The 288,358-nt window shown below is 40.2% G+C and overlaps 3 protein-coding genes and 1 long non-coding RNA gene across 14 annotated transcripts; 2 read left to right on the top strand and 2 right to left on the bottom strand.

Annotated features, from left to right (window-relative positions):
* Window positions 1–17,869: 17,869 nt before the first annotated feature.
* ALG14 (ALG14 UDP-N-acetylglucosaminyltransferase subunit) lies at window positions 17,870–129,667 on the bottom strand. 4 transcript variants are annotated; one of them, XM_067726971.1, is made up of 5 exons: window positions 129,400–129,665; window positions 125,558–125,709; window positions 87,369–87,500; window positions 25,861–26,007; window positions 25,236–25,668 (listed from the first exon to the last, which is right to left on the bottom strand). In XM_067726971.1, the coding sequence occupies exons 1-5, from the start codon at window positions 129,533–129,535 to the stop codon at window positions 25,438–25,440; spliced, it is 798 nt and encodes a 265-aa protein (XP_067583072.1). In that variant the 5' UTR covers window positions 129,536–129,665; the 3' UTR covers window positions 25,236–25,437. The 4 variants fall into 4 exon arrangements, with proteins under 4 accessions (XP_067583076.1, XP_067583072.1, XP_067583073.1 ...); XM_067726975.1 differs by lacking the exons at window positions 25,236–25,668; window positions 25,861–26,007 and adding an exon at window positions 17,870–18,732 and having other exon boundaries at window positions 129,400–129,666; XM_067726972.1 differs by lacking the exon at window positions 25,861–26,007 and having other exon boundaries at window positions 129,400–129,660.
* Window positions 129,608–234,511, top strand: TLCD4 (TLC domain containing 4). Of its 4 annotated transcripts, XM_067726976.1 has the most exons (8): window positions 129,608–129,812; window positions 169,433–169,510; window positions 191,502–191,667; window positions 195,659–195,748; window positions 197,495–197,553; window positions 199,734–199,828; window positions 214,633–214,706; window positions 229,276–234,511. In XM_067726976.1, the coding sequence occupies exons 3-8, from the start codon at window positions 191,513–191,515 to the stop codon at window positions 229,592–229,594; spliced, it is 792 nt and encodes a 263-aa protein (XP_067583077.1). In that variant the 5' UTR covers window positions 129,608–129,812; window positions 169,433–169,510; window positions 191,502–191,512; the 3' UTR covers window positions 229,595–234,511. The 4 variants fall into 4 exon arrangements, with proteins under 4 accessions (XP_067583077.1, XP_067583079.1, XP_067583078.1 ...); XM_067726978.1 differs by lacking the exon at window positions 169,433–169,510; XM_067726977.1 differs by lacking the exons at window positions 129,608–129,812; window positions 169,433–169,510 and adding an exon at window positions 170,670–170,931.
* On the bottom strand, window positions 208,416–235,753 carry LOC137219013 (uncharacterized). 2 transcript variants are annotated; one of them, XR_010940953.1, is made up of 4 exons: window positions 235,682–235,753; window positions 230,961–231,114; window positions 211,155–211,289; window positions 208,416–209,483 (listed from the first exon to the last, which is right to left on the bottom strand). It is a non-coding gene; the product is annotated as an uncharacterized lncRNA (long non-coding RNA). The 2 variants fall into 2 exon arrangements; XR_010940952.1 differs by lacking the exon at window positions 235,682–235,753 and adding an exon at window positions 231,485–231,623.
* Window positions 235,754–271,970: 36,217 nt separating this feature from the next.
* On the top strand, window positions 271,971–283,155 carry RWDD3 (RWD domain containing 3). 4 transcript variants are annotated; one of them, XM_067726980.1, is made up of 4 exons: window positions 271,971–272,098; window positions 279,834–280,321; window positions 282,448–282,563; window positions 282,662–283,155. In XM_067726980.1, exons 1-4 carry the CDS (start codon window positions 272,014–272,016, stop codon window positions 282,774–282,776), a joined length of 804 nt encoding a protein of 267 aa, XP_067583081.1. In that variant the 5' UTR covers window positions 271,971–272,013; the 3' UTR covers window positions 282,777–283,155. The 4 variants fall into 4 exon arrangements, with proteins under 4 accessions (XP_067583081.1, XP_067583085.1, XP_067583083.1 ...); XM_067726984.1 differs by having other exon boundaries at window positions 279,834–280,274; XM_067726982.1 differs by having other exon boundaries at window positions 271,981–272,098; window positions 279,840–280,321.
* The last annotated feature ends 5,203 nt before the right edge of the window (window positions 283,156–288,358 follow it).

A 288,358-nucleotide genomic window follows, 5' to 3' on the forward strand; every position in this document is an offset into this window, starting at 1 on the left:
CAAGTGCACATCTTCCATAAACGCTCTCTCTGAACATAACAGCCCAAGAGTCTTTCCTTCCTCTGAACACCCACTGTATTTACCTTCCATCCTGCTCATTGCACATGTAATATGTTCTGCTTTCTGTTGTTATTTAACCTTGCTTTCCTTGTGAGATTTTAAATCTGTGAAAAGTCTAATGATGTGAGGTCAATCACTCAGGAAACTGACACAAGAGGCTCTGTGTCATCTCAGAAGGAAACAAATTCACCAAAGAAAACACAAAAGGAATTAGAGTTGAGGTGTAGTAAATCTTCTTAAAAATACGTGTAAGAAGATGAGTGTTCACGAAGACGACTGTGGTAGCTACCAAATTCTTGCTTCCTTTTCTATAGTAGAGAGTTGTTGTCAGGAAGCAGCTTCCTGGTCAAGGACCACATTTCTCAACCCCATCATCCTTCTTGATGGAGTCATGTGACTAATATCCAGCAGTGGAAAATGAGTGGAAATGATATATGTCTCATCTGGCCAAGGTGGTTAAAAGATGTGCCTTCTCTACTCTCACTTTCCTTTCTGCTGGCTGTACGTAGAGGACTCAAGCCTGGAGGAAAGTGGATCATAGGATGAAAGAAGCCTGGGTCTCTGAATCACCACATAGTGGAAAACTGGCCCCTGACAAGGAGCCCTGGTATTGGGAAGCTCCCTGAGCAAGACATCAATTCTACTGTGTGCAGCCACTGAAATGTGCAGGATTGTTTGTTATAGCACTGTATTCATCAGGGTTCTCCAGAAAAACAGAATCAGTAGGATGTGTGTATCTATTTACAGAGAGATTTATTTTAAGGAGCTGGCTCATGTGATTGTGGTAGATGGCAAGTTCAAAATCTACTGGGTGGGCCAGCAGGCTGAGACCTAGGAAGAGCCAATGCTGCATTTCAAGTCCAAAGACCATCTGCTCAGGGCTTCACTCTTGCTTGGGGAAGGTCAGATCTTTGTTCTAGTCAGGGCTTCAACGGATTAGATGAGGCTCGTCCATATCACAGAGGGCAATCTGCTATACACGGAAGCAACCGATTTAAATGTTAATCTCATCCAAAAATGCCCTCGCAGAAACACCCAGAATATTTGACTCGATATCTGGACACCATGGCCCAGCGAAGTTGACACACAGAATTAACCATCACAAGCAGCCAGTATAGCCTGAATTTACACCAAGATGTGCTGAGAATAGGGAGCTACCCATGCAGAAATGGCATATTTCTCATGCCCCTGCCTTCACTCAGAGGCTGTTCCTGCTCTGGTAGAGGAAGACGTGTTATTTTCAAAATATGCTGAAAACATCAAACTTTCTACAAAGGCATAATAAATTATTTGCCAAAGCACTGGAGAATACACTATAATCATTACACCGTAATCCATCATGTCTGCATCAGAAAAGATACAGTCACCTGAGTTTTAATAAACAATGTGTCTCTCTTCCTAGAATCAGGCACAGTGAAGATGATCACCAAGGAGCCTGCCCTACGTGTCCATCTTCAACAGAACTAAGTGATGTGTTATTCTTGTGATGCATGGTCTTTCAAGTGAGATCACCCGACCCCCGTTGTTCACCACTGCGGATTTCATGACATGGTTCTTATTACGAAGCTTGTAAGCAGAGGAGAAAAACAGGACTGAAAAGAGGACTGCTGTACATCCGTATCTCAGGAAATAACTTCCTTGCCTTCAACAGCAAAAAAAGCTCACTCAGAAGCTAAGTGTCTCACTGACCCCATATATCTTATAAGAAAGAGCTGGAAGGGAATTGGTATTGCTTCTCAATGTTTACACAACACTACAGGTTGTGTAGCTCTGACAATAACATTGAAAAGTTTACTATACCCAACATTCTGGTCAATGCCGCATAATGATCTTCTCCCTGAAACCCACCCTAATCAACCCAGAGCTCCTTATTTAAACAGGCATGCATTCATTTATTTAACAAATATTGATTGAGCATCTACTATGGCTATAGCACTGTATCAGGAATTATAAAGGATTCAAAGAAGTACAAGTTGTAGTCTCACACATCTCAGTAAACTCTTACTATATAATCTCCATGTACGGTAACTTTGTGTCTGTGTGTATACATGTAAAGGATAAGGCTATTCTATTTTAACCATGTGTTCTGGAAAAAGGGGCCTGTTTTCTGGGTCTCCTCCCTTGAAGGCCATTCTATCTCTCTGATCTTTGAACTGTAATGAAATTACACACTCACGACATGGACAAGAGGGGACATGGAGACCCATTCTTTTGTGGGGTCGGGGTGGGAGTGCCCAGCAGCCCATGGCCCCTTATCCACTTCCCAGTGGCCCCTCCTCGATTCTAGAAGGACATCATGGCAGGTGTGGCATGAGGAGAAAGTCTGTTCGCTTGCTGACTTGCAAAGGGTGTTAGCAAAACTAGAGCTACTGCACTCCCAGACAACAGGCAAGGCCACCCCACAGGCTCAGCTTGGTTGGTGCCTGTACAACCTGACTGCTGGAGACCAGATGCTGGAGCAAGAAGCCACCCGTCCGTTGCCTCCCTCCCCTCCTCTTCCTTTTATTTTCCTGTCATTACTTCTTGAAGCTCAGGGGGTCTTGGAACCATGAACCTGGAGCAGATCCTCCTTGTTTGGCACCGTGGCAGGGATACCCAGGCCTTCAGTGTGCAGGCCTGTCAGCCCGTCCGGTGTCTTTCATGCCTCAGAGAGGAGGGGGCCATTGGGAGGAGACTTCCTACCTCCCCATATGGTGCAGCTCTTGGTTTATTTATCAGACTGAAGGTTTATATTGAAGTTTAGGTATTTTTGTTGAATTGAACCTTTAATAATTCCCCTGGCTAGGCTGCAATTCCAACATCTCAGCTTACCAGTCCTTGCTCCCGAATTTACGTGCTGCCCCCCTGCCCAGCCCCGCCCTCACCCCTGCTGAGCCTCAAAAGGGCAGGGCAGCCGGGAGGGCCTGGAGGAGGGTGGGATTCCCGCCCCCCCCCCCACATAAACAAGGAAGTGAAGGAAGCTTCTGTACTCTTACAACGCCAAGCGTGAAATGCTGTGAGTCTGAGCATTTATATTACTCACCTGGGATTAAGCATGAAAGGCTTTACTTTTTCAAATCAGTTAAGCATGAGCCTCCACGATCTGTTTCAGGACTCCTGGTTATCCCTGTAATTATACTTCAATGCACGCACTGGATGTTCTGAAAAGCTTTAATAAAACAACAACAATAATAGCAGCTACCGTTTATAACTATGCTCCTGGCAGGGCACCAGCTGCTTTAACGGGTACCTTTAACATCTCCAAGCATTCTCATTTGTACGGAAGAGATAACTGAGGCACGGAGAGGTAAGGTCAACAAACAAAAACTTGCCCAAGACATACAATAGGTCAGAGGTAGAAGCAGGATTCAAATGTCAGGGCTTCCGTTTTACCAAAGTTCTTTTCATCTACTCCGCTATCTCATAGGAAAAATGAAGTAAATCAAATTACACTTTAAACCTACTGAGATTTGCTCTCTATAGGACCTGGGGAATCCTTTCATCAAGTAAACAACTGTCTGTGTGTAAATCCAGACTTCATATACGTACGTGTATAATACATAATTTTGGGCATGTTTAAGGTGAGCTACAATGTTTGGTCATCCTATTTGGGAAAGTAAAGATGTTTCAAGGTACACTAAAGAGGCCTTTGTTATTCCTTTGCAGATATTTATCGAGTGTTGCTCTGTGGGAATACAAAGGTGGGAACAGCAGAGGGTCCCTGTCCCCACAGAGTATATAGCTTTTGGCTTCCTGGAGTGCACCGTACTGGGTTGCTTAGAAAGAGAACGTCCATTTTATTTGTGGCAACAAGTCAATAGTTTAAAAAACTTTCTTTTCTACTTATCACAGTGATACATCTCACTGTAAAAGGGAAAAAAGCAAACATTACAAGAATATGAAATATACAAAGTTAGTTTCCAGTATTGCCAGACCCAAAGAAACAATCAGAATTACAGATGAAAACCTTTCATATTTAAGTCTCTTCCTCCAAAGGGGAAACAAGAGGATACAGGCTGGTACCTCGTCCTCTGGCACAAGCGGCCCTGCAGGCTTTGTGGAGACTTTGTTTCTAGACAGCTCCTAAGCTTGGGGCAAGCAAAAACCCAGCTGAAAGTAAATACAAAACAAAACTCTGGCCAGTGGATCCGACAAAGGCTTTTTCCCCCCTGCCTTGTTAATTTATTTCCATGAAAAGACGCCAAAGACATCTAAAATTGGGATTGTTCTAGAAAATCCAAGGGTGGATGGCCACCAGATGTATATGGGGAATCAGGGCACACCACAGTAAGCGCTCAACAGATGTCTGCTGAATGAAAGGAGCGAAAACTCTGTCCTGATATTTAGAAAATTAAACCAAAACAACCTTGAAATACAACATGGAAGACTTTACAGGTTTTATAGGTTTTCCGCTTAACTCCCCCGCCCCGCTTTTTAAAAAATACACAGCAAAGGGAAAAACAGCCAACCGTTTCCTGGCTGAATTTTAAAATTTTGCTTTCGGTTTCTGCCATTTCAGTTCCGGTATCATGCTCCAAGGTGCACTGAGGTGCAGCAAACCCCGGGGGTACCCAAGGCCGTTTGAAAAACTTTGACTGCACCCCAGGCAGCAGGAGATACTAATAATGGGATGTCAACACCGTCCACACTCAGGAACCTCCGGGAGAAGAACCCAGAGATAACCCTGGGTCTGCGGTACAGGGCACTTTGTGAAAATGCCTGACTGCAAAAGGGTAGCACGGGTTTTACAAGGGCCATGAAGAAATGAATTTGAGTTAGTAAAACTTTTCATTGAGTGTTTATTGTGCTGCAATGTGCTTTACATCTATTACCTCACTTCATCTTCAAAACAACCCTCTAAAGAAATCACAACTATAACCCCCACCTTACAAATGAAACAAATGAGGCACAGAGAAGCTCTGTAACTTGCCCAGGGTGAGGGGAAAAGGCAGAGACACGAGGTAAATGCAGGCAGCCTGGCCCCAGACCTCAGCATTAAACCTCTCTGCTACAGGGAACTAGATTCAATATCTTGTAATAACCTAGAATGGAAAGGAACCTGAAAAAGAATATATACACATATATACGCATGTATGTATAACTGAATCGCTTTGCTGTACACGTGAAACTAACACAACATTGTAAATCAACTATACTTCAATTAAAAAAAAACCCATCAAGCCAAAAATTAATTAATTGATTGACTGATTGATTAGCGGGACCAAAGGGGGAAAAAAAAGCCAACCCCACTCTGCTAGAGGGCCTGTCAGATGACAAAGAAACTTGATCGATTACTGCGTTGCTAACTTTTAGGTGGTTTTTACCCCCCAAAACGTGAACAAAACATAACTGAAATGTAGACAATAACATTTTTAAAAGTTCTTATGCTTAAATCTATCATTTGTTCATTCTTTTCGGGTTTTTTTGGCTACACCACGCATCTTGTGGGATCTTATTTCCCCGACCAGGGATCAAACCCGTGCCCCCTGCAATAGAAGCGTGGAGTCCTAACCACTGGACCACCAGAGTATTCCCTGTTCATTCTTTTTGACAGCATTTATCAAGCCCCTACTATCTGTCGAGCAATGTGCTAGCACCTGTCGGGAAAACAAAGGTGAATAAAGTGTAATCCCACCCAAGAGTGTTTCGAGTGAGTTTTGGAATCACACCTATGTAGGTTTGAATCTCAGTTCTGCTGCCTATGAGCTGTGGGACTTTAGGCAAGTTTCCCAACCTCTTTGAGTTCAATTTCCTCGCATAGAAAAGAGGGATAGTAGCAGCTCTCTTACGAGGTTGCTCCGAAGAGTAAATGCGCTGAGGTGTGCGGGGTGCCAGCCGAGTGCCTGATACATCGTGCACGCAGCAACCGCTAGCCAGGCTCTGGCTCAGACCCTTACACCCTGTGAGGGAGGTGAGACTCACTAGACAAAACGAATGATGCCTTGCCTCTGGGATATCCCAGTGTGAGCTGTAGAAGACCACTGGGAAGCAAAACCTCAGGGTAGAGAATTCTTTTTTCTTTTTTTTCCTTTTTGGTACTTAAATTATGCAAGTAACATATAATTACCTGATCAGGGAGAAAATTCAAATACACAGAAATCTATACTCTAAAAAGTGACTGTCCTTCACTTCCCTAATTTTATCTCCTCCACAGTATAACTTTAAATGAAGAAACTGATTTTAATGAAGTCAGTTTTAGAAATTGGTTTCTGGCCTGAGAACCAGAATGACAAAGTTCACGCTTAGCCCTTTGTTGTGTTCTTGTTATCAGTTATTCAGTGATAGGCAGGAGTGTCTTTTTAGGTTTCACTACCAGAGTTCCTATCTGAGCTCCAGATATGTAATTGTGTTTTTACTGCATATTCTTTAATGGCATTGTATGCTAAGTCAAGTCAATTGTGCTCACTTTAGTTCTTTGGATGAGATGCTGTGGAAAGTAGGCCTAGGAGTTAGGACACAGGACTAACTTTGTGACTGGCTGGCTCTGTGTTTTGGAGTGTCTTTGGTCCTATGTCCTCACCTGTTTAAAAAAAAAGAAAAGTGAAGGTGTCCACTTATAAACCTTCCATCTCTAAATTCCATGTTTCCACATCTGAGCTATTAACTTCTCTGTATGGTACTCACAGAAGACAAATAAAATATCCAATGGAAATAAGTTTTCTTTTGCTGACTGCAAGCAGAATTAGCATATTTGTGCTTTGGCAAACTGTTACTCCTATGGTCTTTTGTTTTGACCCCAAAATGGTTTATTTTATATCTCAAACTTATATTCAAATGATTATATCTGATTTATTTTGCATGTCGGCCTAACCACTAAGCATATGTCATCACATCACTTAATTTATAACAGAACATAAATTTGCTGTGTCGGCTCCTTTAGCTAAAATAGAATCTAGTAATTTACAGTCATCCACAAAAGAATTCACAGTGACTACTAAATAACGATAACAATAGCCAAAAGACTCTGGAGAGAAATTTAAAAACTCAAGGCAGATTTCTGGAAAAAAATTATTTTCTTTAAAAAAATTTCCATTACTCTTCTTTTTTTCTGTCTTCTTTCTTGCATCCTGCTGCCTTCAGAGAAGGCTTTACACACACACACACCCCCCATTCATTTTCAGAGGAGTGGGATGATTGAATAGGCACAGAGGGAAAGGAGATAGGTTGGTTGTTTTTTCAAGCCTCAAATTGAAGAAAAGATTTTAAAATAAATAAATAAGTCCTTTAAAAGCCTCAAAATCTTAAGTATAAGTTTTGTTGCCTTTTTTGGGGGTGGGTAGGAGAAGCGTTACAGAAAATCTAAAGAAAGCTATGGCCTCTCTTTCCAGAGAATGCATAAATCTCAAAATTTGCAAACATTTCCATGGACCCCAGTTTAAAGATCCCTGGCTTAGTCATTGAAGAAAAAATTATTGAAAAATATTGGATGTATGGGACTTCCCTGGTGGCACAGTGGTTAGTACTCCATGTTGCCAATGCAAGGGTCTCAGGTTTGATCCCTGGTCAGGAAACTAGATCCCACAAGCATGCCGCAACTAAGAGTTCGCATACCACAACTAAGGAGCCCACCTGCCGCAATTAAGACCTGGCGCAACCTAATAAATAAATAAAATGAATAAAATAAATATTAAAAAATATTGGATGTATGATTATCAGATATATTACATAGGTAATAGTGGTAAGCTAAATCCTTAGTTTTCCAAAATATTTAGTGCATAATTTGTGTATGGTGTAGATCAATTCCCATTTATTATCCAGTAAACTTATGAAAAAAATAATGTTTACAGGTTTGGTTAGACAAATATGGGTTATAGACCATTATACCCCCTCTCTGGAACAGTAGAGGGAAAAGTAAGGAAATTCTTCCATTGTACTAACTTGTTTCTTTCTCAAAACCTGAATACACCTTTTAACACATGTTGCCTTAAATCTACACATTCAGTATCTGTAAGCCAGGACTCACGTGGTGACACTTTGATACTTTGTGTGGACATTCACCTCTAAACTATCGTTAGACAATAGAAGCAGCAACAAATCCATAAAATCCCTGACACTGAATGGGAATTGTCTTGATTAACATCAAGTTAGAATCTCCACAAAAATCCCTGATGCTTGTAAGAATTCAGTGACTTCTGTTGCTCAAACCAGATCACTCTAGTCTATGTTGATAAGAAGTATGTGTTGGCAGCCCACCAAAGACGAGTTGCCACTTACCCCATTGTTTTTAGGACAGAAATAAAAACCTATCTTGGTTCTTTATGAATTCCTCCAGGGGTTCTTATTGATCTCCAGAGAGGCAGTCTTCTAAGAAGACTGCGTTCAAAAAAAAATGGTAACATATGGGAAGTTGTAGTAATAATTTGAAACATGGGTACATAAAGAGGAAACCAAAGAGAAAGACAAAAGAGACTCCATATAGGGGCCTGGCGTAGCTTTATTAAAGCCCATGACTTGGAAGCACGTTGAGAAGCAGACAAATTACTTCCATAACCAGTATCCTGAATAACCTTTTTCCATCCAAAAAAGGCCTTTGAGAGGTGAGTAGGTCATGAGGCTGGAGCCCTGTGAATGGGATGAGTGCCCTAATAAAAGAGACCCAGAGAGCTCTCTTGTCCCTTCCACTACGTGAGGTTATATCCAGAACACGGATGCCTATGAACCAGGAAATAGCTCACACCAGACACCAAATCTTCAGGCACCTTGATTCTGGACTTCCCAGCCTCCTGGAATGTGAGAAACAAGTGTATGCTGTTTATAAGCCACCCAGTCTATGATAGTTTTTCATAGCCGCTCGAATGGACTAGGACAGAAAACATGGCAAAAATGGAACAGGCATATAGATTCTAATGCCCATCAATATTCTCAACGATGCCACACTTTGGGTAAGAGAAGATGAGGAGGGGCGAGATGGTGCAGTAAGCACAGAGGCTAAAAGTACAGCATCTCAAGTCAGGCACATCTGGGTCTGAATCCTCAAGCTGCTGCCCATTGACTTCAGGTAAGTCAACAAATGTCCCTCAGTTTCTTCATCAAGGAAAGGGGAATTATAATAGTACCTATTGCTCATGGTTGTGAGGGTTCAATGTAAGTGCTAAGTGTTAGGGGCACCGTGAGTACCTAAAACATGCTTGTTAAAATTATCAGACACTATTAGGAATTTAATTTCATTGAATCACAGAATTCTTTTAAATAAAAACTGAGCTTGGAGTCCTTTGAGAGCAAGTGCTTACTTCTCATTTTATATGTTAACTTTAAAATAAATTATTAGTAATTAAATATTCCCTAGTCCCCCACCAGCTGCCTTTGGCTGGATGCAAATTTAAGAAGCTGAGACCAGGTTAGATTACTCCATCTACTAAAGGGACAGAATGTATCAATGAAGTCTGCTGCCGCACCCTCCAGCACCAAGAATAGCCCTGGCAAGTCGCAGGCACTTGGAATAGGGAGAAATCTTGAAGAGGATGGCTCGAGAAAGAAAGGGGCAAAAAGGTGTGTGTGTGTGTGCGCGCGTGTGTGTGTGCGTGCGTGTGTGTGCGTGCGTGTGTGTGTGTGCGTGCGCGTGTGTGTGTGTTTTAAAGGGAAAAGGAAACAGAAAAAGAGGCTGGTAGAGGAAGAGGGAATTTGGCAGAGAAAAGAAGTATTTAAAGGAAACAGTAAGGATGTTTTGCTGGTGATGTGTGATGCAACCCTCCTCCCCCTTCATCTTCAGCAGAAATCAACATTGTCATTCAAAGCCTTTGGAATCATACTTAGGGTATTTTGGCAGGTGACAAGGCAGTCACTGACCTCCAAGACAGTCCCTGGGCCCAGGAAGTTCTATTACATTTGTGTTGTATCTAGATCAGGGGTCCCCAACCCCTGGGCTACGGACCACTACTGGAGGAAGAATGGGCACGCGAGGGATCTAGGTTGCGCGCTCCCTATGAGGATCTAATGCCTGAGGATCTGAGGGGGAGCTGAGGCGGTGATGCTAGCGCTGAGGAGTGGCTGCAAATACAGATTATCATTAGCAGAGAGGATTGACTGCACAGAGACCATAATAAATCAATTGCTTGCAGACTCATATCAAAACCCTATCAGTGAGTGGCAAGTGACAATTAAGTGCATCTGGTGGCCGACTTTATAGTGGCAAGTGAGTTGTACAGCTGCATCTGGTGGCAGGCTTTAAGTCAGAATCCGACACTTATTTTAGTCCACACATGGCCCGCCCATTGTTTTATTTACCACTTCCGTCTGCGCCTCTTTCCTGCACTGTGCACTTGTCTCAGTCACAGTTTTGGTAAGACAACAGGCTAACCCTAGCCAAAATGAGTAAAAAACAAATGTTGCTGGAGAGCTTCTTTGAAAAGGGGGAAAGACCCAATGATGAGAGCAGAAGACTCTAAGACTGCCAACAGAAAGAAAGTTGCATTTAAAAGAAAAAAACAAGAGTCCTACTTAAATTACGGGTTCATTGCAACAGGTGATTCACATTCTCCAAGCCCGCTTTGTATAATATGTGATGATTGGCTATCCAACGAAGCCATGAAACCTTCAAAACTGCTTTGCCACATTGAGACCAAGCACCCTGCATTAAAAGACAAGCCTTTGGAGTTTTTCAAAAGAAAAAAAAGTGAACACGAAGAAGATAAGCAATTATTGAAGGCCACCACTTCATCAAACGTGTCTGCACGGAGAGCATCATTCTTAGTGGCTAACCGCGTTGCTAAAGCTAAGAAGCCCTTTACTATTGAAGAGTGGATCCTGCCTGCTGCTAAGGACATTTGTCGTGAACTTTCAGGAGAGGCTGCAGTTCAAAAGATGGAATGTGTTCCTCTTTCAGCTAGCACCATAATTAGATGAACTGATGAAATGGCACAGGATACTGAGGCACAACTGTTAGAGAGGAAGTCTACTGATGCTGACAACAGGCAACAATGTTTGTTTTTGTTCGATATATTTTTCAGGAAGATGCTCATGAGGATATGTTATGTGCATTTTTGTTGCCAACCAACACCACAGCTGCAGAACTATTCAAGTCTTTGAATGATTACATATCAGGAAAACTGAACTGGTCATTTTGTGTCGGTATATGCAGGGACAGAGCAGCTGCCACGACTGGACGGCTTTCTGGTTTCACTACTCGGGTCGAAGAGGTTGCTTCTGAATGTGAGTCTACGCACTGTGTCATCCATGGGGAAATGCTGGCTAGCCGAAAAATGTCACCTGAACTTAACAACGTTTTACAGGATCTGATTAAAATTATCAACCACATTAAAGCACATGCCCTTAATTCATGTCTGTTCATGCAGCTCTGTGAGGAGATGGACGCAGAGCACACACATCTTCTCTTATACACAGAAGTGAGATGGCTTTCTAAATGTAGATCACTGGCCAGAGTTTTTGAGTTGAGAGCCGCTCCAGAGATTTCTTTTAGAAAAAGTCACCACTGGCAGCACATTTCAGTGACACACAATGGGTCACAAAATTGCTTGCTTGTGTGACATATTCAGCCTGCTCAACGAACTCAATCTGTCACTTCAAAGGAGAACGACAACTGTGTTCAAGTCGGGGGATAAAGTGGCTGCATTCAAAGCCAAACTGGAATTATGGGGGCGATGAGTGAACACTGGGATTTTTGACATGTTTCAAACATTAGCAGAGATTTTGAAAGAAACTGAGCCAGGGCCTTCTTTCTCCCAGCTGGGGCATGATCACCTATCTCAGCTTTCAAAAGACTTTGAGCATTACTTCCCAACCACAAAAGAACCCCAAATGGGAAGGAATGGACCTGCAATCCATCTGTGAATAAGCCAGGTGAATCGACTTTGTCCGTGCTAGAAGAGGATCCACTGCTTGAGATCGCAAATGACGGTGCCCTTAAAAGTATGTTTGAGACAACTTCAAATCTCCATATGTTCAAGGCGGGATATCCTGAGATCGCCACAAAAACACTGAAAAGCCTGCTTGCATTTCCAACATCCCATCTTTGTGAAGCAGAGTTTTCTGCAGTGACAGCAACCAAAACAAGATTACAGAGTAATCTTACAGAAGCAACACACTTCGGGTGTCACTGTCTCCCATCACCCCCACATGGGACCATCTAGTTGCAGGAAAACAAGCTCAGGGCTCCCACTCTGCATTATGGTAAGCTGTATAATTATTTCATTATATACTACAATGTAATAATAATAGAAATAAAGTGCACATTAAATGTAATGTGCTTGAATCATCCCCAAACCATCCCCACCCACCCACCCTGGTCCGTGGAAAAATTATTTTCCAGGAAACCGGTCCCTGGTGCCTAAAAGGTTGGGGACCGCTGATCTAGATGAATAGGGGTCCAGAGAGGTCAAAGGATTTGCCCACAGACCTAATCAATGGCAAGATCAGAACTTAGATCTCCCGATTCCTACCTCATGGGCCTTCCCATGAACTGGTGTGAGGCTCTCTTCATCTGCTGCCATACTTATTCAACCTCACTGTGAAGAAGTTAGAACATGGTCAGTACAACCTATTTCTGGCTCTGCCCACAAACCGGGCCTCTGTTCACAGACGCTGCACTGTGACTGAGTGTCCAAAGATTTCAGACCTGGCTTGATCATGTACCATCTGTGGAGCCTTGGAAAAGTCATAACCTCTCTGAGCTTCATTTTCATCATTTGAAAAATGGAAGCCAAGACTACTTTCCTCTCAGTGTCTTTGCAGGGATCAAGTGAGATGCTGTGAAAGCTGCATGTAAGACGGTATTAGACACATGTTTACTGTGGTTTTTTTTCTGGGTGGGGAGGGCCGAGCTGCAAGTCTTGTGTGACCTTAGCTCCCCTAACAGGGACTGGAACCGGGCCCTTGGCAGTGAAAGTGCAGAGTCCTAACCACTGGACCACTAGGGAATTCCCTAGACACATGTTTATTAAGTAGTTATTTCTATTATTATTTGTTATACTGCTGTATAATATTTCTTAGAAGACATTATGTTTCCTTTTTTTCTACTCCCTAAACTAATGGTTCACAGGAATTGTCATTTTTTAAAATCTTATTTTCTTTCATTATGTAATACATAATCAATATAGATTTTTAAAAATTATAGAACAAACTTCATACATAAGTTCTTAACTCAGAGAGAGCCATTTTAAACCTTTTATATGTTTTTAGCCCTTTTTAAACTTTGCATATATTTACGTAGATTTTCAAACTGTGCTCGCAATATACACTTATTTGCATCATTTTAAAAAATTTACTTAATATAGCATTTTAAGCATTTTTTACACCATTAAATATTCTTCAAGAATATGACTTTTTTTTTTTTTTTTTTGGCGGTACGCGGGCCTCTCACTGTTGTGGCCTCTCCCATTGCGGAGCACAGGCTCTGGACGCGCAGGCTCAGCGGCCATGGCTCACGGGCCCAGCCGCTCCACGGCATGTGGGATCTTCCCGGACCGGGGCACGAACCCGTGTTCCCTGCATCGGCAGGCAGACTCTCAACCACTGCACCACCAGGGAAGCCCAAGAATATGATTTTTAATGACTGCACAAATAGTCCATTATCTGGACATATCACAATTTTTTTTAATTTATTTTTTTAACAAAGTATAGCTGATTTACAATGCTGTGCCAATCTCTGCTGCACAGCAAAATGACTCAGTTATACACATGTATACTTTCTTTTTAAATATTCTTTTCCATTATGGTTTATCACAGCATATTCAATATAGTTCCCTGTGCTATACAGTAGGACCTTATTGTTTATCCATTCTAAAGGTAATAGTTTGCATCTACCAACCTCAAACTCCCAGTCCAAAATACCGTATGCTAACACATATATATGGAATTTAAGAAAAAAAAATGTCATGAAGAACCTAGGGGTAAGACAGGAATAAAGACACAGACCTACTAGAGAACGGACTTGAGGATATGGGGAGGGGGAAGGGTGAGCTGTGACAGGGCGAGAGAGAGGCATGGACATATATACATTAACAAACGTAAGGTAGATAGCTAGTGGGAAGCAGCCGCATGGCATAGGGATATCGGCTCGGTGCTTTGTGACCGCCTGGAGGGGTGGGATAGGGAGGGTGGGAGGGAGGGAGACACAAGAGGGAAGAGATATGGGAACATATGTATATATATAACTGATTCACTTTGTTATAAAGCAGAAACGAACACACCACTGTAAAGCAATTATACCCCAATAAAGATGTTAAAAAAAACCCCAAAAAAACCTCCCAGTCCATCCTTCTCTCTCCCCCCGTCCCCTTGGCAACCACAAGTCTGTTCACTATGGACATATCATAATTTACTAAATGTTTTCCAATTTAGATTGTTTCCAATTTTATTCTATTATAAATACTACTTTGATAAACCCCTTTGTGTATAATCTCGGTTCTAAGCTTACCATTCTTTCTGTATCTCGGTTTACTCATCTGTGAAGAACTAATAATATTAACTACTACATGTGGCTGTGTGAGGATCGAGTGAGTGAATTCATGCAAAAGATGAAGGATTGTGCCTGGCACATAACAAGCACTCAATACCGTTAGTTACTATTATTAACACTAACTTTAGATATTTGTGCTTAATATCTAACACATAGCTAAATTGAGTACTTGGTACTAAATACATCAAATTATGCCTTCTAAAAATACTGCAAGAATATTTTTAGAGCTTTGTTCAGAAATTTGCTTTTTCAAATTACCTATAATTGGCTGGATGTTTCATGATGAATAGTCATTGAAAGCATGTTTAGTTGGATTTTATTTCTGTGCCTCAGGATGTCCTTGGAGGGAAGGTGGGGGTCTTAACATATTAGAAGTCATTTCCTGGTTTTAGAGTTTAAAGGAAATCAACAAAGGCCTACTTATTTGATTGGCCAAACACTTGTTTAACAGGGTTAAAATCTAGTTAAGGTACCTTCCTGATATTCCGTGGTTGGTCTAGCAGCTGTGGGTCAGAAGTTCAGAACAAAAAGTGAAATCCTAGGATTAACTGTCATACTCTTACATCAAATATTTTTCTGTTGAATCAACCTCCCATGGTAATTTTTTCTGGATGAGGCTTGGCCACCACTACTGTCTGCCACATTCTCAGTTGGCACCAATAACGTAGTTGGAGGAAGAAAAGCAGCTTAACTGGTGGAAGATAGCTTTTCAGGACCTTCCCTGCATCTCATGAGGCCCTCGGGGATCTGCGGGGTCTGCAGATTTCGCTGGGTGGCAGCATGAAAGGCAAGAGAGCCTGGAATCACAAGGACAACACTCTGAGCCCTGGCTCCACCACTAACCAGCTGTGCGACCTCAGGCAATCACTCAAGCTTTTTGCGTCTCAGTTTCATCCTCTGTAAAAATCGATGGTAATAATAATACTAATCTCATTATTCCCACCCCTAACATTTATAGGACCCCAGCCAAGAGCTTAAATAACTCCCCCCCTCATTGTCCTTCTCTTTCTACCTCGTTCCACCGAGGAGTTTTGTGCCTTGTATCCTGCCCCCAGCCTGCAGGGCCTAAAAGCCTTCCTTACTCTTCCCCACCGTAAACCAACCTGGGAGGGCACACCTGAGGAAGAGGACCCTGCAAGTCCTAGAAGCAGGCCTGGGCCACTGAGGCAGGGGATTCTGGGGTCCTTGGCAGCCAGAGCTTGGACCAGAAAGGGAGTGTGGGCTCGGGTGGTCGCACCCTTCTGGCCCCATGAGGAAGGAGTGGCAAGTGGAAGGGTCTCTATAAAGTGTGGGAACTCCATTGCCTGGATCTGAGGATTAAATAAGTCACTGCACGCACTGTGCTTAGTGCAGTACCTGGCATTGTTGCTAGCATGTGATAAATCATGCAAGCTACTGTTACTATTGCTGTGGTGGCAGTGCTGTTGGAAGGGATCTCAAAGATGATCACGTCCAAATCCTTCATGTTACGTACGTGGTGAGGAAACACAGATATATTACAATTAACTGTGATTAAACACATGCATAGGGCTTCCCTGGTGGCTCAGTGGTTGAGAGTCTGCCTGCTAATGCAGGGGACACGGGTTCGAGCCCTGGTTTCGGAGGATCCCACATGCCGCGGAGCAACTAGGCCCGTGAGCCACAACTACTGAGCCTGCACGTCTGGAGCCTGTGCTCCGCAATAAGAGAGGCCGCGATAGTGAGAGGCCTGCGCACCGCGATGAAGAGTGGCCCCCGCTCGCCACAACTAGAGAGAGCCCTCGCACAGAAACGAAGACGCAACACAGCAAAAATAAATTAATTAATTAAGAGTTAGGACTTCAACATATTCATTTTAAATAAATAAATAAATAAATAAAAATAAACACATGCATAGTGGCAAAGCCACAACCTGACCCAGGGCTCTTACCATGCAGCTGCCTTTCCTCTGCTCCATAATGCAGTCTCCTCAGCAGCACGACGAGTTTAGGGTCAGCACCAACTTTAATATTCCCAGTCCACAGAGGTGACTTGTGCTCTTGCCGTCTTCTGGATAGGAGCAAGGAGTGTGTCCTTGGAGAAAGGGGACACCTTCAGTGGGAGTCAGTGCCGGGAACCTCCTGTGAAGGTCTCATCAAGTTGAGGTGGGAACACCTCAAATATTTACTGAACGATGAGAAGCACAGCCCTTACATGGATAAAGAAGAAGGTGACGTTCTGTACTCGAGAGCAGCGTAGTGAAAGCTCCAGGACTGAATATTCTAAGTCAGAAAAACGTATTCTGGTTCAGAAATCAGATTTGCAGACTGACTGAATTTCTTCTCATGAGTTAAATATGAACAAAAGTAATTTGTAAATTTCCTTCCTTGTTCTCATTTTAAAACCTAGTTTGTTTCATTTTACCTGTAATCAATACATTCTTTGACTTTTTAGCAGTTGAAGATTGCTAACATGATTTATATTTTTGAAACTTTTAATTATGGAAACGCTCAAATACATACAAAAGTAAAGGGAATAATATAATACGATGAAGTTTGGGTATAATGATGCCCAGTGTACCCACTGTCTCCCCCGCCCCAATTCCAGGGAGATCACCTATGGCTAATCCTGTTTCATCTGTAAACCTGCCTTCCTTCCCCACCCTGGCAATGAAGTTTGACTCAAATCTCAGGCCTTTTATCATTTCATCCATAAACACTTTGTTTTCTATAAGATTTTGATGAATTTTAAGCTCTTTCTCCATCTGGCTGCTTTAGACTTTAGTTTGTTCAGCTGGGGAATCAACGGACCAAAGCTTAGGCCCTTCTAGAGGCCTTGCATGGTCATAGGTCCAGAAAGTTCAGAGCAAATCAGCTTGAAAATGGAGCCTCTATCATTTGGCTGTCAGGCTGGAACTGAACAAGGCAACATTTTGGATACTTTTTATTCCTAGCTGAATTTCTGCCAACTCTGTATATGGTATTTCCATAAAAGTCTTGTTTTCTTTCTCTTTTCTTTGAAGAATGAAACTTCTTTCCCCTTTTTTCAAAAGAGGAGAAGACTGTCATTCCAGATTCCATCCCTCCTGCTGCTGTCGCCTTTTCTTCTGTTTGATTTCTGCACTAGTCTCAGTTTGCAAATTCTGGGGTTTGGCAGTTCACAGGAGGACCCAGGGATGGGGAGGGTGGCCCTACTCGATGTCATTGAAAGATTACTGTACTTCAATCACTGGAACTCAACTGAAAACTTTGAAAAGTTCTCTTTATAATCATTGAATTTTAAATAATTTTCCTAAAAAGACTGAGGGAAGAAAAAGGATGCCAAGTTCATATTTCCCTGCCAGAAACACTGTTCTTATTTTCAGTTGAATGGCTTGGCTATTAATTAAGGCTTCGTGCTCTGCAGCTATCTCTTTTTCTACATTCTTGCCGCTAATCATCATACATGTGACACATGACTTCTGTTTAAATGCTAAAGTTTATTAGAGTGGAAAAAAAATCAGTTATACAGGGAAGGAAAAGAGATTAGGAATCAAGTCCAAGCATTTGCTTATTCATCTGCATATGGTTAAAAGATTTAAAAGAATCCATTGGTTTCTATTTCACTGCTACATGCAGGCCAAGGAGGAAGGAGAAAAAAAAAAAAAAAAAAAAGCCTTTTCCTATCCATGGTGTAGAAATACATTTTCTTCCTTTTGCCTTGGAGGGAGAAATCGTCTCCTCTCCTAATATTAAGCCAAAGTAACCAAACTTTAGAGGGACTGGCTCCTTCTGAAAGGTTATTGTTCTAATTACCTATTGCTTTGAAATGAACTCCCGGAAAACTCAGTGGCAGAAAACAGCAACCATTTGATTCTGCTCATGGACGCCGCGGGTCAGAAATTCACTGGGCACAGAAGGGAGGGCTTTTCTCTGCTCCATGGTGTTTGAGCCTCAGCTGGGAGGACTAGAAAGGCTGGGAGTGACTCAAATGGCGGGGCTGGAATCATCTGGAGGCTTCTCCCCTCACACGTCTAGCACCTGGATTGAGATGACTCAAAGCCTGTGCTTAGCTGTGACCATGACCCTGAACACCTACACCTGGCCCCTCCATGGGGCTTGCGCTTCTCACAGCCTGGTGGCTGCCTTCTGTGACGGCATCCCCCGGGGGAATGTCTGAGTTAGAATGTCACTTCCCACTCTCGCTGCAGTCTGGTGGCCGGTTTAAATTCCAAGGGAGAGCAACCAAACTCCTGGCTGAGGAAGCAGCCAGGTCATACTGCAGAGCATGTGGCTGGCCAACTTTGGAAAATACAATTCACCTCCGTGGTCTGGGTTGAGGCCCTTTAGGCAGGAGGTGGGAGAGGGAGTTACTGCGTGCCAAGGCCATCGTCTCCCTCCAGGCCCCCCACTGGCTCTTTTCACCCAGTTCTTACTCAGCTCTTCCCCAGTGGCCACGCTTTGTCCCCAGACCTTCTCTCTTTGTTCAGTCTCTGGTCATGGGCAGAGATGGAATCACAATAAACAAAAACACTGCCTGTAGCAGCTTCCTGGCTGCTGTGCTTAGTTTTTGGTTTGTCTTTCTTCATCTGTATACACAGCCACAAATATCTAAGGACAGATTCCCTGACTACTGATGATAGTTTTTTTCATTGAGAAACAATTCACATGCCATACGGTACACATTTTTATAGTGTACAACTCAGTGGGTTTTAGTATATTCATAGTTGTACAACCATTATCGAATTCTAGAACATCTCACTTAAAAGAAAACCCCACATCCATTTAAAGTCACCCTCATTGCCCTTTCCCGCAGCACCTGGCAACAATGAATCTACTTTCTCGCAATGGATTTGCCTATGCTGGACAGTTTATGTAAATGGAATCATACAATATGTGGGGTTTTATGATTGGCTTATTTCCCTGAGCATGTTTTCAAGGTTCATTCATCTATGCTGTAGCATGTCATGAATTAGTCACATCCTTTTTGTGACTGAATAATATTTCATCGTACAGATATATCACTTTTGTTAATCCATCCATTAGTTTGGTGGACATCTAGGTTGTTCCCACCTTTTGACTATTATGAATAATGCTGGAATGAATGTTTGGGTACAGGATATATGTGAACATGTTTTCAGTTCTCTGGGGTATACACCTAGGAGTGGAATTGCCGGGTCACATGGTAACTTTAATTCTTTGAGGAACTGCCGAACTGTTTTCCACAGCTGCTGAACCATTCTACATTCCCACCAGCAACCTATAAGGGTTTCAATTTCTCCACATTCTTGGCAACATATGTTATTTTCTGCTTTGTTTGATAAAGGCCATCCTAGAGGGTGGGAGTGGTTGCTGGGCTTCGTCTAAGGAGAGCCTTCCTTTAGGCCACTACATACCAAGGAAGCCACCTTGGTTGCCTGGAGACATAAGGTAACCGAGGGCTTACTATGTGTTAGGCTCTGTGCTAAAGGCAGTACGCGTATCATCTAGTTTGGTGTTCACAACTCTAGAACTAGGTACCATTATTATGCCTATTTGACAAGCAAACAAAGTGAGGCACAGAATAACTTGCTAGAAAAGGGACGAGGTTTGGAAGACATGAATTTCCCGTACTAAAAATAAGTTAGAGAACTTGGATACTAATGAAGGAGTCTGGTGGTCTAAGTAAAAGTTAAAAAAAATTTTCTTTTTCAAAACAAAACAAAAAACGCCAGGCACATTGTACCTGGCCAAATTCGAAGCTGGCCTCCAGTATTCTAACCATGATGCCCACACCCCGTATGATCCCCTATCCTGAAGTAGAAATGGGACCTATGAATATCATGGGCTATTGCTCTCCTGAATATGTTATATTAATATGGCAAAAGGAATTTTGAGGATGTTATTATGGTTCCTAGTCAGTTGACACCGATTTAATTAAAAGGGAGAGAGATTACCGTAGGTGTGCCTGATCCCAGTTACGTGAGTCCTTAAAAGCGACAAGCTGCAGTAGAGACTCTCCTGCTGGCCATTAAGAAACAGGTCACCATGAGCCCTACAACTGCAAGGAACTGAATTCAGCCAACAACACCCTGAACAAGTCTGGAAGATCTAGAGTTCCAGATCAGAACTCAGTCCTGGCTGTCACCTTGATTACAGCCTGTGAGACCCTGAGTAGAGAACTAGTTAAGCCCTGAATGAGTTTCTAACCTACGGAGCTGTGAGATAATCACTGTTACTTTAAGTCACTAAGTTTGCCGCACTTTGTTACACAGCAATAGAAAACTAGTACACAGAGCACAGACCGACTAAAGGCTGCTAGAGGAGATGAACTCATTGGTGTGTCATACATAAAGAACAGCACTTCTCAAAATGTGGCCCAGGGACCCCTGGGGGGCCTCAAGGTCTTTTCAGGGCTCCATGAGGTCAAAACTATTGTCATGTGATTAAGGCATACTGAGGTATTATCTGTCTTTTTCCTTCTCATTATTTTATAGTTTTCTAGATGCTACAGGATGTGTGATGATGTCATTGCTCTGATGGTTAATAGAATGTGTCCCCATCTATTCCTATGTTTAAAAAATTTCTGGTTTAATTTCTAATGTGGTAAATATTGACAAATATAGCCCCCATAAACAAAAGTTCATTGGGGTCTTTCAATAATTTTTAATGAGGTCTTGAGACCAAAATGCTTGAGAACCACTGGTCCAGATGAAATGGAACTAAGTAGGCCTAGACAAAGTCTGAAAGTATAAGAATTTAGATACTTAATGGCTACATTCTGTCCTGAGCTGTGGTAGGTGTGACCAAGAGTGGAGCAAGGGCACAAAAGTTGCATGAGGTACAGTCCCTGAAGTAAGGCAAACATAAAGAATTAATTAGCAAAAGCATCCGTGTCTTCCCTTCACAGGTGTTTATGTAAGTACAAGGTACTGCAATATGATGGTACCTGATCTGTGCTAACCTTAGGTGTGGGCAGCTAGGACACAGTGTGTAGAGAAGAAGTTGCTGAAACCAGGCTATGGGGGAACAGTGATATTTTACTGGAGAGGTGAGACGTAAGTTGGGAGGGGAAGTGGGAAGAGGACAAATATTTCAGGCACCCTGCCTCAAATCTCAGCTGAAATGTCTCTTTCTTAGAGAGGCCTTTCCTGATATCCCTCTCTAGAGCAGTCAGCACTGTATTCCCTTCACAGCACCCTGCTGATTTCCTTTCTAGCACTTTTAAAATTTTAAACCTAACATAGCTGTTCAAATAAGTCTGGCTGGAGCTACAGTACCTTGGTTCAAATGCCAGCTCTGCTACTTTCTAGTTGTAAAATCTTAGATAAGTTACTTAATCTCTTTATGCCTCAGTTCCTCAAAAAATGTGCTAACAAAGCAAGGAATTTATGTTAAAGCGTTAGCTTAGTTGTGACCATGGGACTAAAAAGGAAGGCTGGATATGAACTAGTTCAAACGCAGAATCAACGGGTGAAATCAGATGACAAGGAGAGAAGAGGGATGAAAAGATAAGGGAAAATTCTGGGGATATTAAAAAAAAAAAAGGCAACCAATTATATGTGGATTAAAGAAAGAGTAAAAAAACAAAAATTATTCCAAAGTTTGTTGTTTGAGCGAGATGGCAGAGCCTGGCATCAGGTGACTACTTTGAAGGGAAAAGGAGGAGGCATGTCAAATCCACGTTTAAAGTGAGTGGGAACCAGAACACTTGATTTGAGAGTCCTGGGGTGCTGGGGCTTACAGAAGCAAGCTCATGGCAGATGACGAAATCTGGATGTCTGCTCATCGTCTGCCAAAGCTGAAATCATGGGGAAGAAACTACACAAGGTCCCCAACACCGAGCTGTATGGAGGACGACCTTCTTTAATATTCACGATGGCATTACCGTGGATAAAAGAAGCTTCATACATTGCTATCAAACTCTTTTTGGTGAGATGGGGCTTTTTAGGAGATATGAAGCACAGACTCAATTCAGGGAGCTGCACAGTAAGAGGTGGTACATTTCCCAACGTTAACCTATCTTGGTAAAGACAATTAAACAATGTGTTTCCAGATGCTTTTATACGGCGAAGTCTGGGTCATCTCTCTTCTAGCAAGCACCTCTTGCTATTCAGTTTAAAAGTGTAGGGCTTCCCTGGTGGCGCAGTGGTTGAGAGTCCGCCTGCCGATGCAGGGGACACGAGTTCGTGCCCCGGTCTGGGAAGATCCCACATGCCGCGGAGCGGCTGGGCCCGTGAGCCATGGCCGCTGAGCCTGCGCGTCCGGAGCCTGTGCTCCGCAACGGGAGAGGCCACGGCAGTGAGAGGCCTGCGTACCGCAAAAAAGAAAAAAAAAAAAAGTGTACAACATTCCTCTTGTTGACATGGTTTCATAGCACTCTTCGTTCCAGGCGAAAGCTTCCTGTGATGACTTTTGGATGTCCCTTCTGAAACATTTAGGCTTTGACCTGGCAAGCTGCTGAGACCCATTAGGACAGCTGAACTGTAGATAAAATCTTCCAGGGAAGTAGGTGTGGGCAGGATGTGTGGTTTCCCTGCCTCTCATTTAAAGACTGATGCAACAAATTTTTCATGAATAGTCTCTTCCAGTAAGAGTTGCATTCCAGAGTGCCTCAAGAGAAATTGGAAAGGACAAGTTAGCTACTGATTTCTTCAGTTTCAGTTGAGACTAGAGCACTAGCTTTCTTCATGCCGCAGAAATGCACAGCAGGGATACAGCCCCTACTGCAATCTCAAAACCAGCTCCCTTTGCTAGTGTGACCCTGAGGACTTGAATTAGCCATAACAATAAGACACAGGAATAGGCACTTGTTTACCAAATAATCTGCAACTGAGAAAGAAGGCATGATCACATGTGCCTCAGCTGGGCTCTGAAACGTGTGCATAGCAGCCCGAACCCAGGAAGATATTTCTGAACTTTTAGTGATATAACACACACAGATTCTTTCTCTGACATTCCAGGCTAACCACTGTCTAAGTTAAGGCTCTGCAAAGCATCTGGGACATAGGTTTCTGGAAAAAATCATGGCTTCTTTTCTACAATTCTCCATGGCCTAAGCATTGTAAGCTCTGGCCCGACAGGAGCCAATGCAGCAGGCTTAGTTGCGGGGGGCCCTGGGACAGCTGCCCTGGAGCACAGACAGGCATTAACTGCACTGAATACAGTCCACTCATCCACTATTCACCTAGTGCCACTCAGGAACAGTGACAGAGAAAAACTTTTCAAAGATGCATAAAATGTACATGCTGCTGTCTCAAAAAAAAAAAAAAAAAATCACTTTCTCCCTAAAAAAGTCGAGGCTTACTTCATCTCCGCTCCTGCTGGAACCACACAAATATGGTACCTGATATTTCAGACCTTTATGTCAGGTGACACAGACCCAGTGCCTGAGATCTGAGATTTAAAGTCAAAGCACAGTGAACTAGCGCTTGGCTGCCCCACTGGCCACCGGCAAAGCGCTTTCACTATTCTGAGAGTCTTCTGCCATGCGTTTCCCCAGCCAAAAACCTGGGAAAATGTCCTGACAGATGAGCCTACTTTACTTTATTCAGAGAAAGAGAATTTCTAAAAGAACAAGAAAGGCTAGGGTAGCCTCAGCATTTTAATTTTATGTCATCTTAGGTGATCAAGCCCCTTTTCACCAAAAGTCAATTTCTTTGTTAATTTCTTACCATTTCTTTATTAGATTTATATCATACTTATAAGACAGATTTAAGAGGAAAAAAAAAACAAACAACTTAAACATCACAAGAGGTCTTCTCATTGTTTGTTGCCTTGTTAAAATAGCAGGGAGGGGAATGGAATTCCTGTTTCTTGCAGAGCTGCTGGGCCAGGCCCTGCGTTAGGTGTTGTACTTCTGTTGTAGTTGACACGGCTCTTGAGGAGCACAGATTCTCAAGCGGGGCCAGCTAAATAATCGGCAAGGTCCAGTGCAAAATACAGTGTGAGCCTCTTGTTCAAAACATGCTAAGAAATTCAAGAGAGAGACAGCAGAGTACTAAACCAAGTGTCGGGCCCTCCTAACTGTGGGTCCCTATGTGGCCGCAGAGGCCCCATGTCCATGATCCTGGCTCTGCTCTTAAGCTTGGGCTCGAATTCTCGATTTGGCACTTACTAGTCCTATGAGCTTGGAAAGTCATCTGTAAAATGGGGGAAATTACAGTCCCTACCTCATTGAGTTGTTATTAGAGTTAAATGAGTTAATATTTGAAAAGTGCTTAGAAGAACACCTGGCATACAACAAGCACTTAAGTAAATGTTAAGTAAATATATACTCTCCTGAGCCTACACATCTTAAAATGCCAGAGATAGCTATAGCCACAAAATCGTGAATTTACCATAACATTAAAAAAAATGTTTTGAGAGTTCGGCCCTGATAAACAGAACCATGTTTTTACTCGTATGACAGTAGTCACCTTTTCATTTATTTTAACAAACAAAAGATTTTAAAAGATATCCTGGAGTAAGGCCAGCTACTCACAAAGCAAAACCAAAGAATAAAAACAGATACTGGTTTATGCGCTCAGTTCTGGAAGCCTGTGGAGTGCAAATTGTCATGAAGCCAATTTAATATAACTGCTTCCTTTATGCTGAAAGGATTCACTAGGGACCTCTCTGTTTCCATACAGGAAATAAAGCCTGTTGTGTCTGAACAAAAACTAAGAAATATTTTTCTTTTTCTTTCTATAATGCAGAATACTGTAAAACAAAAAAAAAGCTGTAGAACAGGAAATGTGGCTAATCATACAAATTCTATATTTAGTTCTAGAAAATATTAGTAAAGTATCAGTAAAACAAGTCAGAAGATAACTTGCAGGTAGTGGTAAACATCTTTATATAGAACAGAAATTTGGAGCATGGAGGCATAAACACTTAATGGTTTATTAATGTTTGTTTTATAAAAGCAACCTCAGTTTCCTCACTGGGTTACTTATACATTTCTCTACTCTTGACCACCAATAATTCTCAGGATTCTCAAAGGCTTTTACATAAACATGTAGTTTTCTGTTCCCCATTTATAGTAAATATTGTTGACTGCAAAATTCTAAAGAAGTAAGTTGTCATTCATCAAACAATTCGCCCGAGGTAGACAGATTTGGGATATTTCTCCTTAAGAGTCGGCCACTGAACAATGAAGTAATCGGAGAGGTGAAACAGAATCTTTCCGGACAGGGATAAATGTTCCACTCGGCAGATGCTTTCAACGTAGACAATGATCACTTTCTTTATTCCTAGTATCCCAAGGAGAAGGGCAGATATACAGATAGGAACACATGTTCCTGGTCCGTTACATAACACCTTGAAAAAAAAAAAGTTGAAGGTCAAATAAAAACAGAGTACTGCTCTAATTTTAAATGAAAAACAGTCCAATATTAGGGAGGATTTTTTTATTATGCTAAGTCTTGAGCGATTCCTTGTTAAGATCTGGCCTGTAGCAAACTCGTGCAGTTAGAAGCCAGGTGGGGCTGTGTTGTCGGCTCTCCTGCTTACCAACTGTGTGAGTTGGGACAAATCAGTCCACTTCTCTGCACCTGGGTGGCCTGCCCTGCACCACAGGACGTGTGCGCACAGTGCCTGGTGCTCAGCCAGCACCCACGGGATGGGTGCGTGTTGCTCTTCTCCGACTGCTTTGTGGATCTTGAATGTCACACAAACATATGGAAAACAGATAAAATGAGTTGTGATTCACTGTTTTCTCATATATTGACTTGTTCGTGTTGATTTTTTAAAGTAATCTAATTCATAGTTGGAGGACTGACATGTTAAGATATAGGAGAAAATGTCTTTAAATGACTAATTATGTAGAATATTTTGTTGGAGGTAGAATCACTGTAGGAGTTCAATCCAACACATGGGATATTCGAGAGAAGGTTACTAAAGGAATGAGATTTTCCCTCAAGAGAATTTAATCCACATTTGTGGTCCTGAGAGTTTTAATGCTTTTGACTTCTGCTAATTTTTATAGAAAGCCACTGATTAAAAACAATTTAGTTGGTGAACCTAATGAGAGAAATAAAAATTTAACTCATAGAGTAACTGCAAAGAATTTTTATAAGTTTTTTAAGAAAATGAGGGGAAAGCTATTACACAGAATTGTTGGTAAGATAATTTACTATTATTTTCAGAGGAGAAAAAGCATTTTGCACAACATCTCAATCATATGCTCGTGCTGACTGAATTAGTACAATCTAATAAAGCATTTTTTACTCCACAAGTCATAAAACAGGAGATCCGTGGTTGTCTACACACGCCTACTGGGTATTACCTACAATGTCACATGATCGCTCCAGCACAAGGCCCACAAAACTTATCAGACATCAGAGAATCTTAGAGATGAAAGGGTCCCCAGAAATATTGTCTAACCATCCCAGCATTGCAGGGACCTTCCCCAACAGATGTCTGTTGGGGCTGTGAGACAAGGTGAGGGATATAACGGTTTGGTAAAGGTCATGTGAACTAAGCCCCGCCCTTCCTGGAGGCAGGACCACCTGGAACACCATTCACAGAGCTTTGGAATCAGAGACAGTAGCCTGTTTCAGGTAGGAACCAATCCTTTTTAGTCTCCCTTAGCTCCCACCTACGAGTTAAATCCCCTGCCTGTCTTTTATGAAGAACTTTTGTTCAGACTTTCTCCTGAAGTACCAGCTACTAAGCTGCTCTCCAGGCCAGTGCTCTTTAATCCCCACTGAGTTGCCCCTATAACCTTTCTTCATAGACCCTCAATGGAGCATAACAAAATGGGACAGGGAGTCTGGGGTTAAACAAGCTGTGTACTAGCTCTGTGACCTTGGACGACGGTAATCGTAACTACCACCTCAGCTCTCACTACCACTATTTATCAACAACACATCGTGGTCAGGTACTGTACTGAACATTTGACATGTATTCTTTTAGTTAATCTTCACAGCAATCATTTGAGGCAAGCTTTCATATCCCTTTTTGCAGAATAGGAATCTGAGGCACAGAGAGACTGGGCCAGCTGACTGATCACACACCTAGTCCAGACTAGATGACCTTTCCTGTTAGCTCCAGGATTTGATCATTCTTTGAGTCTCATTTGTTTCTAGTTTTGTCTGAAGCCTAAGTTACAAGATTGTTCTGAATCCTTTCAGGATTTAGAATTCTAAAAATCCTATTAATGCAAGGTTTCTCTAATAACGGCACTATTGACATTTTGGACCGGATTATTTTTCCTTGTGGGGCCAGTCCTGTGCATCGTAGAATGTTTAGCAGTATCCCTGGCCTCTACCCACAATACTCCAGTAGCCAAGAAGATGAAGAATGTCTCCAGGCGTTGCCAACTCTCCAGGAGAGAACCACTGTGTTCATGTATTCCCTAATCCTTGGATTATCTGTGTTGCTTTTCTCAATTTTTTTTCCCATAGTACAGAACAAAATAAAACCTACAGCTAAAAGATAATATAAAGGTTGCATGTTGGATCTTGAATGTCACAAAAATATTTTCATGTTTGTTGCCTTTAAAAAAAAAATACATATCCACATGTGTTCCCTTCAGTGTCTGATCGGCCTGCTATACACAAGCTGTGAATACATTAATAGAGATGTCTGGATACAAGAGGGGAAGCGACTGGGCACTGGTGGGAGATGCTTTAATAACCTGCCATAGATCAGAGGCAAAAGGTAAAAGTGGAAATTAAAGGTATTTTGTTTATCTCTGTTGTATCTCTATTTTGAGGTACCTTACTACAAAAGTCCCAGAAACAATAAAATCACAAAACCCTAAACCAAGTATATAAAAAAAAAATCTTAAGGAAAACTTAGGCAAAGGAAAGCTTCTTTTAATTAACCACAGGTTTTTAACTCTGAGTTTTACAGTAGCCTGGGCAAAAATTTAAAAATTGGGGATTATGGAGTTTCTATTATTTCATGGAGCATACCAAAGAGACTTATTCCAAGCACTAAACAAACTAGAATTTACTGAGATAGCCTGGGTAAAGACTTTAAACAATATAATGGTTGAAGGTGTCTTTTTAATTTTATAAAAAACACAGAAATACTCTTCATATTTCTATTTCTTACAACATAAGTTCTCAGTAAACGTGGGTGCACTGCTCTTACTAACTCTCTACCTCACTACTTTGTAAGCTCCTTATAAGCAGGGTCAATTTCTAGGACAATCTATGTTTTGAACCTGGAACAAAATAGGCACTCACTAATTCTGCTGAAAGGAAGGAAGGAAAAGCATTGAAGGATAAGGGAGGAGGGAATCCTTTGCCTACCATGTATGAAGTCAAACGTTCGCTCTGTCAGACTTGACCCTGTTTGTAGCTGTATCATACACATTTATCATGAACATAATGGCTGTGACTGACAACTTAAAACTTTTTTTACTATCTCAGATCCATCGCCTTTTCCTCAGGGGAACCACTGTATCCCTTGCTCTCAACTTAAATGTTTCAATAGAGTTGACTCCACGCTCAACTATAAGGAGAGGACATATGACTCCAGTCTGACCAGCTAGATCATCGAATTGCCCTGGGCAAGGTCATCCGTTCAGGGAAGAGCATATAACCCAGTGAGAAACCGCAAGACATAGTGGGACATTTGTTGGGGCTACTGAGAGAGCAGTATCTTTTCTGTTGTACTGGCACCTAGAAGAATGTGGACCTGGCAATGGTAACATCTATCTTGCCACCATGTGGAGGGCTTGAGAATGAAGCCATCACAAAGCAGAAGAGAGCAGAGCTGAGAGATGAAGACAAGCCAGGTCCCAAAGATAGCATTTAAGATCCATGAATCCAGCTGTGCCTGAAGGAAACCAGATCTACCCCTAGACTTGCCAGGTATGTGAGGGAATATATTCCATTTTTGCTTAAGCCAGTTTGAATCAGGACTTCTGTCATTAGCAATAAAAAGCATCCTGACACAGCCCTTTATTTTGTCTAACTCCCTGACTAAGCCCCGACTGTCTGCAGTGCCAACCGGTAGGTGTTCATACGTGCCTGTTGGATGAATTAGCAAATCAATAAACTTCTCTGAGAGCAGGAAATCTAAGAGATGTACTAAAGATAATATAAATTATGGGTCTAGAAAACTGCAAGAGGTCAGGGCTAAAATAAACATGAAGTCATGAGGCTAGATGAGCCCGATCGAGGATCAAGAAGAGTTACAAGAGGACTGTTGTTCTGTAGATTTGGGTCACCACAGGTCAAGTCCTGTTGGCTGAGACACGACATCGGCATGCACGAAAAGACAAATTTAACTAGGGTAGTCTGAACTTAATTCGTAGCCTAGTAGGAACCCCATACACAGAATACGGGCCAAGACCTTTGGGGTCCTGGGTTGGTTTGAAAGTCAGAGACCATAAAGTTGAGGGTGATCCAAGCATATGAAGGTGAGATTGAAAGCCAGATGCAGAGTCCAACTAGTCTGTAATCTAAAGAGACTGGACAGAAAAGCGGAGCCCAACTCTGAGACACTGGCCTGAAAACCAGACTTTTGGACACCAGCCTCTGGCTGGTGGAGGAGGAGGCTGGAGAGAGCTAACAAACTGAGGAACCCAGCTGCAGGCAAGGTTTTACTGAGCTTCCAGGGCCATGCAAGAAGCTGGAGAACTAGAGCCCACTGTCAAAGCTGAGCTGGCTTGGGAAGACAGTCTCTATGGAGGTCACAGGTTCTGTCAAAACCAACACTTCCATATATAGGATATTGGTTCCATTATGTAGACAGGTAAAAGTGGAGATGAGGAAGGCAGTAACCACTGAGATGTAGAACTACTCAGGAGTCACAGCAAGAGCCTTACAGGGGCTTCCCTGGTGGCGCAGTGGTTGAGAGTCCGCCTGCCGATGCAGGGGACATGGGTTCGTGTCCTGGTCTGGGAAGATTCCACATGCCGCGGAGCGGCTGGGCCCGTGAGCCATGGCCGCTGAGCCTGCGCATCTAGAGCCTGTGCTCTGCAACGGGAGAGGTCGCGACAGTGAGAGGCCCGCATACCACAAAAATAAATAAATAAATAAAAATAAAGAAGCCTTATAGGTAAGTTGCTTAACAATGCATCCTTTTTTTTTTCTTTGTTTGTATTTTATTGAAACCCTTTATTTATTAATTTATTTTTTAACATCTTTATTGGAGTGCAATTGCTTTACAACGTTGTTTTAGTTTCTATTGTATAATAAAGTGAAACAGCTATACGTATACATATATCCCCATATCCCATCCCTTTTGCATCTCCCTCCCACCCTCCCTATCCCACCCCTCTAGGTGGTTACAAAGCACCGAGCTGAACTCCCTGTGCTCTGTAGCTGCTTCCCACTAGCTATCTACCTTACATTTGATAGTGTATATATGTCAATGCTACTCGCTCACTTCGTCCCAGCTTACCCTTCCCCCATACCGTGTCCTCAAGTCCATTCTCTACGTCTGCATCTTTATTCCTGTCCTGCCCCTAGGTTCATCAGAACCTTTTTTTTTTTTTTTTTAAGATTCCATACATGTGTTAGCATACGGTATTAGTTGTTCTCTTTATGACTTCACTCTGTATGACAGACTCTAGGTCCATCCACCTCACTACAAATAACTCAATTTCCTTTCCCTTTATGGCTGAGTAATATTCCATTGTATATATGTGCCACATCTTCTTTATCCATTCATCTGTCGATGGACACCTAGGTAGCTTCCATGTCCTGGCTATTGTAAATAGTGCTGCAATGAACATTGTGGTACATGACTCTTTTTGAATTATGCTTTTTTCAGAGTATATGCCCAGTAGTAGGATTGCTGGGTCATATGGTAGTTCTATTTTTAGTTTTTTAAGGAACCTCCATACTGTTCTCCATAGTGGCTGTACCAATTCACATTCCCACAAGCAGTGCAAGAGGCTTCCCTTTTCTGCACACCCTCTCCAGCATTTATTGCTTGTAGATTTTTTGATGATGGCCATTCTGACCAGTGTGAGGTGATACCTCATTGCAGTTTTGATTTTTTTTTTTAACATCTTTATTGGGGTATAATTGCTTTACAATGGTGTGTTAGTTTCTGCTTTACAACACAGTGAATCAGCCATACATATACACATGTTCCCATATCTCCTCCCTCTTGCATCTCCCTCCCTCTCACCCTCCCCATCCCACCCCTCCAGGCGGTCACAAAGCACTGAGCTGATATCCCTGTGCTATGCAGCCGCTTCCCACTAGCTATCTACCTTACGTTTGGTAGTGTATATATGTACATGCCTCTCTCTCGCTCTGTCACAGCTCACCCTTCCCCCTCTCCATATCCTCAAGTCCATTCTCTAGTAGGTCTGTGTCTTTACTCCTGTCTTACCCCTAGGTCCTTCATGACATTTTTTTCTTAAATTCCATATATATGTGTTAGCATATGGTATTTGTCTCTCTTTCTGACTTACTTCACTCTGTATGACAGACTCTAGGTCTATCCACCTCATTACAAATAGCTCAATTTCGTTTCTTTTTATGGCTGAGTAATATTCCATTGTATATATGTGCCATATCTTCTTTATCCATTCATCCGATGATGGGCACTTAGGTTGTTTCCATCTCTGGGCTATTGTAAATAAAGCTACAATGAACATTTTGGTACATGACTCTTTTTGAATTTTGGTTTTCTCAGGGTATATGCCCAGTAGTGGGATTGCTGGGTCATATGGTAGTTCTATTTGTAGTTTTTTAAGGAACCTCCATACTGTTCTCCATAGTGGCTGCACCAATTCACATTCTCACCAGCAGTGCAAGAGTGTTCCCTTTTCTCCACATCCTCTCCAGCATTTATTGTTTCTAGATTTTTTGATGATGGCCATTCTGACTGGTATGAGGTGATATCTCATTGTAGTTTTGATTTTCATTTCTCTAATGATTAGTGATGTTGAGCATCCTTTCATGTGTTTGTTGGCAATCTGTATATCTGCTTTGAAAAAATGTCTATTTACATCTTCTGCCCATTTTTGGATTGGGTTGTTTGTTTTTTTGATATTGCGCTGCATGAGCTGCTTGTATATTTTGGAGATTAATCCTTTGTCAGTTGCTTTGTTTGCAAATATTTTCCCCCATTCTGAGGGTTGTCTTTTTGTCTTGTTTATGTTTTCTTTTGCTGTGCAAAAGCTTTTAAGTTTCATTAGGTCCTATTTGTTTATTTTTGTTTTTATTTCCATTTCTCTATGAGATGAGTCAAAAAGGATCTTGCTGTGATTTATGACAAAGAGTGTTCTTCCTATGTTTTCCTCTAAGAGTTTTATACTGTCTAGCCTTACATTTAGGTCTTTAATCCATTTTGACTTTATTTTTGTGTATTGTGTTAGGGAGTGTTCTAATTTCATTCTTTTACATGTAGCTGTCCAGTTTTCCCAGCACCACTTATTGAAGAGGCTGTCTTGTCTCCAGTGTATATTCTTGCCTCCTTTATCAAAAATAAGGTGACCATATGTGCGTGCGTTTACCTCTGGGCTTTCTATCCTGTTCCATTAATCTATATTTCTGTTTTTGTACCAGTACCATACTGTCTTGATTACTGTAGTACAACCTGAAGTCAGGAAGCCTGATTCCTCCAGCCCCATTTTTCTTTCTCAAGATTGCTTTGGCTATTTGAGGTCTCTTGTGTTTCCATACAAATTGTGAAATTTTTTGTTCTAGTTCTGTGAAAAATGCCAGTGGTAGTTTGATAGGGATTGCATTGAATCTGTAGATTACTTTGGGTAGTGTAGTCATTTTCACAATGTTAATTCTTCCAATCCAAGAACATGGTATATCTCTCCATCTGTTTGTATCATCTTTAATATCTTTCATCAGTGTCTTATAATTTTCTGCATACAGGTCTTTTGTCTCCTTAGGTAGGTTTATTCCTAGGTATGTTATTCTTTTTGTTGCAATGGTAAATGAGAGTGTTTCCTTAATTTCTCTTTCAGATTCTTCATCAATAGTGTATAGGAATGCGAGAGATTTCTGTGCATTAATTTTGTATCCTGGTACTTTACCAAATTCATTGATTAGCTCTAGTAGTTTTCTGGTAGCATCTTTAGGGTTCTCTATGTATAGTATCATGTCATCTGTAAACAGTGACAGTTTTACTTCTTCTTTTCCAATTTGGATTCCTTTTATTTCTTTTACTTCTCTGACTGCTGTGGCTAAAACTTCCAAAACTATGTTGGATAACAGCTGTGAGAGTGGGCAACCGTGTCTTTTTCCTGATCTTAGATGAAATGGTTTCAGTTTTTCACCATTGAGAATGATATTGGCTGTGGGTTTGTCATATATAGCCTTTATTATGTTGGGGTAAGTTCCCTCTATGCCTACTTTCTGGAGAGTTTTTATCATAAATGGGTGTTGAATTTTATCAAAAGCCTTTTCTGCATCTATTGAGATGATTATATGGTTTTTATCCTTCAATTTGCTAATATGGTGTATCACATTGATTGATTTGCGTATATTGAAGAATCCTTGCATTCCTGGGATAAACCCCACTTGATCATGGTATATGATCCTTTTAATGTGCTGTTGGATTCTGTTTGCTAGTATTTTGTTGAGGATTTTTGCATCTATGTTCATCAGTGATATTGGCCTGTAGTTTTCTTTCTTTGTGACATCTTTGGTTTTGGTATCAGGGAGATGGTGGTCTCATAGAATGAGTTTGGGAGTATTCCTCCCTCTGCTATATTTTTGAAGCGTTTGAGAAAGATAGGTGTTAGCGCTTCTCTAAATGTTTCACAGAATTCACCTGTGAAGCCATCTGGTCCTGGGCTTTTGTTTGTTGGAAGATTTTTAATCACAGTTTCAATTTCAGTGCTTGTGATTGGTCTCTTTATATTTTCTATTTCTCCCTGGTTCAGGCTTTGAAAGTTGTGCTTTTCTAAAGATTTGTCCATTTCTTCCAGGTTGTCCATTTTATTGGCATATAGTGGCTTGTAGTACTCCCTCATGATTCGTTGTATTTCTGCAGTGTCAGTTGTTACTTCTCCTTTTTCATTTCTAATTCTATTGATTTGAGTCTTCTCCCTTTTTTCTTGACGAGTCTGGCTAGTGGTTTATCAATTTTGTTTATCTTCTCAAAGAACCAGCTTTTAGTTTTATTGATCTTTGCTATTGTTTATTTCTTTTTTATTTCTGATCTGATCTTTATGATTTCTTTCCTTCTGCTAACTTTGGTGTTATTTTGTTCTTCTTTCTCTAACTTCTTTAGGTGTAAGGTTAGGTTGTTTGAGATTTTTCTTGTTTCTTGAGGTAGGACTCTACTCCTATAAACTTGCCTCTTAAAACTGCTTTTGCTGCATCCCATAGGTTTTGGGTCATTGTGTTTTCACTGTCATTTGTTTCTAGGTATTTTTTTATTTCCTCTTTGATTTCTTCAGTGATCTCTTGGTTATTTAGTAGTGTATTGTTTAGCCTCCATGTGTTTGTATTTTTTACAGTTTTTTTTCCTGTAATTGATATCTAGTCTCATAGCATTGTGGTCGGAAAAGAGACTTGATATGATTTAAATTTTCTTAAATTTACCAAGGCTTGATTGTGATCTATCCTGGAGAATGTTTCATGAGCACTTGAGAAGAAAGTGTATTAGGTTGTTTTTGGATAGAATGTCCTATAAATATCAATTAAGTATATCTTGTTTAATGTGTCATTTAAAGCTTGTGTTCCTTATTTATTTTCATTTTGGATGATCTGTCCATTGGTGAAAGTGGGGTGTTAAAGTCCTGTACTATGATTGTGTTACTGTCGATTTCCCCTTTTATGGCTGTTAGCATTTGCCTTATGTATTGAGGTGCTCATATGTTGGGTGTATAAATATTTACAATTGTTATATCTTCTTCTTGGATTGATCCCTTGATCATTATGTAGTGTCCATGTCTCTTGTAACATTCTTTATTTTAAAGTCTATTTTATCTGACATGAGTATTGCTAGTCCAGCTTTCTTTGATTTCCATTTGCATGGAATATCCTTTTCCATCCCCTCATTTTCAGTCTGTATGTGTCCCTAGGTCTGAAGTAGGTCTCTTGTAGACAGCATATATATGGGTCTTGTTTTTGTATCCTTTCAGTGAGCCTGTGTCTTTTGGTTTGAGCATTTAATCCATTCACGTTTAAGGTAATTATCAATACGTATGTTCCTATGACCATTTTCTTAATTGTTTTGGGTTTGTTTTTGTAGGTCCTTTTCTTCTCTTATGTTTCCCACTTAGAGAGGTTCCTTCAGCCTTTGTTGTAGAGCTGTTTTGGTGGTGCTGAATTCTCTTAGCTTTTGCTTGTCTGTAAAGCTTTTGATTTCTCCATCAAATCTGAATGAGATCCTTGCTGGGTAGAGTAATCTTGGTTGTAGGTTCTTCTCTTTCATCACTTTAAATATGTCATGCCACTCTCTTCTGGCCTGTACAGTTTCCGCTGAGAAATCAGCTGTTAACCTTATGGGAGTTCCCTTGTATGTTATTTGTCACTTTTCTCTTGCTGTTTCAATAATTTTTCTTTGTCTTTAATTTTTGCCAATTTGATTACTGTGTGTCTCGGTGTGTTTCTCCTTGGGTGTAACCTGTATGGTACTCTCTGTGCTTCCTGGACTTGGGTGGCTATTTCCTTTCCTATGTTAGGGACGTTTTCGACTATAATCTCTTCAAATATTTTCTCGGGTCCTTTCTCTCTCTCTTCTCCTTCTGGGGCCCCTATAATGTGAATGTTGATATGTTTAATGTTGTCTCAGAGGTCTCTGAGACTGTCCTCAATTCTTTTCATTCCTTTTTCTTTTATTCTGCTCTGCAGTAGTTATTTACACTATTTTCTCTTCCAGTCACTTATCCGTTCTTCTGTTTCAGTTATTCTGCTATTGATTCCTTCTAGAGAATTTTAAAATTTCATTTATTGTGTTGCTCATCATTGTTTGTTTACTCTTTATTTCTTCTAGGTCCTTGTTAAACGTTTCTTTTATTTTCTCCATTCTGTTTCCAAGATTTTGTATATCTTTTCTATCATTACTCTGAATTCTTTTTCAGGTAGACTGTCTATTTCCTCTTCATTTGTTTGGTCTGGTGGGTTTTTACCTTCCTCCTTCATCTTCTACATATTTCTCTGTCTTCCCATTTTGCCTAACTTACTGTGTTTGGGGTCTGCTTTTCACAGGCTGCAGGTCTGTAGTTACCATTGTTTTTGGTGTCTGCCCCAAGTGGATAAGGTTGGTTCAGTGGCTTGTGTAGGCTTCTGGGTGGAGGGGATTGGTGTCTGTGTTCTGTTGGGTGGGGCTAGATCTTGTCCTTCTGGTGGGCAGGGCTGTGTCTGGTGATGTGTTTTGGCTGTCTGTGAACTTAGTATGATTTTAGGCAGCCTCTTTGCTAATGGGTGGGGCTGTGTTACTGTCTTGCTAGTTGTTTGGCATGGGGTGTCCAGCACTGGAGCTTGCTGGTCGTTGAGTGCGGCTGGGTCTGAGCATTGAGACAGAGATCTCTAGGAGAGCTCTCGCCGATTGATATTACATGGGGCCGGGAAGTCTCTGGTGGTCCAATGTCCTGAACTCAGCTCTCCCACCTCAGAGGCTCAGGCCTGACAACAGCCTGGAGCACCAAGACCCTCTCAGCCACACGGCTCAGAATAAAAGGGAGAAGAAAAGAAAGAAAAAAAAATGTTTTAATAAAATAATTAAAATAAAAAGATAAAAAAATTATTAAAATAAAAAAGGTAAGAAACATTTAAAAAAAAAAGAAGAGAGAAACCAAACCCATAAACAAATCGACCAATGATAACAAGCACTAAAAACTATACTAAGATAAACATAAAAGTCAGAAACAAGTCAGTCGCAGACAACAAACTCCAAGTCTACAGTTGCTCCCAAAGTCCACCGCCTCAATTTTGGGTTGCTTCGTTGTCTATTCAGGTATTCCACAGATGCAGGGTACCTCAAGTTGATTGTGGGGACTTAATCCACTGCTCCTGAGGCTGCACGGACAGATTCCCCTTTCTCTTCTTTGTTCGCACAGCTTCTGGGGTTCAGCTTCGGTTTTGGCTCCACCTCTGCATGTAGGTTACCCTCAGACATCTGTTCCCATCCAAACAGGACAGGGTTAAAGAAGCGGCTGACTAGCGGGCTCTGGCTCACTCATACCAAGGAGAGGGAGGGGTATGGTAGTTATAATTGGAATGCGGGGCAAGCCTGCGGCGTCAGCATGACGTTGCAACAGCCTGAGGCATGCCGTGTATCCTCCCGGGGAAGTTGTCCCTGAATCACGGGACCCTGGCAGTGGCAGGCTGCACAGGCTCCTGGCGGGGGTGGGGGGCAGGGGGTTGTGGATAGTGACCTGTGCTTGCACTCAGGATTCTTGGTGGCTGCAGCAGCAGCCTTAGCATCTCATGCCCATCTCTGGTGTCCGTGCTGAGAGCCGCGGCTCATGCCCATCTCTGGAGCTTGTTTAGGCAGTGCTCTGAATACCCTCTCCTCTTGCACCCTGAAACAATGGTCTCTTGCCTCTTAGGCAGGTCCAGACTTTTTCCCGGACTCCCTCCCGGCTAGCTGTGGCATACTAGCCCCCTTCAGGCTGTGTTCACGCAGCCAACCCCAGTCCTCTCCCTGGGATCCGACCTCCGAAGCCCGAGCCTCAGCTCCCAGCCCTCACCCATCCCGGTGGGCGAGGAGACAAGCCTCTCGGGCTGGTGAGTGCTGATCTGCACCGATCCTCTGTGCGGGAATCTCTCCACTTTGCCCTCCACACCCCTGTTGATGCACTCTCCTCCGTGGCTCCGAAGCTTCCCCCACCCACCCGCTCCCCGTCTCCACCAGTGAAGGGGCTTCCTAGTGTGTGGAAACTTTTCCACCTTCATAGCTCCCTCCCAGAGGTGCAGGTCCCGTCCCTATTCTTTTGTCTCTATTTTTTCTTTCTTCTTTTGCCCTACCCAGGTACATGGGGATTTTCTTGCCTTTTGGGAAGTCTGAGGTCTTCTGCCAGCATTCACTAGGTGTTCTGTAGGATCTGTTCCACATTTAGGTGTATTTTTGATGTATTTATGGGGAGGAAGGTGATCTCCTCATCTTATTCCTCCGCTATTTTGAAGGTCCTCCCTCTTCTTTTTAAAATTTTTATTTATTTATTTATTTAGGCTGTGTTGGGTCTTCGTTGCTGCATGTGGGCTTTCTCTAGTTGTGGCGAGCAGGGGCTATGCTTCATTGCAGTGTGCGGGCTTCTCATTGTGGTAGCTTCTCTTGTTGCAGGGCACAGGCTCTAGGTGTGCGGGCTTCAGTCATTGTGGCACGCGGGCTCAGTGGTTGTGGCTCGTGGGCTCTAGAGCTCAGGCTCAGTAGTTGTGGCGCATGGGCTTAGCTGCTCTGCAGCATGTGGGATCTTCCTGGACCAGGGCTCAAACCCATGTCCCCTGCTTTGGCAGGCAGATTCTTGACCACTGCGCCACCAGGGAAGCCCAAAAATGCATCCTTCTTATTTTAGAAAATAAGAAAACCACAAAGTCACTTGCCTTAGCCGACAGAGACAAAATCTTCAGATTTGGGTAAGAGAAGGGTAATGAAAACCCCAGAGATGCCTACTTCTGTGAATCACTGAGCTAAAATACGGGGAGGGGAAGATGAGCATGAGAGAGGGAAAGCTCAGATAGGAGCTGGGTGAGCTAGGGCTGGGAAAGGCTTACAGAATGGAACGAATGATCTATACGTGAACATAAAGACTGCAGGAACGAACTGGTGGTGAGAGGGGAACTGATGATATAGAAAAAGTGAGTTCTTTCAACACCAGGAGAAAAGAGTAAGAATTCAGCGTATTTAGTTTGAGATTGGTTTGGGAAAAAATGTACCTTCTGAGAACATGACAAAGGATAAAAACGGTGGCACAGGAAGTTTGCCCTCAACAGATTTTTCTTTCAATATTTATAACTTTCCAGCTCAATGTGAAAAGTGCGGAAAAGCAAAAAGAAGATTATAATCCTTCTAATTTCATCAATCTGTTAACATTTTGGTGTATTATCTTCACATACACATTTATATTTCACCATAAAATATGTGCACGTATGCACATATATAATCTGAGAGCTTATATATATTGTAAAGTGTTTTTTTGAAGTGTTGTTATATTTTCGTGTGTTGTGGAAAATTTTTTAAATTCATGATTTTTAATGACTGCATATATTTAATCCTATGGATATCTCATAATTCATCTAACTATTCCTTTATTGTTGGAAATTCGGGCTGACTCCTTTTATTGCTATTCTAAATCATGCTGTTATGAACATTTTTGTATATAAATCTGTGACCCCTAAGGTTTTAATTTTGCATTGAACTGTGTTCCAGAGTTCTTGCTGAGTGAGAAGTCAGAAGAAACAGCTTCAAGGACTTAAGGAAGTTGTAGAAAGTTTAATAAAACAACTGTCCTGAGTTGGGGATGGGCCATGTGGCCTTTAGTTTTGTTTTGTTTTTGTTCCTGTGTGGAAACTGAGTGATTTCCCACTGTATGAGTTGTGACAGCAGGCAGAGCCCATCTCACAAGTGAGATACTCCTTTCTGTGTTCCCTCTGCAGCTAGTGGATGGGCCGTGACTTGGCCAGATGTTTCTGCCTAGGTCTGATCAGGTGCTGGTGGTGCAGAGAAGCAAGGCCAGAGGAGAATCTGTTCTGGTGGCAAAGGTGCCACTGGCAGAGTCTGGCATCCAGTACCAGCGGGGCCAGCTACACTGTTCACTATCCAGCAGTGGTGGCAGCAATGTTCCCCCAAAGCAGCTCTGAGGCCATGGAATTTGGGCTGTGGTTCTAGCTGTTCAGCTCCCACCTTGTCCCTCCACGTTTACTAATCCTATTTCATTAGCTTTCCCAGTAACTCCGAGAGCTCTCAATAATCTTTCCCTAAATTCTTTTTCTGTTTCAGTCAGCCAGAGTGGATTTTTATGGTTCGTTACCAAGAACCTGACTGGTATGGAAAAAAAACAAAGGCTTTGAGAGCAGCAGATGCAGAGTTACAGAAGGAACAGGTCACGTCAGAACAGTCACAGGATTTCCTCAAGCAGGGCTCAGAGCGCTGCACGGTGAGCACAGGAAGAGGCAGAGTGAAACAAGGATGAGGACCAAGCAGCAAAAAGCACCCAGGGTGAGTGTTTTGGCGTAGGGAAAGGATACTCAAAAGTCGTCATCCAAGAGAGGAGGAGGGCAAGAGCCGTGGGATAAAAGCCGTAGAAAACTGGATAGAGAAGCATCTGTGAGTAATCAAGAGAGTGAGGAAGAAAATGCAGTTGGAGGGCAGGTGGTCTATAACATGTAGAGGATATCGTCAGAGGACCGGAAGGCTGGGGGTGCAGCCTGAGGAAAGGCAGCACTGAATGTCAGCGCTCAGTGGAGGTGGACAGCAGGAAGGAACAGGACGCAGAGCAGATGGGATGACGTGTTCGCTTGGCTCACATTACGGTACACTGTATTTCTTCTTTTTTATGTGTATTTAATCATCTGAGTAGTAACAGTTAAACAGGAATATCTAAATATCAAGACCAACATGAAATAACCAAATAAAGCCCTAAACACTGGAATCACCAAATATTTATGAACTTCAAGGTCTCTTACAATTCTATTGCTAACACACAGAGTCTTCAGAGTTGTCATCACTGTGTATAGCATCTTGAGGTCTACTTTTCCAAGTATACCACTCTTCCTTCCATGTTGCTATATAGGCCTCAGTTGCTTCACTGCTTGAACATGTCACAGTCCACCTAGCCCCTTCCCTACTTGTCCTTACCCAGGCATAGCTTTCATCTTCTTTTAAGTCATATCAAAAAGGTAAGTAAAGTTATAAATTGTTTTTATCTAGGCTAATGGCTTACGTTGTAAAGACGCTGAATTTATTGCTGGCTCCTCGAATATCAGTTACTTGCATTTCATTTGATAACAACTGGACCCAATTCTAATGTGTGTACACGTGCGCACGTGTAGGCTGCCTCAAAACAAACAATGCTCTGGACACCAGCTGGTTGTCCTACAATTTAGCTCAATTCTGACACTACCTACCTGGATATAGAATCAGATTCCACAGGTTAATGGCTCAGTCCCAAAGACTGCCCTCCCCCTTCAGATGCCTGTCACAAGCCCTGGCTGCTACCTCTACTTCTGGCTATAAGTCAGAGGTTCCCACGACCCACTCCTTGAGAGATCAATTAATACGCTAGAATGGTTCACAGAACTCAGGAAGGCCCATTTACTCACTAGCTTACTGATTTATTACCAAGGATATTAAAAAACACAAACCAACAGCCAGATAAGGAGATACATAGGGTAAGGTATGGGGCAAGGGGGTGGAGTTTCCACGCCCTCTCAGAGTGTGCCGTTCTCCCTAAGTCTCCACATGCTCACCAACCTGGAAGCTCTCCCAACACCGTCCTCTTGGGTTTTTATGGTGGCTTCATTACATAGTCATGATTGATTAAACTACTGGCCATTGGTGACTGATTCAACCTCCAGGCCCTCTCTCCTCCCCAGAGGTAGAGGCTGGGGGTGGGACTGAAGTTCCAACCCTTTAATGACACAGTTGGCTCCCCTGGTAACCAGTCCCCATTCTTGGGTCCTTTCCGAAAGTCACCTCATTAACTTAACAGGCACCTTTATTGCTCTCATCACTTAGGAAATTCCAAGGGTTTTAGGAGCTGTGAGTCAGGAACTGTGGATGAAGACCAAATATATACAAAAAATATATTTTGGTCATCTGAATAACCAAATATATATTTTTCTTTTAAATCATGTAATCATAGAATGTAATCAAATAAAGAACAGTAAACTTTGGCCCTGTAGGATCCTGCCCAATTGGTAAGTCCCTTATACCAACACCCCAACACTGATTACTCCCAGTCAGCCAGAACATTCTTGCTCCTGCTGCACTCACATAATCGATCAGGGAGCCGAGCAACATGGTGCTTATGGGCCAGGGCTTTGCAGTCACACAGATCTGGGCTGTCTGCTTAACAGCAACGTGAGCAGTCCGTTCTATGTCTCAGTTTTCTCATTCATGGATTCATTTGTTCAAGAAATAGGTACTGAGTAAAGATAATATGCCAGGTACTTTCTGGGTATTAGGGATCTACTAGTGAACAAAGGTCCCTGCCCTCACAAAGTTTACATTCCAGTGGGAAGACAAAAAATAATAGGTATACGTTTATATAATATTAAGTAGGATAAGGGAACAGGGAGATATGGAGGTCAAAGAAGATCTGGGAGGAGGTGAGCTGGAAGCCAGTAACTGATGAAGTGGTATGGTATTCTGGGTAAATCAGACAGCAACTAGAGCAAGACGGAGGAGAGAAGATGATGTAGATTTTGTGAATCGACCGTAAGTCTGGGCCAGCAAAAAGGGTTTAGGAGGTTGGGGAGGGGTGTGGGCTTGAGACAGATTATAATTTAACAGAGCTGTTAGGTCCAGGTAACACTCTCTCTCAGGGGCTTGAACTTCTTGTGGTGAATAAGGTAAACAGAGACATATATATAAGGGCAAGATGAGACTGGTCCTGATGGTCCTTCAGGGGAGGTGGGCAGTAAGTTCTAATGTATTCTCCTTCTTGGGAATTAGCAACAGTAAGGTAGAGAATGTCAGGAGTGGGGAATGGTAATCCAACCAGAAACAAATATAAACACAGGGAAGACGGTATATCTACTTTTTAGTATTGCTGTGGAGATCAAATAAGATAACACATGTAAAGCATTTAACATAGTGCTTTGCCCATGGTAAAAATTCAATAAATGGTAGCTATTATTATTATGTATATATGTATTTTAAATTATTTATTTCTTTATTTTTGGCTGCGTTGGGTCTTCGTTGCAGTGCGTGGGCTTCTCATTGCGGTGGCTTCTCTTGTTGCTAGGGCACAGGCTCTAGGCACGTGGGCTTCAGTAGTTTCAGTACGTGGGCTCAGTAGTTGTGGCTTGCAGGCCTAGCTGCTCTGCAGCATGTGGGATCTTCCCAAACCAGGGATCGAACCCGTGTCCCCTGCATTGGCAGGCGGATTCTTAACCACTGCGCCACCAGGGAAGTCCCAGCTATTATTATAATCCATCCAAAAGTCAAGTAGAATACTTGTGGCATTTTTCAAATTCTTAAGAGTACTATGTGGCAGAAGGCTTGTCCCTCACTCTGTCACAGACATGGCACTGACCCGGCATGATCTATCCTACCCTACCTATCCTACCCTTCAGAGGGTACCTTATAAGACTGACCCAACCATCCATTTTAGCCTCTTTATCTTCAAGTCATATTTTTTGCTCTGCCTGATACACTCCACGTGATGCTTATGTAAAAAAATGACGGAAGGAGCCTGATTACCCGGAGCGGTGTTTTCTCTTCTTCCACACGTGGTGAATGAGTGAAGGATTCTTGAGCTCCCCTGCTCTGGATCTGGGGAGCCACTGTAGTGTCCTTCTCAGCCAAATGGCCATGAAAGTCTGTGGCCATAACACGGTAAACAAGCCTGATGACCTGGTGAGTAAGCCTGATCTTGTTCATTTCAAAACAAGGGTCGGCTATTTTGCCCTTGTATGGGGAAACTAGACTTCACAACCTTCTGCGACCATCCTGATTTGTTGCGTTTGGGCTGAGTTACAGGGGTGGAAGTTATGTAGGTGGAGACACACAGACAGCAGACTCCAGTGTCTCCTCCACCAACTCTGGGATGCCCACCTGTAGTCTGAATGCATGTTAACAAGATCCTACAAGACCCAGGCCACTGCATGTATGTTTATGGCCACTCCATGTATGTTTGGCCACTCCATGTATGTTTATGGCTCCTCACACAGTTTGGCCACTCCATGTATGTTTATGGCTCCTCCAACTGTAAGTGCAGAGTAGGCAAAAGAGCTCAGAGGTTGTCGGTGCCCACACTGGGGTGACATTTGATTTTCTTCCCCTGACGATCCATCATAAAAGATACACAGATAAAATTAAAACTTAAAAAAATTTTTTTTCTCTGAATGGTTAAGCTGTACCTACTTTGCATCATCGTTAAAGATCAACGTCAGGCCAGCCAAACATTGTTTTCCTAACCTTCCTGGCTGATTCTACTTTCAGTTGAGGAAACTGAATCTTTTAGTTTTCCTGTTCTCTGGGCCAAATGGTCAAGGTGACGACTTCCTGACTTCTTGGTCTTTTTGTGTTTTCACTGTATTTTCAACACTCTGAAATGTGTTCACGGAGGTCTTTGAATCCTAGTAATCCAGTACTTTTTCCTTTTGTTTTCCCCACACCGTATACTCAGCAGTTCTCGCAGAAGCCCTGATTGCTGACGCTAGATGCAGTCTCAGGAGTCACTTAGTTCAATCCTTGCCCTTTAGCTTGAGAAGGAAGGCGGAGACCTTGACATTCACAGGGCACATACTACTTGCCAGGCCCAGAGCATAAGTGTGGCATTCTGCGTAATGAGCCTTTTCTTAAACCTTACAACAGCCCTTTGAGGTGGATGTCTTTATCCTCATTTTTTAGACAAGGAGACTCAAGACCAGAGCAATTAAGTGACATATGAAAGATCACACAGCTGAGACGCAGACCAGCTTTAGAAAACAAGCCTGGGGCTCTCCTGTCCCCCATCCTGGTCCTGCACCTGTCAGTCAGGACCAGCATTAGTTGGAAGTGGGCTGAAGGCAAGGTAGGCTCCAGGGCAGATGTGACACAGGGAGTTTAATTGAAGGTAAAATTCTGGCAATTGTTATTAATATTTTATAGCTTTAATAAAGAAATTAGTGGCAGACTATAACATGTCATTGGACTAAGATGGATTATGAAAGCTTTTCAGCAGATAAAATGGGGGCAAATGGTTAACATTTTCAAAAGAAAAGGGAGTATCCTTTCTAAACAGGAAGAACTGGCTCAGATTCAAAGCAATTATGTAACTCCTGACTTCTGTCAAGGCCCTCTCTTAGGCAGATAAGTGATATTTTATTCGTGATCCTTCCCTAATTTTTTTTTTTACATCTACCTATGAATAAAACTGCTATCTTGCTGAACTGAAAACTAGTCAGCAGTTTTCCTTAGATAATTTCTTTATGTACAGATTATGTTTGCAGTATTAAAAAAGGCTTACAAATTTTTTTTATAGAGGAGTATCTAATTCCTTAATTCTAAACCAAAAGGATACATAAAAACACTTGTTTGCGAGTTTCTGGTTGTGTGTGTAGAAAAGAGAGGTAGACATAGATGCTCAAAGACAGACAATGAAATGGAGGCAAGAAGATAGAATCCAACAGAGTGAGATGCATTAAGGAGATGTACCTCGTTGTGGTTAAAGAACATGGTACTCTGGAGCCGAGCTTGGATTCCACACCTACAACGAACGGGCAGGGTTCTCCACAGAACATGTGCTTCACTCTGCACATTCAGGCATTCAAAAGGTGTTTCCCTTTCATCGTCCACCATGCATTTATCAAGATTTTAGCATTGGTGCACCTGACTCCATTGGTAACTTGAAGAAGTAGAATGACACTTCTTGTCAAAATCAGGGTGTCTCTTGGAGGTTTTTATTGCCTTCAAGCTTAGCTGAGTTTTGCTAGGTGTGTTTGGCTGTACTAACGACTCTCTCTTATTATACTCTTAGAAGACAGGAGCATTGATAGGAACTGAGAGAAGTGGTAGGTTTGTCCCAGTTCTATTCAGAGAGGACCCCTTCAAACCAGCAGGTAGAGAAGTGACTCCCATGTTAGTATTTTGCAGGCCTTCACATCCCATTCACCCAGGGATACTTGTCAAAAATGCAGATTCTTGGGGGAGGGAGGGGGATGGACTGGGAACCTGGGATTGGTAGTTGCAAACTATTACATTTAGAATGGATAAACAACAAGGTCCTACTGTATAGCATAGGGAACTATATGTAATCTCCTGGGATAAACCATAATGGAAAAGAATATTTTAAAAATGAAGGTATATATGTGTAAAACTAAGTCACTTTGTTGTAGAGCAGAGATGGGCACAACACTGTGAATCAACTATACTTCAATTTAAAATAAATAAATAAATAAATAAATAAATAAATAAATAAAATGCAGATTCTCTCCAAATCAGAATCTCTGGGTCTGGGGCCCGGGAATATGCATTTTAAACAAACTGCCAGGTGTTTTGGTACCAATTAGCACTTGGAAACCTCTGCCCACCACTACAGGAAGGGGGCTGGCACTCTTCATAAGTGGCGCCTTGTCTACCTTCCTGCAAAGGGGTCTGTGTGTGCTGAGGGAGAAAGCAGCGGCGGAGGGAACGTGGGGACTGGTAAGCCATCAAAGGCCATTCTCTCTCTCATCCTGCTCAAAACCACTTCGGGGACAAGCAGCCCAGCTGAACTCATCTGGAAGAGCTTTTCAGTGAGCCTGAGGTTCCTAATAGCAGGGAGAACTGCCAGGAATTGAGGAGCTCCACTATGACGCCCCTCCTTCCCTCTGTTGTCTAGATCTAGAGACTCCCTCTTAGACAGCCAGCGTCCCTGGGAGGAGTCCTATCTTAAAGACTAGAAGTTAGCTCCCTAATTATCTGTTAATTCTTTAAAAATGATTAGTTGACAACACTGCGAGAATAAGGACAGGTTACAGGGAAGGAAGGCACCTGAAGGATGGCAGAAAGGGACATTAGTAGGGAGGTGGCAAGGCGGCATATCCTCTGCCACTCAAAGTCACCCTAGCTGTCAAGGTGCCCCATCCCACTGGTGCTGAAGGAGCATCTCTGCAGACGTGGAGAATGGTTTGCTCACACTTCTCTGCATCACAGTCTGGGTCTTTGGGGAGGGGAGGGCTGGACAAGCAGGGCCTCAGTGGTGGGGCTCAGTCTGTCAGTAGCACCAGAGTGAGTCCTCTACCAGAGTCATCTTAAGGGCAGGGCAACAGCTTTTAATCCAGCAGGTGATCTGGGAAACATCTTGCTTGACCAGAAGCCAAATTTTGTTAAGAAGAGATTCTTAACCACTATGGAGAGAATACCAAAACTGCAGGTTTTCTAATTCAAATGTGGAGCACCGCCCCCCACCCCCACCGTTTCTTGAAACAAGCTTCTGTCTTATGGTAAACAAGATGGGGTATCTGAGTCATTGACAGTCCAGGGAAAGGGCAGTGATGAGAGGATGGACCCTGGAGCCAAACCACCGGGGAGTGAATCCGGGCTCCACTGCTTCCTACCTGTGTGAGCTTGGGCTAGTTATTTCACCTCTCTGTGCCTCAGTTCCCTCATCTGTAAAATGAGGGTTCAAGCAGTGCTTTCCACATAGCATTATAGTGAGGATTAAGTGAAATAGAGCTTGACAAGCACTTAGAACTCAGCAAGTCCCTTATGCGTATTTGCTGCTATTATTTTTCTTAGTCTCTCTGCCTAAGGCTGCTTCACGACAAAGACCAAAAGAGGGGTCTTAGAGTTGAAGGGGGAACAGAATCCTTGTGTCATCTGTATGGCTCGTGTTCTTTCAAGATCAACAGTGGCTCTTTTGACTGAACTGCAGTCTTCTCTCCTCCCACAAATCCTGCCGAGGGCACTGCTGGGCCACAGTCCAAGCATCTTCTGTTGGGGTAGCAGGTTCTCAGGTCCTCTTTTAAGAGCCTTTTAAGGGAAAAGGAGGTGGGATGGCAGATGAATCAACCCCCTATTTTGTACAGTTCAGCTAACAGGGCAAATAATGTACACCGAATTATTACTGGTAGGGCTTCCCAGGGCAAGACTGAAAATAAAATTCTGTTAGAGGGACAGTCCATTCAGGGTATAAAATGGAATTATCTTCACCAGGATTAAATCACACTTCCTGACTGTGACAGAGCGTTTCCACGGAGAGTAAGCGCCGTGCAGCCCTTAATGCCACTCGTTCATTGTTGCTCATGACTCCTACCCCCACTGGCTGTCTAACCCCATTCAGCCTCCCCCGCCTGACCCACTGCGGTTTGAGTCTTTGAAACAGAGAGCTGGGTGCGGAAACAAGACTAGGCTCCCTCTGGTCTGGGGAAATGTTGGCAGTGGGAATTCTGGAGGGGAACTGGAGCCAGACACTCACACATGTTACAGATGCTAACTTTAAATTTGATGTTAATTATAATCAAGTATGTTTAAAATCCATGTTGTAATTCTAATAACTACCACTAACCCATCATTCTGCGTGGTCTCATCTGTATGACCCTATTAGGAAATTTATTCATAAATTCAATAGTTATGTCCCGGGACTTCCCTGGTGGCGCAGTGGTTGGGAATCCGGCCTGCCAGTGCAGGAGACACAAGTTCGAGCCTGGTCTGGGAAGATCCCACATGCCGTGGAAAAACTAAGCCCGGGTGCCACAACCTGAGCCTGTGCTCTAGAGCCTATGAGCCACAACTACTGAAGCCTGCACGCCTAGAGCCCATGCTCCGCAACAAAGACAAGCCTCTGCAATGAGAAGCCCGTGTACTGCAATAAATAAGTAAATAAATAAATAAGCTCACAACTCAGCCAATGAAAAGCCACTCTTCTTCCAACTCCTCCGATGGACTCTGTTTACTATGGCCCTTCCAGCTTCCTTTTCCCCTCTTTAAAAGAGTTCCCCTCTCCTTGTGGCCTGGCAGCAGGGATCTGCGCATAGTTGACCATGGTTGCAGACCTTCAGATTGCAATTCTTTGCTGATCCCAAGTAAACTCATTTTTACCGGAGAAGTAACTGGCAGTCTGTTTACGGTCAACAGGTATTATAATGATGCTTGGCATTTTTCTCAGCACTTGGGCCTGGGAAGCTGAGTAAGCAATCAGGGAGCCCACAATCTAGAAATGTGGCACTGCACTCAGCCCGTCAAGCACTTTGCACAAAACCGGCGCACAACAAAAATCTTAGGGGAGCTGGCAGAAATTGCTGATTCACTGCTGGGTCTCTCTAGTTGTGGTCAGTTTAACATAACAAAATACCTCAGAAAAAACAATGGTTTTAAACATTGCCTCTACAAATACTGAACAAAACCCTTTTATAGTATGTCATTAGTTAAAATTCCCCACTCGAATACTGAGTCTTTAAAAACTAGGAAATGGCGGGAAAAACTTTAGTCTTTAAACAGATAGAGAAAATAGTTTTCCATTGTTTTATATAATCACTTACAAAACTAAAATATATGTTCACCATGGATATGCCCAATACTGCTCTGTTATGAGGGGCACAGAGTGCTATGTCCAATTAATACAATCTATGGATATAAAAGGGTGAGAGAAGAACATCATGGACTGTTCTAAAGCCATAAAGTCGTTCTCCTTTCCTTCCCCTTCCACCTTGCAAAAGTATTCACTGATCTTTTCTTGTTTACTGTTTTCAGACCCTTGTTTTAAAACTGAAAAGTTCTATAACATCCTATAAAAACATACTACAAGGAGAGAGCCTGTCCCAGGGATTGAATTCTCTCTATCCCACGCAATAAAAGAATGCAATGAAAAAAACCCCAAAGAAAATATAGTTCACAATACAAAAAACATCTAGCTTAGTATCCACCTAAGTACTTTTGTGAGACCTGTTTTTTGGAAAAACTGAAATAAGGCTTCATGTGCCTTATTGTGTGAATGGTTGACATAACTATGCACGAGGCAGGAGAATCTGCAACATCATGGCACTCTTGACAGTGGCCCCCCAAAGCCCCCAACACTTTGGCTTATTTCTTTTTCTGCCTTCCTTTTTCCTCCTCTCCTTTTCCCGTTAGTGGAAGGCAAATCTGTTATGCCATACCCTGCAGCTTTAACCTGCCAGAGGGCTCCTTCTCTGCTCTCTCCTGGGGGACTGGTCCAGCCCCTCTTACTGGCCAAGTTAATCTCTCTTTTGGCTCTGACTCTCTCAGGCTGGATTCCCCATGTTAACCCTCTAATCCTGCTGAGGAAGGGCCTCTGGCAGCACTGCCATTTGAATTCTTATTATTTTAACTTTAGAAAACAGCCCTCTTACCAGATACATTTCTCTCTTTCCCCCTTCTCACCCAAACCCTGCCAATTCTACTCCTAAAGCCTCTTAAATCTGGGCGCTGCTGTTGATCTCCACTACTTGGTGTGGGCCAACTCCCCTCTCACCTGGTTCACCTCCTCCCTGCTTTGCATGCCCCGCCCTCTCCTCCATTTCACTCTCCTAGTGCTGCTACATGGCTTTCTCCTAAAATACAAATCTGACCCCGTTAGCATTTATCATCAGTGGCTTCCTGCTGCCCTCAAAATAAAGTCCAAATACCCTGAATTAAAAATTCTTCCCGGGGCTTCCCTGGTGGCGCAGTGGTTGAGAGTCCGCCTGCCGATGCAGGGGACACGGGTTCGTGCCCCGGTCCGGGAGGATCCCACATGCCGCGGAGTGGCTGGGCCCGTGAGCCATGGCCGCTGAGCCTGCGCGTCCGGAGCCTGTGCTCCGCAACGGGAGGGGCCACAACAGTGAGAGGCCCGCGTACCGCAAAAAAAAAAAAAAAAAAAAGTTTTTCCCTAAAACTCACTATCTGTACTGTTTTCCTTCATCGTTGTGGTTTCAAGGCTCACCTGCAGTATTTTCTATGGTAATAGAGAAACTCATGAATATCGTTTAAGTTAATATAATAATAAATGTGAGCAATCAAGACATACATTTCTCATGTAATAACATACCTGTTTGTAGCCATGTATTGTACTTTGGTGGCCCTTCAGGAACAAGTCGTTTTGTAGTTCTGAAGTAGACTTAATTATCCAAAATGCTTGCTTTGTCCAAATTAATGAGTTGTGCAGCACATATGCCAGGGTTAGAAAAGATCTGGCCAGTGTGCTTACTGGAAATCAAAAGCTGTAGGACCAGTATTCCTTCCCTTTTTTTTAAGCAGTAGTGAGGAGGGGAAAAATGACCAAACCGGGGTTCAAAAAGAGAAGACAGAAGGCGACAAAGACATATCAAGCCACTGAATGACTAACTCTACTTTAGGCTGGTCCTGGTCAAAGAATGACAGCTAACAGGTACTCATATTCTTTGTGAACAGTATCTCATTTCATCTTAGTCTCCACAGCCACAATAAGAGATGGGTAAGATTATTCATATTTTATAGGTGAGGAAATAGACCGGTAATATTTATTTTGTCTCCTATGGTAATCGCTGGTTAAGTATACCACTTAGAGTTTTAAGGGCAAATACTCAACCTTCCTGTTTCCCTGGAAGGAAGGGAGTTTCCAGGTCCCAGGAAGGAGGAGTGAAGTTTCTGCTCGGTCTTCTCACTCAGCCCTTCCCTGGGGGGAGGAGTGGCCTACCCATCAGTGACTAGGTTAGGAGAACAGCTGAGGATGCACAGCTCAGCCAGGCCCCCCCGGGCTTTTTTCACTCTCTTCTTTTCAGCTTGTCTGTCTTCAACATCTATCCTCTATACCTGGCTTGTGTGCTAAGTAGAGAGGCGGGCCTGTGGCCTAATTTAGCAGAGACGGAAACCCATGGTGGCTGCATATATTAGCCACATCCTCCAATCTGGCTTTCATCAGTTGATAAAGCTAATATTTTGATTTCTACTGTCTTATTTCTCAATTGGTTGAGAATATAAGAGAGGAAGACAGAGGGCTATTAATTGGCTCCCGAAAAGCCAAATACAGGCACATAAGAGGCACTCAATAAATATCTGTTAAATGAATGAATGAATCTGTCCAAGGCCACAAAGCTAAAAAACCACGGAGACTTGAATCTATGTCTGACAGAAGAGCCCATGGTTTTCTAAAATTCCCACTTCCGTGCTTCTTGTAGAGTGTTCTATTTCCAGGCTTCAATTCATGCTTCAGCATGGCTGCCAGGAAACTGGAAACAAAGGCTGGTGTAGGCATTAACTACCTTAAAAACACATGTCTGCCTAAGAACTTAGCTGATAATCTGTCTACAGCAGTGACTAGGGACGAGTTCAGCCTGTCTGCCTGTTGTCCGCTGTACTGACTGAGCCCTCAGGTACATGAAGAGGGACCTGGAGGATGACAGAAGCAGTGCAGGTGGCACCAGCAGTGCATGTAACAGACCAGGGAGGAGAAAGGCAGGCAGCCAAGCATGAAGCAGGATGTGCACAAAAGGGGCAGGGCAAGGGCCTGGGGACCAAGGGGAGAATGAGGCCCAGAGGGATTTCAGGGAATGGAGGATGGGAAGGAGGCAGGGGAAGGAAGAATGAACAGAAAAATCCCAGGAGAACAAAAGGCCATAGAGACAGGAAATAAAAGTATGTCCAAACAAAGAGCATAAAGTGGAGGCAGATAAAAGGACGAGAGTAAATCACTAGCTATGAAAACAGCCACAAACTGATTTTCCATTTCATGTCAAGATGATGAAAAGTGAGGGCTGTCCTGTGTGCCAGCAGCCTTCAGGAACTAAGAAATAAAACACCCAGGTTGAAAATAGTTTGGGGAGCCAGAGGATGACAAGATTCCTCCTGCAGGCAAAAGTGAAATTAAAGGAATGACCGCATCTTCTACCCCTTTTCCCCACCGATCCCCCTCCAGTCACAAAAGAGGGAGGAGCTGCTTGGCGGACAACCACGTATGACCTCAGCGGGGACCCTGTTCTGACTGAGCTAATATAGTTGCTTTTTAAGAGAATCTGGTAGAACTCAGGATTGTGTGTTCACAAACACCATATAAAAAACAGGGTCATCGCTGCCTTCCAAGCAGTTTTTTTCAGTCTGTTTAAAGGCCGGACTTCGTCTTTTTTTCCCCTCACTAGAGCAGCACACAAAGAATTCTCTGACACACTGCACCCACTGCAGATGAAAGTGCTTAAGTGTGAGTGAAAGCAACAATGTTTAGAGTGACATTTACTAGCTGCAAACAGTGAAATCAGAGAGCTCCAGTTCATGGAGATTAAATGTCAGGATTGAAAACATTTAGCAGAGTATTAGCTATGGAAGTTTTTTAAATTTAGGATTTGGTTTTACACTGCAAACAGCACTTAAAAGTTTTTAAAACAAACAACTGAGTCATAAGCCGAATAAGAATATATATTTTGTACTGAAGATGAGACAAGTGTAGGACAGTCACAGAGTTTGGCTCAACAATGCCAGAGGTGCTCGCTGATCTTCACCTGTTCAGATGAATAAGAGACAAGTGACAATCCCCACACTTCATGTTTTGGAAAATGCAAGTCAAAATCCAGAAAACAGTAGTTTCTAGGCACATAATTTTCCACACTGGGCATGGACTTTACAAGCCCAAGCGTTTTTACATTACTGTTTCAGAATGAATGCTTTTTAATGAACCTATAAAAAGTCAGAGCAGAAAACAGATCCCCTTTTTCTTTTAAGAATATTTTCCATGGATAAATTTATGCATGATGAAATTGGCTATACGTGCCAAATATAACATCCGTTTGAACATGACTAAACAATAAAATCTCCAAATCTGACAATATCAGCAGTCCGTCCTTCCTTCATTCAAAAGAGCTGGTAAAGCACCCTCTCTATTTTGCTTCTTATGAGGTGCTGGACAGATACAAAGCCAATGAAAATGATTAACATTTCAAGCTTTGTTCTAAACACTTTATAAGCAGTATATTATCCCCATTTTACAGATAAGAAAACTGGGGCTTCCAGAGGTTAAGGACTTTGCCCAAGACCATAGGATCGCCAAGTCATGTAGGATTCAAACTCTAGCCACTGACTCCAAAGCCTGAGCAACTAACTTCTATTCAAGGAACTCTCAGTCTGGCAGAAAGCACAGGCACGTGAACAAATAAAGGTTAACGCAAGAATATGACACAACCAAGATATGAACAGAGACGCAGAGTGAGTAATTCTGTCTCAGGTCTGGGACCCAAGGAGGAGACATTTAAGCTGGGTCTTGATGTATGAGGAGGAGTTTTTCAAGGTGAAAAAGGTAACAGTTTCTCTAGGCATAGGGAACTACACTACCCAAACATGGAGGGCTTGGCATGTCGATGGAATGTTCAGAGTTCACGGTATATTTGAAGGGGGGAGACCATGGAGGCCAGCAAACAAGCATATTACAATAGTCTGGATGAAGATATAAAGGAAGGTTGGAGCAGGGGAAACAGAGGATGCTGTTGTTTGGACAGCAGAAGTGATGGCCTGTGACCCACTGGATGTGCACAGTGAGGGAGATGAATCCATAGTTTCTAGCTTTTTAAGACTACTGTAAAGACTGAGAATAAAGGAAGTAAGACAGATTGAGGAGCGGGTTAGAGAAGAGGAAGATGATACCTTGTTTAGTTTTAGAAAAGCTGAGTTACAGATACTTGAGGGATATCTAGGCATCCTCTCTACTACGCTCTCTACTTTAATAAACACTGAGAGTCTCTTGTACCAAGTACTAAGGAAGTTAAAAGAGAACAAAACTGGGGCTTGCCTTTTCAGAGTTCATGTACTGTATAGTCTGGCTCTCAATGGTGGTAATATATTAGGGAACTAACAAGATCATTTCTGGTTGTTACAGTGACTGAGGGGTGCTACTTGCGCTTAGTGGACAGGTGCCAGTGATACAGATATCCTGCAATATTTAGTCTGCTTCATACAACAAAGCACTATCCTGTATCTCACTGGTCATCCATACGGGTGATAATCCATTTACAATTATCTGAGCTTAGAACCTAATTCTGTTTGACAAAGAAAAACAAAAATTGTTTTGCCTGTTTTATATATACACTGAATTTTTCCGAATAGAACTACCATGGAAACTGAAGGAACACTGTTGTACTTTGTTTTGTTTGGACTTTTACCAAGAGTGTTCACTACTTAAGAAAATTACATCAGGAGTTGGGGGAGATGAAAAAGTTCTGGAGATGGAAGGTGGTGACAGTTACACAACAATGTGAATGTACTTAATGCCATAGAACTGTACACTTAAAAATGATGAAAATGATATACTTTGTTACATATATTAAAATAAAGTAATTTATAAATTGAAAAAAATTAAAGAGAAAAAGAAAAAGAATATTACATCATGGGCAGCAAACCTACTCATAGTTTTTGAAAAGTTACCCATGCAATGTGCCTATACCAGTCTGCATTGTAGCTGCCCTAATCGTGCTACTCCCACATTCTAAATATCTACTTTACTGTGTCTCCTGGTGTGGTCATACCTGGAGATACTGTAAAACATGTAATTTGATTACAAATTACTTTCTTTTTCTTTCTACCTTTAATTGCAACTAGGGCATTATATTGTATTTTTGAAATTATGTGCTGCGTAGGTGGGTTATATTAACTATGAATTTCATTTCAGGATAGGGAAGGGTGTGTTATATTTGTTATAAAAAGAATACATCAGTTTGAAAGGGTTGAGAATCACTAGTGAGAGAGACATATATAAACGGAACTAAAGTACAAGGAAAACCATGGCAGCACCTCAGAGAGCTAAAAGTACAAAGGAAGAACAGGGGAAGAGATATAACTGGCCATGTAGGGTCTGGGAAGGCCCATGGAGTAGGTATGATGTGAGCAGGTGCTGACTGACATCCTCTGTTAGAATAATTCCAGAGATATGGGGCTTGGTATCTGCCTCCAATGATGTCCATTCCTTCTGCCATGGCGTTGATTTTTATCAAGTTCTTTTCGATGTTCTTCCTGTATCTCCCCCTCAGTGGTCCTCGTTCTGGGAGGCTCCAGTGGGCAGAGCATGATGAATCCCTAGCCTACGCAGCATCTCTGCCAGAATCTGAAAACTGTGGTCTCTGTAATACTCTCTGGTTAATCTTCTCTTCTTTCGGCTAAATCTCCCTGCTTCCTCCAACTGTTTCTCATATAACTTGGTTTCATGTTCCCTTACTATCTGGGTCATTTTCCTCTGAACATGCTCCAATCTGTCAGTGGCCCTTTAAAAGTGTGGTGCCTAGAACTGTATGTGGTTTCCAGCACTGAAATATGTAACTGTATTTCCTAATATCCCCCCAAAAGGGGAAAATGTTACTGCTCCAAACAGTGAGATCAGGATGGGGGAGGGAACAGGGGAGATCTGTCTTAATCATCATTGTATTTCCAGTATTGAAAATTTTTCCTTTTTTGTTTAAACAAGTTAAATCTGAATTTTTAATAGTCACAAATAGAGTTCTGATCTCAAAAAGCTTTCTTTTTCTTCCTAGTTTGTTTTTGTTTTGAGGATACAATGAAAATGTGGGTTTGGCTAATAAACACTAACTATTATTTTTATTTGCCAATAGCATCTGTTTACCACCATCTTATAGTCATTTCTTGTCTGCCAATGTCCCAGGTCAATCTAACCAAGACTGGCAAGTGTGCCACCCTTTCCAGGGGCTTGGCCTGTAAACTGGAATTAGTATTTCTGCATTAAGCATGGATCTGGTGTGTGTGGAAAGCCCCTGCATTCCTGTGTGTCTAGTGAACGTCAGCTTGAGCCCCATCATGCATAATTCCATCTAGGCTCCTGATTTTTCATCCCATTTTGGTCTGAGACTGAAACCTTGCAATAACTTGACTGGCTCTTACCAACATTCTGTCCCCTCGGACTGAAACAGTACCAGCTCATCTCTTCATTCTAGATGCTAAGGACTCTTGAACCACAGTGACACCATCCACTGGTCTGAATCTTTGGAAGTTACAGCAGAACTCTGCAGAAGAACATCACTCTGACATAAATGCCAGCTTGCTATCCACCCTGAATGCAAAGCCTTCAACTAACTGACCAACAAACAGGGGACAGGTTAGCCTCAGAAGTTTAAGCACTTTATGTCACATCTGCTGGCTGCCCAAGTCCCAATACACTTTTGCTGCTGAAAAGACCAGCTCAAAGGTGAACTATGTGAGAGCTGGGTTATTTGTCTGTTTTGTTAGTTAATGTACCCCAAGCCCTCGGAACAGTGTTTAGCATATAACAGCTGCTCGACAGATATTTGTTGAATGAATTAATGAAATGACCTGGTATGGCAGATATCTATCTTTGTTTTGCCCAGTATTCTCTTCTTTTGAGAACCGCTTCTTGATCGTGCTGCCAATCATGAGACTGAACAAGCTAGCAAATGGTGTTACGAGTCTGGAGCTTATTAGTCTACATACGTCCCTAGCCCCTAGATTCCCTACAATTCAAGCAGGTATCTGCACTCCTTCTTACTTCTGGAGAATCCGAGGCACAACGTCAGGAGGTTTGATGAATGTGAGTGGTACATTTTGCAGTTAGATCATTCAGAGGCTAAACTTTATGCGAATGTCAATCACAAAACCCAAGACAATAGGACAAAATGAATCTCCAAGCTTATGCTTCTAATATTATTGATCTTCGTAACTAATCAAATACTAGTGTCATAATTTATCTTATTCACATTCAAATAAATTTGAGATGAAACTTTTTCAAACTTCTAATGACGGATGAAATACAGTTTTTATAATGTCAGCTTTACCATGATAATGCTATTTAAGGTTTCTCAGAAAAAAATTAATCTGTGAAATATGGAAAAGATATATATTGGATTAAAATGATCCAATAAGTGGGGGGTGGGAAGGAGAGCAATAGTTGGATAAGGCTTTTTAAAAATTGTGGTAAAATACACGTAACAAAATTTACCCTTTTAACCATTTTTAAGTGTACAATTCAGCATCATTAAGAACATTTATAGTGTGTGCAACCATCGCAACTAACCATCTCTAGAACCTTTTCATCATATCAAACAGAAACTCTGTACCCAATAAATAATAACTCCCCACTATCCCCTCCTCCCAGGCCCTGGTAATCTCTATTCTACTCTTTATGAATTTGCCTATTCTAGGTACGTCATATAACTGGAATTAAACAATATTTGTCTTTTTTTTTGGTCTGGCTTATTTCATTTAGCATAATGTTTTCAAGTATAGATGTTGTAGCATGTATCAGAATTTCATTCCTTTTTATGGCTGAATAATATTCCATTGTATGTATATACCACATTGTGTTATCTATTCATCTGTTGATGGACACTAGGGTTGTTTTCCCCTTTTGGCTAGTGTGCTATGAGCACTGGTGTACAAGTGTCTGTTTGAGTCCCTGATTTCAATCATTTTGGGTAAACCTAGGAGTGAAATTGGTGGATCATATGGTAATTCTATGTTTAACTTTCTGAGGAACCTACATAAGGGTTTTAAAGATAACTTATAAAATTAAAAAAATTATTAATTTAGGAACTATATTCTGCAATAAGAAAGTTATTCCTCACTTGATACTTCACATATCATTACTGGAGACAGAAAGACTGCTGTAGTAAATAGAACAGAGGATACATCATTTCCTTGTAGTGAAGGAGGAGTTTCCAAATAACTATAGATCCCCAAGAAGGTAATACATGACAATAACTGCAACTTGCTAAAATGTAAACACCAGGATTTTCACAAACACAAAATACAGTCTTCTTTAGAAAGCTCAAACTTTCATTCAGAAATAAAGAAAGAATGAATCCCACTATGTAATCATACACCTGTAGTCTCTGTATGCAAAATAATTGATCAGTTTGCTTCTAAAGTGTAAGGGTTATGAAAGACTAGGAAAGACTGGAGAAATGTCAGAGATTAGAAGAGACGATGGAGATCTGGTAAGTAACCAGGACTGGAATCTCGGATTGGATCTTGAACAGAAAAAGTATGATGACGGAAAAACTCGCGAAATCCAAATAAAGGCTGTAATTTAGTTAATAGTTATTATACCAGTGTTAATATCTTGGTCTTGATAACTGTACTATAGTTATGTAAGATATTAATTCCAGTGAAAGCTGGATGAATGATATACAGGAATTCTCTACTATTTTTGCAACTTTTGTGTAAGTTTAAAATGATTGCAGAATAAAAAGCATTCCATATTTTAAAGAAATTATGCCATTTCTCTACAATCTCTTTCAGAGGATAGAACTGGAGGGAATACTCCCTAACTCATTCCACAAGGCCAGAATTTCCCTAGTTCCAAAACCAGACAAAGACTTTACAAGAAAACTATAGACCAATATCTCTCACGAACACAGATGCAAAAATTCTCAACAAAATATTAGCAAATTGAATCCAACAGTGTTTGAAAATAATTATACACCACAATCAAGTGGGATTTATTCCATGTATGCAAGTCTGGTTCGACATTTGAAAATCAGTTCATGTAATCTATCACAACAACAGGCTAAAGAAGAAAAATCGCATGATCATATTAATGGATGGAGAAAAGAAGCATTTGATAAAATCCAAATCCATTCATGATTAAAAAAAACTCTTAGTAAACTAGGAATAGAGGGGGAACTTCCTCAATTTGATAAAAAATATCTACAAAAAACCTACAGCTAACATTATACTTAATGGTGAGAAACTAGGAGCTTTTCCACTAAGATCAGAAACAAGGCAGGGATGTCCCCTTTCATCACTCCTTTTCAACATTATACTATAAAGTCCTAGCTAATGTAACGGGATAAGAAAAGGAAATAAAAGGTGTACTAATTGGGAAGGAAGAAGTAAAACCGTCTTTGTTGGCAGATGGCATGATCTGGAAGAAATGACCAAAAAATTCCTAGAATTAATAAGTGATTATAGCAAGGTTATAGGATATAAGGTTGATACACAAAAGCCAATCACTTTTCTATTGGACAATTGGAATTTTAAATTAAAAACACATAACCATTTACAACAGCACCCCAAACAATGAAATACTTAGATATAAATCTAACAAAATATGTATAAGATCTATATGAGGAAAACTATAAAACTCTGAAAAACAGGATCAAATAAGAATGAAATATATACTCCATGTTCATGGATAGGAAGACTCAGTATTACCAAGATGTCATTTCTTCCCAATTTGATCTATAGGTTCAATACAATCTTAGTCAAATTCCCAACAAATTATCAATATTTTGTGGATATCAATAAACTAATTTTAAAGTTTACACGGAGAGGCAAAAGACACAGAACAGACAACATAATATTGAAGAAGAAACAAGTTAGTGGACTGACACTACCTGACTTCAATAAGTACGTACTGACTTTGTACTTACAATAAAGCTATAGTATCAAGACAGTGTGGTATTGGTGAAAGAAGAGACAAGTATGTCAAAAGAACAGAATAGAGAGCCAGAAATAAAGCCACATAAATACTGATATTTGACAACAGAGTGAAGGCAACACAATGGAACAATGACAGTCTTTTCAACAAATGATGCTGGAAAAACTGGACATCTACATGCAAAAAAAAAAAGGGAGAGAATCTAGACACAGATCTTACACCCTTCACAAAAACTAACTCAAAATGGATCATAGACCTAAACGTAAAATGCAAAACCATGAAATTCCTAGAACATAACACAGAAACTCTATACAACCTTTGGTTTGGCAATGACTTTTTAGATATAATACCAAAGGCACAATCCATGAAAGAAACAACTGAAAAGTTGGACTTCATTAAAATAAAAACTTCTATTCTTTAAAAGACATTATCAAGAAAATGAAGACAAGCCACAGACTGGGAAAAAATATTTGCAAAAGATATATCTGATAAAGGACTGTTATCCTAAATATACAAAGAACTTTTAAAGCTCAACAATGAGAAAATGAATAAACCGACTAAGAAACGGGCCAAAGATCTTTACAGACACTTCATCAAAGAAGACACACAGATAGCAAATAAGCAGGTGAAAAGATGCTCCACATCATATGTCATTAGAGAAATGCAAATTAAAACAATGAGAGACCAGTACAAACCCATAAGAATGGCCAAAATCCAGAACGCTGACAACATCAAATGCTGATGAAGATGTGGAGCAACAGGGACCCTCATTCATTGTTGGTGGGAATGCAAAATGGTCCAGCCGCTTTGGAAGGCAGTTTGGCAGTTTCTCAGATAATTAAACATACTCTTACCATATGACCCAGTAACTGTGCTTCTTGGAATTTACCCAAGGGATTAAAAACTTACGTATACGCAAAAACCTGTACACAGATGTTTATAGCAGCTTTATTCACAATTGCCAAAACTTGAAAGCAACCAAGGTATCCTTCAGCAGGTGAATGGATAACTAAACTGTGGTACAACCAGACAATGGAATAGTATTCAGCACTAAAAAGAAATGAGTTATCAAGCCATGGAAAGACATGGAAGAAACTTAACTGCATATTACCACCTGAAAGAAGTCAATCTGAAAAGGCTACATACTGTATGATTGCAACTATATGACATTCTGGAAAAGGCAAAACTATAAAGATAGTAAAAAAAAAAATTCAGTGATTGTCAGGAGCTGGGGCAGTGAGGAATGAATAAGCAAAGCACAGAGTATGTTTAAGGCAGTGAAACTACGCTGCATGATAATATAATGGCAGATACATGTCATTATATATTTGTAAAATATATAATGTGTAACACCAAGAGTGAAGAATAATATAAATATCAGCACTTTGGGTGAAAATGAGGTGTCGATGTAGGTTTATCAATTGTAACAAATGTACCACTCTGGTGAGGAACGGTGATGACGGGGGAGGCTATGCATCTGTGGGGGCAGAGGGTAAATGGGAAATCTCTGTGCCTTCTGCTGAATTTTGCTGTAAACCTAACACCGCTCTAAAAAATAAAATCTACTTAAAAAAAAAGTGAGAGAAAGAAACAACAAGCTACAGTATACTGATATTTCTATCAGCCATGTGACTACTCATTTGTGTATTATGGATTTAGAAAATACCACAAGAATGAGTTAGTTCTTTTTGCCATTCCTAAGTTCTACAAAGAAAAGAAAGTTCTTATTGACTGGAAGGGAAAAATATATCACCATATCCTTCCATATTTAGAGAAAAGTTCTACAAATTTGGAAGAGAAAATTCCAACAGGGCCTAGCAGAAACATAAACAAGCAACATGCTTCATTATATAAACAAAGAAATTGAATAAAGTCAGAGGAATTGTTCTTATCATAAACTTAGAATACTGTGTGGCCAGAGGGCCACACTATGATCAGAAAGCCAACTCAGAAAAGAATGAGGCGTATAAAAAAATAAATAAAGTTCAAAAAAAAGAAAAGAATGAGGAATGGGGGGTGCATCTAAATTAGCCTAGGGCTTCCCTGGTGGTGCAGTGGTTGAGAGTCCGCCTGCCGATGCAGGGGACACGAGTTCGTGCCCCGGTCCGGGAAGATCCCACATGCCGCGGAGCGGCTGGGCCCGTGAGCCATGGCCGCTGAGCCTGCGCGTCCGGAGCCTGTGCTCCGCAACGGGAGAGGCCACAACGGTGAGAGGCCCGCGAACCGCAAAATAAATAAATAAATAAATAAATTAGCCTAGAAACCTAAAGATACTAATTACTTCCATATAAAACAGGATTAAGATTCTTTATTATTCCTTATTATTGAAATTCAAAAACTAAATTTGATCATCGTTTTAGTCTTCACTTCTAATGAGTAAAAGTGATAAAAAGTTTGGGGGAGAATGGATACATGTATATTTATGGCTGAGTCCCTTTGCTGTGCACCTGAAACTATCACAACATTGTTAATCGGCTATACTCCACTATACAATAAAAAGTTTTTAAAAAAGTGAATTTTAATTATTATTTCATCATATGAACTTCCATGTAAACATGGTTTGGATCTTTTGGTCAATGTCATGGTAATCCAAAATCTCTAGTTTAGGGAAATACTATACCATCCAACTTGGTGAGAAGTATAGTTGGAATTAAACTTATATCAACTATTTTCCAGTTGTATTGTCTTATTAGAGAAAGCTACCAAGTTATTATAGTAGAGCCCAGTAAGATTTTGCTGCTCATTAAGTAATAATGAGTCCTCCACATTTGTTACTAAAAAAATACAAATGCCAGATTCGGTGGTCACCAAGGCTATGCTGACAGCGTTAGGGCAAGTTCTGAGGTACCTCTAATCAGGCAATCCTCTCTGCAGGTCAGTCACACACTACATCATCATACACTGGATTTCCCCTTGAGAACATCTATACTCCAGGGCCAACAGGGCCTGTACCAGGCAGCCCTGCTTTGGTGGAATTTCCTAGTGTATCAAATTAGAATCAGTGAATCAAAGACTCAAAGCTGGAAGGAACCTTAAAGATCAAAAGTGACATCACAGGAAAGAGTATAATTTGGTAAGATATTGTCCAACTCTGTGTCTGCGCTGTTGATTAAACGAAAAACTAAAACAAAAAACAATCCAGGAGAATCTTTCCCTCTCATCAAAGATATTAGTTGCCATATATTTGTAATCATAGAATTGTCTCATTTTTCCAATGCAGGATAAGTAACAGGCCATATGTGAACTTGACCAAAAACTATTGTTAATTTACAATTTATCCTAACCCTCTAATGCTTCTGATGGAAGTTTCCTGTGCATTATAATAAAAATACAGCAACCAGAACCTGGATGTTTACAGCGCTTTGCCAACAGTTAAAACAAGCAATCCACCAAAGCTGCACTGGCTCTGTAGACAAAAGAAATCAAACAACTACTTCAGAGTTCCAAAACTAATTTATTGGTCTAATGAGGACTAGACTCCAACTTGGATATTCTACTGTTTCTGGTCCTCAGTAAGATAAAAGGCTTCAGCATATATTTTTAGAATTATTTTTATTTTAATAGCATTGCCTTTAAATCACTTCTCCTTAAAAATAACAAAACAAAAAACCTTCCAGCATTTCTAACTTTATGATTCTCTAATTAAATTATGAAACTCGATTATGAAACAACAGTTTAGTTTACTTTACCAACTTTTATCATTTTGTGTTTAGAATCATTCTCAGAAATCCAAACTGGTTGATTACTGAACAAGTTCTAATTACTCCCCAGAGACTGTGGGAGCGGGGCTTTTAGCATTGTTCACTGTTTGGCTGGGAAACAGGCTTCCTCTTGTAGTGCCCGATCTGTTATTGATTTAAAAACTGACCTAAAGGGCTATTTGTTCTGGGTTCTTTGAAGTACATTTGCTGCTCCCGCCTTCTGGAACTATGCTGTCAGACATCCTGAAGCCTTATGCCATATTCTTCACTGCGTGGTTTGTGAACGACGGGATAATGGCTCATTAACGTACTCTCACCACCAAAAGAGGGCCTGGGATTTAAAACACCTCCGAATAATCACACTGGTGTTTCTGTCTTGAACCTTGAGGCCGTCAGTTCAGATCCCAGTTCACATGATCCCTCCTTCCTAATCCTGGACTTGGGGCAGTGCCTGCTTCCTAAATTATATACTCTTCTGAGCATGAATGCCACCCATTTCTCATGGTCACCTCTTTCTTCCGCAGTGCCCAGCTCAGGTCTCAGCTCACAGCAGTTATTCAATGTAAAATAATAACACCACTGTAAATAATTCATTTATTTACAGTTATTTATAGACAAATTACAATTATTTGTAAATTTATTTACAGATAATTTTTTATTTGTAAATAAGTTTATAAAATAATAACAAATTCAGGAATAAATGACTTCAAAGGATAGAGATTCAGATTATAACCAGTAAAAAAAATCTTGCTCTGATATCTAGGTTTTATGATCCTAAGAAGTGGCATCAGAAAGCAATTCTGCATTGATAGTTTCAGGTCCTCTTAAAAAATAAAAAGTAATTCAATGAATAACATTTTCCTTAAGAATCAAGTGGGTATTTTGGCAGAATGACAGCAGAGGAAGACCCAAGTTCCTCAGGCTTAGTTATGCTTCCCAATCCTTTTCAATATGAAGAGAGCTTTGCACAGTTTTAGACTTGCCACGGCACTCTTAGAAGAGGGGAGGTCCAAGTTCCCATGCTTTTTTTTTTTTTTTTTTTTTTTGCGGTACGCGGACCTCTCACTGTTGTGGCCTCTCCCGTTGCGGAGCACAGGCTCCGGACGCACAGGCTCAGCGGCCATGGCTCACGGGCCCAGCTGCTCCGCGGCACGTGGGATCTTCCCGGGCCGGGGCACGAACCTGTGTCCCCTGCATCGGCAGGTGGACTCTCAACCAGTGCGCCACCACGGAAGCCCCCCATGCTCTTTGATAACTAAGAGGAAGGGGCACACCTGGCTAGTGGGGAGGGAAAGAGGCACAGGAATAAAGGTGATCCAGGAGGCAGTTCAAGGGTCCCCTGAATGTCATTCACCTCTGAGTGGGACCTAAGAAGGAAAAGAGGGTGGTGGCCGAGGAGGAGATATTTAACTGGCAGAGAAGGAAGACAGTGCAGCACTCTGGGGTCAGCTGGGATCAGGAGCTGCTAGTATTTGTCACGGTGTCTTCCAGTTCCTTACAATCCAGTTACTAATGAAAGACCTCCCTAAGCACCCACACACTGCTAAGCTGCCTGGCAGATAATAATACAGCCAGAAGACTGGTTTTGGCCCTTAAAGTGCTCATAATGTAAGTTGGGGAAGGAGAAAATGAATGGAAGTGAGATGACCAGTGACAGTGAAATGTTAGTCTGAAGAGTTCACAGGTGGGAAAGATCTGGATGGACTGATAGTCCAAGACACAGCTCAGAAGAAGCTTCCAGAAATTGAGGATATGAATTGTGTAACTGAGAATCAGGCCCATGCCCACAAGCTCCTCCTTGAGAGGGGGCAGATTCAGAAGGATGTCGTTGAACGGTGGCCCAGTAGGAGAGAGAACCTGACAGACTGCTTTTAGAAAGGCTGGAGTATGTGACGAAAACACAAGAAGGCCGAGAAGGAAAGGACAGAGAAGCAAATAATCCTTGGTTGTTTTCATGCCTGAAGGGGCTCCCTGTGGCATGAAAATCAACATGAAAACAGTTAGACATACCACGTCATCCAAACTGGGCACTGTGCAGACATTCCTTGGCTTAAGTTTAAAAATATTTATTAACTCCTTGTTAGCCTCTCAAGTTTTGGAAGAGAATATTGAACCTGGTGATAAAGGGGTGAGAAGGACCTAGGAACCTACCATGGAGGCCCCTCGTGTACATACTAGTTATATTCACATAAGACTATGAAGTAGGTTTCATGGTCTCTGTTCTACAGATGAGGAAAAGGAAGTTTCTGGAGATCAAATAGCTCACTTAAGCTTGCCCAAATATTAGAATGGCAGACCTAGATTCTGAACCTTACTATACATGCTGCCCAAGCCCATTTCCTTTGTTTCATGTAGAGAGTACACACTTGGTTGCTCTTAGAGAGGAAAGAGATCTATGTTTCATTTGTAGTGTGGTCTAGAGCTGAGCCTGGAGCTGGGAGTGAGAAGAACTGGGTTTTTCATCCATGCTTTGCTATTAGTTCTAAGACTCGAGACAAGTCTTAGAACTTATTATCTTAACTTTATAAAGTTAAAAGTCTTAGAACTTTATAAAGTTAAAGTCTTAGAACTTATTATCTAAACTTTATAAAGAGGATGTGGGATTAAATGATTGCTAAGGTATTATCTGTGTAAGTTTATGATTCTAAGAGTACAAGTGGATTCCCCACCAGGGAATGACTTAATATGACTGTTCTAATAAAAAGAGGAGGGGGAATATGAGACACGCATTGATGGCTGTATACAGAAATCCACCAGGATATAAATAATCTAATAAATAGTTCTGCCACAAGAGCAGTGGCAGCTGCTCAGGACTTTAAAAGCCAGGACTTTAAGGAGGAAGGGTTCAGGGGCGGCAGGTTTGTCTTGCCACCGTGCACAGTGAGCCCACCGCCTTCATGTGCATAGCCTGCATCTAGCCCCCCACGTGGATGAGGGCTACAAACCACCCTTTTCGCACTGCCACCACCCATTTTTGTTGCTGGGAAAGGCATGAAAGCTGAACACACACATAATCCGCTCAGGGAACCTATATAAATGAAACAACCAGAGGTAAGAGAGCATGTACCCCAGACAGAGCAGTCACGACTCAGCTCTAGGTGATACCTGCCCTGCAGTCGCCTGCCCTTCCAATTTTTCAAAAAGAGCCAGAAATATGGATTTTTGTGCAACATGAAATACCTGAAACAACCATGTGGTACCAATGCCGACCAGCTATGTGAATCAGACAAAACATGTTTGTATCTACTTGTGATCCAAGATCATCAATTTGCTTCAGAATTAGCTGATAAAAAAAGAGAACGCAGGAGGCCTAGTCTTAAATATTTTAAAAAGGGCTCACTGAAGTAGACAAAGAAAAGGCATTGAGAAAGACCTTAGCCATTTTATTTGAATAAAGTCTATCAGTAATGCATAAGCTCTTACACATCTAACTCTGATAATGCTTACAACTTTTGTCAATACCCATCTGTTTCCTATAGTCAGTAGTAAGAGAGCCCTTAAAACAAAGGTGAGTGTGCTAATTCAGGGACAAAAAACTGGGAGACTTATGAAAACTTAAAATTTAGTTCTATCCGGGACTTCCCTGGTGGTCCAGTGGTTAGGACTCCATGCTCCCAATGCAGGGGGCACGGGTTCGATCCCTGGTCAGGGAACTAAGATCCCACATGCTGAACAGCACAGCCAAAAAAAAAAAAAAGTTCTATCTCCTAAGAGACCTAAGGGAAGAAGAATTTCTGCAGCAGAAGTTGATCGAGGCAGCCGGAGAAAAGTGGAAGATAATGGGCCAAACCCCGGGGCCATCAACATGAATCCCAATGGGAGGGCAGAGGTGTGAGTGAGAAAGAGGAAGAAAGAGAAAGAAAGGTCAAAGTACGAAAAGAGACAGAAGAGAGAACGCTGCTGTATAGGGCGGGACAGTAGAAGGATAGCCAAGCTTTCGAATGCATGTGTATGGGTGACAGGTGTTCCTTAAATAAACTATGAGGAACCCCAGAAATAATCTCAGAGCTAAGTCACCACCATAATTTAAAAAATATGTTTTGGGCATCCACTATATCTAAGATATTATGAGGTGCAGGAGCTCCAACCAGCGCCAGTCACTCAGACACCAGGTGAGCAGGAGTTAGTGGTTTTGAATGGTAGGGAATCAATCACCTTCCCGGCAGAGGGAGTGGCCTGTTCAAAAGCAAGTGGATCTGACATCTGTGCTCTGCCTACTGTGCCTTCCTATTATTCCCGTTTGATTGGAGGAGAGGCTAAGCTCAGACAGGCTAAGTGATTAGCTTCGAGTCACATGCCTAATTATTCACAAAGCTGAGAGCAAAACCAAAAACATCCTGATTCCCAGTATGGCATATTTCCTCCTCTACCACGATCAAGGTATAGTGGATGCAAGCCAGAGAAAACAATAATGTGGAAACTTTCAGACAAAAATGTAAAGCAAATACGCAAAATGAATTCTTGATGAAACCTATATAACAAAAATGAGGAACTCTTCTTCGTGACCTGAAGACTGGAAGTTTGCGCCACACACAAGCCTCACCTAGTTCCCACAGAGGGAGGGAAATCCATATTCCCACCCACTCCCAGCCTCGACCCCACCCCAATTCTCTTCTCCCTTCGTATTGAGCAAGGAGGGATTTTTTTCTCCCTGTATGACTTCACAGAGATGAATCATGGCTCCTTGAAAAGCTGAAACAGGAAAGTTGGCTTGGGAATAATAAAACAGCAACAGACTAAGTCCCCTGAGCTGTGGGCACTGCCTCCACTAATGAGACTTATCTACAAAATACTGTATTGTGTAAGCAAATCTTTTGAAAAATAGCATCTGGAGCTTTGAAGATGTGGACACAACTGATTTGAGCATGACACACCTGTCTTTAGAGAAAAGTAATTATTTAGCCCATAAGTGCAAACCTGTTTTCACAAACTGTCAGCTATAAACACTTTTTAAAAACTGCTTTGTCAAAGATTTGTATAAATGGCTTAAGTATGATTTCAGGAAGACCAAGAATGCAAGACGGTATTCTGCTAACAAATGGAATTTGCTGCCCTTTGCAATTCTACAGCTGACCCCACTGCAGATTTCATTCTTTACGGCAGAATATGGAAATTTTGACATCATATACATAGGAAACTTATAAATCTGCTGTTCACATTTCTTAAAAGGAATGATCAGTCATGACATGTTCTTTCTGTAATTCAAAGGTCTTATCAGCAGGGAATGTTTTGCTATTTTTAAGAGAGCTCTCAAGCTCTCTAACCTGTTTCTAATTGGACCATTTTCACTCCTCTAAACAATAATGCTAAAATATCTTTTTCTGTAAGCTACAACGTTTGAAATTTGTAAGGTGTTTATTCCTTCCTTTAGTAAATCTAGAGTAATCACAGTTTCCTCATCCCTGATTATAAGGTCCTTTTGAATATTTTTATAATTATTTGTCCATGTGTCTTAGAGAAAATCAGAGTTTGCCCTTTTTATCCTGTGGCAAGGATCCATGGAAGATGAGAAGCACCTGACTTACATCTCCTATAGAATGCTGTCCTGGTGTAAGCGGAATCTCAAATCTCATGCTCCATGTAGAGAAGTGATAAGCTTTCTGGAGCTGATTGAATTTCCAATATGTTTAGCACTAGAAAAAGAAATCCTTGACCAGGAGGCTTCGCTGTATTCACGCTACAAAAAGTAAGAATTATACCAGGAGGCCAGGAGAAAAAGAAATCACCAAAAAACAAACTACCAAAGAGGAAATGCCAGCCTAAAGAGGTAAGTTTTACCCAATGATTCGTGGGGAGGGAAATGAGAAATTTAAAAGACAGACTATGAAGAAGATGGCATTTAGTCTCCAGAGGCTGTTAGAAAACACTGACTAGGTTTCAGTCTTCTTTTTAAAATAAAGTAAAAAGGGGCTTCCCTGGTGGCGCAGTGGTTGAGAGTCCGCCTGCCGATGCAGGGGACACGGGTTCGTGCCCCGGTCTGGGAAGATCCCACATGCCGCGGAGCGGCTGGGCCCGTGAGCCATGGCTGCTGAGCCTGCGCGTCCGGAGCCTGTGCTCCGCAACGGGAGAGGCCACAACAGTGAGAGGCCCGCGTACCCCCCAAAAGAATAAATAAATAAAAAATAAAATAAAGTAAAAAACTCTAAGTGGTTTCATGATACTCAGGCATTAAAGTAAAGCAACTGTTGATGAAAATGTTTCGGAATCTAATACAGGTGGTGTCCAACACCGTGAATGTACTAAACGCTACTGAACTGTACACTTTAAAATGGTTAATTTTATGTTATGTGAATTTCATCTCAATAAAAAAAGTAAAGCAACTGTATTCTGCTTGAGATGAAAGAGAAATTTTTGCCATTTCCTTTTGATTGCTTCGACAAAGAAAATATTTAACACTTCAGAAACGTGCTATCAAGAAAATCCTTAGATGAATTCCAGGGATTAATTCAGTCAGTGCAAAGGTTAGCCAAGGAGCAGTTATGCAATGCTTTTTCCCCTATTCTATTTTTTCCACCCCCTTAAAAGTGCTAAGCAGTCATCACTAAGTTTTAATAGCTTCTCTCTTTCCTTCCTATATTCCTCCTACCAACTTCTCTCCTTCAATATTTACTGAAATCCTACATGCCCCCGAGCACTTTAATAAGTGCTAGGATTGCCAAGATGAGTAACACATCTTACCTTTCCTCAAGTTGTTCACAGTTTGCATTCAAATTTCAAAAACTCCCCAAGCAAATGCCTCTAGTGTTTTCCAATTAAATAAGAAACTGCCTGCATTTCTTCTTATATATATACACATATATAAAATATTATTATATATTATCATGCTAAGTATTTCTCATGTTACTCATGTCCAATTTTCTTGAATATTTTGCTCATAATGGGTGTTGAATTTTGTCAGACTTGCTAAGTATCTGTTAATATAGCTATATGACCTTTTTCTCCTACACTTATTAATACGGCATATGATGTTAATGGATTAACTAACATTAAAACAACCTCATATTCCTGCAATAAACTCCACTTGATTATGGTGTATTATTTTCTTTAATGTAGTGTTAGATTCTGTATGCAAATATTTTACTTAGTGATTTTGAATTGACATTTATGAGTTATATTTCTCTGCAATTTTCTTTATATTGTTTTTTAAATCTGGCTTAGGCTTCTGTTTTATTATTTTATTCTTTACTGTCAGGTTTATCAGTTATTTTCAGTATCTTTTAATGTCCATCTATTGCCCGTACAATAAGCTTTTTCATTTCTCTCTTTCCTTTTCTTTCTCTCTCATATTTCAGTTGCATTATTTCAAATTTATCACAATACATAACCTTTGTGCATTAGCGTATCACCTTCACTCCACCTCTGTTTTATTCTTACGTGTACATTTATAGAATTTAAAATGTTGACCATCTGTCTTTTTGCTGAAGTCTTCCCAATCATCTTTTGGTTGGTTGAAGTCATTCATTAGTAGTTTCCTTAGGAAAGGCTGATGAATGCAGAATTCCTTAAGTTTTTATGTGCTGAATATTGTTTTTTCAGTGCCTTGGTCTTTGAAGGACACTTTAGCTGAATATAAAATCACTGGTTTACACTTTCTCTCATTGAGTTTTGAAAAACATATTGTTCCTCTGCTTTTTAGATTGCTTTTAAAATGTCTGATGCCTCAGTCTACTTATTTTGCTTATGTAAATTATTTAATAATTATTAATCATTTAATGATTAATTATTGAAGGCCTTGATGAGTTTAGCTTCATATTTGAAATCTAGTAGTGTCTTAGATTTGTCTAGGATGTGTCTTACAGCTGACTTTATAAAATATTTCAGAGACTAGGTTTAAAAATTATCAATCTATTTGTAAAATTAACATAATCTTGACATGTTAATTTTAAATAAAAATAGTAAACAAACAAAAACAAAAAACAAAAAACTCCCCAAGCTACTTCTTCCACACCAACTCGAGTTCCAGACATCTCCAAATCTTTAATGACTCCACTTGACTTGGACTGCAGCAGCCCTTCCTAAGCTCTCACATTCCATACTCAATTATTTGTGCTCTGATTGTGCTCCTTTCTTTTCTTTTCTCCTTCGGACCAAAGGGAGATTTTTAAAATTCTAAACAAAAACAGCACTTTAGTGATTTTCAGATACTATAAAAATAGAGCTATGCTGATTCACATGAAACTTTAAAATAGGCACCGTAAGGCTGTGAAACTGGCTGCTTCCAGGAATCATTAAAATTGAAGATCATTTCAAAGATTTCCTTTCTCTTGATCCCACCCTCTGTTCTCACTTAGCCACTGGTGCCCCCATCACCTTTTTGTACAAGGCCAGGTCTCTCTGAGTTCATTGTCTCTGATTACGTATCAGTCCTTTCTTGGAAAACAGCTTTGTTTCCATCATGCTTGCTTCCCTTATTCTTATCCTTTCACAACTGAATTTCTTTACCTTCAACTTTTATTTGTTTTCACTGTAGCCACATTGTTATTCTTAGGAAAACACACTAGCTTTCACCTTGAAAGGAAGAGGCCCCACCAGGCCCAGATCTCATATGTGCCTGTAATGGGCTGAAACAGTGACAACTCAGAGAGTGATGCAGGCAAAGCGAAACAAGAGAAAAACGGTAGGCAAAGCCACACTGGCTTCTGCAGAGAGGAAAAACGTAACGTTTGCCAAGTGGAAAAAGGATCAACTCGGAAAAGAAAGAAAAATCATTTTCAAGCTTCAGAGAATTCCCCCAAAGTGGAGAAAAAGAAAAATAATTCAAAGCCATCTCTAACTGATAATATACAGCCTAATTTTGACACAGATTTTGTTCTAAGGTCATTCAAAATGTGAAACAGAAACCATAACATTTAAATTAAATAGCTCATTTGTGGATGGAAGTAGCTACAGGTTGTCACCCAGCCAATGTATCAGTGGCACAGCTGGCAATTTCACCATGCAGCTGGGAAATGCAGTTTGTCAGTCATAAGAAACCAGATATGTGGGAGGATTTTCACATAAAATCACTCCTCACGGTGGACTCTGACCTTCATCAGACTCGCTAAATGAACGTACAATACTGAGCTGGTTCTTCTGTATCTTTATGAAAGCTGCTAAATTTACAGTACATGTAAGGAGGGGAAATACAAACTGGGAAAAAGTAACACTTGGTATTATTTTAATGTGTTACAGAGGACTGGTCAACAGAGGGACAGGAACTGAACAAGCTTAAACAAATGGCTCCCAAGTATGATTTCATTAATCTTGGAAAACAAGAAGCAGTAGATGATTGCGATCTAATTGTTTCTTATTTGACTTGGCTTGAAAAATCTTATTCTCACTTAACTCCATTTATAGATAGGCATCTTGGGCCCGCTGACCTTTTCTTTGTCTAGCTAAGTTTCCTTTGAACATGCTATAAAGGTTTTGATCACCAAAAAATATAATACCAGATGAAGGTCATTACATAAAGAGAATCAAACCAACAGCAATTAAGGGGAAAAACAAAGTTCCTGTAAGGGTTCTGGCATATCAACAAGAAGTTAATTGATTCTTCTTAATGTTTGAAACACATGTCAATCAACAGGGCAATAAAAATTTTATATACTATGCAAACAGTGGTAATCCCAGTTCCATCCAGTTGTGGCTCACCACAGAAAATACCTAATTAAAAGAAAAAAATCATAGTATCCCATTTATGGACAACAACCCATTATCCATGTCATCAACTTGCTACTGCTATGAACTTAGGCATTTCACAGCTCAAACTGGATACAGAACATGGAAAAAAATGACTAAGTAAAATAATGGCTTTCTTTCATACAAAGCACGAGTGTACATGTAATAAATACATCTAAATTTGTCATAGTGAATTAAATCAGCCTCAGCTTCAGGCAAAAAGGCAGAGTATTAGGATGAAATGGTCCATTTCTTTCCAGTTTGTTATACATGTAGAATCTGAAATTTATTTTTTTACTTGATTAAAAATTAAATTAGGTTTCATTTTTACACGCAGAGTGCTTTCTTTGAGTATTTCATTTAACAACAGCCAGGCTGGAAGGAAGCCAGTAATCAAACACTTCAGACTTGGGAAACGCTTCTGGTTTTTCAGACTCTTAATAAAGCCTGAGAAGAATACCAGTTTAGGGAGCGGGTGTCTTTGTTTTGGGGATGACTCACATCATTCAGTATTCATTCATTTATTTTTAAGTCATTCCACAAATATGTGGAAGGCACTTTTCTAGGAAGGGACCATGGGAAACACACAAATACATGGCCTTTACCCTCAAGAACTTTACAGATCTTTCCCCCTCAACATGAGCATTCCTCTTACTTTAGTTTAATGATCAGCAACCTAACAAATTCAACGTTCTCTTCCTCACCTTGAAACAAACAAATTTCTTCTCAGGAATATATTTTCAATAGAGTATGAGATCAGCCCACTTATTCAAAGAACGATTCAAAGACTCCTACTTTTAGGAGAAACTAAAAAGACACAATAGAGAAGAAATATTGGGGTTTTGAGAGACAAAACAGTGAACTACAAGGACTACTTAAAATTCATATGACTGTGGGATCAATACGTACATTACACTAGGGGAAAAAGGGGATAGAACGAATTATGAAGGGCCAAGATCAATGAGACCATTTAGACATGGTTTTAGAAGGGCTAACGAAATGTTCCATGTCTCTCACAGTTATCTGTAGACCTATTAGATGGAAAATCAGCAAAGATATAGAAGGGCTCAGTAACATCATTCAGCAACAGGATCTAATGGGCAATTACACAACACACCACACAGCAGAATACACGTTCTTTTTAAGCACCCATGGACAATATATTCACCAAGATAGACTTTATCCTGGATCATAAAACATTACCTTAACAGGGCTTCCCTGGTAGCGCAGTGGCTGAGAGTCCACCTGCCGATGCAGGGGACATGGGTTTGCGCCCCGGTCCGGGAGGATCCCACATGCCGCGGAGCGGCTGGGCCCGTGAGCCATGGCCGCCGAGCCTGCGCGTCCGGAGCCTGTGCTCCGCAACGGGAGATGCCACAACAGTGAGAGGCCCGCATACCACAAAAAACAAACAACAAAAAAAAACACTTTACCTTAACATATATAAAGAAAAGAGTATGTTCTCTGACCATAATGGAATCAAACTAGAAATCAATAACAAAAAGATAATAGGAAAAAAATCTCCAAATACTTAGAAATTAAAGCACTCTAAATAATCCATGGGTCAAAGAAGAAGTATCAAAGGATATAAAAAATACTTAGAACCAAATGAAAATATAGCATACCTACATTTGTAGGATGATGCTATAGCAGTGATGAAACAGAAATTTATAACACTAAATGCTTACATTAGAAAAGAGGAAAGGTCTTCAATCAATAATCTAAGCCCCTACCTTAAGAAACTAGAAAAAGAAGGGCAAAATGAACCCAAACAACCACAAGAAAGGAAATAGTAAAGATAAGAGAAAATAAATGAAACAAAAAGCTGACTCTGAAAACATCAATAAAATTGGTAAGTCTCTAGCAAGACTGACAAATATAAAAAGAGAGAAAACAGAACTTGCCAATATCAAGAATGAAACCAAGGCTATAACCACAGATCCTAAAGCTGTAAAAGAGGACAACTGGGAACATTACAATTCTGTGCACATAAACTTGACAATTTAGATGAAATGGAATAATTCCTTGAAAACCACAAACTACTAAAATTCACCCAATATGAGACAGAGAATCTGAATAATCCTATGTCTATTAAAGAAATATAATCTGTAGCTAAACACTTCTGAAAAAGAAATCTCCAGGACTAGATGGTTTCACTGGAGAATTTTACCAAACATTTAAAAAAGCTTTAACATAAATTCTAAACAGTCTCTTCCAGAAAACAAAGAGGGTGAGTCATTTTATAAGGCCAGTTTAATTTCAATACCAAAATCAGACAAAAATAGTACAAAACAAAAAGCCAAAGACAAATATCCCTCATGAATATCATCATAAAAATTCACACGAATTATTAGCAAATGAAATCCATATAAAAATGTTTAAACAACATGATCAGGTGGGATTTATTCAGGGAATGCAAGCCTGTTTCAATATTTGAAAATCACTCAATGTAACGTACTGTATCAATAGCTAACAAAAAATTATGATTGTATCAATCAATGCAAAAAGAACTTGTAACAAAGTTCATTTTGTCATTAATACATTAATTTTTCTATTGTCATTAATAAAAACATTCTCAATAAATTAAGAATAGAGGTTGTAATGGTTAATTTTATGTGTCAACTTGACTGGACCATGGGTGCCCAGACATTTGGTGAAACATATGTCTGTGAGGGTATTTTGGGGTAAGATTAACATTTGAATCAGTAGACTGAGTAAAGCACATTGTCCTCCCTAATGTGGACGGTCCTCATCCAATCAACCGAACACTTGAATAGAACAAAAAGGGTGAGTAAAATCCTATCCCATTGATTTTGGTTCAGTTTTTCTGGAGAACCCTGACTAATAGAGAAGGGAAAGTTCTTCAATTTGACAAAGAGCATCTATAAAAAACCTACAGTTGACACCATACTTAGTGGTAAAAGAATGAAAGCTTTTTCCCTAAAATTGGAAAAGAGACAAATTGTCTGCTCTCATCATTCATATTAAACATAACACTAGAAGTCCTAGCCAGTGCAATAAGGTAAGAAAAGGAAACAAATTATATACTAGTTGGAAGAGAAGAAATAAAATTTTTTCTATTTGCAGGACATATGATTGTCTAGAAAATCTATTTAAAAAAGCAAGATCTCAGGATATGAGACAAACAAAGCTCAATCGTATTTTGATATGTTAGCAACGAACATGTAGAAACCAAAATTAAAAACACAATACCATTTATAACTTACAATTATTCCAAAAAAGTAAAATACCAAGATATTAATTTTAAAAACGTGTACATGATCTTGATGCTGAAAATTACAAAACTTGGATAAACAAAATAAAAGGAGATCTAAATAAATGGAGAAGCATACCATGTCCATGGATTGAAGACTCAATATAGTGAAGATGTCAATTTCCCCAAAACTGATTTATACATATAATGCAAGTCTTATCAAAATCCCAGCAGAATTCTGTTGTATACATAGACAAGCTTATTCTACACTTTTTATGGAAAGGCAAAGGAACTAGAATATCTAAGACAATTTTGAAAAAGAAAAATAAAGTGGGAGAAATCACTCTACCAGAAGTTAAGATTTACTATATACAGCTATAGCAAACACAGCAATGTGCTATTAGCAGAGGAAAAGACTCAGAGATGAATGCAACAGAGATTCCAGGAAACGATAAACACAAATACACCCAACTAATTACTTCTTTTTAAAAAAAAAAAAAAAGAATTCCAACTGATTTTTAACGAAGGGGAAAAGCAAGTCAGTGGAGGAAGGAAAGGTTTGTTTATTTGTTTTTAGCACACGGTGCTGGGCATCCGTAGGCAAAATGAGCCTTCATCTAAACCTCACACCTGATATAAAAACTGATTCAAAATGACTCACACATTTAAATGTAAAACATAAAGCTATAAAACTATTATGAGAAAACATGAGGAAATCTTTGGGATCTAGGACTAGATGAAGAGTTGTTAGATGTGATGACAAAAGTACGATTCATGAAAGAAAATTTGATAATTAGACCTCATCAAAAGTAAAAATCTTTGTTTTGTGAAAGACCCTGTTAGGAAGATGAAAAGACAAGCTATGAACTGAGAGAAAATATTTGTAAACCACATATTAGACAAAAGTCTTACATCTAACATATACAAAGAACTCTCAAAACTCAAAAGTAAAACAAACCAATCAGAAAATGGGCAAAAGACATGAACAGACATTTCAGTGAAGAAGAAATATTAACGACAAATAAGTACATGACAAGATGTTCAACCTCATTAGCCATTAGGGAAATACAAATTAAAAACACAATGGTATATCCCTACACACGTAAAAAATACTGATAATACCAATTCTCTAGAGAGAATGCAGAGAAACTAGATCTCTCAGACATTGCTGGTGAGATGTAAAAATGGTATAGCCACTATGGAACATAGTTTGGCAGTTTCTTATAAAAGTAAACTTGAACTTTCTATCAGACCCAGCAATCTTTTTCTTGGGCATTTACCCAGATAAATAAAAACTTATGTCTATACAAAAACCCGTACATGTATGTTCACAGTAGTTTTATTCATAGCAGCAGAAAAGTGAAAACAATTCAAATGTCCCTCAATGTATGAATGGTTAAACAAACTGTAATACATCCATACGATGAAATCCTATTTAGCAATAAAAAGGAATTATTGATACATGTAAAAAACTGAATGGATCTCAAGGGCATTATGCTCAGTGAGAAAAAGTCAATCTCAAAAAGTTCCATAGTGTGTGATTCCATTTACAGAACAGTCTTGGAATGACAAACTATAGTGATGGAAAACAGATTAGTGGCTACCATGGAACAGGGACTGGGGATAGCACAGGGGAGTTCCTTTGCAGTGATGGAACAGTTATGTATCTTGATACATGGATAAAACAGCATAGAACTATACACAAACACAACCACACATGAACACATATGAAATACAGTGAAAACTGAATAAGGTTTGTAGTCTAGTTGACAGAATTGTACTAATATCAATTTTCTGATTTTGATATTGCACTATGGTTATATAAGACCACCACTAGTGGAAGCTGGGTGAAGTGTACATGGAACGTTGTGTACTATTTCTTCAACTCCTTGGAATCTATAATTATTTCAAAATAAAAAATGCTAAAAAAAATTGTGTTCAAATGCTTTTTTTAAAATTTTTATTTTATTTATTTATTTTTGGCTGTGTTGGGTCTTTGTTGTGGTGCACGGGTTTCTCATTGCAGTGGCTTCTCTTTTTGCAGAGCACGGGCTCTAGGCGCATGGGCTTCAGTAGTTGTCGCACACAGGCTCAGTAGTTGTGGCTCGTGGGCTTTAGAGCACAGGCTCAGTAGTTGTGGCACACGGGCTTAGTTGCTCCGCGGCATGTGGGATCTTCCTGGACTAGGGCTCGAACCCGTGTCCCCTGCATTGGCAGGCGGATTCTTAACCCCTGGGCCACCAGGTAAGTCCTAAATGCTTTTTTTTTTTTTTTTGGCGGTACGCAGGCCTCTCACTGTTGTGGCCTCTCCCGTTGCGGAACACAGGCTCCGGACGCGCAGGCTCAGCGGCCATGGCTCACGGGCCCAGCCGCTCCGCGGCATGTGGGATCCTCCCGGACCGGGGCACGAACCCGTGTCCCCTGCATCGGCAGGCAGACTCTCAACCACTGTGCCACCAGGGAAGCCCCTCTAAATGCTTTTTAAAAGAATCTCAAGCACCAAAATAAGCTGTAGGCTGAAGAGATGGAAAAACTATTTCTGATTTTAAATAGTTTTTTTTTTCCACCAACAGAATTACTCTCTATTTCATGCCTACCTGTTGTTTCTTTAGTCCACTTTTCTTGAAGCTAACTAAATATAAGCTTCTTGAGGACACAGCTATATTTTATTCATCCCTTTCAGTGCCTGCTGCAATACAGACATTAAAAAAACAAAACAAAACTACTAGTGAAGTTTTGAGTGAGTTATCTAATTCTGGCAAATCTGATACATTTCTAAAGAGAACTAGAATTATGCTACTCTGACTAGCTCTGTGACCTTGGTTACTTAGACCTCTCTGGATTCTGAGCTCCTCATCTATAGAATGGCGGTAAAGAGTATTGTGTCAGAGAACTGTTAGGAGAATTAAATGAGTTAATATATGCGAAGTACTTAGAATAGTGCCTGACACATAGGGAGAGTTCAATAAATGTTATTTTTCTAAAAATTTTTAAAAATACAACTTTTAGGTGTTCCGGTCACATGAATGAAAACGATAAATCAGTAAAACATTTAAGTGTCCATTTCTTTTAACTTCTATTGGATTTAAATGAAAAGAAGTCTGTTTATAGGGTTTATAGAGGAAAAGCCCAAAACGCCATGTTAACAGTATCCATAATATTTAACCTTATAAAAATGACTACCTTGCTACTGCATTCAGGTCTTAAGTTCCAGATCCCATTAATTTCTAATAGCAAGAAAATATTATATTTAAAATGCTAATTAATAAAAATTCAGTCTAAAGATTTCAACCTTATATACATTATGTGACACTCACTCAACTGACTTATTAATCTTTCACTCTTCTTAAAATGACCTTTTCCTATTCTCTGACTGATTAACTCTTATCCACCTTTGCTTAAATGTCATCTCCACTCTCAAGCCTTGTCCAGCTCCCCAAAGAGGACCTATCACACTGCAACCACCCAGCTGTGGGCAAGACTGCTGTCCACTGTGCTTACTTACTTTTATACTTCTCACACACAGTATAAATCCTGTCACAGACTAGGGTCCTTGACAAGTATCTGTGAATGAATGAACCACTGAGCTCTTCTTGTGATAGTCCCACAGCAATTTTCACTTACCACCATAAGGCACTTGGCACACTACATTATAATTACTTTCCCATTTGTCTCCCCCACTAGAGTGTAAGCTCTTTGAGGGAAGGGCCCACAGCTCACCCATGCACAGTGACTGGACCATTCATCAAAGATACGTACTGTGAGGCTACCAAGTGCCAGGCACTGTTGCATCAGTATAATGAACAAGGCAGTTTCAGTTTCTTATGGAATGACAAACACATACATAAAAATGGGATTAGTACTATGAAGAAAATAAAGCAGGGCAGTCTGACAGAGGGATGAGGACATGAGCTGGAGGAAGGGCTAGTATCAGGACAGGCCTTTGTGAGGAGGTAACATTTGAGCTCAGAGAACAAAAAAGAACCAGTCACGTTTATAGCAGGGGTGAAGAGCCCCATGCACAGGGAATGGCAAGTACAAAGGCTCTGAGACAGGAATCAGCTGGGTTTGTTGGAAAAAAACAAAAAAAACAAACAGGCAGGTCTGGCTGGCACACAGTGAACTAGGGGAAGAGAGGAGGAGAAGAGGTCAGAGAAGCAGGTTGGGCTAGAGTGTATAGGCTACACTGAGAAATTTGGACTTTGTTCTAAGAGCACAGAAAACCGCTGGATGATTTTAAGTGTGGAGTAACGGAATCTGATGTACGTTATAAAAGAAATCACATTGGCTGCTAAGTGGTGAAGCAACTGCGGGGGATCATGAACTTCCTTCCATAGGCAGACAATTAAGAGGCTATGCAGTGGGGGTGGCGTGGCGCTGCATGGCTTGGGGCAGAAAGATGGACAGAAACAGACAGAAATCACGGAAAATTGAGAAGACATGGCTGGCAGGCCTTGCTATTGAACAGGGGAAGTAGGTGTGGCAGAGAGGAATCAAAGATGTATCCTGAGGATTTGACTTGAGCAAGTTTACCAAGATGGGGAAGAGTAGGAAATATCTACTATCTTGAACCAAGAAACTTTCAGATGCCTACTGGATATACAAGTGGAAAAGTAGTACATGTTAGGCACTTAATATAGACTTTCAGTAACTAACAATTCGAGGATGATAGACTCACCTAAAATCAAACATATAATATAGCATTCCAAACATGACCAACTCTATTTACTGCTTCCAAGGTTACAAACGTAAAATAATAAGCAACTGAAATGAAATGAACTGAGAAATCTCAGTTCATTTGATAAACTATGTCATTTTTGGCTGCTACTGATGCTCCCTGACCCAGATGTTTAATTCAGCAAAGGTGCTGAATTTTATGTTAGAAATTTTAGACAAATGCTGTAACTCGATTCCGGTATTTGTGCCACTTAGAGAAGGTCTTAAAAACACTGGAGAGGTGAGGTGCCGAGAGGAGCAAGCAATGACTCACCAAATCACTTTTACTCAAAGATAGGTACATGCCATATACGAAGCTACTGCGAGCCAAAGGTTTTGATGCTTTTGGCCATCATTCACATTTTAAAACTTATATTTATTAAGATATAAGTTACACAGAGTAAAATTTACCCTTTTTAGTGTACAGGTCTGAGTTACGACAAACGCATACAATTAAGTATCGACCACCATCACCACCATGACCACTACAATCAAGATACAGAACGGCTTCTCACCCAAAAAAGTTCTTTCAAGTCTTTTTGTAGTCAGTCCCTCCCCCACCCCTGGAGGCTGAAAACCAATGATCTATGTTCTGTCCCATTATCTTTTTAAACTCAAGAATAATCTTATGACTCTTATTCACAGGATGCCTGGCAAAGCCATATTTCTTGAAAAGTATGATATGTGAAACACCAGAAAGTATTTAATGCCCTTGTAGAAAAAGAAACCATCCACTCCAATTACTAAGGATTAGATTCAGGCCTCCAAAACAGAGTTTATAACTTTCCTCTAAGATGCTTTTTGTCTAATAATTGGCTTGGATGAAACAAGCATGACTTTCAATATACACTCAACAAGCAGATTTACACATTTTTTCCTCAAAACAACCTGATGTTTTTGATTACTATCTCATTCAAAACGTTAAATTAAGATATAAAACATTACATATACTCACAATGGTTTTATATATGATTTTCTATAACAGGAAACTGGTAAATATGAATTTGATTAATTTTCTAAGTCAATCTCATTTGCAAAATTCTGTAATAATACTTTTTAAATAATACTGTTCCTCTTATTTTAATTATCCATTTTGAATTTTAAAAATATTCTATTTTGGGCTTCCCTGGTGGCGCAGTGGTTGAGAGTCCGCCTGCTGATGCAGGGGACACGGGTTCGTGCCCCGGTCCAGGAAGATCCCACATGCCGCGGAGCGGCTGGGCCCGTGAGCCATGGCCGCTGAGCCTGCACGTCCGGAGCCTGTGCTCCGCAACGGGAGAGGTTGCAACAGTGAGAGGCCCGCGTACCGCAAAAAAAAAAAAAAAAATTCTATGTTGACAAATATACATGACACTTAATTTTGAAATATATACTATTATTCAATTAGATCAGGCTTTGTTAAATCTACTAAAGCAGATACTTAATTTGATCTGTTGGGATCTATTTAAATTTTACACTCTTATTTAGAGGGAGTGATGCTGAATGTAATTTATTTTAAAAGTAATTTATTAACTGATTCTTTTTTTTTTTTTTTTTTTGCGGTACACAGGCCTCTCACTGTTGTGGCCTCTCCCATTGTGGAGCACAGGCTCTGGTCGCGCAGGCTCAGCGGCCATGGCTCACAGGCCCAGCTGCTCCGCGGCATGTGGGATCTTCCCGGACCGGGGCACGAACCTGTGTCCCCTACATCGGCAGGCGGACTCTCAACCACTGCGCCACCAGGGAAGCCCTATTAACTGATTCTTAATTAGCCTGAATAAATGAACACATCTTCCACGGTGAGCCAGAAATGGTGGCATACAGTCCAGCGGTTAAGGCCTTGGGCTTTGGAATCAGAAAGACCTGGATGCTAGACCTAGCTCTGTTATTTACTGATTGTGCATACACTCTGGGCAAGTAACTTCCTGTCTCACAAAGCCTCACTTCCCTCCTCCATTAAATGTGCATAACAGTACTACCCACCTCATACAGCATGAATGCCAGTACTTAGGACTAGGTCTGGTACATGTAAGTGTGCTCAATAAACGTTAGCTAGTACATACTGGATGGAATTTCCATTTAAAAAACATTGAAATGTTCTATTATTCAGCATTTGCTCTGAAACAACAAGGAAAGTGACTTTATTTATATTTTATAGATGACAAAGTGAGGCACAGAGACAGTTGAATGGAGAGCAGACTTACCGGCCCAGGTGCATACAGTTAAAGAGAAACAGAAAGTCACCTGGTTGTTCAGACAACTCAAGTAATTTAAAGTCTGATGGTACTATAGTTTCTAAAAATGGTTTTGTTTTGTTTTTAAGAAGTAAAGAAGAAATTTTGATGAAAATCATAAGAAAGCTAAGGATGCACAAAAACAGACATATGGATCAATGGAACAGAATAGAGCCCCAGAAATAAACGCAGGCACCTATGGTCAATTAATTTTTGACAAAGGAGGCAAGAACATACAATGGAGAAAAGACAGTCCCTACAGCAAGTGGTATTGGGAAAGCTGGACAGCTGCAGGTAAATCGATGAAGTTAGAACACACCGTCATACCATACACAAAAATAAACTCAAAATGGCTTAAAGACTTAAATATAAGACATGATACCATAAAGCTCCTAGAAAATAACATAGGGAAAACATTCTCTGACATAAATTGTAGCAATGTTTTCTTAGGTCAGTCTCCCAAGGCAATAGAAATAAAAGCAAAAATAAACAAATGGGACCCAATCAAACTTATAAGCCTTTGCACAGCAAAGGAAACCATAAACAAAACAAAAAGACAATCTACATACTCGGAGAAAATATTCACAAACAATGCGACTGACAAGGGCTTAATTTCAAAAATATACAAACAGCTCATATACAAAAAAACAAACAACCCAGTCAAAAAGAATGAGAAGATCTAAAGAGACAATCCTCCAAGGAGGACATACAGATGGCCAACAGGTACATGAAAAGATGCTCAACATGGCTAATTACTAGAGAAATGCAAATCAAAACTCACACTAGTCAGAATGGCCATCATCAAAAAGTCTACAAATAATAAATGCTGGATAGGGTGTGGAGAAAAGGGAACCCTCCTACACTGTTGGTGGGAAAACAGTATGGAGGTTCCTTAAAAAACTAAAAATAGAGTTGCCATATGATCCAGCAATTCCACTCCTGGGCATATATCCAGAAAAGATGAGAACTTTAATTTGAAAAGATACATGCACCCCAATGTTCATAGCAGCGCTATGTATGATAGCCAAGATGTGGAAGCAATGTAAGTGTCCACCAACAGATGAATGGATAAAGAAAATGTGGCATATATATACAACGGAATATTGCTCAGCCATAAGAAAGAATGAAATAATGCCATTTGCAGCATCATGAATAGCACTAGAGATTATCACATACTAAGTGAAGTAAGTCAGACAGAGAAAGACAAATACCATATGATATCACTTATTTGTGGAATCTAAAAAAATGATACAAATGAACTTATTTACAAAATAGAAAGAGACTCACAGACATAGAAAACAATCTTATGGTTACCAAAGGGGAAGGGAGCGAGGGAAGGATAAATTAGTTTGGGGTTAACAGATACAAACTACTATATATAAAACAGATGAACAACAAGGTCCTACTGTATAGCACAGGGAACTATATTCAATATCTTGTAATAACCTATAATGGAAAAGAATCTGAAAAAGAATATATACATATGTATAACTGAATCACTTTGCTGTATACCTGAAACTAACACAACACTATAAATCAACTATACTTCAATTTAAAAAAGGCAAAAATATTCAAAAAGAAAAATGAAATTAGTGCCATTTACAATTTTAAAAAAAGAAAGCCAAGGATGAATACAGGAGAGATCTGCATGTTGTTCTTAACCATTAACTTTGTGTGTGTGAATAAGGGAATTTCATTACGTGGGAGTTCATTTTGTGAAGCCAGCCACATCAAAGCAACTGACTGGATAATGTTCACGTTTGAAATAATTTTCAAAACTCAGTTTAAAACAGAAATAAGTATTTTACATTTCCCCCCTTTTCCCTTTTTATTCCTTTAGAAACATAATAGTCTTTTTTTTCCCTTCCACTCTTTATAGGCAAATTTATGGCACTCATAAAATTTTAGACTAAGTTTGAAGGAAACTGAGAGGACATCTGGTCCAATCCTTTTGTTTTAAGGTAGAGAATGATGCCCAGAAGGGAACTAAAATAAAATAAAAGCCAAAGTGAACCTGGGACCAAGTGTCCTAATGCCCCATCAGTTACTCTTCCTACTACAAGGGTATCAAAATACTTAGGCAGGGCCGTCACCAGAGCTCCTCCATGTCCACAGCAGACATCAGCCATCATGTCACTACTTCCTTCTCACCTTCACACCTTAGAGTCCTAAAGTCACCACATTCAACAGTGGCTGCTGCCACTGACAGTGGTCATGCCCCCAGTGATTTAGTAAATGTAAACCCCAAATTTCCAGCTTAAAATGTGAAGACTTTTTTTCTTCCTTCCATTTTGTCTCTTAAGTTTCAGAAATAATTAAATCTTTAAGAGTAGTAATGACCTTTTAGGAAAACATCTGAGTTCCACACTCTTAAAATGTGGTTGGAGACTGTGAGATAAACTTATTCTGTCAAAAATTTAAAAATAAATATAAGCAAAATTAATCTATGGTGACAGAAATCACCAGAAAGTGGCTGCTTGGGAAGGGGCAGGTGGGGTGATGGAAATGTTCTATATCTTGATAGAGATGTGGTCAAACTATACACTTAAGATCTATGCATTTCACTGTTTGTAAATTATAGCTTTTAAAAACAATCTAAAGTACTCACGTAGACAATTCAGATTTTTAAATTCTCATCCAAGGGAGGGACCTGAATTGCAATCCAGCTGGTGAAAGGCAATGACCAAACTGATAGAGATCTTTCAAAATCATGGTAGCTAAAGGCATTTTTGTTCAATTATTCATGAGAATAACATCCACTGTGCCAGAACTCATGTATATGGAAAGCAAATAAAGGGTTTCTTTAAGGCTATGCAGATTAATGGATTCTGCCTTAAACAGGAATGAGAGCATTATTTAAGTACTGTGTACACTACTGTGATAACATATCTGCTGATCTGCATTGCCTACTGAAGTGCATTTAGCATTTAGTAATAGAACTTCATCCTAAAGACCACAGAGAACTTAAGACTTTTATAGATAAGGAAGGTAAGGTTTAATACAGTGCACTAAAGCCTTCACATTTCTATTTTCTGTATTACTTTCCTATAAAAACTTGAGTGTGTATGACATTCTGCCCACTGCATATCATTTTCTGGTAACAGAGCTTTTTGTTTTTGTTTCTGTTTTTTTGTGCCTACTAGATTGCTAACTTAAAAAAAAAATTCATTGGGGTATAATTGATTTACAATGTTGTGTTAGTTGTTGTGTTAGTTTCAGGTGTAGAGCAAAGTGTATCAGTTATACAAATACACATATCCACTTTTTTAGATTATTTTCCCATACAGGCCATTACAGAGTATTGGTAACAGAGTTTTGGCAAAATAAAAAGAGTACTGAAAAGGAATTAAAAAAACTGGCTCTTCTCTGGCTGACAGGCAAGCACATGACGTTGGCTTAGAAACCACAGGTGGCTAGCAGCACAAATTGCTTAAAGATAGTGCTGGGTTAGTCCCTATTGCCATGAGACAGAGGGGAGAAAAGGGCAAGTTTAGAGTTCAAGTTATAGCTAGAAATGGAAGACAAATTTCCCACCTCTCTGAGCAAAGTGCATTGAAATATATTTTAGCACATGTTAGTAAAAGGTCTGGTATAGTATCTGGCACACTGATGAATGGAAGCTGTTCAAGAAAACAATATGTCCTGTTACTAATGAAGGATCCACAGGAGAGTGACCTTCTCTCTCCTCCGATGCTCATACGTACCAAATCTGGCTTCACTCGGTGAGTCAGGGGGAAGGAGAGCCACATAGAGTACAAGGTGGTGAGTACCGTGGACAGCCAGGACTGCTGGACCTCCCGGCTTCTGGGAATGCGGTGAATATAGTATTCGGTAAACTAGAAGGAAAGAGTGAAAATGCAAATCAACTGGGCCAGTGATGCTGAAGTTAAACATAGAAACAGTTAACATTTGTACAAACAGGAAATGCTCTCTCAATTTTAATTTTCATTGGAAATATTTTTAAACTAAGTTATAAAGCCTTTTTCATGCTTTATACAACACACGTCACTGGGTTATGACAAAAAGTTCCTGAATATGATTCAAAATGTTAAAGTCAGTGTTGACAATAAGCTGGGGGAAATTTTCTATAAAATATGTTTCAGGCAAAGACCTTAACATACTTACATACAAAGAGTCCTTACAAATCAGTATAAGTAACCTAGTATCAAGATGGGCAGAGGAGATGGACAGACAATTCCAAACAGAAGAAACACAAACAGCCAATACACATTTGAAAAGATTGTTAACAATTAAACACAAAAGAAAGCAATGAGTCATTGTTCACCTACCTAACTGGTAGAGACTGTGGATACTCAGCGTTTTTGAGGATGTAAGGAAATAGACATTTACAGTCCCTGGGCAAATACATTAGAACAACTTTTGGGGAGGGCAATTTAGGAATATCTATCAGAATTTTAAGTGTGTCTACTTTTGATCCAGCATTACTGCTACCAGAAATACATCCCACAGATTTACCCACATGCTATCTACTTTATCACTGTTTGTATTTGTGGAAATTGGAAACAGCCCAAATATCCTCCAACAGGGATTGGAGAAGTCCATACAATAAAATATATGGAGACACATGAACAAATGACATAGATTTATATGAACAGATATGGAAGATGTGCCCAGATAAGTTGTTAAAGTGAATATACACGTTGCAGGACAGTATGTTTAATATGATCCAGCGTGTATTAACAAACCACACAGCTGTGTGTGTTTGTATACACAATGGTACACATATCAGTATTTGCATGAAGAAAATCTGGAACTGTTTGCCACAAACTGTATATGATGTGGAAGGGCAGGGAACTGAATACCAGAAGGTGAGAATCACTGGGAGTTCCTTGCAGCCTGGCTACCACAAACGTTAAGTCAGAGAGTAAAGGACTAAATACCTAATACATTCCTCTCCCCATCCCCCCACCTTTGGCCTTGAGGAACAATACGCTCCTAGAGAAAAAAACAGAAAAACCTTTTCCTAAACTAGTGCAAGACACAAAACTACTGGTCCTAAGTTTTTTCAAATTTAGAAAAAGGTGTGAGATTGTGTGTGGAGGCGTCTGTTATGCTCCAGGAGGGCATCTGTGTAGCTCCTATAAAAATGAAAACGAGGGCTTCCCTGGTGGCGCAGTGGTTGAGAGTCCGCCTGCCGATGCAGGGGACACGGGTTCGCGCCCCGGTCCAGGAAGATCCCACAAGCCACGGAGCGGCTAGGCCCGTGAGCCATGGCCACTGAGCCTGCGCGTCCGGAGCCTGTGCATCCGGAGCCTGTGCTCCGCAATGGGAGAGGCCACAACAGTGAGAGGACCGCGTACCGCAGAAAAAGAAAAAACGAAAATGGGCTGCACACGTGACCACTCTGTTTCACATATGATGGACAGTCCCTCTTCCTTCCATACTACACCAGTGGGGAAAGAAAGATCTGGACTCAATATGTTATCCACTATTTTTATTTATTTATTAATCATTTATTATATCAATGGTTTTTTTTCTTCCAAAGGATTAAGGTACTAAATGTTCAACTAGAAAATAATACTGAATAGTTCCCAAACTATAGACCATACAAGGGGCAGTATCCCAAAGGGGGCAAACTTGTAAGGAGTCTTGTTGGAAGTTTGTGCTTGCCTAATTTGTGGAGATTATTCATTTAAAAACATGTAATGGGTAAAACAGTACTGAAACTGAGCCCCCCCTAACACTGAGTTTCCTTACTGAGCTTATGATTAATCTCTCTATCCAAATCTTTATTCCCTTTCTTGTCCCCTCTGACCTCTATGCTGTGCTAACTGAACACTTATCCACCACAGTCAGATGACTAAAATTGCTGTTGTCCATAACATCGTTAATGCACTAAAATTGCTATTATATATATCATCATTAACATACAAACCCAGGTTGTTTCTCCAGGGCAAGATGAGCTGATGGATCCCCAAGCCACAGACCACCTGGTCTGAGCCTCATAAACCAGAACATCCCGACTCCCGAAACTATGATGAAGAAACGTCACAAGATGATTAATCCCAGCCTTTGTTCATCCCTTAAAAAAAAAAAAAATCCCTAACTCAAAGACCAAGTGGGAATGGATCTGAGGCTTGTCTCCCACACTCTTGCTTGGCCCCTTGCAATAAACCCTTACTTTGCTGCAAACTCTTGGCTGTCAGAGTCTGGCCTTCTGCACTGTGGGTACATGAGGCCTTGCTTGGTTTCAGCACTAGAGAGCCAAAATGCCTCATCAGAAACCTTCTGGATCAGAAGTATTTCGAACAGGTAATACAGGACTTATACCATATATTACATAATATCCACCGCTGAAGTTTGGAGAAGTAACCAAACATATTGACATTTCTATAGCAAACCACGAACATTCACACTAAGTGGGATAAAGACTATACTCCTCGTGCCAATTCAAACCAGGTTTTACTGTCAAATAAACTTGTGACAAACTTGGAACTTTTTTTTTCTCCCTCAGTTTTCCGAGCTTTCTAAGATTTCAGATCAGAGATTGTGGACCTGTACTACAAAATACATTTGAACCCAATAAGATGTCAGTATTATTATAGTGAAAATAACCCAGTAGGGTCTCATTATAAAGGATTTTTCAGTGTTACTTCAAAAATTTGAGGCCTGATCTTAATATCTGTAATATTTTCTTTAAAAAACCATGGGTGTCTACCATGTCCCTTGAATCTTTTAAAGCTGTGAGCATATAACTTTAAAAAAATTTTTATTTTATTGAAGTTTAGTTGATTTACAATGTTGTGTTAATTTCTGCTGTAGAGCAAAGTGATTCAGTTATACATATTCTCTTTCATATTCTTTTCCATTATGGTTTATCACAGGATACTAAATGTAGCTCCCTGTTCTGTAGAGTAGGACTTGTTGTTTATCCATTCTACATATAACACTTTGAATCAGCTAATCCCAAACTCCCAATCCATCCCTCTCCCCTCTCCCTCCCCCCTTGGCAACCACAAGTCTGTTCTCTATATCTGTGAGTCTTTTTCGTAGATACGTTCATTTGTGTCATATTTTAGATTCCATATATAAGTGATATCATATAGTATTTGTCTCTTTCTGACTTATTTCACTTAGTATAATAATCTCTAGGTCCATCTATGTTGCTGCAAAGGGCATTATTTCATTCTTTTTTACGGCTGAGTAGCATTCCATTGTGTATATATACACACCACATCTTCTTTGCTTATAGCTATGTAAAGAAGCAATGAACAGTATATTGGGGTATTTTTAGTGTCCTGAGGGGCTGGAAGGGGTGGTCAGCCCGACTCTGGCTCTGGAAGCCCAGCTCCCCTGACTCCATCTGAGCTCCAGAGAGGCAAACACAAAAGCCTGGTAGGGCCTACGCAAGGGTCTGGAGACAGCTCTCTTAGACTTGGACATGGAAGAAAAGACTACATCTTGTCCCGGGGAGCAGCCTGAGGAAGCAGAGAAAGTGGGTTCTAGAAGTCTCCAGTCCAGTCCCAGAAGGATGGAAACTAGTGGAGGCATGTTCTGGGGTGCGACCTGAGGGTCCTCCTAGATGGAGACTAGAAAAACAGGCCTGAGGGTGAGCAAACAAGGTGGTGACTGAAGGGTGATGACCTGTCTTCTGACTTCTGGCTGCACCATGGAAGGAGCCCAGCCTCAGCCTTCAGATCAGATGCTAGGCTGGGGAGGGGAGTCTTGGTTCCACTTGCGGGCTGGAGCTAACTGAGCCAATGACCTCATGCATACAGTGACCCACCACTCAGTTTACACAGGATGGTCCCAGTTTATGTCTGTAGTCCTGGCATAGTTATTAATAGTGCTCCCTTCTGCTCTCAGAAGTATCCCACTTTAAATGATAAAGTATATGGTTACCCACAGGGTGGGCAAGGAGTAGGAAATTTACTCAGAAGAGCCCAAGGCAAGGTGATGCAAGAATCTACATTACCGTCAAGGACAAGAGTCTACGTGGTAGCTGGGAAGAAAGCCAAGCTGGAAGTCCTACCAGTGAGATAAACAGGAAAACAGAGAGTTGGTGACCAGCGTGGGGAAATGCGGGTGGTGAGGATCAAGCCAGGCAAGGGGTCAGAACCATGACCCTGACTGGCAGGAGACCAGGGACAGGGGGCAGGGTCCATATGGTACCCGTCTCTGGCTTATGGCTCTACGCTAGAGAGGCCTATACCTCCAAACCTCATCTAAGTCTTCACCACATTATGTCGTTTTAATAATAAGTTCAGGGAACTGGAAATCCTACCAAAAAAGAGACTTCTCTCCAAATCCAAGCCTCTTCCCACCCATTCCCCCACCAGATCAGTTCTCAGAGGTACCTTTCCCGACTGACCTTTCTAAATAACCCTGCTCTTCCCACCTGTATGCACACTCCTCTCTCCTCCATCACCAAGCTTGCTTTTTGTTTTAAAATTACTCTATTTCCTCTACTGGCATATTATATGTTTATTTACTGATACCTCCACGAGAATATAACTTACCTGAGAACGCCAGGAACTTTGATCGTTGCAATCTCAGTGCTTGTAAGAGTATTTGGTTTACAGTTGGTGCGCAATATATATTTATTGAATAAATGATGCAATATGTTTTTGCATATTAATATAAAATAACTCAATCTTCCTGTTACCTACCTGAGATGTTCTTAGACTGGGAATGCAGAAAGGACACAAAGGAGGTAATTTCACAGTGCTTAACCTGGGGTCTTATTTGTAAGGTCCACTCAATAAATGGGTTGAACTGAACGGATGGAATTCCTGGGGCAAGAGGGAAAATGCCAGAGCAAAGCAGGGTATTGAGAGTTTATAAACAGCCAGAGTCAGGAGGCACCAAACCCTAAGGGGAGATGAGAAGGAACCAAAGACAAACGCGCCCTCCCCATCAATGTGTCCTAGATACACAGCCTAGAGGGCCTCAAGGAACTTCTCAGCCCTTGTGGGTCCTCTCCCCAGAAAATAAGTCCAAGAGAGAAGACTGTCCTGAGGCTTTGAGGTCTGAGCACAAAGGGAAAGGGAGTCTGCTAGGTTAACGCGACCAGAGCCTTCCACTGTACACCTAAAACTTCTTGAAAAATTCTATGCCCACTGGTTCTGTATTAAACCTGCTATGCGGGGGTGCAATCAAGCGGATGGAAACCTGGGGCCATCTTGATAGGGACAGAGCCCTCAGAATAGCTATGCCTGATACACAGAAGTGGGTGCTAGGGTATCTGATGTCCTGTATCACCTAGAAGAAATACTGAGAACCAGGCCATGACAAAACCTTAAGAGAGTTTTTATTACTTTATATAGTTTTAGAAGATAATCAAATATACAAAGAAGTCAGTGAAGAAAAATTATCAATAGAATGCTTGTATTTTGGTCTTCACTAAAGTTCCTTGGAAGACAAAGGAATGGGAGAGAGTTTCAGAGAGTTACAATTTAGGCTCGGCTCTGACCAGGCGTTCCTAGGGGTCATGGCATCTAGAGAAATCCAAGTGAAGGCACCTTTATAGACATACTGTTTTTATTAGTCTGTACCTCTGCCTTGAGGAAACTGTCCCTGATCCTCTTCTATGTGCTATTAATGGGATGCAGGACACAAAGGATACTTCATCCATCATTTTACCCCCTGAGTCCCATCTCCAGACCCAACATTTGGTTTCAGAGTGGCCACATGACCCAAGCAGGGTCAGTCTTTTCCTGGATTCTTATAGAGACCCAGGGAAAGCCCTTCCTTCTAGAAATATACTGTGGGCTGCTAAACTGGCCCTCAATAATCCATTCTACTGGGGCAAGAAACACATACTTGTTTTGGTATTCCTCTATTCACTAGGCTTTTCTGTAACAACTCAAAACTGAACTATCATATTTGCCACCAAAACATGCTATTCCTGTGTTCCCAAGCCAGAAACTGACAAATGAACAGTAGAACCTGTCATAAACAGGTTTCCTGAATAGATGTGAAGATCATGAAGATCTATGTTGGGACTGGCAGGGACGAGGGCTGGTGGGGGACACTCTGAAACCAAATTTTGGGTCTGGTGATGGGGGTCAGGGGGTAAAATGATGGACGAAACATCCTTTGTGTCCTGCATCCCACAAATAGGACATAAAAGAGGGTCAGGGGCAGTTTCCTCAAGGCAGAGGTACAGACTAATAAAAACAGTATGCCTATAAAAACTGTCCCCATGTTTCCTTCTTCCAAAACCTCTACACACACTCCTACCTACCCATCTATTCCCAACATCCCTGCTACTCTCATGGTCCCCGCCATCACCACCTCTCACTGTGACTATTGCAATTGCCTCTCCAGTCGTCTCTGCTTCTTCTCTTGCTCCCCTTCATTTTATTCTTTACAGAATCTCCAGAGCGATCTTTTTCTAATGTACAGCAGATCTTTCTTTCTCCCGCTTAAAACCCTCCAAAGGCTCACCACGGCACTTGGGATAAGATCCAGGTTTCTTACAACTGCCTCCAAGGTCCCATGTAGCCTGGCGCTGGCTTATGTCTCTAGCCGCTCCCTGCTCACTCCCTCCAACCACACGGGTCTTCTTTCTGCTGTTTGAATGTGTCAGACTCATTCCTTCCTGAGGGCCTTTTCTGCTCATTCTGAGCTGTCTGCCCTGCTCCCAGACTGTCTCATAGGAAGCTCCTTCCTACAAGTCAGGTCTCGCTTGAACATCATCTCCTCAGAGAGGATGCAGTTCTCCCCCACCATCCCCTACCCCCAAAACATGGTTGCCCTCCACCGCACTGTCTTATTTTACCATCTTCACAGCAATTTATTGGTAACTCAAATTAACTTGCTCATTTACAGTTTGTCTGATTGCTGTCTGCCTCTCTCCCCAGAACGTAAGCTCCGTGAGAGGAAAGGACTTCATCTCGCTGCCTGCTGTGATCCTGATGCGCAGAATGGTGTTTCACACGTCATGGGTGCTCATCCCTACTCGCTGAACAGATAAATGACTGTCATTACAGTTTCTAGAAGTTCAGTCTGTCGTCTAGGCTGGGGAAGATGCGAACTCCTTATCTCATAACATCTCAGGAATGTAAGAGACCAATTAATCGAACCTTCTCACTTCACAGGTGAGGCATCTGAACCTTCCCACGGGGACAGAGCCAGCAAGTGGTAGAGCTAGGACCTGAACCCAGGCTTTCCACGTGTCCTGAAACAGGCTGCTGACTCACCTTCATGAAGGCCGTTCCTGATGCCTGTGCCTCCCTGCTGAGAAGCCTGCCCCCTCCAACAGTGAGTTGAGCCAGCTTCCTCTGGAGCTGTGCTCCCGGCTGCCTGTGGTTTCTGTGATAGCCAACCACCCATCCTGACCCATTTCCTTTCCCTTCTCTGCTTTGTAACTCACCAGCCCTATAGCTCACAGCCTTCGACCCCGAGTGTGCTGTGTCTCTACCTGCTCTATGGGAATTGGGCCGCTGGCCTCCTCTCACCTCTCTGTGCTTTGTGCCCTGCTCTGCGCTATAGGTTTGGCACTGCTCCCCCGCCTACCACTGTCACCAATGACTCCCTCCTCTGCCCGCAAGCCTCTCTGCGGGAAAAAAACCAGAAAAAAAAAGGGGGGGGGGAGCTTAGAAATCTTCAGACTTTTCTGTTGAACCTTAGGCCCCCAAGTCCCTTCTGGTAAGTTCTGTTGTTTTGCTGTTGCTCCTACCTGGCAGCCGACTGGGAAAGTATGCTTTAGTTGAGTCCTTGCTTTCTGTGCAGGTCAATGTGTATACCCTGCACTAGGTGCACATCTTGCAACGTGATCCAGTCTGTTTCACACAATTGGCAGTCATATAAAAGAGAAGACAGACTCTTTCTCTCTTATTCTCTCTCCACCATGTAGTTAATGAAACATCCTTTCTGTCTATCTATACAAGCTTCCTAATTAAGAAGTGGCAGGGACCATGTCCTACATTACTGTGCATGCCCACAGAGCCTCCCAGCGTTCCCCACACGTACTTGATGGATGCATAACCAAACCCACAGTGGCAAGACAGACAGCAAAGGTAGACTGTCTAAGAGTAAAAAAAAATAATGTGGAGAAATGGATTTTTTTCAAGCTTCTAGTTTGTCTGGAATTATGTGAAACACTGAGTTAAATGCTAATAGTATATGACAACTTGTAACTTTCACAGTATCTTTCAGAATTACATCACTGCTGAAAACCATAGACATATCTGGCCTTAGATTTGTGACAAACTAAATAGAAGTTTATAGTGATTCAGATGGAAATAATTCCACCAAGGAATCCAAATGGCATCATAAACCACAACAGAGCAGGTCAAGTGGTCTATGAAGTCATCCTCTGCTGTTACCACACACTGAAACATACAATACATTTATTATTTAGTGAATGCCACGCTATTGCAGAATCTTGGAAACAAGACAAAATGAAAATGGTAAAATTTCATTCAACCAAAAATGGTTTCAGTTTTCCTTCATATCCGCTTTTTTTAAAATAATGAAAAGTACAATATATAGTAAAAGCATGCTGGATGATTCACCCAATCATTCTGAAATCAAGATGACCATAATTTACCACCCAAAAAAAGTTTTTATATGCATGTCCTTCAAGAACTTGGTAGCTGCCCACTTCAACGTAGGTGATGACGAGGTACCATGAAGTGTCTTGGGATGAACGAGCCGTGGGTTCCAGGCCGGGTCCTGCTCAGATAACCAGCTCTGTCACCTTGGGTGAGTTAGCCCCTCTGGACCTCAAGTCTCTCACTGTGAAGCAAGGAGGCCTGGCTGAGATCAGAGATCCTCCACTAGCCATCATGACCCCACTACTGGTTCTCAAGCCTGTCTTGTCAGAGACAGGCTTCCTTTTACCTTTAAAATAGTATGAATTTAAAGACCGCTGTTCCAGGCCTGCCTCACGACTTGGGGCCACTCCTCACTTTACCTTGAGAAGCTCTTCCTTGCCTGGAGGTCTCAGGCTTCAGGGAAATAAAAAAGAAGTTTGTTCTTGAAACACTTAGGGGAGTCTGGCACAAAAGATTTCTAAAGTCCTTCATAATGAATATTAGTATTCCTCTTTCCAGCCTTTTATTGCCCCTTTCTTTTGTAAGAAATAATCCAATTTTTCCTTTGGGTAACTCACCCTTGCTCACATTCTCAGCCAGATGGTTTTGGTGGGATTTCAGCCCCTGTCTCCTTAACCCCTAACCTGTAGCTCCAAGAGTAGGACTGGAATGGCTTAAGCACCATGGAACAACACTCACCTGTGGCTATGATGATTCGCTGAAAGATGTGAATATAACCCAGTTGGAGACCATCAGGCAGGAGACATTTTCTGGGATTTCTGGGAAAAAGAAGCTTCACCTCTCCCTCTCCTACATGCTGTAAGAGAGCTTCTTCTTCCTTAGACCTTTAGTGCAAAGATATGAAGCCAGGAGGCGCTAATGCTTTTTGCTGCCCTGAGGGAAGAGCCTGGAGCTGCTGGAGGCAGCACCGGGGAGCCTGACGGGAGGATGCTGCAGAGGATAGAGCAGACACACCACTATCCTTGGTGGCCTCCCTGGGCAGCTGGACCAAGTCTTGCCAGAAACAACACTGAATTTTTCCCATTTCGTTAAGTCAAAAAATGCTCTTTATTGTTCAAGCCAGTTTTGAGTTTAGTTTTACGTCACTTGCAGTTGAAATACCCTTCCTTTTAGCTTTAAAATGGTATTAATTAATTAATTAATTTTTAAAATATTATTTACTTATCTGGCTGCACCGGGTCTTAGTTGTGGCACGCGCGATTGCCACACGCAGGATCTTTAGTTGCGGCACACGGGCTCTTAGTTGCGGCATGCGGGATCTAGTTCCCGGACCAGGGATTGAACCCAGGCCCCCTGCAATTGGGAGCGTGGAGTCTTAACCCCTGGACCACCAGGGAAGTCCCTAAAAATGGTATGAATTTAAAGACTGCTTTCCTCTTCTTAAAAAGGAAAAGATATTAAAATCATAGATGCAACAAGTCTTTACAGTGCTGGCTATTAGAACTGTATTCTTCATTGTGAGCACAGATACACTCCCAAGAGCACCTACCAGGTGACAGAAACTGGGCTAGGAGCACAAGGGTAAATAAGACATTTATAAAGAACTCACTGCAGTCTGGTAGGACAACACAGGACAACAAATAATTGCAATCAGAGAGACTGATACGATAAGAGACATCATTATTAAATATAATGTTAGCACCAAGTAAGAAATGATGAATTATACTTTGATAAACCCAGTCAGGCTTTATAGAAGAGATACTTTATCTAACTTGGAAGAATATGACATTTACCAGGTATAGCAGAGGAGGAAAAGAGGTTCTTCTGGCGTGTTCACAGCAGAGAGACATGAAATGGCATGGAATTATCTGGGGAACTATACTTTGGCATGTAAAGAGGACAGAGCAGCAGAAAATGGAGCTGGAGAGGTAGGGCCTTCAAAGCCACGCTAAAGAGTATGTACTCAAATCTAAAGGCAAAGAGGAGTTACCGAAGGATGTTAAAAAAGGAGAGTACTGTAGTCAGATCTGCTTTCAAGAAATACCACTCTGGCAGTTACGAACAGAATGGACAGAAGGGTGGCAACTCAACCAGAGGAGGAAAATCATTTGAGAGATCACTGAAACATGCCAGGGGAAGGACGTTGAAGGCCTGAAGCAGGGGTCCCCAACCCCCGGGCCACAGACCGGTGCTAGTCTGTGGCCTGTTAGGAACCGGGCCGCACAGCAGGAGGTGAGTGGGCCGCTCCCGTCGCTCGCCTTACCACCTGAGCCATCTGCCCCCACCCGCCCCCCGCGGAAAAAGTGTCTTCCACGAAACTGGTCCCTGGTGCCAGAAAGGTTGGGGACTGCTGGCCTAAAGGATACTTACAACACTAAGCTGAAGGACTGGAGAGGGCAAACAGCAGGGAGCAGAGATTTAAGGAGGCTGGGGAGCTTGGGGTGACTCTCAGGTTTTTAGGGGAGTGAATGGTAAAAGGGGAAACAGACTGAGAGCATATCGTTATTCACTGTGGTTCAGTTTTGAGCATAATTTTGTGAGTCAGTGAAACACTCTCTAAGTACAAAATATATCCGTATTAGAGAATATGTACAGGTAATTGTCAGGTTGAAATGGGATAGACAGGGGTTTGTACTGGGAACTTGGGCAATGAATTCACTTGGCAGGTGGGCAGACAGAGCAAGACAACTGGGAATCTCAGAAAAGGCAGTGTTGGGAAATCTAGATTCCAGGCAGGCGCTGACAGGTCCCAGGGTGGCCTGGCCTGGAGCAGCGGCCTCGCTTGTCTTTGACAAGTCCGACTTGACAACCAGTTGTGGGATCAAGGATGCTAGTTGAGGATCCCTGATCTCAGCCAGGCCTCCTTGTTTCACAGTGAGAGACTTAGGTCCAGAGAGGCTAACTCGCCCAAGGTGACAGAGCTGGTTATCAGCGGGACCCAGCCTGGAACCTTCATCACAGGTCACTTCATGGCACTTCACCCTCTACCATGATTCGAGCATCTTTCACATCCTTGAAGGACAAGTGAACACCCTCTGCACCCGCTATTCCACTTATGCTTCCTTCTAGCACTCAGCTCGTTGGTCAATCCTGACTAAAACCACCACCAGTCATCCTCACTACTTGTAGCGCTCAGAATTATGTTGTCCCTGGAAGGATTGTAACTACTGGCTCCAGAATTATTTCTTGGAGCTTAAAGGCTAAAAGAGACCAAAAAAATCTCCATTTGTGCAAAAGGAAGGATCAAAGGAAACAGGCCACATCCTGATTTTGTGACAACAACAAAAAAGAAATTATTGTATGTACAACAAAAAAGAAATTATTGTATGTTTGGGCCCATAATATAAGTTTTCATTTTAAAAATACGCTATTTATGGAAATGTTTAAATTCAAACATTGGTTATTAGAATGTCTTTAATTAGCTTTAAAAGAGAAACAATAGCACCATATTGCAAAATGTTACTAGCTCTGCATGTTGTAAGAATCCCATACAAATTTCACTGGCACAGGGAAAATGGTCAAATTACCTTAAAGCTGAAATAACTGCAAGACATTATTCACCGCTATTTCAATACCATCAATTCAGAATCTGATTCAAAGAAAGTTTAACCTAACATGCCTTTGTTGTAGAGATGGAGGATGGGAAAACTAAGATTTGGGAAGGAATTTAAGAGATTAAGCTACTTAAAATACTTTAGAACCATATATAACATCTATCTGAAAATAATCATTTATTCACTGAAACAGCCACATCACAGGATCTCTATGTGCAATAAATTTCAAATACTTTCTATTTTGCACACATCTAGAATGATCATCTTCCAAATTAGAGATTTTTTTTTTTACTTTTACCTATAACTGAATATAGTTAAGGTCCATTATAAAGAGGAAAAGTGCATATATACATTAGTCACACACTAAAAAGGTAAAAATGTTAAACTATAAGTTGTTATACACAATTTAGAAACTGAAACAAAACCCCACAACTGCAATTACATAGTTCACAAACTTATTTCTTTTAGAATTGCTTGGGAATTATGAAAGAGAGATACCAAATGCATTAGCATTCGATTCAGAAGTCTCAGCAGTTAAACACAGTCTTAGTTCACTGTGTGAAGTGAGCAGCCCACCTGGTGGAAAATAGCAGGTGTTGTTAAATGGAAGTGCATCATGCTAATTTCAGAAGTACTGATAGATAAACCCTGCAATCACGAAACTGTCACTGAATCATACATACATATGGGCTAAAAGATGAAACCAAAAGATCTTTATTTATTAAAGTAAAAGAAAAACTAATATGCTTCCAAAACATAATTATATAATTATACTAGTCCCAAAATATTAGTGCTGATGATATGTGGGTTATTTAGAAAATTATTACTTCCACTGGGGCTTTTATCTCTTCTCAGCTTTGTTTCTTCAAAAAAACAAACAAAAAAACTTGCATTGTTTTCTAATTATAACTTAGAAAACACAGAAAATGTTCAAACAAAACCAAAAATGAACCACTATTCATAACTCAAAATGATCCCTATACCCTCTCTGTATAACCTTAAAAGATAGTCAGATCACTTAAATCCTTTCTGCAACTGAAAACACTCTAAGATGGTCTCAGGTTTCTACAATTGAAATAATTTCTCCTCTTGTAATTTAACCAACTGCTTTCCCAATCTCCTGCCACTCCCTCCTCTGCATTCAAAGCAGCACTGCCTTTTCTCTCTCGAGGCCTGTTGAACATGGCTGTCTTCACACTGGAACTCCCTTCACTGCCATCCTGAGAAATCCCCTTGCTGCTCTCTTGGGCTGGTGCCCAGATTCTGGGACTGGAGTCTTCCTCCTTCTTGGGTTTCCCTTGTTTTGGTGGAGCACATCCTCTGTGAAAGGGTATATGGGGAATCCGTTTGAGGACATTTCTCCACCGTCATTCTGAATGTCATTAGAACTCCCTTTCTGGATGTTTTTGGAATTCTTCTCTTTATCACTAGTTCTGAAATAGTATGATGATATATCTTATTGTGACTACAGTTTAACTAGGCTGGGGATAGTCCTTTAGTTTGAAGGTTATGTCCTTCCAGTGCTGGGAACTCTGCTTCGGTCTTCACTTGTTTTAAAAAAATTTTTCCCATGTCCTTGTTCTTTTTAGATAGTACACCGCCAAAATCCAGTTTAATTATTTAATTTTCTTATGTTTCCTCTATTGTTTTTATTTTTGGTTCTGATTTACAACAGAGCTCTTGTATATGATCTTCCAATTTTTTTTTATTCCTATAGTTACAATTTTAATAGCCAAAGGTCTTTCTTATTCTGTGAGGATTTAAAAAGAATAGATCTCATTTTTTTTTTTAAGACACAATGTCCTCTCATTTCTCTGAGGATACTGCTTTCCTTTAATACCCATCCCCCAGCCCCACACATTCCTTTTCTCAAAGTTCCTTTCCCTGTTTTGCTTTCTCTTATGAATGGGACTTTCCTCCAATGGCTGGTAGTCTGTGGATGCCGGTTCAAACCAGTAGTTCTCAAGGAAGAGGGGGAGATTTCTCCCCCCAAGGACATTTGGCAAGGACGGGAGACATTTTTGGTCACCCGTCACATTTTTGGGAGTGAGGGGGTGGGAAAGGGATGGGTGCTACTGGCCTCTAGTGGTAGAGGCCAGGGATGCTGCTAAACATCCCACAGTGCAGAGGACGGCTTTCCAATGAGATTTATGTGGCCCCAAAAGTCAACAGTACCGAGTTTGAGAAACCCTGGTTCCTATTAAAGAATGAGGCACTAGAAGGAAGACAGAAGCTCTGTGTGCTGGGTAGAACTTGTCAAGTAAAGGATAAAACTAGTCAGGACTTGACCACTTCATTGGGGGAAATCCCAACTGTTAGAATCTATAGTTCTCTTCTCCTGAGCAAAGCATTTGCTTCAAAGCTGATCTTTCATCCCCTACCTGGGGTAAATACATGAACTGATTGGAAAGGAGACCTTAGTGGTGTGTGTTGTGGAGACAGGCGTAGTTACTTACATTCCTTAAACCCTAGGTTTTCAGAGCAATGTCTTATCCCATTCATAATTTGGCTTGTTGTTCCTAAAGCCAAAACCTCTTTATTCAACTTTTCCAGTGGGTAAATCTTGGGTTTTCTATCAGCGTAGGGCAGAGGGGCTGGGAACCTAACTGGTCTACAGGCAGACTTCAACCAAAAGGCTTCTTTTCAGCCCCACCGTGCATTCCAGGCTCCAGAGGTACCTGGTGCCTTTATTATTTTTTAGTCACTAGCACTGCCCAGTAACACTTTTATTAATTAATTCCTAAGGTTTCCAGTGTTCATGCTTTTGCCTCTCCAATTGCAACAAAAAACTTCACACAAAGGGCACTTCCTTTCCTTACTTCTTCATAAAACATAGCCCAAATTCTGCATATAGAAACTACTCAATCAATATCCACTTCTGATTTTCAAGAAGGATTTTACTTTTGGGAAGGCTTCTAGGGAGCTGTTCTACCTGTCTCGAACAAAGAAGAGCATATAAAACAAATACACCAGTACTACAACCTCAGCAAGGTGTTTGATGAATAAAGTCTTTAAATAAAAACACTCTCTACGTGGAAAGACTGCTAGAAAGCCATATAGAGCCTTTTCAAACTCAAGAAAGGAAAATCAACCCTAGCAAGGATATATGATGTTTCTAAAAAAAGAATTGGAGACAATCTCTCCTCATCTTCCCCAAGCCAGATTTGTCTGTGATATATCAGCCCATTCTAAAGCTCAGCCCTGGGCTTCCCTGGTGGCACAGTGGTTGAGTCCGCCTGCCGATGCAGGGGACACGAGTTCGTACCCCGGTCCGGGAAGATCCCACATGCAGCAGAGCGGCTGGGCCCGTGAGCCATGGCCGCTGAGCCTGCGCGTCCGGAGCCTGTGCTCCGCAACGGGAGAAGCCACAACAGTGAGAGGCCCGCGTACCGCAAAACCAAAACGAAAACAAAAAAAATAAATAAATAAAGTTCAGCCCTACCCCCCTCTACTGAGAAGTAATGCAGGTCCCAACAGTGCAATGTTTAGCAGTGCACTGCCACCTCGTGGCAGCACGAGGGAATAACAGCGACATGGGCTGAGGAGGCAGCAGAGTCCAATAACAGAAGTCCTTCAACACCTGGAAGGATTTTCTAGGACGTTTCTGGAGCTTGAAGGACCTTTTGGGGTTGGAAGACGGGAAGAGAGGGAGAGCAAGGGAGGGGAGAGAAAAAAGGGAGACAGAGTACAAGTACACAGGACTTAGGAAATGGTTTTAAACTAGCAAAGGGAGGGCCTGGGCACACCCTTTGAATCCCAGGTTGCATCCAGGTTCCTCCAGCCAATGCAGAGGCTGTTGATTCGCTTGGATGGTATGAAATATTATTTGTAAAGACACTTGGAGACTAGGATACTCCACTGACAGATTTCCCGGGGTCAGTGATGGCAACTCCAAAGTTCTGCTTGATTCCTCTCTTTTCTTCGCATCTCATATCCAATCTGTCAGGAAATTGTTAACTCTACTTTACTTTCAAAAAAAATCCAGAATCCAACCATTTCCCCCTATTCCTTATCCCTAGTGGTGTAAGCTACACTACCTCTTGCTTGGATTGCTTCAACCAGCTCCAAACTGGTCTCCTTGGTTTCACTCTCGAACCCTACAGTCTATTTGCGACACAACAACCAGAGTGATCCGTTTAAAACAGCAGTCAGGCCGCTCCTCCGAGCAAAACCTTCCAACAGCTCCCTGTTTTCATTTTTTTTTCTTATTAGTCATCCATTTTATACACATCAGTGTATATATGTCAATCCCAATCTCCCAATTCATCACACCCCCACCCCCACCCCCCGCCGCTTTCCCCCCTTGGTTTCCATACGTTTGTTCTCTGCATCTGTGTCTCAATTTCTGCCCTGCAAACCAGTTCATCTGTACCATTTTTCTAGATTCCACATACACGCGTTAATATACGATATTTGTTTTTCTCTTTCTGACTTACTTCACTCTGTATGGCCATCTCTAGATGCATCCACGTCTCTACAAATGACCCAATTTCGTTCCTTTTTATGGCTAATATTCCACTGTATATATATATACCACAACTTCTTTATCCATTCGTCTGTTGATGGGCATTTGGGTTGTTTCCATGACCTGGCTATTGTAAATAGTGCTGCAATGAACATTGGGGTGCATGTGTCTTTCTGAATTATAGTTTTCTCTGGGTATATGCCCAGTACTGGGATTGCTGGATCATATGGTAATTCTATTTTTAGTTTTTTAAGGAACCTCCATACCATTCTCCATAGTGGCTGTATCAATTTACATTCCCACCAACAGTGCAAGACCGTTCCCTTTTCTCCACACCCTCTCCAGCATTTGTTGTTTGTAGATTTTCTGACGATGCCCATTCTAACTAGCGTGAGGTGAACCTCACTGTAGTTTTGATTTGCATTTCTCTAATAATTAGTGATGTTGAGCAAATTTCACGCGCTTCTTGTCCATCTGTATGTCTTTGTTGGAGAAATGTCTATTTAGGTCTTCTGCCCATTTTTGAATTGGGTTGTTTGTTTTTTTAATATTGAGCTGCATGAGCTGTTTATATATTTTGGAGATTAATCCTTTGTCCGATGACTCATTTGCAAATATTCTCTCCCATTCTGGGGGTTGTCTTTTCATCTTGTTTATGATTTCCTTTGCTGTGCAAAAGCTCTGAAGTTTCATTAGGTCCCATTTGTTTATTTTTGTTCTTATTTCCATTACTCTAGGAGGTGGATCAAAAAAGATTTTGCTGTGATTTATGTCAAAGAGTGTTCTTCCTATGTTTTCCTCTAAGAGCTTTATAGTGCCTGGTCTTACATTTAGATCTCTAATCCATTTTGAGTTTATTTTTGTGTATGGTGTTAGGGAGTGTTCTAATTTCATTCTTTTACATGTAGCTGTCCAGTTTTCCCAGCACCGCTTATTAAAGAGACTGTGTTTTCTCCACTGTATATCTTCGCCTCCTTTGTCATAGATTAGGTGACCATATGTGTGTGGGTTTATCTCTGGGCTTTCTATCCTGTTCCATTGATGTATATTTCTGTTTTTGTGCCCATACCATATTGTCTTGATTACTGTCGCTTTGTAGTATAGTCTAAAGTCAGGGAGCCTGATTCCTCCAGCTCCATTTTTTTCCCTCAAGACTGCTTTGGCTATTCAGGGTCTTTTGTGTCTCCATTCAAATTTTAAGATTTTTTGTTCTAGTTCTCTAAAAAATGCCATTGGTAATTTGATAGGGATTGCATTGAATCTGTAGATTGCTTTAGGTAGTATAGTCATTTTCACAATATTGATTTTTCCAATCCAAGAACATGGTATATATCTCCATCTGTTGGGATAATCTTTAATTTCTTTCAGCAGTGTCTTAGTTTTCTGTATACAGGTCTTTTGTCTCCCTAGGTAGGTTTATTCCTAGGTAGTTTATTCTTTTTGTTGCAATGGTAAATGGGAGTGTTTCCTTAATTTCTCTTTCAGATTTTTCATCATTAATGTATAGGAATGCAAGAGATTTCTGTGCATTAATTTTGTATCCTGCAACTTTACCAAATTCATTGATTAGCTCTAGTAGTTTTCTGGTGGCATCTGTAGGATTCTCTATGTATAGTATCATGTCATCTGCAAACAGTGACAGTTTTACTTCTTCATTTCCAATTTGGATTCCTTTTATTTCTTTTTCTTCTCTGACTGCCATGGCTAGGACTTCCAAAACTATGTTGAATAATAGTGGTGAGAGTGGACATCCTTGTCTTTTTCCTGATCTTAGAGGAAATGCTTTCAGTTTTTCACCATTGAGAATGATGTTTGCTGTGGGTTTGTCATACATGGCCTTTATTATGTTGAGGTAGGTTCCCTCTATGCCCACTTTCCGGAGAGTTTTTATCATAAATGGGTGTTGAATTCTGTCAAAAGCTTCTTCTGCATCTACTGAGATGATCATATGGTGTTTATTCTTTAATTTGTTAATATGGTGTATCGCATTGATTGATTTGCATATATTGAAGAATCCTTGCATCCCTGGGATAAATCCCACTTGATCATGGTGTATGATCCTTTTAATGTGTTGTTGGATTCTGTTTGCTAGTATTTTGTTGAGGATTTTTGCATCTATACTCATCAGTGATTTGGGTCTGTATTTTTCTTTTTTTGTAGTATCTTTGTCTGCTTTTGGTATCAGGATGATGTTGGCCTCATAGAATGAGTTTGGGAGTGTTCCTTTCTCTGCAATTTTTTGGAAGAGTTTGAGAAGGATGGGTGTTAGCTCTTCTCTAAATGTTTGATAGAATTCACCTGTGAAGCCACCTGGTCTTGGAGTTTTGTTTGTTGGAAGATTTTTAATCACAGGTTTCAATTTCATTACTTGTGATTGGTCTGTTCATATTTTCTATTTCTTCCTGGTTCAGTCTTGGAAGGTTATACCTTTCTAAGAATGTGTCCATTTCTTCCAGGTTGTCCATTTTATTGGCATAGAGTTGCTTGTAGTAATCTCTTAGGATGCTTTTTATTTCTGTGGTGTCTGTTGTTACTTCTCCTTTTTCATTTCTAATTTTATTGATTTGAGTCCTCTCCCGCTTTTTCTTGATGAGTCTGGCTAATGGTTTATGAAATTTGTTTATCTTCTCAAAGAACCAGATTTTAGTGTTACTGATCTTTGCTATTGTTTTCTTTCTATTTCATTTATTTCTGCTCTGATCTTTATGATTTCTTTCGTTCTGCTAACTTTGGGTTTTGTTTGTTCTTCTTTCTCTAGTTCCTTTAGGTGTAACGTTAGATTGTTTATTTGAGGTTTTTCTTGTTCCTTGAGGTAGGCTTGTATAGCTATAAACTTCCCTCTTAGAACTGCTTTTGGTGCATTCCATTGGTCTTGGATCGTCGTGTTTTCATTGTCATTTGTCTCTAGGTATTTTTTGATTTCCTCTGATTTCTTCAGTGATCTCTTGGTTATTTAGTAATGTATTGTTTTGCCTCCATGTGTTTGTGTTTTTTATGTTTTTTTCCCTGTAATTCATTTCTAATCTCATAGCCTTGTGGTCAGAAAAGATGCGTGATATGATTTCAATTTTCTTAAATTTACTGAGGCTTGATTTGTGACCCAAAATGTGATCTATCCTGGAGAATGTTCTGTGCGCACTTGAGAAGAAATTCTAAACTAATCTGCTGATTTTGGATGGAATGTCCTATAAATATCAATTAAATCTATCTGGTCTATTGTGTCATTTAAAGCTTCTGTTTCCTTATTAATTTTCTCTCTGGATGATCTGTCCATTGGTGTAAGTGAGATGTTAAAGTCCCCCACTATTACTGTGTTACTGTCGATTTCCTCTTTTAGAGCTGTTAGCAGTTGCCTTATGTATTGAGGTGCTCCTATGTTGGGTGCATATATATTTATAATTGTTATATCTTCTTGGATTGATCCCTTGATCATTACGTAGTATCCTTCCTTGTCTCTTATAACATTCTTTATTTTAAAGTCTATTTTATCAGATATGAGTATTGCTACTCTAGCTTTCTTTTGATTTCCATTTGCATGGAATATCTTTTCCAGCCCTCCACTTTCAGTCTGTATGTGTCCCTAGGTCTGAAGTGGGTCTCTTGTAGACAGCATATATATGGGTCTTGTTTTTGTATTCATTCAGCGAGCCTGTGTCTTTCGGTTGGAGCATTTAATCCATTCACGTTTAAGGTAATTATTGATATGTATGTTCCTATTTTCATTTCCTTAATTGTTTTGGGGTTTATTTTGTTTTTTATTTAAAGAGAGAGAGAGGTATGTAGTGGTTTTTTTTTTTTTTTTTTTTTTTAGGTGTTGGGGGTAGGAGTTTATTAATTAATTTATTTATTTTTGCTGTGTTGGGTCTTCGTTTCTGTGCGAGGGCTTTCTCTAGTTGTGGCAAGCGGGGGCCACTCTTCATCGTGGTGTGTGGGCCTCTCACTATCGCGGCCTCTCTTGCTGCGGAGCACAGGCTCCAGATGCGCAGGCTCAGTAGTTGTGGCTCACGGGCCTAGTTGCTCCATGGCATGTGGGATCCTCCCAGACCAGGGCTCGAACCCGTGTCCCCTGCATTAGCAGGCAGATTCTCAACCACTGCACCACCAGGGAAGCCCTTGGGTTTGTTTTTGTAGGTCCTTTTCTTCTCTTGTGTTTCCCACTTAGAGAAGTTCCTTTAACATTTGTTGTAGAGCTGGTTTGGTGGTGGTGAATTCTCTTAGCTTTTGCTTGTCTGTAAAGCTTTTGATTTCTCCATCAAATCTGAATGAGATCCTTGCTGGGTAGAGTAATCTTGGTTGTAGGTTCTTCCCTTTCATCACTTTAAGTATATCATGCCACTCCCTTCTGGCTTGTAGAGTTTCTGCTGAGAAATCAGCTGTTAACCTTATGGGAGTTCCCTTGTATGTTATTTGTCATTTTTCCCTTGCTGCTTTCAATAATTTTTCTTTGTCTTTAATTTTTGCCAACTTGATTACTATGTGTCTCAGTGTGGTTCTCCTTGGGTTTATCCTGTATGGGACTCTCTGCATTTCCTGGACCTGGGTGGCTATTTGCTTTCCCATGTTAGGGAAGTTTTTGACTATAATCTCTTCAAATATTTTCTCGGGTCCTTTCTCTCTCTCTTCTCCTTCTGGGACCTGTATAATTTTGTTACGATTAATTTTGTCCCAGAGGTCTCTTAGGCTATCTTCATTTCTTTTCATTCTTTTTTCTTTATTCTGTTCTGCAGCAGGGAATTCCACCATTCTGTCTTCCAGGTCACTTATCCGTTCTTCTGCCTCAGTTATTCTGCTATTGGTTCTTTCTAGTGTAGTTTTCATTTCAGTTATTGTATTGTTCATCTCTGTTTGTTTGTTCTTTAATTCTTCAAGATCTTTCTTAAATATTTCTTGCATCTTCTTGATCTTTGCCTCCATTCTTTTTCTGAGGTCCTGGATCCTCTTCACTATCATTATTCTGAATTCTTTTTCTGGAATGTTGCCTATTTCCATTTCACTTAATTGTTTCTCTGGGGTTTTATCTTGTTCCTTCATCTGGTACATAGCCCTCTGCCTTTTCATCTTGTCTATCTTTCTGTGAATGTGGTTTTTGTTCCACAGGCTGCAGGATTGTAGTTCTTCTTGCTTCTGCTGTCTACCCTCCCTCCCAGTGTTTAATATTTAAGGGATCTTTTCTCATGATCTTTTCTTATAGTTACTGGCATATAAGAACATTACTAAACTTTGCATATTCCGTTCACATGACACCTTCCTGAACGTCTCTTATTTGATAGTCTTTAAGTTGAATTTGTTTCGAGATATACTTTACAGAATATGTGACTTTATTTCTTCTTTTTCAATACTTACACCTCTTATTTCATCTTAGGTGGAGGGTCGAATGAAAAAATCGATGACTAATGCCAGGTATTCTTGGTTTACGTTCTGATTCTAGGGAGAAAGAATGCCTCAAATGGAGATTGGCTTTTGCCTCCAAACACACGTTTTCATATTAAGGAAATCATTTTAAATGTTAGTATAACAGGTTATTTGCGCAATGCAGTGTTTTAGGACGATAAATGTGGGCAGTCATGAATATGAATGTGACACCGACAAGAAGGCGAGAGACCAAAGCAACTGCAGCACATGTAGGGTTTGCATATAACATGCATTCAGTATTACTGGCCCGAGCAAATTACTGAAAAATATGAATAGAGCACATGGAAGGTTTTATTTAGGTTTTATTTTTTTATTTATTTATTATAACAACAAGAGTTTGGGATATCTATTACACTAGGCTCTACTTCACGTGATACTTTTTCATGTTTATTGCATTTACCTCAAAACAGGGATTCAATCAACATACTACCAGAATGCTATAGTGCCAATGGGGTGACATGCCCTTTCATGTCAGCAAGGTACTTAATTTAGGCTTTTCGTTTTTAATTTTTCTTTTAATCAACGTCACACCCACATTTGTAGAAAATTTGGAAAGTTATAAGAATACTTGCAGACTGTATATAACATAAGTACAAAAATGTTTACTGCAGTATTCAGTGAAAAAGTGAAAACAGCAATAGGGAAAAGGTACATCAATACTACAGTCTACTATCCAATCATTAAAAAGTACAAGGTAGACCTACAAGTACCAACATGGAAAACTATGAAGGTATAAAGTTAAATGCAAAAAAGGTGAAAGCAATATATAGGGTGTGATTTATAAATTAGCCATACTCTGCTCCCTCAATGCTGTTTATGTAGTTTTGTGTATACATGTACATGTAATGTCATAATATTTTGTTATAAGTACGTGTATATACAGCAGGAGAAAAAAAGTGATACCAGCAGGGTATGACTCAAGCTGGTACAGTGTTTCCCTCCACAGAGTGGGTTGGAGTGGTTATAGGAAACTCCCATTTTTTACTTTATATGCTTCTTTGCTGTCTACAGTTTTTCAATTAAGAAACAAACAAATTTTGGAAAGAAAAGCATAACGAAACAAAAATAACCACTTACAGTCCTGAGGCAGATATTCTCGGGCATATTCAATAAAGATTTGCTGAAATATCCACATAAACAAAGTGTCTGTACAGAATTGGCACTCATTTAATATTTTTTGACTAAATAAACAAAAAAATAATCTTTCTTGGTGAAACATTATAAGCTTAATTATAGAGGAGTGAGAACTCTAGTTAAGTGACCCAGAAGTAAAGAATGTTGGCTCTAATTTTTAACCCTTCAAATCAGTTTTCACAACTTCTATTGTTTTATACATGAAAAAAGCCTACTCTGATTTTTTTTTTTTTTTTTTTTTTTGCGGTATGCGGGCCTCTCACTGTTGTGGCCTCTCCCGTTGCGGAACACAGGCTCCAGACGCGCAGGCTCAGCAGCCATGGCTCACAGGCCTAGCCACTCCGCAGCATGTGGGATCTTCCTGGACCGGGGCATAAACCCGTGTCCCCTGCATCGGCAGGCGGACTCTCAACCACTGCGCCACCAGGGAAGCCCTCACTCTGATTTTTATGTGCATTTTAAAAATGTTTTATTCGAATGTCACTGAACTCTTTCCTTCAGTGATGTGATCTGAAGGTGCCAACTCATGCTCTAACAGAAGTCACCAGGAGTAAGTGTTGTCAAGCGACATGGTTAACAAATGAGGTGCAGACAGAGAAGCAAATAAAGGATGAACCAGAATCTACAGTGCAATGCCCTGAGCCTCATTTCCCCCCGTGTGTCGAAGGGGTGGACGTCCCTGCTGAAACACAGACCAACAAGCGGACTACTGCTTTCCAGGAAGAAAGCTCTGGTGAGATTTTTCACTTACTGTCATTTAATATAGCTCTGGTAATTGGTTCTATTTGGAAAGGTTACTATCCAATTTTCCTGAAAGATATTACTTTAGCTACTCTTTACTTTAGAGCTAATCCCAGGGGAAATTACATTTTCTTTAGACGGCATTTCAAGATATTTTTTTCATATAAGTAATTTCACAGCTAAACATTCGCTTGCTTTTTGTTTTGCTTAGCTTTCTGCCCCTCACCTTTCTAATCTCACTTGCTTTATTTGAGTGGGATCGAGATGTTTCTCCCCAGAGATGCCTGTTTCTCTTAAAAAGCTACTTAAACTACTTAGAGATACACAGACTATAGAGGAGTTAGAAAGTGCACCAGGAATAACTATTTCTCTGCACTCTTGTGTAACTACAAATAAGATGAATTATGTACCTAAAGATTTTAAATATAATTAAAAGAATACACCGAATCAAAGGAATTAGGAGGAATGTGAATGAAGTTTCTGTGACAAAAGTAGGTCATCTCTACCATTCAATTAATAAGATTACATTAATTTAATATTTAGCTTTAAAATCTGCTGTATATGTATATCTAGCACAAATAGACAAATATGAACATTTAAATATTTTTCTACAAACTAGCAAAAACATTTAGAAATTAACTAATTCCATATCAGAATAACTTATTAACCAAACAATAAAAAATTCCTATGCTACTTGGGCAACTCCAAGTGAGTAACAGTGGGTCATTTGTATCTTCTGACTTCTGGGAAGGTCTTCTTTATGTTCCTGGATGAGCAGGCTTGTGCTGAAAACGTGGGTTTTGGCTTTCTAACAGAACCAAGTGGGAACTGATGTACTTTTATTCCTAAAGTGCTCTGAGAGATATGGATGAGACACCTTGCCCAGGCACAGAGTACAATTACTGATAATGCTTTAAAGTGGTACAGAGTTTCTGGGCTTACTTAAGAGGTCTGAAAAAAATCTAACTATAAAGAGATGGTCAAGGCCTTTAACCACAGTAGTATTATCTACAGCTAGGAAACTGCAGTTGGTACAGTTACACCAGATTTTAAAAAGTGAGGTGGGACTTCCCTGGTGGTGCAGTGGTTAAGAATCTGCCTGCTAATGCAGGGGACACGGGTTCAATCCCTGGTCCAGGAAGATTCCACATGCCACGGAGCAACTAAGCCCGTGCGCCACAACTACTGAGCCCGCGTGCTGCAACTACTGAAGCCCATGCACTCTAGGGCCCATGCCCCGCAACAAGAGAAGCCACTGCAATGAGAAGCCCGCTCACTGCAACCAAGAGTGGTGCCCGCTCACCCCAACTAGAGAAAGTCTGCGTGCAGCAACGAAGACCAACACAGCCAAAAATGAATAAAAAAAAATTTTTAATTAAAAATAAATAAATAAATAAGTGAGGAAAATTGGGTGGGTAGGGGGTGCTATTTACACAAATAGTGCAGAATAGGCATCTAAACAGAGGATATGATAAAACTCTGACTTAAACCAACACCCAAACCCTCCTTCTATAAATGGATTAAAATTCTGTAAGATATATATTGAAATACTATTTTACTGAACTGAAAAGAAGGGAAATCCCTACTTGCCAGAAACAAGAAGAAAATGAAACGGCAGCAGACAACCTGTAACACTGAGGTTTGGGAGGAAGACAATGATGCCAGAAACCTAGAGCTGGAGTTTGAGTGCTCCCCCACCCCACCCCACCCCCAGTTCTGGAGGAGAGGCATACAGAGGAACAATAAATTGGCAGTCAATATTTCCATGACAGTAACAGCTCCCCTGAAAGCTAGAGTGCTTTGGGCTCAGTTCTCAGTCGTCTTCTATTTCCTAACTACATTCAATCCCTGGGTGATCTCACAGTTTCCTGTTTTAAGTACTACCATTTAAACACAGATGACTCCAAAATTCATATTCCAGACCAGCCTCCCTCCTCAACTTCAGGCTCATATATCCAACTGCACAGTCCACATCCTTGTTTATATGGTTACAGACATCCCACATTAGCCCTCCTGCTCCCTCAGATAATCTTCCTCATGTAAATGAATGGCAACTCCATTTCCCTGGTAGCTTAGGCCCAAAATCTGGATGTCGTTCTTCACTCCTCATTTTAACCCCCCCCACACCTCACACCTTATCTGCCAGGAAATCCTATTAGCTCTTCCTTCAAAATATGTCCAGAATCTCACTACTTCCCAACACATCCACTGTTGCCATCCTGGTCCAAGCCATGTTGGTCTCTCACCTGAATTACTGCAATAGCTCCCAAACTCCTTTCCTTGCTCTGCCCTTCTCCCTTTGAGTTTATTCAGCAGCCAAAATGATCCTATTAAAATATAAGTCAGATGATTATCACTCCCCTACCTATACACTCCCAATGGTTCCCCACATCACTCATGGGGAAAAAATCTAAGACTAAAAATGGACCAAAAGGTCTTAAAAACTCTGACCCCATTATCCTCACTTTGACCTCCATGGCTTCATAACCTACTCAGCTTTCTCTCGCTTACTTTGCTTTGGCCACACTGATCTCCTTGCTATTCTATAAACATGCCAGGCACAGCCCCACCTCAGGGCCCTGCGTTGCAGTTATTGCATCCTCTTCAAGAATTCTCTTCCCTCAGTTTGCTTTACAGCTCACCTTCTTCAAGTCTTTGTTCAAATGTCACCTTTCCCAGCCACTCTACCCAAACCTGAAACCTCCCTTCAACTCCCCAATACTCTCCATTCCCTTTCCCTACTCTATTCCTCTCCTCAACATTTATCATTAACATATTATACATTTTACTTAATTATCTTGTTTACTATCCCCCCACTGGAATATAGTCACCACAAGGGCAGAGATATTTGTATTCTATTCACTACTGTATCACTAGCACCAGTGGGAATTCAATAAATACTTGTCTTAAAAAAATGAATAAATGTTAAATTCACAATTACGAAGGAAAAAATTCAAACTAGAATTCTAAACGCAGAATGCAGTCAAAGGAGGGCAAAACGAAAACATATTTTCAGGCAAACAAAAAACATGGATAGAATAAATCACTTACAGACCTTCCATGAAAGAACTAATAAAATATATATTTCTGGGAAAAAGACATTGGAGGGCTTCCCTGGTGGTGCAGTGGTTGAGAGTCCGCCTGCTGATGCAGGGGACACGGGTTCGTGCCCCGGTCCGGGGAGATCCCACATGCCACAGAGCGGCTGCGCCCATGAGCCATGGCCACCGAGCCTGCGCGTCCAGAGCCTGTGCTCCGCAACGGGAGAGGCCACAACAGTGAGAGGCCCGCGTACCGCAAAAAAAAAAAAAAAAAAAAAAAAAACCATTGGATCCAAAAGAAAGAAGCAGTAAGGGTAAGGAAAGAAAATACTACATAAATCTAAATAATTACTAACTGCATAAAACAATAATAGTAAGTAATTTAAGTGGAATAAAAACAAGGTAGAACCAAAACACTAAACAATAAAATAATACGATGGGAGGAGGTCCTCACAGTTAAAACATTCTAAAAGCTTTTTTTTTTCAGAAGGAGGCTGGAGATATTAAGTTTTTGACTTTAAGGTGGATATCCATGTTAACAGTTTAAGGAAAATGGCTAAGATAAGAGAATAATTTCCATTCTAGGAGAAGGGGAAAAGGGAGGACAATGAAAGCTCAACTAATCCAAAAAGAAGACAGAAAAGGAAAAAAAAAAATCGAAGAAAAGTATGGTAAATAGAAAGAATCAAATAAAATAGTAGAAATAAATCTAATATATTAGTAATCAAAATAAATGTACAGATACCAAACATGCTTGTTAAAAGACAATGATTCTCAGTTTTGAATTTTAAAATTGTGCTTTATGTCATTTATAAAAGACACAGTTAAAACATAATGACAAACAAAAGTCAAAAGAGATGGAAAAAGACATACCGCACAAACACTACAGCACAGATTACAAAAAATAGCAAGAGAATATTTTGAAAATATTAATGCCAATACGTTTGCAAGGTTACCAAAATTAAATATGTTCCTAGAAAAATATCTTAAGTTATACTGATTTAAAAAGAAGCAGAAATCCTGCAAAGTCCTATAACCATAACAAAAAGAACACATCAGGGCCAGGTGGTGTTTTAGACAAGTTATACAAAACTTAATATTGTAAAGGAAGAAGTAAGTTGTCACTATTTGTAAATGACATGATACTATACATAGAAAACCCTAAACACTACACCAAAAAACTGTTAGAACTAACAGACACATTCAGTAAAGTTGGAGGATACAAAATCAACAGGCAAAAACCTGTTGTATTCAACAGGCAAAACCTGTTGCATTTCTACACACTTTTAACAAATTATCAGAAAGAGAAATTAAGAAAACAATACCATTTACAACTGCATCAAAAAGAATAAAATACCTAGGAATAAGTTTAGCCAAGGAGGTGAAAGACTTGCACACTGAAAACTATAAGACACTGATGAAAGAAATTATAGAAGACACTAATAAATGGAAAGATATTCTGTGCTCATGGATTAGAAAAATTAATATTGTTAAAATGCACCACCAGGGGGCTTCCCTGGTGGCGCAGTGGTTGAGAGTCCGCCTGCCGATGCAGGGGACATGGGTTCGTGCCCCGGTCCGGGAAGATCCCACATGCCGCAGAGCGGCTAGGCCCGTGAGCCATGGCCGCTGAGCCTGCGCATCCGGAGCCTGTGCTCCACAACAGGAGAGGCCACAACAGTGATAGGCCCGCGTACCGCAAAAAAAAAAAAAAAAAAAAAGCACCACCAAACCAGCTATACAAGAAATGTTAAAGGAAATTCTCTAGGCAAAAAAGAAAAGGTCACAACTAGAAACATGAAAATATGAATGGAAAAAGCTCATCAGTAAAAGCAAACATACAGTAAAGGTAGGAAATTATCTATGCACAAAGCTAGCAGGAAGGTTAAAAGACAAAAGTAGTAAAAACCATCTATATCCACAATAAGCAGTTAAGGGATACACAAAACAATTATTTGTAAAATATGATATCAAAAACAGTAATCATGAGGGGAGGAGAGTACAAATGCATTAAAATGCATTTGAAATTAAGATGCATTTGAAGTTAAGAGATCAGAAACTTAAAACAATCGTATCACAATCATAATCATATATATCACATACAAAAGAAAAAAGAATCCAATACTAAAGATAATCATCAAATCACAAGAGGACAAAAGAAGAAAGGAACAAGAAAGACCTACAAAAAGAACCCCAAAACAATGAACAAAATGGCAATAAGAGCATACATATCAATAATTACTTTAAATGTAAATGGACTAAATGCACCAATCAAAGACACAGAGTGCCTAAATGAATACAAAAACAAGATCCATATATATGCTGCCTACAAGAGACTCACTTCAGATCTAAAGACACACACAGACTGAAACTGAGGGGATGGAAAAAGGTATTCCATGCAAATGGAAATCAAAAGAAAGCTGGGGTAGCAATACTTATAGCAGACAAAATAGATTTTAAAATACAGACTGTTACAAGAGACAAAGAAGAGCATGACATAATGATCAAGGGAGCAACCCAAGAAGAAGATATAATAATTGTAAGTACATATGCACCCAACATAGGCACACCTAAATACATAAAGCAAATATTAACAGACACAAAGGGAGAAATCAACAGTAAAAATAACAGTAAGGGACTTTAACCCCTCACTCACATCAATGAACAGATCATCCAGACAGAAGATCAATAAGGAAACACTAGCTTTAAATGACACAACAGAACTAATGGACTTAATAGTTATATATAGAACATTCCATCCAAGAGCAGCAGAATACACATTCTTTTCAAGTGTGCATGAAACATTTTCCAGGATGTATTACATGGTTTGCTACAAAACAAGCCTTGGTAAATTTAAGAAAACTGGAACCATATTAAGCATCTTTTCTGACCACAATGCTATGAGACTAAAAATCAACTACAAGAAAAAAACTGCAAAACACACAGACACATGGAGGCTAAATATTATGCTATGAAACAACCAATGGATCACTGAAGAAATCAAAGAGGAAATAAAAAAAATACCTGAAGACAAATGAAAATGAAAACATAATGATCCAAAATCTATGGGATGCAGCAAAAACAGTTCTAAGAGGGACATTTACAGTAATACAAGCTTACCTCAGCAAACAAAAAAAATCTCAAATAAAAAATCTAACCTTATACCTAAGGGAGCTAGAAAAAGAAAAACAAAACCCAAAGATAGTAGAAAAAGGAAATCATAAACATCAGAGCAGAAGTAAATGAAATAGAGACTAAAAGACAATAGAAAAGATCAAGGAAACTAAGAGGGGGTTCTTTGAAAAGATAAATAAAATTGATACACCTTTAGCCAGACTCATTAAGAAAAAAAGAAAGTGGGCTCAAATCAATAAAATCAGAAATAAAAAAGAAGTTACAGCTGACTCCACAGAAATACAAAGGATCATAAGAGACTATAAACAACTATATACCAGTAAAATGGACAATCTAGAAGAAATGGACAAATTCCTTAAAATACATAATCTTTCAAGACTGAATCAGGAAGAAATACAAATATGAACAGACCAATTACCAGTAATTAAATTGAATCAATAACAAAAATACCTCCCAACAAACAAAAGTCCAGGACCAGAAGGCTTCACGGGTGAAATCCACTGAACATTTAGAGAAGAGTCAACACCTATCCTTCTCAAACTATTCCAAAAAACTGCAGAGAAAGGAACACATCCAAACTCATTCTATGAAGTCAGCATCACCCTGACACAAAAACCAGACAGAGATATTACAAAAAATAAAATTACAGGTCAACATTACTGAGGAACATAGATGCAAAAATTCTCAACAAAACACTAGCAAACCGACTTCAACAGTACATTAAAAGGATCATACCCCACAATCAAGTGGAATTTATCCCAGGGATGAAAGGATTTTTCAATATCCGCAAATAAATAAATGTGATACACCACATTAACAAACTGAAGCATAAAAACCATACAATCATCTCAACAGATGCAGAAAAAACCTTTTCATAAACTTCAACATCCATTTACAATAAAAACTCTCCAGAAAGTGGGCACAGAGAGAACGTACTTCAATATAATAAAGGCCGTATATGACAAGTTCACAGCTAAGATCATACTCAATGGTGAAAAGCTGAAAGCATTTCTTTTAAGATTAGGAACAAGACAAGAATGCCCACTCTCACCACTTTTATTTAGCATAGTATTGGAAATCCTATCCACAGCCAGAGAAGAAAAAGAAGTAAAAGGAATCCAAATTGGAAAGGAAGACATAAAACTGGCACTGTTTGTAGATGACATGATACATTAAAAAATCCTAAAGACACCACCAAAAATCTACTAGAGCTCATCAATGAACCTGGTAAAATTGCAGGATACAAAATTAATATACAAAAATCTGCTGCATTTCTATACACTAACAATGAACTATCAGAAAGAGAAATTAAGGAAACAATCTCATTTACAATAGCATCAAAAAGAACAAAATACCTAGGAATAAATCTACCTAAGGAGGTAAAAGAGCTGTACTTGGAAAATTGTAAGACACTGATGAAAGAAACTGAAGATGACACAAACAGATGGAAAGATATACCATGTTCATAGACTGGAAGAACTAATAATCTTAAAATGACCATGCTACCCAAGGCAATCTACAGGTTCAACGTAATATCTATCAAAATACCAAAGGCATTTTTCACAGAACTAGAACAAATAATTTAAAAATTTGTATGGAAACACAAAAGACTCCAAATAGCCAAAACAATCTTGAGAAAAAGAACACAGCTGGGGGAATCATGCTTCCTGACTTCAGACAACACCATGAAGCTATAGTAATCAAGAGTATGGTACTGGCACAAAAACAGACACACAGATCCATGGAACAGAACAGAGATCCCAGAAATAAACCCATGCACTTATGGTCAATTAATCTAGGACAAAGGAGGCAAGAACACACAATGAAGAAAAGACAGTATCTTAAATAAGTGGCACTAGGAAAACTGGACAGATACATGTAAAAGAATGAAATCAGAACATTCTCTAACACCATGTAGAAAAAATAAACTCAAAACGGATTAAAGACCTAAATGTAAGACCAGAAACCATAAAACTCCTGGAAGAAAACATAGGCAGAAGACTCCAACATAAATTTTAGCACTATTTTTTGGATCTGTCTCCTAAAGCAATGGAAACAAAAGCAAAAATAAACTAATGGAACCTAATTAAACTTAAAAGCTTTTGCACATCAAAAGAAATCATCAACAAAATGAAAAGACAACCTACTGAATGGGAGAAAATATTTGCAAATGATATGATTAATAAGGGGTTAATATCTAAAATATATAAACAGCTCATATAACAACATCAAAAAAAAAAAAAGTCCAACAACCTGATTAAAAAATGGGCAGAAGGTCTGAATAGACATTTTTCCAAAGAAGACATCAGATGGCCAACAGGCACATCAAAAGATGCTCAACATCATTAATCGTGAGGGAAATGCAAATCAAAACTACAATGAGATATCCCCTCACACCTGTCAGACTGGCTATCATCAAAAAGAACACAAATAACATTTGTTGGTGAGGATGTGGAGAAAAAAGAACCCTCCTACACTGTTGGTGGGAAGTACATTGGTGCAGCTACTGTGGAAAACAGTATGAGGTTTCCCAAAAAACTAAAAATACAACTACTATAAACCCAGCAATTCCACTCCTGGGTATATATCTGAAAAAAACAAAAACACTAAGTCAAAAAGATACATGCACCCCAATGTTCACAGCAGCATTATTTACAATTGCCAAGATATGGAGGCAACCTAAGTGTCCATCAACAGATGAATGGATAAAGAAGATGTGGTACACACACACACACACACACACACACACACGCACACAATGAACAAGAGATAGTAAGTGTTGGCAAGGATGTGGAGAAAAGGGAACACTTGTACACTGTTGGTGTGGTCACTATGGAAAACAGTATGGAAGTTCCTCAAAAAATTAAAAATAGAACTACTATATAATCCAGCAATTCCACTTCTGGATGCTTATCCAAAGAAAATGAAAACACTAACTCAAAAAGATATACACTACCCCAAGTTCATTGAAGCATTATTTACAATAGGCAAACCATGAAAACAACCTAAGTGTCTACCAATGGATGAATGGATAAATACTGAATATAATGTGATTGATACATACACACACACACACACACACACACACACACACACACACACACCAGAATATTATTCAGCCTTAAAAAAGAAGGAAATCTTGTCCTTTGTGACTACCTTGATGGACCTTGAGGGCATTATGCTAAGTGAAATAAGTCAGACAGAGAAAGACAAATACAATATGATCTTACTTATATGTGGAATCTAAAAAAACCAGAAAACAAAAAACCCAAGCTCACAGATATAGAGAACAGATTTGGTGGTTACCAGAGCTGGGGCATTGGGGGTGAGGGAAATAGGTGAAGGGGTCAAAAGCTGCAAGCTTGCAGCTATAAAATAAAGAAGTCATAGGGATGCAATACAGCATGGTGACTGCAGTTAATAATATTGTAAGAAAAAGAAACTTAAAACAAATTCTTACACAAATTCCCCCAAAGAGCAAAAAGTTGTGTATACCCTACAACTCACATAATGAGACTAGTGTAACCTTGATACCAAAACTAAAGAACAGCATGAGAAAGGAAAAATACAGGGCAATCTCCGTCACGTACATAAACAAAAAAATCCTAAATGATATGTTTGCAAATCAAATCCAGCAATGCATTAAAATACAATGCACCATGAACAAACTGGGTTTATTCCAGGAATTCAAGACTAGTTCATAACCATGTAATTGTCCATATAAACAGAAAAAGTTGGAAAAATTATAAGATCATCTCAGATGCAGAGGAGACATTTGATAAAAATCAACAACTATTATTTAAAGTAAAACTCAACACATTTTTTAAAGCAGAAAGAATGCAAAGATGACCACTACACGGCTGCTATTCATTACCGTTCCAGAAGTTCTAATAACAAAATGAGAAAAAAGAACTAAAAGATGTAAGGATTACAAAGAAAGAATCACAATTATTACTACTTGTAGATGATAAGATTATCTTCATTAATAACACAAAAGTGTACAAATTAGGATTAGAGTGTAGCCAGGTGGTTCTTATAAGATCACTTTATAAAAATCAATTGTATTTCTATATATTGCAACACAGGAAATATTATTAAAAGTTATACCACTTACAACAATAATAAAAGAATACAAGGTACCTAGAAATAAACACAACAAAAGATATGCCAGACTCTTATGAAGAAAATTAGAAATGTTACTGAAAAGCATTAAAGGAGATCTAAATACTGTAATGGAGAGAAAGGTGATGTTTCCAGATAGGAAGATATCATCAAAGAGATGTAAGTTCTCCTCAAACTGATGGACAGATTCAATTCAATTCAACCCAAAATCCCAACAGAGTTCTTTGTGAATTTTTCAAAGCTAATTTAAAAACCTATGTGGGGGTCTCCCCTGGTGGCGCAGTGGTTGAGAGTCCGCCTGCTGATGCAGGGGACACGGGTTCGTGCCCTGGTCCGGGAAGATCCCACATGCCGCAGAGCGGCTGGGCCTGTGAGCCATGGCCGCTGAGCCTGCGCGTCAGGAGCCTGTGCTCCGCAACGGGAGAGGCCACATCAGTGAGAGGCCTGCGTACCGCAAAAAAAAAAAAAAAAAAAAAAACCTATGTGGGGAAAAAAAAAAAGATACTTCTGAAGAATAAAAGAGCTTGACATTAGCTCAAGGATAGGCAAATGTACCAGTTAAAGTAGAAAGCTCAGATACAGACCTATACATACATGGAAACTTGATCTAACGGTGGAAGCACCACGGATCGGTGGGCAAAGGACTATTCAATAAATGGTACTGGGTCAGTACTGGTGGCTCCTCTACTAGACACTGCAGGTCTAGAGCGTTCAGTATTCTTGGCTGACATGGGCTCTGCAGCAAATGTATTGATCGCTATTGATTTCTTCAGTTAGACCCTTCCTCTCCCCAGTCTGGTGAGCTCCACGGTAGGTACAAAAGATAGCTGTCAGGGACGCTGCGGGTGCAAGTCCCCTTAGCTGAAGTGGAGAGAGAGACAAGAAGTGTATTCCTCCCTTTATAAGGCTTGGTCAGAAGGTGTCTCTCCGCCCTGCCTCCTGTCCGCCTAGTGTGGCTCATAGGGGTGGTCGACACAAAGGACAACAGTCATGTTCCTTCTACTGCCCTCAATGGCTCTCTTCTGCTTCTCTGCAGAAACTCTCCCCAGCTTTAGATTCACACATGAGCAGACCATTTCAGGAACGAGATAGCGGTTTTTCTCTAACAGGGGTTGCACTGCCCCAGCAGGAAAGTAACCGACAAAGGAAGGAGGTTGAATAGAGATGCTTAGTCCTATACTGTGGTGTTACTTTGATAACGAGAAAAAAATAATGGCACTTATAAAATTGAAATCTTTGGCTTTCTTATTAAAGCGCATCAAATCCAACTTACTGGGTTCTAAAGCGTCATGATACACAGTACATAACAATCTTCTAAATGTTTCACTAAATCCTGACATAATTCAGCAAATAAACGGTACATACAGTGATGGACCTGGAGGGAAATATTCAATATGTATGTTAAATTAAACCTGGAGCCTCCAAACTGGGTACAATTTCAGAAAGAAGAAAAGAACACGCACACTAATAATTAGGTAAAAACAAAGATACCCACTCTGTATGTTGAAAAACAATAAGAAATTTGTAATCCTTTGATCTTTATATTTTTTTCTAGTAGTGTATGCCACTGCTAAACTATAAGACTTTTAACATTATTCTTGTGAGAAAATTACCATCATTTTCTATAAACTCTCCAATTCTAATATATACTCTAAGATAAGAGATTAAATGACATTTTAAGTCTCTGATGCCTTGGATAAGAATTCTCAAGGCATTCTGTTCACATTGAGTGCTTTGAATTGTAAAAGAATACACAAAAGGGGCAGAGTGGGCTGTGCAGCAAAAGCGCAGGCTTCAGAGAAGACACATGTAGGTAAGTCCCACATATTTGGCAGGGCCTTGGCTGAGTTTTTTTGTCTCTAAGCCTCATTTATCTCATTTGTAAAATGAAGTTACTATTATGTTTCACCCATTACTGAAAGGATCAATTACTGGCATACTCAATAGTCTCTACTATTTTCTCCTTTCACACTTGCTAAAAGGAAAAAGTTTGTTTTGCTTTATGTCAAACAGGAGGCTTTTCCTGAAATAGTCCAGTGTACATATTTGTATAGGGATGAATACTGTCCTCCAAAAAGTCATGTCCGGGCTTCCCTGGTGGCGCAGTGGTTGAGAGTCCACCTGCCGATGCAGGGAACACGGGTTCGCACATGTCGCGGAGCGGCTGGGCCTGTGAGCCATGGCCGTGGAGCCTGCATGTCCGGAGCCTGTGCTCCGCAATGGGAGAGGCCACAACAGTGAGAGGCCCGCGTACCGCAAAAAAAAAAAAAAAAAAGCCATGTCTACCTGGAACCTATGAAAGTGACTATTTGGAAATAGGGTCTTGTAGATGTAATCAAGTTAAGATGAGGTCGTACTGGAATAGGGTGGGCCCTCAATCCAATGACTGGTGTCCTTATAAGAAGGGCCTGTGAAGACACAGGAATGGCCCTGTGACAATGCAGGGAGAGACGAGAGTAATGCTGACACAAGCCAGAAAATGCCAAGGACTGCTGGCCACCATCAGAAGCTAGGGAGAGGTGAGGAAGGATTCACCCCAGAGCCTCCAAAGAGAACACGGCCCTGCTGACACCTTAATTTTGGACTTCTAGCCTCCGGAACCATTAAAGAATAAATTTCTCTTATTTCAAGCTACCCCGTGTGTAGTACTTTGTTACAGTAGCCCTAGGAAACTAATACAGTATTGAATCCTGAAACAGAAATGAAGGATTTTGGCTCACCTCCCACAAAGAAAAAACATACCACTTACTTCGCTACGGCTGAATAGTCATCAGCGCATTCCAAGATTGTTTGATGTGGATTTTCCAAGAACACAATTTAGTAGTGCGTTATTGAGGGATCATGTTTACAAGTGAACAAAACGTAACTAAAGCAGGCTTTAACTAACTAAAAAGGTCAGTGGAGGATGAGTTATATTAGTGGATCCTGACTTCCAAGAAACGTAAGAACCACCAAGACAGGGCCCATATGGAAGCAGCTCTGGAGTCAATGAAGGCAGGAGTCACCATCTGGTTTCCCATCTTGTTCTTCCTGTGGATGAACTTCATTCTTTTCTCTAGCTGCAGTCTGTCTTTAGCCAGCAGGTGAAAACATGACTGCTGGCAACTTCCAAGTTTTCTTTTACAGAGTTGAACCCCTGAAGAAAGACTACTTTCATTTTCTGGGTCCCCAAGTCCAAAAAGCCTGGAGGAACACTTTGAGTGGCCTGAGCTGGTTCGCCTGTCCACTCCTGAACTACCTGTTGGAGCCCTGTGGCCGGGCAGGTACCAGAGAGAGGGATGGATGGAGACGATCTAACAAGGAACAGCTCTAGTTTCCTTCCTGATTAAGGAGTTCCACTTTTTTCAATTTACCCTAAATTCTGCTATAATGCTAAAACGAAGGGAGCAACCAGGAGCAGAGAAGTAATTTTAAAGGCAGGTACAGATACAATTGGAAGAATAAGAAGTAGTAATAGATAAATCAAATTATCAATACACGTAATACACTGATAAAGAACTTTAACGAAGAACCAATAAGCACGTGAACTGGATGCTTTCTGTAAGTATAAATAAAACAATTTTCACAGTTGGAATTACTGAGAAACAATTTTCTCTATTTAAATAATAGAAGAGAATATAAGAAATCAAGCAACCATTTTGATTTGAAGATTTATTTTAAAGCAGTTTTTATATTTGGGTAGTAAAAGAACTATATTTCATCAGCAATAAACAGTTGACTGCATTGTGTGAGCAGGGCACTGAAGGGTCATGAGATTGTTTCTAGAGAAAATTAAATTCAATACATAACTTGTAACTTTTCTTAGACATAGAAATTACCACTTACCATAGCACTGGGGTTTCTATCAGCTCGATTTCCTTCAAAAGAATTTATTTTATGGGCACTCATTTCATCAGTGTCAGCAATGATATAATGTCTAGGAGAGTAAGCATCGGACAAGTTCTCAAGCAGCCTCAGGATCTCAGTGGTATGCCCACCTGGAAAAAAATATTGGAAGGCTTGAGATTCAGAAAACGGTAATGGACACATCCATCTGACTACATTATACGAATACTGTGCTTTGTGTATTTCTCAAAACACAGAAGGAATATTTGGAAATGATAATCTATGCCCTTGTATAAATACTACCTTTATATGGGGGAAGAGGATAATAAATGTATAAAAACAAAATCAGCACCAGCAGTAGGTTGTGCTACTATACTACCTGAGGAAGGTACAAAGAAGTATAAGACACAGATCCTGTTATCAAGAAGTCTGGTGGGGGGCTTCCCTGGTGGCGCAGTGGTTGGGAGTCTGCCTGCCGGTGCAGGGGACATGAGTTCATGCCCCGGTCCAGGAGGATCCCACGTGCCGCGGAGCGGCTGGCCCCGTGAGCCATGGCCGCTGAGCCTGCGTATGCGGAGCCTGTGCTCCGCAGCAGGAGAAGCCACAACAGTGAGAGGCCCACGTACAGCCAAAAAAAAAAAAAAGAAGTCTGGTGGGGAAGGGACAAGACACACAGATATACAAAGAGCGACGCAAGACAGCAAGAAAAATTAAAATGGGGTTTGGGGGAGGAAACAAGCAAAAGGTTATGAAAAAACAATGTCCTAAGCATAGGGGAGATCCCTGGTAAAGGCTGAAATGACTTGAAAGGTGCAGCTAATGGACAGATATGAGTAGGGAGGCCACTGGGTGGGGGTGGGATTATTAGGACAGGAGAAGGTAAGATCTGGGATGGGTGATCAAGGCATGGTGGGAACACTGGGAAGAAAGAGGAGAGTGAAGTAAGGTCAGGAAAGTAGGCTGGAAAATGCGAAGACAGTTGCTGAAGGGGTTGCGAAGTAACATCAGGGAGGCATGAGCACTGACTCCCAGGGCTCAGATCTTCCTAAGGAAGACTTTTGTTCAACTGCTCCTAACAGAGGTCTCAGACCTAACAGAGGTCTCAAATATTTACCAGCTTCACCCAACAACTGTGTGTTCAATTTCTGAAATTGTACAATCTCCAAAATTTTCATACTTTAATTTTAAAACCATGAATTTTAAAACCAACTGTGTTCACTGAGTTTTCCTTCGGGGGAAAAAACCCAAAAGAACATTTACCTATTACATTAACTATATACCAATTAAGCAAACCAATCAAACTCCTTAAGAATGGGCCCTATTATACCTATTTAATTTAACTGCATGATCCCCTGGCCTCAGCCAGGTTGATGTCTTTAACATTCTCTGTGTTCATCTCATTTGTTACCTCTTCCTTGTCTCTCGTCACACTACAAAGCTCCCCCGACTCACCTCCCTTACTGTTGCAAGAAAGCTTTCAATAGTGATACAGTGAACATATAGGATAATCAAACAAATTATGTGTTTTCTCCAAACGCATATATTTTCTTATAGTAGAAAGGGAATGATTACTCTCTAGATCCCAGAAGGAATTAGATATAGAAATAAAGTCATCAGAGAGTAAGTATAACAGGAATTAGAATCATGCTTTAACTTTGTAACTTGTCAGCCATCTTCTTATGTAGGGCAAGCAATTTACACATCTTATACTCATTTTATCATTTTTGTTTTTAACTTTGAAAAAGTGTGGTGGTTTGCAAAGTAGGTACTTGTTTTCAGAGCTGGAACAATTACGGATAAATCCGAACATATACATCTTCCACTGCTATTAAAACTTCATTTTACCTGCTTTAACAGTCTTTTCTTTTTTCCTTAAAAGGAAACCCTTTTCCCTTAAAAGGAAACTGAATACATTCTTTGAAAAATTAACTGTGTTACTGAATAAATAAATAATAAGAGCTTCATCTTGCATTTTACGTTTTTATTAAGACTTATCCTTTGGGAATGAAATCTTCTCAGTTCTATCTTAAAGTATATCCAGAATCCAATCACTTCTCACCACCTCTTTTGCTAGCACCCTGCTCCAAACCACATCACTCTCACGTGGATTATGACCAAAGCTTCCTGGCCTGTTCCCCTCTCTGCACTTGTCCATTCAAGTGTCCACTTGAGTCCACTCTCAACACAGCCTCTAGACTGATCTTCTTAAAAAGAGTTGATCAAATTATTTACCTCTGCTCAAAACCCTCCAAGGGCTCCCCTTCTCATATGGAATAAAAGCCTTTTTGTAAGCTGACCCTTATTGTTACCTCTTGGACCTCATCTGCTTCTTCTCCCCTTACTCAGTCTACTCCAGCCACTCCGGCCTCCTTGCTGTTGGGTACCTGTCATCTCCCCAGGGAGGCTTTACCTGACAATTCTGATGAAAATGCAACTTTCTTTCTCCTCGCCTCTTCCTAACCCACATTTTTCAAACTGGAAACAGAAGACTCAGTGAGGTTAACTAATTTGCACAAGATCATCAAATTAGTAAGTGGCAAAGATGTGATTCAACTCTGGTGTTATGTTCATTTAAAGGCACATGGTCCTAACCTCTGCATGGTAGGAAGCAGTGGAGTAGTGCCAACAGCTCTGTAGAGCAGGGTTTAAAATACCCTTCCGCGATCTGCATGGGGCTTGCCTCCCCACATCCAACTCAGTACAATAGTGCCCTCGCACCTCTGGTCATCCCAAGTGCTATGGCCTTCTTTTCACACCCTCCCATCCCTCAACGCCCCAGCTCCCCCTTGTCTGGCTACTTCTTAGTCATCTTTCAAGTCTCAGTTTAGACATCACGACTTCCAGGAAGCTTCCTGTCTCAAGTTCAGAAAAAGTGGCGCCCAGCGTGAACTTCCACAGCAGTGTTAACTTCCCAGGTTATAGCATTTATTGTGGCAAGTACCCATTCTGCTTTTCGTTTTCTATTCTCCATTTCATTCACTGCTGTGTCCTCACAGCTTTCACACTGCTTGGGACATAGTCAGTACGCCGCGGCAAGTCGTATTCGTCAGTTTTGTTATTTCCAGGGCTTAGCTTAGTGCCTGACCTCCCCTATGGCTCAAAATACATTAAGTGAATAAAGTAATGAATTACACGCGAACGTAAGTTTAGACCATTTGCTAATACTTATAAATATTATGCTATCCGGATGCAATCTCCTGGCATTTCTGAACGTACACAGCATGTATATGTATCGCTCTGTCAGAGCTGTCCATTTAAAGCGGTACGCCTACAGAGCTGGCCCACTCCGTTTGGATTGTATTACCTGATTGCACAGGTTGTTGTTCACCACCCAGCACAATATCCTGAAGTGTGTATTGTTCTCCCGTTAGTAGGTAATTGTTTCTATACTTGTGGGTTTTGTATATGTATATTTATAAATGTGACAATTCGCTTTGTCTCGCTTATCATGTAGTATTCGTGATTCCTAAATTATCCCAAATGCCTAGATTAATAATGCAAAACAGCAGTTTTTATTCAGGCAAATTGCATGTTAGCATCACGGGCTTCTGTGTCCTCTCTGTTCACTAATAATTTGTTAGAAAAATATACGCTACAGAGACGCTTAATTACAGACAAGTGTAAGTAACTCATTTGTTATTAAAGACGCGGCCTGGGCCACATCAACAACAGACCAGCATTTTGCCCAGCCTGGGCTGACCCGCTCCAGTCCCGCAGAGAAACTACATATCTCAGCATGCAACGCTGCACAAAGCGCTAGGGGTCCTGCGAACAGCGCCGCGGTGGACTCTGGGGTTTGTAGTACCCGACCCGAGCCCGCCAGTCGCCGCCCGGATACTCACCGGACCCAGCCACCACCAAGAGGCTGAGAGACCGCCGGGGCACAGCGGCGCGGGGACGCAGCACTACCCATAGCCGCACTGCCAGCAGCACGGCCACGGCTCCTGCCGCCGCCGCGAGGATAAGGGTGCCACCCATTCGAAGACAAGACGCATGCGTGCTATCCCCCGACGCCGGTCGCAGGAGCGGTGAAAGTTCAAAACTACGGGCGCTGCGGAGACCCAAACTCGAAGTGTGAGCCCCTTGGTGGGCGGGGCTTGTTGGCGGTGGGAGGAGTTCAGGGCCAGAGGCGGAAGCCTGGCCTCTGACCACCCCGCTGGGTGCCCCGCGGGAGTCTGCGCACGTACAGCCCATGCGTAAACTGAAATTCGCGGATTAAAGCGGTGGAGGAGTTTTGGTTTCGATTCGTGAGGAGGTGAGGCCAGCTGGGCGCCCTAAAAAGGACCTACCAAGTTAGCAGGTGTTCCAAATTAACCAACTTTGTGAATTCCACCTGAGGCCAGTGGCATACGTCGCCTTTTTTTTTTTTTGGTGCCAAGGGAAATGTTTCTGTTGCACAGCTACTGAAAGTGCTTGCCAGTGAAAGGTACCTTAGTACAAAAAATTGAATTTCGGGTTCTCATCCAATTCTCCTCTTTCCCAGGCACTCATATTTTTAATTTTTCTAGTCTTTTTCACAGATCTCAGTGTGACCAGAGTAGCCAGCTGAGGGTGATCACCTCTAGTTACACCATGTTCCTGAGAGCAGTGGAAGTTCAGTGGCTCAAGGTAGTGAGATAGAGAATCGTCCTATTCAGTTAATTTTACCGCAAAGGCAACACCTCCCCCAATCCCAATTTTGCTTATTTTTATGTTTACTTAATCCACATTGTAGCAATATAAAAAGGCTGAGATTAGAGAAGCCCCTTCACCCCAAGTGTAATTTGCCTTCAGTCCCCAATGGACCTGTAGGTTAGATAGGACAAGTATACAGATGAGTAAACAAGTCCAGAAAGGTGAAACAGCTTGCTCAAGTGAAATAGTGGCAGATGTAGATTTAGAAACTGGAAACCCTAACTGCTGCTGCATAGCAATTTACGCCATGTATTCCTTTGCCAAATTCAAACTTCCTTGATTTTCAAACTTGCTTAGATCCTAGAATGTGCTTTTAAAAATGCAGCCTTGGGCTTCCCTGGTGGTGCAGTTGTTAAGAAGCCACCTGCCCATGCAGGGGACATGGGTTTGAGCCCTGGTTCGGGAAAATCCCGCATGCCGCGGAGCAACTAAGCCTGCGAGCCACAACTACTGAAGCCCAGGCGCCTAGAGCCCGTGCTCCGCAACAAGAGAAGCCACCCCAATGAGAAGCCCGCGCACTGCAATGAAGAGTAGCCCCTGCTAGCCACAACTAAAGAAAGCCCGCACGCAGCAACGAAGACCCAACACAGCCAAAAATAAAATAACTAAATTTATATATAAAAAAAGAATGCAGCCTCTCAGGGTACAATAGGGAGCTCCTGAATCAGAATCTCCAGGGGAGAGGACTGAGATCAGCTCCTCTAACCAATGTGTGTATTTCTATCAGCAGGCAGTTTGGGAGACATTTAGGTACTTTGTAGCATCATTTTCTGGCTAGTGGACCTCACATACTTCCTGTATTCTATCAAATCCTCTTAACCCTATATCCTCACAATAACGTTATAAGGTGAATATTATTCCCCTCTTTACAGGTAAAGAAAAAGATTCTATAAAAGTTAAATGATTTGCCTAAGGTTAGCTAGTGGGGAATTCCCTGGCAGTCTAATGGTTAGGACTCGGCGCTTCCACTGCAGGGGGCACAGGTTCCATCCCTGGTCAGGGAACTAAGATCCTGCATGGTGTTAGTAAGTGGTGGAGAAATTTTATAATTGTGGGCTTAGAAGTCAATGCTTCTCAAATTTTGATGGAATCAGAATCCCCTGGGCTTACAAATACGTAGTTGCAAATCCAGAGGTAGGGCCTCTGGCGCAGTATGAAAAACAGTTTAAGAATATTACAAAAGATGTAGTTTTATTTCATCTGCCCACTCTGCCATTCCCAGCAATGGCTTCAGCCTAAGACTCTCTCCCATCATACTTTTAGAAGAAGACATTAGTTGTCTCAGAAATTTACATCCAGGCAGGGCAGTCTCCAGATTTCAAGAGGTTATCTTGTCCTTGGATCTTTTTTTTAAGAGTGAGGAAACCTTTTCCAGAACCTCCCACAGCAGACTTTCACTCCTTTTGGCCAAATTTATATCACTTGCCCCTTCATAAAAGGAATGAGACCACAAATCTGGCTGAGGTAGGGTGGAGGATGACATACAACTCACCTGTGGTACCTGGCTGTTTGGTGGAGGGTGGGCACTGAACAAAACAGGCATTCTCCTGGAGAGGAGGATGTTGGGGGAGGGTGGAGGAAAGATCATTGCTGGGTAGGCAAATAATAGTGTTTGGACTGCTGCAAAGGTAATGCATCTGAGCTGGTGTTGTAAACTGACACAGGCAATGCAGATATTTGGCATATTAATAATGTTAGTCTCTAGGCCCCAAAAGATACCCCTGCATTCCCTAGTACCCATCCCCTCACTACTGTCATTACCTGTGTCTGTACGAAATAGCAGTTTGACCACACTTCGTTGTAGATGGAATGAATGGGGAGTGATCAAGCATTTTAGTGGCTGCCAGTAAATGCAGAGAGTCAAAGAGGGTGGAATAGCAGACATTGTTTGGAGTTATTGGTTGAGTTATTTTGGATTAAGTCTAGGGTCAAACTGTTCAGTGTTCCTGACAAGGAAGTTGAGGACTGCAGGGAGGAGCTGGGTGGCAGGTGGAGACAGGAACACAGTTGGGAACTCCTGAACACAATAAATCAGGAGTGTTTTATTCACCCACAAATTGCTGGGTGAGCTGAGTCCTGGGCTGTGACAGGCACGGAATATAATTAAGAGGTGAATAATATGTACTGGATTAATCAGAAAAGGCAGGACTGAACAGGACGAAGCAACTAAAATTTCTCTTGGGGAGGTAAGTTGCACAGACAGTGCAGCTAACAAATGCACAGAGGTAAATTATACTGTGTGAAAAGCATGAAAATGTATTAATAATGGATAAACTGAATAATAGTATTGAGCCATACCAATCATAAGTAAAGTCTGCCTGAGAAGTGATTTTTATTATCTTCTTAAATCAATTTTCTGAAGTTTCTGTGACAAGTATTATTCATGAATATTTTTAAAATTAAGATTATTTTGCACTATTGAATGGAGTTGTACTTGTTAATTTAGTCAGCATATTTAATGAGCACCTGCTATGTGCTAGATTTAGGTGCAGGGGATCTTGTATGACAGTAGTAGTCCAGACTAAAACCTTAGACGAGGAAGATGACAGTGGAAGGTAGAAGAGGGTAGATTTGAGATATATTTTATGGATAGAGTCAGTAAGACTCGTTGATGGATTAGATATTGGGAATCAAAGTGGCTCTTAGATTTTTGGCTTCAGAACTGGCTGGATGGTGTCATTTGCTCAGACTAGACAGACAGGAAGAGAAACAAGGTTTTGTGAGCAGAGAAAGGGGAGGAGATGATGAAAATGAAGTGTTCTGTTTTGGATATTAGTTTGAATAACCTGTTAAACATTCAAGTAGTTGTGTCAAATAGGCAGTTTATGTATAAATCTGAAGTGTGGGTTAGAGCTAGAGGTATAAATTTAGAATTCAGCATATAGATGGTATTTAAAGCCATGGGACTGGGTGAGATCACCTGGGGAGGGAATTTAGGTCAGTCCTGTCCAACAGAAGTTTCTGCAATGATGGAAATGTTTTGTGTCCATGTTGTCTACTAGACACATGGCCTGCTGAGCACTTGAAATGTGGCTAGTGCTATGGAGGAACTGAATTTTAATTTTATTTCATTTAAATTATTTTAAATTTAAATACACTGGCATTAGCCAATGGCTAATGTATTGGATAGCTTAGGATAGAGAAGAGTCTGGGGTCATTAATATTTAGAGGTCTAGTCAAGAAGACTGAGCCAGCGAAGAAGATGGAGAAGAAAAAGCCAGGAAGATAGGAGGAGAATCAGGAGGTAATGGTGTCCACAAAAACCACAGGAGGAAAATGATTCAAGAATGGGAGTGCAGTTAGCTATGTCATATGCTGCTGATACGTGGCATTAGGTGACTTGGGAACAAATTAGTCACTGGGGATCTAAACAGGAGCAGCATTACCATGGAAGGGTGGTTGTGGAAGGCAGATAGAAATGGGCAGAGGAGAGAATGGGAGATGAAGAGAAGCAGTGTCTGTAGACAGTCATTTCAAGTTTTTCTTTGGAGGGGAATGGAAAAATTGGATGGAAAATATGGGAGAATTTGTAATCAAGGAAACTTTTTTTTTAAGATAGGAGTTAACAGACATATTTATTTGATGTTAAAAATGATCCAATAAAGGGAAATTGATTTAGGTGAGAAAAAAACATTTATCTTAAACATGAAAAGGGTTGGAATCTTGAGCACAAGGGGAGCAGTTGGGCTTTGATAGGAGGGACCCTTATTCCACGGTAACAGAATGGAGGGCAGGGTTATGGATGCAGGTCCTGGGAGGTTTGTAGAATTGGCGGTGAATAGATAAGGGTGAGGAGACTGGGGGTACAGAAGAGTATGAGAAGCTCAAGAAGAAAGAAGGTATGAAGTAATCACCTTGAAGAGTAATTGGCATACTCACCAGGATCAGCCTAGGATTTCGGGGCAGATTGGGATGCCCATTCATAGCTTGCGATAACAAATATAGAGAGAAACCAGTCGGCGTGATTTTATGTCTTTTCCCACCACTGGAAAAGGCAGACAGTTGGCTTTAACCACAGTTAGATTTTTGACAGGTGACAACTTAAGAGAGAAGGTTCTTTTCAAGGGAGTGAGGTCCATGGAATTTCCTCTTGACATAGTGGAAAGTGAAGACAGGGGAGTGGAGGTGGGACAGTGGATGAATCGTGGAAGAGTATAAGGCCAGTGGACTGGAGGCCTAAAGAAAGTTGAAAACTTGCAATGAAAAACTAGAGTCAGTGAACTATAGATATAAGAGGTGGTGGTCAGAGAGTGGGATGCTTGACGTAAATATTGTGTTATTGCTGGTGGTAGTATTTAGGGTATGACAATAGGAATGGATGAAAAAGATCATTAGGGGTCACTAAGGGGTAGAGAGGAAGAAAATGAGCTAGGAACTCAAGTCTTCAAAGAGAGGTTGAAAGATGACAGCAACCAAAAAGAGCATTGATTATAAGCTAGATATGTTCCATTTGTCCTTCCAGATCCATGTTTCTCCACCCCACTCAGTGCCATGGGAGGCCAAACCTGGATTAAATCAACGGGTTTCCTTGCTCTCTGGTTCTGGTTGGGTTTGGCCAAGGGGGATCCTCAGCAAATTGGATGGAGAGAGGCTGTGCCCCTGAACGGAAGATTTCTGCTCTTCAGTGTGGCCTTCTCTACACATCTCTCTCCTTCTGGGTCCCAGAGCTCCCTTTCCTTGTTCCCTCAGGCTAGGGGTGGTAACAGTTCCATTGTTACTAACCCTGAGTCACTGTATGATCCCTTGTGCCTTCCCTACCTCATCCACACCTTTGTAAATACAGTTGACCCTTGAATCGCACGAGGTTGAACTCTGGGCATCCACTTATACATGAAGTTTTTTCAATAGTAAATACTTCAGGACTACATGATCTGTGGTTGGTTGAATTTGTGGATGCAGGAACCGTGGATGGAACCACAGATACGGAGGAACCATGGATATGGAGGGCCGACATAAATGATGCTAGGATTCTCCACTGCATAGAAGGTTGGCACCTCCAACCCCTGAGTTGTTCAAGGGTCAGCTGCAGTCCCTTTAGTAAATCATCCTCAAATTAACCTAATGCACGTGTGCCATCTGTATCCCGTTAGGGATGCTGATACAGGGTGGTACAACTGCATGACCAGAACTTCAAAGGAGCTGGAGTTTTGGAAAGAAGAAGGAGAAAGCTACAAGTGGTTTGGAAGCAGTGATAGGGGTCAAGAGAGGTACTTTCCCCGCCTCCCGTGGGGGTGTGAGAATCAAATGGCCACTATTTGAGAAACATATTGAGGAAATGTGGAAGAGCAAGGGTTCAGCTTATGCAGCAAAGTGGAGAAGACATTCAGAAAGAAGTTGAAGATATAGAGGAAGTTTGCAGATACAGATCAGGAGGTCCAGAGGTGCAGTGAAAGTGTTTGAAAGGTGGTGAGGAATGCGAGTTGGGGCAGATTTGGGCATTTACAAGTAACTACAGAGATAAGAATCAGGATGATACTGGCTCATCTGGGAGCCTTCTGGGGATTGAAGTAAACAGGGGTGAGGGCAGGCTCTCAGTTCAGTTCTACTAGTACCTGTTATGTGCTGCACCCAGGGTCGGGGCAGGGACAGTGGTAAGGCAGTTGACAGTTAACACCCAAGCAGTGATTTAACAGTGATCCTGGCTATATGAACTGTGTACCTCTTACCAGAGCCTCCTAAAGAAAAGTCACCTTCTCACTCTCTCATGGGCTGCCTGGGAGGGTGGGCTGCTAGGAAGCCTGGCAGCTAGGCTGTTCCCACCAGAGTTCAACAATCTTCAGTCCTAATGAGCGTGGAAAGAAAAATGAAGCTTTTCTGCAAGAGCCAGGGAGACCCACTTTGATCAGCATCATGTTTGCCCATGATAAGGTAGGATAAAGTTGGAAGGGAGTTCTTAGTCTGGGCCAGGACTTAGTCTGTGGCCACCAGGACTGATGGTTGTATGCTTTAACATTAAAGATCTTCTGGAAGGTTGGGTAGGATGGGTGACAGAAATTGTGCCAGTAGAACCCAAATATCTGAATTATAGCCAAGACTTTTTTTTCCTTGTCAAGTATACTTTATATATATTTAAGTCAAGACCTTTTCCTGGATGAAGCCACTTCCTAGGACTCCTTGAATACTAACCCTTGAAGGCCATTATATAATCCTTAACTGGCATTTTACTGTGTGCTTACTATATGCTAAGCACTGAGAACATGATTTAACTTATCTAATGCTCACAACACCCCCATGTGGTAGGCATTATGATGATCCCCATTTTGCCAATAACAGAGAGATCCCATCATTTGCTCCGAGTCACAAAGCTAGGACTCGGTAGTCAGGATTCAGAAAAGCTCCCTACAGTATCATTAAATGTATTTATTGTATATTTACACCAGCTTTTGTGCTATATATTAAAGAAAGAAAGATAGAAATATAGTATCATTTACTATGCCCAACTTTTCATTTATAAAATTAGAACTAAATAGGAGGGAGAGGATTTTGAAAAGTGGCTCTTTCACAAGCCAGTCAAGAATTGCTCTTCTGTTTTCTAGCTTTTTCTCCAAGTACATTAAAAAAGGATACTAGATTAGACAGATAGATAGATAGATAGACATATGTATGCCTCTCTCTCTCTCCCTCCATATAGTTTATATAAATATATACATATACATATAAATAAATATATATATCTTGATTCAAGCCTTGTTTAAGATGAATTTACAGTGAAATTACTAGACATGCTAATTTTGTTCTTTCACTTTATGTCCATTTATCTCAGATAAACCTTTCCAGATATGTTTATAAATCCCTTGCCCTAGCCTTGTGCACCCAAAATGCCTCATCAGTTCCAAATTTAACAAGACATTAAAATCTTATTTAAATCTACATTCCCAAACTATCACAGTAAGTGTCATACCAACTTATACCATTTACTAATGACAAACACAATAAAAGTAGCTTCTTTAATTTTCAAAGTTACCATATTTTCAGTTTTAGACTTATAAAGAAACAATTCTATTTCTGCACGTAACACCGCTTGTCTTTGAAATCTGTTGAATTAATGTTCTGCTCATCCCAACCCTCTCTCCCCACCAAAGCCTCTGCCCAACACCTCCATCAAGTCCATCTTTTCTTCTTCATTGTACATCTGCCCTTTTTTCTGTTTTTCTCAAGTTCTTTTCTGCTTCCGTAGAGCTTTTTGTCCTTGATAGAAACACACAAATTATGTCTTCACTCTTATCTGACTATACATTATTCCTTAACTGTATATGAAAAAAAATAAATTTATATACACAATCAAACATGCAGTCTACCGTTTAGTAGGCATTTATGTAGTTTCTCAACTGCCTCTCAGAACCGTCCTATGAACTTAAGTACTATTATTATCCCCATTTTGTAGGTGAGGAAATTAAGGCCTTAACCATGCTAAGTCTACACTGCTGGTGCTCTGATTTGACTTCCTATGGATGTACTGTGGCCAGCTAGTGGCTTCAGGGAATATAGTGATGTTACTTAGGGAAGGTAATTAATGCAGAAAATATGTTACGTTAAGAAGAAGGGGATAAGAAGAATGAAATTTACAGATGTGCCACCTAAAGCTTAGTGTTATTTTCTCTTGGAAATTTTGTAAAAATATTATATGAATATACTTTACAACAGCGGATATGTAGCTCTTGCTGTGCTCTTTAACCTGGTTTCTTCTCTGCGTCTCCATGATTTATTTAATATACTGTTCATCTTTCTTTTTTTTTTTTTTTAATAAATTTATTTATTTATTTTTGGCTGTGTTGGGTCTTCGTTTCTGTGCGAGGGCTTTCTCTAGTTGTGGCAAGAAGGGGCTGCTCTTCATCGCGGTGCGCGGGCCTCTCACTGTCGCGGCCTCTCTTGCTGCGGAGCACAGGCTCCAGACGCGCAGGCTCAGTAGTTGTGGCTCACGGGCCCAGTTGCTCCGCGGCATGTGGGATCTTCCCGGACCAGGGCTCGAACCCGTGTCCCCTGCATTGGCAGGCAGACTCTCAACCACTGCGCCACCAGGGAAGCCCTGTTCATCTTTCATCTATATTAGGTGCCCTATTCATTGTGAATTCCTTCTGAATTTGTTACAAACAGGCTTGACAATTTACTGAAAAACCTTTTTTGGATAGAAATTTCAAATTACTTAGCTATTTCCCAAACTTAAGATTCCCTTCTCCACACCAGTGCTCCAGTGGGGTCTTTGCTGGTTATATTTGTTTTGGAATAAGTTAAAAGATAACTTAAATGAACCTGAGAAAGTCTTAACACTTTGTAATACTTTATTAATGTTTACCTAGGGAACTGTGGAATAACTGTGTCTTAACTTAGAAATTTAAAAGAATCTCTAAATTTCCCTTTCTGAAAAGATGCTATGAACTAAACAAAAACTTTATGGTCAGTTTCCTCCATCAATAATGCCTTCTCTCCTGAATCTTTAACTATCGACTCTCATTGTATCTTTGCCCTTAGCCTATAAAGTTCAAGTCTCTCCCATTAAAAAATAAAAGCACAATCAATAAAACCCTCCCTCAGTCAGCCTGGCTCAGCATAACTCCTTTAAACTACCAGTCAGACACAGCCCAACCACATTAAAATGGCACTCCAGCCTTTAACCACACCATTTATCCCTTTGCCAGAGTGTTTTTCCACTCCCAGTCTATTTTTAAGCAACTGGGCTATTTCGTGGAACTGAAGCCTTCTGGTGTGCACAGAGCAAAGTTATTTTTCTGATGTTGAGGGGCAGTCATCCTGAACGTGTAGCCAGGCAGCCTGTTTTTGGTGAACTCCAAGCATATGTAGGCTCCTCTCAGCATATGGAAGAAGCATGGCCCTCCCAGCGCTTCAGAAGTCAGGTATGGATTGACACAGGCCTTGCCCTAGAATAACACTGTCCTATGCATACTGGTTACCTCTATAATATACTTGACCCAAAGAGTTTCTGAGTGTCTGAGAGCTTGGTTGAATTAGTACTTGTTCACGATGCACGTTAGGTATATGCTGGGCAGCTAGAACTGTGGACCACCCTAGTCCCTAGGACCCAATGCCCCAACTCTGCTCCCGGAGGCTGGTTCTCATCCTAGTCCACGTGCCAGTGGAACTAGTTATACCTAGTTGCCATCTTATCTCTTCTTTCCTAAAAAGTCAGTGTTCTTAAAGACTAGTCCATGCTTGCTGTCATGTTTTGCTTTGTCCATTTTCACTCCTTGATTCACTGAAATTTAGCTTCTGCCATAATTATTCACCAGTAACTGCTAGATTTTCAAATCCAAAGAACATTTCCTTTTCTAGTTTTTCCTTGTCTTCTCTCAGGCAATTGAAATTTTTCTCCTGTTGACTTTCATTACTCCATTTTCTTCCTATTCTCCTCATATCACTATTATTCTACCTTCATATTCTTCCGGGGTCCCTTTTTCTCTGTCTAATTCCCTTAAAATAAATTTTAAAAACCTTTTTATTTAAAAAACATATTCAGAAAAGAACTGGAAATAATAAAATGGAAACTTGGGTACCCACCAACTAGATTTTGCCTTCCTTCCTTCCTTCCTTCCTTCCTTTCCTTCCTTCCTTTTTCAGACTATCATTTTCTTTCTAAGAAACAAAATGCTTATTTATCCACTGCCCCTCCCCCCCACTTTGGCTTTATATTTCTGAGGTTTCTTAACCTTGGCTATCTTTTCTCCCAGGTCAATCGTTGTCATAATAAAATCCATTCTCTTCTTTCTGGTCACATGTTCACTCAACTGGAGATTACATTTCTTATCCTCTTTTGCAGCTAGGTATGATTTTGTGGTTAGGTTCTTGCCAGTGGAATATAACTAGAAGTGATGGGTGCAACTTTTGCCTTACCCTTTTAAAAGAAGATGGCTTGTCTTGGACTGCTTTCTGTCTCCTCCATAGACATGTCTGTGACCAGCTGCAGCCATGAAGATGAGGAATACATGGTAGGAGAGGATGTAATAACAGATAGAAGGAATCTGGGTCCTGAATGACCTCATAGAACAGAGTGCCCTGTCAGTCTAGGCCCAACTATGATATGAGCAGGAAAGAAACTTCCATTTTCTTTATGTCACTGATTTCTGGGGTCTCTTTATTACAGCAATATAGCATTTACTCTAATACAAAAATTAATACCTGGAAATAGGGAACTTCTAATAGAATCTTAAAACATATAGCATTACCTTAACAGTCAGACAATTGGCAGTGAGGAAACAGATCTTACAGGCTGGAAAACTGATGATCCTTGTAATACCATTGCAAAATATTGTAGAAATTTCTCCTACTCAACTTGGAAGCCTGACCATGTTCCGTCTATGGCTGAATTTTAGGGGAAGCATTTGGGGAGAACCAGAATATAAAAGTGTGATGGTTGCTCCTCGCTGAATTTAGCAAGATTTTTTGAGAAAGAAATGAGCTCACATAAGAAATGAGGGGTTTGCAAGCAGAAATGGAAGGAAATAAAGGGTATAGAAAATTGGGGCCTCACAGGGTTGGAAAATCCAACTATTTCTGTAGCCCAAACAGGAGGTAAAAGACTGTTTTTCAGAGACTTTCTTAAAGCCCTTCCATTAAGATTCCTCAGACAAAGAAAGAAATATAGCCTTCCAGCAAAGATCAGATTAAGGATGTTACCCTCACTTATTTTGTAAGATTACGTCAAATTAGGCACCATTAAAACAATGAAAAGAGGAATGGGTAGAGCATAGAAACTACAGAATAAGCTAGTTTAAGAGCCAGATCCAGAAAAGAACTTTGGTACCATTTCTGGCACATAGACTAGAGATGAATAGTACAAAAGCCTGTTAAGTTTTTGAGGAAATTGCATTACTAAAGAAACCATAAATCTGACCTGCAAAAGCCATTCATTGTTTGTGTCCTCAGGCAGTCTCCACGAGAGCATAGTCTCCAACATCCTCTTCAATCTTGAACCTGGTGAATGATGGACAAGGTTCACCAGAGGGTGAACCCAGGGGTCTTCAGACATAACAAAAGGCATCCAGAAGGGTTCCTCAGGGAACTTCTTCCATGTCAGGGCAAAAATTTCTGTCTGGAAAGAAAACTATTAAGGATTACTCCTTGCTATATGTTTCCCATTCTTTCGTTTTTCAAATGGAAGTTTTTATTCTATTCCTGATCCACCATTGCATATTGGGTTGAAAGTGGGGATCAAGTAACTATTTTTTGGTTTATATGTCATTGGACTATATGTTGCCACATCTGGACAAGACAGAGAAGGCTGTACTTTCCCCAGAGATGGTAGACCTTGAGCTGGCTATGGAAATGAATAGGCCCACAGATGGTCTCTGTTAGAGAGGGAGGTTGAGACGTATGGGAAGAAGAGTGCACTTAGATATCTGGGTGGTCTGAGGGATTGACTGAATCTCTTTGTTTACCTTTACGTGAACTAATGCAGTCTTCCTGGGTGTTGTGATTTGTTTACTCAGAAACCTATCACCTGCATAATGACAACTTTCAAATTTGTATGTCCCACCAGGATTCTCTTTTATATTCTAGACCTATATTATCCAAATACTGAACACCTCTGCATAGATTTATCACAGGAGAAACCTTAATCGCCACATGTCCAAGACTGAAATGATTTCATATCTCCTTAAACATGTACCTCCTCTGTGATAGATCGCAATAAATGGTCACAACCTCATCCCATCCCTCTACACACGCTCCTTTGCATTGTGACTTTTTGTTCTTCTCATCAAGAAGTGGACTCTAGGTCTCCACTTCCTTGTGTCTGGGCTTGCCTTGTGACTTGCTTTGATCAATAAAATACAGCAGAAGTAATGATGTGGGAATTATGAGCCTAGACCTCAAGAGGCCTTGCAGGCTTTGCTCTCACTCTCTTGGAAAGCTTCTGTCATTATGTGAAGAAACCTGGGCTAGTCTCTTTGGGGATGAGAAGCTACGTGGAGAAAGGTGCCCAGCTGACATCCAGCACCAACCACTAACATGACTGGCAACATAATGTGCAAGGCCCAGTAGGGCCCCTTGTTTCATAATTATTAAGAATTTTAAGACAGCAATAGCAGAACAGTGAACCAAGCACAAGTTGTATGCCCGTGAAGCTGGCCTTGACCGCTAGAGAAACAATTGTGGAGCATCAAGCCCTTGCCAAGCTGCCACAGCTGACTGTCACCACGTGAGTGAGCCCAGGCAAAACCAGCAGAAGAACTTCTCAACCAAGTTCATCCCAAATTGTCGACCCACGTAACTGTCAGCTAATAAACAATTGTCGTTTTAAGCCATGAACTTTGATGATAGTTTGTTTGGGCAGCAATAAATAATTAAGTCATCCTTATAATGTCTTATCCTGGATAATTACAGCCTGAATCAATTAAACTCGCCAACACTTTCAACCTCATCCTATGAGGCTTGAAGAGTTCTTTATGTTATCTGCTTCCCTATGTGTTCTCTCCTTACCCAGAAGTAAGTGTTGTGGAGTCAGACTACTGTGGTTTAAATTCTAAGTCCTCCCATTCTAATTGTGTGCCCTTGGACACATTATTTTACCGTTTTTTGCCTCTATTTCCTTATCTGCAAAACAGAGCTAACCTTGTGTTTTTTAATGAGGGTCTTTGAAAGTTGAATGAGTAACATGAACAGCACTTAACACAGTGACTGTGCTCAATAAATGTTAGTTATTACGATCACCTTGGATTTAACACACTAGCCGTGAGATTCAGGATGAAACTTGCAGGAGGACTGCAGAAGACTTCTGGGGTTGTACAGGAATTCAGAGAGGTAAAAAGAACAACAACAACAAGAAATAACAGACATGGTCTGAGAGAAGCTGTAGAGTAGTATGAGGTTAGAAATGTGATTTCTGGCGTCAGACTTTCTTCCCTCACATCTCAGCTCTGCCATTTGTTCTGTTTCTTTGCCAAGTTACTTAACCTCTTTAAGTCTTAATTTCATCAACTATAAAGTGGGACCAAGGAAAGGAAATCTCTTATAACATTATTGTGAGGCTTGAGTAAGGACTAAATGATTACATCCTATAGGCCTGGCTTATAGAAGTTCTGTGAGCTTGGCATATAGAATACGCCCACCACATGATATTTGAAATGTGAGTGTTGGTCAGAAAGGCAAGCCAAGATCACCTTGAGAGGAGAATTACCAAATATAAAGTGACACTGGGGCTTCCCTGGTGGCGCAGTGGTTGAGAGTCTGCCTGCCAATGCAGGGGACACGGGTTCGAGCCCTGGTCTGGGAAGATCCCACATACCGCGGAGCAACTGGGCCCGTGAGCCACAATTACTGAGCCTGCGCGTCTGGAGCCTGTGCTCCACAACAAGAGAGGCCGCGATAGTGAGAGGCCCGCGCACCACGATGAAGAGTGGCCCCCGCTTGCCACAACTAGAGAAAGCCCTCACACAGAAACGAAGACCCAACACAGCCATAAATAAATTAATTAATTAAAAAAAAAAGTGACACTGTATACAAGACTGTAAGCAGGATATGAGGTAAGAGATTAGGAGCCAAAGAGAGGGTGAACAGATTAAGTTTGGAGATCAAGGCAGAAGTGAAACCATTCAAGAATTTGGTTGCCACATCAGAAAGTCTGGAAGACATATTGCATGTTTCCTAAACCTTTCTGCAAACTATAATGGCAAAGCAGAAAATGCTCTAGGAGCAGATTTTGGATTAGAGGGAACAGTTCAAACAAATCTTAGCTTATTCTCCACCAATTAGCCTTTGAAGGTTCTCTCCATTTTTAGGTTGGTTCTTGTCTTTTCCTTCCTCAACAGTCAAGAACCCATTTATTCAGCAATTATTTATAGAGTACCTTGGAATACAATGGATGAGTGGCAGACCAATTTCCTGTCCTCACAGAGCCTTGGACTAACAGGAGATTCAGACAATTAAACTAGTAATCTCAGCACTGTGTGAGAATTTAATGTGAAACTTGAAAAACAGATAAGTAGACATCAACTAACCTGGTGAGTGTGGGAGACATGGTGAGTGTGGCTGCAGGGAGAGAAGAATATTCCAAGTAAAAGAACAGCATATGCAAATTTGTGGAAGGAAGAGAACCAGGAATTTGGGGGGAATTCAAAGTAGTTCAATTGTGCTGAAAAATTGAGTTAGGAGCTAGAAATTGCTGGAGAGGAAGCTCTTCTAAGGAATCTGGACTAAGGGCAATGGGAAGCCATTCAAGTGTTTAAGCAGAGGAGTGATATTTAGAAAGAATACCCTGATTATAATATGGAAAACAGAAGGAGCAGGACAGAAAGCCTGCTACCTGAGCTTGTAAAAACGTTTTATTGGAACACAGCCATATCCATTCATTTACATATTGTCTACTGCTGCTTCCAGGCCTTAAGTGCAGAGCTGAGTAACTGACCAGCTGGCCCAGAAAGCCTGAAATATTTATGATTTGGTTCTTTAAGAAAATGTTTGCTAATCCCAGGGAGACTATTGTAGTAACCTGGGTAAAACAACATTGCTGTCTTCCCAGCTTTGGGGAAGACTGGAATCCTAGAAAGGCAGTCATTGTCAATAACTGAAGAAATCATAACCTAGATATCAGTTGTGATAATCTGTTGTTTTTCAACTAAGTAAGTGTTCTTCCTATGTTTTCTTCTAAGAGTTTTAGAGTAGCCAGTCTTACATTTAGGTCTTTAATCCATTTTGAGTTTATTTTTGTGTATGGTGTTAGAGAATGTTCTGATTTCATTCTTTTACATGTAGTTGTCTGGTTTTCCCAGAACCACTTATTAAAAAGACTGTCTTTTCTCCGTTGTATATTCTCTCCTCCTTTGTCATAGGTTAATTGATCATAGGTGCATGGGTTTATTTCTGGGCTTTCTATCCTGTTCCATTGATCTATATTTCTCTTTTTGTGCCAATACCATACTGTTTTGATTACTGTTGCTTTGAAGTATAGTCTGAAATCAGGGAGCCTGATTCTTCCAGCTCCATTTTTCTTTCTCAGGATTGCTTTGGCTATTCGGGGTCTTTTGTGTTTCCATACAAATTTTAAATTTTTTTGTTCTAGTTCTATGAAAAATGCCATTCATAATTTGACAAGGATTGCACTGAATCTGTAGATTGCCTTGGGTAGTATACTCATTTTGACAATATTCATTCTTCCAATCCAAGAACATGGTATATCTTTCCATCTGTTTGTGTCATCTTTGATTTCTCTCACCAGCATTTTATAGTTTTCAGAGCACAGGTCTTTTGTCTCCTCAGGTAGGTTTTTTCCTAGGTATTTTATTCTTTTGCTGCAGTGATAAATGAGATTGTTTCCTTAATTTCTCTTTCAGATCTTTCGCTGTTAGTGTATAGAAATGCAAGAGATTTCTGTGTATTAATTTTGTATCCTGTACTTTACCAAATTCATTGATTAGCTCTAGTAGTTTTCTATGTTTTTAAAATTTTCTTTAGAATGCTGATTGTCATCTTTTTTCCCCCAACATCTTAATTTTTAATTTTGGTATTTTATTTATTTTTTTATACAGCATGTTCTTATTAGTCATCTATTTTATACACATAAGTATATGCATGTCAATCCCAATCTCCCAATTCATCACACCACCACCACCACCCCAGGCCACTTTCCCACCTTGGTGTCCATATGCTTGTTCTCTACGTCTGTGTCTCAACTTCTGCCCTGCAATCCGGTTCATCTGTACCATTTTTCTAGGCTCCACATATATGCCTTAATATACGATATTTGTTTTCCACTTTCTGACTTACTTCACTCTGTATGACAGTCTCTAGATCCAGCCACGTCTCAACAAATGACCCAATTTTGTCCCTTTTTATGGCTGAGTAATAGTCTGTTGTACATATGTACCACAACTTCTTTATCCATTTGTCTGTCGATGGGCATTTAGGTTGCTTCCATGACCTGGCTATTGTAAATAGTGCTGCAATGAACATTGCGGTGCATGTGTCTTTTTGAATTATGGTTTTCTCTGGGTATATGCCCAGTAGTGGGGTTGCTGGGTCATATGGTAATTCTATTTTTAGCTTTTTAAGGAACCTCCATACCATTCTCCATAGTGGCTGTATCAACTTACATTCCCACCAACAGTGCAAGAGGGTTCCCTTTTCTCCACAGCCTCTCCAGCATTTGTTGTTTGTAGATTTTCTGATGAGGCCCATTCTAACTGGTGTGAGGTGATACCTCATAGTAGTTTTAGTTTGCACTTCTCTAATAATTAGTGATGTTGAGCAACTTTTCATGTGCCTCTTGGCCTTCTGTATGTCTTCTTTGGAGAAATGTCTATTTAGGTCTTCTGCCCATTTTTGGATTGGGTTGTTTGTTTTTTTCATATTGAGCTGCATGAGCTGTTTATATATTTTGGAGATTAATCCTTTTCCTGTTGATTCGTTTGCAAATATTTTCTCCCATTGTGAGGGCTGTCTTTTTGTCTTGTTTATGGTTTCCTTTGCTGTGCAAAAGCTTTGAAGTTTCATATGGTCCCATTTATTTTTGTTTTTATTTCTATTACTCTAGGAGGTGGATCAAAAAAGATCTTGCTGTGATTTATGTCAAAGAGTGTTCTTCCTATATTTTTCTCTAAGAGTTTTATTGTGTCTGGTCTTACATTTAGGTCTCTAATCCATTTTGAGTTTATTTTTGTGTAAGGTGTTAGGGAGTGTTCTAATTTCATTCTTTTACATGGAGCTGTCCAGTTTTCCAAGCACCACTTATTGAAGAGACTGTATATTCTCAATTGTATATCCTTGCCTCCATTGTCATAGATTAGTTGACCATAGGTGCGTGGGCTTATCTCTGGGCTTTCTATCTTGTTCTATTGATCTATGTTTCTGTTTTTGTGCCAGTACCATATTGTCTTGATTCCTGTAGCTTTGTAGTATAGTCTGAAGTCAAGGAGTCTGATTCCTCCAGCTCTGTTTTTTCCCCTTAAAACTGCTTTGGATATTTGGAGGCTTTTGCATCGCCACACAAATTGTAAGATTTTTTGTTCTAGCTCCGTAAAAAATGCCATTGGTAATTTGATAGGGATTGCATTGAATCTGTAGATTGCTTTGGGTAGTAGAGTCATTTTCACAATATTGATTTTTCCAATCCAAGAACATGGTATATCTCTCCATATGTTGGTATCATCTTTAATTTCTTTCATCAGTGTCTTGTAGTTTTCTGCATACAGGTCTTTCATCTCCCTAGGTAGGTTTATTCCTAGGTATTTTATTCTTTTTGTTGCAGTGGTAAATGGGAGTGTTTCCTTAATTTCTCTTTCAGATTTTTCATCATTAGTGTATAGGAATGCAAGAGATTTCTGTGCATTAATTTTGTATCCTGCAACTTTGCTAAATTCATTGATCCACTCTAGTAGTTTTCTGGTGGCATTTTAAGATTCTCTATGTATAGTATCATGTCATCTGTAAACAGTGACAGTTTTACTTCTTCATTTCCAATTTGGATTCCTTTTATTTCTTTTTCTTCTCTGATTGCCATGGCTAGGACTTCCAAAACCATGTTGAATAACAGTGGTGAGAGTGGACATCCTTGTCTTTTTCCTGATCTTAGAGGAAATGCTTTCAGTTTTTCACCATTGAGAATGATGTTTGCTGTGGGTTTGTTGTATATGGCCTTTATTATGTTGAGGTAGGTTCCCTCTATGCCCACTTTCTGGAGAGTTTTTATCATAAATGGGTGTTGAATTTTGTCAAAAGCTTTTTCTGCATCTATTGAGATAACCATACGGTTTTTCTTCCTCAACTTCTTAATATGGTGTATCACATCGACTGATTTGTGTGTATTGACGAATCCTTGCATCCCAGGGGTAAATCCCACTTGATCATGGTGTATGATCCTTTTAATGTCTTGTTGGATTCAGTTTGCTAGTATTTTGTTGAGGATTTTTGCATCTATATTCGTCAGTGATATTGACCTGTAATTTTCTTTTTTTTGTAGTATCTTTGTCTGGTTTTGGTATCAGGGTGATTGTGGCCTCATAGAATGAGTTTGGGAGTGTTCCTTCCTCTGCAATTTTTTGGAAGAGTTTGAGAAGGATGGGTGTTAGCTCTTCTCTAAATGTTTGATAGAATTCACCTGTGAAGCCATCTGGTCCTGGACTTTTGTTTGTTGGAAGACTTTTAATCACAGTTTCAATTTCATTACTTGTGATTGGTCTGTTCATATTTTTTATTTCTTCCTGGTTCATTCTTGCAAGGTGATACCTTTCTAAGAATGTGTCCATTTCTTCCAGGTTGTCCATTTTATTGGCATAGAGTTGCTTGTAGTAATCTCTTAGGATGCTTTTTATTTCTGTGGTGTCTGTTGTAACTTCTCCTTTTTCATTTCTAATTTTATTGATTTGAATCCTCTCCCGCTTTTTCTTGATGAGTCTGGCTAATGGTTTATCAATTTTGTTTATCTTCTCAAAGAACCAGATTTTAGTGTTATCGATCTTTGCTATTGTTTTCTTTGTTTCTGTTTTATTTATTTCTGCTCTGATCGTTATGATTTCTTTCCTTCTACTAACTTTGGGTTTTGTTTGTTCTTCTTTCTCTAGTTCCTTTAGGTGTAAGGTGAGATTGTTTATTTGAGATTTTTCTTGTTTCTTGATGTAGGCTTGTATAGCTATAAACTTCCCTCTTAGAACTGCTTTTGCTGCATCCATAGTTTTTGGACTGTCGTGTTTTCATTGTCATTTGTCTCTGGGTATGTTTTGCTTTCCTCTTTGACTTCCTCAGTGATCTCTTGGTTATTTAGTAACGTATTGTTTAGCCTCCATGTGTTTGTGTTTTTTTCCCTGCAATTCATTTCCAATCTCATAGCCTTGTGGTCAGAAAAGATGCTTGATACGATTTTAATTTTCTTAAATTTACTGAGGCTTGATTTGTGACCCAAGATGTGATCTATCCTGGAGAATGTTCCATGTGCACTTGAGAAGAAAGTGTAATCTGCTGTTTTGGGGTAAAATGTCCTATAAATATCAATTAAAACTATTTTCTTAAGTGTTTTGGGTTTGTTTTGTAGGTCCTTCTCTTGTGTTTCCCACTTAGAGAAGTTCCTTTAGCATTTGTTGTAGAGTTGGTTTGGTGGTGCTGAAATCTCTTACCTTTTGCTTGTCTGTAAAGCTTTTGATTTCTCCATCATATCTGAGTGAGATCCTTGCTGGGTAGAGTAATCTTGGTTGTAGGTTCTTCCCTTTCATCACTTTAAGTATATCATGCCATACCCTTCTGGCTTGTAGAGTTTCTGCTGAGAAATCAGCTGTTAACCTTATGGGAGTTCCCTTGTATGTTATTTGTCATTTTTCCCTTGCTGCTTTCAATAATCTTTCTTTGTTTTTAATTTTTGCCAGTTTGATTACTATGTGTCTTGGCGTGTTTCTCCTTGGGTTTATCCTGTATGGGACTCTCTTCGCTTCCTGGACTTGGGTGGCTATTTCCTTTCTCATGTTAGGGAAGTTTTCAACTATAATCTCTTCAAATATTTTCTCGGGTCCTTTCTCTCTCTCTTCTCCTTCTGGGACCTGTATAATTTTGTTGTGATTAATTTTGTCCCAGAGGTCTCTTAGGCTGTCTTCATTGCTTTTCATTCTTTTTTCTTTATTCTGTTCTGCAGCAGTGAATTCCACCATTCTGTCTTCCAGGTCACTTATCCGTTCTTCTGCCTCAGTTATTCTGCTATTGATTCCTTCTAGTGTAGTTTTCATTTCAGTTATTGTATTGTTCATCTCTGTTTGTTTGTTCTTTAATTCTTCTAGGTCTTTGTTAAATGTTTCTTGCATCTTCTCGATCTTTGCCTCCATTCTTTTTCCAAGGTCCTGGATCCTCTTCACTATCATTATTCTGAATTCTTTTTCTGGAATGTTGCCTATCTCCACTTCATTTAGTTGTTTTTCTGGGGTTTTATCTTGGTCCTTCACCTGGTACATTAGCTCTAGTAGTTTTCTGGTAGCATCTTTAGGATTTTCTATGTATAGTATCATGTTAAGATCGGTTCAAGCCCCTATTACACAACTCTTAAACAAAGTACAGTATCTCCTGAAGTGTTCTGCCAATTTTCTAGACATATACAGTTTTAGCATTATCTTGGGCCCTGCTTCTACTGATGGGTTCATTTTGTGTACTGTATCATTTTTCTAGGTGTGCTGTCTCCATTCTTTTCCTTTTTGATCAAGCAGTGGAACTTGGCCCCATGATTTCTTTACTTACCCCACCAACATCTCCACTCACAATGTGTGTACTGTGGGGAGGTGTGATTGTGTAGGGGTAATGGAAGACTAACTGGAGATTTGGAAGACATGAGAGGAGTTGAAGGAATGCAAATAACTTAGAATACTGCACATGAAGAAAAAACATTTTAGGCATATTATGGAGTTACTCTGCCTTCTGTCTCTTTTCTTTCTCTTCTGTCTTCTCTTTTCTCCCCAACTTTTTCCATCCCCCCAAGTGAATTTCTAATGTAGAACAGTCTTTGATTATCCTCTCTCTTGCTGACCCAAGTTCTCAAGCACTCCGTGTCTACTCATAGCAACTCATCAAAGTATTTCCCTCTGAGAAGAATTCTGGTGCCAGCTGTTGAGAGAACTGGTTTAACTTCACTACAGTAGCAAGGTTCCTTGGAACCAGGGTAGGGTTCTGAGGATAGGTTTCGATCAGATGAAGTGTAATCTTACTCATCCAGGAAAGGAAGGAGTACAAATTTGGGGGAGGAGAGTAATGAAGTAGGGAAACCAAGATCACTTCCAAAGAGTAGTGTAAATATCAGACCCAAGGGACGAGTGAGAGGTTGTAAGTAAAAGAGGAGGCCAGGAATCTAGAATAAAGGAAATCAGCCCAAAGAACTGTATTGTAGATACAGACTGTACAGCTTGACTCCTTGTGAAGGGAGACTGTGTTTTAACTATTTTTATGTATGCAACACTTAATATAGTGTTGGACACAAGAAATGTTTGATAAACTGAACCCTCAACCTCATGCCATTCCTGAAATCTGGTTCTCTTTGTGCTCCTGGGACTTTGCTGTTCTTATACAGATCAATTTACTATGTCTGAAAAAATCAAGCAGTATTGATTTTATTTCTAAACGACCCAGATAAAAGCACACCACTAAGTGTATTTAACATGTTCTTCCTTCAAAAATACCTAAACTAGGTCTCAAGATATCTGTCTCACAACAAAAATGGCAATAAACAACTGTTAATACAAGCACCATCATTTATTGAATGCCTACTAGATCTAAAGTACAGTCAGGTGTTTACCTATGTTCTTTCATTTACACCTCATAATGACTGTATTATATTCATTTTACAGATGAGGAGACTCTGACTCAAAGAGGTTCTCTTTCCTTAGGTCGTGATAAGTGGCATGGTGACTGGCTTCAAAACTCTTGATCTCAATAATACTAGCCTTTGCTGCTTCATAACTCGTTGCCCTGCCTCCAGTCTAAACCTTTGTTTGCTTTATTCCGTTGCTTAAAGTCATCCATTGTTTCCTCATTTGCTCCTGAGCAGAGTCTGCAATATTTAGTGTGGCATAATTTATTTTTCACAATCTCTGAAGTGATCTTTAGGGGCTTCATCTCCTATTGCTGTTTCTATATATGCATATTGAGTTTCAAACATTTTTGGTTCCTGGGGACATGCCACGCTCCTCCATGCCTCCAAGGTTTTGCTCTTTCTCCTTCTTTCTGGAGTGCTCTTCCTCCCCAACTTGCCTGGGCTTTAAAACCAGGAACCCAGGGGACTTACCTGGTGGTGCAGTGGTTAAGAATCCGCCTGCCAGTGCAGGGGACACAGGTTCGATCCCTGGTCCGGGAAGATCCCACATGCCGCGGAGCAACTAAGCCCGTGCGCCACAACTACTGAGCCTGCTCTCTAGAGCCCACGAGCCACAACTACTGAAGCTCGCGTGCCACAACTACTGAAGCCCATGAGCCTAGAGCCCATGCTCCAAAACAAGAGAAGCCACCACAATGAGAAGCCCTCACAATGCAACAAAGACCCAACACAGCCAAAACTAAATTTAAAAAAATAAAATAAATTTATTTTTAAAAAAAGAATGTGAATTGTAAAAATATATATATTAAAACAAACAAACAAACAAAAAATACCCAGGAGCCCAGTTGCCAATCAGTTTTTCCTGGAAGTTCTCATAGTCTCTCTGGGTTTTGATTCTCTTATTAGTAAATGGAGATGATATTTCCTACATTTTGGAAATAGGTTATCTGGGATGAATTGTGGCTTTGCCACTCACCGGCTGCATCATCTTGGGAAAGTTGCTTGATTTCTCTAAGCCTCGGGCTTTTTCTTCATAAAATAGGATAATGAAGGTTATTTTAAAAAGGGCCTGACACAAAGTAAGTACTCAATTCGTGTGCGCTCTTATTATACGGCTCTTGTGCGAATTAAATAAGATTAACGTACATAATGATCTAGCACAATAATTGTTAGCACACTGTGCTTCCTTAGTGACTTCCTGGTCACCCTTCAAAATTCAGCTCAAATTCACCTCTATAATGCTTTTCTGGAAGCATTCTGTACATTCCACACACGGTTAGCCATTTTGTTAATTGTACTCACATACCTCTATTTTTACTTTTTGTATCCTGTGTAACTATTTGTTTAACTTCTCATCTCCTCTGCTGGCCTGGACTCCTTGCGGGCGGAGACCATTTTATAATCCACCCAATCGTAGCATAAATAGGTATTTTATACACATTGGTTGATCGATTGAATGACTACATTCACTAATAAACAAAAATGAGTCTCAAGGAACTTCTAGTTGGTAGTAATAGTACCAGTAGCACTACTACCGCTGTGTGATGTTTATCGAGTATCACGTGCGCATCACTGTCCTAAGATCTTGGAACTCATTAGCTCATTTAATTTTCACAATAGCTCTGTCAGGTAATTATTGTCCCCATTTAAACTTTTCAAAAACTATGAAATCTTATTACCATTTTACAAATAAAGTAACTGAGGATCAGAGAAGTTAACATACTCAAAATTGTACAGCCAGTAAGAGGCATAGAAAAAATGTCATGTTTTAGTAGAAAACTTGGCATTGCCTACAAGATACCTTCCAGGTCATCTCACTCTTGCCTTTCATTGTCTTTGAACTACTGCACATCCTTCTGGATTATCTGATCATAGCCGTTTATCATCTTTGCATCATTTTACAACTCTGTATAAATGTCTTTTCTCAGATTCTCTTTCGAACAGGTTATAACATCTCCCTGTTTCCCTCACTGAACGAGTTAAATAACATCTTTAACTTTTTTTTCTTTTCTATCTGTATCAGAGTCATGATTTTTGCTTTCTCTGAAAATTATCTTTTAACAGAGATACAACTGGAATGCAACTCTCAGTTGGACTGACTTCAAGGCCCGTTTCTGTACCTCACAGGCCTCCAACTTCTCTGTGCCCTTTACTGGGGAGCCTGTTTTCAAACTGCAGAGTTCTGAGTTCTACCTCAAAAGAGTCCGATTCAGTAGCGTTTTTGTTTTGTTTTTGTTTTGCTGTACGCGGGCCTCTCACTGTTGTGGCCTCTCCCGTTGGGGAGCACAGGCTCCGGACGCGCAGGCTCAGCGGCCATGGCTCACGGGCCCAGCCGCTCCGCGGCATGTGGGATCTTCCCGGACTGGGGCACGAACCCACGTCCCCTGAATCGGCAGGCGGACTCTCAACCACTGTGCCACCAGGGAAGCCCTTGTTTTTGTTTTTAACAAGACTCCTGTTATTCTGCTGCTGGTGGTCTGAAAAGCACTGCTTTGAAAAACTGTATGATACTGCTTCTTTAGTAGGAGAAATAAAATACTTGTACAAAGCAAGTAGCAAACTAGTTTCAAAGAAAGAGAGAAGAGGAAGAGAGAAATTTTGTCTGGAAGAAACAGTAAGTTTTATGAAGAAAGTGGCATTTGATCTGGGCCTTAAAACTAGGAAAGCTTTTGACAGAAAGATATGAAGGCAAGACATCCTGTGTTTTGGAAGCAGCATGAGCAAAGGCAAGGAGGCAGGAAAATGCACAGCATTTTGGGGGAGAATGACTAGTGGTTGAATTTGGCTAAATTGAGTAAAGAATATGAGAGGGAGGGTATGAACAATAAGACTGGAAAGGTAGGTCTGAGCTAGAATGGAGGATCTTGGTGCCATGCATTTACTTGATAGGCAATAAAGATTACTTTATAGAGTAAAGATTACTTTATAGAGTAAAGATTACTCTTTACTCTATAAAGAGTAATAGAAAGCTTTGATTGGAGGTAAAAGGGTAAGAAGAAAATCAACAGCAAGTTAGAAGAATCCTGAAGAAGCATGAGGTTGGATGTAGAGACAGAGGCAATCAATGAATGGCGAGGAAAGGAAAGATGTGAGATCACGAGGATTTGAAGTCTCTTCTGTAATTAATGAATGCTTATTGATGGTCTGTCATGTGTGAAACCTGTGGTGCTAGGCACTGGGAAGGAAATTATTATCCTGGAACTTTCTGTGTAAAGGCTCAAAGAGGGAAGACACCAGAGAGACATCAGAGGTTAAAGAAGGCACGTGGGTCTAAACTGGGTGAGCGAAAGAGGAAGGGTAGAGGACATAAATATATGAAAGATCTTTAGGGAGTAGAATTGACAGAATTTGGTGTCTACTTGGATACAGAGGGCTAAGTAAGAGGGAGGAGTCTAGGAAAATTGAGGTTTCTGGGTTGGGTGATTAGGTGCACAATGACTCCTTAAACTGAGAAAAGTGAGAAAGAAGAGTATGGGGAGGAGTGGGGGAATAATGAGTTACATTTTATTGCATTTGAAGAACCTGAGAACACGTAGTAGGATATTGGGAATGTCGGTCTGGAGCTCAAGAAAGAGAGCTTTAGATAGCTATTGTGTAAGTGGAGTTAATATCAGATGTACCTTGGTGGATTGTGGAAATAGGAAAAACAGAGTGGAGACAAAGCTGAAATCAGGTCCAAAATTGGATGAGGCTGTTACCTGGAGTGGGTGGAAGTGAACTGAGCAAAGGTTAATTGCAAAAGTTAGAGCTCAGAATTAAAGCAGAAAAGCCCATATGTTATCAGGTTACTCAAGAAGTTGTCAAAACTTGGAGATGAAAATGTCAAGGGGCTAGGAGAGTGTAAGAGTGTACTGAGAAATGAAAGCGAGGGAGGTGAATCAAGTTGAAGAAAGTTTTTCACAGGACTTATTTTAGGATTCGTGCTGTATTTGTTTGGAAGAACTACTTTAGGTAAGCAGTGAAACTCCAAGGAGTTTGAGAGACAGAAGATGCCCATTCAATTGTCATGTAGGGAAAAAGAGAGGAACAGAGTTGATGGCAGACCATTCAACTTCTCAGGAATCTCCTTAATCGTCTGTAAAGTTGGGGTAAATCTTGAAATTCTTGGAGATAATTTTCTATGAAAACTAGAGAGAGGGCTGAACTCTGGGTCCAGGGTGATGAAGCACAACAGGGGTGTCAGTGAGTTGACTCTTTGTATTTTTATGTTGATTTCCAATTTCAAAGAATGATTGGTTTTTACTGTTGTAATGGTCGTTACAAACCAAAGAAGGGCAGATCTACCAAAAAACACATCTAAATATTGAGACACATGGTTTTGAACTTTAGCTCTATTTGTTTGTTTGTCCCCTCTTCCTTCCAAATCAGTATAATAAATGCTGAATCTAGACAGTTGGTGTTTTTAGCTGTTAGTGATAGTTACTTTTTTCTAAGAATTTCTTGTCTGGCTTGCAATCAAAATTTATGCAATTTTAGGGCTTCCCTGCTGGCGCAGTGGTTGAGAGTCCGCCTGCCGATGCAGGGGACACGGGTTCGGGCCCCGGTCCGGGAAGATCCCACATGCTGCGGAGCGGCTGTGCCCGTGAGCCATGGCCGCTGAGCCTGCACGTCCGGAGCCTGTTGCTCCGCAACGGGAGAGGCCACAACAGTGAGAGGCCCGCGTACCGCAAAAACAACAACAACAACAACAAAATTATGCAATTTTAAAACTTTCCCGTGATGCCCTTACAATGTGCATTCTTTGTTGAAAGATTTAATAATTTGGATTAAGACAAAGTGAATTGAAATTGAGTTCCTTTCACTTGTGATATATTAGAGGGCCTACTTTCCCTTTCTGTACTAGTAGAATATTGTGTGCATAAAATTGTGTTAAAAGCCAAATCCTGATAGTTTGTAAAATGTCATCTGGTACAGCACTTCCTGTACAAACCAAAGGGCAGTTTCTCTGTAGGAGCTCTAAAAGGAAAGGCAAAGTATTTCTTTAAATCACTTGGTTCCCTTTTATTAACTTTAGATAATTGCTCAGGATAAAAAATGAGGGAAAACATGTCGTTCTTTTGCCCTTTTCCACTCTAGAATGTAGACTGTGAGTTTAGACTCTCCTCTAGCCATAGAACTTCCAAGTCTTTTTAAAAAATATTTATTTATTTTATTTATTATTATTTTTTTTTGGCTGCGTCGGGTCTTCTCTGTGGCACACAGGCTCTATCAACACGGCGTGCAGGCGCTTTGCTGCCGTGCGAGGCCTTCTCTCTAGTTGTGGCGCGCGACCTCCAGGGCGCGTGGGCTCTGTAGTTTGCGGCACGTGGGGTCTCTTGTTGAGGCGTGCGAGCTCAGTAGTTGTGGCTCGTGGGCTTAGTTGCCCCGAGGCATGTGGGATCTTAGTTCCCCGACCAGGGATCGAACCTGTGTCCCCTGCTTTGGAAGGTGGATTCTTTACCACTGGACAACCTGGGAAGTCCCAGAACTTCCAACTCTTAACTGAGTTCCTTTGCTAGCTAAGAAAAGTGGGGAAAATGGGTATGGGGAGAACACATAGAGAGCACCCACCTTGCAAGGTGCAGTGTAAGGTGCAAAGGTGGAGAAGACAGAAACTTTGTCTTCAACCAACTTAAAATCCATGTGTGTTCAGCGATCAAACTCCCAGAACACAACTGTGAGACTCTCAGTTGTGCTTTGGACTCTGATGTACCATAATGTTGCCTCTTCTATTGGTGGTGGCCTTTGATAATTAGGTACTTGTCCAGAAGTCAGCTGGACTTTGGGTGAGTATGTGATTTCATTTATTTCTAAGTTCAGAAAATATTCATTGTTTTCTTACTGACGGCAGCAATTGAGGTAGATTAGAAGATGTAGGAACAAGACTGGAACAAAGGAGACTAGTTTGCAGGCAGTTGCTCTAATGCACATCCTAAAGCTTCTGTGGAGTGAGAAAGGAGTCAAAGGTGACTTCCAGTTACTGGTGGATCATGTTAGCCATGCAGAGAGATAGACAACCACTGCAGATAATATTCTCTCTGCCAGTTGGTTATCATCAAGCATCCAAATTCTGAAGACCTCACCTTCTATCTCTACATGTTTAGAGAAATAGTGAATTTCATACCTACATCAAAAGAAATAATTTCTATGCTAAAAATATTGACATTTCATTTTGACTTGGTATATATATTATTTTTGTGAAATGCTTGATTTGTATTTGACTGGAGGAAGAATTCATAGATTAAATTAAATTTCCTTATCCTGATGGTCTTCTGATTATTGATATTATAGTTCCTAATATGCCACATATAAATAGAATTAATAGTTAAAATTTTCTTTACCCCAAAATTCATTCCTGCCTACTTTTTGCCTATTAAATATTATGTTAGCATTTTGGGATACTCCACATTTTATTACAGAATATATTTGACAAAGTTTGAAGACACTTAATTGTAACAGTCTTTCAATAATTATTTTTGACCTTATATTTTCTGCCAAGGAGAATTTAAAAATCTGTGACTAGGGACTTCCCTGGTGGCACAGTGGTTAAGAATCCACCTGCCAATGCAGGGGACACGGGTTCAAGCCCTGGTCCGGGAAGATCCCACATGCCATGGAGCAACTAAGCCCGTGCACCACAACTACTGAGCCTGAGCTCTAGAGCCGCGAGCCACAACTGCTGAGCCTGCGTGCTGCAACTACTGAAGCCTGCATGCCTAGAGTCTGTGCTCTGCAACAAGAGAAGCCACAGTGAGAAGCCCGTGCATCACAACGAGGAGTAGCCCCCACTCGCCGCAACTAGAGAAAGCCCATGCACAGCAACGAAGACCCGATGCAGCCAAGAATAATAAATTATTAATTAATTTAAAAATAAATAAAATGAAATAAAAATCTGTGACTAAAACTACACATCTCCTGTTGGAAAATAAATTTACAAAGGATGATTTCTTTTTTATTAAAACTAGATTGACTTCTTAGTATATTGCAAAGTATAACAAGTATTTTGAAAAGAGATGGAAATGGATAATTTTTTTAAATTGTTACTTGCTAGAGGGCAAAAATGTTTTGTTTGTACTAAAATGCAAAGAACGTAGGCCTCATGATTAAGTGGGAGATCTGAATGTAGCATGTGCATTTTCTATATAAACAATAATTATAACTCTCATTCTTCTTTTTTTACTGTTTTTTTTGAATTTTATTTTTTAATACAGCAGATCCTTATTAGTTATCCATTTTATACATATTAGTGTATATATGTCAATCCCAATCTCCCAATTCATCACACAACACCCTCCCTGCCACTTTCCCCCCTTGGTGTCCATATGTTTCTTCTGTACATCTGTGTCTCAATTTCTGCCCTGCAAACCAGTTCATCTGTACAATTTTTCTAGGTTCCACATATATGCGTTAATATACAATATTTGTTTTTCTCTTTCTGACTTACTTCACTCTGTGTCACAGTCTCTATATCCATCCACAACTCTACAAATGACCCAATTTCGTTCCTTTTTATGGCTGAGTAATATTCCATTGTATATATGTACCACAACTTCTTTATCCATTTGTCTGTCGATGGGCATTTAGGTTGCTTCCATGACCTGGCTATTGTAAATAGTGCTGCAGTGAACATTGGGGTGCATTTTTGAATTGGGTGAACATTGGGGTGTCTTTTTGAATTATGGTTTTCTCGGGGTATATGCCCAGTAGTGGGATTGCTGGGTCATATGGTAATTCTATTTTTAGTTGGTTTTTTGGTTTTTTTTGTTTTTGTGGTACGCGGGCCTCTCACTGTTGTGGCCTCTCCTGTTGCGGAACACAGGCTCCGGACGCGCAGGCTCAGTGGCCATGGCTCACGGGCCCAGCTGCTCTGCGGCATGTGGGATCTTCCCAGACTGGGGCACGAACCCGTGTCCCCTGCATCGGCAGGCGGACTCCCAACCACTGTGCCACCAGGGAAACCCCTATTTTTAGTTTTTTTAAGGAACCTCCATACTGTTCTCCGTAGTGGCTGTATCAATTTACATTCCCACCAATAGTGCAAGAGGGTTCCCTTTTCTCCACACCCTCTCCAGCATTTGTTGTTTGTAGATTTTCTGATGATGTCCATTCTAACTGGTGTGAGGTGATATCTCATTGCAGTTTTGATTTGCATTTCTCTAATAATTAGTGATGTTGAGCAGTTTTCATGTGTCTCTTGGCCATCTGTATGTCTTCTTTGGACAAATGTCTATTTAGGTCTTCTGCCCATTTTTGGATTGAGTTGTTTGTTTTTTACATATTGAGCTGCATGAGCTGTTTACATATTTTGGAGATTAATCCTCTTTCCATTGATTCATTTGCAAATATTTTCTCCCATTCTGAGGGTTGTCTTTTCATTTTGTTTGTACTTTCCTTTGCTTTGCAAAAGCTTTTAAGTTTCATTAGGTCCCATTTGTTTATTTTTGTTTTTATTTCCATTACTCAGGGGGTAGATCAAAAAAGATCTTGCTGTGATTTATGTCAAAGAGCGTTCTTCCCATGTTTTCCTATAAGAGTTTTATAGTGTCTGGTCTTACATTTAGGTCTCTAATCCATTTTGAGTTTATTTTTGTGTATGGTGTTAGGGAGTGTTCTAATTTCATTCTTTTACATGTAGCTGTCCAGTTTTTCCAGCACCACTTATTGAAGAGACTGTATTTTCTCCACTGTATATCCTTGCGTCCTTTGTCATAGATTAGTTGACCATAGGTGTGTGGGTTTATCTCTGGGCTTTCTATCCTGTTCCATTGATTTATGTTTCTGTTTTGTGCCAGTACCATATTGTCTTGTTTCCTGTAGCTTTGTAGTATAGTCTGAAGTCAGGAGTCTGATTCCTCCAGCTCTATTTTTTCCCCTTAAAACTGCTTTGGATATTCGGGTTCTTTTGTGTCTCCATACAAATTTTAAGATTTTTTGTTCTAGTTCTGTGGAAAATGCCATTGGTAATTTGATAGGGATTGCATTGAATCTGTAGATTGCTTTGGGTAGTAGAGTCATTTTCACAATGTTGATTCTTCCAATCCAAGAATATGGTATAACTGTAAATCTGTTTGTATCATCTTCAATTTCTTTCATCAGTGTCTTATAATTTTCTGCATACAGGTCTTTTGTCTCCCTAGGTAGGTTTATTCCTAGGTAGTTTATTCTTTTTGTTGCAATGGTAAATGGGAGTGTTTCCTTAATTTCTCTTTGAGATTTTTCATCATTTGTGTATAAGAATGCAAGAGATTTCTGTGCATTAATTTTGTATTCTGCAACTTTACCAAATTCATTGATTCACTGTAGTAGTTTTCTGGTGGCATCTTCAGGATTCTCTATGTATAGTATCATGTCATCTGTAAACAGTGACAGTTTTACTTCTTCTTTTCCAATTTGGATTCCTTTTATTTCCTTTTTTTCTCTGATTGCCATGGCTAGGACTTCCAAAACTATGTTGAATAATAGTGGTGAGAGTGGACATCCTTGTCTTGTTCCTGATCTTAGAGGAAATGCTTTCAGTTTTTCACCATTGAGAATGATGTTTGCTGTGGGTTTGTTGTATATGGCCTTCATTATGTTGAGGTAGGTTTCCCCTATGCCCACTTTCTGGAGAGTTTTTAATCATAAATGGGTGTTGAATTCTGTCAAAAGCTTTTTCTGCATCTATTGAGATGATCATATGTTTTTTCTTCTTCAATTTGTTAACACGGTGTGTCACATTGATTGGTTTGAGTATATTGAAGAATCCTTGCATCCCAGGGGTAAATCCCACTTGTTCATGGTGTATGAACCTTTTAATGTGTTGTTGGATTCAGTTTGCTAGTATTATGTTGAGGATTTTTGCATTTATATTCATCAGTGATATTGGTCTGCAATCTTCTTTTTTTGTAGTATCTTTGTCTGGTTTTGGTATCAGGGTGATGGTGGTCTCATAGAATGAGTTTGGGAGTTTTCCTTCCTCTGCAATTTTTTGGAGGAGTTTGAGAAGGATGGGTGATAGCTCTTCTCTAAATGTTTGATAGAATTCACCTGTGAAGCCATCTGGTCCTGGACTTTTGTTTGTTGGAAGATTTTTAATCAATCACAGTTTCAATTTCATTACTTGTGATTGGTCTGTTCATATTTTTTATTTCTTCCTGGTTCAGTCTTGGAAGGTTATACCTTTCTAAGAATTTGTCCATTTCTTCCAGGTTGTCCATTTTATTAGTATAAAGTTGCTTGTCGTAGTCTTTTAGGATGCTTTGTATTTCTGCAGTGTCGTAACTTCTTTTTCATTTCTAATTTTATTGATTTGAGTCCTCTCCTGCTTTTTCTTGATGAGTCTGGCTAATGGTTTATCAATTTTGTTTATCTTCTCAAAGAACCAGCTTTTAGTTTTATTGATCTTTGCTATTGTCTTCTTGGTTTCTATTTCATTTAGTTATGCTCTGATCTTTATGATTTCTTTCCTTCTACTAACTTTGGGTTTTGTTTGTTCTTCTTTCTCTTGTTCCTTTAGGTGTAAGGTTAGGTTGTTTATTTGAGATGTTTGTTGTTTCTTGAGGTAGGCTTGTATTGCTATAAACTTCCCTCTTAGAACTGCTTTTGCTGCATCCCATAGGTTTTGGATCATCGAGTTTCCATTGTCATTTGTCTCTAGGTATTTTTTGATTTTCTCTTTGATTTCTTCAGTGATCTCTTGGTTATTTAGTAACGTATTGTTTAGCCTCCATGTGTTTGTGTTTTTTGCATTTTTTTCCCTGTATTTGCTTTCTAATCTCATAGCATTGTGGTCAGAAAAGATGCTTGATATGATTTCAATTTTCTTAAAATTACTGAGGCTTGATTTGTGACCCAAGATGTGATCTATCCTGGAGAATGTTTTGTGTGCACTTGAGAAGAAAGTTTAATCTGCTGTTTTTGGATGGAATGTTCTATAAATATCAATAAATCTATCTGGTCTATTTTGTCATTTAAAGCTTCTGTTTCCTTATTAATTTTATGTTTGTATGATCTGTCCATTGGTGTAAGTGAGGTGTTTTAAAGTCCTCCACTATTATTGTGTCACTGTCAATTTCCTATTTTATAGGTGTTAGCAGTTGCCTTATGTATTGAGGTGCTCCTACATTGAGTGCATATATATTTATAATTGTTATACCTTCTTCTTGGATTCATCCCTTGATATTATGTAGTGTCCTTGCTTGTGTCTTGTAACATTCTTTATTTTAAAGCCTATTTTATCTGATATGAATATTGCTACTCCAGCTTTCTTTTGATTTCCATTTGCATGGAATATCTTTTTCCAGCCCCTCACTTTCAGTCTGTATGTGTCCCTAGGTATAAAGTGGATCTTTTTTAAACAGCATATATATGGGTCTTGTTTTTGTATCCATTCAGTGAGCCTGTGTCTTTTGGTTGGAGCATTTAATCCATTCCCGTTTAAGGTAATTATCGATATGTATGTTCCTGTTACCATTTTCTTAATTGTTTTGGGTTTGTTTTTGTAGGTCCTTTTCTTCTCTTGTGTTTCCCACTTAGAGAAGTTCCTTTAGCATTTGTTGTAGAGCTGTTTTGGTGGTGCTGAATTCTCTTAGCTTTTTGCCTGTCTGTAAAGCTTTTGATTTCTCCATCGAATCTGAATGAGATCCTTGTCCTCACGGTGAGACACAGCCACCCTCCGCTTCTGCAGTAGACCCTCCAACACTAGCAGGTAGGTCTGGTTCAGTCTCCTATGGGGTCACTGCTCCTTCGCCTGGGTCCAGATGTGCACATCACTTTATGTGTTCCCTCCAAGAGTGGAGTTTCTGTTTCCCCCTGTCCTGTTGAAGTCCTGCAATCAAATCCTGCTAGCTTTCAAAGTCTGATTATCTAAGAATTCCTCCTCCCATTGCCAGACCCCCAGGTTGGGAAGCCTGACGTGGGGCTCAGAACCTTCACTCCAGTGGTGGACTTCTGTTGTATAAGTGTTCTCCAGTTTGTGAGTCACCCACCCAGCAGTTATGGGATTTGATTTTATTGTGATTGTGCCCCTCCTACCATCTCATTTTGGCTTCTCCTTTGTCTTTGGATGTGGGTATCTTTTTTGGTGAGTTCCAGTGTCCTCCTGTCGATGATTGTTCAGTAGTTAGTTGTGATTCCAGTGCTCTTGCAAGAGGGAGTGAGAGCACGTCCTTCTACTCCACCATCTTGAACCAATCCCCCATAACTCTCATTCTTGATGCTTCTAACTTCTCATACAGAGTGCCTAAAACAGAAACTTCAGTTAGTGATGAACAGGATTTAAATCTTGGGTTGATTACAGTAATACTATCACATGAATGATAGTCATGATGACATTAGGAGATCAATTTGATTGGGACATATAAGGGAGATAATATGTTTGTATATTAAAACAATACTGTCATGGAAATTGCTAAGAAATTTTTTCTTTTTAGTTACTTTTAAGATAGTTCATATGACCAGTGCATATGAACACATGACTAGTGAAGTAGTTGAATTATATCACTACAAAAATTTGATTCTTTTGGAACTGAATATATTTGGCAGAGGATGGGGCTAGGGTAGGAGATGTTTATACTAAGGAATATTTCTAAATTTTAAAATTGTATTTAACTCTAGTTATGAATAATTTAACTATCAACTTTATTTTTTTTAATTTGTTAATAGGATGAAGATAGGGAACATACTTGTTCTGATTTTTATCATAATGATATATGGGTTCTTCATATTTCAAAACAGCAAGCATGTATTTTTATATGTTGATAAACAGTAACACTCTAATGTTATCCAGTTAAGGTCTATCTGCCCTGTTAACAAAATGTGCTATAGAACTTAAAGAAAGACATAGCTTCATAAATTTCCCATTTTTTCTCAAAATGATAATGGGTAGATTCCAATCTAAAGAGAATGTAGTGGGAAGTGAATGCTCCAAAGTCAGAGAATAGTGAGAAAGTAAAATAACAATCTGTGTATGAGATGTGGTTGGTTAGTTTTAATTTGCTTATCTTTATGAATGAGGGCCATTTATAATGTGTAAGGGTCATTTTAATATTTCTTTTTCTGTCACTTTTCTGTTAAGGTCTTCTTTTCTTTTTTCTTTTTGAGTGGCAGAATTTTTTCTTCTTGATTTCTAGAAGCTTCTTATACATTAAGGAGGTTAGCCCTTTATCTGCGATTTGAGTACCAGATTTTTTTTCCCTAGTTTGTAATTTGTGTTTCAACTTTGCTTATGTTATTGTTATTAGTTTTTGCCTTGTAGTAGTTTTTGATTTTTAATTAGTTACATTTATGGCTTCTAGATTTTTAATTAGTTACATTTATGGCTTCTAGATTTTGAGTCACAGTTAGAAAGGCCTTCCCATTCCAAGGTAAGAAAAGAATTCACCTATATTTTCTTAGAGTACATTTGTGTGTGTTCACAGTATATATTTAAATATTTGACCCATTTGGAATTTATCCTAGTATACAATATGAGATATAGATTTAAATTAATTTTTTCCAGATGTTATCCATTTATTAAAATGTCTATTTTATACCAGTGGTTTGAGATGCCCCTAATTTGGGTCTATTTCTGGACTTTTTATTCAATTCCATTAGTCTCTCTATTCCTATGGCTTATCCAAAAGTATTTCATTATTGAGGTTCTGTAGTATTTTTTAATACATAGGAAGCTATTCTTCCTTTTCAAAAGAGTTTTTCTGTGATTCTTGCTTGTTTATTTTTCCATATGAACTTTAGAATCAGCTTGTCCTATTCCAGAAAATAGTATTTTCATTGACATTGCAATAAATTTAAAAATTAAAATTTAGGGAGAATTGACATACATTGACTTTTCCTATTTAACAACGTGGTCTATCTTTTCATTGTTCCGAGTCTACTTTGGGTCCTGTAGGGGTGTTTTAAAGGTTTTCTCATATAAGTTTTTCATATTTATATTGTTATTCGTATTGTTAAATTTATTCCTAGGCACTTTATATTTTTTGCTGCAGTTGTAAGTGGAAGCTTTTCTTTCTTTTATTTTGTAAGGGGGTATTGTGTGTGTGTGTGTGTGTATACAAATATATATGTGTATTTATATATGTATATATACACACATGTACACAGTTATATGTATACATATATATCTATATATATCAGATTTCCACAAATTAATTTTATATCCTGCTCCCATACTTAATTTTCTATTGTTTATATATTTTTCAGTTGATTTTCTTGGGTTTTCCAAGTATGTAATCATAATCTACAAATATTAACAACTTTATAATCTTTTTTTCCCAATGGTTATTGTCTTTACTTTTTCTCTTTCACTAGTACCCTTGACTGATACTTCCAGTACCACTGTATTAGCAGTGGGAGAGTGGCCATCCCCCTCGTCTTCCTCTTTTTTTGTTTTTCTTCCTCTTGATCTGAGCAGGAATCCTCCAGTGTTTCCCCGTTAACCTTGAAACTGGCTTTGAATCTTAGAATTAATTTCTAGTCAGACATTACTACTTTACTGTATTGGGAAAACTGAAAATTTGGTCCAACAGTAAGGTCTATAAATGTCCAACAGTAAGAGATTGGTTAAATACATTATGGTGCACCCATTGAATGGAATAGTCTGAGCAATTACACAATAATATGTACTGTTTTAATTCATTTTGTTATTTAAAAAATCCTAAAGTATATGCAAGTATGCATGGAAAAGTATCTGGAAGGATATTCAACAAACTGATCTAAAAGTTATAAACATATACGTAAACTAGTAATTGTTAACATCTATTTAATTTGTAAAAAATTTTTTTAATTTATGAAAATATTTTGGCACAATTAAAAAAATAAGTTAGAAATTTAAGAAAAATTATGTTCTTCCCCTTCCTCTGTTTTGGGTCCCTTTCTGTTACTTTATTTATTTATTTATTTATTTATTTTTTGCGGTACGCAGGCCTCTCACCGTTGTGGCCTCTCCCGTTGCGGAGCACAGGCTCCGGACGCACAGGCTCAGCGGCCACGGCTCACAGGCCCAGCCGCTCCGCGGCATGTGGGATCTTCCTGGACCGGGGCACGAATCTGTGTCCCCTGCATGGGCAGGCGGACTCTCAACCACTGCACCACCAAGGAAGCCCTGTTACTTAATTTTTTTAAATCACTTATTCTTTGCAGACTAGCACTAAAATGATAGTGTACAAAGGGGTTTACAAGATATAAGCCACAAGAAAGAAGAGGACTGGAGAAAAGTACACAGCAGATGGGAGATCTCAGTAAATTTTGGAAGCCAGAAGTTGGATGGAGTAGAGATGCAGTTATACCTCGGTATCTTTGGAGGATTGGTTCCAGGACCTCCTTTGGATATCACAATCCATGGATATTCATTCAAGTTCCTTACATAAAATGGTGAAGTACAGTCTGCCCTCCTTATGACCGGGTTCCACATCCACAGGAATGGAAGGCCGACTGTAATTGACTTGGCAAATTGGGAGAGGGGCTAACCTAAGTGCTTGAAGGAGACAGCATTTGGAGGTGCACTGTATGGTGGAAGGCAGGTTGAGGAATAAACCTGAAGAAGGGGGATTGACCAAAGTTGTTTACAAAGCTCTTGGACCACTGGTTCTCCTCCCCACCTCATACAGCCAGCCTGCACTCAGGCACTCCACCCTGACTGTACCACTACCAACACAATCTTTCTGTGAAGTATGAAATTTCTTTTCTGGAGAAAGGAGTTTATTTTTTGATGGAAAGTTCCCATAACAAAAGAGCTAATCAGAGAATGGGAAAGAAAAATATGTCTGAAATAGAAACTTTAGAAGGTTGGAAGATAAAGTTAAGTAATTCTCCTGGTCCAGAATTTCTCAGCCTTGGCGTGACTGACATTTGGGGCTGGAAATTCTTTGTCGTGGGAGGCTGTCCTGTGCATTGTTACACGCTTAGCAGCCTCCCTGGCCTTTACTCACTAGATGCCAGTGCATGCCCCTTTTTCCTGTGGTGACCACCAAAAATATCACTAGACATTGCCAAATGGCTGGGGTGGGGAGAATCAACTCTCCCTCCCCGCCATTTTTTTTTATTATTATTTATTTATTGGCTGCGTTGGGTCTTTGCTGCTGCGGGCAGGCTTTCTCTAGTTTCAGTGAGTGGGGGCTACTCTTCGTTGCCGTGCGCGGGCTTCTCATTGTGGTGGCTTCTCTTGCTGTGGAGCACAGGCTCTAGGCACACAGGCTTCAGTAGTTGTGGCATGCGGGCTCTAGAGCACAGACTCAGTAGTTGCGGTGCACGGGCTTAGTTGCTCCGCAGCATGTAGGATCTTCCTGGACCAGGGCTCGAACCCGTGTCCCCTGCATTGGCAGGCGGATTCTTAACCACTGCGCCACCAGGGAAGTTCCCCTCCCCCCCCAATTTAGAATATCTGTCTTAGACAGTAGAAAAGAAAGATGCAGAGATGATCAATCAGATAAAAGGACAATAAATCTAGAGAATAATATTGAAGTCCCAACATCCTAGTAACAAGAGCTCACAAAGAGAGAACAAGAAAATGGGAGGGAGGAAATTAGCAAAGAAATAATAAAAGAAAATAATTGCAGATAAGATCAAAAGAACCCCTGAGTATCCAGCACAATCAATGAAAAAAGAACCATTCTAAGGTACATCACTGTGAACTTTTAGACTACTAGAGATAATGGGACGATTCTAGAAGGAAAAATAGGTCAGATACAGAGGAATGGGAACTAGAAAGGTATTAGACATTGCAGTGGCAACACTGAAAGTAAAAGACATGGAACAATGCTTTTAAAATGCTAAGGGAAAATGATCTTCAGTTTATCCAAATTATCAATCAAGGATGAGAATAGAATAAAGACATTTTCAGACAGTCAAGCCCTCTAAAAATTTATCTTCTATGCACCCCTTCTGAGTAAGCTGCTGGGGTCTGTGCTTTAGCAAAGTAAAAGAATAAATGAAAAATCACGTGTTTGGGCATTAGAAGATATTATTTTTTTAATAAATTTATTTATTTTATTATTTATTTATTTATTTATTTAGGCTGTGTTGGGTCTTTTGTTGCTGTGCACGGGGCTTCCCTAGTTGCGGTGAGCAGGGGCTACTCTTCGTTGCAGTGCACGGGCTTCTCATTGCGATGGCTTCCCTTGTTGCGGAGCACAGGCTCCAGGCACATGGGCTTCAGTAGCTGTGGCACACAGGCTCTAGAGCACAGGCTTAGCAGTTGTGGTGCACGGGCTTAGCTGCTCCGCAGCACGTGGGATCTTCCCAGACCAGGGCTTGAACCCTTGTCCCCTGCATTGGCAGGCGGACTCCCAACCACTGCGCCACCAGGGAAGCCCTAGAAGATATTATTGATGGGCATTTGATAGTTACATTGAAGCATCTGGATAAATTCAGGTTAGGTACATTTTTTTAAAAGTGAAAAAATAAAGCAATTTTTAACTCCAGAAAGAACAGGAGATTTTCAAGAAAAGCGTTATTATGGTAACTTACTTGATTCGGCAACACCCTATATTTGTATTGTCAAGATGGTACAACCCTAACTGCTGACTTGAACGAGAGTTGGGATGTGGCTATGTCAGAAGGAAGGGTGAGGGCAAAGTGGGTGGTGGTGTGTATAAAAGAGCTAAATACTCAAATACCATGACAAGAAGTCAATAAGTAATATCTAAACCTGAAAATCAAGAAACATTGGTATAAGTTTATCATTTAGGAAATGAAGAACACCTAGCAGGGTTGTGGGGAACTGGGGTGAAGCTAGGTGGGGGAGAAGTTGGTCAGGGGACTGATGGGACTCCTGGATATTTTTTGTTAAAAGCCTTTAAGAACCACTTGAATTTTCACTTAACTGTATTACTTTCATTAAAAATAAAAATACAGACAAAAGTAAGACATATATATTATGGGAAGAAAATAAGAGAACCAGGGATCGAACCAGTGTCCCCTGCATTGGCAGGTGGATTCCTAACCACCTTGCCACCAGGGAAGCCCCTGGAAGAGGTAGTCTTGATGCAGATTCCTGAGATAACGTGTGTAATCTGTACTTGCAGGGCTGATCCCACTGATGTGCACCTACAACCATCCTGTCCGTGGATAGTTCTGAAATACCTGTGTGAGTGCATAGACAGGTATGGGGCAAACCAAAGTTGTCAAGGACTATGCACACTGTGAAGCGACTGTGATGGGACAGGTTGTTGTCAAAGGGTATTGGTACCCTGGTATGTTCTGAGAATCTTGGGGAGAAAAAGGGGAACATGCACTTGGGGGCCTGCAAGATCTTCCTCCCTGCTTGACTACAGGGCAGTTTTCTGTCACTGTAGCTTGGAATAGGTTTTGTCTTTTCTAAGTCAGTCTGAAGTCCATTTGCCAAGACACTTCAGAGATGTGTGTGAATTATTATCCCCATTATAGAGATGAAGAAATTGAACCTCAGTGAGGTTCTTTCTAAAAAAAGTATTTGTGATTTTTTTTTTTTTGCAAATTATAACAGCCTAAATATATTTCTTCATTATTTTGTTTTATTCAGAACAATTCTATCTTTTTGATCCAGGACACCCGGAAGTTTTTGAGGCCGTATTTAACAGGTCAGAAGAGCTACTATTTAACGGCAAACTTTATGCACTGGGCAACTTGAAATTCTCAGCCAGCACCCAAAAATTTCCAAATCCTACTTCCCCACCCTGACAGCAGAGGGGCTCCGCGTGTAGGTGGTGTTTTTCAGGGATTCCGGAGGAGGCTACTCCAAAAGAACTTGCCTCTTCCACACACGCCCCCTACCCAGTTTGGAACGCATCTGCAGCCCCAAACCAAAAACTGCGAGGGACTTTGGCTAAGAGAGACGTAGCAGGAATAATCAGCAATTGCCCTTTCACCTCCTTTCTGATAATCAAACCATGCGCTTCATTAACCAGAATTTGGGCATCTAAGGAAAAATGTAAATTCATAATCTGAAAAGAATTTTGGTTACGTGGCTAGCCCAGGTACTGACCGCTGCGGAAGCGGACTCAGACCATTGTCCCACTTGCTAGTCTTGTTACTTGCTTTGGAAAGCCGAGGAACCTTACGCTCTGTCCCTGGCGAGGTGTGCTCTTCCAGGATCCCACCGCAGCCCGCCTCGGGTGTTCCCGGTTTTGAGCCCTTTCCGGGACCCAAGTTCCAGCACCCGAAGGTCTGCCCTACTGCCGGCCTCGCGGCCCCGGGCCCCGCCCACTTTGGCCTAGGGTCGGAGCCTCCTGGAGCCGGAGCGGGAGCCTGAGCCCGAGCGCCGCGGCCCCTTTAAGGAGCCGCTCTGCGGTAACCCGAGCCCGCAGTCCAGGCGGGCGCGGCGGCCGCGGCGGTAGCAGTATCCTCCGCGGCTGTTCCTCCCTACGGCTTGGAGCCCGCGGCTCCCCTGGCTCCCCTGGCTCCCAAAGAGCATCTCGCGGGGCGGCTCTGGCCGGCGCCAGCCCTCGGGCCGGGCCGGATGACCAGGCGACTGTAACCACTCGCCGCCCTCTCCCGGCCCGGCGCACCACTGCCCGCGCGCGAGTCGCCCCGGGACCCGGCACAGGTGACGCCGTTTGGAGAGGGCTCGGGAGGAGGGCGGGCTCGCTTTGCCCCGTGGCTCTCCTGCGCCGCCGAGCGCAGCCCGCTGGCAGGGGCGCCGCGGCTTCCCGCCCCCGGCCTAGCGCGGCCGAGGGCTCCGACGCCTGGAGGCTGGGTGGGCGTCCCCGGCGCGGGAGGCGGCCCGGGGCTCCGCGGAGGGCTCCAGCAGGTGTGTGCTGCCGGCTCAGCATCCTCCTAGCCCGGCGGGCTTCGGCGCAGCTCTGGGCGCAGATGGTGTCCCCGAGGCCCGCGGCCCCAGCGCTGCCCAGACGCCCAGCGTTCCACTCGCGTTTCCCGGGCTGTGTGATTCGGGCTGATGGGGCTGCCTGGGGGTGCCTCCCGGGTCTCAGCTCAAAGGGATGGGTGCTTTGGGCATCCAGAGAAAGCTTTCTTGTTAGAGGCCGGTACAGGATCAGGTGCATCAAGTGGGTAAGTCTCCCCCTCTTACACCTCCCCACTACTAAATAAAACAAGAAGCTTTTATTTACGCTTGCAGTTCTCAAGTGGGTCCCATTTTTAGCTACCGAGTGCTGAAGAGTCTAGTGGGAGAGGGACTGGGCGCAGAGTCAGAGGGAGAAATTGGTTTCTGCTTCCATCTCTACCACTGTATACCCGAGCAAGTTTATTGAACTAAGTACCTGGGTTTACCCAGCCATGAAATGGGATCCATAATGCTAGCATTTTCCTGTCGCCCTCCGTGAAAGCGCTTTGAGTTGTCTAAGTTCATTAAAGGTTCACTGTTGCTGGCCAGTATTTTCTTAGTTGTACACATCTGAGTGTGAATGTGGTGCACATTTTTATATGAAATTATAAAATTATTCTTAAAGAGTGATCTTTGATAATGTTTAAATGAATCTGATTCCAATTTGGGGACAAGTTGGAAGAGTCTGTGTGGATGTTAGGAGTTGATGTGTCGTAGGAAAAAAACCTGTCACTTTAGTAAAATCTTTAGCCATTCATAAACGGAGTTGAGAAAAATGGATCTTAGATTGTGTATTTTAAGTGAGATACTGCTATGTGAGCACAGGGTATAGTTTGGAATGCAGTTTCATCTTTGTGTAGCCAGTTAAGGTAATACGGTAGAATTAATGCCAGTCCCCTTTTAAGTGTGCTATATGTGAAGTAGAGAATTTTTCCCTTGTTTATCTTGTCCTTAAATTGTATGGGTGAAACTAAGTTAGAAAAGTGGACTCCTGCAACACTAGAAAATTTGAAAGATTGGCTTGAGGAACCATGGATTTTAGTTTATTTGCCATCCTCCTTCCTCTGCCATTAGGTGATCCTGAGGATAATATATTTTCAGGATGCCTTTTTTCCCCTACCCCTGCAGCTCCCTTTTGTCACATTACCTCCCTCCAGAGTTTGAATCCTTACTGTGTGATCTTGCGTGAGTTTTACCTATCTAGGGTGGATGCCTCACACCCAGCTGCTCAGTCAGTCATGCTTTTTTATACTATTAGCTTTCTGTTCCTGTTCCTTTCACTCTAATCCTTCTTTACCTTGTTGGAAAGAAGAATGGCTTTTTGCGACTCAAGCTGTATACTTCGAGGTGCCTAGGAATGGCAGTGGTCAAGGGGCTGAAACTTTATAGTAAATTCCAAAGAAGGAAGCCTTCTACATAGACCCTAGGGTATGGATGCAAGAGTTGGCCTACCTTTTCCTTCATTTTTCTGAAATCTCCATCGGAGAGAGATTCATTTGATTAGCAAGGTAAAGAGAGGCCTCTGGAGCAGGGAGCCATCAGAAATTTAACTCAGTGCTAGATTGGTTAAGAACTTTCCCAGCTAGGAGTGGGGAAGGAGGAAGAAGCGACTTGGGTGGGGCTGGAGGGCCTGTCCTCCCAATAACCAGGTGACCAGAGAGGTGCTAAAGGAGCCCTGGATTCCTGACTGGGAAATGGGGAAAGGGCCGGGTCGCAGAGAGGGAGTGGTGGGGCTGTGAGGAGAATTCTAGAATGTGCCCTAGATGTGACTTGCCCTTTTTCCCTTTCCCTTTGAGAGTGTTTCTCGCCCTTCAGAGCCTAGCACAGCTGTCCTGCAGTTCTCAGACCTGTTCACTCTCTCCCTTGGTGCTCTAACCGATGCCCCACGTTTATGTTCCTCCCTCAAAGCTGGCCTTCCGTGTAAGAGAGGAAACTGAGCAGTTTGCTTCATAAGAGACCTTCAGACCTCATTGTCTCCCCACTCCCTTCTTGTCGAACTAATGTCCCACATCCTGCAGATTAAGGACTCATTTAGCTTTGTTATCTCTTGGAAGATTAAAAAGTGGGATACTCAGTTTGACTGAGAAAAGTAAACTGAACGGTCTACAGGAAGATACAGAAAACGAGTTTTTCTGTAGAGGAAGATAATGCATGAATTGTCTGGGTGAGAATTGTGGGCGATTGGACGCGGGAGGGCAGGACTGGGGGTGGAGCTGTGCTGGACAGCTTTCGCCCTTGTCCTTGAGAGAGGAAAGGATGCCCCCATGCTCCTACAATCACCTCGTTGTGCCTTCTCTCCTTCCATTTGCCTTGTGAGAGGAAGAAGAGAGAGCAACATGGCGGTGGAGTAGCCATCTGTTCTCAAGGATGGCAGACAGGCTTTAGGGATGAGCTCCTTTCCCCTGGCGTTGGTATCAGGCACTGGATGTATTACATCAGGGAACGCATTACATCAGGAAAGTGAAGTTAATTTTGTAAGAAAATCTAAGGTGTTTCAAGAGTGACTTTGGTGATGTTTTTTCTCGTTGGAGATGAAAGGTAGCAAAGAAATGGAGTCCTGCTGCTCTGGGTTTGTTATTCATAGTGAGACAGTTGGAGGTGCTGTGAGCAGATCCTGAAAAGAGGGCTAAGGATAGCAAAGGGGTGTGTGTGTGTGTGTGTGTGTGTGTGTGTGTGTGTGTGTGTGTGTGTGTGTGTGTGTGTGTGTGTGTGTGTGTGTGTGTGTGTGTGTGTGTGTGTGTGTGTGTTTGCTCAGAACATTGGTCTGTTCAAGGAGAGGGCAGTCCTGTGGCTACATGAGAAGGGGCTTGTGAGTCACTCTAAAAGGCCGAGGTTTGTGCAAACAGCCGATGAAGAAGACAGCTGGCAGTCTGTTCAGAGCTTGAGCCGGCACGGGGAAAGGAGTCTCTGAGCAGCAGGCCCAGTAGCAAGGGGGAGGTCTGACTAGATGGAGAAAGACTTGTTTCAGGCATTTCTGGATGACAGCACAGTACAATTTTCATATTGACTCAGGGCACAAGTAAGTGTATGTGTATCTGAAACAGGTTTCATGAAACAATATGTACCCTTACTGTGCATTGTTTCTATTTTCATTTCTATTTCTACTCTATTTCTGTTTCTGTTCTGTGTTCTGAGAAACTCATCAACTATTAATGGGTCACAGTCCACTCTTTGGAAACCATTTGTCTGCTGGATGGTAAAACAAGTTGCAGTGGAGCAGCCTGGGTCTTGGGGTTGGAGACGCTGGAGGAAGTGGGGGGCACTTAGAGTGGTTGGGAGATCCCTGGACCCCTGTCGGTGGGGCCAGGGGGAAGTGTGGGAGCTCATCTGGTGTCTGGAGGGTGAAGGACTCAGGTTAGTGAAAGGCAGCTGGATGGGCAGGTGCAAAAATAGAACTTCCTACCAGTTCTGTCCACTTCAAAGCAAAACAGTTGGTTTTGAGGGAAAAGGAGGCGTGGAAGGAGTAAGCTTGGATTTGAAAGTAGTATCTTTAGAGCAGTAGATTTTTCTCTGTAGGTTAAATAAGAAGACAAATGGATCCAGAACTAATTGGCTGGTAGATTTAGGCCACTTTGATCAGCTGGGTAGGGAGCAAAGGGCGTCACAGTGCAGAGTGGGTGGGTAGGCAGCACACGTCTCCCCTTCCAGCTTTGAGAAGTTCTTGCAGAAGAAGCGGATGGATGTGTTGTTTCAAAACCCCATTTGCTGATCAAACTCCTTAGGAAGTTGGCTGCTTGCCTCACAGTGAATTGGAAAAGTATTCTCATTACATTTTATAAAAGGGTTTATCAAGGCTTCTTTAGACATCTATTTCAAGATCTACAGTCAAACTGGAATCATCACTCATAGTCTTTGGGATTGCCAAAAAAGCTTCTTGGAGAAATAGGTGAGACAGCATCCAGCATCCTTGAGCTAATTCCACTAGCTGTGCCCTGGATGCTTATCAAGGTCAGAGTCTATCTGTAGGCCTTTGATTTCCTTTTTATAATAATTAACATCTGACTCCAATACCTAACACCCTCACCAGTGGACAAATAAAACAAAGCCGGGAGGAAAACGTACACAGGTATCAGAGATCACCCGGGTTGCTTGGTTACTGCTTGCTTTTATCATCCACATTCTGACCTAGTTGGATCCTTCCTTTGACCCATCCCTGCCTTGTCTGATTTTCTTAGTTGATATATTTTCAGTGTCTGACTTCGCTGCTCCTCCGCTGTCTGCTGTCTATCTGATGCTTTCAATCCTGGTTTCTCTGACATCATCTCTGAGCTCCAGACGTATAGTCTCCACCTGACTGTTCCCATGGAGCCCAGGCTTGGAGCCCACGTTGGATCCCGGCCTGGGCTGTGTTGGTGTGCACTGTGACATGGCCGCTTTAGAAATAACTGATACATTGGTAGATTTATACATCGGTTTTGATTTAACTTTAAAATTTTGGGGACATGGAGAAACTATCTTGGTCAAGTTAATTTAATTAGCTTTCTTCAAATAGGCTTTAAAAAAACCTTTAAAAAGTACATTTTGAAGGCACAGAAAACTTCTCTTTGTTTGGCACGTGTTTATTTAGTGGAAGAGGAGGAAGGAGGAATTTTCATTTGATAAAAAAATTTAGAACAAATGAAAAACCGCCCTTTACAAAGTGTTTCATTTTAGGGATATAATTCCCCAAACTAGTCTTTCTCAATTAACATGTTTTGCTCTAATACATGTAAAAATATTGAGCCAATTATGAATTTAAATGCTTTATAATTTGTTATATGCTGTTTTAAGGGCTTATAAATTCTATAGCTATGTTCCGACGGAGAAAGATTCTTTGCCTTTTCATATTTTAACAACGTGTATGAGTGTTACTGAACACATCAATTTCTTACATGCTTTGTGCAGAAATCCAGGACAAGATAAAGTCGATAGGGAGGAAGGCCAAGTTGCGGGAAGGGGAGGCCTGGCTGCTTGGAGCAAAGGCAGCATGTTTGGAGTATCCCAGTTGAGTCTCTCAGAACAAACCCTTAAGACATTAGGCATTTTGAGGATTTGAGAATGCATTATAGCCTCAAGTCTCTAAATGTTTCCTTCAGTGTTTTTTATTTTTAAATTACAAAAGTGACACTTGCATATTATAAGAAACATTACAGACAGTCAGTGTTCAAGAGGATGAAAGTTCACTTCTTCCCCTTCCCCCAGCTCCCACCTCTCGTGGCTTCACCCCCAATCTCAACCAGTTAGCAGTTTGGGGGGTATAGCTCTTCAGACCTTCTTTCTGTACAAATGCCAGAGCGTGCCAAGCTATGTATTTATGACAAATTTATCGTTTCGCAGCCTACTTTTTTCCTACGTGGTAGTATGTGATGGACATTTCTTCTGTATCCTCTTGTTCATTTCAGTGTCTGTGTAACTTGGGATAGTGTGCCTGTACCAATATATTTAAGCATTTCCCTAGCACTGCACCTTAAGGTTGCTTCTGATAACTAATGCTATAGTTAATACTCTTGTACGTGCATCCTTTCACACTCATGTAAACTTGTTTTGAGGATAAAAGATAAAATCATTAGTATACTGTGTATTTCATAGTTCAGGTAACATAGTGCTATCAAAAAGTACATATTCTGCCATTTAATTCCCCCCAATATTTTTTTAGCAGTAAAAGCACAGCACTGGACACTGTAGGGATTTTAAAGTGGGGCAGTGCACAGCCCTTGCTTACCAGAGCTCTCTCTCTAGAGTAGGGGGATTAGGCATACACACTGACTATAATATCTTTACTTTTATTTATACCCCACCTTGTTCCAAAAAAGATTAGGGAAGGCTTGCAAAGATGCATACATATGACAAGATAAAATAAACTCAGGATGAAAAAGAAAAATAAGTCAAAGGAAAATACGATGGAGGTATGAGGGCGAGTGTACTTTTAAGTACTGTTCTCTTCTTCCTGGAAGTTCTGGCTGTCAGCTTCCCAGCAGCCAAGGAAAAGAGGCAAACAATCCAGAGCAAGCTTCAAGGTGTCCAGAAGAGAAACCACATTGGAGAAGCCCATCTAGTCCTGATTCTAGGGGGTGAAACAAATGTCTCCTTTGGATTTGCATCCAGAAAATGCTGCCTTTGCAGTGGCCGGCCTTCTCAACCACATTCCTGGTAGTGTAGTACAGTCAAACCTAGTGACCTTGCTTTATGATGCATTTCATATCATGTTCCTCAGTTCTGGCCAGGGGTGTCATGCCTTGGCACTGAGCAGTGAAGGGTCATTAGGATGAGGTGTAAGTTCATGGGTTTAATCCAGAAATAGCTTTAAGAGGATGCATGACCAATGAAAACAGCAATCTGATATTGTTCCTGGATAATTTTTTTCTACAAGATAGTAGAGAATATATAATTTTAGTGGAATTTCTGTGAGTAGAACCCATTTGCCCAAGAATACTAGGCTTGCAACTTAAAAAGCAAGAAGTGAAGTTGTTTTTGATGGCATTAATGTATTCGAACCATAGCAAAGATTGAACAAAAGGTTTTCCTTTGGGCTTCCCTGGTGGCGCAGTGGTTGAGAGTCCGCCTGCCATTGCGGGTTCGTGCCCCGGTCCGGGAAGATCCCACATGCTGCAGAGCGGCTGGGCCCGTGAGCCATGGCCGCTGAGCCTGAGCGTCCAGAGCCGTGCTCCGCAACGGGAGAGGCCACAACAGTGAGAGGTCCGCGTACCGCAAAAAAAAAAAAAAAAAAAAAGCTTTTCCTTTAAAATAAAAAAGAGCAAAACTCTGCACTTGATCCATGTAGGAAGGATGGTAATCTTCACATTGGTCAGCTCCACAAGTTAGAAAGGTCAGAGCCATCATTCCAAGAAGCCTTGAGGGCATCACCAGGCTTAAAATTGTTAATAGGTTATAGAATGAGTAGTTCTGGGATTAGGGGGTCTACGAGCTGGGGCCTCCTGAGCCACCTGGATCTGAGCTTCTGTAACCCCATTCACTTAAGTCTGGCCTCAGGAACATTGCCCCAGAACGTTCTTTATTACCAAGTCTATGGGCCAAGCTTAGGTATTTGACAGGACTTAAGCCTGTATTTAAACATGACGTTTGTAATAAATGTTAAACTTGAGGTCACCTGAAGCCACATCAGATGTGTTTTGTGCATCATCACCTCTCTGGCCTGTGAAATGGTTCAAAGAAACACGTCACTGCATTTAGATTTTTTGGCTACCTGATAGTGTCAAACCAGATACAGAGTCAGATAAGTACCATGTTTATTGGAAAATAGTGCAGTTGGAATCAGTGTGAGGCAACAGCAGTCTTATGGGAGGAGGTCAGAAGAGAAACCACTCTCAAAGTACCCTGGGTAGGGTTTTAAGTTGCTCTTAGGTAACAGGATAAAAGTCCACTTAGACAATTTAGTAACTCCTTGGCTGTCTTCTCATTTAAGCCACCAGATTTCCCATTTGGATCATAGGTGTAGACAAGCTTCAGGGCCCCTAGGCCAAAGGTTAATAGGAGGCGGAAATGATCATATTGCTTAAGATACAGAATAGCCTATCCCTGTGTGACTTGGTGCCATTGGTGAGTCAGGTGTAACATTTCCCCGTTAGGAAATGTGTTAGGAACGGGTGGTAATAATAAACGATATCCTTTATGGAGTGGTGTTTGGATCTATTGCCGAACGACAAACCACCCCAGCAACCTAGTGGCTTAAGACAATTTCTCATGATTCTGTGGGTGGCTGGGCAGTTACTCTGCTGGTGATAGGCTCACTCGCTCATGTGTCTGCATTCAGCTGGGGGGTCAACGGGGCTGGAAGGTCCAGGATGGCTTGCCACCATGGCTGGCAGTTGGTATTGAGTGTTGCCTGTCAGCTGGGCAGCTTCAGTTCTCCATGCGGCCTCTCATCCTACAGTAGGCTAGACAGCCTTCTTTACACGGCAGTTTCAGGGCAATGCTCTAAGAGTGTGAAAGGCAGATGCTGCAAGGTCTTTTGCTGTGGATGGTAAGATGGCAGTGTCACATTGCAAAGGAATGTACGGTCATTAAATGATCTACCACAAGTGGCTGGATGTGCCAGGCACTGTGCTAGGTGTATTTAACTTGTCTCATTTAAGCCACATAACCGTCTTGCCCCATTGGCGTTCTTATCTCCATTTTGTAGAACTTGCAGGTCAAGAGGTCATATTCCTCTTGAGCGAAAGACCACTTGATGAATACTGGGACTAGGACTGGATTCTAGCTTGCTCTCTCTAGCCAAATGGAATTTGGCTTAAGAACTCAGCAGGTGGGAGAAATTTGCTCAGTTGTTCATCAGCCCCTCTAACCCATTTAATGCCGTCTCCTGTTTCCTATGGGGAGCAAGCAAAAGAGAGAAATAGGGGGCAGGCGGGCAGAGCCCTGCCTCAGTCACTTCCTTGCAACCTGAGGACTTCCTCAGGGGTAATCAGATCGACAATTTGGAGGTGAGAAGACCTCCCTGTCTCCTTAGGTCCCGACTTCCTAGGTTGCTTGGCAGGTGTCCCAGTGATTCCTTAAAAAAAAAAAAAAAAAAAAAAAGAACAAAACATAGTTGCCCTATTATAAATTGTGTTATTTTAAGTTTATAATAGAAAAAAAACATAGTTGCAAAAATCTTGCTCTGTCCAGCTTTTCCTTGATTTCATAGTGTTGGCAGAAAGCCAAGAGATGTCCCCAGCCGAATGGCTCCTTCTGTGATCCCTCCAGGAAAGGAAGAGCAGAAATGTGGAAATAAGTACATCAGAAGCTGGTAGAGGTTGAATGCAGAACCTCTTGCCTCTTCCGGAGTCCCCCAGGTGATGTGGTGTCGCCCGGTCCCTACTTCAGCTTCAGAGCCCCTCACTCACACGGACCCCGTCTGAGGCTCAGGGAGTATGTTGTATTTGAAATGTTGAGTTCCTTAAAGATGGGCTCTGAAATTACGTAAACTTGCAGCACCTTACTTTTTATTTGTGTCAGATACTGTATTAGTGTGACCTTCTAATTACCATTGTCTTCTGGCTTAAGGCATTATGGTTTATTCCAAATCCAGTGGCTGTGGTTGGAGCTCATAGGTTTAAAAAACAAAGACTTCTTTATGAAAGTTTTGAGTGGAGTAAGATGCTAAGAAGCAACATTTACCAAGTAAATAAAATGTGCCGTCTGTGCTTTGAGCCTTAAGACCCTAGAAAATGAAGGGTTTTTTTCTCTGTTTTTTGCCTGCCTTGGGTCTTTGTTGCTGCGTGCGGGCTTTCTCTAGTTGCGGAAAGTCGGGGCTACTGTTCATTGTGGTACGCGGGCTTCTCATTGTGGTGGCTTCTCTTGTTGCGGAGCACGGGCTCCAGGGCTCAGTAGTTGTGGCGCACGGGCTTCAGTAATTGTGGCACGCGGGCTCTAGAGAGCAGGCTCAGTAGTTGTGGCACACAGGCTTAGTTGCTCGGTGACATGTGGGACCTTTCCGGACCAGGGATTGAACCCGTGTCCCCTGCATTGGCAGGCGGATTCTTAACCACTGCTCCACCAGGGAAGTCTGAAAATGAACTCTTGAATTTCCTAAGGGGAGAATTCTTCAGTGGGTTGGGAGCTGGGAAAGAAGGGCTTTTTTCATTACAGCCACACTTCTTGTTAGGCATTATAAAAACAAATTCCAAGCCAGGAGTCAGTGTAAAATGAAATAAAAAATTTAAAATAAGAACAACAAAAAAGTTGCCATGACAGATTAACTATATTAGATTTCATTTGATTTATTTTTAAGTTAATAGCTAGAACATGTAAAACGTATCAGTAAATGTAAGCTAGGAGAATAAGAATAAAAGTTTTGTTAAGATTCTAATTAAAAATACCTATAATAGGAGGGAGAATTGATAAAGTGTGGTAGGCAATTAAGGCGAAACATTATTTCTTGAAAGAGCAGGAATTCTCAGGGAGGGTTTAAGGAGATGGGATAACCCCTCACCCTTGTTTTGTCAGAACCTCTTGGTGGGGACTCTGGGCTATGTGAAAAATATATGTCAAGAAACCTTATCCCCCCACCCCCTGCCCAGAAAACAAACTATAGAAGGGAGACTTACAGAATCTTCTTGACTGGTAGGAATAAGCAGAACATATACTGAGAAAATATTGTGTGATGCAGGAGGGGTTGGGGGAAGCTTTGGGATATGAACATATGAATTAGAGAGATCAGAGATTCCTAGAAGGCATTTAGCATAGGATGTAAAGGGACAGGATTATGAGAGATAAAAGGGAAATCTTGTATAAGGAGATAGGTAACAATATGAGCTAACTGTCAAAACAGTTCTCTGAGTTGCCATACAAGATGGGACCACCCCAGAGCCCCTGAGTGAGGGCGTTTCTTGCTGGGGGTGGATGACTCTTACAGCCCGTTTGGGGAACAGAGTTCGCTCCTTCCTGTCCTAACCCACTCTGATTGTAATTACTACGTAGAATTGTGGGGAAAATAAAGGCCAGTTAGAAATGACTGTTTAACCTTAAATGTTTCATTCTTTGTTTTCATCAAACAATCGATAATCCAAAAAAATTGTTTCAGGGGAGTATCCATCGCCAAGGTCTGTAACAGGCGGAATCAAACAGTTTAACTTGAATCCTGTTATATACTCTTGGAAGAGAAAGGGTTGAAAGTATGGGAAAAATATAAAGGACACCCTTATTCAGAGTTTAGGATCTTAACTGACAGGGAAGAACCATGGAGAAATCTTTTCTATAGTAATGAGCAATTCTGTGTTGAATCTTAAGTAACATCATATCACCGAGAGAGGGAGTGTAACTTAATCATATTAATGTAGGGTTCCTTAGCCTTTCCAGGTTTAGACTTCATTTCTTTCCATTTGCTTCAGTTTAAAAAGCAGCACCATGAATACTGGAGGATTTATAGAAGTTCGGTTGACATTTATGCCGCTGGCTTCCTTTAGACTTCTACTCTAATGCTAATGGTTCTCGAGCTTGATGCTCAGAAAAGAAAAAGAGGTGGAATTCTCCTAGCTTTTTTTCATATAGCTCTCAACGCAGAATTAACAACAACAATGAAAAATAAAAACGGTGAGTGTAGTTAGCTGAAAACTTTGTACACATTTGATTAGATGCTTAAATTTTTACATGAATGAAAAGTCAAAAGTGGGTGGTATGATGAGTTATTCTTTACTAAGGGGTTTTAACGTCTCTGGTTAATTATTGACATTTCATGAGCGTTGAGAAAGATGATTGCAATGATTGCAATGATTTCATACCACCCGTATGAAAATGCAAGTAAAACCAGAATGGGTGGGGAGCAGGTATTTTTCTGGTAGGGTTTTTGTTTGTTTGGTCTGGTAAATATCTCATTTTCTGTAGTCACGTGTTCATTTACAAATGATTTACAGTTTGCTAGTAGAGACTTTTAAAAAACTTTTACGTGTTAGGGCTACTGACATGGTAGATAAGTTCAATAAATAAGTACATCTGTAATTGATGAGAGTATGAAAATACAGTGCAAATTACAGTTAAATATACACATGAAGTCTTTGAACATATATCACACGTTGTAAGGAGTTTGGCATAGACAAACCAAATATCATACCGCTGTGGTCTGAATGTTTGTGACCCACCCCCACCAAAATTCATGTGTTGAAATCCTAACCCTCGAAGTGGTGGTACTGGTAGGTGGAGCCTTTGTGGGTGATTAGATCATGAGGGTGGAGTCCCCATGAATGGGATTAGTGCTCTTGTAAAAGAGATGCCACAGAGCTTCCTTGCCCTTTCGGCCATGTGAAGTCTGTGACCTGGAAGAGGGCCCTCACCCAACCATGCTGGTACGCTGATCTCGAACTTCCAGCCTCCAGAACGATGGGCAATAAATTTATGATGTTTATAAGCCACTCGGTCTGTGGTATTGTGTTACAGCAGCACAAACGGAGTAAAGCACACACTCAATGTTATTTCATTTATAACATTGGTGCTCTTAGCTTTGGGATATTTGGAGGTGAGAATCCTTTTGCAGTGAATATGTGTTCATACTATACTACTAGGGTTGTCAATTTAGAAAATTTTTCTTTCTAGTGTTCTGATTATACTGGTAAAATGAGGGACCTGTGACTGATCAGGTACTAGCAGAATGGAAAACACGTGTAAGAATACGAATGTCTGTTGTCATCATTATTATATTTCATAGACATTTATTGAGCACATGCTGTGTGGCGGGCACTGTGTTAGGTATGGGGACACCATGGTGGGGGGGAAATGTTTGTGTTTCCCACCCTCATGGGGCTCACATTCCTCTGGGGGAAGGAGATGTTCATTTAAATTGCAGCTGTAAAGGAGAGGGACATGATGCCATGTGAGCAGACCGGGGCGGGGGGGTGGGGGGGGATTGCTCCCAGAAGGCTTCCCTGAGGAAGTGATGATTGACCTGAGAGCTGAGGGGCCTGAGCGTTACAGTGGGGGATGGAGGGGCGGGGTGGGAGTCGGGGGATAGCTTATGCAGAGGCCTTGTAGAGGGAGGGAACATGGCATCTTTAAGGGTCAGAAAGGCCACACTAGCTGGGGTGCAGCAAGCGAGGGCAAGTGCCACTTGAGGCTGGGGAGAGCAGGGCCCTCATCAGAGGACTAGGCAACCAGTGAAGGTTTAAGTTGGGAGTAGGTGAGGAGGTGGCATGACCAGAGACAGCTTTTAGAGCCAATTCCCTTGGAGTCCTCCAGTCTGTTCTCTACACTAAGGAGGCCAGTTTGGAGACAATTCAGAAAAGTGGTGGTAGCAGCTTGAGGAAAATGGATGTTTCTGAAAGCTGCTTAAGAAGGGGAAGGATATGGTGGCTTAGCAGGAGGGTGCAGAAAGCAAGTTATCGGGGACGGCTCCTAGGTTTCTGGCTGTCACATGGGGGGTGTACAGTGGTACCATTCACAGAAATGAAGAACCTGCAAGAGGACCAAGTTTAGAGATAAGGCCATGAGCTTGGTTTGAAATGTGTTTGAAATGCTGTGTGGTGCTGACAGCTAGGCAGTTGGCCATACATGTCAGGAGCTCAGAGAGGAGACCTGGGATGGAGATTAAAACTTGAGATTTTTCTGCATGTAAGTGGTAACCGAAGCCACAGGTATAGGTGAAATCACACAGGAAACAAGTAGAAGAGAGTCTGGGACTGAGGCTTAGGGAATTCTGCTCCTCAGTGTCCGGGCAGAAGAAGAAGTGTGATGTCATGGAAACACAGGGAAGAAAGTGTTTCAAGGAGAAAGTAGTCAGTGGCGTCTAATGTTGCTGAGATGTCAGGTGACACGAAGGCCACACATAGAAGTCATTGCTGACCTTAGCAATAGCTATTTCAGGGGAGCGACGAGGGTGGGGACAGGAATGAGGTGGGCTGAAGAGTGAGAGACCTGGGAAATGATGACAATATGGAAAAACCATTCTAGAACTTTGTCCTTAAAGGCGGGGGGGAGGGAGAGAGGGCAAGAGGCTATACTGGAAAAGAGATATAAAATTGAAGAAGAGGTGGTGGGTCTGTTGATTTTTTTTTTTTTTTTTTTGCGGTACGCAGGCCTCTCACTGTTGTGGCCTCTCCCATTGCGGAGCACAGGCTCCTGACGCGCAGGCTCAGCGACCATGGCTCATGGGCCCAGCCACTCCACAGCATGTGGGATCTTCCCGGACCGGGGCACGAACCCGTGTCCCCTGCATCGGCAGGCGGACTCTCAACCACTGCGCCACCAGGGAAGCCTGATTCTTGTTTTTACTGGGAACTTGAGCCAGTTTAAAAGCCAATAGAAAGGTCTAGTTGAGGAGAGAATAAAGGATAATGGGGAAGAAAAGTTTCCCAAGAAGGCCAGAGAGGATGGCTCCAAAGTGCACAGGTTAGGTTGTCTTGAGATGGGAGGACAGGTGGGTAGTTTGAATGGTTGATAATATGATATTGAGACTTTTCATATGTTGGCTTCTATTTTTTGTGAAGTAGGATGGGGGTTATCTGTTGAGAGTGGGGCTGGATGGTTGGAGGTTTGAAAAGAGTAGGGGCAACTTGGAAATTTAATTGTGGAGCGTGAAAGGATTGGTTGGCGAGGGCAATGTATTAGGAGTGCAGGGCAGAGTTGAGAGCTGTTTGATCCCACTGTAATTTCACACTCACCAGTATATGACTGGTATAAACTTTGGTATATGACTTTTTGCAACAGTGCTCCGACTGTGCTTGCCTTGTCACTGAGTAAATTGTTGGGCCTGTCCTCTGTTGGAGTTTCACCGGCTCTTGGCAGTGGAAAGGGGATGTGGGGTGTTAGAAAGACTGTTATTGAAATGATGTGCTCTAGGATCTAAGCTGATTAAAGAGGGAAGTAAAAAGAGAAAAGGGCTACTGAATTGAGGAAAAGCTGAGAGGCCAATGTAACCTGAGAATGTTGTAATACTGAGCACACTTGAAGGAAAGGTCAACAAGGAGAATTCTAGAAATGTTATTTTGGAGGCAGAAAAATGATGGGTAAGGGACAGTAAAGGTCCATGAATGGTTGAGGTGGCATGGAAGGGGTACCATTCCAGATGAAGATTAAGGGACTGAGTTGTTAAGGAAACCTGGGCCTTCTACATATATAGGAAGTCATTCAGGATAATGGCAGGGCTTGAGGACCATAAGTGAACCAGGACCAAAGTCTTTGAAAGGGAGGAGATGTTCAGGAGGTTGGAATATGATATCAGTGAGAAGAGGGAGAAGGTGGTATAACTGAATAGCAGGACCAAAGCACCCTGCGTGTTTATAGGAGGTGAGGGAAGGGAGGAGTAAGCCCTGAAGGGAACCATGAGAGCAAAGAGCCTGTAGGGCCACTCCTGACACTGAAGGATGAGGGCCTGGGCAGCCACTAGCTGAGAGGTTGCAGAAGAAGAGGGGTGTCTTCAAAGCAGGCCGAGGAGAGGCCAAGCATAGAGCACTGTTTTCTGGGTGGGGAGCCCAGTCCCAGGGGACCAGTGGAAGCATTTGGGAGGTAGAGGGGGTGATGGGCTGGGTCAGGTGGCTGGGAAGGAACGTTGGAGCATGACAGGGATAGTCCAGTGATGGAGGCTAGATCTCTGCAGTGGGGCTGCCTACATTTTGAGTGTTGACTAATGTGAAGGGGATGAGTTAGAGGCATAGGGCCTAGTGGCCAGAGAATGGTCTTGTTTCCCTGGGCTGGAGTGATGACAGGCCCAGAAGTTGCATGTCTTGCATGCTGCTGGAGGTGGTCGATGGTGGAAGGAGAAACAGTACTCCCGAGTGTGCACCCCATGCCAAGTACTGTTCTAAGCGCCCAGCGTTCTGTGGTTTATTCACCATGTCAGCTTAGTACTGTCGTTATCTCCATTTTCCAGATGAAGAAACCAAGGTGCAGGTAAGGCAAGGCAAGTTACTTGCCCCAGGTCACACACTGAACAAGTGGTGGAACTGAGGTTCAAACTCAAGACTGTAACAGAGCCTGTGTACTTCCCAACATGTCATACGTACTTAATATTTTCTTACACGCCTAACTTTGATTTTGTAAAACATAAGTGATAGACTGTTGAAAAGCTAGTGTAGTATTTAATACAAAATTATCTTTTTAGATGCCACAATTAAGTTCAGTCCTAGAATCCCAGAATCTTACTTTGCAAGTGCTCTAAAGGTTAGACTAGCGCCCAACCCCTTTGCAGACCAACCCTCCCTGTGGTCATTTTACCACTTCCATGACAGATGCTTGGGCACTTGTAAATTGTTAGAAAGGTCTTCCTTAAATTAAGCTGAGCTCTTCCCTTTCTGTAATTTTTGCCCATTTGAGCCATTTAGAGTGGTGCAGAGTAAGTTCCCTCTTTCACTTTTCCACATGACAGTTCTTCAGATGTCCGAAGAATGCCCTTCAGTCCTCTCTAAGTAATCTTGTTCCCAAGCTGACATTACTCAGCCCTTCAACTCTTCATGATATGATATGGTTTCTAAAAATCACCATCTTAGTTACCCTGCTCTAAAGGTACTTTGACATGTGATTAATTCAGAGTAAAATGGGACTGATACGTGTCTTGATCTATACTCTCTGTAAGTGGTTCTGAGGTTTGTTTTTTGTTATTAGTATCTTCATTACATTATTATTTCTTGTTGGTTTGTGTAAATTAAAATGCTAATATTACGTGTGTGTGTGTGTGTGTGCGCGCGCGCGCATGTGCATGTGTTATATAGCTATTATGCTAAGTCCTATACTTGGGTATTGCCTTTTAAAAATTTATTCAGGTTTTTATCTTTCTGATTGGGATTCATTATTTTAGCTTCTGAAGATCATTTTGAAACCTGATTCTGTTAACTGATTATATTAGCTATCTTTCCCAGCTCTTTGTTATATGCAGATTGAGTAAACATATAAATATTTGTAAAAATATTACTGAAAGAGACCAAAAAGAGAGAACCTTATGGGATATCGCAGGAGATATTTCTCAAGTCTCTTTCAGATCATTGATCTAAATGCTGGTTCTAGTTTTTCAGCTAACTCTAGATTTACCTAATTTTGTTATCCGGCCACATTTCTTTGTGTTATTAATAAGGATCTCATGAGAAACTTTCAGAACTTTCCTGGAATCAAGTTGTTCTTCATTTGGTATTCTTCAATCTACAAGGATTTGGCAGTCAGTTAATTATGTGAGTAGGAAATAGGAAGGAGACCAGGATGACTGAGCTGTTCTAGATTAAAGGTGAGGAGGTGTTTGCGGGTGATAGTGTCATCCTCTGAGATATGGAACCCTGGGGGGAGGACTGGTTTGGGGTTAAGTTCAGCTTGGGTCATGTAGAGCGTGTGGGCCTCCAGGATGCCTTTATGCAGCCACCCAGAGGGTAGCTGACCATCCAGGACTGGTACATTGGGAGATGGTGGGGTTTGGTTGCACACAATGTACACCATGTTGAATGTGTGGGGCATACACCCCAGCAGAGCCTATAATGTGCAGAGAAAGATTCTGGATTGGGGCGAGGGGAGGTAGTAACATTGCCATCATCAGGAGTTTATGCTTGATGGCCTCCATTTTTTGGTGAAATGGGAAGAAACCTCATCTATTGTAAGACAGGGAGAACTGGAGATTTGAGAGCAATGAATATTTGGAGTCAATGTGGGAAAAAGGAAAGGGATGGGAAAAGGACTGCTAAGCATGTGTAGGGCATTCTTCCTAGCTCCCCCTTCCTTGACAACCACATAAGACCTTTTCCCCCTGTATTTAAGGATTTTTACTGCTAATCGGTACAGCAGTGGTTCTTCCCTGGAAGTTGTATCAGAACGTGAAGGTTGTGTATGTGTATTGATGATTGGAGGTGACATTGGTGATTCCAACACACTCCCTAAGAAATCCCTTGTGCTACAAGGAGATAATGAACATGGGGAAATGAGAGTAAAGGTTGTATTCCCAGGTCAGTATTTCTAGAGTCACCTGGTGGAACTGAATCTTTAGGGGTTTCAACCTTAAAGCATCTTGTTGGGATTTTAATAGATGAGAAGATGTTCTCTTGGTTTAGCTTGAGTACCTTCAGATATCTCCTCAATGTTTAGACGTCTTCTCTGCTGGGTATTTATTCCCAGGAAAGCAGGGAGTGCCCCCCCTTAGCACCATGAATTTACCACTTTATGTGGGAGTGATCAGTTTCTTGCTTCCTTACTAGCCCATGAGCATGTCTCCCATTTTGTATTCTGAGTCCCAGCACAGTGCCTGGTATGTGGCAGACTCATGACAGGTTATTGGGTGAACTGTTGGCTGAAGTAAAGACTGAATCAGTCTGGCTGGGCTGTTTCCAGTGGTCCTCCTTCTGGGAGTCCTCCTGGAGAAGGGCCCTCACAAGCTGGTGGTTAAGAGGCATCCTTCAAACCTTTTCATGGTTTTCTCTACCAAGAAACCAACTTGAATTAAAGTTTATGGAAACCATCTTGTGGGGGAAAGTACAAACATCCTTTGTATTCAGGAAGCCTCTGGAAGAGTTTCTTTGGTGTCCATAATTCCTGGGAATCAGGATGGGCTAATTAAATTTCATGTCTAGACACTCCCCTTGTAAATTGGCACAGAAATATTTCCCACTTCTGTTCTGGCTGCTGTGTTCTAGGATAGTATCCAAGCCTTCTGCCAGCTACTAGCCATATGTAGAGGTGTATGAACCAAGTCTAATACTTTTCTACTTTTACTGTGTATTCCTCTACTTAATAATCACTAAACTCTAAAAGGCCCTTAATTTGTGTCAGTAATGAGCATTATTTGTTTTTATCCATTTTCACCATTTTCTTGCCTGATTCAGTGAATGAACAGGGGCAGTTGCTTCCTACCGGAAGCTTTGGTTTTCTGGGAAAATTTTTTTTTAATTCCTTAGATTAGTCCCTGACTTGGCATGACTGATGAAGCAAGCAGCTGTTTAATATGAAGCAAAGCTGGGAGTAGAACAATTTAATTAGCTTCTGTCTGTTGAGCCTTTAAGGGAAGCCATAACTTGAGTATGTGGAGCTTTTTAGTTTTAAATGGAACATTTTTGCAAAGAGAGATTCTCAACATGTACCCCCCAAACTCTAGTTAACTGAAAGTCCGTTGAAAATATAAGATACCCAGTATAACAAAGACTTAATAAAAACTAAATTTTTTTAGGAATGAGGAATTTAATAGTGAATTGTTTGATTTTTTAATGTATTGCTTAAATTAACAATTCATAAAATGGATAATGTTGCATGATACCTACTATGTTTTATAACATAACTTTTAGCAAACATTCATGAAATAAATACTCATTGTATACATTGAATTTTAACTGAGGTAAATAAGCAGCTCTTGCCTAGCCACCCTCCGTAACCTCCAGGGAACACACAGAACCCTTCAGGACAAATCACCCTCACATTTAAGATTAGATTCTCCACTCACTACTGGTTACTGGTTTCATTGTCTTTGTTTATCTGCCCACCTGGCATGCAGATCCTTATTTGCTTAATCTTAGAAAAACATTTTCCTTTTTACATCTCACTTAGCAAACTACAGTGATGTTTAATTTATGTATAAAACTTACTTTTATGTATTATTTTGTTAATATTAAACCTAGGTTAAAAGACCAAGATAGGTTAAAATTAAATTTTGTAATGCCCAATAAACACATGTTGAATTAAAAACAATTAAATGAGCAATAAAGTTAATGGAATCTCACAGAGAAGAATTGTGATATCAATATTTTTACTGTGCACACACACCAGAAAAAAAGAATGAGGAAAGAATTCATTACAGACACATGAATTCTGTCAGAAGAGGCCCTGTGGGAGACTGATTCTTATTATGATATCCTGGTTGGAAGGGAATGAAGTGGGGTTATTGCTAGTGCAGTCAATGATGTGGTTTTTCTCTAGTGAATTGGCTTCAGTAGGTGACTTTATTTCTTCACATTAGGCAGCTGGAAATATGTATTGATTCATTTCCTTTTCATTTGAGGGTCAGCTCTATCAAAGATGGAGCCGTAAAAAAAAAAAAAAAAGATGGAGCCGTAGAAATGCTGTATTTGCTGGATATGAGCAAATGCTTCAGTGTCTTTTTTTTTTTTTTGGTCTGAATGTTCCTAAGATTTTTAGAAGCCAGATAAAGTTTAGCTCAATGAGATAGAAAACATACTTTGAATGTGTATATATGCATATTACCATTCTTTGCGCTAACGCTATCCTTAAAACTTGGAGCTCTTTTATAAAAATGTTTTCTTTTAGAGATAAAAATCCATGGAGGATTTTTGGTTCAAGGATATCTGTGATTGCAAAATATTTTTTTAAAGTTAAATACTAAAAAAAAAAAAAAAAAAAAGTTAAATACTAATTTAAGCAGTAACAGTGGTATGATTATTTCCAAGATGGTATTATTCTCCTTAAACTTTAAATGTTTGTCACACTGTACAATTATTTTTTTCTTATATAATTTGTTTTTGTTTTGCTATAGCAGATAATGTTAGTTCTATTCTTATTTTGGCTTAATTGTTTCTTAGAAATTATCTAACCAACTTTCTTTTATAGATGAGAAAATTGAGGCATAGAGAAATCAGGTGATTTGTCCTTAGTTTAATTAAAAATATTACTAAAAGAATACCTTCAGTTATAGTACTTGAAATTCCCTCTTAGTGGTAAACTCTAGACTTAGGTAATTTTGAGTATCATGATGTTAAATTTGTCTCCTGACATTTATAATATTGAAATCATTAAGATAATAGATCTTCCCCTCTTTTAAGTACAAATATGAGATACATGACAGATAGCTGGTAAAGTCTTAAAATTCATATTGTTTCCTTGTATTCTTACATTTGTGCGAAATTAAAATAAATCACTAAAAATACAACCACATACTCTTTTTAAATTAAAAATTAATTTAGGTGTATTATGAGCAATTTAAAGGATTTTATAGCCAACATTTCTCTTAACAGGTTGAAGAAGTATGGATACCAACACCATAGTGGTCATCAGCGCTGGTTTTACCAGCTTTTTCACCTTTCAGCTTCTTTTCCACTTTGTAAGTTATTGGTTTTCAGCAAAAGTTTCTCCAGGTTTTAATAATCTCAACTTCGAAAAGAAGATTGAATGGAACTCAAGGTAAAGCATACGAAATGTAAATGACTGATTAAAAAATACCTAGTCTTTTGAAATAAAATTATGCATTTAAAATATTTCCAAAAAGTCTTTTTCATTTAGGATCTAACAAAATCTTAGGTCAAATTTTTTTATTTGACATTAGGAATAAAAGGAAAGACAAGTAGATAGATCTCATACAAGAAAAAATTTTCAATTCTTATTCTGAAAGATGTTAGGAAAAATTTATTTAACTGTCTAGGGAAGTGTTAAGTAGACTCTGGCAGACTGTGGTGGAAGGCACTGTTTTGCATTCTCCTCTGAAATATTTATGATAACAAACACATGTTCTTTGGAAATGGTAACAGAAGTAACATTAGTTGGGGCTGTGAGTAGCCTATATATAGTATCAGGCTGGCTTAGCCCAACCTGGGACAGTTAAACACTACACACCGAAGAACCTGGTGCACGGTTAGCACATGTCTCTCTTTTAATGAACTTTTCATTTTAATTCATAGCCCTCCAGAATCTGTTCTTCTGTTATGTAATTCTAAAGTAAAAATTGCTTTTTAGATCTTTTAAACAAAAGAGTAAATGGAAAACGAATAAGACATCTAAGGATATAGAAACCTGCCAGAGTTTTAATTAGTTGGTTTGCGAATTTTTTGTGTATGTGCAACTCATTAATCTCTCACAAGGTTTCAAACACAGACGGACTCTGATGACTGCTTCACTTGCTTTAGAGCATTTCAGATGCCCAAACACCTCTGTGCATTTGCAAACCTCAGTGGATTAGAGCAGCTATGGGATACTGTTTATTGTTGAAGTTAATGCTAACTATAAAATGAACTCAGCAGATCTCCAAAATTGCTATAATTATTTTTTCATTGAAATTTCCTTTCGGAATTAAAAACTTCTGCCAAAGTCTATTTATTTGAGAATGGTCATATGTGACCTGAAATGCCCTATCTATTTGAGCCAAATTGTTTTACAGGCATTCACTTTTGTAACTCAGACTGTGAAGAAGACTAGTTGTTTTCTTCTGCACCTTACACTGATTTGTCTGGTTCATGCATGTTATAGCTCTTCTTCCCAAGAGTGAGAATTATTTCTCCACATATTTTTGAAAAGTAAGAGGTATGATTCTTTTGTCTAAACAATAGCACAAAAGTATTGTTCAAATGTGGGATACAAAAGATACTAACCACTATTTTGTAAAACCATTTCTAACATGAAGATAGAATAGTTGGGAAAGAGAAGGAAAGGGATATGGAGGGGGACATTCATTTTCTACGACTAAATTTTGAACTGTTTTCATTTCCATTTCAACATGGTTAAGGTAGGTAAAGGCATTTGAATCTTGGCGAGCTGCAAGCCAAAGAAACAGGGAGGGTACAGATAGATAGAAGCAAAGGTAAAAATGAAATGAAATGATGCAATTGAGAAATACTTTGCATTATTCAGTCTTATTATCACTGCCATTCTATGAGACATGGAATCACCATTTGGGAAACTGAGTTCCCATTTGAAAAAGGAGTCTGGGATTATATGATTCATTATGCTATTCAAATACTATTATGCTATGCTATTTTCTCTCAAATTTACTCCTGTTTCCCACTCCAGCTTGCTTTACATGGGACTTAAACTGTGAGGTGGAGAGTGCAAAGAAGGAAAAACAGTTGGCTGCTTTTTGAATACACATATATGTCTTGAAATCCAGATTCCAGTCTTAGACAGATCAACACAACCCACATTAATTCTCTCTAGTAATCAGGAAAGAGTCTCTGAACGATGAGTGGCTCAAATAGTCTAGTAGTAAAAGGACAGAAGGCAGAAAAGCGCTCCAGAAAATTCACACCTGAGAGTAACAGTTGAATTAATAAGTGAGAAAATCTTATACTTAATTGTTACTTTTTCTGCAAACATACATGCTTATAGATGTTATTAACATTATATAATTAAATAAATTTCTTATTTCCACTTGCTTTCCTATGGCATGGAAAGTCCTTGTTGTGCTGAAATATTCCTAATTTTTAAATCTGCTTCTTCAAAATATAACCCTTTTGTCTGATTGAGCTATGTAACTTCTGTTGGTAATACTCATACTACTTGCGAGTGATTACATCAGTAATTTTAAAGTGCTATTCTAAAATTGTCATTACTTCCTTAAAAAAAAAGAAACCAACAAACATTCCTTTTTAACCTTCTTTAAACAAAATTGAAATATTTTATCTTGGTGTTTTTTTAAAGACCCTGAGGAATATACATTATGCTTTGCCAGGAATCTGATTTTAAAGAATGAAATATGAAATTTTCACTAACAGAAGTTTCTGAATGTATAGACTTTTAATACAGAATAGCATGTAAGCACAGGGTGTTTGTTTCTCCTCTTCATTATAGTGGGAGCTATTTGATCCAAGTAACATGTAACTTTTCTCTCGTGCATTATATGCCATTTCCATCAGCTGAGGGCTTGTAATTCTTCCCTTTTACCATATAGCATCTCAACAGAGTAGGGAATTTGAGGCCTGAGTATCAGGAGCAAAAATTCAGATATTTTCCAAAAGGAAACTTTTTGGTAGAAGGTTACTAAGCCAACAGGTTAGTAAAAGGTTATGCTTTTTCCTTTAATAGAATTTTTGAATGGCAACAGAAAGCTGGTTGTCTGATTATTTAGATGGCATGTTTTACTTGAGATCAAGGAACTTACATTTTTATCTTGCTATGTTCAAATGGAACACAGGTGTGCTTGGCGTGAAAATTCCAGACTTGTAAACCAGGTTAATTGGGTTAATTATCACACTTCAAAATGTATTTTGGTATTACAAAGGACTCAGTGCCTTTAAATTAGTGAGACTCTTTGAGCATTTAAAATATGATTTGATTTAATTTGATATGTTTACTTAGGACCACATCATATATTAGATCAAGTATATTGATTTTTCAAGTTACAATGAGACTTTTTAATATCAAACTTTGTATTGGTTGATATATTTCACTTACTTTTAAAGATTTGGGTCATATTGTAGAGAGATTCATTGCATACCAATTAATTTCTAAAGAGAAAACTTTGCTATTCCTCTCATCCTTTGTTCTAATGAAGAGAAGAGAAACTTCATTACTCATAAACTTTTTCATTATGTGAGTAAGCATATAGTATCCTGTATACAGTTCTTTGAGTAGGATATCATAGAACTTGCATATTGGTTAAGTCATTAAATTTTTAGCAAGATATGTTCATAGAAACTGATGTTTTTCAACTAAAAGTTATTCCTTCTATAAAGAAAATGCCACGTGGATCATGTGAACATTTTGTTTTCACTTGGGCATTTCTTTTAAAAACAGATTTTTTCTGAAAAAATTCATGGTCCTCCATTTTTCTATTTAGAAGTGATTTCATAATAATGATGAGACACTAATAATAGCCACCTTAGCTTTCTCACAGATTTGTTACAAGAATCAAGTACAATAATGTGTGTATTAAAACTGAAATTTCCAAGGGAATACATTTTCATTTCATGATCCATTCCAATTCTGATCCATGAATATGGAGTTCATGGAGTTAAGGAGTTAAGGCTATATGGAGTTAAGGCTAGTAGATTTGGAAGTCATTCCTAACTGATTGGAGCAGGAACTAATCCCGCAGTGATGCTGCTGGGGATGGAGCAGGGTGCAGGGTAGTGTGCTTACCAAATGCCATCTGTTTGCACAAAACTCTGTCAACTGGTTCATCAGATATGCTTCTGCTTTAGACCCTTTAATCAATAAGTGATTCATCATTTGTCTAGCAGGAAATTGTAGACCTGGGCATCTTTCTTGTTATTGATTCCAAAGTAAAGTTGTGGCCCTTGGATTTCTAAATAGCAATTTTGTATTATATTCTCAGATGTACTCCAATCCTATATTTAAATGCTTCCACATTTAACTTCTTCAGAGTGTTAAATGACTTGCCAGAATTAGTTAAAATTTATTGCACAGATTCTAAAATCTTTGTGTCTATTTCATCTCATTGCAGGGTAGTGTCTACGTGTCATTCTTTGGTGGTTGGGGTTATTGGCTTGTACATATTCTTGTTTGATGAGGCTACTATTGCTGATCCACTTTGGTAAGCTGTTTCTTTCCAATATAGTCAATTTGATTTATGTTTTGATTTTAATTATTAATAAGAACATCTCTTTACTTTAAAACAAAACATATTGATGGTGTATGGTTTGTTAAAATGCTTGTGTTCAGACATATTTCAGCAAGGTGCATTAGAATGATTTATTTTAGATTTAATACAAATAATGAGGGCATTTTGCATTAGTATTGCAATTATTATCCAAAACAGGGAGAATATGATTATTATGTAAGCGTTTATACCGTGTTAGTGAGTGAAATCAAGTTATTGTGAACACTGTTCTGAGTAAAAATAAGTTATTATTGAGATCGGATAGTCAGATAGATAGGATAGACTTAGTCTTTAAATTTATGTTTGACCCATCATTTGATATCAAAGATAGGAAAATGAGAATTATAGATGTCCATGTGAGAGGAATTTAGTACCACATGAGATGATTTGAAGCACGAGTAATAATTATGTTTAGCCATAACACGATAATTTGTAAGATGATTCTTTTTTAAGAATTTAAATGTCATTCCAATGAAAGAAGTTTTACAAACTGTACTTCCTGGCATTATATGAGAAGACTTAGTTCAGTTTAGTTTGAGGGATTGGGAGTGTTTTGAAAAAGCACTGCACAGGGATGTGATAGACGTGGGTTCTGAGGGATGTGGGGTAATTTGACCAGGTCTTTTGACCATCTCTATTTGACTGCAATGATGTTGTTTTTTATTCATAAATATGGAATTATGCTGGTCAGAGTTATACCAGTATTCATACATTTTCACTGAGAAGATATTTTTCAAAGTGAATTAATTTAGTGAATTTCATTCCTTGACCAAGTTTTAATGTGCTCTACCTAAACAATTGCTACTTTTTTTTCATATTTTTATTTTACCCACATGATTGTCAACAGAACCAGTTGTTTTGGGAAGTAAATTTTATAACAAAGATTTGATTCGTTGACCAATTTGTCCTTATCAAATTTTTACCTATTATATTTTTTGATATTTTAACATTTTCTTAGATACCATAACTTATTCCAGGTCCAATTTTCCTGGATCATATTTACAGATCAAAATTTGTAAAGAAGACGTGACTTCTACTAAATATTTCCACTTGTAGTTTACCTGTTGTCAGTTTTATTTTATGTTCATTTTACCAGTAGTTCACATTAAAAGTCAGATAAAGGACTGATCATTTGTATCTGTTTCTTGGAGCCAAGAGCATGAGCAGGGCCAAAGTGTAGGATCTTGATATGTGTAAGGGTCGAAACAGCAGGATTAAATTGTTCTGTTCCGATCAATTTCTAACTTGTGATAACAGGCAAATCTCTCCAGTCCTCAGTAAAGTGAGGGTAACAGTATAGTGCCTCTAAATCAGGGGCAGGCTAGATGATTTCTTGAGGCTATTTGAGTCTCTGATTCAGAATAAGGAATCAAAACAACAACGACCAGCATCTGGAATTCCATTTGAGTCCTTTCACAAACAAATCATATGAGAACACACTTATAAAATGTTGTCTTTTGGTAATATTATTTTCATAAAACTTTGGGCTTAAGTATAAGCAATTATGATTATTGCAGTTTGAAGCATTATAGCTAACACAGTACCTTGTGCAAATGACAAGTTACCATTTGAGCACCTATAGAGAACATTTAAATTATATTTAAATCTCAATAGAAAAAAAAGTAGCTGTCATCTATAACCATGTGCTAAAAAAAGGAACCTGTTTTTTAATATTTATAGGGGTGATCCATCTCTTGTGAAAGTGAATATTGCTATTGCTTCAGGCTACCTCATTTCTGGTATGTGATATGTTGTTCACTGTCTGTTTCTTTTTAGACTACTTATGGAATTATGCAAAGAATACATACATAGTCTATGCTTTTGGTTTATTTATTTAAGAAGCAACTTTTAGGATCCATACTGAGGGAAAAAAATATCTGCTGTAATGGTAGAACATGAAACATTTTTCATGTTGGCTCTCTGGTTCTCAAAGATCAGAGCTGCAGAGTGGGGCCTCAGTTAGGCCTGGATTTTTTTTTTTTTTTTTTTTACTAGTGATGGTTCCTTTTTGGACTAAAGAGTTGCTCAGGTGCAATTACCATGACGCTAAGGAAGTTTAAGCCTCAGGGTCCTCACTTGCAAGGGCCCTTGAAATGTGCTCCCATGGTCATGGTTTTGTATCGTTTTGGTAAGACTTGCAAAAGTAAGGTATTTTAGTCATAATCAGTTAAGATCATGGACTCTTTCTACTTCATATTTCCCTCTGTCATATTTTCTCTCATGTTGGATGAGGTTGGAATAACCTTTTACACAACGAGAGAGAGGGGAAGTTGAGAATATGCCATTTAAACTGCTCTTTGAAAAGACATTTTGGACTGTCTCAATAAAACGAGAAATAAGAGATCTCTGATTTGGACATTTATGCAAGGAACCCTATTTTGTAATTTTCAAATTTAATAAACAGCTGAAAGAAAATCCAAATAAAAATAATGGACTATGAAACAAAAGTGATAAAGATGAGTGATGGACTCGGTAGAAAATTTTCTGCCATCAAGAAGTGAATTGTAAAAAAAAAATTAGATTAAACTAAAACACAGTAATTTATTAAGAGGAAAAGATACATTTGGGATAGAAATAATGAATAGGCTATTGGATTATTCAACGGCCCAATTAAAAGAAGAGTGTATCTTGTGGACATATTGGGAAAAGATTTGCTCTTTGGCACAAAATGCTGTCATTGACAAGGTTAACACAAAATTTATAATATGCCTCATACACTGGTTAATGAGTATTGTCAATTCAGAGAGTAGTTACTACCCAGGAAATCTTGTATGAAAGAAACTTGATAAAGATTTTCTCAAATAAGGTAATAATTCAAAACACTTAAAAATAAGTTATGAACTGAAACAAACTTTCTAAACCAAGCTGAATGAAAGGTGAATTCTTTTATTCTCTCTATAGAAAATATTATAAGATCATTATCATATAAATTGGTGACCAAAGAATATACAGCCAAATATAGGAAAAATGTATCTAGAGAAGCATATCAGGCAGTTAATTACTAATAGTTTTAAATTTTCTTGATTTCCACATTTGTGGTATTTTTTCCTCTCCTTAAAATTTATAATCTGATGATTTCTTTTACCTTTATATATATTCACATCTAGTTTTGTATTAGTAATTTTTATTTTTTATAAAAGAAGCTCCTCATGCTATAAGCTCCAAACCCACAAAACCTGAATCAGACTCTGGTTTCCATCCATGATTGCCATTTGTTTCCAGGTTTAAATTTCATGTTTAACCATTTGGTAAAGAAAATACTTGTGTTCACAGTTTGAGATGTTTCTGTTTTATTAAATGAAACAATTTTCTGAATTGTGGTATTGATTTAGAATTTAAAGAAAAATGGATGCCTTGAGCTCTTTTTTAAGATATCTTTTTAATAGTTATAGTTCTTCGTGTTTGGGTTTTTTTTTTTTTTTTGCTATTTTGATATTTAACCACATTCTATGTTAACTTTAAAATTTTTTTGCTGAATTTGTGTTATACACGAGTTAGTCGTTTTATACCTTTTCTGAGATCGTCTTATCCGATTGAGTTATTATAGTGACAAAAATCAGTAATTTAGCCTTATTTTAAAATTATTTTTATTCTGTAATATTTTCATTTTATTTAACACTTGTAACAAGTTAATTTGTTTATACTTTCAACAAATACGTTACATTACATAGCTATACGCCTGGCACTGTGCTGGATGCCCACACTTGGTCCTCTTCCTAGAGAAGTCCCAGTAGTGTAGGGGAGACAGTTATCTGGAAGCACATACTTCGTGGTAAAAGGGGTAGTTGAGCTCCTGATGTACGAGACGAGTGCTGTGGGCTCAGAGTGGACTGTGATGTGATGTCAGGAGAAAGTTAAATACACTTGAAAAACAATGAAGCTTTCTTCCTGTGTAATATCTTATTTTTCCTTGTTACAGATTTGTTGATTCTCATTTGGTATTGGAAAGTGATTGGTGACAAGTATTTTATAATTCACCATTGTACAGCGCTGTATGCATACTACTTTGTACTGGTGAGTGCCAGGATTTACAGTGGTCTGACAAGCAGACAAGATTGGGAGTAACGACTCAAGGGTGAAGATAAATCTAAACATACAATTCTTAATTTATAAAGATCAACCCCAAATGCATTCAGGAATCACTCTTGTGATGTTATCCTGTGTATTAACAAAAATAATAACTTTACTTACGCATTTGTATTAGTGCGTCTATTTGGATTCACACACTTTGAGAAAGTCAGATGACCCCAATTTCCTGAATGTTCACTCAAAACCTTTAGGATTATGTGGCTACTGATATTTGTCTGTCTTTCTAGATGCATGTATGTTTTATCAGCCGGAGCTAGATGTAGATTCCTGTATAACCAGCTGAAGTATCTCTTTTCTGTTTAATTTCATATACCATTCCACGTACAAGCATAGTTACACTTGAGTACGCTAGAGCAGGGGGGGAGGGGGAGGGGAGGGGGGAGTCTTGTTCAGAGGCTTCATCAGAACTTCCAGACTGAGCTAATAGAGGATCCAGCAAATCTGGGGCACTAGTGCATATTAACTTTTATTTCTAACATTATTTTAATACATTATACATTTGTAAATTAGCAATTTTATATCCCTTGCATCTTTGTTAGGTTTCTCCTCAATCAATTATTTTTCAACCTAGATAGACCACCAAACCCAAGATAGATACTGGGAAATAATAGACGTATGTAAACTCGAATAGTATAAATTTTATGTAATACATGTGGTATACCATTCCATGTTTTTCCTGTTTTAAAACATAAATGTAACCACTGGCTTTTTTTTTTCTTATTTGGTATTACTAAAATCTGTATATTACTGGACATTTGTGACGATTTTGAGGGCTTTTAAAAAACTCATACAAATGTGTATTAATAATATTCTTCTATTTTTCTTTATATTGCCCCACACAAGGATAGCTGGTGAATAAGACATCAGATTACATTATTTCTGCAAGAATACAGCAGATTACATTATTTCTGCAAGAAGCATCTCTTTATATCACCCATTTAAAGTTATAAGTCTAAATAATTAATGTAAATGTTTTAAAAACTATGCTGGTTTTAATATTATAAATAAGTAGGTATTTATAGGATCCCAGTAGGGATCCATAATCGCTTTATTCTTCTGAAGCAATAGGCTGTTTTTACTGGCATTTCCTACTGTTTATTTCCTTGTCTTCCTTTTTAGATTTTAATACATTATAGGTAGTTATAACATATAGACTTCTACCTTTTACAGGTCTTAGATAGTTGCAATACATGCACTTTGTTTCCTGAACACTTTTGCTAAAGAGACGTGGAAACTGACTAACAAAATATTGGTTGACTCAGGGAAGAATGTGTGTGGGTACTCGTGTGAGTTTAATATCCTGCTGCAGGTTAGAAGTATGGTCTCTAAACATGAGTCACAAATAATCATTGTGCTATGAAAAGAATATAAGCTGGTGAAAGATAACAGGTCATTTACATGCATTTGTAAATGTGACTAGTAAGAACTGCTGTTCTCTCTCGGCCACTGAAGTCACAGGCCTGGCAAATGGCTGCTGTGCATGGAATGGCAAGGTGAATATTTCATTATGTGAGAGGAATACTGTTTTCTCTTTGGACTTTTATGCCCTTATAAAATGTTAGTGAAGTGAATGCTGGATTTTTAAAAAAGAAATTAACTGCTGCCTTATTTAGTAAAGTTGATAAGAAAATCAACTGCAATTTTTTCAAGAGATGGTTGCTTTTTTGATATGTCTTCCTTTGTTCTATTGTATGAAATAAATGAATGGTATGAAAGAAAATTATCTAATTAAAGTGAATCTATTCATAGGGAAACAAAATAGAAACAAAATTGATGAAATAAATATTTATAGATGTAGAGATCCTATGTCGTTTATAGATCTTACATTTACTATTTGAATATAAGAAAATTTTTTCCCATGCAATGAATTCCCAGGTTACTTTGTGCATTTTAAGTAAGGCTAACAAAATACCAACAGCAAGTACTACTACTATTATTATTTTGTATAAACTTTCTGAAATTCTTATCCCTTACGCAATGAGAACTGACATTTGGAAAGCACTTCGACTTGATACTTCTGCAACTATTTAAGCTGTTTGTAGTAAGCTTTTTTTCTTAAAAGATTTTCTAACTGGAACTAATTAAAAGTTAAAGTGAAGAATAGAGGCTAATTACCTGTAGGTTTTAAATGTACGCCCTACTGAATAGTTGAATGTAAATAACAACTTTACCTTATCTGACGTAACAAAAGTAAGTCTTTTTTTTTTTTTTAATTTTTTTGCGGTATGCGGACCTCTCACTGCCGTGGCCTCTCCCGTTGCGGAGCACAGGCTCCGGACACGCAGGCTCAGCGGCCATGGCTCACGGGCCCAGCCGCTCCGCGGCATGTGGGATCCTCCCGGACCGGGGCATGAACCCGTGTCCCCTGCATTGGCAGGCGGACTCTCAACCACTGCGCCACCAGAGAAGCCCTTTTTTTTTTTTTTTTTTCCCCAAGTAAGAGTCTTTTGAACTTAGGGTATTGTAGGTTGTAAATAAGTTATATAATGTCTTGATCCTCTCTCTTATATATTTACTGGAGTTTTAAAATTATCTCATGGAATAATTTAGAGCTTAAGAAATCTTCTCTTCTGCCTACATAGAAAGGTAAAAATCCTACAGCTTTTTTCTTGATATTCAGCTTTCATCCCTTGGGCAGGATACTCATTATCAGGGAAAATATGACAGGTTAATCTCTTATCATAAAGGAAGTGACACATTTAGGCGTTAATGTTCTATGTTTAGGGATAAACCATCCTCTTTTGTTCTCCCTTTCTGACATCTTGGATAACGTTAGTTTTCTCCTGTATTCCTTGTGAATCCCCTCCTCTCCCCAATCAAACCACATCTTTAGATACTGAGTTATAGTATATTTGGAAAACTTTTAAACTTGACAAGAAAATCACTGAGTCTCTGCCTACTTTGCCAACTCTTCTGCATCTTTCCACTACCCTAAGATCTAATCATTAAACCATTCTGCTGCAATTTAAGAAGAAAATTTGGTTTCAAATGCCTCTTGTTACATTTATTTAAGGGTATTAGTATTAGTTGTGATACTTTGAAGGTGAAGATTTTTGATTTTTGTTTAATATTTTACCCCAGTTATCTGTGTTTTAAAAACCTTTTGCAAACAACTGTGTATGAAGTGGTACTGAAAAATGAGATTCGTTATGTAAGATAAGGTAAAGTTGTAATTTACGTCAGGAGACAAGAAGTAGAAAAATACTGGTCTTATGTTTAGTCTAAACAAAAATTTCCACAGTGCTGTGAAACAAATGCCACGACTCACTAACACTTTATCATTAACAGTGTTAAAAAAGAAAAACTACTGTTTTAAGGTGAGTTAAATAGTGTTGCATGTTCTCAGTTACACTTAAATAATGTATTTCTTTTTTTTCTCCCATTAAGATAGCCTTAAAGAAAAATTTTAGGTAACTATAGTGGCTGTTACAGCAACATTTTAAGATAACAAAATTTCAAAAATTAACTTTTCTGTAGACTAGGTAGGTATTAAAAATAGGTACTTAATATAGCTCACTAAAGCAAGATTCACTAGTAAGGTCTTTGTGATTTCTATTTCCCACTAAAGTTATATATAATAAGACACCTTAAGTATTTAAATCAAACAAAAATATTTTTAGAAGTTGTATAATATGTTAGATAACTTTTTTTCCTACTGAAATAAAAGATTGATAGCTTTCTTATACAGTAATGAATGATAGACTAGCAGAAGTAAGTCTTAGAAATTGTTTTATTAGTATTTCTATAGCTCGCTTATACAAATCTATATAAAAGCGCTATGATACAGTTAGTTTATTACTTTTACTACTAACTGAGGGATTAGCCATGGTAAAAATATTAAGTGCTCAGTTTTTTATTCATAAAATATGTGTTCTATGTGTGTGTATATGTAAAGATACATATTCCATATAGGTATGTGTGTTTTTGGTTTTGGAATTTGTTTCAGTATTTCATTTTTAATATAGAATACCTGATGTGAGCATTTCTTTCCCGTATTTCACGAACATAACAAACCTCCTCTAAGGCCTTCCTCAGTTTCGGTAAGGAGGAATTCTTCTCTTTCTTCCTGGTTCTGTGTTTACTGCTTCATGCTCTTTTGTGGGCACAGAGCATCTCCTCAGATATGCATAGTGGGATTACCTTAGCAGAGCTGTGTCCCTTTCTTTCTCTAAGCTGGCCTGATTTTTTGAAACCTATTTCCCTTTAATAACCAGGAAAGAAAACAGTTCATGTATTGGACTTGATGTGTGATAATAAAATAGGTGTCAACGAAGAGGATTGCCATGTCCACCCTAGTCGATATTTTGTTCTTAATTAGGTTTTTTAAAAAGAAATCTTATATGATTCTTCTTACATGAGGTAACTAAAGTAGTCAAATTCCTAGAGACAGAAAATAAGATAGGGGCTGGATGAAGGGGGTGTTGGGAAGTTACTGTTTATGGGTAAGAGTTTCAGTTGGGAATATAAAGAAGTTCTGGAGGTGGATAGGTGATAGCAGCACAACAACATGAATGTACTTAATGCCACTGAACTGTACACTTAAAAGTGGTTAAAAGGGTAAATTTTGTGTTATGTATGTTTTACCACAATAAAATAAAGTTTAAAATATGCAAGCTTATCAATTAACTGAAGCAAGGTTAGGAAGAGGAGCTAATAATATGTTGGATGATGTATTACATTTTTTAAAGTTTCAGGCTGGAATAATAAGCTGAAACAAATAGATGGAACCGAATAGTGATGCATGTCAAGTTTTGCACTTGGACTTGACAATGTATAAAAAGAGAGGAATGACTGGGAAGTGGCAGATGACCACAATTGTAGTTGTACCAATAGCACGTCACATCTGCTAAAAAAGAAAGCTGTTTTTAAATGTTTACTCTATTAGGGGAGGTACAGTATCCAGTTCAAACAAATTACAGTTTCCTAGTTAGACCATACTCACAGCATCTGGAGTCTCTAAAATTGCATATGTTCTGGGGCGAGCTGCCAGATAACTGTAGAGGGGAGATTAGATTAGGTGGCTATTGCCCTGGGATAAACAACTGAAGGACCCAGAGAGGTCAGCTTAGAAAAGATAAGTTGTAGGACAACTACATGGCTTTGAAATGTCCTTGGAAATGTGAAAGGACTGTTAAGTGGAAGAGGAAGTAGACTTACTCTGATTTAATTCAGACGTTGGAATTAGGACCAATGGGGATGGTAAAGAGAGGTAGGGGAGACTGCTGTTTTACAAAAGAGACATTCCCAGTGAATAGATTATAACAACAGCCTTTTAAAGTGGTTCTTTTTACCATAAGATATCTTCAAGCAGATAGATATAATAAGTAGAAGCTTTAGGTCGGAGCTTATACTAAATCGTCTTTAAAGTTCTATAAGTCTGAGATTCTGTGATTCAACTGTTTTGATGAAATGATTGGATTTAGTTCTAATACTGGAGAGCTAGGCAATGGGCAAGTAAGAATAAGCTACGTTTTGTCACCAAGTTCTTAAGTAACCCAGGGAGGAAGGGGTGAAAGCAGCTGGTCTGCAGATCCATTTACTTCCTTGGGAGAAAGGGAGGGGAAGAAAAGAAGGCAAGTGACCCAGGTCTAATCTCCTTGTCGACAGGACCTTTGGGTAAATAGGGTATGTACCGACATTTGTTAGGAGAAAGAGGTCTTAACTCTGGAATGCTCTTAGCCTGTTCCTGGCTAAGGATTCCCTCTAGTAAAGAGAACCCAGGCTCTGTGAGGCCTGGCTCTTTGGAGAATGTCATGTAGTCTGTACAGTTGTTTGGAGGTATAAAATGGAGATGTTTTATAAGATAAACTCTCACTGCATGTGAGGAACTTGGTGAACCTCACCTAGTAGAGCCTTCACATCTTCTGGGCCAGTGCTGCTTGTTCAACACAGGAAGGACCTGGCTTGCCAACTGCCCTTCACGTCCCAAGCCTCTCTCTACTTCCTCTGAATTATCTGATAGCCTCTATCCTTGTAGTAGTTAGTAATGCTTAATTCTAGGTAAGATCACTGTTTCACATGAGCCAGATTGGGCAATCCAATCCGGTCCTGTGTGTTAGCTCAAACCTTCAACTCTGTCTTATAAGTAAATAATCAAAAACCTTGAATGATTAAACTTAGGCAAAGAGTAATTAAATATAGGGTGGATTTTGTTCCCAAATCTCATTTCTAGATTCATGGTGCTCTGAAAGGGTTTCCCATGGAAATGTCCTAAGATTATGGGTCAGTCTAAATAGCCTAGAAAAAGTACCTCATAATTGCTACAGTAGAACATAGTCACATTTTTATATAAACCCCAGTGCCCATAACTTACCTCACACCAATTACGTAGCCCTAGTGGTGGGAAAGTGTGCCCATCCCACTCCAAGCCATTGATAGTGGCACGGTATTTAGTATCATGCTAGCAGTAGTAGGTGCATAATAATTTTATTTATCTTTCTCCCTCACCTTCTAAATTCCTGACCCTAGCCACTCTTGGCTGTTAGAAAATTAAATGTCCTGTGATAAGAAAATCCAGATTTTCATAATCACTGGCTGAAAGGAAAATTTTCTTTTAAGCTCTGGAAGGGATCAGACAAATCTTATTTTGTTTTCCCTCATAGAGTCATGCAGAGGCCATGGCCAGTATGAATTTTACTATAGGCAAAGCTCCTTAAAGATAGATGGCAGAAGTGGAAACACCACATTGACCAGAGTCAGTTGTGAGTTTTGCCATAATTTACTAACAGTAAAGTATCAAAATGTATAATTTATTAGAGCTGAATTAAACCTGTCCTCTTACTAGTGTCTATCTCACTTGTATTTTAGTAGGTTTTGTTGGTGGGGTAAGGATAAGGTAACAAGGAATTATTCATAACCTGAATCTTATCTAATGGCCACCTGTGCCTGTGGAAGCCTGTGCCACACGTGATGCTGACTCTCACGGGTGAACTGGATTAAACAGGTCGAGAGTCATTGGTGTGCAGGATCAGAGACTATGGAAGCCAGGCTACTTACGCATAGTTCACTGGCTCGCAGTGGTTTTGAACTGAGGAGGTGGTGGTGGGGAGAGGTAAGGAATTAAGGATATGATAGCTACCTAATTCAGTCCCGCAGGTTCCGAGATTTAACTATGGGAAACTATCTTTAAAAATTCAAGTAACACATCACCCAGTGACAACGCTGTAATGCTATAGCAATTTAGAAAATGGAAAGATGAATGTGTTAATTTCCATTATTTTTTTTTGTCTGAATATGCATGTTTATAAAAAAATTCTGAGTTTGTAGACATACAGGGCTTAGTAAGTATAACGTTTTCTAGGTCTGAGTCTCCAGAGATAACTACTGACAATACTTATGTATATTCTTGCAGTTTATATAAATTGTTCGGGAATTTTCATATATATATATATATATTTGTGTTTCTTTAAAATTTTCCAAGAGAGCTTTTGAGGTAGATGAGACTTAGTCAGTCTTCCAAAACAAAAGATAAAAGCATGTTTAGATCAGCAGATAAAAGTAGGGAAGGCTTTCTAGGTTGGAAAACATGAGGAGAAGAGGTCAGATCTTCATGGGTGGTAGGAAGGACTTGGGTTGTCAGCCTACGGGATTCATGTGGGCTCAGCGGTGGTTGTACGTTTGGATGAGTCAGATGGGGCTGCCTGATGGAGTGAACATTCTAACTCATCAGCCTTGCATTTTACTTTTCACAGAATTGTTGTAGGACCTTTGGCCAAAAGATAACTTGATGCAGTTGGCATATTAGAAAAATAAATGTGGTGGTGATAACATAGGAAAAAGAAAGCTGCATGGGAGAAGATCTCTTTGAGGAGGTTATTGGAATAATGTAGATGATAGATTATGAAGAACGTAACTTTGGTGGTTTTATTAGTGAGGAAGAAACTAAACTAAAAGCCATTTTGTAGTCAATAGGTCATGATGACTAATTTTGGATTTCAGAGAAGGAAGGGAAAGAAGAAGGCAAGGTGACCCAGGGCACTAGAGAAATGTGCGACCCTGAAGGAAATGGGAGAAAGAGTTTGGGCAGGAATATGCTTGTAGATGTTGTGAGGTTTGTGGTGATACATGGTTATTCCAGGGGAGAAGGGCCCATGTGCCATTAGAAATAAGGTGTGCCTTGTTGGGGGAGGGCGGTCAGGGTCAGGGACCAGAAAGAAGGTTGGTCCTGTAAAAGAAGCAGAGGAGAATTTCAGAAGGGTAGAAAGAAAACCACAAAAGAATACATTTGGAAAACAGTGGTTAAGACCCCTTACAGCAACACTGTAAGTTAAAAAGCTATGATAAGTAATGTACAAGCAGAGGGTATTTGAAAAAATTAATTAGGTCATTCATTGTTATTTGAAGATTAGAATATATTGACAAGCAAAAAAGAAAAAACAATGTCCCAATCCCACAACCCAGAGATATCTATTTATATTTACTTAATTACCATTTACATTTAGGAGTGTATCCTACTTGTATATATGCATAAGTAAAAAACTAGCATTCTGGGTATGAATATATATTACAAAAATGGGATCAAAACCAAAAATTTTTAATTTGTTTTACATATTGAAGTATTGCATACAACAAAATAACTCTGGTAATCTTGTGTCAGAAAGCAAGGAACCTATCAAAGACTAAAAGGGTCTTGTCGAAAAGACACAGGAACCAATGTGATGGCTCTCACTTTGGCTAAAAATGTGACATTTTGATCATCAGTTAGAATACTGACTTTGGCCAGTGAAACCCACTGACTCGTGAGATCTTAATTATATTGAAAAAAAGAAAAAGAAAAGAAGAAGGAAGAAGGCTTGGTGGTCCTTGCACGAGGTCTCATGTGGGTGCTGTTAGGTAGCTGTTGGGACTGGATCATCTAAAGGGTCAACTGGGTTGAAAGGGGCTCATTTAAGTAGCTGGTAGTTGATGCTGGCTTCCTGCTCGGACATCAGCAGGCTCGTTGCCTAGAGCTCCTGTATGTGGCCCCTCCATGTGGCTTGAGCTTCTCATAGCCTGGCTATGGTGTTCAGAGAGAGAGCATCTCAAGAGTGAGTGTTCCAATGGACCCAGGAGGAAGTTGCATGGCTTCTTATGACCTAGCTTCAGAAGACCCAGAACTTCACTTCCACTGCATTCTGCTGGTCAAGTGAGTCACTGAGGCAGCCCAGCTTCAAGGGGAGGAAAGTAAGACTCCACCTCTTGATATGAGGAAGGGAAGGAATCGATGGTGGTCACTTAGGTGACTGTCAGCCACCTCTTGATTTGTCAATGTTAGACATGTTAATTATCTTCTTGCCATGGTGGGTAAGACTTTAACACTCACACCTCTGTTTTCCTTGCCTTTTTTCCCATGTAGTTAAAGTAATTTGATTTTCTCTCTCCGTTCCTTTGGAAACTTTAAACACTTTTATTTCTGGTTTGTGGCACCTCTGGATCCTTTAAGGTGAAGATGTCTGTGCTTCTGTCCTTCCATCCACTTCTGTCACTCCCACTGTGCTTCCCAGTTTCTGTCATTTGTACTTGTATTCTTGTATCACCAAGATTTTAAAATATTTGCCTTTTATTCTATAATCATATTGTTTTCCTTTATATACAGTTGATCCTACACAGAGAAAATAAAGTGTTTATTATGACTGTATTAAAATAGTTCACTGCACAACCAGGATTACATTTCCTGTCTAATTTTTGCTTCGAGTTTCTAATCGCCTTCCTTTTTTTCTTGTAACATACGCCTTTGTCTTATATTTGAGTTGTTCCATGTCTTGGAGGATAGCATCCCATCTCTGCAGTCGTCTTTCCCCCAGATACCTGCCCCTGGAGCTCTCCATTCTCCTGCTCTCTAGGTCTGCTACTTGATGTCACAGGCTTCCTGCCATTACTCCCCTGGTTTGGGGTCACTGTTTCCTGCATCCCATATGTCTTGGTTTACTGACTCGTGCTGCAGCATATCCTCAAATAATTGTCTAAGAAAGAGGGTAAAGGAGGTTTACTCTCTAAGTCTTCAGCAAGTTCTGAAAATGCTTTTATTTTCAGGCCATTTGGTTCTATCATTATCTCTGTTGATGGCATATGGCTATATAATCATATTTAATCAATTCCCTATTGTTGTGTGTTTGTTCTCAGTTTCACTATTGTGTATAACTTGAGGAAACATTCTTATGTTTTCATATTTGTGCCTATACATAATTATTTTCAAAGACTAATTTTGTGGGATTTCTGGGCAAGTGGTATGTACATTTTTAAGGGTAGTGACATGTTCTACTAAAATTCTCTTTAGGAAGGTTACCCTGTCCCCTTAAAAAGATGTATGTGCGTATGTGATTTAACTGGTTAATGTGTAGAGATTATTATGTGTAAATGGTTCTTTTCATCAAGAGATTCGTTGGTTTTTGTTGTTGGATCTGTTTGTTTTTGTTTTATGAATACTGGCAGTTCATAGGGCTCAGAAACTTTGAAGAGGGTGGACCAGAATTTTCTGAGCAAATTGGAAATGGTATCTGGAAAGAAGATAGACATGTACTTGGACAGTCATTAAATATTTGAAGGGTTGTCATATGAAAAAGAGATTTTGGATAGCCAGGATCAGGAGTAGGACTGGCAGGTGGACGTCAAAGAGGGTACAGTAGGGCTTCCCTGGTGGCGCAGTGGTTGAGAGTCCGCCTGCCGATGCAGGGGACGCGGGTTCGTGCCCTGGTCCGGGAGGATCCCACATGCCGCGGAGCGGCTGGGTCCGTGAGCCATGGCCGCTGAGCCTGCGCGTCCGGAGCCTGTGCTCCGCAATGGGAGAGGCCACAACAGTGAGAGGCCCGCGTACCGCAAAAAAAATAAATAAATAAAAAGAGGGTACAGTGTAGTTCTGGAACTTTTGGAAAGCTGCTTTAGGAGATGCTACTCTACTCACCATGGAGTTGTCCACGCTGGGGGGCAACCTGGAAGAGCTTTTGTAGAAGGGATTTAAAACATCTGTGGGTAATTGAAATAGGCAATCTTCAGAGGCCATTTTAACTCTACCATGCTGTGATGGTCATGAGCATAAACTTGTGGTGAAGAATTAAGTTTGGGTTGGGTGCAGTATAGTTGTGCAAAGTGAGGTAAAAGGTTGATATAACCTATTGGGTAAATAAAACAGGTGAGTCTTCTCTTAGAAGTATTTATTTTCCTTTTCAACCTGGATTTTTTTCTGCAGCAATTAGAAAGTAACATTAACTACTTTTGGAGGAGTGATTATTAATATGATTCATCTTTTATAGTAAAGTAGCAGTAGTGAACCTACATTTAGTCCTTACTAATGGTGATGGTGATCTGTCTTTCTTATCATCCATTCATCATCATCATTTCAAGTGTGGCCCTTAGTCCTGTGTAGTCATCCAAGACTCAGGGATCAGTGACTAGAGGTGGAGGCTTCTGTCTAGGAAAGAAGGAATAGGTCCTTTTAGGACTTGTTCAAACTTATTTAATCTTCTTTATAGCTATAGTAAGAAAAATTACCTGGTTCAATTTCACTCTTAACTTAATTTTTTTTAGAGTGCCTTTTCTGTTTTAGTATTTTTCCTGTTTGCCATTAGTGTGCATTTTGTCTTTTTAAATTTAAAAAAAATCTATTTATTTATTTACTTTTGGCTGCATTGGGTCTTCGTTGCTGCGCACGGGCTTCACATTGTGGTGGCTTCTTTTGTTGCCGAGCACAGGCTCTAGGCATGCGGGCTTCAGTAGTTGTGGCTCACGGGCTCTAGAGCACAGGCTCAGTAGTTGTGGTGCACGGGCTTAGTTGCTCCACGGCATGTGGGATCTTCCCGGACCAGGGCTCGAACTCGTGTCTCCTGCATTGGCAGGCGGATTCTTAACCACTGTGCCACCAGGGAAGCCCCTGCATTTTGTCTTATTCTCACATCAATTCTGTCATAAAGACGGTATTCTGCCTGTTTTACAAATGGAGAAACTGGGGTTTTGGTCAGCTTTGCCCAAGGTCACTTAGGAGAGCTAGGGTTCAAATCCTGGCCTGCACACCCCAGGCCCATGATCATTCATTAACTATCCCTGACTCCCCAAACTTAATTGCTTAATTATAATGAATTGTCCAAATAGAATATCTGCAGTGAAACAGATATTTATGGACTGGTTCTCCAAAACTGATGATCATTAAAGAGGCCATGAGGAGCTAGAAAAGGATGAGCTCTCGGAACCTGCATTGCTTGATGTTATGTGCAGATTGTGACAAAAACTCATACAATGAAATAATGGCTCATTGTTTGGAAATAAAACTGCTTCACAACTCAAAACTGGGGGCTTCCCCTGTGGCGCAGTGGTTGAGAATCCACCTGCCAATGCAGGAGACACGGGTTCGAGCCCTGGTCCAGGAAGATCCCACATGCTGTGGAGCAACTAAGCCCATGTGCCACAACTACTGAGCCTGTGCTCTAGAGCCTGCGAGCCACAACTACTGAGCCCGTGTGCCACAACTACTGAAGCCTGTGTGCCTAAAGCCCATGCTCTGCAACAAGAGAAGCCACTGCAACAAGATATGCCCACGTGCCACAACGAAGCGTAGCCCCCACTCGCCGCAACTAGAGAAAGCCCGCGTGCAGCAATGAAGACCCGATGCAGCCAAAAAAATTAAATAAATAAAATAAATAAATTAACAAAACAAAACAAAACACAAAAATGTTACCAGAAAAGGGTAGCTACTTAAATAGTACTTTTTTTTTAAACTAAAATTGTAACTTATTGGAATCCATCTAGGATACCCTAGAGTGTCTTAAAATGATAGATATTTTAGAAATAGATGGCATATACGATGAATTTATACATACAACTGACCTTACAAACAGCTGATCTACCAGAACAAGCCTGGAAATACAAAGTAGATAGATACTCTTAGAGAGTTGGAAACTTAATTCTTATAATTCTAAAAGCCTGCTATTGCTAGTAAGTAAAATTTTATGTATTTTATGCTTAAACACCTTTGTTGAGAAAATACTTAGCTTGAGATCATCATACTGGACTGATAACAGTAATGTGGGCCTCTAAGAGCAGAGTTACAAGTCAAAGTGAATTTTACATTTAACTGTAGTTGTTTTACTTCTGCAAAAAAATAAGGCTATCCTAAAGGCCGCAGGCATTTCAGAAAAGTATTATTGGAAAAGGAAATAAGGAGTAAAAATATCCTACTGTGTCATGGATAGAAAGATATCATTATTATTTTTTTATTAAATAGAGGTAATAACTGTTTAGTCCTATTGTATTTACATTCTCCTTTTTAAAAGTCTTACATTTATGCTTCTTAAAGACATAATAATAAAAAAATAATGTAACCTACTACGTTTAAATATCTAACAAAGTAAAAGGCCAGAAAGAAACATTATAAAAATATTATATTTTTCCACAATTTTATTTGTTTAGTCCCACTATTAATTACTAATTGCCACCATTAACTGGTCCTGTTGTTTAAATAAATGCATTTATTGTAACAGAAAAGTAAATAGTACAGAATAATATGTAAATTCAAATTTACACGTATTTCTGTGTTAAAGTGATAACGCACGCGCGCAGTTATTTCCCGTGTATTGTCATGTGGCTTTGGACTGCTGTGGCTGCGTCTGGTTGCCTCTAAAATGTTGAGCATCCTCCTCTCCCGCCACCTCTGTGCATCGTGCTCATCTTGGCCACTGTCTTTGTCTCTCTGCTGTCCTCCTCTTCTTCCTCATCACCCATTTCAGTTTCACTAAGGACAGTGAGTTTGAGATTATAAAAAGTTTTAGATTCATTTTGGAAAGCTAACTCTTGCAGTCCAGCTCTCAGTTTTTAATCCCTAAAATAATTTACATAGAGAAGAACTGAGAATCTTCAAATAAAAGGTCCATTCATTATTACTTTTTCATTATTGCTTTATATTTTTCCCATTTGGAAGACAGTGTGGTATAAACAGTAGGAAAAGTATTTCTGAAGTTCTGGTATATCTGATGTTTTGAGGGCAGGTTCTTTTGGTGTGTAATCACAATTGATTTAATTGGAAGTGCTAGAATGACGCCATTTACCTAGTAACACTTAAAATTACGTAAAATTTTTGGAATGTATATACTTTCGGTTTTCTTTCTAATGCTTATTTACTATACTTTTCCGATTATTAAATTAGTGGAAAGTACTAGGCATTATGTTTCTAAATTCAGAAAGGTCCCCCAAGTGTGTGTTTTAGCTATAGTATCTTCTGATTGACAAATATATTTTTCAGGTCAAATATGACAGATATGGTTTAACATGTGTTGTTATGTTTGACAAATGTGTATCTGCTCACAGGCTTATATATTGTTACTTAGGAAGTGAAATACACTCTTGAGATTTTTAAGGTGCTCCTAATGGATATTAAACTACTTCCTATTTGATATTTAATTGCTATAAAATTTCTCAACTTCCTAAATTCACACTACTTTAATCATTATTTCTACGGTAATTTGAGAATGCTGTTACTAATGGCCAAGTGCAGAATTCATTAGTTTAGCGTGAGACAACTGCTTGAAATCTGTTTTTCTAAGTGAATATGGTATACATAAGTGAACATAAGTATACAATATGTTGTCTTTAAAAAATGCTGTAGAATTCATTTCTAAGTTTTCACGGAGAAGAAAATCCGTTTAGCAGACTTGGTTTGTGTTTATATTGATCATTATTTTATGCTGAGAAGCTATTGAGTGTTTCTTCGATGTTTGGAAATTTTGATAAGAATGTTTTCCCTGACATTATGTTTTATCTCCCAGAGGGATGGAGTGCTGGGATACATTGGGAATTTTCGCCTGCTTGCAGAACTTTCCAGCCCTTTTGTGAATCAGCGGTAGGTAACTGATATCATTAATTATTTTAAACTTGGGCTGTTTGGTTTGGGGAAATTTTCCCCCAAGATCCTAAATATAAAAATGAGAGTATGGGCTTCCCTGGTGGCACAGTGGTTGAGAGTCCGCCTGCTGATGCAGGAGACACGGGTTCGTGCCTCGGTCCAGGAAGATCCCACATGCCGCGGGGCGGCTGGGCTCGTGAGCCATGGCCGCTGAGCCTGCGCATCTGAAGCCTGTGCTCCGCCACGGGAGGGGCCACAACAGTGAGAGGCCCGCGTACCGCAAAAAAAAAAAAAAAAAAAAGAGTATGTGATATGAATTATCACCATTGTACAAATGAGGAAACGGAGCCTTGGAAAGGTTAGGGAATCTTATCCAAGATTCCCAAGCTAGAAGGTGGTGGTCCTGGCTCTTGAACCCAGCTCTCTTTGTGGTATGATGATACTTTGTTTTACTGGATTTATCATGGGTCCAGTTAATATTCCTGACACCAACTTCCTCCTGTTCCCAAATTCTGACACCAACATTATCTTAGTCCCTCTTTTAAAATAATCTTTTCATTTTAGATTTACAGGAAAGTTACAAAGATAGCACAGAAACTCCCGTATACCCTTCACCTAGTTCCCCCATTAATATCTTACATTATCATGGAACATTTGTCAAAACTAAGAAACCAGCATCGATACTTTACTATTAAGTGAACTTCAGACTTTGTTGGATTTCAGGAGTTTTTCCATTAGTATCTTCTTTTTGTTCTTCGGTTCAGTCTAGGCTGCCATATTGCATTTAGTTGTCACGCCTCCCCAGTCTCCCCTCGTCTGTAACAGATTCTTAGTCTTTCCTTGTTTTGCACGACCCTGACAGTGTTAAGGGATACTGTCCAGGTATTCTGTAGAATGTCCTCCAGTCTGGATTTGCCTGTTTTTCTCATAACTGGACGGAGGTTATAGGTTTTCGGAAGGAATCCTATAGAGGTGAAGTGCCCTTCTCATCACATATCAGGGGCTACATGATATCCATGTGACATCACTGGGGATGTGAACTTTCATCATGTGGTTAGGTGGTATTGGCCAGGTTTCTCCACTGTGAAGTTTTTCCTTTTCTTTACTCTCTTTGAAAGCAAGGCATGAAGTATAGCCCACTCTCAAAGCGGGTGGGGAGAGAGAAATTAAGCTCCACCTCCTGGAGGGAGGTAGTTGCTCATTTTTGACAATGGATTTATTATTATCCTTTATTACCCTTGTCTTGTCATTTGACAGGGTCTGCTGACATTTTTTCTGTGAAATGTTTAGCTGCTCCTTTCCTTCCACATCCATGGTCCCAGTTTAGGGCCTTCGGGATCTCCATGGTTGATCACTGGGATAGCTTTCCAACTGGCTTCCTAATTCGAATTCCACATTCACCCACTCTTCAGTCCTTTCCTCACAGTGCTACCAAAGTCATCTTCCTTGTGTTCCACTTTCAGTACCTTACTTTCTTACTAAACACTGCATCCTCTTTAGATTCTTCTCTGAACTTTCGAAGCTCTCTGTGATGTGCACCATGTCTCCAGCCTTATTTCTTACCACTCATTAGAGTTAGTTTTGCACCCTTACTGTCTCACGCACCTGTGGATTTTTCTCACTTTTCTTCCTTTATTCCCATCCTCTATTTTCCCTCCATCTTCGAAAAATTTACCTATCTTTCAAGTCTTAGGTCAAAATCCCAAACCCAGGATAGGCTCCCACAATTACATGTAGCCTTTTGTAACTTGAGATTATAAAAAGTTTTAGATTCTCTGGTTAGAGATAACCCAGAGAATTGGGAGTCAAATCAGACTCGTGAGTTAGGGAGCTTACCCTGTATCAATCCTTACTAATAATCTCAAGAATACAAGTAATCAAGAATACAAGTAATACAAGTAATCATGAGATACTGGCAAAGCAAGGAGATGTTCAGGACCATCAGCATGGCTCCCTAGGTGTTTTTTGCACTGGGCATTCTCTGGAATGAGGTTACCTATGAGGTCTCTAAGTGATATGTATAGTTCATATTGCTGACATGGAAGGAGCTCTCTTGGTTATGAAGCCATCTCCATTTAATACTCAGATAGTTACATAGCATATATAACTTTCCTGGGGCAGGGGTCAGACCCCATAAATCCATACATTCTAGGTTCATTTATCATAAGCAATACTAGACTAGGTATATCCTGAAAGCATTCCATGGATGAAGACTCTTCTACTACAAATACCATTAGTACGCTTACCAAGCAATTACCCTCATCACCCTTTTTTCTTGCCAAAGGTGGAAGGGATGGTCCTTCCACCTCCAAACAGGAGAGATTAGATTACAGATCTGCTGCTTTCCCAGGTACTTATGTACTGTTTTATATTGTTTGCCAGTGTTTCATATGTTATAATTTTATTTCTTCAAGAAGATACTAAGTTCCTTAGGCTTGGCCGTTTAAAATTTTTAAAAAAAGAGTTCTTTTGCAATTTTTAAAGACTCCGATGATGTGAAAGTATAGAGAGCAGAGAGCATGTTCTCTGAAGGCAGAAGACCTGGATTTAAATTCAAGCTCCCCCACTTACCATTGTGTGTGAGTGGAAGATTATTTAATCTTCCTGAGCCTCAGTTTTCTTACCTGTAAAACAGGGATAATGATACCTATAGGCCTACAGTTTATTGTGAAGATTCTATGTGGTTATATGTTTTGTTATATGTTTACGTATGTGTGTAAAGCACCTGTCATAGTGCTTGTCATTCAGTACATATGCAGTAAGTGTTAAATGTAGTGTATATTCAATATGCTAAAATTTACTCAGCACTAGAAGTGCATAGTTTATGTTTGCTTTATCCACTTTGTAGTAGCTTTTTTGTTCTTTAACCCATCAAAATTAGGTTTCCTCGTCTGTCATTTTGCTGGAACGATTTCATTAGAGGTACCATTGACTTCCAGATGCAAAATCCAGTGAACTCTCTTCGGTGCCTATCTTATTGTATCTCTCTGAGGACCGCCACCTCCTTCTTGTAATGCCATAACTCCCCTTGCTTTCGTGACCCTGCACTCACCTGGTTCTTGTAGTTCTCTGACCATCGTCTCCCAGTCTTCTTTGTTGGAGACAGTTCCTTAGATGCCGCTGTTCCCCAGGGCTCTCTTCTGGGCCCACCGATATTCTCTGTGCTTCTCCCTGAGTGGGTTGTGCTTTCAGGGTTTCAGCTATTACCCATTTGCTCAATGTGGTGTAATGGACTATGCATGAATTTTAGAATCATATAAGCTCAGGCTGCAATTTAACCTTGCCGCTTACTCGCTCTGACCTTGGCTAAGTTATGTAACATTCCTGTACTACAGTTGCTTTCTCTATAAAAAGGGCATATTTAATATTACCTACTTCTTTGTATTATAGTCAAGTGTTTTCTCCTCCCAGGTGGCGCATCAGAATCAACATGTCTAAAATAGAATGCAACATATCTCCCTCTGTATTCTCTTATATGCTCCTGTTCAGCATGTGGCCTGGCCATTCTCTTGGTTAACTCTGCTCAACATGTGGGAATCATCTTTGTTTCTCCCTCACCTGTGTTTGGTCCATCCCAGGTCCTACGTATCACCTCCTAAACATTTCTTACCTTGGCCACTTCCTCTCCATCTCTGCTGTCAGTGCCCTAGTTCATCATCTCTTGCCTGGCTCCTGCACCAGCCTCTAACTCTGTACTGTCCAGTAGAGTAGCCACAAGCCACATGTGACTATTTACATTTAATTTAATTAAAATTAAATAAAGTTAAAAATTTAATTCCTCAGTCTAACTGGTAACATTTCCAGTGCTTCCTAGCCCCATGTGTCTACCGAATTGGGTAGAACATCTATAGACCATTTCATTATCGCAGAAAGTTCTTTTGGACAGAAAAGAACTATTCTAGACTAGGGTCGGCAAACGAAGGCTTGAAGGCCAAACCTGCTGCCTGTTTCTACAAATAAAGCTTTATTGGGGCACAGCCATGCGTATTTGTTTACCACAACTGCTTTCACACAATAACAGAGTGGATTTGTTGCCACAGAGACGGTAGAGCTTCCAAAACCCCTTACTTTGTGTTAGTCTCTGGCTCTTTATGGAAGAAGTTTGCTGATCCCTGCTCTAGGCAGTCTGCCTGCCTCCAGTCCTATTCCCCTTTCATCCTCTCCTGTATTATTATCTTCCACGGCGATCTCCCTGAAACTCAAAAATGAACACGTAGCCTCCTGGTTAGATCCTCTCAGTGGCACCTGCTGCTTCCAGTATAAAATATGGGCTCTGTAATGTGATGCAGAAAGCTCTCCAAGTAGAGCTATCTTCTCTCTTTCTGCCATATTCCTCCTCAGAAATCTCCTCTCACCCCAACTTGTCCCTGTGCTAGAAAGGCCTCCTGGCTCCTTGCTCATCCTTCATGACTCAGCCCAAGGGTCATTTCCATCACGAAACCCCACCTCTTCCAGGCTGGGCTGGGTGTCTCTCACCCGTGCTTCCATAATAGTGACACACAGTTATACCATTATGATTAATAAATTAAATTATTGTAAAGTTCTCTTTCTCTTTTTCCTGTTTCTTATTTATCTCTGCGTTTCATTAGGTCAAGAGCCAAACTTTGTTGAACTTTGCATGGTTCCGCATCCACACATTGTCTGGCACATAGTAGCCATTTAATTGCTTTTGAATGAATGAGTCCCAAGCGGTGATCAGTTAAGCTTTATTAATGTCTGTCTCTTGAAGATGATTCAGATTTGAGATTTTGAAGCAGGAGAAAATTAACCTTGACACTTAAAGGAACTTTAATTTGTTTCTGTTTGAAGCTCTTTTTGAAATATCATAATATTAGAGAGTTTAACTTATTCTTTAATTTTGTAGTAAAAAGCTATGCTATACCTTTATTTAAAAGCTTCAAGTGTTTTGTAAATTAAGAAATTGAGAAGCGGGGTTGGAATATGAGCAAGAAATGGTGTAATGGAACAGCAAGGAGATTATGACAAAATTTAGCACAGCTACTTAAGTACTGTTAGAGTTTTCCATAGTTTAATTGTTTTCTTTAGTTTGTGATATTTTTATGTTCTCTCTATTTTAGAGCTTTGTATAATTTAAGAAGACACATGGGATGCATGTGGTGGGGTACAAAGGTTAGACACCTGGGCTTCAGTTAATTTTCAGCTGCTGAGTTATACCCATGCCTCAGGTTTCTTTTTGTAAAAAGTAATTTAATGGTGGTAACTTCTTTTTTGCCTAAATGCCCTTAACTGTTATGAGGACATATTTTTGAATTGCTGTTAAGGTTAAATACCTTATAAAAACTTGTACCTATGCTCCTTAATATGTTCCTTCAGTATTTATTGAATAACTTCCCAGTACCTAAATGTTCCAGTCCCTGCCTCAGGGAGCTTCACTAGAGTGTCTGGTGTCATGTCTATGTTTGAGAAAATAGGACTTAATAATACAAAATAAAGAGCTAGTAAAGTAAGACATTGTGTGAAAAAGGGCAAGAAGAAAAGTGCTGTTATTAATGGTTTAAAACAGCCATTCTCAGACTTGTTGATCTCATAAATTATTGAGGACCTCAATGAACTCTTACTTCCTATAGGCTGATAGCTATGGATATTTACCAGATTGGAAATTAAAACTGAAACATTTAAAACTATTTATTAGGTCATTTACTGTTAACAATAATATTTCATGTTAATGTAATTTTTGTGAAAAATAAACTACATTGCCAAAATGAAAAATTTTTCATGGGAACAGTGTTGTACATTTTTTTGCAAATCTTTTTAATGTCTAGCATGATAGAATTCAGCTGGATTCTCAAGTTTGTTTCTGTTTTCAGTCTGTTGTGAAATGTTATTTTGGTTGAAGCATATAAAAAACTCTAACTCTCAGGGTTCACAGTGTAGTAGGTAAAGGAGTATTTTAGTAGCCTTTTCAAATAATTGTTGATATCCTGCTTTAATACTACACCAAAATATACCAAGAGGTAGTTTCTTAAAGATTAGTTAAATGTGGAAACTGAAACCATATCAGTGGACTTTTGATACACTGTTATATTCAAATCCATTCGTCTGTCTTGTACTTCGAATCTTTTATGCATACATAATTTTGTGTCATTATGCCTTGGTCATTTAGAAAATATTGGTTCACTGAGTTATGTAGGTCTTATGATAAATGCTGATACATTTATTAGATAATATTTTTTTAAAAACCCATTATCAGAAAAGTTTTTAACTCTTCAGAGGCTATCCAAGAGTTTTTCTTCCAGACAACTGTGCTTTGTGTGTACTTCCCATTTTATCACAGAATATTAAAAAGACATGTACTCAAAAGACATGATTTAATATAATTACTCATTCTTACTGCTTCATCCAGGACATTCTTAAGTGAAACTTCTCCACTCAACCCCTCTTTTTTTGTTTTTAACTGCAAATATGTGGCATAGATTACAGTGGCGACTAGTACCATTTTGTACCACTGCTATGATTTGTGCTAAGATGCCAATGGTCTTATCCATCAGTACTTTACACCATCAGAATAGAAGTCAGCACAATGAGAAAGGCAGATAATATTTTAGTATCATTATGAAAATAGTTTTCCCTTGTAGACCCCCCCAAAAGTCTCAGAGGCCCATGAATCACGTTTTGAGACCTATTATTGATTGATGTTTGTCATGCAAGTCTTCAAAGAGAAATTGGGACACATTCTTAAATGTTTTAGGATTTTTTTAAGAAGTGGATGGGAAAGGGAGAAGGGAGAAAGGCGTGAACATAAGGTTTTGAAAAGTGGAATAAACATGCCATGTGAAAGAGAAACTTCATAGACTTGTAGGATCAAAGAGTATGTCTTAGGAGGATAGTGGATAGAGAGGGTGTTGAATGCCAGGGAAAGCTGATTGAACTTGACCAGTGGACAGTGAGAATGTATTCTAGTGGAGAAAGACATTCTGAAAATAACACTGAGTAATTCTAGTTTGGGGTATTTGTGGGATAGATGGTAAGATGAAAGGCAAAAGCTTGGGTTAGAAGGTTAGCATACAGCTCTTAGTTGTGTGAATGACTGGTGTAATTTCATTAGTCCAGGAAATAAATAGGAGCCCAAATTAGGCTGTCATGATAGAGTAGATATGATAGAATAAAGGTTTTTGAGGGTAGAAAAAGTGAAATTGGTAATAAGAAATTAGAGATAGAGAAAAAAAGACAAATTTAAGATATTTTCTACATTGGACTTAGAAGAATGAAAAAGATGAGGATTAGGAAGAATAGGCGGGAAGATGATGAGTTTGCTTTGGAGATGCTGCGTTAGAGGACAAACAGAGCATCTGAGTGGAAATGTAGTAAGAGGTAGAGAGGCATTTTGAAATGATCAGATAGAGGTTACATTTGAAGCCATGAGAAAAGACGGTGTTTAAAAGGTGTAAAGTTGAATGTGTAGAATTGAGAAGTAGGAGAAGGAAGAGTAGATACAATAAAGGAAAAGTTTAGAAGTAGAAGGGGAGCCAGAATAATATTGGGATGGAGGACAACTTTTCTAAAATTAAGTTTTCGAACTCCTAAATTTCCAGAGTTAATATTTGTTAAATACAGTGTTCACATGCATGAAAGAATTACATTTGCAACCAAGATAAAACCCAGGGGTCAGCTTACGACCCAGTCTCCATGTAGAGTCCCAGCAACAGTACAACATGTAAATCCTTATTGGAGTTTTTCCAAGGATGTCAACAAAGGTCCAGTTTGTTACAGCAGCACTTCTTAAAAGTCTCTTCATTCCTCTTGAACTCACAGTATCTCCTGGACCCTGTAGCTTTCCCAAAAGCTCATACTTCTGACTCTCAACTCCTAAAAGTCACCAAACCGGTACCATATAGGGGGATGGATCCTTTGCTCCATCCCCTTTTTTTTCTTTCTTTCTCTACCTGAAAGTAGCCCTCTCTCCTCTTTCCAAATGTGAATTATACCTGCTAATGCCTTGTTTTTACACTGCATGTGCTTAGTACCGCACTCTGCACAATTAACTCCCAGGGAACTTAATCAAAAGCTCCAAGTCCCTTTAGAAGAGCTGGAGGAGGAAGAAGTGCTAAATGACCAAAGACAGGGTTTTCTCTATGGGGTTGGGGAGGATTACACACACATACAATCAAGTATGCCTAAAACCCAACATGCATAAAACCAATACCCTACTCTTTGCCTAACCTCCCTTTCCTCCATGACCACCACCACAGAAAACTCCCATTATGAATCAGTGGGATCACCATTGACTTAGTCATCCAAGTCAGAAACCTGGAGTCACCCTAGACTGTTCCTAGTCTGGAAGCAAGCCCAATCCATTTTACCTCCTAATATTCTTCCTAATCCTTCCCCGACTCATTCCACTCCACCTGCTGTCATTATAATTTTTTGTCCTCGGTGTCTTTTCTTCTTTACCCATCTAAGTAATAACTGTGGATGGTGGTGAAAGACAGTGTTTTCCCTCTCTCCTTCCATCACCTGCATGTCTTCTTGCTTTCTTCTGCTCCTCTCCCTCTCGGCATCAACACATATATTCCCAAACTGTTAGCCTTTATTTGTTGGAATGAAGGGGTGTTCTCATTAGGTAAGAAGAGGTAGATTCCAATAAAATAAGTGGTCCTTCTGACATGAGAGAGAAAGATAAGGACAATTATATAAATATTATTTCAACTTGAATTAATATGTGAGTTATTTCCTTTGAAAGAGACTGGCTTAAAGATCAGGCACCAGTCACATGGGAAAGTTGGCCGAAGATAAATGCAGTGATTGTACAGTAAAGCCAAAGCACAAGTTCTTAAAGTCTAGATTTTTAGATAATCACCTTTCCAGACAACGAAAAATTTGGAAAATGCATAAAGTGCCGGAGAACAGGAAGTAGTCTAGGCTAAATGTAATGTAGGACTTGTGGCATCGAAGAGAAAAGGCTAGAAATGTAGAGTTAAGGGAGACCAGTTGGGTTATTGCAGTCATCTAGGTAAGAGACACCTAGCAATAAATGAGAAATATGGAACCACAAGTAGAACTTAAGAGAGGACTTGAAACCAGAGATTTCTGTCAAGGTGTTTGAGCCTTCGAGGAGGAAGAATTTTTCCTCTACTCATCAAGGGTCTTTGGTGGGTCTAATAATCAGTTTGACATAAGGCAGATTAACAGAAGAAAAATATTTAATTACATATATGTGAGAGTCCCACAGGACAATGAGACCCAAGGACAAGCCGGGCAGTAGAGGCTCATACGCCGTCTTGAGCTAAGGAGTGGGATAGGGGCTGCACGTAGGAGGGTGATTCACAGGACGAGAAGAAGAGCAGATGTTTGGAAATTAGATGTTTGTCCTGCCATACAGATAGATCATTCAGATAAAAAGTTATCTCTTGGTAATAGCTCTTTGTGGGCCAGGACACCTATCTAAATTGTTTCAGGTAATTCAGGGAGATGTAGGAGTTTTTCTTGAGTCTGCTGGGTCTTAGTTGCTTTCAGCTCAAAATATTCTGCATGCCAAAGTGGCACATTTTGGGAAGCTTGTTCTGAACCCCTTTAAGCCCATGGGAATGTATAAAATGGCCGTGATAGAGCATATGGAAGGGAGCGTGCCTGGGAAGCACAAATATTTAAGGGACAGGCAGAGGAAACGGAGACTGAAAAAGTATAGGTAGGGAATCAAGAGAAAACAGTATCAGGAGAGGAGAAAGCAAGTATGATGGTTGGCAGTGTCGTATGCTATAGAAAGGTCACCTGGGATGAAGGCTGAGATGAATCCACTGTCTTGGTTATGGGGATGCCACTGGTGATCAATTTCTTTTGTAAGGGAATGCAATCATATTGTACTGGGTTGTGAAGTATAGCCAGAATGTCTGTGAATACACTGTTGACTTCTCTTTTTAAGAGTTTAATAGGGAAGAAAAACAGAAGGAGAGATTTTTTGGATTAGAAAGAATCGGGCATGTTGGTAAGAGAGAAGAAAGAATCAACCTATACATGGGGAACTGGATGGAGCAAGGGAAAGGGGATAATTGATCGCCTAAAGTCACAGAGCATGGGTACAGAAGCAATTGGCCTTGGAGAGAAACCTCTTCATCTGAATATAGAGAAAAAGGTGCTTGAAAAGAAGATTTGAGGCCTTGGGGTCAGAGTTTGAGGAATTCATTTGATGGACTCAAATACCTTAGTAGTAGAAGAGGCCAGTTCCTCTGATGGAATTGAGAAGTAGAAGTGAATAAGGAAGGGAAGTGACTTGATTTGTGAGACAGAGGTTGAGGAGCAATTCTATGGAGAATGTGGAGTTAAGTAAAAGGAATGCCAAGCAAATTTGAGAATTCAGTTGAAATTCAGAGCTCTTTAAGTTACATTTGTGCTATTTATGTTAATATCAATATTAGTGAGTAATAATAGCTATTAATTGAGCTCCTAGTACAGGGGAGTTCTTATGTGTCAAAACAGCTTCATGGTATAAGGGAGGTGCTATCATTATCCCCATTTTGTAGGGATCAAACTGAGACATAGAGGTCAATAACAGAGAGGTAAGACCACACAGCTGCTAAGTGGCAGAAGCAGGTTTGAACCTGGGCCTTCTGACTGCAGAATACAGTACCCACCTTCCCTCTATACTCTGCCTAAGGAAAGCTGGCCTGATGAGAAGCTGGGGATAGGCAGCGTGAGTGTGATGGATGAAAGGGCAAGAGAACTGAGGGTGCCGATGTGTGTTCTGAAGGTAACTGAGTTCTGGTAGGTAGGAAAGGAAGTGAATCAAAGGCTGGTAGTGAGGGATTTGGGAGTGGAGGTCAAAAAAGAGATTTAGGTGGAATTGGGTAAAGAGAAATATGGGGTACTACGAGTTGTGCTTAGAAGGGGATGGGTTATTTGAGGTATAGCATTTCTGATTAAACCCAAGGCCACCATGTAGTCAAAGAAAGGAATGGCTGAGGGTCAGAGGGGAAATCTTTGGAGTAGAGAAGTCTGGAGGATAGGAGATCTGGATAGAGCAAAAGATGTTGACTTTACTTCTTTAGTGACATTTTTCCTATTTGTGATATTATTTTATTAATTTGAGCATTACTCTCTAAATAGTTTGTTTTTAACTGCGTTGAATAATTTAGCCCTTCTCTTTTCACCCTACACATACTTATAAATTGTAATACCCGTCTTATCCTACAAATTATTTCTGTTTGATACTTTAATATCTCTGAAAAATATTTTAAGTTTTTTTTAACAGTTAATTTTTAGTTTCTGAAGTTGAGCAGTTTCTAGCTTAGTCATGACTAATTCTGTCAAACTGAATATTAAGATACATGGATACATTTTACTACATTTACAACTTAACCTCTAAAATATAATGAGGTAACATTAGGCAAGATAGTTTTTTTTGAGGAGGAAAAAGTAGAATACAGCAAATACTAAATTTTTTTTAAATAAGCTTTTTAAGAATAATTTTAGACTTCTAGAAAAGTTTCAAGGATGATTCAAAGGGTTCCCATATACCCCACACTCAGGTTCTCCTATTGTTAATATTTACATTTGTATGGTACATTTGTCATAATTAATGAACAAATATTGATACATTATTATTAACTAAAGGCCATAGTATTTTCAGATTTCCTCAGTTTTTACCTAATGTCCTTTTTCTGCCCCAGGATCCCATCCGGGAAACTACATTGGATTTAGTTGTCACGTCTCAGACTCCTGGTTGTGATAGTTTCTCAGACTTCCGTTGTTTTTGATGACCTTGTCAGTTTTGAGGAGTCCTGGTCAGCTGTTTCGTAGAATATTTCTCAATTTGGGTTTGTCTGATGTTTTTCTCATGATTAGACTGAGGTTATGGGGTTTTTGAAGGAAGACCACAGAAGTAAAGTGCCGCTCTCATCACATGATATCAGGACTACCTGCATAAACATGGATTGTCACTGTTGTTTACCTTGTTCACCTGGCTGAGGCAGGGTTTGTAAGAGTTCTCAATTTTAAAGTTAACTGTTTCCACCCCACCTGCCGTCTATACTGAACTCTGTAACGAAGTCCCCCCTTGAAGAGCGGGGAGTTATGCTTCACCTCTTTGAGGGTGCAATATCTACATAACTTATTTGCAATTATTCTGTACAGGATATTTACCTTTTTTCCCCTATTCATTCACTCATTCATTCATTTATATTACCATGGCTTCACGAATATTTATTTTATACTTTGAGTTTGAATCCAATACTACATTACTTATTTTGTTCAAATTGTTACAACTTTTGCCATTGGGAGCTCTTTCAGTCGTCTTCTGTGTCCCTTTGACATAACTTCATCATCTTTTTTGGAGCACTTCTTTATTTTCTGATACTAAAAAAATACTCTAGATTTATATTGTGTATTCTCTGTCCCAGTGCTAGAATCAGCCATTTCTCAAGGAGTCTTGTTTTCTTTTATTGGACAATGGTATTAGAAACCAAAATATGGGCCCTGGGTGTGCTCATTGCTACTGGGGCATCATTGTTTCTATGCCCTCCCAGCTGACAACTTGGAAATGTACTAACCTGTGTATACACACATATCTATAATTATTTCTATATATGTCCATCTGTATATATGTATTAAACTAAGCATGAGTTTATACTGAAGTTTCCAGCTCTAATCCAGTATCATGTGGATCAATCTAATCTTTTGCACTCAATTATCTGTAACCTTCCAGTCCCACAATGAGAAATCTGGTTCCCACTTCACCATCAGACAAATTTACTTATTTGTTAAATACCAGTATACATGTATAATGGTTTCGGAATTGTTAACCTCTTCCCCCATGAGATAACAATTTTACCAGCTAGAGCAAAGTGCCTATGTACAGTTTCTTTTGTCTTTAGTCTTACAGTCTTAATTCATTTTCAAAGTTACTTAGGTCACCTATTTTTACCCCACTCCCTCCAGTGAGGTTATGTCATGTATTTGGAATGCAGTTAGATTCTTTTGTCACAGGCTACATTCTGCCTGGCATGCCCCAACCTCCTATTGATTTTTTAAAAATTTGCATACACTCTTCATCTGTTCCGTGGGTTTTGACAAATGCATAATGTCATATATCCCCCACTACAGTATCATACAAAATTGTTTCACTACCCTAAAATATTGCCTGTGTTTCACCTATTCTACCCTCTCCTGCTCTCCCTGAACCTCTGGCAGCCGCTGATCTGTTTTTTTGTCTTTATAGTTTTGCTTTTTCCAGAATGTCATATAAATGGAAGCCTACAGTAGGTAGCATTTTTCAGATTGGCTTCTTTGATTTATCAGTATGCATTTAAGATTCACCCATGGTGTTACATGAATTGATAGTTTGTTCTTTTTTATCGCTGAATAGCATTTAATTGTATGTACATACCACAATTTGTTTATCCATTCACGTACTACATTGTGAATAACATTATGAAGCAACCTATAACATTTTGGTTGCTTCTAGTTTGGGGCAATTATGAATACGGCTGGTGTAAACACTTGCATGCAGGTTTTTGTGTGGACATATATTTTTAAATCAATTGAAAAAATACCTAGAAGTGTGATTGTTGGATTGTGTGCTATGAATATGTTTAGCATTATAACTGCAATGCTGTCTTTTGAAGTGGCTTCACCATTTTGCATCCCCACCAACAATGAATGAGTGTTCCTATTGTTCCACATCTTTTCCAGCAATTGGTATTGTCAGATTTGTAGATTGTAGTCATTCTAATAGATATGTAGAAGCATGTCATTGTTTTAATTTACATTTTTCTAATGACAAATGATTTTTAATATCTTTTTATATGCTTTTTTTCCTTTTGTTTATCTTCTCTGATGAGGTGTTTAAGATCTTTTCCCCATGTTTTAATTAGGTTGTTTCTTTATTGCTGAGCTTTAAGAGTTCTTTATATATTTTGGATATAAGTACTTTATCATATATGTATTCAGTAAACAATCTCTCCCAGGGTTTGGATGTCTTTTCATTTTCTTTTGACAGTGCCTCTCACAGAGCAAGTTTTTAATTTTAGCGAAGTCCAACTTATATTTTCTTCTATGGATTGTGCTTTTGGTATTATATCTAAAATACTATCATCAAACCCAAGATCATGCAGATTTTTTCCTGTTTTTTTTCTAGAAGTTTTACAGTTTTGCATTTTACTTTTAAGTCTGTGGTCCATTTCAAGGTAATTTTTGTGTAAGATGTGAGGTCTCTGCCTAGGTTTATTTTGCTGCATATGGATGTCTGATTGTTCCAGCACTGTTTGTTAAAAAGAGTGTTTTTTCTCCACTGAATTACCTTTACACCATTATCAAAAGTCAGTTGAGTATATTTGTGTGGGTCTGTCTATGGGCTCTCTATTCTGTTCCATTGGCCTGTCTGTCTGTTCTTTTACCAATGCCATGCTGTCTTGATTATTGTAGCTTTATAGTAGGTCTTGAAAGTTAATCTATCAGCTTTATTCTTTTTCAGTATTATGTTGACCATTCTAGGCCTTTTGTCTTGCCACATAAATCTTAGGGGGGTGTTCTGAGTTTTAAAAATGAAAAACTAGAAATTGTTAATCCTCAGAGATGCAGAATAAATGTGATGTTTCTTTAATTTTTTTCCCAGGTGGTTCTTTGAGGCTCTGAAGTATCCTAAGTTTTCCAAGGCTAATGTCATCAATGGAATACTCATGACTGTGGTGTTCTTCATAGTGCGGATTGCCTCCATACCTCCTTTTTATGGCTACATTTACTCTGTGCTAGGAACGGAAGCCTACCTGAGGCTTGGATTTTTAATTCAGTGTTCCTGGATCTCTACTTGTGTTGTTTTGGATGTAATGAATGTCATGTGGATGATCAAAATTTCAAAGGGGTGCATCAAAGTCATCTCTCTCATAAGACAAGAGAAAGCCAAAAAGAGTCTTCAGAATGGAAAACTTGACTAAAAGTGGGCTATTGATAAGCGTACTTCGTGATTACCCACATTATATCTTCTGATAGGTTGAATTCTTGGCATGTTCTTGTGCTTCTTTATTAATTATACTTGTTATTCTCGGTTTCAATGTCCTTTTTTTCCTAACCGTTAGAAAAGAGAAACTAAAATTTAGTTTTTATCTGAAGATTTATTTTCTGATATTCTTCGGCATTATAAGCATGGATAAAATCTTAAAGGTTTAAATAAAAATGTATAAATATGGTGGTGAATCTTTTTAGAAACCTGTTAACCAGCATTGGTATTTTTCTCTGTGAAAACATGACTTTGCTAATTTGGTGCACTTGGTTTTATGTCACCGATTTTGCTGAAAGAATGGGAACTGCTTTAAAATCTGTAGATAGCTCTCCACATTTTGTTGTATTGCACTCATTTCTTACTATGGCTGTCAGTACCTGTGTAGTGTTTAATTTCCAAATTGTTGAAATGTTCTTTTTCTTAGGCTATTAGAAGTGATGTCTTTTTCATTTAGATATGCTGTCATCTACTAATAATGAAGTATTTTGCTTATTTGGGGAATCTTTAATTAGTTAACTTAAGGGAAATATTTCTTGCATTTTCAGATTTTTCTGACATCACTTTATTATTTCTATTTTAAACATTTTTTCAAATTATTGCTTTTTTCTTTTGTAGTAAAGCTTAAGACCAATCTAATAGAGCTCATTAAGAGATGAATTCTTCCTCCTAAACATGCATGTTCTAGATGACTATTTGGGCTAATAGGAGGAATCATTAAGAAAAAAGCGTTAACACTGCTGTCTCTATCTGCGTCCCTTGCACTTTTTCTATGAAAAATATATTATTTCTATTTGCAAAACCTCCCCTGAGTTCAGAACCCAACATCAGCACCAAAATCTCATGCAATATGTATTTATCATGCTCCTAAGGTAGGCCTCTTCTTGATGAGACCAAGACTACAAAACAAAATCAGTATTCATGTTTTACTCACAATTTACACCCATGCTTTTGCTTAACCAGCACTTTGAGTGCTTTGAATTTGTGCCTTTCCTAAAGGATAGGAAAACAATAGATAATTTAATCCAAGCATTCTGATTATCAATATTATTGCTTTATCTGAGGATAAATGACTGGTGACTTATTTTTTCTGTTTGTGGGTATGTTTGTGTTTGCTTTGGTCCTTACAACCCAAATATAGAATTATATAGTTAGCTATTATTGCCTTTATTTATTTTTCTCAAGTACTTTAATGATCATCCTTACCTAAGGAAAAAAATTAATCAGCGGTAAATACTAGAATTTAGTTGAACCCAAACCAGAAGATCTAATTCATTCCGTTTGAAGGAGAATGTGTGACTTACTCTTATTGTCCATGTTATGATGATGAAGGGAGGCTAGCTGGATATTTCAGGACTTCTGATTTGATGTGATTTGATTGATTTGGCTGTCCCATGCAGATGGGGCCTGATACATTGTAGAACATTTGAAGAAGGTAATTGAGATCTCGGTCAGTAACTAAATGAAAAATTGAAATTGATTGGCTTATACCAGGTACACTTATTTTTGAAAGACTTAATTAAAGTAATATAAAATATAGGTGTTTGTTTTTAAATCTGCTAATATTACATTGATAATTTGTTACTAAATTTAGTGCCTTCTACACATAGGCACTTAAACAGGTATTGGTTGTTTAGCAGGGGTAGGAAAGCACGTGGCTTTATCTTGTTCTTTTCTTGCTCTTTTGCAAGAAAAATGGCTTTTTAAAAGGAAAACATTTATATTAGAAAACTATTTTGGAAATTCATTCCTTTAGGAAGAAACAAAACTTGAAATATTTTTGACTTTGGATATTTCTGTAGCTTCTGAACACAGATTTTAAACCCACCATCAAAAGGAAGACAATATAGGGCTTCCCTGGTGGCGCAGTGGTTGAGAGTCCGCCTGCCGATGCAGGGGACACGGGTTCGTGCCCCGGTCCGGGAAGATCCCACATGCTGCGGAGCGGCTGGGCCCATAAGCCATGGCCTCTGAGCCTGTGCATCCGGAGCCTGTGCTCCGCAACGGGAGAGGCCATAACAGTGAGAGGCCCGCGTACCGCAAAAAAAAAAAAGGAAGACAATATAAAGCTATATATTAGTGAGTTTCAATATAGCAATTTCCATTTTTATAGTTATTTCATGCTTAAAACTTCATTTTTACTTTCACCAACAGCACCTTTCTGCAGTATAACCCCTCACTAAGTAAGTGTAATTAAAATATCAATGTGTTGAACTAAAGTTTGTTATTCCCTTAGTCAGCAATTCTTATTTTAAGCTGGCTGCACGATAGTTAATTTAATATCCAGATTTAATATCCAAAAGTAGTTTCTATGCATTTCCTCACAAAACAGACATGAAATGAAAAAGACACTGCAAGCTGCCATGCTACTTGAAGTCAGATCTTTACAGGAGCTATACTTTGCTGTTCTGTGATTGTATCCACCTACGTAAGATACAAGTAGTTAAAGACAGAACATTTCATTTGTTAAATGATGAATTTTTTCATTTATTAAATGACAAACTTTTGCTACACATTTTACGTATTAAATATTTTGACTACATGGATTAATTTAAATGATTCTATTAGGCATTCTGATATTTAACAACTTAAAATATTTATAGAAAATGAAAGCAAATTGGTATAAATTTTTAAGCAACTCTATTTTTGTAGACAAAGATCAGTGACAACCTGTAACTATAAAGATGTTCTCTGAACGTGTAGTACTCTAGAAAATAAAAATTCTTACAAAATTTTGAAAAGGAATGAAAATCAACAAATAACATGCAAGATCATAAACTGCATTAGATATTTTATTTGGGAGAATTTAGAAATTATGAGCTTTAGTTTATAGCGTCTGCATTATTGTGCCTAAAATCTTTTTAATGAATATTATTTGCATTTACTTAAAACAATATGGAGTTATATCTGAATGCAAAGAAATGAACTCCTGCTTAAATTGTCTTGATACATCATAGTAAGTTGAAATGTAATTTTTATTCCAACTGTTCGTTTTGGTATTTCATGGATTAGCCGTATGTTAAGAGAAATAATGTCCTCACCATTCCTAAGAGTGACTGATATACTGTGGATGACCCAGTACTGTTGTAAAGGACTAGTTTTAGAAACTACCTAGTTTATAGGTGTTTGAATCAAATTCTTTTCTAAATTTTAATAACCTATTTGACTCAAATCAAAATTTTGCTAAAAGTATCAGTTTTTAAATTGTATGCTTTCTCTGAGGTGCATTGGGCATTTGGAGAATGGTTCTTCCCTTTACTGTTGGTTACACCAGTTTTTATCATGTATTTAGAAATATTCTTCTCATGGAGATATACAGGGGAAAAATGTGTTGTAATATTCATGTTTGTTCTGCTTCATTTTTAAGGAAAATAAACATGTTCCAAAAGACACTATTAAAATAAGTGTTTGAACAAATTTCAGTTTCTAGGTTACTCTTCACTCCAAATATGTAAATATACATTTGAATTGGCTTTAAGTGGTTTAATCTGTTGGATGAAATTGAAAATTCCATGTCATTGTTGACATCATCAGTTATACTTCATAGAAGACTATGTATTTATGTGTTTTGGATTCCATAAGAAGCAAACTGGTATAATTTTATCAGAAGTGTGGTACAGTATGTCTCAACAGGTACAAACCAGCACAGCAGCGAGACCCCTCCTGTGCTGAGAGGCCTGGGGCACACACACACACCTTCCCAGCCTTAACCACAGCAGGTTGACAATAGACACACTAAACCTACTGAAAGTGAATCCTGACTTGAAAAACACGTGTGATATGTGTGAGAACAAGGAAAAGCCAGCAGGACCTGGGGTTGGAGGAGACAGCATGACTGATTTGCCCTCAAGAGCCATGATGCTCCTCCTTCAATCCAGAAGTTTTCTCTCTGAATCCCTTGAGCCTTCCATCTCTTCCTCCTAATACCCTAAAGACTTCATCAGCACCTCCCTCCTTTATACTAACACCTTTCTATGTCAACTTTTGAGACCTCCCCATACCTGTAAGCTTGCCAGTCTATTGTGGCAAATTTAAAAGTTCACAAGTGTGTTCTTTCATTGAAAAAAAAAACCCAAAAACATTGCAGTAAGTTTCAGTAGTGAACAAACCATAATTTATTAAGAGGCTATAGGAAGCCACTTAACATTTAATAATACTTATTTACAACACCAAGCAAAGCTTATAATGTTATGGTTTTATTGAGAAACACCTGTAGTCTCTTTCTTAAACTGGCTTAACAATAAGAGCTTTATAACATGTTTCAGCTGGGGATTCATTGCAAGCATGTAAACTATCTAAATGTTCTTCCTCAGACCCTCTGACAGGCAGAGGAGGAACCGAGGTAGCTGTGTGTTATGAGGAGGGTGTGCTGGCCTGTGGCAGCATTACTGAGTCCTCGTTCATCAAGCAAACTCAGTTATGGTCCTGTTTCTTTTAAAAACAAGCTTATAGCGAGTGGATTACTCAGGGTGTTTTCCAAAGTACAACACCCAAGGATTTGAGCCCTGTCCCTTTTTAGCCCAGACCTCTTAACTATCTCTGTTAGCTTTGATAAGGTCATACCTTTCTTTGGAAGATATTTTGGGTGGCAGTGAAGCTAAAGATTGGTTTGTTTGCATTGAAAATGTTTACACTGATTCCCTGTAAGCAGTAGACAGTTTTGAAATCAGGCCCGATATTTAAGACCAAAAAAAAAAAAATTCTAAATCTCAACTATATAAATACCTCTGGCTGAAAACTCGTTAATTATTATCTGTATGTTTTTTCCTTTATATCTTTATGTAATTCTTTCTGTAATTAAGTGTGCATTAAGGTATTTGCCACTCCTTGGTTAATGAAGCATAAAAATATAACTGTAAATAAAATATGCCCTATATTTTTCTGTTTCTTGCTTGGTTTGCTTCTAATACGATTATGTCTACTTTTTACTCAAGGAATTTTTGCACAGATAATACTCTTACTAACTTGTAACTGGGATGAGTTATGAGATTTGGGGGTAATTATTTGATTTTGTAATGATAACTTTTAGACATAGATTTAATTTGAAAAAGTTACTTGAAACCTGAAGTAAATGTGACAGCTATAGTGATACACAATTTTTCTCTGAGAATATATCACATTAATATTTAATTGTCAAAGATTTTAGAAGTCTTTCAAAATACATTTATTACCTTTGAGAACACACCTTCTAATGTACTTCCATAAGGCTGAAGAACTTTTATTTACAGAATGTAAGACTTGGTAATTTACAAATCAGTGTTACTCAGATTTATCAGATATTAAAATAGCAACTTAGTATTCTTGTTTTGTTTCTGGTGGTGCTTTGGAGGGGTTAGTGGACATCTTTAGGTATTTCCCTTAAAATTTTGAAATGTTTGTATACTTTGTATGTGTGCCATTTTAAAGTATATGCAAGTTCTAAGCAATAATCTGCATGTTATACAAGGTTGGCATTACTTTGTCATGACAATTTTATTATTTTAAGAATGTATAAAATCAATATCCTATATATAAATCACTCCAAACCCACCCCCCAATGAAAACACTGGGATTTTCTTGTGTTAGAACACTACTAATAATGTGGTGCAAAGCTTTGTATTTTGTGAAAAAAATAAAATCACAATTATTTAGTGCAAAAGTTTGAGTCTACAAGGTGTACGCTTGAATAATAATTAATGGGTGATAAAAATTACTTTTCTCACATCCAATCATCTCTCCTAGCATCTGAATCCTAACGTTAATATTCACTCTTCATGATGCTTGTAGAGCTTGTTTACCCACTTCCCTCCCTCCTTTCCTCCCTCCCCCCCCCCCCCCCCAGGCCCCAGCCTTGTAGCAAATCAGAAGGCACAGCAAACATTTTAGTCCTGCTTATTAAGGGAAGGAATGGTGCTATCTAATCAATAGGCTCCTTTAGATTGAGTAAGACTTTGGCAATTATGTTTTTAATCTCCTTCCCTTTGTCCCTTAGGCCTCTCCTGTGGTCTTTAGTGTTTTTCCCAAATGTCTTGGCTGGAATTCCTACCTTCCCAAATTGCCTGTGGTCTTAATGTTGCATCTTGGTCTGAGACTATCCAGTAGATCAGGAAGCAGAGCGCTAATTGAATAGAATACTGAAGTGGTTTGGCCTTTGGAGAGTAGCATGAGTCATGCTTCAGAACATGCCTAAAATGTTGTGTCAGGACTGGCAAAGGAACAGCTGAATTTCAAAATTAAAATAGCAGTCACAGCTGTCAGTGGAGGCAGGTCACAGGTAAAATTCCAAGGATTCAGAAGTCCTCTAAGCAAGTGGAAATGGGCGCTCTCTCCCCTACCTCAGGCTGTCTCAAGGATGAGACACCCTTTATTCTCCTATTTTCCAGTCTTCATCAAAGCCTGCATACTGCTTTCCTTCCCTTTTGATTGTCCTTAAACATATACAAAATAAGTGATGATGGCAGATTTGCAACTTTCGCTCATGTGAGTAACTGATCATCTGACAGATGTTCCTGGATGCTCCCACAAAATTAGGCCCTTCACCTATGGCCTGTGTACCCCCTTCTGCCCAATGAGCCCATTGTTGCTTCTGGCACAGTGCTCCTAGGTCCTCCCTGCCCTGGCTAAACAGCCCCTTCCTCTTTTCATCTACCCCCAGCTAAATTTTACTGCCACATCTAGTTTTATTATTTTCCCCAAATCTTTGGTTATACCACTCCAGAAATTACCTGAGCAGAACTTTCAAAGAAGGTGACTTGTAGGGAGAAAGGAAACGTCAGTAATGGTGGGCTGCATTTCTGCTGAGGATAAAGTTCAAGGACAGATGAAAATTTGGAAAGAATGACACAGGAAAGGAAGGAGAAAGGACTTCAGAGAATAGGAAGAATAAGAAAATGCTATGTACGTGTCCACTGCATTGGGTGACATGAACTTATCAAGAAAAATGAATATAGTGAAATTCCTATACGTGGTATAAGAATTTTAATGTCTTTTCTATATTAAGATAAAATATGTACATTATTCATTTTAGATGCCTTTCTATATGTATGTGTTTATATTTAGGGATATTTTGTGTGTGTGTGTGTGTGTGTGTGTGTGTGTGTGCGCGCACATACAAGAGAGCATATCTTAGCAGTGTTTCACCCACTGCGGACAATCAGATGCCTTGCTGTGGACGTAGGAATGAGGAGGTGACCTTTGTGGAGCAGTGGTCCTAGTGGGCTGCCTGAGCCTGCAGGAAACTCCACGTCCTGAGAGCTGCTGTAGTTACCAAAAGCCAAACTATGCCCAACAATTCAACTTCTGGAATGATTAGTGTTGTCAGGTAGCCTCATCATGAGAGGTTTTAGAAGATCATGAGCAGTTTTTAAAGTCTACTGTGCTGTGGACGGAAAGGAGGCATGAATGGATGCGGCACAAGAGGGTAGGATTTTGTTTGAATTGTAAATTGGAAAAGAGCAATTTGGAAAGCGAGGTGCCTGAGAGCCTAAGGGAACCAAGAAGATGTATCTTTTTTTTTTTAAAGAGATATCTTTTTATTTATTTATTTATTTATTTATGGCTGTGTTGGGTCTTCGTTTCTCTGCGAGGGCTTTCTCTAGTTGCAGCAAGCGGGGGCCACTCTTCATCGTGGTGTGTGGGCCTCTCACTGTCACGGCCTCTCTTGTTGCAGAGCACAAGCTCCAGATGCGCAGGCTCAGTAGTTGTGGCTCACAGGCTCTAGAGCACAGGCTCAGTAGTTGTGGCTCACGGGCCTAGTTGCTCCGCGGCATGTGGGATCTTCCCAGACCAGAGCTCGAACCTGTGTCCCCTGCATTGGCAGGCAGACTCTCAACCACTGCGCCACCAGGGAAGCCCTAGAAGATGTATCTTAATCTCTGTGAATCTTAGTTTACCTGTAAAAACATTTGAAGTATCTCTGATGTTTCTTCCAACTCTTGTGTCATATTTGTAAGAGCTTCCATTTGAACAAAACAACTAGGAAGGAGCAGAAGTAGCTCTAAGCTTGGTCATGTGATTGAAATAACATTTGAGGGAGATTCTCAGTGTCCAGTGAATGGGAGGACAGAGATAGGTTAGTGATGGAGAAACCAGCCAAGCAACTACAAAGTGGTTAGTTAAGCCAGATGTGTGCCCAAGACAAGAAAGAAAAAACAGATGGGCCAGATCTGATAAATATTGCAGAGGGAGAGCCAAAGAGATTAGAAAAACTCAATATGACTCACGAATGAGTCTGTGGAACTGAAAGGTGACAGATGCTAGTGGTTGTGACATCAGAATGTGGGGTGCCATGGACTGAGCGGGAGGTTGGAGAGTAGGCAGCTCTTAGGGGACATCGTGGATGAGACGGAAAAGGGGGAAGTAAGGTCTGGGGTCTTTTGCCATGAATGAGGAAAGAGAAGGTATGGTAGTGGAAGGGCAGAATGGAACCTGTGGTGGGTGTCACATAACGGCAACGTGAAGAATTCAATCTGGGAGAAAGAAAATGTCTCTCAAAGTGCCTCAGTGTCACTGTGTGGTTTCAACTGCTTTTCTCATTTCGGACCCACAGTCTTGCCTTGACCCCTCGTGTCTGCGTTCCAGGTTCCTGACTGGTCACTGATTCAGGCTCTCCACTCCATCCTCATGAATCATTACTCCCCATGGTGTCTGCCCAGTGCCATCCAGAGTTTGGGAAAGGTCTAGAGATGATGGTAAGGGGCCCAAAGAACAAGGCCCTTCTATGGAGTCTGGCTGCAGGTCCCTGGAGAGGGCGCAGCCTTGCAATGGGATTGACTCCTCAGGTGAGCTGGTCTTTGGATGGTGAGAGGAGGGGCAGAAGTTCCAAGGGTGTAGCAGAAGCTGGCGTGTCCTGGAGCAGGGGCAGGGAGGCTGCAGTGATTGTGCTAGGGCTCCAGTCTTAGTTCATGAATCGCCAAGGGGTTCCCTCCCGGACTGCCGTAGTCTCCTGATTGGTCGCTTCCACTCCACGCTCTCCCTGCTCATCCATCACCCCTGCTACTGACCAACACATTTAAAAACACAGCTTCAATTTGTGTCACAGCCCTCCTCTACTCCCAAGTCTAAATTCCTTAAACCAACTTTCAGGATTTCAGGGATTTTACCCGACTCCATCTACTCAAGCCCCACCAGCTGGGTACCATGACCAGCACCCGCTCGTCCAGCCACAAGCCTTTGCACTTGCTGTGCCTCTTTCCGCTCACACATCTGTCGCCTACTCATGCTCGAGACACGTATTAAGAGTACTGGTTCTGGGCTTCCCTGGTGGCGCAGTGGTTGAGAGTCCGCCTGCCAATGCAGGGGACGCGGGTTCATGCCCCGGTCTGGGAAGATCCCACATGCCGCGGAGCGGCTGGGCCCGTGAGCCATGGCCGCTGAGCCTGCGCGTCCGGGGCCTGTGCTCCGCAACGGGAGAGGCCACAACAGTGGGAGGCCCGAGTACCGCAAAGAAAAAAAAAAAAAAGTACTGGTTCTTTTTTTACCAACACAAAACAAAACAGACAAATGCGTTCAGGTAGAACTGAGAGGAATAAGCTCATCGAATCATTTTAATATTTATTAAGCGCTGGCTAGATTGCGAAGTGGGTTCCTGGAACAACCAGGGTGAAGAAACCCATTCTTGCCTGAGTCTGGATCTCAGAACTTCCATCCTGAGTAAGCCTCTGAGCCACAGCCAAGCTGTTATGTTTTCTCTCAGCCTAAAGGTCAAAATTAGTTCACCCACCTTCACTGATTGGGCAAGTTGTGGGAGCTCAGCCCTCTTCAGCCTCCTGCACAGACTTTGATGTTTTTGAGTAACGTGGAGGAAGGACTTCATCTGGGAGCCTGGAAAACTGAATCCCAGTTCTGGCTCTACCACCGACCACTAGCCATCTTAGCCAAGTGCTTTCACCTCACTGGCATTTGTTTTTTCATCTGTAAAGTGAGGAGGAGTTGAATTGGGAATTGAAGGCCCCTTTTCTTTCGAATTCTATGATAATGGTAATTAGAATCAGGATTAGGGTTTAGCCCAGGGTATGGCAGACCCGGCAGACTGCAATTCTAGTTTATTGGTTTAAGTTGTGTAAGTTTTGGGGAGCCGGCTTAGATTCTACTTTTGATCGTGCCTGTATGCCCTTGAGTGAGGCCCCTTGTTTATGATTCTACCTTCCTCACTTGCAAGAGGAGATGGTATCACTTGCAATCAATGAAGCTAGCCAGAAAGGCGGAGTATAATGTTTGCTGAGTGCTTCAGCATTTTTAGGGGAAAGAGATAAAGTTTTAATGATGTTCTTTCCCACTATATTTCAAGCCAATTTTTAAAGTGCTTTTCCTAGTGTTAACCTTTGGAAGATGTAAACATCTTGATCGTGGTATCCAAATATGGAACCCATTTTCTTTGTTTCCCACAATGAAATATCAGAAAGGAAAATAGGTGACTGATGAAAATGTAAATAGTAAGTTATTTATTTCTTTCTCTCCAAAACAAAAAATCTGAAAATCTGAACCCAATTATTTTGAGGAGCCAGTTACCATCAATGGGTCAATTACCTTGATTGACTCCGTATTGTGTAATCGGACTTTCCATAAGATTTCTGTGTTCTTAGTGACCCTGAGTGTGGGCTGCTGGAGTTGTTTGGTGGACTTTGTGCAGAGGCCAGGATGAACTGGGGTGGGGGAATTATGCTGACAGTGTTTATTGTCTGTGACTTGGTTGGGTAGTATACTTGTTTCCTGCAACTTGATTGGTCTTATCTGACTGGTGATGGAATTATCTATAGTAAAGAACCACTCCAGATTTTTCAATCAGTAGATGGATTCTCTAAGGCACTGTATCATGAAGAAAGGAATGTAAGAAGTAGCTCTGCATTGCTCTAGGGGAAAATGTGAATGATTTCTTAGCATTGTAATGAGCTAATTGTAAACACTAATTAGAATTTATATTCTAAAGAATAGAAGAGAAAATGGATGTGACATTATGTTAGTATTTTTCTTTAAAAATGACTAAAAGGAAAACTTTCATAACCTGGGACCATTCTTTTTAGAAAGGGACCTCAGGTTTTTATTAAAAATGCGAAGCCAGAAGGAAGATGTTTACACTTCATTGTCTATCCCTTTCATGACTCTCCAATCATTAGTTTCAACTCTTGAATATCCTTATCCCGGATCTAACCAAATATGTACATTTTCGGTGTTTAACCAATGCTTCAGAGACCTGCTGGAAAATCATTCAATCCTGTGTAATTGGAGCCGTCACAAATTCATGATCTCGGTCACGAATAAATAAAAAACATTTATTCTGTAGGTACCAGACACCATGCAAGGCAGAGGATACAGACAGTGAACAACACTGTTGGGGGCCTTGCCCACAGAGAGCTGGACGGGAGTAGAGAGGTAAGGAACAGGAAAGCATATGGTATGTCAAGCGACTCTGTAGGGCGTGCTTTCCCTCTTCGATCCCAGATCTCACATAGTGTTTCACACATAGTGATTCACACAATCAAAAAACATTTCACCAGCACTTACTATGTACCAGGATTTATTTCAGGCTTCGGAGATACATCAGGGAACAGGCAGGCAAGGAAGTCTGCTACCTTAGAACTTACATTCTAGCAGCTGGAAAATGGCAGTAAACAAGTCTGAAGAAAAGAAATAAATATACAAGGTAATTTCAGGTAGTCAAAAGTGCTAAGAAAGAAATAAAAGGAGAGATTGGGGGCATTTTAGAAAGTCCACTCTGTGGAGGTGACCCTTGCACTAAGACCAGGCAGAATCTGCAAGTATTGTGAAGAGTATTCTAGGCAGAGGAAAACAGCAGGTGCAAATTCCCCGAGGTGGGGATACTTTGGTGTGTTCAATAAAAAGGCAGCCAGTGTGACTGGGGCACTGTTAGGAGGAGGAGAGAGATAAGACATGGGGAGAGATAAATAGGCAGCAGACCACATTGGGCCTTTAGGCCACTGTGAAATGGTTGGCTTCTCATCATGCTTAGAATAAACATTCCAGGTTTTAAGCAATCCTGGTGAGAAATGAGGGGGGCTCATGAAGGCTTTCAAACATTTTTTTTACTACAGTCCACAAGAAGAAACATATTTTTTATGGTAACTCATTACATAAACACATATTCATAAACAAAAATTTCATGAGACAATACTCTTACCATGAGTGATGCATCCTGAGATTTTCTATTCGATTTCACTGTAAAAGAAGAAATACTGGTTGTTTGTTACCTATTAAACTGATTTCATAACTCACCAGTGGGTTGCAACTCACAGTTTGCAAAATGCTGGTTCAGACTAAAGTGCTGACAGTAGAGAAGGAGAGAAAAGAACATATTCAGGATGTATTTTTTTTTAATTAATTTATTTTTATTTTTGTCTGCGTTGGGTCTTTGTTGCTGCACGTAGGCTTTCTCTAGTTGCGCTGAGCGGGGGCTACTCTTCGTTGTGGTGCGTGGGCTTCTCATAGCAGTGGCTTCTCTTGTTGCAGAGCACGGGCTCTAGGTGCGTGGGCTTCAGTAGTTGTGGCACGTGGGCTCAGTAGTTGTGGCTCGTAGGCTGTAGAGTGCAGGCTCAGTAGTTGTGGCACACGGGCTTTGTTGCTCCTTGGCATGTGGGATCCTCCCAGACCAGGGCTCGAACCCGTGTCTTCTGCGTTGGCAGGCAGATTCTTAACCACTGCGCCACCAGGGAAGACCTCAAGGTTTATTTTAGAAGCAGAGTTGACAGTGGTCATTGATAGACTTGAGGGAAAGTAAAGGGAAAAGCCTGATAAATGATGATTTTCTATGATTTTGGCTTGAACAAATGGGAGAATGGTAGTCCTGTATCATAAGATGGGGAAGACCAAGGAAGGAACATGTTTGAGGAGTAGAGGGGAAATCGAGAAATCTTCACTTAAACACTTCAAAAAACTCTGATTGTAAATGTTCTTGTGCATAAAGATCTGCAATATTAATTGCTCAAATTACAAGCTGACAATAAAACAATCTTTTTATGTAAACTCTTAAAATTAAAAACACTTTTTAAATGTTAATTTTATTTTTATCATAGAAATAAAATCTGCTTACTAAACTAAACATGAAAGAAATGTGATCCATGGTCTACCCACAAAAAAATGACCATGGTTAATTTTTTAATGTTTCCTTAATGTAATTTTCTCCATGCGTATTTTTTTGGTCATTGTCTAATCTTTCATAAAGATAATTGTTTAGGATTGGAATTATATAAGCAGTTTAGAGATAATCAATGGTTTTGGAGGCAGAGAAATTTATGATCATTGATGTTTAATGAGTAGCCTTACTTTTGTAATAAAATCATTTTAATGAGGAACCCAATATTCACTCCAATGTTTTTTCAAACTTTAAAAATCCATATACATGATCACATCATAATTTATAACCAGTTTTGGATATGTGCCGATATTTGCACATCTATACTCATCCTTCCGTATCCTCAGGGGACTGGTTCCAGGACCCGCTTCAGATACCAAAATCTGAGGATGCTCATGTCCCTTATATAAAATGGCATAGTATTTGCATATAACCTACAGACACCCTCCATATAACTTTAAATCATCTATTACTCATAGTACCTAATACAATGTAAATGCTATGTAAATAGTTGCTGGCCCACAGGCAAATTCAAGTTTTGCTTTTGGGGACTTTCTGGAATCCTTTGTTCTATGTATTTTCAGGCTGCAGTTGGTTGGATCCACAGGTGCGGCACCTGTGGATATGAAGGGCCGACTACTACTTCACACACTCTCCAACATCCATCTTTGTTCCCACTGAGAATCCTGGCTACACAGGCTTCCAAATTTTTCAATTATAAAATAATTAAATATGCTTGTCTGAATTACATGTGCTCTCTCTGGCCTCTTTCACTTCCCATCTGATGCATCCCTTAAAAAACTACATGCTTGGGACTTCCCTGGTGGTGCAGTGGTTAAGACCCCGCCTGCCAATGCAGGGGACACAGGTTCGAGCCCTGGTCTGGGAAGATCCCACATGCCAAGGAGCAACAAGTTCATGTGCCACAACTACTGAGCCTGCGCTCTAGAGCCTGCATGCCACAACTACTGAGCCCACGCGCCACAACTACTGAAGCCCGGGCGCCCTAGAGCCTGTGCTCTGCAAGAAGAGAAACCACTGCAACGAGAAGCCCACGCACAGCAACTAGAGAAAGCCCACGTGCAGCAACGAAGACCAATGCAGCCAAAAATAAATAATAAATAAATTTTAAAAAGCTACATGCTTCTCAGCTTCTCAAATAATAAATAAATTTTAAGCTTCTCAGCTTCTCAAATAATAAATAAATTTTAAGCTTCTCAGCTTCTCAAATAATAAATAAATTTTAAAAAGCTACATGCTTCTCAGCCTCCTCCAAGGCTCCATTCCTCTATGACACGTGATTATATCAAGCCCAGCTGGGCTTTCATACAACAAAGTGTATTTCACAGTTCTCATAAGACTGTCAGATACTGTGTTTGTGGTCATCTGAAATCCACAAAAATATTTTCTCTCAGACTCAACTGTCTGTGAAGCATTGTCCTAGGCTTTATGTAAACAAATATGAGGGTGAACAAGGCCTCTGCCCTCAAGGGGTTTATAATCTGATCTCATTGCCAAGCAGCTTTTTGAAAAGAAATTTTTTGTTTTAGAGCAATTTAACATTTACTTTAAAATTATGAAGATAATACAGAGTGCCCGTATACGCCAAACCGTTTCCCCTATTATTAACTTTTATATTAGTATGGTGCATAATTTTACAGCCAATTTAAATCATATCATTGATAAAATTTTGAATTCTGACCTTTTCACATTACAGAATATCCTAAACATTGTTTCCACTTAAAATGAACATAAATGTTGGCCAGATACTCTAGATATTACCTGTGCCAGCCACTCCCTTTATTAGATGAGGAAACAGAGGCATGGAGAGATCTTACGTGTTTTGGCAAAGGCCAGAGTAGTGTATAAAACCACAGCTGCAGGGCCTTCAGTGTCACGTGGCTGCTTCTTACCTCGCAGGGAGAAGACGTGAGGATGTAGGGGATACTTCGTGCATTCATTCAACCAAGTCACTGAGTGCCCACGGAGTATCAGAGATTATTCAGGCGGTGGGGAAAAGGTAACAAAGCTGTTCAATCCCTACCCTCCAGGAGCTGATGTGGTAAACATCTTCGAATTGAGATCACAGGGTACGAGGCTATTGAGTGTCTGCTTTACTTCAGTCAAGTGGCCAGGGGAAAAGTGTACTGGGAAATGGAAGCCGAACATAATTTCAGAGGGTTTGTGTGGTAGGATGACTAATGGTCCCCCAAAGACGTCCATGTCCTAATCCCTGGAATCTGTGAATGTGTTACCTTACATGGCAAAAGGGACTTTGCAGATGTGATTAAGGATCTTGATTATCCAGGTGGGCCCAATGTAATCACAGAAGTCCTTCTAATGGAGGGAAAGAGAGAGGCATGAGAATCAGAGAAGGGACAAGAGATGCAGCTGGCAGTGATGGGCCTCACAGGCTGGAGGCCAGGAGATGAGGAACATGGGCAGCCCCTAGAGGCTGGAAAAGGCAGAAAACAGACCCCCCCTAGAGCCTCCAGGCCTAGGCAGGAAGGCAGGCCTGCCAAAGCTTTGATTTTAGCTCTTTAAGACCCATTCTAGACTCTGACCTCCAGAACTATAAGAGAACAAATTGTGTTGCTTTAAGCCCTAAATTTGTGGTAATTTGTTACAGCATCAATAGAAACTAATAAAGCTGCTAACTTGGCTGTGTAGAGGCTACTTTTTTTTTTTTTTTTTGCGGTACGCGGGCCTCCCACTGTTGTGGCCTCTTAGGTTGCGGAGCACAGGCTCCGGACGTGCAGTCTCAGCGGCCATGGCTCACGGGCCCAGCCGCTCTGCGGCATGTGGGATCTTCCCTGACCGGGGCACGAACCGGTGTCCCCTGCATCGGCAGGCGGACTCCCAACCACTGCGCCACCAGGGAAGCCCCGAGGCTACTTTTTATACAAGAAAAGGTTATTAAGATTATAGATTATTAGACTCTAAGTTTCGTCTCTGCTCTATCTAATCCAATAACCTCATCTTTTTAATGGAAAATAATGATGAGAAAAAAAAAGTATTGCCAAACATTTATTTATTCAAACTGATTATATAACTTTCGATTAGAAACTATAATGTAGGGCTTCCCTGGTGGCGCAGCGGTTGAGAATCCACCTGCCGATGCAGGGGACACGGGTTCTTGCCCCGGTCTGGGAAGATCCCACATGCTGCGGAGCGGCTGGACCCGTGAGCCATGGAGGCTGAGCCTGCGCGTCCGGAGCCTGTGCTCCGCAACGGGAGAGGCCACAACAGTGAGAGGCCTGCGTACCGCAAAAAAAAAAAAAAAAAAAAAGAAAGAAAACAAGAAACTATAATGTAGCAGCACGATTCATAATAGCTTTAAACTGGAAACAAACCAAATTCATCAATAATAGAATGGAAAACCAACTGTTATATATTCCCATAATGGAATATTACACAGCAATGAGAATGTATGAACTACAATTACAAGCAAATATGGATGAATTACATGAACTCATGCTATTTTTGAGCAAAAGAAGTTCAATACAAATAGTGAATACCATATGATTCTGTTTACATAAAGTTCAAAAACAGGCAAAAGCGATCTGTGATGTTAAAAGTTACATTGATCCCAATCTGTTACTGAAACTCTAACACCTCTGTGAAAATTATATAATTCAAACTTACAGCAATAGTTTCAAAACTATATTTCAAAAACATGACAATTGTAATCATTGTATCCAAAACAAATATCAAAAAATATTGACAAGACAAGACAAATGGTTAACATGGTAAGGTGCAAAAGTATTAAATGATGAGCGAAATTTAAAAAAAACAGTTACACTGGAGAAGGGTGAGGGTAATGACGAGGCAGGGCAGGATGGAGGCTCCTGGGACGCTGGCCATGTTCTATTTCTTGATCTCAGTGCTGGTTACATGAATGAGTTTACTTTGTGAAACCTCATATGATTTGTACAAACTTCTGTATGCTGCACATCAATGAAAAGATTGCTTAAAATAAAACTATATGAGTGTGTGGCCCCAATGGTTGTTTTAACATTGGGGTTGTGGCCCCAATGGTTGTTTAGCTTGATATAAAGACTAAGAGCCTTTAGAGGGAAAATAATGAGCAAACTCCGCCTCTGGGCCCTTCTTGGATTCATTGCCCAAAAACAAAGCCAACAGCCCTCCCTGGCTTTAGAATATTAGATTTAAGATTTGTCCTAAAACATTTGAAACACTTGCTTTGTGCTGCACTTATTAAACTCTCTCCCCAACTTCCCCCAGAACACTTTATTTCCAAGCTGGTGTTTAAAAATATTATTTAATTATTGGTAAGTAGGCTGGAAGGAAAGTCTTTAATAAGTTAATGATAAATAACAATTGCCTAATTATGATTCTGTGGAAGAACGAGGCTTTCTGGTGTGCTTGGAATTTTATCTACTCTGGGCACCCCTTATTTTGAGCAGGCTGCTGGTGGAATGCTAAGCCTGGAGTCTGACTAAATGACCCTTCACGCTCAGTATCGTGGGGGAAGAATTTGTACAAGGCTGTTGAGTTCATTTAAAGAATGGTGAACAATTTAAATTTAAATACTAAACCATCTGTAAATTAAATGGTTTAAATAATAAGCATTTAAATAATAGATATCCTTTAGATGCCATGGAAAAAGATAATTTCCTATAACAAATATGATTTCTAAGATGTGCGGTCCTGACATAATTTTTGATTGCCTGTAAGAATCAAAATTTTGTAGTTAATAGTTGAATATCTTGGGGGAACTTCTTGCTCTTCAGCAAACATTAAGGAGAACTGGCAATTAAATTTAAGTAAGTCTTTACCCCTCCAGGATAGTGTTCCTTGTTTATTCTGTTCTTGAGGTTGCTGCAGTGTGAGTGCTTCCAACATTCTCTTATCTTTGCTAAGGAGGAGGAGAGCCAGTGTTTGGAATTCTCGAAGTACTTATAGCAACAAGACTATTTCTGCACAAGGTTCATTATCAAATGCCATTGTGACCTCCAACATTAATTTTACCTAAAGCTGAAAGAAATTTTGGAGGGTGCTTGTAATTTTATGTCACAATTTTAAGGGAGCCCAAATCCTAAAGTTGAATATGGACTTAATGCAGTTTATTTTTGGTAACTAACTTCCTACCAAAAAAAAAAAAAAAGAAATGAGTGAAAGTTGGTGCTCAATTCTGGTGGAGAATACTAACAACAACAAGGGCAACAACCACATCACCTTAAAAACATAAATCAAAAGAAAATAATATATAAAAACCACAGTGCTATGTGGGTAGCTAAAAAAGAAAAAATATCGATGCCCTTAATTTTAATTCAAAGCTGGCAACATTTTTATGTCAAATTAGTCAAGTAATAAAAAATATGATTTAATGTACTACTTTATCCATACTAGTACTTATGTTAAAAAATTAGTTGGGAGAAATTTGTGACAATGATGTGAGATATTAGAGAACAAAGGAGACAAACGAATACAGGAACATATCATGGACTGCATAAAATTTATACATTTTAATTTAAAAAATATTTTCCTATCTTCTCCTCATTGTTAAAGTCCTAAAATACTCATCGATAATCTAGTGTAAGAGCTTTTGAAATAAGATTGCTTTCCTTCCTTCTATCCTTTCTCTCCTTCAACAGTGAGTGAGGTATAGTACCTGACTCAGGTTCTTCTCAATTTGCATACAAAATATCAAGGATTTTATTCAAATGCAGATTTTCATTCAGTAGGTCTGGGGTTGATCCTGCGTTGGTCCTGGGGTTGATTAGAATCTGTGCTTCTAATAAGCTTCTAGGTGATGCCAATGCCGTTGCACCTTGTACCACAATTTGAGTACCAAGGATTGGAGAGAACAGCCAATCCTCAAAGAGTTCATAGTCTAGTTACAGCCATTTCCATTTTCCACTATAGTTCAAAAAGTTTTAGCTTATTTTTCAGATTATGTATACAGCCCAGATGGCATCAAGGAGCTTCTTCCTCCTCTCAAGATCTAGATAAAATTAGATCAAAACACATCCCTAATTCTCTAGCCTCTGAAAACCCGAAGACTTTCCCACAATTTATGGAATGAGCCCAGAGACGAAACTTGGACCTTTTCCAATTTCCACAAAAAATCCACCTGCACAAGAATGTTGTCATTCGTAGAGAACATTTTGTAGGCATTGTCCGTTTATAGAGATGGGAGAAGACAAAGGGAGAGTTGACCTAACACTAGTACAAACACTCTGAAAGGGACTACTGGCTCCTGCTTCCACAGGATTAGTTCTGCGTCTGGATCGTCTCACTACTTGAAGTGCCATGTTCATCCTGCACTGTGTGCTGTAAGTGTCACCCATAAGCTCATGCTTCATGAGGGAGGGAGCCGGTATTTGAGCTGTATCTGATCAGACACCTATTTAGAACTCTCCTTTAAACAAACAAGCTAAAAACTTTCTTCTGTTTGGATGGATTCAGGAAGCTCCATTGTTTAGTATAAATGTTTAATATGTAATAAAATTAAATACAGGCACATCTTGTTCTATTGTGCTTCACTTTTTTTGCACTTGCAGATACTGCGTTTTTTACAAATTGAAAGTTTCTGGAAACCCTGTGTCAAGCAATTTTCTATCGGTACCATTTTTCCAACAGCATTTGCTCACTTTGTGTCTCTGTGTCCCATTTTGGTAAGTCTCACAATATTTCAAACTTTTTCCTCGTTATAGTTGTTATAGTGATCTTTGATGTTTGATGTGATCTTTGATGTTCCTATTGCAAAAAGATTATGACTCACTGAAGGCTCAAATGATGGTTTAGCATTTTTTAGCAATAAAGTATTTTAAAATTAAGATATGTACATTTTTTACACATAATGCTATTGCACACTTAATAGACTACAGCATGGTATAAACATAACATTTATATGCACTGAGAAATGAAAAAAATTTGTGTGACTCGCTTTATTGCAATATTTATTTCATTATGATGGTCTGGAACTGAACTGACAATATCTCCAAGATATGCTGTTAATATTAAAAAAAACAGTGAAATGATAAGACTAATAGACAACATAAAGCAATGCTTAATTAGTTGGTAAATGCTGGATCTATACCAATGGACAGGTCAAACATCAGGTGTTCGTAACTTCTTGTCATTCTTAGAGTCACATAAGCACATAAGCAATAATATAAATACTTTTAGTATTTTACTTAGATATAGGAAAAAATATTGCCAATGCCCTCCAGCCAAAGACCACCAGGAACATACTTGTGGTTGAACAAGGAAGGTGGGTTTATTACTCATGGCAGAAAGGAAGAATGTACACCACGGGGAACTGTGCATCTCAGTAAGATGGTGTTAGAAAGGGTTTATTGTAGGATTGGGGTTCGGGTTAAGTGATTTCAGGAGAGTTTGAGGAAGTGGGGCTTTGCTTAGCATTAAATGTCAGAAAACAGGTAATTCTATGATTGAGTATGATTAATAAATCTTAACTCAAAGGAGAGAAGACTAGTTGGAGGCTAGCCTGTAATGGGTAAAGAAGCAGCAGTCACTCATATCAGCCAGGATAGGAGGATGTTTGGCCATTTTTGTGGTTTGGACACTGTTCATGTTATGTCTCTGTGCAGACATGTTTATGGAGTGGCCCTGTTTTTGTCCTGACCCATCACAGTCAAAGAGCAGCCTTGTCTCTTGCTGATGGTCTGTGAAACTGTTTGTGTTCAACAGTAGAGTCTTAAGGCATAGCTGATAGTAGCAGGCCAGCTCCTGGAGGTTGAGAGCTGCTTTTCTTTTTCTCAATAAATTTTAGAAGCAAAATATCATTAGCCTTGCTTTTTTTCTCAGAGCAGTGTAACATGGAACACTGTTTCAGATACACTACTTTGAACAATAGGAAAATAAATGATGAGTTTTAAGCTGTAGAGTAACATGATGTTTTAGAATCACATGTGGAGAATGGACTGTGGTGAATGGACTGGAGGGGGAAGACTAAAAGGCAGGAGCAAAAGTTAATGTTTATTCATTTATTTATTCATCAAATTATTAGATACCTACTGAGTGCTAGGCACTGTGCTGGACTTTGGGGCTGCCATGGTGAATGAGACAACCCCTCCCTCAGGAGCCCACAGTCTCCCAAGGACGATAAACAAGAACTGGGTACAGCGTGATAAGCACTGTGATAGGACATCTCACAAGAGAGGCCGCTAATCCTGACTTGGGACGTGAAGGAAGCCTTCTGGAGAAACCAATTATGAGTTGGAAAAGACAGATGCACACAGTGGGAAAATGGGAAGCATGTTTCAAATTGAGGAATTAGCATGCTTGGGGAAGTGTAAGACATCAAGAGGCAATTGCAAAGTCCAGGCAAGAAGAAGTGAGGGTCTGGATTAGTGCAAAGAAGGTGGCGAACAAGAGAAGGTGGTAAGAAGAGGAGAGATTAGATGTAGGAGGTGATGGAAAGGAGGCAACTAAGAAGAATCCCATATTTCTGTTTGGAGTAATGCCACTAGTAAGGGTAGGGGAATATGTTTTTTATGGGTGTGTGGGTGCACTTTGGGGAAGTACAATCATTTGTGGACAGGCTGCATTTGCAGTCCTATGGAACACCCAGATAAAGTTAAGAAGGCAGTTGGAGGTAATACATAGCTCAGAATCCTTTTTTCTAGATAGAGATATGGGAGATATTGGATAAAGGAGGTAATAAAGATACAGACTGGATGGAATTATCCAGGTGGAGTACAAAATTTTCAAAAATAGCAATATTTAAGGGTTAGGTAGAGTGAGCAGAACTTGTGTGGCTGGTGTGGACTTCAGAAATTTAGGCTACAAATATGATCACATCTTTTGTTTAACAAATTGACTGAGTCCATATTAGCAAGGTTTCATAATTTCCTTCCTCAAAAATGTCCATTAATGGCAGGTACTGATTCAGCCCAAGGATTGGGAGCTTTGTTGGTCAGTCTTCTTCCAAGCGTCAGGTGGAGAGAGCACTGGAGCCTGGTAAGTCCATTGCCTTTGTTTCTTGAGTCCACAGGGTATTACCATTGAAGACTAATCCTGCAGTTTGATGGATGGTGTTGGGATGCCCTTGCTGGCCTGTTAGATGACTGTGCAGACCACAGCGGTGGGTATTAGGGTCACAGCTACCCTTAATTCACACTTATGCGCAGCAATTTTCCCCCAACATGCAACAGCAATGGCAGGATGGTTGGGGAGGTAATTCTGCCACTGTGTGCTGAAAACAATGTACCCACCTTCCACCCCCATGAATTCTGGGGTCTTTGTGCTGCTGTATCTTATTTTCCTGGTATATTCAGCTCTTGGAATCCTTGGTCACTTCTCCCCTAGCAGACTTTCCTCAGGACTCCTTGATGGATCCTTAACAGGCTTCCCTGACGTTGAACCATGGAGTCTGGAGTTTGGGGCTCTGATGTCTTTTCCTCAAGCAGGCCTTCAGTTCCTTGTAGGGACTGAGTCACCTCCTCCCCAGTGTCTAGCTCTGCATGCCAATGGGAGAGACAGTTTTTGCTAAGACAAAAAAGTAAGTCATGCATGTCTACTTGCCCTATATCTGCACAACTAAATGACCCTTCTCCAGACCAAGAAGCTCAAGTTCTATCAGATTTAAAAAGAGATCAGCTTGGTGCTTTGTGACCACCTAGAGGGGTGGGATAGGGAGGGTGGGAGGGAGATGCAAGTGGGAGGGGATATGGGGATATATGTATATGTATAGCTGATTCACTTTGTTGTACAGCAGAAACTAACACACCATTGCAAAGCAATTATAGTCCAATAAAGACGTTAAAAAAAAATAGTGGAGGGTGGATAGGCAGCTTTTTTAGCCAAGGAGAAGGAAAGTTAAGAGAACAGGAGAGACTGTGGCAAGGAAACTGGGAGTTATAAAGAAGTGAGTGATCAATACTTTCAATCTTTATCAGATTAAATAAGTGAAAACTGAGAAGGATCCACTGAATTTTGACTTGGAGTTATGGCTGGCTAGTCACATGACTGCAGTGGTTTGAAGAGTGAATGAAAGGTGGAGTAGAGGCGGTAAGTCTACACTCTTCTTACAAGAACCTTGGCTGTGAAACCAAAGTAGGATAAAGTAGGGGTGGTGGTGATGTAGGAGGTGGGCTTCCTGAGAACCAGCAAGGGTAGCTCCGAGGAATTCCAGCCTCATCTTATCTGCTTCTTTAGGAATTTTGAATTAACTGAAGGCCTGGTGTAGTGCGATCACCTACTGAAGTGTCAAAATGATAAATGAGTTATTTTCTTAAAATAAACTTCATTCTTTAGAACAATTTCAGATTGATAAAAAAAAGATTGCAAAGATAGTACAGAAGTTTTCCATGTACCTCACAAGATTTCCCCTATTATTAACATCTTTCGTTAGTATTGGTATATTTGTTACAATTAATGAACCAGTGTTCGTACATTATTATTAACTAAAGTTCCTACAATATTCAGATTTCCTTAGCATCTACCTCATATTTTTTTGTTGTTACAGGCTCCCATCCAAGATACATAACATTTAGTCATCATGTCTCCTTAGACTTCTCTTGGCTTTGACAATTTCTCAAGACTTCCCTAGATTTTGATGACCGCAACCATTTTGAGCAGTACTGGTCAGGGTATTTTTTTGTAGAATGCCCCTCAACTGGGATTTGTCTAATGCTTTTCATGATTAGACTAGGGTTGTGAGTTTTGGAGGGGAAGACCCCAGAATGCCGGTTTTTGTTTTTTTGTTTTTCTTTTTTTTAAGGCAAGTAAAGCCGGCAGACCGAGAAGATGGCAGACTGGTGCCTCTGAGAAACCATGTTATCGGGTTTTGGATGCCAGTTTCTTTTATAGCACAGAGAGGGGGAGGAGATGAGGAAGTAAAGTAAAAAGGCCAGAAGTTTTGCAAATATCCCCTGGAATGGCCAGCCTCAGGGAGGGGATGTGTTAATTTCTTCTTTCTTGAAGCCATCCACAGGTGGGTGGGGTCGGATCCTCTCCCTGTGAGCTGAACAAAGGCACTTTAACATTCAGGCAGAGGGGCAGGGTTCCCTGAGGCAGGCCATTATGTATGATTAAAATAACAAGAGCAATGAAAAGGAAAGGTTAAAGTCAAAGAAACAGATTGAACATGGAGTCTGATTTAGCTCTTTCCTGTTACAATTCCCCATGTCAATGTCCATTCCACAATCTTGTGGAAAAAGGGGTGACAACGTTTTAACTCTTCCGTCTGATGGATCTTTCTGGGAGTGTCCACTGTCGGGTGTCAGTGATCCAAATGTTGAGATTCGTGTTACACTTTGGAAGTGTCTACTTTATGCCTGTAGAGTTGAAAATATTTATAACCTAAAAGTTGAGAGTTATCAGGAATTTTGAGGTCTTCAAGCCCAGGAGGCCACATCTCAAGTTAAGGAATTTAGCATTTTTCTATGTATGGGAAGATGCAAGAGTCTGGGCTCACTGAAATCATTTCTTTGATATGCACCACAGCTATCTGGGGCCTGTATCCTGGATTTTCATATCTTGAGTTTCCTCAGGGCTCACCATAGGGAGTGGCTGCAGTCTGATGGCTGCTAGATGGCAGGTATTCTTCTCCTTCCTGCGTTTCCTCAGGGCTCACCGGCTCAGGTTGGAGGGCTGCGATCGCTGATGACTGATCCTCTCCTCTTGGTCACGAATTTGACCAATAGTTGGGAGACATTTCATGATCAGATTTTGTCCCACTGTGCTGGGAGGCTCATCGCAGGTCAGGCGAAAATTCTTGATATGTCACTCCAAGTGCTAATTTTCGGATTAGGCCCTATTGATAATTAAAGATTCTCTGGATCCTCTGTTTAATTATGATCCAGGAGACATTTTCCCTTGTTGCTTCTTCCCATACCTAGAATCGCATTATTACAATTATGTTATAAAAGTGATCTATTTCCTTAAGATGTTTAGCCATAGAAGTTTTGTTGGAGGCCTGGTTACACACTTGGTACTGCAAGAGACAACACTCATAAAATAGACAGGATATAAGTAATGCAGCTAGTAACATTGACAAAGACACAGTGCAGCAGGGAGATACAAAGCACAAACAATTTGGAAATAAAGAACTAATTAAAACAATGATTAGCATAGTATGAAGTCCACAGGAGAGCCAGCTGGAGAAAACAAATTCTGGCAGGGTCAGGTAGAGAGAAAAAGATAAACATTTCCTCTTTGTTTACAAAGGCATACTTTATCAACTGTTGTAGGTCACAGCATAAGAGAAAAGATTTTTCCGAAAAACAAAGATTAAAGCCAGAATATTTCCCAAAGTCATAAAATTATAAATCATGTTTACCAGTTCATTCATTCCCACGTAATTAATTCCCATTGATCTGGATGAAATAATCAGGTTTCCCTTTAGTTTTGTCATTTGTTACCCAGTCCAGTGATATTATCTAAAGGCTATCAGAAACTTATATTTGTTAAAAAGTTCCTTTTTATCAGTCTTCTTGAAGAATCTTCATTTTGTAAAAGCATCAGGACAAAAAACTTAAAATAGCATGGTTAAAGATTTGAGTACAATGTAATTTTGGATATAACATTTTAGAATAACTAGTATTATGATTGATAACATATCAGGACATATCAAATGTTAGGGATTCCATATAAAATTTGGAATATCTATATAAATGACATTTATCCATACTCTGTAATCTAAGGTTCATCTCCAGTCACTTGACAATGTTTTTGAAGTAATTTAACATACGAAATAAACTTAGTTTGACATCTCTCTCTGAGATGTTTCAGAGATGTTCTTTCGAAGTATACCGGGGTCAGATGGAGGCTAAAAAGCTTTAGTCAGATTTTGATATTTGGGAATTTTGTTAAAAATATCAGAAAGGTTTCAAAATACAACAGGATCGTAGGTCACTGTGAAAGAGTACTTATTCATTTAACCAAAGTCACAAAACGATTAAAAGAAAACAAATATGGATCACTTAAGGGCACAGAAACTTACATAATCTGTTATCGAAAGAAGCACTTCTAACACATAGAGATCAAATTCCAGTCTTGTATTAGCTTATCTAAAAAAAAAAAAATCCATTTACTTAGTTAACATCAATCTTAGTTAATCCTGATCATGTACAAAACTTTCTCAGCAAAATGTAATTCCATTCCTCATACATTCTTAACTGAAAACACACATTCTACCGTACTGAAATGTTTTATTATTTTCAGTAGCTTTAATTATATATTTAAATTAGAATCCCCAACTCTTGAAAACCTTAATTTCTAGTGACAACCAAGAGGCAAGTAATAGTTACCAAAATCTGGAGAACCTATTTTAGATGATTTTTAGAACACAATTATTCTTATAGTTTACCTAAAATCTCTTATTTTTATTTACTTTAAAGGTTCATCATATCAAGTTATTTTTCTTGCTGACAAATTTGCAACAGATCTAACAAGATTTCATTTAACTTCTATTAAACCTAGGTGCAGTGAAAGTACTATAATGTTGATGGCTCTAAAGACATGTCTCTATTAATTAGATCAACAAACTTAAACATGAATACCAGGCATTAATTTAATACTAAATATTTCCCAGTTCACATGAACCTGAAACTCATTTAGCTTAATTTCTCTCGTATTTAGAATTGTTTGGTTTGTAAGCACTTTTCTTTAAGCCAGTTAAATAGAGCTCATTTACAGACTAACCTCAGCAATGTTACCCAAAGACAAAAACACATACAAACACACAAACAGACATCATAGTTCTCATTTCAAAATTCCAGCCCGAGTCAGGTACAGCAATGTAAACCCCATCAGTTTACAAAAGAGGTTGGATTAAAGTTGGGTTTCTGGCAGATGGAAAAAATTAAGCTCACTTGTTCAGATGGTTAAACCCTTTCTACTAATACTTATGGAAAACAAGTCAAGCTCTAAATTACTTTTTATTTAGTACCCTCTTTTTCAAAATTTGCATTTTAAAAAGATGGCAGAAATAAGTGTTTTTGAGAAGACCAGTTAGGACATTTGTATCTCAAAGATATAGGCAAGTTTCTCCTAGGATGACTTTGTTTCCCCTTTGTTTAATATTTATAAGTCTCTTAAGATCACCCGTATTTATTAGAAAATCAGTCACCTTGTTCCCCACTGTCAATGTTACCTGGGGCTCCTGTGGGGAAATCAGAATCGGACGCCTTAAGTCCAAGGGAGTCCCCTGGCCTTTTACAGGATATCGGGGCACGGGAAATTGCCTTGCTGCAGAAGTGGCCCCGGTCCAAATTGGGTGCCCTGTTGGGTCTTAGATGGTGATTCTAAACCAGGTCCCTGTGTCCTGGGGGTTACCACAGAAACTTGTATTTGATCCCCACAGGTAGGGGAAACAGGAGGTGGTGAATCTGTTGGCGGGGCACGGGGTGGGAGGGGGCGGGGTCAGTTGGAACAGCTGCCGGTGCAGCCTGCTCGGCCACTGGGGAGATGAACAGGCTGGGTTGGGGGGTTAAGTTTTGAAATAACATGTCCCCAGTCGCATTTTCTTTTTCTTTTCCCTTGTAGAACAGGTTTCCCTTTGTGTTTCCTTTCAGACCACTGCACCATAAGGTGGCAGCCCTCTGACTCCTTTTCCTCCTGATGCAATAGCATAAATGCTCCTACATATGGAATCTTATCTCTTTTCCCTGCTCTTTTGCAGAACATTTCTAACTGCGAGATTGTATAATAATTGAGTGAGCCATTCAGGGGCCATCGTTCTTCTGATCCTAACATATATTGGGTCCACATCTTATTACAATAGTATATCATGTCTTTCTTAGTTATAGGCTCACGGCTATGTTTTGCCCATTTATCTAATATATTCCCCAAAGGCCTCTCCTTAGGGATAGATGGAGTATTTTCCACCTTTAAAAGTTTGATAACACCAAGACACAAAAGACGCAGACAAATTCCAACACAAAAGGCACAAATTCTAGCCTCGATGCACACAAAACCAAGACAAAACCAATGAACTAGTTCCCAGATCGGGTAGACTTACCCTACAAAACCAACGAACTAGTTCCCAGCGAACCAGTTCCCAGGATCAGGTAGAGTCCAACAATTACCCCCTCCAACAGGGTACCCCAACCAGATTGGTTTGGTCCGTAAAGGAAAAGCCCAGATTATGGGGGGAATATGTTCCCGGCATGCACGCCAGTTCGACTTACCCTCCAGAATCAAATCGAGTCCATCGACTCATAGCCACAAACTGAAGTTTGTCGGTTCCTTGCTTCAACTGCCAAGCTCTGGGGTAGCCAGTGCCGCTGCAGGGAACTTTGGAGGGAAGATCCTCGGGACAAATGGTCCTGGCAGCTGCTAGGGCCTTGCCCCAGTATTCCCCTGACCGGGGCCAGTTAGCCAGGAGCAGCAAGGCTCCTGGCTGGCTAAGCCGAATTTGTTACTGAGTCCAAGCTCCCTCTGCTGGCCGCACGATAGACCAGTGAATCGGAGACAAGGTGTTGAGGCAAGGAGTAGGACTTTATTTGGAAAGCTGGCAGACCGGGAAGATCTGCGAGTCTCTGAAAAACCATCTTGCAGAATGCCATGTTAATCACATCATGTCAAAGGTACATACCATTAATGTGACTTATCACTTTTTTTTAAATACATTTATTTATTTTATTTATTTATTTTTGGCTGTGTTGGGTCTTTGTTGCTGCGCGCGGGCTTCCTCTAGTTGCAGCGAGCAGGGCCTACTCTTCTTTGCAGGCTTCTCACTGCGGTGGCTTCTCTCGTTGTGGAACATGGGCTCCAGGCGTGTGGGCTTCAGTAGTTGTGGCACGCAGGCTCAGTAGTGTCTCATGGGCTCTCGAGCACGGGCTCAGTAGCTGTGGTGCATGGGCTTAGTTGCTCCGCGGCATGTGGGATCTTCCCAGACCAGGGATCGAACCCGTGTCCCCTGCATTGGCAGGCAGATTCTCAACCACTGGGCCACCAGAGAAGCCCGACTTATCACTTTTGATTTTGACCTTGATCACCCGGATGAAATATTATTTGTCAGGTTTCTCCACTGTAAAGTTACTCCCTGCACACCAGCCTCCCCCATTCTGCCCTCTTTGGATGGAAATCACTATGCACAGCCTACACTCAAGGAATCAGGAGACAGGCTTCGCCTCTGTGAGGGTGGAGTATCTACATAGTTTATGTGGAAGTCTTCTGAACCACAGCCTTTTCTTTCTAGGGTAAGTGAATTTTTAATCCTCCTATAAAAGACTCAATGACTTCATGCCTTGCTTTCTAAGATTAAACCTGTAGCATAAATTTCATCCAGGAAGTTAGCTATTTGGTTCATATTTTTCGATACAGATTAACATGCTGACAGTAGCAGAAGATGAGAGCAGTGAAGAAGAGCCTCACAAAAATATCACTGAAAGTGTCTTATGCACGTATTTCTTGTACTAGTCGTTAACATTTCTATAGGCCAAGAAAAAAGTCATTTAATAAGAACTGCTGGTAACTGAGTGACTTGAATAACATGAAGCTGAAGTACCGAATCAACATTTTTTGTCACTTTTTATTTTCTAATTTCTCAATAGATAGAACAGCTTAAAAAAAGTCAACGTTAGTGAGTTTCATGTCCTTATAATTAGCCCTAAGAATGAAAGAGAAACCACAGAATAAAACAAACTGGTTGTGTTAAGCAGCCGTAGGTAGTTTATCTAGGCTCTTTCCCTTACTAGTTGTGTGAGCTATGGCAAATTACTTAACTTCCGTAAGCCTCAATTTTCTAACCTATAAGTTAGAATGATAGTAATGCCTACATAACATAATTTTTGAGGATTAAGTGACATAATGTATTTCAAACTATATTTGTAACCTATAAAGCTGCACTAGTCACTCAAGCTACTATTCCTGGGGTGACACTCAGCCAGGGTGCACTGCTGCAGCCAGTATAGATCTTTATGCCTAATGTTTGTTAGATTGGTCAGAGCCCAAGCTGCATTAGTGTTTAACATTTTGATGATCACTGCTGCTAGCTGCTTGTGAGCTGCACGGAGAGCCTGCTTCCTCCTGGCCCTCACAGTCATTTACTTATGTACTGTTGGGACTAGCACAGTACCTGGGCCTCTCTACATGTGAATAATTAAGATGCTGTGATGCTTGGAGATCTGGGGTTGGGGAATTTGAAAGGCAATCTTTCCTCTTGCAGAATGTGTACTTGCGATGGCTGAGTCAGCAAGCCAGGTTGGTACAGCCCTTCCCAGTGTGTGGTCCTGTGGACCCCCATCTGTTGCTGTGAACATTTAAGGCTGTGTAGATTTAGTATTTAGTAAAGGTAGGTTTGTTTTTTCCTTGATTTCTTTTATTAAAATGCTACCCAAAGTACTGATCAAATGAGAGAAATTATGCCCCTGAATAATTTCTTGAGTATAAGAAAGTTAGGTATCATAGAAAGCGATAAAAAATTCCAAACCATAGTTGAACTGAGTTAGGAAATAGCTGCTCCAGGGAATTACATGACACCACAAATAAGAATAACATTGAGGAGTATCTCCTCAAATACATTATATATAACCTGAAGTTACTTTATTGAATCACTTCCACTTTTGCTGGAAAAAAATGCTTAGTGCTTTTGGAAGAAATATTTAATAATATAATTTTCCAATCACATTTCATGTTTTGTTTTTCCAAGTCACAATTTTGACTAAAGAGTTTAATTTTTGATTTATAAAATTGTACTGATTGTCTGAGATTGAATACACAAATATTTTTAAACAATTGCAAATCACTTATTAATATGTTTTTGTCCTGGCAGTGAAAGCTCCGAGTCCTAACCATTGGACCACCAGGAAATTCCCTTAATGTGCTTTTTTAAGGGCATCACTTTGGGAAAAAAGTCATCATATATTGTATTTTGTGCACATAATTGAAGGAAGAACTGTATCACCAGATCAAGGATGAAGCTGTCTTCAAGAACAACCTGAACAGAAACTGAATGATGCCCGGATTCTCATCTCTCTCTCTCTCCACCTTCTGTAAGCTTTCACTTTGAACTTATGGTGATGGTGGGGTGGGGGGAGAGGCAAGGGAAGAATCTACTATACAAAGATCAAGAACTTTGGGGGTCATTCAAAACTAGGTTCAGATTCGGTTTTGCAAACTTAACTTGGACATGTTATTTAATGGCTCAGAAGGGATAAAGGTCTGCTCAGTAACAACTCTCTCTCAGGCTTTTTGGGGAGAATTACATGTAATGATATACATAGGCACTTCGCATAGCAGCTGCCCATAGTAGCCACTCAGTACAAAGTATTGTTATTATTATAAATTTAAGATATTATTTGATGACAAGTCTTTCTTGCCTGCTCTTCTATCATCCCCCTGGCTGAAAAGCAAGCAGGCAAAAAGTGCAAAGATCAGCTTTAATAGATTCTAAGACGCCATCAGTTGTAAGATGGGTCATTATTTTATGTACCACTGCAAAACAAAACAAAATATGCTGCCAATTGTACTGTGGCTCACTTTCTTATCACTTGAAGTTTCTATTTTACACTTCTTGAAAAAGCTTTTTTAGACTTATGTAGATGTACATTATCAAATATCACTCTTGTGCACACATAAACAGGAAGATATAACCAAAATAACTAAAGTAGTCCTAAAACAACTTCACATTCTGTGTCTGTCGACTGTGAATCATACATCAACTCGGAGGCACTGGTGTCTGTTTTTTCACTGGTGTCTGTTTTTGTCATCCTTTGTTCCAACGAAAGCATCAGTGAGACAGTATTTCTTAAAAAAAAAAGATGCTCCACTAATGCTAGAATTCTAGAACTTTTTCCAAGTTGCTGATACCCATTCTGCCATTCTGCAAATTTTGATGCTGCTATTTTCATGATCTCACCAGAAATCAAGTCATCAAGGAAAACAACCAAATTAATGCACGTGCAAGCCACATCAGTCTTCTCTGCTGCCTGGCCAATGGCCAATAGAAGGTACCATCCATGGTATAAAGCTTTTCAATTCTAGAGATGTTAAAATGTAAAAAACTATGTGCATCTAAGAATTGATGTACAAATGGTAGATGGTCTATGTCATTACACATTCCTCACCTAGCAGAAAAGTCATCATAAAATTATTTGTAATAGTGAGCTTATCTAGTGCATTAATAATATTTGAATAATTGCTCTTTAGTTTGTATAAAATGAGGTGTACTTGTATCGGTCTTTTTTTTTTTTTTTTTTTTTTACATCAACAGACAATGGTAGGCTGAGCTTTTAGGCGAAAAACAACTTGCCCTGAGTGAAGGGATGGTCTTCTTCATTTGTATTAACATCTTACTCACAGAGAGACAAGTTGGTGCCATTTGAAGATACTTGAAACCTGCAGCTTTTTCTTGCCAAGATTTGTTGTTATACATAAAAATCAAGCAGCAGCAAGGTTTCAATATTTCAGTTATTTCAAGAATAATTCCCTTCAGCTTTCAAGTCGAGGGCATACTCAGGTCAAATTCAGAAAAATGAAGAAATCTTATAAAAATATTATATACTTTCTGTTCCCACCAATACTCTTTTTAAAAAATTGAGATATATTATACATAAAATAAAATGCACAGTTCTTAAAAGTATGGTTAAATGGCATAAACTCATGCAACTACCACCCCAATCAAGAAATAGAATGTTTCTATCGTGACAAAAAGTTCCCTGGGCCTCTCTCCCATCAATCCCCCGTCCCTTCAACATAATCTATCTTTTAACTTAAATCATGGGTCAACAACATGTTGAAGTATCAGAAAAAGAAAAGAGAAAAGAAAAGAATCTTTTTAAATGATCATGAGTTACACAGTGGAAAATCTGAGTCCCATAACTTCGAATTAATTACTACAGCTGCATTGTTATATATAATACCCTGTTGTCAAGTGACATTTTTATTTTTAAAATAATGAGTATTGGGCTTTCCTGGTGGCGCAGTGGTTGAGGGTCCGCCTGCTGATGCAGGGGACACGGCTTCGTGCCCCGGTCCAGGAAGATCCCACATGCCACGGAGCAGCTGGGCCCGTGAGCCATGGCCGCTGAGCCTGCGCATCCAGAGCCTGTGCTCCGCAACGGGAGAGGCCACAACAGTGAGAGGCCCGTGCACCGCAAAATACAAAAAAACAAAAAACAAAAAAACTAAGGCTTAAAATGATGAGTATTAACCTGAATAATAAATAAAATATATACTCCAGTCACATATTCAGGTGGAAATATGATATATTTCTAGCCAGACTGGATCATGTACCATGTGGGCTCCCATTTCAGTTTGGGACATAGACACTATATAGATTTACCTACCACGTGACTTCCCGACTTAGTATTGTGTATTAGCTGTAATAATTACTTTAAAATTCATTTTTTCTTTGTTCATAATATAGTCAAGCAAAATGGTAACTGTGGACTACTGTTACTCACAGGTTAAAAGTTACTGTAAATGTGACAATATACTTCATCTCCCTTTTCACTCCCCTGTATGAAACTGTGGGGCTTCGTTAGGAGTAATCCACTCTTTCCTTTGCCCGTTCATGCTTTCTTCATTCCTCTGAATGTGATTCAAGTAAAGACATGGGTAGTAATCTGCTTGCTTGATGTTGATGTGTATCAACATATTCAAGGGTGAAAAAAACTGGTGGGAATCAGAGTAGAGGTAACAAGAAAAACAAAGCACAGTCTATTTACTTTGACACTATGACCATGCATTCACTCATTTTCGATTTATTCTACAAATATCGAGTTCCTTTTGTATGCCAGTCACTGTGCTAAGAGTCGGAGATACTTTCAAAGATGGAAGAGAGACATCCCCTCCTCTCATGAAAGTCATACCCTACCAGGATCGTAGACGCATGAGCAACAATAATGCAGCCTGACAGGTGTGTAAATATGATAGGTGGAGGGGAAGTAGAGGAGGGGTCTTCAACTCAGACTCAGAAGGATGGGTGGGATTCAGACATGAAGAATGAATAAGAATTCACCAGGCAAAGATGTGGGAAAATATCTTACGAAAAAGGAGAATTGGAGCTAAGGACAAAGTATTTGGTAATATGATCCCAATAGTAGGAACCCTGGTTCTGCCTATTCCAGAAGTATAATGTTCCTTTTAAAAGTAATGAAGCTATCAATGAAGAAATTTCTGGCCAATTAATGTTTCAAAGGGCACTAAGAATCACATAAATATAGCAGGATTTTATCTGAAACAACAATAGACAAAGTATTCTAGCCCAGTGTTTTATTCTCAGATAGCTTTTATATTCCAAAGGAGAGAGAGACAGAGACAAGAGACAGAGACCCTTCCAAGTGCTAATAGTGCCACAAAGGAAACTTTTTTCTGTTTTCTCGGCTTGATTTTTCTCCTCACTAAACACAGAGTAAAACAAATAAATGAAAACAACGGGGAAATACATAGACACTACCACAAAGCAACTATCGTTCTGACGCAGATTGTGTTAGAAACTGGCAAACCAGTGTTTCTCTGTTCCAACTGCTGAGAAATAACATCACCTTCATTGTGAAATTCTTGAGATGTGGGCAGGCAATCTCATCTACTCCATGATTTCAACAGGCTGCCCATTGCCAAATGTGTGGTCTTTTAAGACCTGTCTCCCTCACTTCACTGCAACCACAGTTTCACCAGGACCCAGTGTAATACTCAGCACATAGTAAGGCGCTCAATAAAGGCTTGTTAAGAATGAAAGCGGAGATCTCTCTCCAGCCATCTTTCCCTGTAGTTTTCCTCCTCCTCCCCTGGCCCTGTGATGGGGAACCTCTAACACAATAGCCAAACCAGGCTTTTCCTGGGCCTCCTCTGATGGCCTTCCGTTCACCTGGTAGGACACTCATCACCCCACCCCAGGAAAGGTTGATGTCTCCTAGACGATTTGGAGCTCCTGGAGGGCAGTGATGTCTTATTTAATAGTCTTGAATGCCTGAGTCCTCACGAAGTCACTAGCATATGGTAGGCACTGCGTGATCCAGTTGAATACGCAATTGTTATGAAGAGTTTATAAACTTTGCAGTGAGTTTATTTGTATTAAAATATATGTTTAGTGCATTCCTGATTTGCCAGGTGCTGTTTTAGACGTGGAGGATACCGAGGTGATAGGGCTCCTGGCTTCGTGGGAGTTAGAATGCTAGTGGAGATAGACAGTAGACATGCCTGACTCTGTTTTTGATGTTAGACTGCCCACAGCTTTCAAGCACCCCCCCCCCCCACCTTTCCCCTCTGTCTCGCCTCTGGGAAAGTGGGTAAGAAAGTCTGGGCACTCCCTCTCTCCTTCAGACCACAGAAACCCCTGTGGTGCCGAAGAGAGCTCCAGCCCAGCCCCGCCCTTAACCAGATGAACCCCGGAGCCAATGGCCCCTGCCTTCATTCAGGCCCTGCTCTTCCCAGAAAATCTCAGCTTGTGAGTAACAGACCCTCTCAGACACTTTTGGGGCCTGTGTGTCCTCGTCACTCTGGACATCTGAACCAATTTGGTGGTACTGGTAGGAGGCCATCCTGCTCTCTCTGGGGCAACCATGAGATGCTTGTCAGCAAATAAATGAGATTTCAGGTAATGGTAAATGTTGTGGGAAAAATAGAATGGGACAGTGAGACAAGGAGTAAAGGTGGGGGTCGAGGGACACGGAAAGGGTGAGCTCTACAGAATTATGGTATGTGACTACTTAACCTCTTGGTCAAAACTTGACTTCATGCGGGGACTGCCAGCTGTCTCCTGGTGCTGTTTTCCCTCTCTCCATAATAAGAAAGAAATAATGACGAGAATACTTCATTTCTTCCTCCACCTTTAGCTGGGTACATGGCCTCCAAGAATAAAAATGACATTTCCTGGCCCCCCTTTTAGCTGGGAGCACTCATGCGACTAAATTTCAGCCAGTGGGGTGTGCCTGAGCCCCATTCTCCTGACCACATGTAGACTTGGTGGTTGGGGCCCCAGTGGCCACCCCAGACCATGGCATGACCGAGGGGGTCCCAGCTGTGGGGAGCAGAGCCACAGAAGAAGAGTTTGGACAAATGAACTTATTTACAAAACAGGAGTCACAGATGTAGAAAACAAACTTATGGTTACCAGGGGATGGGCAGGGGGAGGGATAAGTTGGGAGATTGGGACTGACATATACACACTACTATATATAAAATAGATCACTAACCAGGACCTACTGTATAGCACAGGGAACTCTACTCAATACTCTGTAATGGCCAAATGGGAAAAGAATCTAAAGAAAGAGTGGATATATGTATATGTGTGACTGATTCACTTTGCTGTACACCTCAAACTAACACAACATTGTAAATCAAATATACTCCAATAAAAATTAAAAAACATTAAAATTAAGTCAATCCAAAAAACAAGAGGAGTTTGGAGCCTCACACGGAGGGGCCCAGCAGCTCTGCCTGCCTCCCTCTATTTGAAGGTCTAAGAGAAAACCACTTGTATCTTGTGAAAGACACCGAAGTTTTAGGTTCTGTGCTTCTCTCACCTGAACAAATTCTGAAGTCATGCATTTGTTGAACATATCACTTTAGAACCTGTTATCTTCTCTCTTCATGTCCTTCGCCAACTCTGTTCTCTCTACTTAGCTCCAGTTCTTTTCTTCTTTTCCCTTCGCTCCTATTTATCCCTTTTACTTCTGTCCTTTTTTCCTTAATTGAGTACTGTGCAAATTTCAAGTATCTTGATATATTATCTACCAATCACATTTTAAAAATTAACTTTTATTATAGAGAGTACAAAATATACAAAAATAGAATAAAATGCCAAATCCTGTACCCACAACTCTGCCTCACCAATTATTTACCTACGGTCAAGTCAGCTCCATCCATTCCCCAGCTTCTTCCCCCTTCCTATGTTATTATTTTATTTTATTTTATTTATTTATTCTTGGCTGCATTGGGTCTTTGTTGCTGCGCGCAGGCTTTCTCTAGTTGCAGTGAGCGGGGGCTACTCTTCGTTGTGGTGTGTGGGCTTCTCATTGTGGTGGCTTCTCTTGTTGCGGAGCACAGGGTCTAGGCACGTGGGCTTCCATAGTTGTGGCGTGCGGGCTCAGTAGTTGTGGCTCGCGGGCTCTAGAGCACAGGCTCAGTATTTGTGGTGCATGGGCTTAGTTGCTCCGCGGCATGTGGGATCTTCCTGGACCAGGGCTCGAACCCGTGTCCCCTGCATTAGCAGGGAGATTCTTAACCACTGCGCCACCAGGGAGCCCCTTCCTACGTTATTTTGAAGCAAACCTCAGGCCTTGTATTATTACTGAATAAAGTTTCAGGTCTCTCTATGTGTAAAAAGCTGATAAATCAATCTTCTTCTAGAAATAAAGTCGAATTCCTAAATCCTGGTTTCCTTCACTTCATAAAAATCATCCTTTTCACATCACCTTCTAAAGCGTTCATCTTCCTAGTTCTCCTCTTTGCCCCTCCCCCTTCCTTCTTTTTTCCCTTTCTCTCTCCCTTTTCCCCTCCCTCTCTCTGCAGCTAATACATCTTCTGCTTATGGGGCCCCCACTCTTTTTTTTTTTTAAGGAGATCCAGGTCTAATTTTCCCAGTCACAGTTTTGATTTTTTGATATACTCCCTTTTAATTGTCAACCACTGAGAATCTATTTTGCCAAAATGGCAGCATTTACTCATTTATAGTCCCTTTACGAGTTTGGAGAAAAAGATTTTTTATAAAATTCGCATAGTCCCCAGCCCTGCGGACCCCCTCCCCCCATCCCGCCAGATAATAAAAACTCGCTAAACTAGTAATATGCACTGGCAAAATACAATGAATACAAAGGATACACTTACAGTAGTAATCAAAATTAACTATTGGGCATTAGACAAAGTCTAAATCCCTAATGATACTGAAGACTTGTTTTTATAACATTGATAAGGCATTGAACTTTTATGTCAGTGAACCTGGGCCATGTGGATGTTTTCCCACAAAGCAAGCTGAAACTGCTTTGGTATCACTCATGTGTGAGAATCAAGCATGTTTCTCCCAGGCAGAATGTGACCAATTTTTTGGAGGGAGTACAGATTATTTGGACAAGGTGGAGGCAGATCTTTCCACAAAAGGGTATGATTACAGTGTCAGTATCAAATTCTTACACATTTGACTTGCTTTTATTTTGTTATCTGGGTGAAAAATAAATCTGTGACTCGCACACGGTAACGGAACACAAATAACTAGGACCAATCAACACCACTGACTTTTTTGTCCTTTTGGAAACCTACTATGCTCCTGAGCATTACAGACATATTTCTCCTCTGGGAAGTTGTCAGAGTTACATGTCACGCAGCACCCCTTCGCTTTCACCTCTACCATGATAGTGAGCGTCACACCAGTCAGGGAATGTGGAAATTCTTGTAGCCTCAGCAGGATGAAAGAACTTGCAATTGCTGCATGTTGGGTTTACTTGTCTAGACCAAAGACTGAAGAGAGCAAAGGCTTGCTGCTTTCCTCTCTGTATCTTTTTTTTTTTTTTTTTTGCGTTACGCGGGCCTCTCTCTGTTGCAGCCTCTACCGTTGCGGAGCACAGGCTCCACACGCGCAGGCTCAGCGGCCATGGCCCACGGGCCCAGCCGCTCCGCGGCATGTGGGATCCTCCCGGACTGGGGCACGAACCCGTGTCCCCTGCATCAGCAGGCGGACTCTCAACCACTGCGCCACCAGGGAAGCCCCTCCTCTCTGTATCTTAAAACAGCTTGTCGAGCCGACCAACAGTCAACGAGCGCCCAAGAGCACTTATGAAGTGAGTAAATACAGAAAGCCTTTAGACAAAACCAGTAGCACACAGCTTATTGGAGTTCAGGTTCATTTGGCAAATGGGCATTTAATGCCTTTCTTGTTCTTTACTCTTAGTGGTTCTTATTTATTTATTTATTTTTGGCTGTGTCGGGTCTTAGCTGTGGCATGCGGGATCTTTTCGCGGCGGGGCTTTTTGTTGTGGCGCAGGGGCTTCTCTCTAGCTGTGGTGCATGGGCTCCAGAGCACGCAGGCTCAGTACTTGCGGCACATGGGCTTAGTTGCCCCACAGCATGTGGGATCTCAGCTCTTCAACCAGGGATCGAACCCACGTCCCCTGCACTGGAAGGCAGATTCTCAACCACTGGACCACCAGGGAAGTCCCCTACTCGTAGTGGTTCCCCCCTCCAATTTATTTATTTATTTATTTTTGGCTGCGTTGGGTCTTCGTTGCTGCGTGTGGGCTTTCTCTAGCTGCGGCGAGCAGGGGGGCTACTCTTCGTTGTGGTGCGTGGGCTTTCATGGCGGTGGCTTCTTTTGTTGCAGACCACGGGCTATAGGCACTCGGGCTTCAGTAGTTGTGGTGCACGGGCTTAGTTGCTCTGCAGCATGTGGGATCTTCCTGGACCAGGGCTCGAACCCGTGTCCCCTGTACTGGGATTCTTAACCACTGGGATTCTTAACCACTGTGCCACCAGGGAAGCCCTCTTAGTGGTTCTTGAAGGCATTTTTACTTGCCTCATGGTCTTAATATGATCACTTTTCTTATCACACCCCCACTCACTTCAGAATTAGGATTCTCAGCTTTTTTGACATGATACTAACACTTAACCTCTCTTAATACTCTTAAAATTGTGTGTTCTCATGTCTATGCCCAATTCTACAAGGTTTGACTTAAAATTGCAGACAGAGTTGAATATTTAAGTCTACATACTACACATGATAAAGTGAGTAGAAACGTTTTCCTAGAAAAGTTAAAATAACTCTCTTGGGCAAGTGGTTTTAACTGGAGGTGAGAGATTTAAAGCTACTCCTTTGTATGGTCTTGGGAAAGCAACTATTTAGAAAAGTTGCATGTATAAATAATATTGTTCTAGGAAACCATACACTACTGGGGGCAGGTGAGTGGAGAGAGAAAGAGAAATGTTCTAACCAGACATTCATCCACATGTCTAGACATCATAGCACATTTAGATATTTAGAATTTTCAGTAGCTTAGGAATACAAGAAAACTTATTGCTTTAAGGTAGGCTTTAGATATTTGACATGTAGCTGATATTTTCATAGTGTGAGAAATATCAAGCTGACATTATGCTTTCTCTGTGTTGATTACTTCCAAATGTCAGAGAGTAGTAACTTATTCATGGGACTTCAGGGCCTTAGGATAGTATCAATTTAAAAGACATTCATATCGACTTCTTTTTTATTTAAACATACTAAATGGAGTATGAGAAGCAGGTTAAGAAATCAATGAAGAAAGGAAGAGCAAAGAAGAAACCTACTGACAAGAAAATTTTAAATAGATTGAGGTACTCTTACATCACCTTGGTGACAGCAGGCTTTAGGGACTGCCTCCAAATATTTCTGACGGCTGTAGTCTTACTGTTCACATTATTTCACTCATACCACTTATACTGAATTTGGGAAATTAAAAATAAGAAATGAACTACTTGATTTTTGGTCAATCTTTAAAATTTGGTCAATCAACAACTAAATTAATATTTTCCTACCACTTTTTTTTTTTTTTGCAGTACGCGGGCCTCTCACTGTTGCGGCCTCTCCCGTTGCGGAGCACAGGCTCCGGACGCACAGGCTCAGCGGCCATGGCTCACGGGCCCAGCCGCTCCGCGGCATGTGGGATCTTCCCGGACCGGGGCATGAACCCTTGTCCCCTGCATCGGCAGGCGGACTCTCAACCACTGCGCCACCAGGGAAGCCCTTTCCTACCACTTTTAATACTAACATTGGACTTCAAGCTAAAATCAAAAAGAATTTAATGATATTTTAAATTAAAAATTTATTCTTTTGTTCACCAAACTCTTTAGCAGCTAATTATGAACCTACTGAACTGCTATTTTGGAAATAACTCAAAGGAGTTATTATTATTATTAAACAAAAATTGGCCACATCAGAGACAATTATGCGTTTAAATAAACCTTTGTCTTTCCAGTTATGTACACAGCAGTGCTCTTAATTGCTTGGGGTCACTGAAATCCCATGGCATCCTCTGAGAAGCATTTCTCCTGCAGTTTATCTTGTTGGATTTCCTTTCTGTTCTCGGAAGCCAGTATCTTTTCCTTTTTAAAACCTCTTTTTAGTAACAGTGGGAATGATGCTGATGATGGTAACATGAATCCAGTCTTCAAATCAGCCCCATTTTCCTGACTTCTGTAGGTCAATGTCAGGAGTCACTGTGTAGCCATCTACATCCCTTATTTATCTCAGAAAATGTTATCTCTGATACAAACAAAAAATTGTAGGACCTCCATGAGCTAGACCAGCTACTATCTGAGGCTGCAAAATTTTAAATTGTTACCCGACAAACAAAAGGACAAGCCAAAGATGCTGACTGACAGAACTATCACACACAATCACTGTAACCTTGTTCACGAAATCAAAGTTGAAACAGAATGGATTGATAATTCTGTTACCCTATTGGAACTGCAAACAATCTTAAATTTAAGTGCTGAGTTCAAGGATGAGCATTTCATTATTGAACTTCAAGAATCACATTGCTTTGTATGCATCAAATATCACAAAATAAGTAATACTGAAAAGCTAGCGTTTGCTACATTTTCATACTTTTTGTACCCCTAAAGGCCCAGGAGTTCTCCTGGCCGATTTCAGCAGGTCTGTCCCCTGTGAAGGCGGGAGACAAATGGGAAATTACGTCGTTACTCCCAGCACCCGGGTGCATAGCTCCTCCAAAGGTTCTGGGTCACCCCAGTCACATCCTTAGAATGCCAGAGGTGGTAGGTCCAACCCTCCCCTTCTGCAACCGTTGTTAGGAGAAGGACGTCCCAGAAACCCGGTTCTGGTCCAGAGTCCGAGCTCCAGTTGCCTCTCAGCATCTGGAGGTTGCTCCTACCCCGGACGTTTTCTGGGTGTCCCAGACCGTCTGGGTCGCTAGTGCCTCCAGGAGGGCGGAGAATCTCGTCTGTTCTGTTAACTGCAGTACCCCCAACACCTAGTTTAGTTCTGAGCCAGACAGAGGCTAACCTCTTCTGGTCACTTCGCTGCTTGTTTTCTCCTCTTAACCTCCAAGTTCCTTTCAAGGCCAAGTCTGGGCGGGAAGGGCTAGTGTTCAAAGCCCGAGCTAAAGTTAGAGAATTTCGGGCTTTGCTGGGAGGCCTCCCTCCGTCAGGAAAGCAGCGGGTGAGCTGCACGGTGACCTCTGGCAGACACCACGGGGCCTTCCCACTCGGACAGAAACCCCCCGAGAGGGCGCGGAGCCTCGCGTCTGGAGTAAGTGAGCGGGAGCTTGTGGGCGGGGCTTCTCGGGGCCTCCCGCCCGCCGCGCGCTGCGGAGACGCGGGGCGCCCCCCGGTGGCAGCCCTGCAGCGCTGCTCGGGGCCGGCGGCGGCGGCGGCGGCGGCGGAAGGCGGAAGGGGAGGTATTGAGCCAGCCGAGCGGCGCGGCCATGGCGGAGCCGGTGCGGGAGGAGCTCTCGGCCCTGGGTGCGATTTTCTGCGGGCCCGGCGAGTGGGAAGTGCTGAGTCGCTCAGGTGACTACCCCCGCGCCAGACGGACTGGGCGCCCTCTGCTCCCCACCACCAAGGCTGGGCTCCCCGCCCCGGGCCCACACTTGGGGGCCGGGGTAGTTGAATGAGGGAACGACACGCCCCGGGACTGGGCGTGTGTGGAAGCTAGCGGGAGAGTGCGGCGACCCCCAAAACGTGAATAGTATCGCGCCCCTGCTCGCTCCTCTGCAGTGAACGGACAGCATAATGCTCAGGCTCTTGCGGCCCGTGGACCGGTTCCTGCTTCCCGCGCCGCTCCACCCACTCGTCCGTCCCACCCTCCACTCTCCCGTCGCACTCGCACTCGCCCTTCCCCCTCCATCCGCCGTTACCCCCCGTCCCCACTCTGCCGTTGCACCCTCTGACTCGCCTGTCTCCTCAACTCGCTGAGCGCTACGAGCCAGCCGCGCCCTCCTGGAAAGCGTCCCCCCCCCCCCCCCCCCCGCTTTCCCTGGCCGTCCTGTACTTACCCGTCAGATCTGACCGTGAAAAGAGGTTTCTCCTGACACCCCTAGTTTAAATCCAGCTTCCCCAAATTGAACTACGTGCTTTGTAAGCACCACGCATTATGTCCTTCAGGGCACCCACCACAGTTTAACTATATGGGTATTTGGTTGTTTCAAGTTGCAAGAGGGCAGGGACCCTGTCCGTTTTGTAATCACAAAACTCCAGGAACCTACGACAGTGCCAGGCACGTGGTAGGTATGCAGTAAATGTTTGTTAAATGAATTTTTGAATTCGACCAGTGCTCAGTCAGGACTCTCAGTTTGATTGCTTTTCTCCTGCTTTTTCTAGTCGGCTGAAAGGTGGTTGCCAATTACAGGCTCTTGGGGGCGCATTAATCATTCAACTCATTTATTGAGTCCCCGGAAGCGCTGACAGGGTTTCAAAGACACTGACTGCTCAGGGCCTCTAGGAGCTTACAGTCTAGAACGGTTCTTTTGGCTATATTTTCATGATAGTGAAAACTTCTTCTCTGCCTGTCTATGGCGTCTATTAAGTAAAAACCAAAACTTCAGTTTATGAAAAAGTGCAGTGATGCACATAATTTTCAGTTTTTACTTAGCTTTCAAATACATTCTGTGAATTTTTTGGCATAGCTTTCAAATACATTCTGTGAATTTTTTGGCATAAGATTTAAACTTCTGTTATGTTTCAGCTACTATTAAAATTGTCCTTCTGACCATAAATTGGTTGACCTTTAAGAAGGTAGTCTAAAATGTTCTGAATGTTGTGAGAAAGCCATCAAGGGTTAGGATCCATTCCTGGTATCTACGTGGTGTGTTATTCACCTACAGAGCAGGAGTTGGCTCCTTTTCATTTATTCTTTCTTGATCACCCGTGTCTATACGTTCATTGAGCACTGTTATGTTCTGGGCACTGTGAACCAATTCATGTAATGAAGCCGCTTTCTTTTCAGTGCCTAGCCTGTCTTGTAGCTTTCTGAAACAATTGTTTAAAATCCATATGAAAGGATTTACTCACTTTTAGTATTTTCTCGTCACCTCTCTTCTGATTGGATAGCATTTGTTATTCTTCATCATCTTACTTTGCTGTCTCTGGCTCTCTTTATTGATAATTACTTCTGCTTGAGGCAGGCTGTTTGAAGAGATCATCAGTTTTCTTAAATTCCTTTATTATGGCTCAACTAGGAATATCCTGGGAAAATGAACCTATGATTTCCCATTACACCTGAAAGAGGATGGAATGGTGGTGGTCTGGGTCATGAGTATGGTTGAGCATACGACACTGCTGACAGGTCGGAGAAAACCCAAAAAAGTAAGCATAGAAAGAAAGAAAGAGCAATTTCTTAATATGAAGAGCACTGTGGACCCTTTATCTGCTGTTAAATTGAGCATGACTTTCAAGCCATGCCTCCTAATTAATTTAATTCAGTGTTTTGGCATCAATAAGTAATTGAATTATAAAAGAATTCAGTGTAACAACTTAGGACATTTTGTTGCTGAAAGGTTCATTGGAGAATAGAACAATTCAGTGATTGAAATTGGGACGTTTGATGTTCACATCTGGGAATTAAGGGTAAGGTAAGGACTTCTTTAATAGACCTCAGTAAATATACAGTGGGCTGCTGGCTACCACTGTCATGGTCACTGTCAGCTTGGGTTGGAGGATGTAAGAACATTCTGAACACCATCAGTTCCTTCCTGGCCTTCCCCTCAAATAAGCTGCTCCTTGTTGCCACTGGAATCAGGTTAACATTGGGTAGGATTGCACTTCTGGTACGAGATAGCCCAGGCAGGCTCAGGCTGCTAACCCTAGGGTCATCTATGAAGGTCATAAGATTGAAGAGTTTGAATAGTTGGATTCTTTTAGCTGGACTAATTTGTGCTGAGAATTTCAGGGGACTTACATACACTGTGGCCTCTTTGTGATGGTTGTAGAAAGCTCATAAGAGGCATCAGGTGTAACTGTCTCTGATGGGTGCAAGTTATGTAAGCTCCTATTCCTGTCCACTAGGGGGGGCTGTGGGCAGATCAAACCAGGGGTATTCTGCTTCTCCCTGTGCAGTGCAGTCAGACAGGGTGCCAGGTTTAATGGGGTCACCTACCACAGACCTGATACTTTAAATGCATCTTACTTGATGAGGGGTATTCTTTTTTTTTTTTTTTTTTGCGGTACGCAGGCCTCTCACTGCTGTGGCCTCTCCCGTTGCGGAGCACAGGCTACGGACACGCAGGCTCAGCGGCCATGGCTCACGGGCCCAGCCGCTCCGCGGCATGTGGGATCTTCCCGGACCGGGTCACGGACCCGTGTCCCCTGCATCGGCAGGCAGACTCTCAACCACTGAGCCACCAGGGAAGCCCGATGAGGGGTATTCTTAACTTTATTTTATAAAGAAGGTAACAGATGCTCAGGCTGGTTGAGTAACCACCAGGCTCCAGAGTATATGGACTCTTGCATTGCGTCATGCTGCTTAACAGAGATGCGGCCATTGCGTCAGGAAAACAGTTCTTAGAGAGCAAGGATGACACCTGTCCAGGAAGAAGAGAGCAAGAAGAGCACCCAGAGCAGAGAAACGGGGATGACCCCACTTATGTTCAGAATAGTTCTGAAGGGGAGTGTGTGTGCATGCCTGTGTAGGTACCTATGCGGTAGATGGGATTTGGTATTGTTATAAATCTTCATTTTCCTGATGAGGTAATTGAAGGTCACAGAGATTATATTGCCATAGTTAGTGCTCATTATATGTGGAGTTGTGTTTCTGGAAATCATCTTACAGATAAAACAGTTATAAAATGGGAGGTGTGTAAGACTCAATATCATATGATATGTTCGCACAGTAGCTTCAGAGTAGCTTTTTGTGTTCTGCTAACACTAATGCTCAGATTGGATTGGGCCGTCTTGCAAAATGAACCATGACTGTCACCCACTGACCCCTCTAAATCTGCTCAGCCCTGTGTCCTGCTGATGGTCAGTACTGAGGTCGTCTCTAAAAACAAATCAGCCTTGAACTTCACGTCTAAAGGATGGGATCGCCACTTTTAGCTTCACTTATTTTTCGTTTATTTTTTTTTCTGTAACCACGTTTAACATGTATAAAATTCCAGCTGTAACATAAAAAGAAGCACTGGTGGATGTATACTTGTGGGGAGCCACCTGAGAGCGAGAGGAAAAAAATCCTGTGCAGTGAGGTAAGAGAGGGTGTTGGGGGCTTTTTAGTGGTTTTCTGAACAAAGTCTTACCCTGAGGACATATAAAACTGCAAAAAAGAAAAAAAAAAAAGCAAGTATAGGGAAATTCAGTTGTATATGGTATATAAATGATTTCTTAATGGGCTCTAAATGAATCTTGAAGAACTCATCCTCTTAAATTTTGTTTACATTTTCCACTATCTTCTGTTATTGGACAGCATTTATTGAATTTTTATTGTGTGGGATTATGAAGTAGAGTGAAGTCTTAAAAATAACAGTATGGAATTTGGGGTTCAGTTCAGTTTCTCTCGTTTGAATTTCTGTTGTTTGGAGTGTGGTTAGGAGCATAATTTCCTTCATGTACTTGTAAGGAAGAATAAGGTTTGAAACTAACCTATTTTAGTTATGAAATTGATATACTTATTTTAAGGTACAATGACTTATTTAAAAAAACCAAAAAAACCCAAACTAGGGAATATGTATGCAAGCTTCAACCAGAGGCAAAACTTACATCTTTTGGTAGGATCTTTAGAACAGATGAAAATAGTCTTGGAACTCATGAAAATTTTAGATTTGTAGGGCAGGCATAAACTTTCTAGGGCATAGATTTTATTGAGAATGATGAGTTTGTGAGTTAAACTTAATGACTAGAGTTTTTTGGTGCCAGGGAAGGCCAGAGATTAGCATTAGATGTAGAACACCATTATTTTTCTGTTAATCACTCTGTTTCTAAGCTGTTAATAAAGTAGATAGGGACAACCTTGTTTTCTTTTTTTAATGGAAAAAAAACCCCCAAAATCAGACTGACAGTACATGTGATTACATGAAAAATTCTGAGGAAAAAAGAGCCAGTTTAATTGCATGTACAAACCAAGGCAGATGAGAAATGGAAGGGTAATATACATACTTCTAGAGTTTTAGGGAGAAAATGAGTTTTTAAAAGAATACGTAATTTTATTCCTGCATTAAGTATCAGCAGAATGGGGTATGTTGTTGGGATTTTCATTTTCTTACAGAGATAACATCATTTTGTGTAATTTCAGCTTGCAGCTCCTGTGTGTGTGTGTGTGTGTGTGTGTGTCTGTGTGTGTGTGTGTGTAGCTACGGAGGGAGTCAAAGAGAAGACCAAGTAGGAAGGTTGTTAATCCTTTCCAATTCTTGATAAAATTAAAGCAGTTTTCCTTCTAAGCTTATAACTAATAATTTCACGGTTTTCTAAGGCGGAAGTCAGGATTTTCTCCTGTTGCTTTTCTCTTTGCTGACTAGGGCCAGAAAATCACTAAGAGAGAAGAATGAAAGTTGGTAAGGATTTGAAGAGCCAGCTCAGTAGGCTTTCCAGACCTTCTCCCTGGACTGCCTGTTTCTGTCAGTTAGGTCACTGCCCTGGGGAGGAATAGGTGGCTGTTTAGGTGGCAGAGATTGGAGAACACTCTAGGTTTCAGGGTTTTTACCAGAAAGGGAGCCTTGCTTGCGGGGAAAACCTTGCTTTGTGAGCACAGATACTGTGTTAGTTTCTTGTGGCTGCTGTGACAAATAACCACGAATGTGGTGTCTTAGAACAACACATATTTATTCTCTTACAGTTCTGGAGGTCAGAAGTCTGAAATCATTTTCACGGGACTGTAGTCAAGTTGTCAGCAGGGAGGCACCTTTTGTTCAGAAAACATTAAAAAATGCTATTCCCATGGAGAGTTATCTCCATGGAAATAAAAAAAATATATAAAATACAGGTTTATAGAAATTATATGTATGTATGTTTATAAGTAAAGACATTTTTAGGTGTAGAAGAGAAGTTGAGGAAGATCACTTTGGCTCTGTCCACTATTTCATGTTATGAAACTGGATTGACTTAAGAGGACAGGATCTGTGTCTTACCCGTTGTTTTCTCTCAGACTAGAACAGTGCCTTGGGCCTAGTAGGTACTCAGTAAATGTTTGCTGAATGATGAATGAAGAGCTTTAAAAGTTATACCTCCCCCTTGAGAGGGAAAGTGGACCCTCTAGATGATTTCTGGAGGGTTTTTTTAGCCTAGTGGTCACATGTCTGTAGGTCTATTTATAATGCCCATTTTATCTAGTGAAGTGCAGTGATCTAACTGACATCTAGGGAGCTTACTTTAATAATAAAATATTTTTTACAAAGGATAAGTAACAGGATAGAAGAAAGAAGGGTTTTGAGAAGCTGGTGATGGATTTTAGAGGAATGTACTAAGTTGTTTGGAAAATCTTCCTTTATGCAGCATATATTTTACTTATGTAATACAAATTTAAGTTACATCACTTTAATATGATCTTTTTTTTAAAATAAACTTATTTATTTTATTTATTTATTTTTGTGTTGGATCTTCGTTGCTGCGCGCGGGCTTTCTCTAGTTGCGGCGAGCGGGGGCTACTCTTCGTTGTGGTGCACGGGTTTCTCATTGCGGTGGCTTCTCATTGCAGAGCACAGGCTCTAGGCACGCGGGCTTCAGTAGTTGTGGCACACGGGCTCAGTAGTTGTGGCTTGCGAGTTCTAGAGCGCAGGCTCAGTAGTTGTGGCGCACGGGCTTAGTTGCTCCACGGCACGTGGGACCTTCCCGGACCAGGGCTCGAACCCGTGTCCCCTGCATTGGCAGGTGGATTCTTAACCCCTGCGCCACCAGGGAAGCCCTAATGTGATCTTTTTTTTTTTTTGTGGTATGCAGGCCTCTCGCTGTTGTGGCCTGTCCCGTTGCAGAGCACAGGCTCCGGACGCACAGGCTCCGCGGCCATGGCTCACAGGCCCAGCTGCTCTGCGGCATGTGGGATCTTCCCGGACTGGGGCACAAACCCTTGTCCCCTGCATCGGCAGGCGGACTCTCAACCACTGCGCCACCAGGGAAGCCGCCTAATGTGATCTTTGTAATGGTTACTGCCTGGGTTTCGGGGTGGTGTCCTAAAACGGCAGTGCTTTGCAGCTGATACTGAAGGTTCTATTAAAGAAAAACCTGGTGTAATGGATGTGTTTGGTCCTATATGAATCCATGTCTGTAACAACAGCTTCTGTATAAATGGAATTGGATGGCTAGAGAGCCATTTTAATGTTCTGTTAGGTTCTTTAAAATGGGAATGCACTCAGGTTTCCATTGTTGAGCGTGTTGAGCAGCGATCCAGGTATGAAAATTAGAACAATCTGACTGCCTGTCTTGTGAAGGAGAATGAAACAAGGGCTGTGGAGAAAGAAGTAGGGTAGACGGAGGCAAGTTAGCTTCAAAGAGCCTCGTCAGCACCCAGTTCGGTTCTACTCTGCTCTTCTGATCTGTGTGCTTCTGCCCCCTGCAGAATGAATCAGCCTGACGTTTTATCAACTTTTGAAAAGTGGGGTGAAGTGGTGTGGAACACATCAGAGGGGTGAAGTGGAGCAAATCTGAAAGAGAGCAGAGTGTTTCATCTTGTATCCTGTGTGCGCTTTCCCCTTTCCCCCTCCTCCTTATGGAGCCAGAAACAGCTGAACTGATGTCTGCCCAATTTTAGTTCCTCCCGCTGCCTTCATGTTACACTGATACGAATATATTTGAAGTGAAAAAGAGCGGGTCCAGGCAGTTACTGTGTATGCACAGTCATGGTTTGCTCTGTACCCCTGCAACCACACGGGATCCAGTATTTGGTTTGATTCAGACTCACTGCAACATGACTTTCACCGGATTTAGTGTATAACTTTTAAACTAATCACTGATTTTATAAATACACAATACTGTTTCTTTGAATGTTCATATGAGTTTATTAGGAATTTCTGAATTATCAACTAAGTCTGGGGAGGAAGAACATCATATGATGAGAAACCTTTCTGGTAACCTTAATAAAAATGGGATAATGGCAATTATAAATGCCAGTGAAATCCTGGGTGAGCATGATTCTATGACTATATATGTATGGCTGAAAGTAAGAATCTGTAAATCATGGCTTTCTTAGTGTGATGTATCTCTTCATAAAATAACTTAGTTTTCACATGAAAAATAAATTGACACTTGAAACAAAAATTCTAACTTGTTAGTGTTCCATTCAAATTGAATTAGGTACAGCTAATCATTATTTTTGGATGCTTTCCAGAGACAGATGGAACTGTGTTCAGAATTCTCACAAGAGCAGAAGGATTTATGGATGCTGATATACCCTTACGATTGGTGTTCCATTTACCGGTTAATTACCCGTCATGTCTGCCTGGTATTGTGGTTAACTCCGAACACCTGACCAGGGCTGAGCGTGAGATTGTGAAGGAGAAGTTACTGGAGCAAGCAGAGACCCTTTTGTCGGAACCTATGGTTCATGAGCTAGTTCTCTGGATTCAGCAGAATCTCAGGCACATCCTCAAGCGGCCAGAAGCTGGAGGTGGCAGTGAAAAGTGCACTTCTGCAGCAAGCACGACTGTGGATGATGGATTGTGGATGACTCTTTTGCATTTAGATCATATGAGAGCAAAGACCAAATATGTCAAAAGTGTGGAGAAGTGGGCTTCTGATTTAAGGCTGACAGGAAGACTGATGTTCATGGGTAAAGTAATACTGATTTTACTGCAGGGAGACAGAAACAACATCAAGGTGCCGAAAAGTTTTAATGTTGAATATGAATTTGGCTATTTTCTGCTAAAATGGTGTGTCTATAAGTGTGTTTGATAACAATGGGACAGATTAATCATTAAGATGTTTCTGCTTTCACTCTTACCATGTTAATGGATCTTTCTTTTTAAAGACTGTCTTTAACTTCTAATTACAACTACAGACTTGAAAAGTTTGAAGAATAAGTAGAAGATTATGTTTTAAAAATCATGCCACTTAATGAAAGTGATAGGTTATTAAAAAAATCTCTGGTACATGAGTGTTTGTTTCCGTAATCAGCTTTGAGCCTAAATTTTATAAATTTGCACTAAAAGTTTGTGTGTATTTATAGTTCTTTCCTTAGTTAGGCACACAGCAAGGTGTATATTTGTGGGTAGCCTGCAAAAATTTTAACTTTTTGGAAGTTAAAGATATGTTCTGACGCTTGAACTTGGTATCTGTTATACCTGAAAAGAGGAGCTGTTCCCTCCTAACCAGGATTTAGTGTGAGTGGAAGTAGAATCATTAGGGCTGTCAGCTTGTCACCTCCTCCCTAACTTTTGCTTTCCACCTGACTTGTCTCAGCAGCTGCTTTCAAAATCATCGTCTTCTTCAGAGTTTTCAAGTTCTCATTCTAAACTCATCTAACCTGCTTTATGTGGGACCAGACAAAGAAAGCTGCTTATTATATTTTAAATCTTAAAAGAGCTGCAAATCACTTAATAGGTTTTATGCTTTCAAGTGGGTTGGGTCAAGAATAATTACAATGGAATTTATTTGAAACAGATTTATCTTGCATAACCTATCATCTTAAAGATTTGTAGGATAACTACCTAGCTTTTTGTTATGGGCTCTTATCCCAAAACTTGTTGGTTAATAACTTCAGTTGACCAGAGTAGTGCTGGGTTATAGTGTATAGGTACAACAGATTTTCAGATTTAATAAAGATATTGGGTTGGGGTCTGACCAAGGAACCACATATATTTTTTAAAATTTAATTAATTAATTTTTGGCTGCATTGGGTCTTTGTTGCTGTGTGTGGGCTTTCTCTAGTTGCGGTGAGCGGGGGCTGCTCTTTGTTATGGTGTGTGGGCTTCTCATTGCTATGGCTTCTCTTGTTGTGGACCACGGGCTCTAGGCGCGCGGGCTCAGTAGTTGTGGCACACGGGCTTAGTTGCTCCTTGGCATGCGGGATCTTCCCGGACCAGGGCTCGAACCTGTGTCCCCTGCATTGGCAGGCAGATTCTTAACCACTGTGCCACCAGGGAAGCCCCGGAACCACAAATTTTAAGGTGATTTACAGTATATCTATAAAGTTTGATCCTTTTGGATAAAATACTGGCTGACAAAATGAATACAAATTAATTTCTTTGCTCATATATCCCCAAAAGGCTCAGATTTTTCTTTAAGCCAGCTCAGGCATATTAGGCTAAGTGTAGCTGTTTTGCAGATGTTGTTTCTCAGATTGGATCCATCAGTTAATTAATTTATTTAATCATATGGCTTGACCTCTGGTAATGTAGAGTACTTTTTAAGGAGTTCTTTCTTTTTTATTAGCTGTCCCTAAAATGTCATTTAATGTAAATATCCCTTAAATTTTTATAAGACTGTATATCAGGATTGAGAACTACAGGTACATATTTATAGATGCCATCAATTTGGAATGTTCGGTACTGTGTGCCTGTTAACTTCATTCTGACCTTGAGGAAGTGATAATAATGAGAGTAGCTGGTACTATATTAAGCACTATTGTGCCAAGCACTCCTCTAAGTGCTTTATATGTATGAACTCATTTAATTATCACAACTTTCCCATAAGGTAGATGTTATGAGTACCATTTTATGGAATAGGTTAGTGAGGCACAGAAGATCTAGATAACTAACCCCAGAATCAGATCTAGTTTAGATTTAAGCCTACGTAGTTCGATTAGACCCTTCTTTACTCCAGCATTCACCAGAATGTTATGCTTCAAAGTATGTGAAAACACTGTGTAACTCTCTTACTGCTTGATTCAGGAAGTGAGTACTCTGTAAGCGTGGAAATAAGCCTATAGGTTTATGGCTCCTTTCAAACTAGGACTTTGAGATTCAGAGTAAGATACGTATTTAACGTACTGATTTGTCATTTAGGAGTACCTGATTCTTCAGAAAACCTGCAAAGTAGATGTGGACTCAAGTGGAAAGAAATGCAAAGAGAAAATGATTAGTGTACTGTTTGAAACAAAAGTACAGACAGAACACAAAAGGTATAATTTAGTACTATTGCAGATGGAAAAGCAACTGAATCGATAATTATACTCTGACAAATTTAGGCATATTCATGAGTTTCTCTTGTATAATACAGGTTTCTGGCATTTGAAGTCAAAGAGTATTCATCGTTGGATGAGTTACAAAAGGAATTTGAAACTGCAGGACTTAAGAAGCTTTTCTCCGAATTTGTACTTAGGCTGGTAAAGTGAAGTGGAAGACAGGTATCTTTTAGTGAAACAACAGCGTTTTTTGTTTTGTTTTGTTTTTGTTTTTTGCGTTGGATTTTGAGAGTGGCTGATTGAAATACTCATAAGGGAACAATTTTAGAGTTTTCTCTGAAGCAAAATGACAGACACCATCATAACTTAAGGACAGAAGCCAGTTCTGTTTATGGAATATTAAACAGTAAAAATATCCATGTATTCTAATTTTGCCAGTATAGGTTGGGTTCAATAGATGGAATGTTATTTGAGAGATAAATACAAAAAGATGATGGTGAATGAGCCCTTGTGTTTATACAGAGGATTTGTTTGGAACTGTGCAATTTTCTGCCTAATTTTCTTGTAATTAAATGAATTTTTAAAAAGAGATTTGTTTTCATGTTTACTTCCTTCATGTTTACATTTTTAGCATTTGATAATGATTTTTCCCCCATTCAGATTATTCTGTCTAATGTTTTAAGTTGAATGTTAAGAAAATTATAACACTGATTTCATTGTGGAATTGGATAAATGGTTAGTTTAAATACAAACTAAAGAAGTTCTACAGAACTTGATTTACAATTGCTTTCTTTGGGGTCCCAGAATTGCATGATACTTACTAGTGATAGGACTGGAGAGTCAAATTAAAATAAAATTCTTCAATTTAAGTTAAAACTTACAAGGGAAGAAGTGTTTTACACAAAATGAACTTGGCTTACCAGAGGAAGAAATCATATGGAGATACTATTTTTTATTTCTGATGAAATTTGTTAAAGTCTGATAATCTCAGAATATATTTATTATGACATAAGGAGAGAAGCCATAAAATAAAAGCTTGTGTTAAAATTTGTACCAAAAGTATAGACAGGCATTTATGTTTGAGAAAGGATATTTGTGTTCCTGAAGCCACCTGTGCTCCTAAAATAAGGGGCCAAGTAATAGAAGAAAGGCCAGGCAAATCTCCCTCACTGTAATCTGAGGTACAGTGATGTCATTATAAATTATAACTGATGGGAGAGAGAAATAAGGAGATGCTGTGGCACGCCCAGTAGCGCTTCTTGAAAGTGCTGCTCTGTGACTGTGGCAGTACCGTCTGTCTCATTTTCAGACACCCTTGTAATTAAATTAGACCTACCTCTTGATCATTCCATTAATTAGAGGGGATTTTTTTGTTCGTTTTATGTCATTCTAGGGTGTTGATGATTTTTTCCTGGAGAACTGGTAAATGTAGTTAGGTTGTTCTATGGGAGGGTGATATTCTCAGAGTTCAGAAACTGCTAGGAGCCTGTACCCGCCACTGCACTATTGGAGACTGTTGTAATTGATCCTAGATCTGCTCAAGTGGTACTGCCTGGACCAGAGCTAAGGTTGCTGATAGGTACTATCTGTGGTGTGTTGGCATTCACAGTCACTCCACCCCTGCTGATTGCCAACAACTACCATGGTGCCAGAACCTCTGCTGCCTCTGACTTCCCAGTGGTGCCTCCTATTGACCAAACCTAACAGGAGTCCAGTTGGCAGAGAAGTCGGGAAATGTAGTTTGCATGTGTCCCAACCCCAGGAGAACAGAGCAGAATACAGGACGGTGGGTGTGTAAGTGAGGGAGAGGGAGCTGAGTGCCTATGGCAAGTAACGAGCACGACCTTCCCTTTTAGCTATTAAGCAGCCACGCACAGCCTTCTACCCATATTTAAATTTCTGTACAACAGCAACAGTTTATGCTTCAGTGTATGCAGATTTTACTATCTTTTGTACAAAGGAAAAACTCTCACCTCTCCCCCAAAAGGGGAAAAAGTAAAGTTCCATCAGTTACTATTATCCTTAGCGGTGTTACTTATCCTGGTTCAGTCACAATCCCACCTCAATTAAACTGTCAATGCACTACGACCAACATTTCTTATGTAACTTGATAGGGGGTAGGGGAAGGAAAAAATAGTTAATATGTACAAAAATATCCGCAAACGATGAAGTAGATTTGCTTAAGTACTTGTTTCTATAACTGGTCTTGAAGCTGTAGTTGATATTTATAACTTCTTCCTCTGCTCCATTTGGCTTTGCTCGTGGCTGCCTCTTTACCTAGTAGGGTGGGCGAATCTTCATCCTGGAAGGTCTGAGTCCTTAGGAGTTGGTTGTTTATTAACTTTCACTCTTGAATAAGAGAATATTAAGAGGCAACCCAGAGAATGCCTGGGCTCCTGACATAGTTCTTATTGACCCCATTGTGTAGCAGTAGATCAATTTCCCTGTAATAATGTGGATCAACCACCCCAGCCATTATACGAACCTCCTTTGTTGCTTGTTGGTTTAGTGTCATAGGGACCCTAATATATTCAGGTGTCAGTCTCAACTTCAAATTCACTTGAACCATTTTGTGTGCCCTGGTAGAAATATTTTTTTTCCATGGGAGCTAAGACCACCAAATCAGCATAGCCCCTTTATAGGGACGGTAATAAAAAATTCTGTGAGTGGGTTGTTAAACATAATACTGAGAGAAATCCATCCTATTTTTATTCCGCGATTCCTGGACCCATGTATTCTGGCAGTGGGAGAAATAACATCATATATTGGTGACTGGTTCAAAGTCTTAGTAGGTCATTATATTATTCTATCAAGCCAGCCACTTCTGGGTGATTTGGTACATGGAAAGACCTATGAATTTCATAGCTATGAGCCCATTGCTACATTTCTTTTGTTGTGAAATGAATTTCTCATTTAGAATTTATGTTGTGAGGCATAACCATGTCTGTAAGATTATGGTTGGTAGTCTTACAGGAAGAGACTTAGGATTCATATCCAGAATTAATATTTTCATGAGAACAGTTGCTGACCCTTCTACTAGAGAAGAGATCCAATGTAATTAATTAGCCACCAGGTGGCTAGTGTCTCCCAGGAGTGGGGCCCTACTGGTGGCTCAGGATTCGTCTCTGTTCTTAGCAGGTTAGGCACTCAGCAGTGACAATAGTAAGATCAGTATTGGTGAGAAGAATTTCATGTTGCTGAGTCCGTGTATAACGTCTGTCCCTGCTGCCACAGTTACTTTGTACATGAGACTGCTGAGCAAGCACTGGGATGCTAGGGAAAGAGGATGACTACATCCAGAGGATGAGTCAGCCTGTCCGTTTGAGCAAGGAAGACATTCACTGCAGTGGTTGCCCTGTGAACATCACATGGGACACGAATACCCTCACATTTTGTGCTCATCCCGAGAGGTCCATTCACACACTCCTGCCCCAGATTTCCTTGTCATTAGGCTTCTGATCTTATTCTTTCAAAGTCCCTGACTACCTGGCCAACCCATTAGCCACTGCCCATGAAATACTGTAGATCTACGCCTGTGGACATCTCTTTACCTAGATAAGTAGACAGCCAGAAGTACTGCTCAAAGTTCTGCCCACTGAGAAAATTTCTCTTCACTACCTTTCAGAGACACTCTAGATTGCAGTGATAATTGCCAAAGCATATTGTGAAGAACCATCCCTATACCAGGCCTGAGTTCTTTCTTCCGCAGTAAATAAGTTATGGGTATCCCCATGACAGCATAGATGTGGACTAAGGAAGAAGCAGCAGTGCAGGAGTAGTCGCTATAGGCATTTGAGCCACTTGATCATGCAGCTTCATGACCAGGACGTGCTTGAGCCTGATCTTGTACATATCACTTCACTTGTACATGTCCAACTTCATGATTTCATGGATGAAATAATACCTCATTAGTAATCAGGAGAAATGTAACTTAAAACCACAATGACACCTCTAGCCACCCACTAGAATACCTAAAATTTAAAAGATGGACAGTAGCAAGAGCTGACAAAGAAGTAGAGTAATGGCAACACTGATACACCATTGGCAGGACTATAAATCGACCCAAATGCTTTGAACAAGCAGTTTGGCATAATCTAGAAAAACTGACAATTCCATACCTTATAAGCCAGTATTTCTGCTTCTAGGCATATACCCTACAGATGTGTGCATGTATGTGTGAGGTTACCTGTACAAGAATGTTCATAACAATATTATTTTTAATAGCCCAAAGGAAGCAACCCAAACACCCATCAACATAGAATGGACAAGTAAGTTGTGGTATATTCATGCAATGAAATACTGCACAGCAAACTAAATAAGTGAACTATAGCCAACATGCATTCATCTTTAAAAAGCAATATTGAACAAATGAAGTAAACACGAAAGGTGCCTTATGATTGTAAAAGTTCAAAAGCAAGCAAAATGATATTAAATTATGGATGCATACTCAAGTGCTGAAACTAAAAGACAAGAAAAGAAGTTGGTATAATAAAAGTCAGGATGGCAGTTACCTATAGGGTGAAAGGATGGGGTTGTGGTTGGAAAGAGGGTTTTTTCTGGGGGGTGGGTAGGGAATGGCTATGTTCTACTTCCTGACCAGGGTGCTGTTTCTCAGACGCTTCTTTTATAATAATTCATTATTTTTTATTTTTATTTCTTTGATATATTTGTTTATTTATTTTTGGCTGCATTGGATCTTCGTTGCTGCACGTCGCCTTTCTCTAGTTGTGGCTAGCAGGGGCTACTCTTCGCTACAGTGTGTGGGCTTCTTACTGCAGTGGTTTCTCTTGTTGTGGAGCCTGGGCTCCAGGCATGTGGGCTTCAGTAGTTGTGGCGCACGGGACTAGTTGTTCCGCGGCATGTGGGATCTTCCTGGACCAGGACTCGAACCCGTGTCCCCTGTGTTAGCAGGTGATTCTTAACCACTGTGCCACCAGGGAAGTCCCTATAATAATTCATTAAGCTATAAGTTACTTTAATGCATATTTCTGTATTTCTTCCCCTATAAAAGTAGGCTTGGCTTAAAAAACGCCAGTTATTATATTTTTGGTAAATAAGAAAAATATTGAGGGTAATTCTTAAATCTTTGTAATTAATAGCAATTTCTCTAATCCTGAAGTTTGGTTCAGACAAAATTGTAAGTTACATGGAGAAGGTAGGTTATTTCAAGCAGAGTGGTTAGGGAAATCTTCTGTAAGGGGTTGCCATTGGAACCAATAGCTGAATGAAAGGGACCAACCACAGGAAAAGGAGGCAGCAGGAATTCCAGGCAGTAGGAACAATAAGTGTGAAAGAGCTGAGGCCTGAAGGAGCATGGCCTGTTTGAAATAGTCAAAAACAAGAGTGACCTGTAATGGGAAAGAATGATGTATGAGGTGACATCTACAATCTACATGCACAGTGATAAGTTTGGAGAGAGACAGATAGAGGAGCCTGATCCTGTTGAGTCTTTAAACCCAATATAAGCCTTTTTCTGTTTTGCTAACTGCAGTGGGAGTTAGTTGCACTGGAAACAGGTGTGATATCCAATTTACACTTTAATAAGATCATCTGGCTGTTACAGAGCCAATGAGTAATAGGAGAGCAATAATGGAAGAAAGAAGGCCAGTTAGGAACCTGTTGCAGTGGTCTAGCTGAGGGATGATGGTGGCTTGGTTGTGATGGCATTGGAGAAAAGTGGTCAGATATTAGATACATTTTTGGAGATAGAGCTGAGTATATTTGATGCCAGATTGGATGTAGAAGATGAAGGAGAAAGAAATGAAAGACAATATTTAGGTTTTTGTCTTTAG

This window comes from Pseudorca crassidens, chromosome 2 (assembly GCF_039906515.1).
Source record: "Pseudorca crassidens isolate mPseCra1 chromosome 2, mPseCra1.hap1, whole genome shotgun sequence".
NCBI classification, from domain to species: Eukaryota; Metazoa; Chordata; class Mammalia; order Artiodactyla; family Delphinidae; genus Pseudorca; species Pseudorca crassidens.

Coding starts and splice junctions, on each gene's coding strand:
- TLCD4 (XM_067726976.1), top strand. CDS start 191,513: ATGGATACCAACACCATAGTGGTCATCAGCGCTGGTTTTACCAGCTTT. Junction 199,829..214,632: donor ATGCATACTACTTTGTACTG/GTGAGTGCCAGG, acceptor TTTATCTCCCAG/AGGGATGGAGTGCTGGGATA. Junction 214,707..229,275: donor AGCCCTTTTGTGAATCAGCG/GTAGGTAACTGA, acceptor TTTTTTTCCCAG/GTGGTTCTTTGAGGCTCTGA.
- ALG14 (XM_067726971.1), bottom strand. CDS start 129,535: ATGGGTGGCACCCTTATCCTCGCGGCGGCGGCAGGAGCCGTGGCCGTG. Junction 87,501..125,557: donor ATAGAAACCCCAGTGCTATG/GTAAGTGGTAAT, acceptor CTTTCCTTCTAG/TTTACCGAATACTATATTCA. Junction 25,669..25,860: donor TGTCCCAACTCACACAGTTG/GTAAGCAGGAGA, acceptor TTTTTTTTCAAG/GTGTTATGTAACGGACCAGG.
- RWDD3 (XM_067726980.1), top strand. CDS start 272,014: ATGGCGGAGCCGGTGCGGGAGGAGCTCTCGGCCCTGGGTGCGATTTTC. Junction 272,099..279,833: donor GGAAGTGCTGAGTCGCTCAG/GTGACTACCCCC, acceptor GATGCTTTCCAG/AGACAGATGGAACTGTGTTC. Junction 280,322..282,447: donor GAGACAGAAACAACATCAAG/GTGCCGAAAAGT, acceptor TTTGTCATTTAG/GAGTACCTGATTCTTCAGAA.